This window comes from Thunnus maccoyii, chromosome 11 (assembly GCF_910596095.1).
Source record: "Thunnus maccoyii chromosome 11, fThuMac1.1, whole genome shotgun sequence".
Lineage (NCBI taxonomy): Eukaryota > Metazoa > Chordata > Actinopteri > Scombriformes > Scombridae > Thunnus > Thunnus maccoyii.
The window spans coordinates 19,606,259-19,847,093 of NC_056543.1; the positions used below are offsets into that span (position 1 = coordinate 19,606,259).

A 240,835-nucleotide genomic window follows, 5' to 3' on the forward strand; every position below is an offset into this window, starting at 1 on the left:
ATGAAGTAACAGATAATCTTAAGAACTATGATTTTGGCCTCAATACACCTTTGTTCAATGAAAATGTTTGTGTATCATTAAGCTCCTGGAAATGACACATTCCCAGTCGTTTCGTTTTTTCTTGCTTAAAAACCACATTCTTTTGGGTTTTATTTTGACCTGTTGGAATTTCAAAGACAGACTGTTCCAGCTGTGGGCTACCTCGTAGGACCCCAAACACTTAAAAGGACCACGTATTCACATGTTGAGGGATTGTTTTGGGGCCTTGGATTTTACCAAGACTTCAAAGAGTAATGGGATAATTATTGCACTTACCACCAGAGGGGAAGAGAGAGGGAGATACACACTGAGACAGACAGACAGAGAGAGAGAGGAAGAGAGAGAGGGAGACAGGGTGTAATGAGTGTTCAAAATAGACAATAAATCTAATAGCGTGCAAATTGAATGGAAATATTCTTTTACAGGAACGTCAAATCGGGGATTATTATTATCAACTCTGATGCTGTGATCTTGTCATTTTTTGGTTTATTTAATGAGAATTTCATTTTATTAGAGTCTAAAATTGCTATACATCTTTTTTTTCCTTTCCAGTATGGAGTGCTCAGCCCAGGTAACACAAACAGCTGGTGCAAGCGAGGCCGATAGCAGCATGCTCACACTGATTAAATTGCAATCGATTTCTGCAAAATGTCAGGAAACGCAAGGGTCTACTGCCATTTAATGTGCGTCAGATGAGAGCTGAAGGTAAGGGTCTGTGTTATCACTCATATGTCACAGAATGTGGAGAATGACAGGGTGGTGCCAGGGGTTTAATTGGCGTTAACACTTGTGGTGTAGAGCGCAGACTGAGTCTCCTAGGCAATGCCCAGTCAATGCGAGTCAAGAGGCTTTGAAGGAAAGCAGTTATATTTACTTACTGAGATGGATTTTGGGGGGGATTTTTATAAAGCCTTACTACAGTCTCTCCAGACTGATGGGAGGCATGTAGTTCAAAAGAAATAAAAACAGAAAACAATAACTTGGCTACACACAAATCAGGATCAGTCAACACCGGGGCTCGCCTAAGCAAAAGAAATCCTTAGCTGATAAAAACCAATTTTGTTGACTAATAAAACAGAGCCTATGATCAATATGCCTGTAAATTGCTTTTGTTGGATAACACACCAACAGAACTGAATAAATATAATCATGCAAAATAGCCTCTCCAGTTCTATTGGTTATCTAGGACCTATTTATACATGTGGCTAGAATTGCAGCAACAGAGATAGACTCACATAACTCACGCTCAGAGACAAATGAGGAACAAAAACAGAAATCAATTGACTTAAAACGTCTCGGTTGACAAAAAACATAAATACTAATTAGCCCAGTAATTGACTAGGAAGGGACGGTCAGCCCTGGTCAACAGTTTAAGGTTTCAAAGACATGAGAAGATTATTCTTTTGGATTACCTAAATGGCTTTGCAGGGAAAGAGCCATTAATCAAAGGCACCCTCTGGTCAGGAAATAGCTCCATAGAAAATATCTACAACCTTATTCATTTCAGCACGGAGATTTCTGGCAAAGCTATAAAGCACAGTGTCATGAATGACTGGCCCCACTCCAAACCCATTAATGATGTGATGATTAAACTCTCATTCACAGAATAACCCAAGACACTCAAAATGTCATATCAGGTTTGTCAGGAAAGATTGTTCTGACAGGCCAAGGTCACACACTGGTAATGTGGTCTTGATCTTGCTTGTTGACTTTTTGACTGTTGTGAGTAGAATGCTGTATATGATGAAACATATTTTTGGGCAAAGGCATCAGATGATAGATAGACAGCGGTTGCACACATGTTGACCTTGAATTATTTTGACCATACATAATAATTTCCAGAGCACATAAAGTTGTCCACGAAACCAAAACCTCACTGATACTTTACATCAGTCCATTAAACACTGTCAAACAAAATAAATTTGACATATATACTTGCTGCCCTGAAACACTCAATTCAAAACATGATATACTTCCTCTCTAGTCCAGATGTCATTATTTTTATGGACACATGTATTTCTTGATGATAAGTTGCTTGCTCTGCCTCTGCCAGCAATGCTGTGTTTCATTCATGTAAAACGCTTTCCACTGGAAGTTGTCCTCCTTTGAATCGACTGGGGAACTGCAGGATTCCCACATGAAGCATGACTGATAAACTAAATGGAATTCAGTTAGAACTTGTCTCAAACAACAGATAATTTATTCTTCTTTGTTTCCTTTCTTCTTCTCCACAAGGGGTAGGAAATGCAAACATCCAGCATGAAATGTGAGCTAATTCATCACAAAACAAAACAGAAGAATATCTGATGGATGTTCTGTATATCATTAATACAGATTGTATGTGAATTATAGACTCTTGCTTGTATACAGCATGTATAGAAACATTTGTTTTTGCTACTCTGTGTGAATGGAATGAAAAGCTAATAAAAAGATGGTCACAACAGAGAAATTATTCATAGCTTACAGCTACAAATCAGCCCTTTTTTAAATCAAGTGGGAATTTAATAATTATAACTATGAATAAAAAAAACACAGATAAAAAAAAAAAACAACATATGCACATATATATTAAAGTTGAATTAAGTGAAAGGATCAACTATACATAAAATGCTGCCTATATAATTTAGAGGAATTTTAAAAAATATCAGCACATATCGGACAACATATATGCCAATACCAATATATCTGTGATAGGTCAATATTGGCCAATAATATCAGCTGACCGATATATCTGTCAGGCTCTACTTTAAATGGCCCTGAAATGGCCAATCACAATCTGCACTGTGTTGCTTCTACCTCTCAGCTCTGGCCTGGGGAGGGCACCCACAAGTCTTAGTGATTGGTGTGTTATCAAAGCCTCAGGGGAATACAGTAGTAATTATTTTGTGCTGACAACATAACAGCTGTTTAATTCTAGTGATAAAAAGGTGACACGATCAAATCTTAGCAGTGCATGCAGCAGTAAATTTAGCATAGGATACTGGACAGAAAAACACCAGTATCATATAACGGCTTTTCAGAAAGGCTATAAAAAAAAACCCTGTAGGTAAGGATGTATTGTGGAGCTGAGGCCAGTAGAACAAAGGCTTGCTTGGGAAAGTGGGAAGACTTCCGCTCTATGCAAAACCGCCTTAAGATAAAGTTCTTAAAGTGACTGCCTGATGCCGCACTGAAGTCAACAGTAAAACTCCCATATGAGGTTCTTCAGTGCTCCTTTTTATTTCCGTCAGCCTTAGAAAACAGGCCTGTCTAGAAAGGAAGACAATATTGCCCGTGTCCCCACATGTCCTTTCTCCAGCAATTTAAAAAAAAAAAAAGAAATGACACTCAGTTCATGTGTCAGTTCCAACAATTGTCACAACATTATGCGCCTAGTTTTTATTTAGCTCGATTATTTCAGCACTGTGGTTGTCTCAATGTCTCTGCCATACGTGACATTTTTCCATCAAGGTCAAAGAGAAGTGGTTATGAAAAGAAAAGAAGAAAAAACAACATAGCACTTTAGAGTATTCAAATCCAACTCTAATCTCCTTTCTCAAGATGACGGAGGAGAAGGATCACATATGACGGAAAAGTCTTTATAATGGATTGGAGAAAAAGAAAAAAAAGATGACGAGAACCCACGCAATCACTCCACCCTCTGGTGCAAGAACTAAATCCCCAAAGGAAACTCCTCATAAACATTCAATTTGTTCAAGGCTGCTCGAAATGTGTTCAGTTTCTCATGTATTGTACCTTTGGTACATATCCGGTAGAGCGCTGTGGTCATATTTCGTGCAACTTTAGTAACTTGGAAACAGGTTTGCTGCTTCTGCAGTGGTTGTCATCATTTCCATGCCTCTGATAGGCCATCCAGCTTAATTTAATGTAGCTAAATTACACAATAAATTATTTGTATATTAATTTAAAGTGAGTTGACTTTAATCAGTGACATGATTAGTTTTGTTTAGATGAGCAGGATGCTTCATAGAGCTGTTAGATTGTGGGATTTAAACATCATGCTGAATGGTTACATTTCACATCTCTCACTGAAGGGAGAAAAAATAAGGGATCAAGGGAATGTATATGCTCCCCCACTTCATCTAAGCCAGAATGAAACTCCACTCTGACTGCCAATTCCATCCACACGTGTCCAACTTGTGCAGGGGAAAGGGAGTAGTGAAAAAAAACACATTCGCCCTCACAAATTGCATTAAATCCAGCCCAGGATTTGCTGATGAGGGTTTAGGGCTTGAAGAGACACACTTCAGATTCCATTTAAACATTCTTTATTGACAATATAATAAGTGGCATTGAAGAGGTAGTTGTGTAATTACAGTATCAGGGTTATAATATTCTGAATGATTATAGTTGTAGTGATTTTTGTCGGTTAGATGATGCGTCCTTGTTGCAGACAATGAGTGTTGAAATGACAGTGGAATGGACAGGAAGGGTTGCATCACAGACTAACGTGAAGTCTACAGTCATTGCCAGTTAAAACATGCAGGTTTGAGCTTGGGGATGCAGTTCATTATTGTTGAGCTGATGTGTTTGGCTTTGTTCGGGCTGTGACACTTCATTTTTAAAGTGTTACTGTGATAAATTCCAAGGGAAGAGCAGCCAGGAGGACAAGAAGAGAGCTAGATCTCACTGTACTCATAGCTCTGGGGTCAATATTGCAAACAGTGTTTCGACTCCAACACAAACAATTTTGATCCTCGTGCTCCCACTGATCCAAACATTTACTTATCCAAATTTACTTCCGATTATTGCCTGAAAAGACAAAGAAGGTCTTTGCCCAACAGAGTTTGGATGCTGACTAATGATTGATGACTTGGACTTTGATACGGATGTCTTTAGTTCCTTTGATTATTTTTTTATCGCATTCATACAGTGCCCTTACTGACACGAATTTAAGATTCAGGTCAACATTGAGACCTTTTGAAACCTCTAATCAGCTAGATGTAGCACTATGCATGCACTGAGGTTTCTGACTTTAATTATGGACTATTATCATTGTGGGATGAACACAGAGGTCACCGAATCTTTACAAATTGACCCTTACAGTGCTTTTCTTTTGCTCTCAGCTTAAACTAATGTTCTTTCTGATTTTTCAGTGGCATATATAAAAGAGGAAGGAGAATAAAGAGCTGAAGCCCAGAGCAATACATCACTTAATTACATCTTTCATTACTGTATCTGCATACATTGAACAACAGTCTATGTATGATTTAAAGTTGTAAGAAAAAGATTGAGATGAGCAGAAACTGTTCATAAGAGGGCATTTAACTACTGCCAAGGGCATGCAGGCGTTTACAGGAAAATTGTCTATCTTTATCATTCTGGTTTGGTTTTCAGAAGGTACAGTGACAATGAACAGGATTGAGAAGAGAGATATAATAGCATTGCATGCAATTAGATTCAAACCCATGCAAGAGCTGAAAATGGGTGATTTCCCAGGGGGTTGTACTAATCCACTCAAGCACCATGGCACCTTGTCATGCACTTCTTTAAACAAATGATATTTTTATCCTGGTGTAAGGTCACAATTTTTACATGCGTTTCTGCTGCTGCCAAAATTATTAGAGCTGGCATTACTTCTTAAAACATTGCAGATTGTTCTGGGTAGCAATTTACCTTAACTGGGCATTCACAGAAAATCCATTACACATTACACTACACATCTATAAATGCACTGTGCTTGTGAAACGACAGCACCATAGGGCATCCATGTCAAGTCTGCGGGTCTCAGAATTGCATTGTGGTTGATGAATGTATTTTGCAAGACTCCATTATCAAGCAGCTGCTGGTGAAAATGAAAAGACCGCCAACATTCATCAATACTTGCGCATAAATTCGAGTGTGTGTCATGACTAAATAGGTTACACATAATCATGTACACTGCAATATTGTGATCCACTGTAATAACACAGACACTTACCGTGTGTCAACTACCTTTGCTGATGAACCGATGAATGAATTGTGTCAGTGGCTACATGTATAAGTGGAGAATCTTATTCCTAACCCAGTTACTCAAGTAACCTGACTTTTGGGTCAACGTGTGAAGCAGTTATAAGAGACTTATAATAAAAAGATATAGACAAACTCATTATGAGGTTAAGAGGCTTGGCGTGCTGTGATATTTACCCGACTTGCACTGCGTTATGGTTAACCTACTTTTGCTCATTCTAAGAGGGAGGGGGTAGCTGGCAGCAGCTTCTCATACTTTTATGCCAACTGACTGTTCTGTCTGTGGGTGAAGCACCATAGGTGGATAAGGATATTCTCTTAAATGCTTTATTTATGATGACACTGCTTCTCATTTGAGGGGTATCAAAGTTGCATGAAAACAGCTTAACCCATGTACCGAACCAGAGTCTGGCTATTAGCCAGATTATATGTGTATAAAAAGCAGTTGATGTGTGAGAGACAACCTCCATAGTTATACTTGCAATTTCCCAGTCAACCAGTTGTTGCAACCAGTGAACCTTGCAAGATTGTATTGCTGTTGGATTATTTTTGCTGATTTGTAACCAACAGATGACCCAGAAAACTTCATTTTAGTCACAGTGAGACATGTTTAATGTTTTATTGACTGAATTGCGTAGTGTAGTGATGAAATTGTGGTGTACTCATCCCTGGGTTTCAATATAAACATTCTTCTTCTTCAAGCATCATAATGCACCAAAAACTGTTGCACATCAGCAGGATGGAAAAATCAATATTTAGTACGTTTAAACAGACTAAACACAGTTTAATCAAACCAAAATAGCCAATTAAGGTAAACACAGCAGAGAGCTGTTTGATATAGAGTAGAATATTCAGGAGAGTGCAAGAGTTCAACTGCTAATTTGGGAACAAAAAACAGATAGATTGTCATTTTCCCATACCAGTACAAACACACATGCAGTGTACAATTATGGGATTACTCAGAAACAAGTAATGCATTCAAGTAATATTTTATCACCGTGTTTTCGTGCATATATGCTCTGACATCCTGGACTTAACGGCTGATTAGACCTCTGTTGGGTGGAGCTTTGCGGAAATTACAGTACATGGGGTCCCCAAACCCCATATACTAATAATCATAAGGGTGTAAATTGACTGACCCTAATAGGTGCAATCAAACTAAGAGGAGAGTGAGGGAGATGTCAGTTAAGCACTCGTCTGTACACACCCACACAGTCCTTTAGGAGAGGTTAAATGAGCCAAAATAAGTGAAAAACACCGGTGTGGGTGGACTATGGGTGTATAAGGGCTTTAACGTTGGTGGAACTGCATCAGTGACGGTGAATTTTAAAATGTAAGAGAAATGAAAAACTTATCATTATTCTTTTCACAAAAGTGTGATTTTTTTTAATAGACCAAGGAGAGGTTTTGTACAGTCATGACTGAAGTGCCACACAACAAGTAACTGTGACAAAAAATATATTGTGTACTCTGACAATGTAGATCACCTACCTCTAAGATGTGTCAGCTCTCTTTAATGATTTGGATAACGAATAATAATGAACAAACGGCTTCCTATAGAAAGTAGGAATCAAAATACGTATGTAGTTAATATGCTAATGTATGGAAACCTATGCAAACTTTAAACCAGTACAAGTAACTCACACTGAAACCATCTGCAACCAAGGTGGCTGCATTATTAACTGAAGGGCTAAATCACAGTAAATGCTAACGACAGCTATAAAAGCTACGGGAAATATCATTTTAAATGTGCTCGATATAGAAGTTTTGTCACATTCTTACCTTTACCGTCGCCTTCACAGACACTGTTGAATAGTGTGGAGGCCTGCTGTGTCTGAAAAGCTCAAAGATGGTGCACTTATGCCAGTGTGACACTCAAGGGTCATCCTATTCAGCATCTACTATTTTCGAGAGACAGACAGGTTTTGCACTACACCAAACTGTGTATTGATTCAATAAACTGTCTATCGATTCTAAAAGCCTGGGCATGTTTCTATACTCCGTCTCTCTCTGTCTAGCGTTCCCTTTCTCCCTCTTTCTCACCTTTAAATTCTCCATCTTATTTGTGATGGCAGACAAAGCACGTAAAAGGGTGACGCTTTTGAGACTCAGGACTTTTGAACACATGACAGAGCGCATTAGCTTTTCCGCTTTATGCAGATATTGGCCCACTTTGTCACTAAAAAGGCATGTAGGGGACTATTTTTGCCCAATTCAAAGTGAGGAAAGTGTGTCATGACCCAGTAACACATAGCGAAACCTGTGTGAAGTCCTGCCGGATCACTCCCTCATGCGATATCCTTTCTTGGCATTAAACATTAATCATGACTGACAGATTGGCATCCATTTGAACTCCTCCCAGAGGAGAATGCCATAAGTAACACCTTTTTAAAAAGAACTCAAAACGAAATGCTCATGTAGTCGGGAGTTTTCTGTCAGACGGGGTCAAATCGATGTTCATTCCTGTAGGCCTGAATGAGAACTAAATGCAGTCAACAGTGTCATACCCCTTTAAGAACGAGCAGCAGAACAATATTTAAAGGACAGCGTTTGGCAAAACCCTCCCAGTCTGCCCTGTCAGGTCTGTCTACAGTTACAAAGGGAAGAAACTGTGAAAGTGAAATTGCTTCGCCACATGCATTTCATTACAGCACTACTTTGAATCCAAATTAAGGAAATCACTATTGAATAGTGAAAGTTGGCATTTACATTTATTTCCATGTCACTGTGCTCGCCAGAAATTTAACAACACATTAATCAATTTGGTTAACCATTTGGTTTTTTGTCACCGGGTTTTCAGGTGGGTTTCACAATCATCTTTTTTGAACAGTATAACAGCTCTATTTTATTTCTAAAGAATACTGCTGCTTTTCTTCCACCCATGCAAAAGGATACGATGCTACAACTAAGATTCCTGTGAACAACTATAATTCCCTGTGTCATTCCTCAGGAACTTGATGCCCAATATTTCTATAGAATTTTTATGGTAACCTGAATAAGGTTAAGATCTTGCATGGTTAAAATGTGGATAATATTATCTCATAAACTTACAATAGATTTACAAAATCAGCAAATAAACCAAGGTATGAGCTGTGTCAGTAGCCATGTACTTGCATGGAGAATTTCATTCCCATCCAAGTAACTCCAGGAACCGAATGGGTTGCATAAAGTCGGAAAAAAAGATTCCGACTTAATGCAGCCCATTCGGATGGGATTAACATTACAGGGGGATGTAGAAAATAAAATATTCACTATGCTCCTATTTAACTAATCGTTTCAGACAGCATTTTAACCATTGCAGAAGCATGGTTAATAGACATGGACATTCAGCAGGATTAACCAAAAGAGAATACTGGTACCTATCAACCTGTAGTTCACATTACAATGGCTTATTTGATGATCTTACTGGGTCTTGCTCTCTTTTTTTTTTTTTTTTTTTTGCTCTTGTATTTATTCCTTATATGTTGCATATATGCCTATATGTCGGTGTAAAAATGTTCCCATCTATCAGATTAGCAAAAAACATTTTCTACTTCCTTCATTTTCACACAAAAGTCACATTTCACACTGAGCTGATAAAATGCAGTGGAAGGACAAGCAGCTCTCCTGTGGATAAAACTCAGAGATACAATTTAAAATACAAGGATGTCGCTCCAGACGGGACTTAAATTACAAGAGGACCACTGAGTTCACGGAAAAACAGTAGGTAATTGCAGCTGTAATTATTACTGGGGTGAAAAATGACCCATAAATGTAGGCGCTCCGGATGGGATTAAAATCACTGAATCACTGAGTCACAGGTATTGTTAAAATCACCTCACCTCCCTTAAAGAAATAAATCCACTACTGTGAAACAGGCAGATAGCATTTTTAAAGATTTTTTTTTTGTTTTTTAAGTTTACTAATATTTAAAGGAATTGTTCAGCATTTTGGGAAATAAGCTTAATTTCTCTTGCAGGAGTCAGAGGACGAGATAGATACCAGTCTCAGTAACTCTCTGTAAAACCATAGCCTACATTTCAGTTATTGTATGAATTAAATAATACAGGTATATGTTAGCTTTAAAGGTTCTGGTGGAGGCTGGCTGTTTCCCACTATTTCAAGTTCATGTGCTAAACTTCGCTAACTGGCTGCTGGCTGTCGCTTCATATCATACAGACATGAGCATATTATCAATTGTCTCATCTAACTCTCAGCAAGAAAGCAAATATGTCCCAAAATGTCAAATTATTCATTTAGGCTAAACTAATAAAATGACAGCTAATTCCTTTTTTATAAAATACCTAGCATCATCTTCTGATTCAACATGCTCTGTCATATCAAAGGCGTTTTGTCACTTGGTGTGTGAATTTTGGTGCGATAGGAGTATGACAATTTGTCTTTCATTAAAAATGAATGCATGCATCGATGAATTATTGAATGAATTAATTGATAGTGTGCATTATGCAAAATGCTTCACATTCCAACACTTCTTTAAAAATACACTCAGAAACATCATATTTACCTAAACTAATTGGATGCAGTTTTCGCTTGTTTCCTGCGTTTAAAACAAATATGCAAATAAACACAGCAGCATTTTAATATTCTTGCCCCAAAGGCATGCATGCTGTGTTCAGTGACGTCTCTCGGTTAAAATGAAAACTACACTCTCAATATTGTTTATGTGTTGTGTTCACTGTTTCCCCACCAACAGTTCTCAGCCAAGTGGAACCATCTCCCATAGCATTTGGTGGAGGTGGAAGACAAGCTCTTTAATCGGCTGTGTTATTGAATTATTGAATTAAAAGCTTAAGTACTCAGGGTGAGCACGTAAATGTTTCACAACTGAATGGTACACTGCTCATTCCATTTTCATCTCAATAGATCATTTGTCTATGTAAAATGTAGAAGAATGGAGGTATTACACAGATCTGTTTCATTGTCTGTAATTCCTTTTCACTGCAACTGTAATCATTCTCAGAGACAAGTCATATTCATCCAACACTGCATGCTAGTCCTTAATCTGCATTCAGCTCCCCTCAACAACATAGCACTTTTTTTTGTCAAGCAGCTGTACAGTAGCACAGTGTTAATTAAGAAAAGGTTTGCTTCAAAGCAAATTCTGCATAATTATGGCAGAAGTGGAAGTTTAACCTGTTTCACATCCTTAAGTGATATGGCGCTAAAAAAAAAAAAAAAAATTGAGGAGTAAGTGTCACAGCAAATGGTTCAACCCTTTTCTACTTGACATTCTTCTCACCTGTCTTCATCCCCCCGTGTTCTGAAACCCAGGGACTGATACAGATAAAATGATGTGATGTTTCAGTCTGTATTTCAATGGGATGAGTTGCTGTGACCCACGCAATCTGCCTCTCAAAGAGTATTTCAACTTATGCAGATGAGCTCATCAGAGCTGCCTGCTGAGATGAGACATCTAGGTCTGGAATTGTGTCAATACCAGCACCAAAACAAATGCAAATCAAAATCCAAATTAATGTGTTTTCCCCGAGGAGAAACTGAGTCGTACTTATAGTCAGCTCTCAGTAGATGACAGGATTCTGTTATCCAGAGCTCATGAAAAACAAGGCATTCTCAAACCGCTCACCGAGCTGGGTTACAAAAGTCAGTGTCTCCAGATGGAGAAACTAAACTAAACTAAGTATAAAGAAACAGGAGGCTTTTGTGTGATTGTTTTACACACGAAAAAAAATAGAAATCATTTCTACATTTCCTAGATTCAAGAGTTTAGTGATCTATATTGGTAAACATACAGTACAGCAGTGTTTATACTTAATCGCTCTATATACACTATGTCAAGCAGATGTAATGGATAAGGTGCAGGATTTCTTAATGGTGTTACTCTGGTTGCAGCAACATTTATGTCCTTGTCTTCTTCTGGAGTGAATAATCAGCAGGCACACTCGGAAAGCAGGTTGGAAAGAAATTAACCATTGAATGGATTGCAGCAGGCTAGGATGTTGTGTATCTGTGGACTACGGCCTTTTGTCACTGCACCTATGCTGCATTTGATTGAATAATGGAGAGTGCAATGCATCTGCACATTTGCACATGTGCTCCTTTTTAAGGTACAGAGCAAATGATGGACACTCTGCACACTCAGTGAAATTTCAGATATTTGATGTCAATGTCTCCTAACCTTGAAATCTTGTCATTGGAGATGCTGTGTAATTCTCTCTCTCGCTCTCTCTCTTTTTTTTTTGTATTTATAACCTTTAACGCTGTATTTGTTCAATCCTGCTGCTGCAATGACCCACTTTCCCCCACGGGGATCATTAAAATTTCATTTTATCTTATCAAAGAATTCTTTGCAAAAAAGTCTTTGCTCGTGACTAGATGCAGCTGACTGTTGACTTTTTCTTTTTTTGTTAGATTCATGCTTATTTGTCAGATTTTTTAAATAAAGCTATAATCACAAGTAGACATTAACGGACAGCAGATCTGATAACTCTCTGATGAGAGTATTGGTGTAAAGTATAAGCAGGGTTTCTATCTCCACCTTTTGATATATACTATAAAGCACAGAGGAAGTCAACTCATCTTCTGCTGGGTGCACTAATACACAGTGCATGTTTTTATTTGTTTTTTAAAATATAAATAGCTGTGTAAAATGATTGTGATTTTCTTTTGAAGTTCCTCTCATGAGGATCTAGACCAGTGGTTCTCAAACTTTCTCAAAGTCAAGGACCCCTAAAATGACACAAATCAGACCACAGACTCCCATTTGATAAGATTTTGTCCCAGGATCCCCCATCTGATGAGATTTTTGCTTTTAGATATTTTATTACAGAAAGTGTATGAAACCCATGGCCGAACTAGTCACACATTCTGTCATTGTGTTACTTATGGATGGAATTATAGTGAAAATAAATGATTCCTCTTTTTGCACGACCCCACTTTGTGAACCACTGATCTAGACTACTGCTAGATAGCGTGCTGGTATACAGTATCTATGTAGCTAAAGTTGGCACGTTTGCAGAGTCGCTAGTGCTTTTTGATATTAACATGTATTAAGCACCTTGTAGACATAAAAAGCAATTCTCTGACATAAAAACACGACAGCTTCAGAAGTTGTCACCAGTCAAAAATAATTGCCTTCCATGCACACAGTGTATACAAATTTAATAAAATACACAACAAATACAGTAGCCCACATTCACGTGTAAGCTCAGCTTATTTTCACATAAACTGCAGAGAGGACGACAATAAAATTACAAATACATTCTTAAAAAACTGTTTTTATAGGAACCTTGAATGGTTTTATGAAAAGGGACATTCCCTGTTGCACCACCGTTAACAGTTCATAAGACACTTCACTTTTGTATTTAACGTCACTGATATGTATTTCCGTTGCCTGTGATATTCAAAGAGATGTTCCTTATACACTAAATGGAGACAGAAAGCTTCACTGTACAAAAGCAGACAGGACTCAATAGCTTAACAGTAGCAATTTGTTCAACAGCCTCACAAAATTGGAGCTTGAAATGTGTAAAATACAGACATCTAAATTGACAGGTACAGTACACCATGGAAACACTTGAAGTCAGGTAAGCACTGATTCCCCTGCAAACCTCCACAGCAGTCAAGGACACATATTTCACCGAAACACAACAAGTCACAAACTCAAAAAAACACATACAAAGCAGATGGTTTTTGGTTATACAATGCGTGTCTGGACACCTCTGTGGGTCAAAATAAATCACCTCTTGGTCATTAATCTGTGATATAATCATCACACCTCTGGCAAGTGAAACGAGTGGGATCATCTGACCTGTCAGTTACCAGAGTCCCGTGGGTCGAGAGCACACTCTGACCCCCCGCACTCCTGGCTGATGACCGAGCTGTGAATGAGACTGCTTGACAGGGACTTGGGCCTGAGCTCACAGGTCAGGTAGGAGGGCTCCTCCAATTCAGTGTGCAGTGGGGAGCACTGGCCATCTGGAGGGCCATAGGCACTGCTGTCTGAACCCCCCTCCCTCTCTTCTTTGGACTCTTGGTTGGCGAAGTCCAGGGGCATATTACTCTTGGAGGGACTACTGGACGCAGATGGACTCTCCTGTAGCGGTGGGCTTAGTGCACGCTGCGATTTTAAGTAAGGTTTGACATTAGCCACTAGGATTGTACTGTCCCGCTGTTCCTTTCCAAACGTGCTGAGGGTTTTTCTGCTGCTGCAGCTGATGGTGCCATAAATCTCTGTCTCTACCATGGCATCCATTCCCACAGGGATGAAAAGATTGGTGCGATTATCGGCGCTGTCTGCTTGGCTTCCTACCCGTAACTTTGGCATCCAGCATCTGTCAGAATGTCCCAGTGCACGACACTCATCGGTGCAGTGGACTGATTTGTCTTGCTCTGCAAAAACAGTTAAACATTTGTTATTGGACCCTGCTAGGATAGGAATAAACAACCCTGTAGCAAATAGAGATGACATTTTGAGGGATGAGCAACGATAATAAAACACTCCAAACAAACACAAACCAGTACTACTCTCATACTCCTACTTCTAAATATAGCACCTTTCTCAATATATGTTATTTATTATGCATCACTTGAAGTTTTCTGAATAAAATGAGAACCAGCAGCCTGTGGTAACAACTATGAAAGAATTCAGATTCAGTAGTGTTGTCTAGATTTACTAAAGTATGGGCTTTTTGCACTCCAGAAAACCTTCACAATGCAACCTTAAAATAATAATAATACACAACAATATCATACAAAAAAAAGAAAACGTTAATTTGGCTATTTTCCATCTGTTGGTCAGTGTTACACATGAATGATTCAAACTATTCATGAATCCTTTTCCCTCTGCTATTCCTAACAGCATGTGTAGGTGTTTCCTAGAAAATATCATCTGGTGCAGAGGAAGTGATGTGTTTTTCATTTACATTTACAGCAGCAGCAGCAGCAGTTTGTGTGAGAAAAAAAAAAACCCAACAGAAAATCAACTTTGTGGTTTGCATGAGAAAGTGGTGAGAAAGGTAGAATGTCGTTAATTAGAGTACTGTTAGGTCTCATTGTTCTACTTTTTGTATATTTTTTTCCCAAGAGAATTTATAGGTGGAAACCTAAGGGTGTTCATTTTCACAAATTGGATGAAAATCAGATTCTTCTCTAAAATTGAAAATCAAGGTGAAATTGGATTTGGGGAAATTCCATTTGTAGCACAAACACTCATTAGTTTAACCTTTAGTAATTTTTTTAATTACTTTGAGGGACTCAAGTGCATAATCAGCTGCTCATTTGCATTTCCTGCATTTATCATTTCACTTCTTAATAGTTGAAGCATTTAATGACTTGTCCTTGCCACAAAAAAGACCTTGTTTACTGTAAAGTGTGGTGAACAGTTTCTTCTTGTAGCAGAGAATCACAACTTATTTCATAAGTTTGGAAACTGATCTGCTTCTTATATAATAATCTTGATATGTCTTGTTAGAAATTGGCAAAAATGAAAAACAATGAGCTTCAAATGTTGTTCACACTGTAAGTAACTGAATGCCATTAGACCAACACTACTAGAAGTAGAATTTCAAACCGAGCGGTTGTCGTCTATGTAACTTGATGAAAAGAAATCACATGACCTATTCTTACTGACGAGACATCGATGATTGATGTGGTTCCCTGATTATTCCATGACTACATTAGCCTAAGCAACGTTAGTTAATGCTGCACACCATGCCAGACACCACAGGGCTGTACAACATGTGGCGTGACTGTATGTTAGCTTCTGTAGTGAAAAAGTGGAGCAATGGGTAAGGCTCTATCTTTGTGCCGTAACTCAGTCTTTTACATTTCACACCGCATCTCACATAAAATAAGCACAAAGAGAGTGACACATAGAGTGAACCAGTTTCCATTGTGTTAAGATGTAGATGTGGGTGTCTTTTTTTTTCTGTAGCTATTGCACTATGATATTGAAATTAATTTGACAATGACGCACTGAGGTATTTTATATGTAGCAAAATGTCACAAATGTCTTTCTAAATTGGCAGTAAATAATAGTCTTCCTTCATTCGTTATACATGAAAATGAAACAGCAATTTAATTTGTAAAAGTAGAAATGCTTCTGTTGACTGCTCTAATTGTGTTTTCTTTGCCACAATTTTACGGTTTTAATGACTTCTTTCACGCTAGTTATGCAAATAAATACAAATAATGATGACTGAATTGATCAGAATTCGGTCATTTATTCAGGTTTGTACATCTCCCCCTATCCACCTAACTCAGGTATCTGACTGAAATGTGGCCCTGATGAGGATGAGATATGAGCTCAGAACCAGGGGGAAGCTCCACAAGACAAAGGCTCTTCCTAGAAGAGGTAGGGAGAACTCTTTGTTCAAAGGCAACAGAACTTTCCTCACATGCCAGCCTCGGCCAGTTTGCTGGGGGGATGCAGAAACCCAGAGAAGAAGTTCAAACAAAAAAAAAGATACCGTCTCTGTGCCACAACCCCCAAGAGATGTGGAAGCAGCACCATGTGCCACGAATGCAATGCAGTACCACTATCACATGCTACTTCTCCAGTCCATGCTCCCCCACCCCCCACCCCTCCCACACACACACACACACACACACACACACACACACACACAAACACTTTTTAACACACACACTGTTAATTATTCTATGACTAGACAGACATTTGACAAGTTAAATGTGTATTACATACGGTATGTCATATAGAGGTTACAGTCCTCTCTTTAGGACATTGTGTTTTTATGTGCATTGTAAATGTTTTTGGGATAATGGGTGTCTTTTTGTATCACATGAACTTCTTTATCTTCTTCTCTTCATGTGAGATGTTTGTAAATAGAAAACTTGCATCAATACATTTTTTTGGAGCTCGCACATTTATTTCAGTGAGCGGACAGACACTCCTTTTTCTTTGTCTACTGTTGTTTTGTCCTGCACCTGTACCCAACTGTTCGATGTGAACACTATCCACCTTCTTTGCTCTACATTTAAAATGTTCATATGAAATAAAACAGTGTTTTATTTCTCAATGCATATGCCTACATATTTGGTATAAACGTGTAGAATAAATAATTTTTTACCTAATATACTCACATATGTCAGGTGCAAGCTAGCAAACTGATTGAGAAAAATGGGCATTATAATTATTATTAAAGTCCAACTGAAATTAAATTGCATTTTTTGTACACTACAACATACATAATTGCTCTGTAAATCACTTGAACTCGTGTTCTCCTTTGAGAAAATCAGGAACCAAAAGGGAAAAATTTATATTTTAAATGATTTGATTCATGATGTTTTGCATTAATTCGATGGAATAGTGCTCCATTATGCGCTTACAGAGCTGAAGTCCTTATTTTGATACAGAAAATCTTGTATAAAGCAATATCATGGCGTTCTATTATAGGCAGAGCAGACGGTCACACTGAGCCTGATAGCATCGTGCTACACAACACAAGAGCCTAAAACTCTGAACAATAACACACATTAGCTTTCCTGCTAAAGTTTGCTTCTTGTCTAACTTACAAACATAAACACACATCTTGTCCTGCACCTTAGCTTGTTGAACGAGCCACAAAAGAAACATTCACTGGGGAAAAGTGTTAGTTAGCAGGTGAGATAGAGCTGCTCAGCAGCAGCACATTAAACAGCATGTTAACATACCTGAAAATGTCCCTTTGTTTGATGCTTTTTTGGTCATTGCTCTACAAAATCCCTGTTAGCAACACACTGTTCATGACTTGTAGCTACAGCAGTTTGTTTACTTTGTCTCTGTTCCATTAGGTGTAAAATTGGTAGTCTGCCAGCTCATGTCAGTCAAACAAACCCCCGACACGCCCACGCATCGGGCTGAGACAAGAGGGAGCATTTCTAATATTTATTCCTAATTAATTAATACCTAATACCTTTTCTCTTCCTTTTAATAATACAAAATTATTACCCATATATTTAAAAAAAAACATGTTGACATTACCTTTGACTGCAAAGAGAGCTGATTAAATGTGATTACAGTTGGACTTTAAAGTCTGTTTCCTAAATAGCGTTACTGTTACTGTTTACAGTAAACTACAAGTTTCTACAAACCATTTTTACTTTTGGATTAGAACTAGAACTCACACTATGACACACATGATTTTTTCACCCTGTCACATTATGTGAACTTATATTGTTACATTCTTAGCATAAACCATTCCAGTGCTATCTTTGTCAGGACTAAGATCAAGAGAAAATACGCATTTGAGTTCAAAATGCATTCTACATCAAAAGGGAGGACTAAATGATGGCTTTGATTTGGCAAAACCGCAACACAGATCCTGCATATTATGAGTGCTACGCTTTGAAGCATCTACACCCCAGATTACAGTTCTGTGCCCCGTACATTTGTCATTTGTGTTTTTCCATCTTTCTTCTAGCGCCATAGAGAAAAGTATTTCTTAGGCACAGATACGTGAGGCTGGAACAATGAGCAAAAGCAAGGAGAAGCAGCGAGATGCTGAATTCATTTCCATGGTACCTATCCCTGCTGCAGAGGAGCTAACAGATGATGCTGATGCAAAGAGATGTATGAGCTTAGAAGGTTCAGCAAAAACACAGTAAGGTATTTTTGTCATTGTGCTATTGTGCCTCATTATGTATCCAGAAGTAATTGAAGGATCGTGACTGCATGTTTACATAAAATGTAATTCTAAAGGTGTGTATTCTTTTTTCTGTCATAGAGGTTTAAATACTCACACCTGCATGATCACACACTACACTTTTTCTATAACACACAATGTATAAATAAGGTATTAACCAAATATACTTATCTGGAAGAAAGAAATATATCACAGCACTGTTAGTAACTATATAATATTATTAGAAACAAAAATGGGGGAGGAAGGGGATGAGAGAGAGAGGATGCTTTCATCTATTGTGCCTGTCTGGCTTCACATTTCCATTTTCCATTTCATCACTGAATAAAAAATGTTAAATAATAGCTCTAAAGTGACAGAGTTATACAATGGCTTTATATAGTCTGCTGCATTTACATAGTCACATAACAGAATCATGACAAAATGTCAAAATAGCTGTGATCTTATGGGCAACTCTGAATGGAACAATAACATGCTCTCAAAAAACAAAGAATCTGCCTGCCCATTATAAATAGAATCAGAGAAACCCTAGCAACATACCCACTGTGCATCTGGTGTCTGTGAGAGTGAATAAATATTCAGAGTGCATGATAGTGGAAGCTGCACAGGTGCATATATTACCTGTATCAAACCAGCCAGGAGACTAGAGAGATGGTAAAGGTGAAGACATAAAAGCAATACTACTTAACCCACAAGCTTTTGTGTTGGTGCATTTGGAACTAAAATTCTGTGGTGTCTCCATTTTGGATAATAGCGCTATCTTGTCAAAATCTGCAAAACAGTGGCTTTGTTGTTCAATAAATGTACCTGTATGTGTGTGTGTGTGTGTGTGTGTGTGTGCGTGTGTGTGTGTGTGTGTGTGTGTGTGTGTGTGTGTGTGTGTGTATGTGCGTGTGTGGGAGTCAGAGACAGAGGGAGTGTGTGTGCTGGAGGGTGATGTTTCTGTGTGATCAGGTCTAAAGTATAATGCATAATGTAGATCTAACATCTTGTAGTCAGTAGACAGTGACACCATTTAATGTTCAACTGACCAACCTTGAGAGAACACTATTTACTCTAACCATTGGTTTTGCTTTTTAACTACGTTTCTCACAGGAAAGGCATTAGCACAACCTATTAATATTAAATGCAATGCCCCACTTTCTTTGCATTTCTCTTATCTTACAAATGCAGGACTATGAATTAACTGACATTCCTGTCAAGCAGACGTCTGCGCTGCACATGTAAATATTCAGTCTCGCATGTATGAAACATCTCTTTCAATATCTCTCCATGTGATTGGCCTTAGAACTTGGGCTGAATCAGATTCAGATATGTGCTGCAAAAAAATTGTGATTGAATTTACACCTCCCACAGAGTCAAGTGTGGACTGCCATAATTCCTCATAGCACACACACACACGCACACACACACATTCAAAAGTGAGAGAGAGAGAGAGAGAGAGATTCACACATCTCTCTGGCAGCCACAAGAGTGTTTCCATTTCTGCCCTCCTGAGCATGCCACAGACAAACAGTTCATAGCAATGTAAATGGTGTGGAAAGTACTGCATAGGGACCTGATGACCAGAGCCATTCTCTTCCAAGGCTCACGCAAGAAAATGAGAGACATCAACACTTCACTCAAGTTCCCCATTATCTTTTATCTTACCTGTGAGAGGTGCTTTCATATTTTCGGTTTATATCCACAACAGCTAAATATATCAGTCCCTACCAGGTCGGCCAGGTTGCAACAGACTGACAATCATCTATGATTGTACTCCTGGCAGTGCGGATCGTTTCATATTTGTGAAATAAAATTTTAACTTTTCTATTTTTAGTCGTGAAGCATAACGTCTCTCAAAACACTGTAACCACGGAAAAATACGCTAATAACTGAGAAAATCTTTCCAAGCAAAAGGAGGAAACACTTGCACCAGAAATACCTGTCATTTTGCACTGCAAGTGTCTATCATGCTTTCTCGTCTGTGTCGTGTTATTCGAGACATGCACGCGGCGAATTTGTGTTCAAATAATGACGTGATCAAAAGAGACACAGACAGAGGTACACTTTGCCATGCATATGAGTTTGTTTGATGGCTAAATCAGACAGAAGATGTTTGAACATCATACCCACAGCCAATGGACTCTTTTATCCTTTTAAACTATCATCTACCTTCCACTCTGCTACCTTCGTGTCATCTTTGCAACACAGCTCTGGCTGTCTGCAATGTAAAGTAGCACAAAATAACGCTACCTGCTGCTGCAACAGCATCTACTGTAATGAGGCTGGGTTTACCTGCTCCACGTTAAGTATTTGTCTGTGTTGGCTTTTCCAAAAAGCTGTTGGACTTCCACTTAAACACCAGTGAGCTGTTTGCATTTCCTCAGTGCATAAAGTAGAAACAATGTCTGGTACAAGAGTCGGTTAGGTATCTTCAAGATGTCAGGAAGAGAGTGTGTCCACTCACCCTGCTCAAAAGGCTGGCCATTAACTGCTGTTGCTTTCATCTTGAGGGCCTCCCTGGCAGACGTGTCGCAGTGTGAGCCTTTATTAGTATCCTGGTCACTATCAGCCTGGTCACTATCACCATGGCCACTGTCTCGCAGGCTTGCTCGTTCTGCATCCTTAAATGTTGAGCTGCAGCAGAACAGAAGGAGGGAAAAAAAACATAACTTGCCATTACCTCTGTGTGAGTGCTCCTATTTGATAGCCATAGTCAGCTGGCTTGATACAAAGATGAGGAAGCTAAATGTAGTGGTCAGGAAGCTTTTGGATAGAGCTCTTACCTTTGAACAAATGGCTGCCTGCTGCCAGCATAATTGGGCTCGGAGGGGAAATTTTCAGTCTAGAAACGAAAGGAAAATAATATTTTGTATTGGCAATGTTAGCATTTTAAAGCTATTTCCAACAATAGTGTGAGTGACATGAATGAAATGCTCTTGGCTGCTTTTCAGATGTGTATATCTTTATTGTAGCACCTGAAACATGTCAATAAAATGTGATTTCAGCCTCAGAGCACCTGACAGCGATGGCAGCATGATAAGAACATATCTCCATTGTGACCATATGTGCCTCTTTGGCAAGGCAAAGGAGTAAAGCATTAGTCACTGTCATCAGCATCCTTTTTCCCCTATCTTGAGAATAATGTGTTTGTGTTGATCACACCCACATACCCTAGTGACTGGTGACAGTGCCAGGCCTTGTCATCTGTGTTATCATCTCCAAATGAGACTGTCTGTGAGACTGTCCTAGATATTTACATCGTTTACAACGGATAATTCTGCTGTGCTACACAACAGTACAAGCCCATGCTGTCAAATTAGCATGGTAGCTGGCTCGTGTATTCAACCCTGCCATCTCTACAAGGCAATGCTGGAACCTATTAATGGCCTTAACGTGCCAACTTTGGATGTGGATGGGTGGACCTGGCCCATATTTGTGGAGAGCGAAAAATGCGATTGTAAGGTTATGCTGTGTGCATCTAGCTGTCTGGTGCACATCGGTTCAGTAATGTGATCGGACAAGCTGCTCAAACACCTGTCCAATCCCACATTTCAGGCAGAGTTTTGTTTTCACTCTAAAGCAGTGGATCTGGCGGGGTCACAGCAGCCTTGTTCAATACTCACACTGTTTGCATGTCTAACTGAGAGGACTTTCTGATTATGCAGACCACCTGTACCTTTTTGAAAGAGAAGACGTACAATGCAGCAATTTTTGGAGTGACTTTACAAATTCAGATAGAAAAAAAAACACTTTTGGGGAAAATACCACTTACAACACATATAGTAAATTCCAACACGAAGTTGCCATATCATGCTTTATATGCAGACAATGTTTTGTAGTGTCATGGCAGAGGAGGTAAAAGTGATAATAATGATGTCGGTTCACAATGACAGTTTTTCTTTTTCAGTCGATTACTTTTCTTTTGTCAGATTTGTACAGCAAAGCAGCGGGTGCAGATAAGCGAGAATAAAGGGCAGATAAAGAATACAGTGTAGCATCCTCCTTACCTGTATGACTGACATCCTGTTCGCTGGAGTGTCTTTGCTAAGCCCGGCAAAGCTGGAGTGGCAACCTGCCCTGGGGACTGTCAGGCTGTTTGTGGTGGTTTTCAGGTACATGACCTCTGACCTGGGCAGCGTGAGTGGCAGAGGGCTCTGGTAGTCAAAACATATTGGTGAAGTGATGAGCGAGGGGCTGCTCACCACATTCATCCGGCTCGCAGAATCTCTCTCCTCCATCTCACTCTGCACCAGCATGATGTCACTCTTGTTGATCCTTTTCTTTTTGCCTTTCCCCACTGGAGGATTGGAGTACTCAGCCATGCGGCAGTTATAATTCCCAGTCTCCTTATCTTGATGCTTGGACTTGACAGCGATGGCGGTCATGACTGCTAAGAGCATGACAGAGATAATGCAGAGGGTAACTATGAGGGGCAGGGATACGTCCCAGTGCTGCTGCTCCCCACTCGCGCTGGAACCCCCTCCTGCTGCTGTTTCTGTGTTCGCCTTAATGATCAGCTTAGCCACGGCAGATAAGGGAGGCTTGCCATGGTCAGTTACCTTCACCACCAGCTCAACCACTGGGGTGACCTCCTCCCATAGAGCATGGGTAGTTCTGACCTCTCCTCCCACTGGATCCATCTCAAACAGGTGGTCGTCATTTCCCTCTGTGATCTCGTAGGTCAAATGGCCACTTTCTCCGTGGTCATGGTCCACTGCTTTCACTGTAGCCACAATGTATCCAATACCTACGTTTCTAGGCACCGGGATTTCAGCTGTATCATTTTGCAGGAGGGGCAAAATAATAACTGGGAGATTGTCGTTGACGTCAAGCACATTGACTCTGACTGTAGATGTGCTCTCCATGTGAGGAGACCCTCCATCTTTAGCTTGAACTTTGAACTCAAAGGATTTAGTTTGCTCATAATTGAAAGACCGTGAGGCATATATGGCTCCATTGGTGGGATTAACAGACACATAGGTGTACACTGAAACATCTCCTATATGTGATGGCAGAATGGAGTACGACACTGTTCCATTTCGACCTACATCTGGGTCGTGGGCCAGAACGGAGCCCAGATACTCCCCTGGGATGTTGTTCTCAGGCACCTGTAACACGTACATTGCCTTTGTGAAGCGCGGCGCATTGTCGTTTTCATCCAAGATTTTCACAGTGAACGACTTGGTGTAATTCAAAGAAGGGATCCCATTGTCTCTTGCCACAATTGTAACATTGTATTCATCTTTCATTTCCCTGTCCAAAGGTCTGTCTGTGAGCAGCGTATAAAAATTATCATTGTTTTCCTGCAGTCTAAAAGGTACATTTCCCAGCACCCGGCACTGAAGCTGACCATTTCGGCCAGAATCTTTATCTGTCACTCTGACCAGTGCAATGACAGATTCTGGAGGTGCTGCTTCACTGATGGCTCCCTGCCGGACAGAAACAAAACTTATTATTGGTGAGTTGTCATTTTTGTCAAGTACTTTGACAGTAATTTTACAGTGGCCTGGTATGGGGTTTGGTCCAAGATCCTTAGCCTGCACATCAAACTCTATGATTGGATTCTCTTCATAGTCAATTTCTCCCTGGACTTTTACGACGCCCGTATTGGGGTCAATGGAGAACAAATCTTGTATTCGCTCAGATGCATATCCAGTAAAGGAATAGACCACCTGCCCATTGCTGCCCTCATCTTGGTCAGTGGCATTTAAATCTATGAGTACTTTTCCAGAAGGGGAATTTTCTGGAATCTCTATCACATAAGAGGATTTTTCAAAAACCGGGCTATTGTCATTCGAATCAGTCACTCTGACATTGATTTGCATGGAGCCTGATCTTGGATACTCCCCACCGTCAATTGCTGTGAGGAGAAGGGTGTGATGACTCTGATCCTCCCTATCCAAGGGTCTCTGAACCACCAGCTCTGGATATATAGTCCCATCACCCCTCACTTTTAAATCCAAAGAAAAGGTATTGTAATCATCTCTCGTGACCTGGTAGGTTTTTATCCCATTTTCCCCAGAATCTGAGTCATGTGCAATAGTCAGGGGGAAGCGTGTCCCAGCAGCTGCGTTCTCTGAAATATCAATATTAACGTGATCTGAAGGAAAAATTGGCGAGTTGTCATTTATGTCCTGTATGTCAATCTTAATCATGCATATTTCCTTATCGTTGGCAAACACCTCCATGGAGAGCTGGCACTTTGGGTTGCGCCTGCACAACGTTTCCCTGTCAATCCTTTGTTTGGTGAAGATTAGTCCACTCTCCGGGTCAACATCCACCAGATGTGGTGCAGAATTCTCCAGTACTCTGAAGTTAGATTTTTTCCCTCTCTCCATGGTCCCATACCCGGCATCTTTTGCTATATTACCTATAACGGTGCCAGGTCCTTGCTCCTCTGGGACAGAATAATTGAGATTTTTCAATGTCAGGGCTTTAACCCACAGCAGAAAGAAAATGGGTACAGAGAGACGCATCCCTTCAACTGAATATGCGGTAGTGGCAGACAGAAAAAAAAAATCCTCCTTGACTTTCAACCTGTTGATTACGGCAAACCTAGAGGACTAAATCCAAACCAGGCATGTGGTTGACGCCGATCTCACACTAATTGGGTATCAAATCGATTTGTGAATCGTTATCTCCTTTAAATCGGTAGGATTTTAATCTCTTTCACATTGCCGTTCGGCTATGATGAACTCTTTCTGTAAACAAAGATGACCGCCCGACGACACCTAATGCATGAATTAAAGATCAAATTCAACATAGTGTACCAGAAATGCTTTGTTTTCCCTCATGGGGGGACTTAATGAATAATCGATGAGTATAAAGTATTAATATTCCCCACTGCATCCAAGGTTAAAGCGTTTGAATCTCTGTGGTGAAGGTTAGACCGTAGCTTACAAAAGCGCATTGCCCTCATGCGACATCTACACCTAGGCTACAGCAAATACTGACATGCCCGTTCAAAATGCAGCATTGCCCGATGTTACCATTCACAATGCATTTACTTTTCTTCCTGTGCGGCACACTGTTGCATATGGGTTCTGCTCGCGTAGCATACACAGCCTGTCCATGCCACAAAGTGGGATAAAAGCGGGATATAGAGCTGTTACTCCTGTACAACCTTTTGTGTTCCCGTCATTCAAGAGCATCTATAGCACGGCTGCGACTTTTGCCCGATGATTGTCCTATAATCAGTCCAGTAATCCCATAATCCAGTCCAATTGGACCCAGTGCTCTCGTATCCTTCATTCGGACAATTCTCATCTGCACTGTCCCCGTGAACGTTGCCCGAAAAACGCAAAAAAAGGTGCTGGAAGATTTCAGATAATCAAAATTAATCGCTTTTCCTGCGCTCAGTTCTCTCCGCGTCAACTGTTGAAACCTGCTCCCTTCGCAGTGAGATCTGACTGGAATCCTCTCGACGCCTTTAAAGCAGACTCCAGTGTATTTCTTGGTGCATTTAACATAGTTTCTGATCGTATTCCAGCAAATGAGTGAACAGTGACAGATCTTGCCTTGGGGGGGTCTCTCCAATAGGTCTGGCAAGATCGCATGAAGAAGGGCTGTTCTAGTGCTACGTGATTCATTTACTGATGTGCGCGCACAGAGCAGCAGCATCAGAGGAGGAACGTGCTTGTGGATGTTGCTCCTAATACATGTGGATGTGAACTGGGGATTATGAATAGATCGATGAAATGTGTTTGGCTGGGATGTAGTAGAAGCAGTAAGGACTTGACAAGTGGTCATTCCAGAGAAGAACTGGATCAAAATGGACAATGTGGATTTTAAAAGAATGTAAAATTAAAGCTGACAAGAACACTTGGTTTTCTTCCCCTCAGAGTGCTATGTTCTCAGTAGGACTCTTTTGATAATCAGGACTAAATTTAGGGTTCTTATCAATTATTGAGAACAGTACCACCTTGCACCTGTATTGTACCAGATTAGTATTGACAGACTGTGGGTGTTTTCAGGATAATCTCTGTAAAGGACAAGGAAATTGCTAATGCTCCTGAAAAAAAAAACAAACAAAAAAAACATTTCACAGCTCAAATATCACTTCTGTTGGTATAACCTGCCTTCTGCAGCTATCACACTTGCCTTCATAGCCTATCCACATCAATCTCATATCTCATATTGAAAAGATGGACTGACATTTAGTTCACTCAGCATTTCAACAATATGACATTTGCATTTTTATTCTCACTTGACCAGATCTCAGTGACGCATGGTGCTCCGTGATGATGCAGGTACCGTATGAGCATACTTCTGAGAGGAAGCTGTGTCAACATTACAGGCCAAGATCAGTGTGGCCTGGCTCTTCATTTAATTCCATGTTGCCCAGGATTTAAATCAACCTTGAGTTGTCCCTGAGTTCATTTCCATTGTCTGAAACATGGCTGCTTTCCTCCTCTGGGGAGCATCAACTTTGCCTGGCTAGGGTGCAGCCTGCATAAATTGGCCATTTCTGCAGGTAAGAGATAAGGACAACAAAGGGAAACTAATTATCATTCAGTGTATGTTAAAACCTCAGGAAAGGACTGCTATTGACAATTGTGTCTGTATTGTCACAGTCATACTATTTAATATGATCTGAACTCTGAATGAGAGGATGGTTCATATCCATAATAAATAGGCCACATCCCAATGTGTAGCTTTGACTGTTGCGCTTTTGTAAAGGCTGACGACTTTGTCATGGATAACTTTCTCTAATGAGACCACTGCACCCGCCCTGGAATGAACCACAATCTCTGCTTTGTTGGCAGTAAAAAAAAAAACAACACACAGATGCATCTGTTGTTTCATGACAAATTGATTTTTACTTGAAAGCGCATTATTCTGTTGGTGTAAAATTATAGCCTACCTGTTGTAATTCCTCAGAAGTTGAAATGACAAACAGTAGCTATGCTTATTTAAGCACAAGCGCAATATCTTGGCATCTCTTTCATGTGATTCACTTACCACTCCGCAACAAGCATGATTGGAGGTGAGATTAAGTTGTTTATCATTCTGTTTTTGCGCCCGTTGCCGGTTGCACCACACCTCAAGCAGCACACTAGAATACTGATGGTGGTGAATGGGGGGATGATGATCAACACAAGTCACAGAATTTTGCCGCAGAGTAAATAAATGCAGAAGAGAACAAGTTCTGTTTGGAACAACTTTCTCCACGAGACATTGTGCAAACATGGTAATGGCACACATAAAACAAAAATGGGCAGAAAGTTTCTTTAACAGTTCAGCAAGATTTTAAGAATGTTATTTTAATCAGTTGCAGCGGAAACATTAAAATGGTTAAATGTGCCATACATAACAAAAAACTTTCCTGCATTGTTAAAGTACACAAGAAGAAATCAGTTAAATACTATTAATATTAGTGTTACTCCTTCCTCATAGACCACTGTTACTGTATGTGTCTTCTATCTTGTGACAATGATCCATACTTCTCTTAAAGGGTCAATTCCCTCATTCACAAAACATACAGTATTTTCACTTATACTGGTATCTTGCAGTGCAGATAGTTATGGTTTCATATGCTGATGTCTTAAAAAATATGCCACTGAAACTTCTGTTGCCAGCCAAATACAGTGGAGGTAAATGCAATTTAATTTTTGTTGCTCAGAGAGTTGAACCAAAATGTCTTTTTCAGAGACAATTAATTTCCCTGTTACTCCAGATCATCCACAGAACATATTGTCCACCTTTTTCATGGGCAATAATTCTTTAGTAGAAAATGGTTCATTTGAAAATTCTCCACAGAGGTCTGAATCATCAAGAATGACCTCAACTATTTTGGGAAACACAGGTGGCTGTTTAATTTTTCAAATGCATTTTTTCAAACAACTTGTACGCCTCAAACTTTAAAAAAAAAAAAAAAAAAATTGAAAACCTTGAAAATCTCAGCAGATAAAACTTACAGGACTCAGCATCAAAAAGTACACTGTACTTGACATTGAGTTTCCAGTATTCAGTTCTTGAATTAAGTTTATTTTATTTGTCTTATCTGTCCTGCCGTTGTTTTCAGTATACCTTTATTGGTATATATAACATGTATAACTGAACCCTCGTTGTCTTGTATGTAGGATGAAGATATACGAATGTTTGTTTGATTTGTTTTTGTCATCGGTATTTCTTCACACAGTAAAACCAGACCTTGACCTTCCACTAGTGACCATTACTCCTGCATTTTTGTCAGTGGATACTTGTCATGTGGGTCTTCCACATCCACCTTTGCAGGCAGAGCTGCCGGCCTAACTGTGGACACAGCAAAAGAGCCCTCACACATCTCACAAGCCTTGTTATCATGATACATACAGAAGAAATAATTTTTGTTGCAGAGCTGGGGTTTGCATGTAAATTCAATTCCTCAAGGGTCAATATGCTATTTCTCAAACATTTCAGGTCTGAATCAAAACTCAGGAGTCATGCCTCACTCTCTGGAGCATATGGGTTAAACAATGGATGTTTCTGAATTCGATTTTTAGAGGAACTCTCTGGGGCTCCGAGAGCTAAGACAACCTTCCGCCACATTCACAAAACTTGAAAGCATTTTGAATTCTTGATAGCATCCAACGGAGTTTCGGTTGGTGGTCGGGAAGATGGTTTTAATAAATTCTGGACCTAATCTGCATTTTTTTTTTGCGGGGGAGAGGGGGAGCTAATAGTGTGACTGTTGAGAATGTGCCTTTTAAAGTGTTTATGCAAATATGCACCTAAAAACTCTCAAATTACCTGCTGATCAATCAGTCTGGAAAACAAGCGTGTAATACACTGCTCTGATCCAAGCACAAAACACATTATGATTTGTAAAATGAACGGGTACTTTCTGGAACATAATTCACATTCTATCCACATCAAACATGAGACTGGAATCATGAATATAATTATGAGACACAAGGAGACAAACACCATAACCTGCGATGCGTTAACGGACAATCCCTTGAGTTTCTGCACTGATGATGAATGAAAGAGTTCATGGTTACAGGAAGGTATTTCTAATGTGGTCATAACTGTATTTAAATGGGATGAAAATATGTGAATTCATTGTTGGACTGCTGGTCGCTGGTTTTGTGTGTGTTCACAACTCAAATAACAACCTGTGTATTACGTGGATCTTTAAGTTAACACAGTACTGAAATACAATCAATTCAACTATTAGTGTCAACCTCTGGATAAGTTGTGAATGAGAGGCGCTCACAATATTGTAATAGTGATAAAAGACACATGAATTATAAATATTTCAGCTCCTCCATACTACTTATCATTTAATTGAGTAGGTTTTATTATGGAATCTGATTTGTATTACTAATGATTCATGTAATTGTAAATGGCCTGAGCTGGAAAGACTACAGTATTGCCACCGTAAGGAAGAATCAACCTCTTGAAATAACATTGATTATTCACCTCAGTAATGACCTCATGTCCAAACTTGTTAGACTTCAGCACTCTACAGCCCACCACCTCACTTCAGAGGCTCCAGAGAAATTTGAGAACAAGCTTACAACACATGTTCACAAATAATCATAGAGTCTTTGATGATCATAGGATATATCACATTGAAATTTGATTAGGTCTATATTTTTAATTCAGGCTTTAAATAAGGGTTGGCATTCAAGTGGAAGACATTTTTTTCTTCCAAGCCTATTGTATAAGGTTTGAATATCGAGCTTGGGTCTTTGAGTCACAGTGAATCAGCACTTACTCACCACACAGCATTCAAAGAGACAGGAAGACCTTCCCCCACCCCCCCACCCCCACCGCCACCGCCACAACCACTGCCACCAGAGAGTAAGGCTGTAGTGGTGTGTGACATCACAGCATCATCTTGTAAGTTGTCAAAGTTATCGACGAGGAGACTAGGAGAAAGATGAAGGAGGTAATTCACATCTGCCCCCAAAGAATATTCTTTGAGCGACATGGGTTAAAAAAAAAAAATACTTCATACTTCGGGTACATGATGACAAATGAGAAACTCAATTTCCTGATGAAGACACCTGCAGTTGGAAGCTCTGGAAAGAGCTAGTAAGTGGAACTAGAAGATTATTTTGTTCCCATCTACCTGAAAATGAAGCTAATAATAAGTATTACCATGTGAGACACTTTGAACACACTTTGTACGCAACAAGTGATTGGCCTCTTTTAGCTTTGGTTCCCTACATGGGCATTTTAAGAATCATGCTTTTTCATTGTGCAAGATTTAAAGGAGCAGTTTGTCATTTTCACATTTCTGTTTGTGTACACATTAAACAAACATGATATATTGTGTTAATTAATGAGCTTTATTGATGCTGGTAAGCATAATTTTGAACATTGGAGAGAGGTAGGCAAGCTGTTTCCCCCTGCAACCAGTCTTTATGCTAAGCTAATTTCCTCCTGGCCTAATCTCCATACTTAAAGCATAGACATGATAATGGTATTGATTTTTCTCATCTAACTCTCAGAAAGAAAGGCATTTCCAAAAATGCTGAGTATAACTGAGTATTTATTCAATGTAACTTTGGGAGAACACAAATAAAACTCCTAAGATATAAATGTTTCAATGATTCTTTCTTTCTTTTTTTTCCTCAAACCCCGTACGCAATATTGAAGAGCAAGTCTGATTTGTGCTGAAAAAAGATCTATATATCATCAAGATAAATATAACATGTGTGCCACTTTATTTTTGGGCCTGTGTCTAAATTTCACTGAGCTGAATCTAGTGCATAGTCTCACGAAGGTTGTGCCAGATGCCTCGTCTCACTCTTAGCTCAAGTGTCCCACATACAGTGTGAGAGAATTGCTGGTTACACCGCTCTTAAGACTGGCAGAGAAGCAGCAGGTTAGAAAAAAAAACACCTCCCAGGAGAAATGATTCAAGGTATTGGAGAGCCAGAGAGGCGAATAAAGTGAATGCAATTTCAAAGGGGAAATAATGGAGGTCATGGTGTTTGATGTTCCTATGCTGGCCACGAAAATAACTTTGTTGATGATGGAATCAATCACACTTCTGTGGCACTGAATGTTAATGAAGATATGTTTAGCTTTTTTTTTTTTGTGCATTTTTAATAACAGTGTTAACATCAAACCTAGTCATCCATTGCTCCAGACAGAATGAAGTGCAGTTATCTGCAGCTGTGCCGGCTGATATCAGCTGACTGAAGCAGTAATATTTAAAATGTGACAGGTGGGTTCTTTTTTTGTGCTGTTCTTCTCTTGTGTTTTTGTTGTGATGAGTGAACACAAGGTCAAAATGGAGTTTATCCTCTGATATCAGCTGCCAGTCCAGACAAGAGAAATGCTCACTCAAGGTGACATTACTTTGGTGTCTGCACTCAGCACGCCACTACATCTTTCATTTCCTGTGAGCTAAAATTTACAACTTATCCTTTGACAGGAGGAGTAAACATTTCTAATATGACCCAGTCTGTGATCTTCCCAAGTAAACAAAAGAAAACCTGCCTCAGCCTCTGCGATCCTTGACAATCCCAAAGAAAACAATAAACAAAGCACTATTTGTTTTTTTATATATTTCAAATATTATACACGAGTCAAAAAAAGTCAATTTCAGGCTATTAAAGATCCAAATGAGTATACAACAGGAGCAAGCATTCATTATACGACTTGATGCTGATAATGACTACATTTATGTATTCTGTGTTGGATTACTGGAAGGTGAGGGCCATGAAACGAACAGCGCTTACATAGCCTAATTAGATGGAAACAGTGATAATAGATGGTAACAATAGCAGTGTGATTTAGGAGAGCTCATGACATTTCCTTATTCTTTCTGCAGTGGCACTTTATCTCAGGCCGGGAAAGTTATTTAGTATGCAATGGATCAATCACCATCCTCAAAAGTCATTTAAATTAACTTCTTGGGATGATATCTATCCAGCAAAGTGGCCAACAGAGGCAAGAGACTATCAGAAAATTAAAAAGGACCTAACATTTTTCTGTGTGAAATTGAAATGGAACAAAATTGAGCAAAGCATTGGTTACACAAACATTCCAAGATGTTCCCTGACAGATTGTTCTTTTTAGTCTGTGGATGTTTTTCTTTTCACAAATTCAAACAATGAGGAGCAGACTTTTCTCACATACAGGACTCGCTCATCACTCTCACTTTGACAACACATGCAGTCCTTCCACTGACAACCAGACTAGCACTGTGGTGACTGCGTCCTGCAGCAGGCCACTGATACGGTAGTCGTCAAAACCGTGACGGCTAAATTCATTTTTCGCTGAAACACTGTGCAACTTATTAATACTTAATGAGAACAGAGGGTAAAACTCCTGCACTGAGCCCAGCTCAGTCTCTAAATTAAGAGGAGTCCAAAGTGAATGTTTGATTCTCGCTAAATAAAAATAAGCCAATGGCCATGCACTGCATGTCTAATTGCGGATGAAGCATCAAATTAAAATGTCAGGGACCGCTTGGAAAAGCAGCGGCTGCAGAGTTCTAGTATTTAAATTTTTCTTAGAGATTATACCATTTTCAGGGAAGGTGTAATTTGTGCAGAGGCAACACCATGTTATTAGGTTCGACAATTCTCAGTCATGTTAATGTTGGGAAGGAGGGAAGACAGCATGCCACCTAGTGGGATGTGAATAACCCATATATCTCACCACCAATTAGTATTAGGCTGTACTGTAAAGTGACAGGAAACTAATTCATAAATACTGTAGCAACATGAAAGAGGAGGGAAGCCATCCGCAGAAGAAAAATAAACTGTCAGTCCCATACAGATAGGGAAATATCAACAGAGCCTTTCCAATTACTTCAAGGTTAACTGTGAACCACTAATAACTTCAGGGAACCGGAGAAACAAAACATTGTTAGCTAATTACATAAGCAAGTCATTTAGACTGATTGATGCAACATATTATCCTGTGCTCCCTTCCTCTCCCTCCACTGTCTCTCTCTCTATTTCTCTCTCTCGCTCCCTAATTTTCCCTTCCGTATAGGAGAGAGAACAGCATAAAGGCTGTGTTTCCTTTTGGCAGCTGTCTCCATGACGGCCCACACTGACACAATGAGACACTCTCTCTGCTCAGCAGTAAACCACAATCAACTGGTGAACAACTGGCACAGATTTATCATCATCAGCTCACGACCAAAGCTCTATGTGTGAGCTGACACACTCTGCAGATAGAGAACTGCAGGCACAGTCGTTACTGTTTAAGACAGAGGTCAACATGTTAGTGAAGTGGTAAGCAGCAGTAACTCTTAGTGAACATGAATACAGTGATAAACTAAATGAATATGAGCCTGGTGAGATGAGCTGTTCTGTTCTTGAATTGGTGTATATAGATGCCGTTCAACAAAGAGGCTTAAAGGGAGATCGTTTATGTTTATTGTTATTTTTTTGTTGCCTCTGCTGTCACTGATGTAATATTCAGAATATTGTGTTCAGTCATGCATGCAAGGATATTTGTTATTAACAGCTCATCCTGAATACAAGCCCGGTCGGGATTTGAGCTTTTGTTGTACAATATTATAAATATGTTCAATAAGAATGTGAATAAGTAATCCCCGGTGTCTCATGTATCATGAATATGATTTACAGTAATGACAAAAATATGATTTTTTATCCATAATGTGTGTGGTTGAGGTTCTTGGTTCTGTTTGAGATAAACATAAAAGCAGGATGCATAGCATAAAGGATTCATGACACTGAATGGCTACAAATGAAAAGGAGCACTCGACGGTCTGATTGCCCCTGAAAGTACTTGTCCTTTGCTTTTTCGCCGGACTTGAATGCACCACATGTTTAACCAAGCAGATGATGCCACCCTGGATATTTAAATAACTAGTAGCCACTAATGAAATTAGCTATATAAAGCAAGACAACTGCATAATAGGGAAGTTGTCACTGAAAGTACAAGCAATAATGAACTCGTCTGAAATAGCAGCACATGGCAACACAAGCTTCTTGTGACACTCAGGAGAACTCCATTCAAAGTTGAGCTGCTGATAGCACAGTGAAAGCTCTTTTGTGCTGCAGTGTAGCAGAGAAAGATAGTGAACCATAATGAAAACAAGTAAATGCTATTTAGTTTACTGAATAGCATTGTTCAAATCATATTTTAGCCACATTATGCTGTATATAAAGCTGTAGCTCACAAGTGTAAATTATGTTTGTGAAGCCTGTAATTTTTTTGAAGTTGCACAGCATGATGTTTCCCCCTAGTGGTATAAAGACCTAAAATAGTCCAGACAGACATTGATGTTGTTTAATGCAGCCAAGTCTATATAGAATAATCCGGCAGTAATGTTTATTTAGATGACAAGTCTATACGGGGTTCCTTCACCTGGATGAATCTATCTTTGCTATTTTGCACAGAAACATAACATAAAATAAATGAAGATTAATTTTTAAAGGACATAAGTGTACAACTTGCATGCTGTTACTACAAACATGACTAGCCTTCCTTTAAATCACCTGGAAATACATTTCAAACAATTTATTAGGTTTGAACAGTGTATAAATCCAGGAAATCCTTACAATAATGATGAAAAACTAGTAATGACTGAGGTGGAGGCTGAAATGGCTACAAGACCTTTGCATCCTATAATTTGGGCAACATTTCCTTTGAAATGGGTTCTTTTTACCGTCTCTGATGTTAGTGTCTTGCTATTTCCCTTTCTTTGTCTTTGTTGTGATCTGTATCTGTAGACAGTAGAAGTGTGAAAGAGATGTAAATATATAAAAAAAAGCAGTAAATAAAACAAATTAAGAAACTTAAGCTTGTTTGTAAAGCTCTTACAAACATGACAAGTCTTGCCAAAAGACAAGGTAGAAACCATACAAATTAGAGACAATAACACTACCGAAGATGAATTTAAATACAAGAATGCTGTGAGATCAGCAGAGTAACTGTCTGACATGCGAGCCGCTTTGTGGTTGCGATCCAAACCCTGGACCCATGCTCCCACTTGAACAGCTTTGTACTATCACAAGCGCAAGCATATGGCATCATTTGGCATAGAGAGAAAACAATGTTCTTAGCTCAGATTAGAATATGAAGATTCACATTTTTCCTGAATGATTTGAATAAGCAAAAAAGCAGAAGAAAGAATGTTCTTGATTCAGTAGGTGAATTTTAGTATTAAAGGAATAATGTGACATTTGTGGAAGTACCCTTGTTTGCTTTCTTGCCGAAACTTTGAGAAGACTGATATCGCACTCAAGGGATGATAAAGCCCCAGTGATAACTGTGGTTTGGCATAATTTAACTTAGTTTTAGCTACCCTGAAGTACATTGATGTGGGCGTGAACTTGGTTTGATATGAAACAGGTTAGATTTTAATGGTAAATGAACTTAGAGACACAACTTCTCCTTCTAGGAAAACTGTCAAGTGTAAAACAAATAGTGTTTTTTTCACACCAGCCCCCACAATTCAAAAGATCCAAAAGTCAATATCCACACTTGGCAGTTCAGACAAAGATGAAGATGAGATGCGAGTTGTAAAAAAACATTGCATTGTGGGACGGACCTGAAGCACTGAATGACATTGATTCAGAAAGGCTCCATCTTTACACACGCTGGGTACACACAGGGGATTATTTCTTAAAGCTGAGATGATAAGAGGCCAGAACAACATAATCACAGCCATACAGCCAGCTATTTGTCAAAAATAAATCCAACATCAACAGGTGCGGAGGCTAGAAGTGACGTGTGCAGACTCATTTGTCAGTGGACTACTGACGAGCTAAAAACCGGCTCATTTTCTATTACCTGGGGAGATTTCAAATGTAGGGCTGTGAGTGCTGCTGTAGGAAATTAATGTGAAATCCATTTGGATATGAATGAACACAGTGTCTGCCAGCAGAGCAAAACACATTTTATGCCAAACTGTGTGGATGAATATACCTTGTGGCACAAATTGTCAGGTCAATGCACAACTGTTTGACCTACAAGGAGCATATAAAGCACTGATGAAGAGGACCATATTGTATTGATTGATAAATGCATTTTCCCTCTGTGCACAATTGGCTATCTGTCAGACCAGTGCACATCACTTGGGGCACAAATATGACCTTCTTTCTTATTGCTTGCCTTTTGTATATGCATGGCCATGAATCCTTGGGGGACTTCAAGCCTAAAATAAAGTTAATAACCTTGCAATTTCCAAACTGCGGTCGCTTTGCAGTCTAGAAGTATTAGATTAAAAAAGGTGACCAGAACAACTCAAATATTGTCCTTTATTCGAGAGGCATATTGTGGTAATGTGTCAGAGTTCTGTTTATTTCTTTATGGTTATGTAAAAAAGCATCTAATCCACTCTATCTCAGCTTTTATCACTGCCATCAAAAAACACAAAAGCAGGTATTTATGCTTATGCAAATGAGCACTGCTCTTAGCACCTTTTTTTCTGCAGATGAACAGTAAACAGAAAGAAATGATGACTCAATCTGCCTTCAGTTTTCACTGATAGCTACTCCTTGGCAGCAGTTTTTGGAAACTATTTATTATCTCTTCAGGGCTGGCCCTTAGATAGCTATAAAGTCATTTGTAATAATCCTTTACTCTTGTCTCAATTACCTCATAGGCTCATTTAAAGTGACCTCATTGAGCAGATGAAAACCAGCAGGTATTGAATATTGTTTAAAATGCATATTTGGAGTTTGCCTTTCAGTCACTCAACTCGAGAGCGAATGTTAAAATGTTGATGAAAAGCAATATTAAAGTAGGACTATACATTTGAAGTTGTTGACGAGAACTCATGCGCTTCCCCTACGGATATGATCGCTTGATTGAGAGATGTATTTAATTGATTTTATTTTGCATAATTTAGTTACCGACTTCCTAGTTTCTTGCAACTGTGTGTCCTGATTTACTTTCACACAATCCTGTTGCTGCTCTATTTTGGAAGTTGTTAGTAAAAGCACTTACTTCAAGATTGAAAATGATGAAAATGTGGAATTTGCATGCCCTGGTTCTACATGTACAGTATATATATATATATATATATATATATAAATATATATATATAAATCTTGACAACTAATAACCAGTATTCAGGCTGATGTTTGCTAGTGTTGGCTATGGATTTAAAACTCATCATTGTCTCATCAATAAATCATTCGGGACCAGAGACAGTTTGCACTTGCCCTACATATTCATGGATTAAATTTAATAATGGTTCTGCAAATATGCCAGTAAAGCCAGGCAAGCAAGTGCCATATCAACTGCAGAGTATTCGGAGGAAGAGTTATATGACAAAACAGTATTTTTATATTTTGCACCATTTTCTTGGCAAAGACTGTTTACTTTATATACAAAAGCTGAACATTTGCCCCTCATGGCAACAAATGACAGTCAAGAATTTGTCAAACAGCCTAATATTTGTTGTTCTGTGTTGTACGCTGTATAGTGATCTAAATTATTTAGAAGAGCAGAAAGCAGGTGTGACAGCACCCAGCATGATTTTGCCAGAATAACAGTTCATACTTTATTTTCCACTTGAGTACGAGCACTATAGTCTCTCATTGACATGCAAGAAACTCAACCAAGCAACCTCGGAGTCTTCAAAGCCAGTCTCCCAGGTAATGGAGCAGCTTGAGATTTTACATCTGATCATCACTGACTGGAGTCTTGATCACGTACTGTAGATTCAAAACCGGTAAAAGATTTCTGCATGTTTACAAACTACGATTGGAGTTTCTCATATATGAAAAAAATTGCTGAATAAATGACGTCCTTCATAATTTCAATCACACATTTATTAGAAAAAGAAATACCAGCTTGCGTCATAGGATACAGTACATTGAAACTCAAATAATGAGACATAAATAAACATACTATATTTTATGAAAATCCTGTTAAGCAAAAAAATATATGTACACCTGTTTGTCATATTATAACCAGTTTACAAATATTTACATCTTCTTTGTACATCTCTCATATAACACAGTATCTAAAAGATAGTTGCAACCTCTAAAGCAGTAGCTACTGTTACAATATTTGGACTCTGCTTGTGGATTTCAGTGCCTCCAGCACCGGTGTCACGCTGTTGCTGAGGGAAGTAAGTCGGGAGGGTCCCAGTCCTGGAGAAGGTTTGTATGCTGCTCTTTGATTTGGGGCGATTTGTGCCATAACTAGAATCCTTCCAAGACAGGGGATAGCCATGAGGATTGTTGAAAACTGGTACTGGAGAGAAACCTATTGTGTATGCGTTATCTCTGGGGGTTCTGAAGCTTTGTGCCGGTATTGCACAGTAGGTGCCTTGGCAATCCCCAGATAAGCTGTTAGTGGTACTGGATGAACCTGAAATAAAAGTGAAATAAATAAGGATGGGAAATTGTTGATGCAGATGTTACAGTACCACCATTTATCATTTGTGTCATTCTGGTGAATATTTATTCTTTATTCAATGGTGTGTGATGTCAAAACTTCAAAACTCAAAGGAGAAAACTCACTTTTTAGCCTCGGCTGGAAAGTACTGAAGTTCTTCTTGCCTCCATCACCGCTGATATCAGAGTCGCTGTCGTTGAAGTCACTGTCCCCTTTGCCACTGTCCTTCACGCTCAACTGGTCGGTGTTGCCAATGCCACTGCGAATATAATCAACAAATAGAGTATGAGCCACCACTGCACCACATTAGCTTGATCATTGATGTCTTTTTTTTTTTTTTTTACAAACAAGACCTGTCTGTATCCTGCCCATCTAACCTCATTCCACAAGAATGCCAAAAGCGATCAAACATATGCACGGCGCATGTTAATTAAGTTCCCTCAGTTCAGACAGATTTGACTGTGAATAAAGCATATCATATCTGAGAAAAGATATTACATTTAGTTGTCTTACCTCACTTGCAAGCAGTATTTGTCACCTTGCCACACAGATGGTGGTTGGAAATGCTTGGAGGGCAGGAACATCTAAGAGAGAACAAACAAAATCACAGCAGAGAGCTTAGTTACCATTTCTGGCACAAAGATCAAGGCAGCAGCATGTGGGAACATCATATGAATATAAAAATAAAAAGGAGGGGGAAAAAAGCCTCCTGTAGTTAACTCACCTTTGTCTCTGACTCCCCACTCCTGTCTTCATACAGGCAGGAATCATCCAGAGAAGAAGATGTTCTCTCATGGAAGAAACCTCGTTGACCGGTGTATATGTTTGGTTCTGTTGAGCCGAGCATGGGCATGGGCCTGCTGTCGAACAGGCTGTGACACACTTCCCTCTTGGAGCCACGGTTTCTCCCCCCACGGCTGAGTTTGCATGTGACAACCACAGCCACTATTGCAATCAGCAACAATGCACAACCCCCGCTGAGCATAATAATGACAATTAGTGAGCCATCCAAGCTGGAGCCTTCTTCATCACTTGACCGCAACACAATGACGACTTGGTCTTCAGAGGGCTCAGTGTCTGTGATGACAAACCTAATAGTGGCACTTGCAGAGAGCGGGGACCTGCCATTGTCACTCACTGCGATTTTCATTTCGAGCACGTCTCCAATTTCAGCTGTCAGCCATTGTTTTAAAGCAATTTCTCCAGTAGCTTTGTTCATTGTGAAAAGCTTTGGGTCACCTTGTACAATTTGATAGGAGAGCTCACCGTTCACCGCTTCGTCCTCATCTTCAGCTGAGACGCGGAGGGCGAGATAGCCAGGAGGTGCATTAAAGGGCAGAGAAATATCAGCAGAGTCATTCAGAAGGATGGGGAAGGTGAAGTGTGGATAGTTGTCATTCTGATCCACAACTCTAATCCTGATTGTTGATGTGCTTGAGAGAGAAGGGGAACCTCTGTCCTCTGCTTGGATGACCAATTCAATCTGCTGAAGAGTCTCATAGTCAAAAGACCTTAAAGTATACAAAGACCCAGAGAGTGAATCTACAGAAACATAAGTGGACATTGGGGATCCTCCTGGCACCTTTGAATCTATGAGTTTGTAAGAAACTTTGGCATTCTTTCCCACATCAGGATCACGGGCAACGACAGTGGTCACATATGAACCTGGAATATTATTTTCCATGACTGAAACTTCATAAAGTGACTTGCTGAAGAGAGGGGGGTTGTCGTTCTCATCTGTTACACGGATGGTGTACTGTGTGACAGTTTTGAAAGGTGGACTTCCTAAATCTTCTGCAACCACAGTCAGGTTATACTCTGGGATCCTCTCTCTGTCTAAAGTAGTGGTGGTAATAATCATAAAAGTGTCCCCATATGCCTGCTGGAGGGTGAAATGCTCGTGCCCGAGCAGGTTGATGCGCACATACCCGTTGGAACCTGAGTCTCTGTCCGAGGTGCTGATCAGAGCCACGAAACTCTCCGCAGCCGCAGCTTCTGTGATGTAGGCAATTCCGTCACTGCTGGAGGTCATCGGTTTGATGCTGATTTCAGGTGCGTTGTCATTAACGTCCACGATGTCTATCACAACTTTGCAGCTGGAAGGGACAGAGTTCGCGCCTAAATCGGAGGCTTTGATGTTGAGCTCGTATGACCTCCTCTTCTCAAAATCAACCAGCGCCTTCAAAGTCACGTCTCCGGAGTACGGGTCGATGTGGAAAAGGCGTGCAGCTTCTGATGACAGCCTGTTAAATGCGTACATCACCTCGCCGTTAATGCCGTCATCGGGGTCAAAGGCGTGCACTTTGAGAACTCGGTGACCCACCGGAGAGTCTTCATTCAGCTCAACTTTCAGCGAGCTGTGCTCAAACGTCGGGCTGTTATCATTAAAGTCCAACACTTTGATATTTACAGTCACTGAGCCAGACTTTGCAGGCTCTCCTCCGTCAACTGCAGTGACTTCGATGGTGTAGGAGTCCTCCACCTCCCTGTCGAGCTGCTTCACCAGCACCAGTTCAGCAAACTTCACCCCGTCCTCTCGATCGCGCACTTCAATGGCGAAATGACTGGAGGGAGAAATATTATAGCTCTGAATGTAGTTTTCACCCACATCCTGGTCGAGAGCAATCTGCAGAGGGAATCTTGAGTCTAGCGGCACATTCTCCACAATCTCCAGGTTTGTCTCATTACGCACGAACACAGGTGCGTGGTCGTTGATGTCTTTCACCTCGATTTCCACGTGGATGAGTTGAAACTTTTCATTGGAGAAGGCCACGATGTCGAAGGTGATGAAGCAACGCGGGGACCTGGGGCAGAGCTGCTCTCGGTCAATTACTTCTGCAACGCTCAGAAGCCCATCAGTCTCCCTCATTTGAATCACAGAAGAGTTGTTTTCTTGCATGAAGCGGAACGATGTGTCGGGGTCATCGGCTGGATCAATCTTTAAATCTTGTGACAAATTTCCAATCTCTGTGCCTGGCGCATCCTCCTCATAGGTGAAATACCTTGTAGTTGTACACTGAACAGAGTATAAAAATAAAGCAAGCACAATGCACAGTCCAATTGAAATCTTGCAAAATCCCATTTTGAGTTGAGGGGCTATAAAATATAGCCCAGAGAAGTCATAAATGGTGAAAGCAATCCACGACCTGTGCTATGTCAAGTCGAATCACAACTGAGTTGACTTTGCTGACTGACTATAAGCCCCGGCATATGCAAATAGCCTGCCCCGTCGACCAATGGCCTGTCAGTGCTTCACCAAAAGGGAAACGTTTGTCTCTGCAGCAAACTGCTGTTCACTGTTTTGTGTGCAAATGGTTTATTAGTTTAACTGATTATGGAGTTTTAATCAGGCTGATAACAGTGCAACTGAATAAATCTGCACATGGTAATTAATCAACAAATAAATCACTTAGTGAACTGCACTTAATAGGACTACATTCCATCAGAGGAAGCTGAAGTCTGAGGAGACCTGTTGAAAGCTTGAAGAATTAATTGGGCGGGTTAGTCTGTCAGTTATAAGAAGCTATGCAAAAGCTGATGTGGGAAGAGATTAAAAGGCATAAAAACAGATGTCAATAAGCCTATTATTGCTGATCAAAAATAAACAGGGGCTCACAACACCAAAAATAACCAAGAGCACTGTTGGTGGACCAATTGTTTTTACTTTGCTGTATTTCTTCTTGTATTAACATGTAATGTAAATGGGTAAAAGCATAAATGGAAGTCATGTCTGGTTTAAAACAATAATCAGGTGCCCATATGAACACTGAAAGAGGTTAAGATTGCTGTAATAATTCTTCCTGTTCATAAATGATGCCTTTCCAACAGGAACTTTTTATCAAGGCAAGCAGATATCATCCAAGGTTACAGTGTTTTCTGCACAAAAGTCCCTTTATATGTGTTACTGTCCCTCCACCGCAGCTCAGTAAGGAAGCACCAAATTTTCAATCATACTGCTGAACCCTCATATTAGCTTCAGATAAACTTTGGAATACATTTTTGTGCAGAACAAGGACTGTGATTCATCACTTACATTGTTAATGCATTAGGAAGAGATCTCCTAGGAATGATTACCTTTTATAAAACCTGTTTCAATGTTCACCTGGGCACCTGACTATTGTTTTAAGACAGACTTGAAAAATTGTGAGCCTATCGTTTAAATAAAAGTAAAGATGCATTATCATTAAAATGTACTATCAACTATCTAACAGTGGAAAATGGCAGCTTTCGGGGTATTTTATTATTTTATTGGACTTATTATCGATGAGTTAACATGTAAGTAGCATATTAATGTTGTAGCTGGTCAAGCTGGAGCGAATTGTAACTTTTTTTATATATTGCTGAATAGTTTAATCTATAATAATGCATTATATTTTAAAAGCTTATCACATGTTTTGCATGTAAAATCTTAGTTACTTGTAATGATATCTGTCAGATAAATGTAGTGGAGTAAAAGGTACATTCTTTCTTTCTGAAATGTAGTGGAGTAGAAGTATAAAATGGCATAAAATGGAAATACTCAAGTAAGGGATAAGTACATAAAAACCATACTTACTTTCCACCACAGGGTAAAAGCAGTGGGAAATGCAAACTATGAAACTGCAGAAAAGTTATTATTATTCATATACACCTATGTATTATAGTCACACAGTCTCATCAAAATCCTCATTTTACCCTTCTTTCTCTCTCTCTCAACCATATCTATCCCTGCAAACATTGCCCATAAATCATCTGCATCATAAAAGAAAAGAAGAACTCTCTGTTTCTGTGCTGTCTTATCAGATCAAATAGCGGAGGAGGAATTTCAGTGTAATGCCGTTAAGAAACCCCACAAAGCCAGACAAGTGTCATTTGATTAGTGCTGTGTTTGTGACACCCACAATGTTAATTACACATAGAATAACATTTTAGCTCTGTGTTAGAAGAAAAACCTGCTTGTACAATCAAAACCTTCTGTATTATAACAAATACTCAATTGCACCTAATTTACCCTTTTCAACAATAGCTCTTTAGAAGAAAAATATAGAAGTCAGGAGAATAAACTACACTGAATGATCCTCATTTTTCACCTCACACACACATAAACACACGTACCAGCACACACAGCTCCCACAGTGATAACAAAAGAACATGAGTCAACCAGAGCTTTGTCAACCATATGGGTGATTAGCTTTTGCTGATTAAAAGGCGTCTATGGCCCTTCAAAGGGCTCTTGACACTTCACAAAAGTTTGAGTTAAATCTGTCTGAGCCCCCCCAAGAGGGCCCATACAGGAAGGTGTTAAAAAGCACACAACTCAAGAGCCTCAGAGACAAGAGATACTTGTGATACAGTGTCAGAGAGAGGTGATAAGGAGCTCTGTGCTGCCGTATTTAAAGTGTTTTACAAACCCAGTTTTAAAACATACTACATATGAAAATTGGTTTTGTTTTTCAGATAATGGTGTTTGCTATTCTTGCCAAGAATAACAGACAGTGTTGACAGAGTAGGACTATTTATAATATATGCTATTGAAAGCTGCACTATTTACATATTTAACTTGGAACCTATAGCAGAAGTGGATCTTTAGAGTTTGTCCTCAAATCGACAACTCTTTTTATCTGTATGGTGAAGGCTGTATTATGCCACAAATCATTAAATCAAGTGGCATTTTGTACAATGAGTTTAAATCAATAATCTTAGAAGTGCAAAAGCATGGCACTAGCACTGAATGAATGATGCCGAGAGCACCAAAAAAAAAAGATGTTACCTTCTTTCTTGGTTATTTTTATTCGCTCTCTGTCTCTATTTTCACCTTTTTTTAAAAACAAGATCACGCTGAACATATAAATACTGAGCCAGAGGCGGATCAAACATAAGATACTTTTCTGCCATTAACAGACATACAAAGCCTTCAGCACAATGGTCCCATGCTGGCTGGGTGTTGAAATCCAGGATTTTATGGCTACAAGGAGTCAGTAGGTAATACAGAATTATTGGCCAAATTAGTTGTTTGCCACTAAGAGGATTACGCTTTAATCTTATCAAATGCCTCACGCACTTACCATGTTGCAAAGGTAACAACTGAGCAACTGTAGATGAAAATGTTTCAGTCTAAAATTAAAGCACAGAACATGATGATTAAAAGAGTAGCTGTACAGGTAGGCAGTTGATTTGTTCATTTGTGATTTTCTTTCTGGAACTTGCACTGTGTTTGAGCTAACTGCATCAATGTCAAAAAAAATCACCTACGCATGTCCAAAGTGTTTTTCTAATCAACACATTACTACAAGGTCACCAGAGGTCCCACCACGAACAAAGCCTGGCTAACACTGGAGTGATACTTGTTTGTCACTTAAATCAGGTGATTAATGCGGATCACAGCTTGATTAAGACGTGTGTGGTGACAGTAAGAGCATTACAGCAGATGAATGGGTTTGGCCATCTGGTCTCTCACTGAGGTGATTTTAATTAATGGTAAGAATATTGTTAATCTCGCCTTGGCGGTCAACATCACAGTAATTGCAATGATGGTCAGAAATCAGCCGGATGTCAGTCAGCCTTTGACATCATTTGAAGGCCGTTTGAAGATTGTGTCTTCTTCACCTCACATGCCACCAGGTAGGAAGGCAGGGAAAGCATTTGGTGACACCGGGTGCAGTAATCCTGGCATATGCCACAGGGAACAAATGTGTCAAAGACCCACCTTTTGGATAACAGACACTGTGTCACCCGCTGCTAGAAAACTGTGAGCCAGTTTTTTTCTTCATGTGAGTCCTCAGTTCTCAGGAAATTCTTGGAGATACAGAACATATTTAAAAATGTTTTATAAGAGTGATATTTTTAATATGTTTATTGTTTTATAATTTGTATGTTTTACTAGATTTTGTCGATGTTACTGAGGTTGCTCTGTTGGTATTTTTAACGCTGTCAAAATATACAGTAGTATTCAACAGGTGAACAAGGAACACTAGAGTTATATTTAATATTTTATTCATTCTATCATAAAATTTCAAACATCACGTGTCTGGAAAAGTATACACAATACAAAAATATTACAGTATAGAGCCACACACACACACACACACACACAAATATATATAAATATATATATATATGTACAGGAATTTACACAGACATGATAACTGTTCTTACCAGAGATCATGACAAGAGACTCTTTTGTTGTATGTTACACCATCAAATTAAATGACACTTGTAACATGCAAAGTTAGCACAAATGCGGCATGCTGTCACAGATACTATTCCATTTCCATTCATAAAATGTTTTCACAATTACTTTCAAAGACTAACTTATAGAATCTGGAAATGCAAACATTGCCCATAAACAATCTGCATAGTAAAGGAAAAGCAGAAATCTGTTGTTTCTGTTCTGACTTATCTGAAAATCATCATAACATCATTTGAGTAACTGTTCAAAACCTTACTTCCATTTATATTTCAATGATCTTGATCCAAAATAACAATACCTGAGCATTTCAGTTGAAAATTGACTGTAGTACCACACTTATGCTGGTCTCCGGCATGTTTAAACACCTGTAAATATTCTGGTACCTTACCATTTAAACATTTATATGCATGCCCTGCTTCTAAATACGTAAATGGGTTCTCTTGATAACAAGGCAACCTTGAGGAGAGATTGACTTGTATTCATGACACACAGTATGCATTTATTCAATTTAGATAGGCACAGACTTTTTGCAAGGGCTGGAAACTCATCCAACCATTTTCAGGCCAGCCCCTTATCAGTTTCCTCATCTCACTTTAACCTTAGGTGCTCTAATAAACTGGGGGTATATATGTCACTGCTCTGCCCGTGAGGGTCATGTGGAGGGTTTAATCTCGGCCATTTGGACTGTCTGAAAGGCAGATAAAACAAGATTATCCTGTGCTTGGTATTGGCCCTTGGTGAGACGAGAGGGTGGAAGCATGTGAGCGGCAGCTGTGGAGGTGCAAAATGCTCAGACTGGCTGGTGGTCTCTGTTGCTTTTGGCACCTCCTGCGGCGTTACAGACACAGATAACCCCCCCAACCGCAGCTCATCCTCACAGCTCTCCAACTGATTACAACTGGCCAAATGTTTAACATACTGTCCCTAATCACACTTAACATTCTGTCACAATATGCTCCTAAATAGCTTTTAGGGCCAAATAAATCACATAGTACTTGTGGCTTTGATGTTATTAGGTCTAATTGTTTTTTTTTTTCCTCCTGTTTCTTCTTTCCTCTGAAACTAATGCATTCAGATCATTTCAGGAGGGATGAAATCTCTTTTGCACAGCTACTGAATTTAGGACATGTGAGAGGCAACTTAAAAAGATATATTTGTAAAACAAAGATCAATTATGGAAATAAATGCATAACATAAGAAAATCATAAAATCGCCTTACTATTTTATGATAAATTAATTAGTCTATTAGGGCCAAGCATGAATAATACAGGGTTTTCCTGTAATTAGATCTCAGTGGACTCTACATGTTTTAAACAAATCCAGAACATTAATATGGATGCCGTGTAAACATGTTTCTAGGATTTCTTCATGTTGGCCACAAAAGGCTGAGTCTATTAAGACATTTGGAAAGACAGATTTTGTTGTTTAAATCTCCTAAAAGCCGAGGCAGATCAAAAGAGGCATTAGTATTCAGAGACAAATCATATTTGGCTGAGGTTCCTCTTCCCCCACTCAACTCCAACCATTCCCCACTGTGTAACTAATGCTCACTGCCTGAGAACGATTGGAACAACGGTTGCTAGCTGCACTTCATTATGCATAAACATTTTTGAATAAGCTTTGACCATATGCACAAAAAGGTATGCTACCGCTCCACACAGGAATACTTGTCATTGTAATTCAAGCACCGAAAGAGAGAAAAAAATAAAATAAAAAGCCATCTCACAAACTTAATGCACCTGTTTAGGAATTATAATGACAAACAAAGCAAACAGGTTTTTGGAACTGAGGCCAGTTTTTTCAAAATAGGGAGTCGACCCTTAAGGTTTGGATTAAAACCAGGGATGAGAGTGCCATCTACAGGTTGAAACTTTGTCATGTTAACATCAGATGACTTGCGAGCAATACCAAGTCCTGAGACCACTTTTTCCACCAAATACATTTCAGAAAAACACAAATCGTTAACTCTCCCACTTATGAATGATGAATCAATATTTGAAGCACCTGACTGAGGGAATATGCAGTCCTGGAAGAGGATGTTAACAAGCTAATTAGAGCAGAGACTAACAACCTCAAAGTACTGCACCAAACAACTGGATTCTACTTGAAATCTGCTCCATCCTATTAGTGTAAAGTGTGGCCTTGGTGTGTGCTTTGTACTTTCTGTTGGTAAAAGGATCCACTATGGGTTTCAATCAAATTATGATGACTACTTCACATTTCATGCTTCATATTGAATTTCACCGCCTTAAGCTACATGGATGAGGGCCCCAAAAGATCAGCAGGCCTGCACGTTAACCTCTGGTGATATTCTGTGTGTGTGATGATTGCAGGCACATATTTGACTTGACATATCCCTAACCAACTTTCACTTTGATTTTCATTTTCCATGTCATGGTTGAGCTGGTCATTGTAGATACTAGTGCTGAAAATCTCCTTGTTTCAGTGCATCTTGCAGCAAGTATGTACAGTACTGTACATGCTTGAAATGCATATTGCCGTGGCTTGTTGGCAGTTACTATATCAGGTGAGGTAAATACGAATTTGCTTGGTAGCCCAGGCTGTGAATAATTTTATTTTCTCTTGGACGGTTATATTATTCAAAGCAGGGAAGATTAAGTATAGCCTCCTTGCTTCTGTGCGTGTGTGTATGTGTGTGTCAATGCTAATTTGTGCCTTTTCAAGGACCAGGTCCCTCTCCTCCTCCTCTTTGAATATATTTCACATCTCCATATTGCCATCCTAGAATGTCGGCTCCTTGAAGCAATTTCCTTCTCAGCCATTATCTGATGGCTGAGAACTGTTTCCCATTGGCAGGTGCAGATGACACTTGGGCTGGGCAGGAGCTGGCTGTTAAACGTAGGACTGGCTCCTTACCAAGCTCCAGTCTGCCTGGTCCTGACAGTCCCCACAGGGCTGGCCACTGGGGGCGGACTGTTGGGCCAACTGGCCACTGAGGGGTGTAATCACTCCCTCTGACATATTTGGCACGAGCTATCCATTTGCTCAACGACAGCAAGGCCTGTGTGAGCGTCTTGCTTAATCCTGTTAGGCCAGGAGATGGCAACATTGAGGCGGGAGATATTCATTTGAAACACTTCAACCTTGTAATGGTTCATATCATATAAGAGGCTAAAGAAAGCAAGCAAGGATTAAAGAGTCATGACAATTTATGAAAAAAAAAAACCTTATGAAATAATCCAATACATTCCAACACAATGGATTAATGGTCCTCTGTCGTATTGTATTAGGTGTTATTTTGTTCACCTTGTGGACAAATTCATTAGCTCTCCACATGGAGGACAAAATCACAGCTAACACAATATAATATAGAATGGGATACAACAACATCAAAAAATATGACCCAAAAGTAAATGTGACACTTCACAAATATAGTATACTATATTCCAGTGCTATACATTTAATTGCATTATATTTTACAGGACAGACACACCCAATGTGTCTACTGTGTATTAAAGGTATATAGATAAAATGCTGGTTTGAATGGAAATGGTTGCAGATGCTGTTTAGAGACAACACTCCCTTATTTTTCTGCCTTTACAGGCATGAGTATACAATTAGGAATATAAAATTGCAACAAAGGCACTAAAGAGGATGCCTAGGGTGTGTAGTGTGTGTGCGTATGTGCACAATGAGTGGAGCAGAGAGATAGATTAATGTTGAGGGGCATCAGCTTAGAGGATGTTTTGTTTCCCCACTGTGTGCCGAGTGCAGAGGGGAGTTAAGGGATTCCAATCTGGTCGTCGCGTCCTGCGGCGCGAAGAATGTTTGGAGTGTGCTTGGCGATAGCGGACTCCATTACGGGGCTGAGTCTCAGGGTAGCCTGCCATTGTGCCGGCAAGCGAGGAGGTTAATCAGATCCCAGCTCCATTATGAATGCTTGCTATTTCTAAAGGGGCTCTATGAATAGAATACTGTAAGCTCTCGTAAAAATGAATCTCAGCTCAGTGCTTTTACAGAACAAGGCCTGATAAAGGATAGTGTTGATGTACATTTGAAGAGATTCCATATTCTCCAGAGCTAAAACCAAATGAGTGTTTTATGGAGGTCTAGTGATTAATTATCTGAGATTAAGAAATTCTGTTTCCAGCTCTGCAGCTATGTTCCCCATGTCTGGTTTGTTTGCTGTAAGGGCAGATTAGCTTAATTGATTTTTTAAAACATATTAAATTAATTTCATATTATGAGTCAATGACGTCTGCTTGTACAAATTGGTTAATATGTTATCAGCCTCTCCTCATTAAACCAGGACAAAACACCAAAGGCTTTCTTTTGTTTTAGTGAAAGTCTATATTTTAAAATTTCATGTTAATTAATTTGTGTATATGCCTTTTTTTATGTTTTGTAGTTGCTCATGTAACAATTTTCTGAGTCTGTTTGTAAGTTGGTTGCAGGACTTCAGGATAAACACAAACAGGGACTGATGTTCCCTTCCTACAAACATAACAGTGTCAGTGAATATGGGTATGTTTCCTTCCAGGATGCTGGAATGCAAAGTTTGGTTTTCACAGAGTATTGTGAGCCAAACTCAACAAAACATCACTGCAGGGAGGCAGCTACTTGATAACACCACTGACATGCCCCCACTCACACACTGAGCTGTAAATCTTTTAGATTAGGAGGCTGGCGAATGCTGCTGCTTGTAGATTTATGACAGCGTACCTGATGTCCTGTATGCTAACCATTTGAGGGTTCGAACCCATTCAAGGTTCTGTGCAGATAATCAACATAGACAGATGTTCTATTAGTAAATGTTTTATTGCTCTTACCTCTTCATTAATTTGTTTTTACCTTTTTTCTGGTTCACTCCTGTCTCTTTGTCTTTTGTCATTTTTTAGATGAAGCACTTTAAAACACAATCTGAATAAATAAAAGGTCATTATCATAACTACAATTGCCTAATGTGCATTTGGGATTGAAAATATTTACCATGAATCACAATCCAACTCCCAATGTCGCATGTCTGAGTAGAAAAGTGAATGAAGACGACAATAAGAACTGACATTTGTAATAACACAAACAGGAGATTCAGCAGTCAGCCATCAAGACAACATACACTAACTGTGATTTAGAGAGCAATAAACGCACGCCTAATAGGACAGTTCACATTTCACACAATTTGTGGAAAATCTAATTTCTCTGTGAAGGCAGAAAAGCTAAAATTCAACTAAGCTTTGCAAAACAACAGGGCACCTATAATGGAGGAAATGTGTTAACAGGCTAGACAGTCCTATTCTCAGCAAAGAGGTATTTAAGTACTGAAGATGAAGTGAGATGGAAAATCTCATTTCCATAACAGAACAGGGAAAACAGTCTGGCAGAAGGTGTTTTTTTTCTGTTGAATTGTCAGAGCAATCATAGTCGAGCCACAGCCAGGGCAGCAGACTAAAAGGAGTAAGGTTGGGAGGGGGTGGGGGGGGTTGAGCCCTCTTTCCCAAAACACATACAAATGAACTTGAACAATGTCATTCTTGCACACACACACACACACACACACACACACACACACACACACACACACACACACACACACAGCAGTAGATAGATGCAGGGATGCACAAACACTGCTTAGTCTCGGAGGAGCAGACAGTGAGCACATTATGCAAACAGAGGCTTTGTGTGTATGGCGCTGAACGTGCCTGTGTGTTGGAGAGAGAAATTAGACTGATTAAAAATCAGGAAAAAATCACAAACTGTTGGATGGATCTCCTAGGGGCTAATTAGTATGTTGAATCTTGAGCCAAAACACACTGTTTAACAAATCTGGAAATGTAGGTATATTCATGATTTGTTTCCTTAAATGTATTTTTAACATTGAACATGTTTACATTTGATATGCAAACCACCACTGCATAAGAGAAACAGAAATGTGTTATGCATTTCACCTCCACACAATTAATTTCTTTCCCATACCCAAGTTGAATGTGTAATGCAACATCCCCATGCTCTTTTGGGATATGAGTTACAGGAGTTACTATAGTATGGAGAGGAGCAGCTAGGGGTCAGTCAGTCTGCAAGAATGAGATCAACTTTCATGTTGAAACCCAGGTAACAGCGGAGTATATTCTGGTGTGTCAGGAGCTGGAAATGAACTATTGTTAGCTTTTCCATTGTGAGTTACACAATAGAACGACTAAAGGAGCCCGCACAAGCAAAATTGAAATGACCCTCCTCACACATGAGAATAAATATTTAATTCAAGCAGAAGAACAGACTATCACAGAATGTTTTGTCCATATAAGCAGAGCCCTGAAGGTATTACAGTAGTTCAAGGGAGACCACAATAACCAGCGCACAAGTTGATTCTGTTAACCTGATAGAAGGGAAATTCAAACAGTTCCCTGCTCATCAATCTATCATTTATAAACTTTAGATTTTTTTTATGCACCTGCTATCAGCCAGCCCATATGAATATATTCAACAACACGCAGAGACAGTGAACAGAGGGAGATCTGTTTTATGTTTCTGAGTGCAGGCAGAATTTTTATTTAATATTTAAACTGTCTTTTTACAGCCTCTAAGTAAACTACTCAGTGTGACATGTAAATTCCTTCTTGTACTCCTCATGTTAACAGAGTAATGGTGCCCAGTAGGTTGAATGGCCATGACATGACAATCAATTGCAAAAAGACGTATAAAGCGTGGATGAGAAGGGCTATCGACTTCCATGCATAATACATTCAATATTCTGTTTCAATTATCCAGTGTTTTAGATGAAAACGGGGTGCATGTATAATAGACTTGAAAATATTGGTTTACTCTAGTTTTGCTGCAAAGGATAACTCCAGTGATCCCAGCTATATAGCTTGAGAGATGGCTCTACAGCAGCATGCGTGAAAGCATATATTTTAGAGTACTATTAATCCTCTGGTGCCGTGGTGGAAGACTTGCTTTGTATTTCTAGAGAATATCTGATGTTTGCAGTGAATGATTTCACTGGCTGTCTCAATCTTTGCTGGGAGCTGGTGTCTCTGGTTAAAGCTGTACAACCAGCAGGACACAAACTGAACTCTGGACAGAGCCACAAGCAATCCGGCAGGTCACTGAAGTACACCTGTGCCAAATTAACCTTTGTGTGTCTGTACGTGTGAGTCGGTGTTGAGAGATGGCTCAAGACCGAACCAAGGAAACGTTAGATTTAGCTCCACAAGGGGAACATTATAGAGGAGCAGTGATTTAGACATCATCAGCCTGTAGCCATTATGTAGCCTGGGGGCGTAATCTAATACAGTATTGAATACAACAATCAAATGGACAGTTGAAGTGCCATTACAAGCAATTTTATTGATGAATAGGATACATCTTGTTCTGCAAGAAATGGGGCTAAAGAAGAAGAAAACAGACACTGACAGGAGTTTAACTCACAACACTCATTCAGTGTGACTGAAATTTACCGCCACACACCTCCTCTCAGTAAACACCATGAGCCACACCTAAATGGAAACTGTCCCCATTGCACCCACAGTCTGTCACCATGAAACCCAACAGAAGAACCAGTCTTAAAATATTAAAAACCCACAGTGTTAAAAAACAATCTAGTAGATAATAATCTGCACTGGGTTGGAAATAAAAGACAGTGACAGACAGTAGTACAGCATAAAAGTAAATTATTTCACATGCCCTCTGGCTTGTACATACTGTCTGTTTCACAGATATTCACCCAGTCCAGGCAGCCACAGGTCTGTGTGTCCTCAAGGCTCTGGTCTTAATAATCACACATTCAAAGGTACGCCTCCACAAAATACGTGACTCATGTTCATTGTCACTCATGTTTTTACTAAACAAAGATCCTTGCTAAAGAATGACTGAGCTTTCCATCACTCTGTACTTGGTACATTGTGTAAAACCACCTTTTTATATAAGAAACACAAAGGTTTGAATTCACTATTCAAACTTTGCATTTCAAATTTATGGAACATCCTGCATAGCAATTCCCTTTACAAAGCAAGTGTCCTTCACGGATTGCATGAAAAGCTTTACAACTTACTAACCTCCTGGACCCACTTGACTGTTGGTTTATCTTTATTTAAGAAATAATACTTTTTTTCAATTGCCATGCGGACAGCTTTGGGTTATTTTGGACAGTTGTATGGATTATCCAGAATAACAGAGGCACTGTCTCTGGAAAGACAACACCACTGTTGAGTTGTAATGTTATTTTTCTCTGCTATCAGCACCACAAATTAAAATGAACTTATCTCTATTTTATTAGTGTGGAGGGACAAATCTCAGGGACAGATGTTTCAAAACCTTGGCAAATGAAGCTACTATGTGCATGGCTTGCTACCACTAGAGGTTAAACTAAAAGTGCCACACAATCCTTTCAGTTTATGTTTGGTGACAAATAACAGTCAAAGCAAATTCCCCCTCTGCTGTTTCCTACCTGTACACTCTGAATACTGTCACAGCTTGTATCCTCAAAAATCAGGAAGAGAACTCTCTTGTCAGCCTAAATCACTTTCTCAGATGCTCCCTGATGTTCAACGTCTCTCTCTTGGTTGCATGTTTCCACACAAACTGCTGTGCATAGCTAGATATTATGGGATTTGTTTAGCTTGCATATGTGGACACACTGTCAAAAGTTATGTGTTCAATCAAACCAACATTTCAGACATACATAAAATACTCAAAGATTTTGTTGATACAGGACTGATCCTCTATAAGTGTTGTTAAAGCGCTCTCAACAGGCTGGGTGAAGAGTTGCATAAATTCATATCTGTGTGCCCTCCGATGTTTTCACACGTAGCTTTTTGAAGAGCACGCAAATCTTCTCAGCACCACAAGACATCTCAAATAAATTCTTCATTGGCCTGTCAAAGTGCTTTTCCTCTCCCTTCAACACCAGCAAGAGACTACCGTGATCTACTATGAAATGGCCTCATTGTGCAGGGCATCAAGGATTTCTACGGCTCCATCTCCGGGTGTGCTCTGAACTGTGAATTTCAGATTCAGACAGCCCGAGGCCCAGGGCCATGAGCCGCTAGCGCTGCTGAAGCACTCTGTTGCTTCACACATCTGAAATTGGCTGACATGTTTTAAGTTTGCCGTACCTTTGCTCAATCTTTGTGCGATTCCACTCTGGGGACCATGCAAAGCCAAGTGACTCAAGACCTACATGTGTCAGGGCAATGAAGCTCCCGTTCTCTAATTTTAGTCTGCATTTCCAGAACTGCCATGCACGCACATTTTGATGAGAATTATGGTATATACAGAAAGGATGTTAGACACATCAGCATGTAACATGGTAATCTGAGACAGGATATACCCATAGTGCTGTAATCCCTTAATATCTTACCAATAACTATTAAGGATTTAACTGTCGGGGTTTGACTTGAGTCTCTCTCAGTTTTCATGAAGCCAGGACACAGATGAGCCCATAAAATCTTTAAAGTCTCTCCACTCATGGGTCACAGAATCAGCCACGCGGAGACAGGATGTTCAGAGGCTGTATAAGAGTAATCAAGGTGACTATTTCGACCTGAGTCAGCGTATCCATGTCAAGTTAACCTCTTTTTCGACTTGCTTTTGTGGGATATGGGAATAAGATGAGGTATTATTCGATTACAACATAGCAAATTGCCACACAGCTAATAAAAAAGAAGCAATATGACGATACCATCTCTGAAATAAAGCATTTACACATTGTTTCAGTTGCTATTGCATGAAGCTTTGTCATCCAAATTGTTTGTATTCAAGCTGAGAATAAATTGTGAGTCCTGATGTGAAAAAATGTAGATCACACCAGCTGAGATAGATGAGAAAAAAAAAGAAAAAAACTTCACATTTAAAGTCTCCTCCAAATCCCCCCAGTTAATTTTTCATGGCCTTACCTTTTAAGAGACATGTCAGTTTGATTTAATGTTCGGCTGACAGTTATTGGTTTTTGGTGTTTACCATCTTATCACTTCAGAAAACTGGGGAGGCCAATTTATACACTGGATGCACATAAAGCACATCAAAAATTAAGATCTTGACGCCCCGGAAACATTATAAAAGCTTTCTATAATGCCACTCTGTTGTGTAATTGGTTATGCTCTTTTTGTGTGTGTGTAAAGAGGATGGCAGGCGTTTTAAAATTTATCAGTATTTTCTCTATTCTGTGTTTAGACTGACATACCCCCACATGGCGCCATTTCTAATGCAGCTCTTTCTTCCTGCAGCCTCATCTAAAGCTGCAGTCACTCACTCATTGGACTACAGACAGCTTGCATCTAAATGATGGAAGTGCGGCCTAGATGTTGTTTTAACCCCCATTACTGAAGCCAAGAGTTTGCCTTTGTCAAGTTAAAATTTTACATAATAAACAACCCAGCTGCAATAAGTGTTCATTGACACATATGCTGGCACATTTGATAAGGAAAATATTTAAAAGGAGGCTTACAGTGAAGAAATTGTCTCAAGTGGTTCAAAGGATTTGAAGTGGAAGAAGAGAGGATTGATGTTTGCGCTCCGAGCCCCTGAGTAAAACTGGCCCAGGGTCTAATCAGAGACCAACAACGCACCCCTCCTCAGCACCCCTCCCTCCTTCACACAGCCATAGGATTTTCTCTCACTATTCAGGGGCTGATAGATGAGCCTCTCTTTGTATTTCAGCCATGCACTTTCTTAAATCTGAAAAGCCAATTCATCTTGGGCAAACACAAGAGGAGGAGGGTGTAAAAGAAAAAAAAAACTTCAAAACTCATTTTTTCACTCCTCGCCGGCGCTCAAGTGTCATTCACAAGCTCTCCGAACACTTTGTCTCTCCTCCATTAATTGTCTCAGTTCTTCACCCACATCACGTGCCTTGACTACAACCACAGCAAAGGAGATCGGATATCCCCTCCTGTCTTGTTCTCCATGTTGATAAGTTCACAATAGATAAGGAACAGTCTGCGCAGGCTGTTTCATTGGGGAAGATATCACACAAAAAAGGGTAAGGAAAAAGTGTTTCTGTTTCCTGATGGGCTGGATTAATCTTTGCTTTTCAGGTACAGTGCTTTTCAGACATTCAGGCAAAGTAGTTTATCTACGCTTGCTGTCAAATAGAATTCAAGCATTTAGTGAGCCAGACAAATAACCAGTGTAATAAATCATCCTTTTTTGTGTAGAGGGGCATCAGAGAGGCTGCTGTCCAGACAGGCTGTTTGAAGTTAAGGCACTTTCATTACACACATGTCAACAACATGTACAAAATGTCCTGTAGTGAACTTGGGGGCATTTTTTTTTCACACTTCCACTGGCAAAATGAAAGTCTATTTTCCCAAGAAGATTATTTTTCGGCAACACAATTTTCACCACAGTATTTATTCTTTTTTTGATCCCACAATGTCTCACTGTGCCCATGTGTTGAGAGAGAAACGGTGTCATGTTTAATTAGCAAATTCTCGCAGTGAATGTGGACACCTTGTTGACACATCCATTCCACATGAGCTATTGCTGATTTCTTTGAATACAATTTACATAATTATACCTCATCCAGTCCTGTGAAGCAAATGCCTCAAACACCATGATGCTCGCAGCAAAACAGCATGAGGAGAAAAAAGCCATATTAACGCTTGTGGCAAATAACATTAAATGTTGAAGCCGTTTTCCTCCATCTGCATTGTATGAGACATGATGGTCTCTCTGCATTACAGATATGACCCCCAACCCCCCATATGTGTACCCACACACACACACACAACACACACATACATATCACTGCTTCCTCTGAAAACACACACACAAAGAGAGAAAATCTCACTGCCTGAGAAAGATGACCTAAATTTCTACAATGCTTTGCACTTACTGTACATATTTAAGTTGATCCGTCTTCAGTATGCAAAACCCATAGTGTTCCACCTCATTCCAAAACATAAATTCTCATTTACATGCACAATATTGCAAAATGAGACTCACCATCTGTGAGTGTATAAGCTCTATGGTAACATTCAAAGTCAAACAACAACCATCTTCTCAGTGAACAATGAAGCATGACAGTCTGAATTGCTAGAACATACTGTCAGAGGGCTCCTCCAAAGATCCCAGCGTTGAATTTCCCTCTGAATCTTGTCTTGCTCATCTAATAACATTGTTTATGTCTGCTATGGGACATGTCTGTTGAACAGTGGGATACAGCTCTCAGTCCAAACATAAAGAAAGAAATGAAATATTCACCCGCTTATTGTCTCCGAACTCCAGGAGAAGAATCAATAAAACATAACGTTGGCTTCTTTCTGAGTTTAAGACTTCCAGTGGGGTTTGAATTCCCCATGTGACGTTGGAGGCTTTACTCTCGCATATGAAAACACCAGAGTTTCATTTTGATGTTTGAATTAATCAGCGGAGAGCATCTTCAGAACAAAAAGATCTGATGGTGCCTGTGGGATCCTCAGCCATCTGAGATTCCAGTCTGTATTTAAAAGCACGTTTTGAAGAATGTATTTCAACAGCTCATAATAAGCTAAGACGATCTATGGTGCATCTCATATCTGGTCTACAAAACTCAGCCAATCTCTCTTTTTTTTTCCTCATATACCACACATTTTTAATGTCCTGATCTATCCCCTTGGTGAGTAAAATGGACTTCAAAGACTGTTGAAAATACGTGTTGACTCAAATAACCTCACTGCATTGCATGTTTAAACACAACTTTCACGTGAATATCAAACCCCTGTAAGTGTGTCACTTCTGGCAATACAATAGGGCAATTATGCGGACCAGATCAACATATGTAGATTCCACTGAAAGACAAAGGACACAGATAAATAGGAGGGTACTGTGACCCCATTGCCACATTATCTCAGAGGTAAAAGTAATCCTTTCACTGATAACTCTACAAATAACAGTTTAAAAAAGGAAGAAGCCAACAGGTCTCTGGCTTTGTTCACATGTACATTAACTGTAAGTATAGTTTCTTTTACTGCAAAATGTTTTGATTACTTTATGTTAAAGGAATTGTACAACACATTGGGAAATTTGCTTGTTTGCTTTCTTGCCAAGAGTAAGATGAGAAGACCAATACCACTCCTATATCTGTGTGTTCAATGTGAAGCTATAGCGGGCAGCCAGTTAGCTTAGCACAAAGACTGAGGACAGCCTGGTTCTGTCCAAAGGTAACAAAATCAGCCTACCAGCACCTCTTAATAACTGCTACATATCTTGTTTGGTTAATCCACCCAAAAACTGACTGTAGTATATATGACAATGTATGTCTGTCACCAATATCCAAAACATATATACATATATATCACATACCTATCGAAATATAGCAAAAATTGGCATTTTCATATACTGTATGTCATATATATTTATACAGATATAGACATATTTAATACATGTATTTCCATGGTATACACGCTCATATGTTGGATATGAATATATGTTTGCTTATATTAGTTAAACATGTTTCTCAAAATATGGCTTGTTCTTGTATGTCATGTATGTATGTGGTATCAAAATACTGCATCAGTTATATAGTATATTGAAGATAAAATCATCAAATCCAATAAATGCACAAAAGACGAGTAAAGGTTAACATTTTTATTTCAAAGCACAATTATCTGTTCCCTACACTTCTTCATATTTTTTGGCTTCTTCATCTTGCAATTCAATGCAGCCCCAGTTTGTCCTTGGGTGGTGCCAGGGTGTATCTGCATAACAGCATATATGAGAGAAAAATTAATCACACACCCAGTTAATGGCAAATAGAATTAAACAAACAGATACTTGCACACACAAACACACACACACACACACACACACACCCATGCATTCACACACACACACACACCCACACTCACACACACATAACAAGACAGTAAAGCCTACAAAAAATGAGAAATTAATAATTTCATTATTCTTACTATTATTTTTTTTTATATATGTTTTGTATTTCTGAAGGGTCGGTTCACCCAAATTACAAAACCATGTACCCTCTCTTCCCTCTAGTGGTATCTATCCATTCAGACAGTTTTGGTTTTATTTTTCCAAATTTTGAGATATCTGTCTCAGAGACGCTGATGCAATAGAGGAAAAACTGAAACTGAAACATTTCAGTGTGTATGAGAAAAACTGAGCTTTTGCAAAACAGTGGCATCAGCTTTACTTTATGTCCCCGAATCGTCTCTGTGGTCACTCACTTTAAATGTCAATTAGCCAAATACACAGTAGAACTGCTGTCATTAACCTGTATTCGTTTTGATTTTGTGAGACAGTTTAGTATAAGAGGGAGTGACTGCTGTTTAACAGGTAGAATTTATGGGCCACAGTTTATTTCATACTTGTTCCATTGTCTGACAACAGAAACAGACAAAATATGTAAATGAGACCAACTATGTTGTGAATTTGGCTGGATTATAAGTGCATAACTCCATTATCACTTATTTAAAATATCGATATCACTGATCACACAGCTATTGTCATTAACCTATATTTATGATAATTTTATCGATTAACGTTGCGCTTATAAAATAGTGATTTGGTCAGCCAGGCTATCTGTCCTACTCCTTGCCAGATGTTGGTCAAGCCTGTGATGTGCATTTTTGTTGTTTGCCATATGAAAAGAGGGTGTAGAAGAAATTTAGTAATTTTATGTTGCTCAGATGTTTCACATGAAGATGTAGCTCTATTAAAACAACCACGAAAAACTAGGGTGGACGCAAGGCAAAAAATTACACGGCGTAGTGTAGACATGGTCACAAAAAGGCACAGAAATGGCACAATTCACACAACTCTATGTATGTGCTAACAGCCTTTGGTGATATGTCAGACAGCCCATTTTTACTGGAATGCAACTCAAATGTCATATTTTAATGTCAGGTTGAGCATGGGCAGAACTGACAGGAAACACAAAGAGTCAGGGAGAGAGGAGAGAGACAGACATGCAAGGAGAAAGGAGTCTGGCTTCTCAAAGACACGAGGCAAGCACTCTCCCAGTAGAGCAATATTCAGTTGAGCTGAGCTCCACCACAGTGTAATTTGCCTCTGATTTCCAATCTTTGTAAAAGAATGTGAAGCTAAGTGCCTTCCACAAATGCAGACTATCATGGCATTTCTTCAGGCATATTATGGACCACAGTGATTAGAGAACTTAAAATGCAAAGGCATCCCTTGAAACTGAATGCATTTACAATCCCATTAAATATGGAATTGTGTCTGTGGGCCAACAGTAAATTTGAAATATCTTTCCTGCAACACTTTTTTTTTCTCATACATTTTCTGTTTGCTGCCTGCTTCCTTCACTCTCTTGGTGAATCTTTTTGAGGCTTTGAATAATTTGCCTGTAATTTTCACTGAAATAGCTACACTCGACGCAATTATATAACATTAATCACAAAAATGCTATCATAACTTTCCATAAGCATCATGCAGACATTTTTTGTGACTGATGATTACGACAGTAGGTTTTTTTTACATTTAAATAAATTCCTACAAAGATAAAATCAATATTAATATACAATGTAGCTTGACTTCAGAGCCTGCGATGCAGAAGAGAGTCTTCCAGCTGAAGTGACCTTGAGCTCATGTATTAGAGTTGTTGTTTTTTTAATATGAAATTCTGCTCTCAGAGTTATTATCATCTCTAACTGTAGAGTACTGCTTATCTGAAACTCATCTTGAACCTCTGACAAGTCTTAATGAGCAGAAAAGATTCAATATTCATTTTGACAATACAATACAATTAAATGTAATATATAAACAAAGCTCCAACAAACAATGGATTTAGCTCACCACAATGAAAACAACCATCTGCTAAATAACCTTCTCATCCATAAACAATCATTTAGTTATCATAAATTCACACACAAACTCCTCCGTGTCCCAGTTAAAACCAATGCTGTATTATAGTATAATAATCCATCTATCACCATAGTCTTTTGACCTGATTTCATGTAATCCAAGAGAATCGCCCACACTGAATCTATGATAACCTTTGTTCTCATTAAAATAAAAATCAGCCTACACAACATGTCACTTTAAATTGAGCTGAAAGAAGAAACAACTGTTTAACAATCAATGAATCATCTGTAGTGGTCTCCACTCTTTCTTTTGCTGCATTAAAAGTACATTATAGTGTTGTTTTGCTACCAGAAACTATGACACACTCACTTGTACAAATTTGTTTGGGCATGACAAGACCTTATGGAATATTACTAGAGCAATGCATGACTGTCTTCCTTTCGTTTATCAGAACTTTATTGCTGAAAACAGCTGCCTGCTGCGTCTGGAAATAAAGCTGATGATAGCTTTGAGAGTAAACCAAAACAACTGTTGCCATAAAATTAAAACAATGAGCTGAAAGACACTAAAACGCTCCGTAGAGCTGAGGGTAACTGCAAAGCTGGGTGTTAATTCGTCACTACAAGCAATTCCTTTCACATTACACATTTATCATTTGATCCACTGTTAAAGGATTTGGCTGGCCATTTTCTATATTTTTCTTATTGTCAATAAATCTCATATAAAGAGCCAAACCAACAATGAACTGATCCTACTCACAAATATTTTGTGTGCATCCAAAGCCTGATATGTTTTATTCCTCTGTGCCATAGACCTCCACTGTTATGCAAAAACTATTAACACACATGTATTAACACACATCAGTGAGCCACATTACTACACTGCGTGACATGTGCCTTCACCACAAAGTTTACAGTCATAGTAGTTTGTTTAGAAATGGCTCCAAAGACTAATAATAGTGATCACGTTTTCAATCTCTGGGGAGTAGTTCCATGTAAGACAGACGCTAGTGTGCATGTGCAGGATTGCTGTTCTGTTTACAGAGCTTCGCTGGCTTGTTGTGCTACATATCACAACCTCTTGACTTTGTACTACACTGTAAATTTCTCAAAGAACTTCAGTACAAAGTCAAGAGGCAGAGGAACATGTCACCCAGTGCAGCGGTGTGGCTAATTGAGGTGTTTTAATCTATTATTATTCTAATGAAACACACAAGAGACGTCATCTTCAACAACTCACCTTCACGTCCCATTGAGATACAGTGGATGGAGAACTTAGAAATAAATAGTCAGAGATACAGTGTGAGCAAAGGCTCCAAATAAGCAACCTGTATCCAGATGCTCGGTGATAGAACAGTTATACTCTTTGTTTCTCATCCTCCACCATGTAGTCTCCACGGGAGCAGAACAAAGAAGTACAAAAAACATAATTATACTGGAGGAAAAAAATTCACTCTATTAAATCTCATAAGCTCCACTAGATGTTTGATTGTAAATCTAGGCAATAGGCTTTTTGCGCACATATTTGGTTAAAACTAAATTATTTCATAGTCAAGATTAACACATTTCTTTGCAATGCTATTTAAATTCAGTTTACACTGCCAATTCTAGTGATTACGAGATTTGGGATATGAATTTAACAAGGCTTGACATTTTCCTGCTGTACCACACACTTCACAAATACAATAAAACAACCTTTGTGAAGTGTGCAGTGTTACATTTTTTTGAGACTGTGACAAAGATTTGTCAACACCACAGTGTGGTTGATTTTTGAGACCATGAATTGTGTTCTTGTGGTATTATGTCCAATGTACAGAATATAGCCACAAGTATGTGGACACCTGAACATTACACCCGACCGTTGATCATCTCGATTCAAAACCATGGGTATTAATATGCCTTTGTAGCGCCCTTCACTGTTCAGGGAAGGCTTATCATATGATTTTGAAATCTGGCTGCAGAGATTTGCTCCCATTCAGCATTAATGATGTCGGCCACTGATGTTTTGTGATAAGGCCCGGCTCGCAATGTCCAAATTCATCCCAAATGTGCTGGATGGGGTTTAGGTGAGGGATCTGTGCAGGCAATTGTAGTTCTCCCACACAAAACTTGTAGAAAACCATTCCTTTACGGACCTCGCTTTGTGCACCTGGCCATTGATTGTCTAAAATATAATTGTGTGCTGTAGCATTAATGTATTCCTCAACGGGTACCAAAAAGCTTACGAAAAACAGCCTCAAACCAAAACTGCACAAAGGTGCTGTGGGTGGAGGGGTGTCCACATCCTTTTGGTGATATGGTGTAGTTCCTTCCTGTTAATTTGTACAGGCAGATGTATTGGCTCACCCTTGAATTAGTGTGTGAATATAAGCTGAATGTAATGTAATTTTAAATTTCAGGATGGGGGTTATACAGTCAAAACAAACATATAAAAACGTGTTTACCATAAACCCAAGAGACATGTGAGATCTAGACTGTGATTTGGGAAGATAAAGCACACTGGAAATATATAATATATCAGGGAAACTATTCAATGTAAGCCTTTATCTATTTGCTGCTTTTACCTATAAAATTGGGATAGTGTTATACTGTTCATACGGTTTTTCTTTGTAATACACTACATGTAACCAGAAAACATTCAGCTTGCTTTATCAAGGGATCGGCTGCAGAAGCTTTCATGCGAATGTGTCTGCAGATAATTAAGCTGTTCTTAAATGAGCTGCGACCCGAGCAAAACCTTGCTCAGCTCATCAAAAACAATTTTGCAAGTGCACCGCACGCGCACACTAAAGTACACGCATGCGCACGCTCACGAGCGCGCTCAATAGACAATAACTAAACATCAAAAGAAGAAGAAATGGGCTTTTTTCTATATAAAACCATCACTCGGTAATGGCTGTAATAAGACGATAAACAGCACAGGAACTATCTTCAAGCAAAGGCATATCTGTCTGCCCTTTTTCTATTTTGCAACTTCCTTCAGTGTGCACTCTCAAAACAGGCTTATATTTATTTATTTATTTTATTTTATTTTTTTCACAAGAGGGTATTTTAATTCTAAAGCGAGGGATTGGTCACACTTGGTCTCATTAGCATGAGGAGCTGTATAAACCCCGCCACTGCAGAATTGTGAGCTGTGTTGAAGGCGAGGCAACAAGCGTATCTCTGACTGGCTGCGCGCAAGGAGCAAGTAACTTTCACTTTCAGCACAGTTCAGTTCATAAAAGCGGGAGCTGTATGGAGAGCTCTCACGCCCTGTCTCATCTGTTCAGCAGCAATGAGGATGCTTACTGAGGGAAAGGTTACTACCAAGATGATACGAGGCAAATTTATAACTTATTGGCGCCGGTGGATTTTTATATTCTCAATCCATCATTTTTTATCTGCCTCACTGGCCAAATCCGAGGGAAATACTATAAGATACCAGACCAATGAGGAGGACGCACCGGGTACAGTCATCGGAAACCTTGCCAAGGACATGTCCTTGAGTCTGTCTCACTCCTCCAAGACCAATTTCAGGATGATGAAACAATTCAATGATTCATTCATCAGGGTAAGAGAAAGCGACGGGGAACTCACTGTCGCGGAACGGATTGACAGGGAGAGAATCTGCAGACACACTCCACAGTGTCTCATTACTTTTGACGTGGTAAATTTCTCCAAAGATCGCTACAAATTGATTCACGTTGAGGTGGAAATAAAGGACATCAATGACAACTCCCCGGAGTTTCCAAACAAGGAATCTATAGTGGAGATCTCAGAGAATGCAGCACTGGGGTCCCGTCTTCCTTTAGACCCCGCTGTGGACGCTGATGTCGGGTCAAACTACATCCAAAGCTATCAAATTTCTGTCAACAGTCATTTCACCATTGATGTGCTCCTGCGAGCGGATGGGGTTAAATATGCGGAATTGGTACTAATGAAAGGGCTAGACAGGGAGACTCAGTCATCATACACTGTGGAGCTGGTCGCCACAGACGGAGGCAACCCATACAGATCAGGGTCAACAAAGATAACTATAAGAGTGACTGACTTTAATGATAATAGTCCTGTTTTTGACCAGAGTAGTTTCTCAGTCAGTTTGCCTGAGGACGCACCGGTTGGCACTGTTATACTGGACTTGAACGCAGTTGATGCTGATGAGGGTTTAAACGGGGAGGTCGTCTACGGGTTCGGAAAACAGGTTTCTCATGAGATCCGAGAACTTTTCCACGTGGATAATAAATCAGGTCGCCTGACTCTCAAGAGTCCGGTGGATTTTGAGGACAAAAGCACCTATGAGCTTGACGTGCAGGCGAATGATCTGGGACCCAACCCGACCCCCTCCGTGTGCAAAATCATAATTCACGTCACAGACGTTAATGACAATGCCCCAGAAATCAGTATCACCCCGATGACCTCCATTTCGACTGGCATTGCATATATCAGTGAGGCGGCAGACAAGGACAGTCTGGTGGCGCTGATCAGCACCTTGGACAGAGACTCGGGTGTTAACAGCCAAGTTCACTGCACATTATACGGCCACGACCATTTCAAGCTCCGACAGGCTTACGAGGACAGCTACATGATAGTTACAGCTGCAACCTTAGACAGGGAGAGGATTAGTGAGTATAACTTGACGGTCATGGCTGAGGATTTTGGGTCACCTCCGCTGAGAAAGATCACTCAGTACACCATTAGACTCAGCGACGAGAATGACAACGCCCCTCACTTTACTAAAGCTGTGTATGAAGTTTCAGTGGTGGAAAACAACCCCCCGGGCGCGTATGTCACCACGGTCGAGGCCAGCGACGCGGATTTGGGCAACAATGGCAAAATTACTTACAGACTCGTGGACAGTGTCATCATGGGGTCCCCAGTGAACACATTTGTGTCGCTTAACTCAGTGTCTGGCTCCATATATGCCCTAAGAAGTTTTAACTATGAAGTCATGAAACAGCTAGATGTACACATACAAGCAAGTGATGGGGGGTCACCACAGCTGCAGAGCACTGCTGTCATCAGACTAAAAATAGTTGATCAGAATGACAACCAACCTTCTATAATTGAGCCACCCCTTTACAAGGGATCTGCTGAGGTTTTCCTGCCCAAAGATGCACCTGCAGGTTATGTGGTAACCCAGATAAAGGCCACAGATGCTGATGAAGGCATAAATGCACAGTTGTCCTATAAAATTACAGAAGGGGGACACCTGGGTTTCTCTATCAACAAAGACACAGGGAAAGTGCATGTGAGCCGACAGCTGACTTATGATCTCGCAGACAATGTCAAAGTCATAGTATCAGTCAGTGACAATGGGTCCCCCGCGCTTTCCTCCACAGCCATTATACACTTCAGTTTTGTAGAAGGAACTCTACCCAGTATGCCTTCCTTGGCTGAAAATGGCAGCGAGGATCTCTTTGAATGGGATATGTCCATAGCCATAATCATTGTCCTGGCAGGGAGCTGCTCTCTCCTCCTGCTGGCTATCATTCTCATCACAACCATTTGCAGCCGCCAGAAAAAAGAGACAAAGGAGGGGGGGTATGATGAAAAAGAAGACATACCAAATGTGGAAAAAGTGGAAAGTGGTCATATTGATTCATTGATTGCCAACCACAAAGGCAAAGTGTTTGATGCCCACCCATTTCCAGAGAAATCTTCAGTGGCCAGCAGCAATGCAACAGAGGCAGCCTGTGAGGATGGCAGGCAGACAGCAGGCATCTTTGAGTCAAACAGCAGAGTGATGGAGGGTAAATTAAAGGTAAGTAATTCTATTTTAAGAGATAATTAAAGTTTGTCACATACTGATTTTGTTGTGACTCAAAATTTGTGTCAATGTGTTTCTGTCTTCGCAGGGCTATTCTACTTTACCAGGATATGGGAAAGAAACTGTCCGGCCGATAACAATATGGAAGGGTAACTCCTTCACAACAATCTCAGCAAGAGATCCTCATATCAGTGGCAAAGACAGTGGGAAAGGTGACAGTGACTTCAATGACAGTGATTCTGACATAAGTGGGGATGTGCACAAAAAAGACTCGCCACCAACAAACAGTGAGTGTCACAAAAACATAATAAAATAGAGATTGAGAAAAAAAAAGTCAGATAAGTGAGCGCAGGATTAAATTTCAAGTTGAACTCCATACAATAATGCGTTTCCTAAAGTATGATTTATATCTTAATCTAAACCACATATACCAAAAAGATTATACCCAGTTACAACAATATATTTTCTGACACACTGGACACATTATGATGGATCTAACTTGGGCTCACTGGGGTCTTTTAACATCAAACGCCATCATCCAGGTGAGCCAGCAAATGTATTACATTCTGACAGCACTGCTGTTTCCACAGGTCTCTGGGCATGTACAAGCGAGTGCAAAGTGCTGGGACACTCAGACCGATGCTGGAGCCCCTCAGCTACAAGGCCCAACATGAGCCTGGCCTGTGGACCGCATCTGTCGACATTCTCCAAGACAGCTTCACTTCCCCGTGACACCAGAAGGGAAAACTACTATCCAGCTCACCTACCTAAAACCAACGGTCTGCAAAGTGTGTACGAAAAAGTTCAACACCAGGAATTTGATTATATTCTTGTGGGTCCACCGACACCGGCCAGAATACAGGAAACAGATGAGATATCCATTCCAGAGTATACAAACTCATAAGAGAGCTTAAATCAAAGATCATCAAAAGGGGCTTTGTCTTTATACTGTACAGTACTTTTATCTTGATTGACTCTATGTTGGATTGTTGCAGTGTTTTGTAGTATGTCATTTGTCTTTTGACTCATATAAGACTGTTCATTGTACCATGTATAATATGCAAGATTTTGTACATTAATAATATATTTTTCATAATGAATCAATGTAAAGAAGAATTTTATTATGGATTTTCAAGAGCATGTGTTACTATTTAAGGGGCATGACCTATGGACATTTAGGCTGAAAGGGGCCTTTCTGCTGTGGAAAACAATCAATATGAAAAATGACCATGTCTGTGGTAGATTTTGTCACATTGTTGCACAAATAAAACAGTTAAAAGAAAATTGTTTTGCTGTTCAAAAACAAATTTAGTTATCTTGGCTTACAGGTATGTAATCTCATAGGCAGAGTGCAACCTATTGTCCTGAGGAAATATTTATAAAGCTCAAAAAATAACCTCAAACGAGCCAAATGAGTGCACTGAATACATTTAATTTGCCTTCAAGACTTATAAGCCGCAATAACTAAAATGTGGTTCTTGGACGATCACAGCCAAAATGATAACAAGCATAAGCCAATGTCATACTCTTTTCATGGTACACAATGTAATGTGCTGCCTTCAATTTGCATGCAAATACTGCATTGTTGATCAAATGCTCTTACAATTACATATTTTTCGAAGGTCAAAAAATCCCGTCACCTTTCTGATTGCCTCCCAGCTCAGCAATTACCCAAAAAATGTGGTTCAATCTGTTACCAAGCAACAGCAGCACTGCACATTTGAATCTCTCTGTGATTTTGTATGGTATAACAAGTCAGTGCTGTGTTGCTGCATATCGTAAGAGTATAAAAACATCAGAAGACTCGCTTCTACTTACAGGTTTGACTACAGGTAGTCTGTTCCTTCACACTGACACCTGTAACTAGAAAAGACCTGGAAGAAGTCCACAATACTCATAGAGATTTATATAAGTCATCATCATTGGCATCAAACTTTCTGAACATAAAAATATTCTTTAAAATCATAGCTGCCTTATATATAACTTATATATAACTTACATATTTTCCTCCTAACTGAAAGGTCAGACAGTAACTTTTATCACTGCTTGTCACATATGACACCAGCCAATCTCTGATTAACTCAGAACTGCTTCAAAAGTATTGTTTTAGTTTGGTGCCACAGGATGGCCACCTTGCCTTAAGCAACCTGGACCTCCAGGTAACATTCAGATGAAAAATTTAGCTCAAAGAATTTACATCATCTGTACGTCATTCACACTCAAGCGTGAAATAGCCTTCCCCTGGGATAACCTGATTCTCCAAAGAGAAGTATTACAGTATTAGAGGAGGAATTATAGAGGACATCATCAGGGAGACGATGGAAAAAGTCCAAAATACCACACATGGATCTGGTTGTTTTGAACACTGCACGACTTCGGTAAGACAGGCTTAATATGTTTTTTGATTTCAAAATATAATTGACATCCATGACTTGTGAATTAGTGAGTAGACTCCATGAAATCTTGAGGAATTTGTCCTGCTCATTGATCAGTGTGTGCCATTTCTTACTTTGCTTCTTCTGAACTTTGGGAAGGTACAAAACACACCGACCTCTACTACGGTCAGTCGCCTCCTGAGATTTGGAGCTGTGGCTCTTATTGTTGGTGCCGTGTTCATGTTGTGCACCTCCATGGCTGCTGTCTACCTGTGGAAAGTCAGTGATAAAAATGTAAGTGTCAACCAAGGATTATGCTGTTAGAGGTATTACAGTGCTACTTCAGTAACAGATTTGCAGGCAGTATGCTTTTGATGTCAAACGGACCCAAAATAGACTACAGAATCCTCTCATAATGAAAATTTTATTACAGGCATAGATGTATTTTCTTGAAACTGTCACAACAGATATTTATGTTAATGATTAAGATGCCCTAACACAATTCAGAGTGTGAAATTGCATATTTAATTCTGTCTACAATACATATTTCAAACTACATAACATATTCCCGTAACTCTATCCCATCTTATAAGAAATATTGTGTTTATCTGTGTCCTAATGAGCTCACCTGTAGGGCAAGCATCCCCATCAAGGTCTGCAGCAGCATCTCCTGTGGTGCTTTGCTCAATTCTCAGCGTGCTAAAACTACACAGGATTTCTTTAAGAGAGAAGCAACAACAACAATTACTGTGCAGGGGAATGGCATAAGCAATACGCAGCTTGTTTTTCTGCATCTCTCTTCTACTGTGTTTGCTACAGTGCGATTTACATAACTTGACTAATCAGTCATTTAATGTTCCACTTTGAATGCTGCCAGGTTTATAATGTTCGTTACAGTATGAACATCAATGGGGAGGCGAGGGAAGGCTCCATGGAAATTGATTCTGACAACAACCTGGAGAGATTTACAACTGGGAGTGGAGCTGAGGAAGCTGTGGAGATTCATGACTTTCAAATTGTGAGTGAATTTGTCCTTGTTCTTTCTTCCTGAGGTAGTTCAGCAGAGATTGTCTGTGTGCTTAGCAAAGTAGCAAAGCTGTGAGTGTAAACATGGCATCTCTGTGATTTGGTGCAGGGAATAACTGGAATCCGCTTCTTCGGAGGAGACAAGTGCTATATAAAATCCCAAATCAAAGCCAACCTTCCACACATGGGAGTTCAGAACAAAGAGTCGCTGATGTTTGACCTGGTATATGCACACTACTTGATTTTTATCCTCTGCTTTCTTTTAGCACTGCAATTTCTCTCACCACCTGAGTAATTCAAGGAAAATATTCTTCTTTTCCTGCCAGACAGATGAAATCATGCCAGTGAGGTTTGATGAGGAATTCCTCACCTGGGCTGCTGCTGAGCGGCCACTGAAGGACACCAGTTTCCTGAGCAAGAAAATTCTGAATCTTTGCGGGGAGCTTCCCATTTACTGGCTCCAACCTGTCTTTCCTAAAGGTTGCCTTTATATCTTTTATTACATATTGATTTATACCATCCCACAGAGCCTAGGAAAACTGGCCTGATATCATAGAGCATGGTCTATTTCATTTGAAGTACTGTACATTTCTTCATAGTTTATTCAGATCCTGGTTGTTATTGCCCTGCTTATCTGCTGACACACTTGTACAATCAGCAGTCTTGTCTGAGAAGTTAGTGAAACACATGAACATCTTGAACATACACTACATTTAGAGTCGTACACCAAAAATGGCTCCGGTCTTGTATTAAAAAAGAATGATCTTGAAATATGCAGGACTGCTTGATATCACTGCTGCTAATTTAATTATTCAGGACATCTGAGACAGCTGCAGCTATGTAGGATTGAGCTCTGAGGACATGTATGGCGTCTTGTGGATGTTGACCCAATACTCTTGCCTCTTGTGGCTGCTGTAACAGATGGGGAGAGGAGAAAGAGAGACACACAGCGCGCCAAACGGCAGTTTAACATGGAGGAGTTTGACGCAGCTGCTGAGGAGAGGAACCCAGTGAGTCACGCAGAGAATGACACCTCCAGAGTTGAGGAAGAGGAGGAGGGGTCGCAGTCTTCTGCAGGGTCAGCATACAATCCTGAAAATCCTTATCATGTGAGTACTGACTTTTTCAACAATATTGCTTATGATAAACAAGGCTTCAGAGCTGGTGAATTTTTTATCAACTATCAAGAGACATCTACTGAGCCCTGAAGCAACCCTTAAAGTAACATTATGAATTGAAACTTCTCTGTTTTGTCAACACTTTTACAGATGACTTCAGAGCACCATCCTTAAGATGCCAGGCTTGTTAAAAATGTATATTCACAGAAATAGAAGTGCGTGATGTGGAAATGTGTTAACCTGGATTTAGTGTCTCTGTCAGCTGTGGGTATGTGCTGCTGTTGCTGTTGAGTAGGCGTCACATTAGTAGCTAATTACAGGTCACTTGGGTAACAGCTGCCATTTCCAAGTTGATGAACTTATGAACTGAAGTGAAAATTCCCATTGGTTATAAAAATTCATACCGCCTAAGAGAACTGGAGTCACATGTTTGAAAGGATGAGAGGTTTAAGTTTTGAAAATATTTGAATTGCAAATGAGTATAATGTTTTTTTTTTTTTAAGAAAAGGCTGCTCTTCAAAATTAACATTGCTTCAAAACTGCAGCGCAGCAGAGGGTCCGGAGAGGAAGGTGCCATGACCTTTGACACCATGCTAGACCACCAGGGGATCTGCTGCTCAGAATGCCAACGCAGCTACACTCACTGTCAGAGGATATGCGAGCCTCTGCGTGGCTACTGGCCCTGGCCTTACAACTACAGAGGGTGCCAGGTAGCTTGCCGAGTCATTATGCCTTGTCGCTGGTGGGTGGCACGCATTTTAGGTGTTGTGTAGAAATGCACGCTACATTTGTCAGATAACTTTTTTTGTCTCCCCAAAAAAGACCCCAAAGGTCTCTAAACTTTCAGCTTCTGTGCAGATATGATTGCAGATATTTGTTTTCTGAGTTTGACTGTAAATACTACCATAAAACTATACTTTTTAGCATGATATGCAGATAATGATGTATGCTTTACTAAGAAAACCTATATATGATTTAATTATTTTCATAGGTAAGAGGTAAATTGGTGTTTTCTGTTTGCAGGCATATACTACTTCCTTACATACAGTAAAACTAGAAAACGTAAATGCCATTTTCCTGTTTGCAGCTACACACTCATAAATGGGTTACACAAATGAGCACATTCATTTTTGCATCGTGTAATACCAAGGCTTAATGCACTGTACTGTGCTTAATGGAAGGTATGGGACTGAATCCAAAGGCTCAGCAGATCATGTACCTTTTTCTGACTGAATAGGCTTCAATAAATTCTAATTACAGTATATGCTGGCTTTGATGTAGATGTTTTTTGGTGTCACATGTTGTTTTCATGGTTCCACTGGGTGCTTTTCTGATAAAGCTGAAGTGACAGCAATGGTTGCCACAACTTCCATTCACAGCTCAGAATCGGTTTGAGGGCAATGCAATTTGTGCACACTGACATCTGCATCGACGTGAACTAATGCGAGATGAGTGTCATGGCAATGATGGAAAACATTTCTATAAACATGACATTTTTATTAAATAAATAAATTTTTTTCCTATGAAAAGTGTGAATGCTAAGCTACCAAATAACATGATCACAGAGACAGGATTTCTCTTTTTTTTTCACCGCTGTTACCAAGGCTATTCTGAATACCTCAAAATCAAAAGAAATCAGATTACTATCTCTAAAGCCATATGCCAACTTTCTAAATAATTGAGAGGAGCCATGTTGCGATCAAGACGATTTCACAGAGGGTGATCCAGGCATATCAAATTACAACAGATGTGAAATTGCACCATATCTGCCACCAAAGCTGCATTGAAGCAGTGTGAGGAAACAACACAAAGAGATGCTTGTCTCTTTGCTTGGAGATCTTTCCTGGTTTTCATGGGGGTAGAGATGCTTATCACATCTGCAGTGCTGATAAGACGGCCTCTGTGCTTCCGTAGGCTATATAATATTAATCCCTCTCCCACGTCTGCAGATGCACTTAAAGGAAGGTGACAAGCATGACATATCCAGGACCTCCTGATGGCTCATGCTCTGGAGTGCAGCCACTAAAAGAGCCCAAAGTACCCTCAAGTGATGTAAATTTGCAGGGGGAGTCCAATTTCCATCACAGCGCTGTCACTGCCATGGTCATTAAACTAAATCATCCTGCTGTGTGTCACACAGCTCCCATTTTAAAGTCCCTTCAATAATGGAGTTATACTTGGACTGCAGATTGCAGCACAACAGTGAATGTCTGACCTGACAGCAGCTGTGACAGTATTCTGCACATTATTTCTTCTTTAGAAATCACAGACAGACACTCTATATGAACATAAGAGATACTGTGAAATTATTAATTAATTGACAGACATTTTGTACCTTAGTTGAGCCAGCTTCGGTTTGGCAGGGCTATATATAATCACTAAAGTCAGTAACAGCAGCTGAAATTTAAATATGACGTGTTATGTGCCTGTTGCTGTCGGCGGTTTCCTTGGGTTTCTCTCAGAATATGTTGATACAGCAGCACAAGACAAAGAGCTCTGAGTCTAAGCTCAACAAAAGGAGATGAAATACACAAAGCAAAAGGGAAAAAAACACATCACCACAAGCAACAACTCAAAATGGCATTTAAACAGAGAAAAAACACATAGCTCAGAACAACAGCAGTTTTGTTATCCCGAGGCTCTGTTTCTAAAAAACTTGTTTCCTTTTGCCATTGCTCTCCTAAGAAGAGAAATGTACCCCGTTGAGTAGAAAAGACGAATGTGTTGGAGAGCGGCTTCAGTGTGTGAGACAGTGGTGCCTTTTTGTTTGTCTCCCCTCTGGAGCCAGGCTTACCCTGGGAGCCCTGCAGGCCAGGGAACAAACAGAGCTTTGTGAGCACTGACCCACTGTGCCCAGCAGCCAGACTGCAAACCTCCACTCCTGTGCTAATAGGAAACCGCAGACAAGGAGTCCGCAGCAGCCAGGGGAGGGGAGCTTTCTCGCATCCACCTGTGCTTTCATCATTGCCCATCAAAACAAGCACAGGCAGGCAGGGTGCTCTGGTGACCACCGAATCAAAAGCTTTTTCACTAACATCCTCTTGGCACTCACACTCAACACAGTACATTTGGGATACATTAGTTGGTGATTTATTTTGTGGCATGGATTTGTGCTAATCAAGCCCGCGCACTCACTAGAGCTCCCTATAAATAGGCTACGTCAATAGCCTGCCATAAATTTGCCTGTTGTTGCCCAGGAGGCATTAGAAGTGTGAATAGACGTGTGAAGTGAACCACTCTAGTAAACGTGTCCTACATTTGATTGCATGTTTTCCATTACATCCAGACATGAATGAAATAAACAGTAGTGACAGTCCATTTTGCACCTTAACCAGAACACAGAAACCCTTTTAGGCTAGCTCATTATGTTTTTCTGCAAGAAAGCACTGCAATACGTTTATAGATGCTGGCGTTGTGAAAAAAAAAACAAAAAAAACCTGTAACCCACAGTTTTGCACCGGCAATAACAACCTTGGCATCTAACATTTGTCTTTTCTTTTCTCCTGAATGGTCAGAAATAACATGGCTGGACGAAGGGGGGCTTGGTACACGGCTTAAATGCTTTTTAATCCCATGGTTGAGTGACCACTTGCAGCTCTGCCCACCAGTCTGACTCTGCCTGCAATTTGCAGGTCTCTCTGAAGTTTCCTTGCCATTGGCTGGAGTGTCCACTTCTCCCTCTCTCACACACAAACATCATCTTATTAAGTATGCAAGCCTCAAATGGCTATTAATTAAATGCCTGCTAGTATTATATAAATTAGTCTTGATTATTTCACTAAACTAAAACTGTAAATATTGTCTATAGACAGCATTCAGTGAATTACACTTTCTATGTAATGAAACATTATAGCAATTCTCCTGGGTGACTCAATTACTCTGCACACACTGCAGGGATTTTTTTTCTGTGTATTGCACTTGGTTGCATGGTCTCCTTGTTTTCACTCAAATAGAAAACCTGTAGTGTGCTGTAGGTCTAAATTGGACACAGTACTGGAATTTACACCATTGTTTTCGTGGAAACAGACCACACTTGAGACAGTGTGGTGAAGGCATCCAACGTCAAGAGTCAAGATGTCAAGATTGCCTCACAAGAGGAGGGCAGTTATCTTTATAACACAGCAGGCATTGTTTCTCCGCAAGGATGCTGCTTAATCACAAACATAAATCATAATCCCGCTGTAATTTTTTTACACTGTCAGTGAAATTTAATTTGAAAAGCCATGCCAATGGGCTCAATAAAAGGTTCTCCATCAAAATATGGCATTTGTTAAAACTTCAGTCACTATAGGATGTACCCCAGAACACACACATCCTCTGGTGGGGTGCTTAAAAAGAGCTATAGATAGCTCAAAGCAGAATCAAATCCAGACTACACATCTACAAACTGTAAAAAAAAAAATAAAAATAAAAAAATAAAAAACAGCTTCTCCACAAAGCAATGTCAAGAGGCTTGCCACATGAAAGCAAAAGTTGTCCAAAGAGTTGCGAGAAGTACTGACAAAGTTTATGAAGAAAAAAAAAGTAAATGTGTTTTTAATCCTCAGCAGCACGTGCAACAATGAGGGAGCCTGAGCGCTTAGATATGCCACCCCGGGGGCAGGCTCTATACTTAAGGCTTACAACAGCCTCATTATCTCCCTCAACTCACATCAGATCCTAGCAGCAGTTTGTCACAGGCAGGCTCCTCTCTGCCAGTAGGCATCAGACCAATCCTCCTGCAACACTACTGTACATAATTGCCATATGGACAGCATTTTGAGCCAGACTGAAGACTAAAAAGCCCTCCAGGCAGATTCCCCAGATAACTAAATGAATATTTTATCTCATTTCCATCTAATTTGCACCACATTATTATACAGAACTGAAATTTTTAATTAATTGATAGAACAGATCAAACATAGGTTTACACTTTGATTTTCGGGAGCTGTTATTTTGATAATTTGCATGACTTTTTTCCCATGCCAAGCTTTTTAATCTCCCAGAATTTCAGCATCTCTATATAGAAACACTATAATAAAACATACAGCAAATTAATAACTGTCAGCGCATATGAAATGCTTGTCTTGGTTGCGTGAGCAGTTCCAGTGAGAAGTCCTTTTACCTGCCACCCCACTGATTAATTAATTTCACACTGTTTAATTAAATCCACAGTCTGGGGAGTCTGGGCAGCACCGTGGGGAGCCCTATCTGAGCCGTGTGTGTACAGAGATTACTAAAGAAGGTCTCAGACACCCGCTCTCTGACTGCTGTTGACACTGACGTCACCCTCTCCGGATACCAGAGCACGATTGTGTCAATATCATCTGGCAGTTGTGAGCTTTTACTGCTGGGGACATGATAGCACTGCACCATTTGTTGATTATTTGCTGGCATTTGCATTAACAAAGGAGACTGAAGTATTTGACAGCATTTTGACACAAATTAGTATTTGACACTAGTGTCTGACAAAGTGTGTTGCTGTTGTATGTAAATTTTGGATTAACATAACTGTATCAATGAAAATAAGCCATGTGCCATGAAAATGCTATTTGATTTATAAAACTATAAAAAGAAAGTCTAAAAAAACCCACAAAATAAGAGGTTGAGATGTAACCAAGAGTGATTCTAAAATGTACAAATACACATAAACACACAAAACATGGACCATGTTTAGCTAGACCAAAAAAAGCACAAATTGGCTTCAGTGTAAATGAGCATATTGAACTGCCATATACTGTCCAACATTGTTGAATACAGTCAAAGCCTCAGAGACACAGAGACACCATCTCTCTTATGTCAGAACAGAGAGAGGTGCAGGAGTATGTGGCACAGCAGGAAATATGACTGTGTGGGCTGGAAAGCACACATGTTACGTTCTCTGTTCTCTTGAAACATATTTCTGGCATCTCTAATCACAAACAAACACATTTTGAGTCAGATTCTCAAATTTGCCTTTACAGGACAACTTACAAACAAGATGACATTTCAGCAGTACATGAGTTATGACTAGACTTACAATTTGGACAACTACAATAATTAGTGAAAGGATTAAATTGACTCTTCCTTCTTAGTCTGTCGTAATAACATACCTAAAGCTGATTCTAAATGTAATTTGGTCAATTTGGTATTTATATGTTGAGGAAAGCAATCAGGCACATAAAGTGATGTGATGTGAAACCAGCATTTATTTGTGTTCTCTATTGGATGTGCCAAGAGCTATTAGAGCACCAAACCTTTGTATAATGGCACTGATATGAAAAAAGTCATGATATAAAGCGAGTTTGCTATTTTTATTCACGTGGTGTCATTTCAAATGAAAAGGTAGCTGATACCTTTATTTAAAAATGAAGAAAAGTCAAAAGTGTGGGGCAATTAACTAAGTTCTAAATATATCATTTTCCATGCATAAGAATTTATACCATACATGCTTGAATAACAGAAATTACTATAAGATGAAAGTTTAATTTCAGTGCTTTAGTGGAAGGTTGAATTAGTTGTAGAAAATATCATAAATTTGTGTCCTTATTACACTTTTCTTTTATATAAGCATCACAAACATCACACTCAGCTATCTATTAAACAAACAATCTTTACAAACAGTTGAGAGTTGAGCTCTTTACTGACACAAGATAAACTTTTAATAGGCATCCCAGCGCACAGCATCAAAACAGTTTTGCCGACTGAGACAGCATTAGTTGGAAGAACAGCGCTCTATTTGTGCTTGCCTTGTCCTGTGACAGGAAGACCTATCAGGTGCTCATCTCTCTCCCCCTCCCATCCCTCTCTCCTCCTGACCTCATTCTGTCATCTTCGTTTTCCTTCTTCCCCACTCTCAGGTCTTTTATAAAGTGTCTCCATGCATTACACATTTAACAATGCATTAAAAATAGGCCACCATCAATCAGTCATTCAGCAGCGGAGACAGAATCTACTTGTGGCACCAATTTGATATGTTTCTCAAGGTTCAAGAATGAAAGGAATGCCGTAAACTCTTCAGCTGCTCTGTGTTGGAAACTTAACAGAGATGAAAACACACATTTATGTGCTAATAATACACTGTACCCCATAAAACCACCATAATCATTTTGAATTCCCATTTGCTTGATTTCCTGTGGCACAGTGTCTTTCCAGAATCCAGAAAAAGAATCAAAATGATATATTTGCAGTCAGTAAGCTGTGACAAGATTTCTGTTGATGGGTGCCAGGTTAACATTGTGCCCAAAACAGTGATTTGAGAACTGTGATGCATGATACAGGATAGGTAGTAGGTAAAATCTGATGTAATGGTTGAGAGTGAGTCAGGCCCCAGGGGCAAATAGTCTGAACAGTCTGACTCCAGGTTGCTCATGCCAAAGCAGATGTTCAACTGACGACAGCAGTACAAAAGACAGCGCAGCATGTTATTCACAAGGTATTTTACATAATTAGGAGCTACAGAGAGAGCAACTTTGGTTAAATGCTTTGATAGCTACATTTAGTAAAGAAATATAGAGCACTCACAATGTATTTTCACAGTTTCACACGAGTTTTGTTAACACAGTGAGGTGTTCTCTTTAACGGGAAGAGATGTAGAAGTCTGCTTGTGAGCTTTGATGTTGCTGCTCTGCTCTGAGGCGTGATCCTGCGTTCTGGACTTCAAAACAGACTGCGCCTCATCATGGGTAACAACTTGATGAGGTAGACACCAACTGCACAGACATGCCTGAAGGACCACACAAACAAAGACGTTTGGTTAGAGGACAAAACAAATTTCCAATCCACTTCACATGGAGAAAATTTCACTCTTGAAGGTTTATGTTTATAGAGTAATAATGGTGTAATCTCAGTGGAATGTAGCCTTGTCTATGTTGTATGTCTTAGTGACCTACAGGAAAAGCTGTATTGCTTCAATACAGACTCGTTAATTAAAATAGGGAAAATGGAACGCAGCCCTGTTCAGTTTCCATGTAGAAAGACATCTCCTTAAAAACAAAGTTGTGGATTGTGTTTTAATTGGGGAAGGAATTCCAGGGCTATCTTGATTTCATAAAAATATATCTGTTGTAAAAAAAAAAACATTATCAAATAGAAAACTGAAAACAAGTTCTTCATTTTCTGTGGAGTACAAATACCTCTTTGAAATCAAAAGAAATCAAAAGCATGTTAAGACATGAGCAAGCAATACAATAAAGGCTTTTACATTTTCTTTCCTTGAAAATTGCCTTGAAGCCCTCCTTCTCGTAAAATTGCCAAGTGTTGGTTTTTCTCTGATGATGTTTTTCCAGACCATTTTCACTTATTATACCCTCGGGTCCTTGCTTACTCCAGTCTGCAGTCCATTTCGTAGACATGACTCCATATGTCCACGATGACACATGCGATAGCTCATCCAGCAAGGTTTTCACCCCTACCACATCTGTCTAGAAATGAATAGTGGCATATATAGGAACAGCTGGGGGAAGACAATAAAACAGTATATCTCACCTTGAAACATCTCTTAAATCTTTTGCTGACTATGTACAATGCAATAGGGTTGATGCACGAGTTGAGTGATGCCATATTCATGCCAAAATAGTCCAGGACAAGAAAGACACTAAAAAAGGAGGATAACCGTTAAGTATGTCACACAAAAGAGCACAAACCTGGCAATATACAACAAAAATACTGGATTCTTCAAGCTCACCTCAGTAGCTGACACCTATTAGGATCTTTCTGATCATATACGGTTAATTTCAAGATTCTGCTGAGGTATAGTGGCAACCAACAGAGCGCAAACACAATCACCAGGCAGAAGACAGTTTTTGCAACTTCTCGCCTCTTAAAAAGAAAATATAGAACACATATTAAAGACCTAAAAATGGGAAATATGCGATTTGGAAATATGTGTCTAAAAGTAGAGGGTTAACCTGCTTGGTGTAGTCACTTAATGTTTTCTCGGTGTTCCTCAGCATTTTCCTGGTCATCAGTGTGTAGAAGACGGCAGTCCAAGCCAGCGGCATGCAAAAGTAGAAGCCAAAGAGCCACCAGTCCTTTAAGGATTTATAAAACTGTTGATTAAACATGACAGAAGCCCACAGTCAGTCAGTGCTGCAGATGACTTTGTGTTCAGTGGTTCCTATCAGCATTCTATGCATAAAACAATATTTGAGACACACAGACATCATTCACAAGATGACATTGTATAATAAAGTGTTGGGTTGTCTGTTGGATGAGATTAGGACAAATGAAATTAGAGCTATTATGTGTTACATTTCCTGTCAGCAGTTTCTTACATTACACTGGGTATAAAAAGACGATCATAATGTCAATCACATGTTGATCTGTTTACTTTTTTTTGTTGCACTGGTTGGGAAATACCTGCATAAACCGCGTTGTTTGCATAGGATGAAGCAGGCATACTCTCAGATGCTTGTCTTTATAGTCCATTGTTATCATATCAAAGCCAACAACTTCAGGCACAGCCAGCATGATAGAAATAACCCATATCAAAGTTATTTCGATTGCTGTCCACACTGAAATCCCAATGCCTTTGATTCGTTTCCAGGATACTACAGCTCGGTACCTGCAAAATCAATGGAAAAATGTTATGACTTGGGGGACTTTTATCTGATGATACATTTTTCCAGTTAAAGAACATTTCAAGGGCTCATGCTAAACAAATCTATCTGCTTGATGAAATGCATTAGCCAGCAAACTATATTTTCTTGTAGTGCACGGGACAGTGCTGCTTATCTCCTTACCTGTCAACACTCAGAGCACATAAACTCAACACAGTAATTCCAACAGAGGTTTTCTGTATGAAGGGGACAAGCTTGCACAATACCAAACCGAATGGCCAATCTTCTGCCATGAGCTGCAAAGAAAACAGAAGCACATTTTCTGTAATAACAAACACAATCGATTTAAGGTAAGATTGAAGTTCTGAAATGGACAGAAAGAGCAGAGCAACAGGATAAGGTGCGACATTACTTTCTCATTGTAATTGCACACCACGAAGTGAATAACTCACCCTGTATGTGTTGATTGGAATGTCTATCACAATGTGGATTAGATCCCCCAGAGCAAGACTAGCAATGAGAATGTTCGGCCCGCTTCTCATGCTTTTGTTTACATATATGATTTTCAGTAAGGCTGAGTTCCCCACTATTCCAACAACAAAAACAACAAAAGAGACTATAGTATTGATATATTTGAAGATGTCTCTGATTCCAGCTGACTCTAAGCACATAGGAGGGTTTGGTGTTTTTGGTCCTGCTACTTGAGGTGGATGAATTGAGCTGTTGGATTTCTGTTTTCCCAGTACTAAAAGACCAGGGGACGCTGTTTCAGAGAGTTCAATTACAGAGGACGGTTCTGAATGCTGATCACTGGCCTCTCCGCTGATGAGAATATTTCCCAAACAAAGAACAAGAGCCGCAGTCCACATTGTTGATGATTTCTTCAAAGGCGCTAAAATTGTTTTTGCCGGCACTGGACTGAAAATGAGAGTGAAAATAATTATCACAACATCTTAGCCTTGAGATTTACAGCAAAACATTTAGGTCAGGTAAAAGGTTTATTTAATTTACTGATCAAAAGGCAATAATAATAGGGCTAACAGCATTGATACAGCATGAAAAACAGAATTATGACAGCTTACCTTTAGATGTACATATGCAAACTCTGCATGAATTCAGTCTGTGTAATACCCACAAAATAGGCTTTATGTTTAACACAAAGGCCTACTCTTTGCTGCTGCGCCTGATATAAATCTTGCAACCCAGCAGAGGGAAATCAGGGTTTTATAGACTACAGTATTGTTGTCAGCATTACTCATTGATATGTCAGTAGTGACTGTAATTACTTCCCTTGATGCATCACCCTGAATGAAAGGATGGCATTGAGGTGTACTGTCTGTTATCAAGGAGTGAGATCATTTTATGGGCTTCAGTCGAGATATAATGTTGCAGTCGTTTACTGTCTGAAAAAGTTCCTGTCTGAAATAAAAAAACACAAAATCTAAATGTAGCAAAATGTCTATTTGAGTGAAGGAGCGATGTTTTTTTTTTTTTCTTTTCTTTTCTTTTCTTAAAGCCACAGAGTTATCATTAGTGAATGCAATGGAAAAAGGGAAACTGTCTTCTGTGACTGTATGAAATTTTGGATGTACATGAGCCTCATACAGAACTAGCTTACTGCCGGGCAACTGCACTTGAACAATAACATAAAAAGATACAAATGGAACCGTGCAACATCTAGTGAGTGTCCTCTAGAGGATTTGCTTCATTTGACATATCACGTTTTAAAAATATGAGTCAGTCTCTATCCTACCAGAGAGATACTGCCTGTGCATCTCCTGAGAGTCCTAAACAAGGTGACTTGTTCTTCTCTCAACAGTTTATGACAACCTGCAGAGCCTGGAGGAGCATGAGACATGTGAGGACCAGAAAGATCCCATTGTTAATATCATACCCGACAACTACTCCAGCTCTCTTTTGAACATTCAAATTTGTGTTCCGCTGGCTACAAATGACCTTGGGAACCATGTGCTGGCATGCTTCCACAAGAACAGCCGATTAAGAAAAGTGAGTTGGCTGAGTTGGATATGAGAAATTATGACAACTGTTTACAGCTAGGCTGTCAAGCTCAACATTATTGCAACTGTTTTTTTCTTCTCCATATAGGTCATTGGAGAGAACCAAGGTGCTTCAGTACAACGCCTGTAAAAAAAGAAGCTGTAAGGAACATTTTTAATTAACAGTAGCCTGACTGACAGATCTATAAACATAACAGTAATATTCATAATATAAGGAATTCACAGTGATTATCACTTACGTGCATTGTTACATTTTATTCTCCTGCAGTAGTTGTTACTATGTTTAAACCATATTTTGATTTGTGTCTGACACCAGTTGATGACATTGGGTCCTTGGTGTAGGCTGTTCTGATGGTCACACACTGACATCTTGCTTGTCAAGTTGGTTAAAGAAGTAGTTTAAAAGCTTGCTAGCGAAAAAAAAAAACTGTCAGGAATGTACAATAAGTTATTCAACCAGTGATAGTGCTCCATCCAATTTATATTCACTAAAGCCACTATTACTTCACACAGGCGAAGTGAACAGTTTCATTTGAAAATATATGGTTGGGTTTATTGGCAATCACCCCTAAATAAAGGTGGTCTGTGAGTGTTATTCATTCTCAAAACACTTGAGTTATAACACTGGGAGAAAAAAAAATGTTAAGGGGGACATATTATGCTTTTTGTGATTTATGTATAATGTTATGATGTTGGATATTTATGCTAAACATGGTCAGTACTCCAAAACTTGAGGTTAATGTATGTAGAGATGCTCCCTGCAAGTCAAAAACCCAGGCTTCAACCTGCTCTGAATGCTTCCTTTGCAACGTTTTTTTCCACCTTGCCGACAAGCTGATGTCAGCTCGTTGCACACGTCCATAAACGTCCGTCCATTCTGTAGCCTTTGTTGCTATGTTGCTAAGGTTCTTCCATGTGTTATTTGCGTTGTCCATTCTAATATTTCGGATTGTATTTCGGCTTGTATGGATGTATTTGAGAAGTTGACATTTTGAGTACAGAATGAGAAAAAGTCATGAAATCCTACTATTATAGTTTGTTTCATGGTTTGTTGAACGTCTCCTCCAGAGCCGGTGGAAGTCTCCCAAAGAACTGGCCAATCAGAACTGAGTAGGCTCATCTGGAGGGGACTCTTAAAGAGACAGGAGCTAAAACAGCCTGTTTCAGACAGAGGCTGAACTGAGGGCCTGTATAAAGGGCCAGTATAAGTTAAATAAGGAGTTTTTTTAACTGTAAACCATGCAAAAATTTTCCAGCAGAGTCCCATATTAAAGATATAGACCTGTAAATGTGCAAAATATGTCCCCTTTAATGTTCCCACTTTTGTCCAACCTCAACAGGATAGATGTTAAAATTCTATCTGTTAACTGAACTAACCTGCCCTAATCAGCATTTCTTTTTCACTTAATTTGTTTGCTTATGTTTATCAATCAACAATCTTGCAATCTATCATTTCTAAACCCTGGAGAGGCCATCAGCTCATATTAGGGCTACAAGGAGGCGTTAAAGCTCCACTAATGAACATTTTTATATAACCAATGAAACTGATTACCATGTGAAATAGAAACATTATGAATCACTTTTTTGTGCTGATTTGAATATTTCAGTTTTGTTCAAAGATTTGTAGTCACTGAAGTTCGCTGACTTTTTAGTAGGATAAGCGATTGCATCATCGTTCAAGCTGTTAGCTTTTCAGTTCAGTTGAGTACAAAACTAAGCGTATACAGCACTGCTTATAAGGTTTATAGCTCAGCAGCCATTTAAAACAGTTTATCACATCATGATGTTTCTGTGGCTTTGTTTGTGTTTTTTAAGCTTTTAATGAGGAAGTAAAGTACTGTGAATCCCAGCTGAGCTAACGGCGCTCACAGTCTCCAGTGAGGAGAGCTCTACCGCTAAAAGCTACCGTTTCAGTCTGTGACAGTGGGGATTCAGTAGGTTATAGTGAGTTCACTTTAAAGAGTCTATGTTAAAGTTTTGTTTGTACATTGACTGAACACCTCTAATATGAAATGGGTGTCTTGTAGTGAAACACAGGCAATTATCACCCAACTCTGCGTGCCTCAACCTTAGCCTCTTAGCTTGTTAGCCACTTTTAGCTCAGCAGGCAGCTCCACCAAACATCTAGTCAAACATCTACTGGCTTAAGACCAAGATATTTCTTTTAAGTAGTCAATTAGACCTAAAGCAGAGCTAGAACGAGAGTGAATATTGGTTTACATCCATCAGGTGACCACAAGAAGACTCCAAATTATTTGCTAAAGTTACTCTCAGTCTGTGCCTGCTGTTTGCTAACGAGTTAGACAAAACAGTTTTATAAGGTGAGATATGTGTATGTGCTTTCTAGCTTGCTGTGGAGTTCTTCCCCCGAGAGGCCCCAAAAAATCAATTAATGCACACAAAGTTGTTGTGGTAAAACACTGATGTAATCCTGTCTCTCTGTTTGTGTCCTGAACAGTCTGGTCTCTCCAGAGTTCATGGAGGTGCATGCGCTGGATGGGAGATTCATTACTTTGGTGAGCGCTCAGACCCAGACAGATTGGGAGTGGGTGGAGCAGAGCCTCTCTTTCAGCTGTCAAGGTAAGCTATGTCATCAGTTTGGGTACGGAGGGGTCACCTGTTCCTGCCCCCTCATGCTTCGCATGACTTAGACATCTGTCAAATTCTTAATTATTTCTCTCTTGTGCAGTTCAAAAGGAAATTGAAGATCCCCAGTTGTTGCAGGCAGAAGTGGTGAGCATTCTTCAGAGGTAGTCTGCTTGTGGCAAAAGTGTGTGTTAGATACAGTCAAGTCAAGACAGGCCAAAATTACTCATTTGTCTCAGGTGGCTTTACACTGTGAATTGTAAAGCTCTCTGGCACAAACTGGCGTAGATAATGTTATAGGCTATATATAGGTTTCACCTATAGTTTATGCATATGCAGCTTACATCAAAAAGTCTACACTAGTGTTGTTGTTTTTTTATTAACATGAGGAGACCGAGGATGAAAACATTCCAAAAGAGCACGTGGGTCTGCCACGTCTCATAGCATACAAGCCAGAACCAAAACAAGCTCTTCAAGTTGAGAAGGTACCTTTGACTTAGTCCAGTCTCTCTATATTGCACATAGTACCTGGAAATGACAGTGATGGCCTTTTTCATTTCCCCACAGTAATAGCAGTGTGTGGGGGATATAATATCAGAGGTGGAAAGGTGATTGTGAATCTGTTTTTGCTGCACTGTAGGTTCCAGAGGTTGAATTGAAACACAATGTGCATCTTGCTCAGTGTGACTATTGCCAGCAACTCTGTCAGCCCTTCGTGCACAGTGAACTATGGGAAAATGAACCCAACTTTGAGAGGGTGAGTGTCGCTCACTTACCTTCAACAAAACATTGAAAATAAATTCATTAGAAATAACGACTGTTCACCTTACCCTAATGACAGAATCATCCCTATTTGTGGTAACAGAGTGGGAAAAAAATTGTAGGAGAAGAGTGCTGTAAGTAAAAAAAAGAAATGTGTAATGTTGAAATTTTCTTTTATTCAGCTCTTTTGTTGTGAGCAAGCTAGACAAATGAGAGAGCTTATTTTGGAAGAAGGGGGAAAATTGGCACAGAATGAGTCAAAAAGAAAGATTGATGTGGAGCCTCATGCACACATCATAAGTGAGGAGGAGAGGGAAGCTGCTAAAGAGAAGGCAAGGGAGAGGTGAGTAATATGCATGCCCTGTCCTCTCTAAGAACAGCTTTTAAAAATGTACCTGCATTTAAATTTATACATTGGTGGAGAGGCTGCTGAAAACATATAAATAATGACTGTACTTTATTGCTTACACCGTATATTGATACTGATTGTACTATATTGTATGCTATAAAAGAGCTCCATTTCTCTTACTGCAGCAAGAAGTATGAGGTGGCATCCAAATTTGTGCCTCAACATGCCCTTCAAGTGTTGTCTTTGTATTGTTCATTTTCCTACTGCTGCAGAAAATAACTTGGTCATCTTCTAATGTAGGCTGAGCCAGAGAAAACCAATGACAACCAACAATGACAACTTGAATAAAGACTTAAGTAAGTGTGCAACCTGGGTTCCTAGTCTTGACAAATTTGGACCAACAATGAAGATATTAAGCATGTAGTCTTTCCTGCTTCTCATTGACAAAATATTAATAAAAGGATATTCTCCTTTGTCTGCTCAGGCCGAATTGAGATCAAGCATACATTCACCTACAGGCTGTCAAAAGAGATTCCCTACATCAGTGATGAGGCTCACATCCCTCCAATCAATCTCAAAAATACTACCGGCATGTTTACACTTCAAGAAGAGACAGATAGTGAGCCAAAGGTGTGTTCATGCATTCTTAATGACTCTAAACTAGAATAAGCATTTTATTATTTGTGTATTTACCAAAAATGTAATCAATAACTTGACTATCCTGTGTCACAGCTGAAGGAAGTTACTAAGAAGTTCTATGAAAACAGGACTTGTTTTCTCACCTTGTGTCCAGATAGAACGGGTAATGTTTTGTATCCTTTGAAGCAGCGCACAAAGCAGAAGATCAAATACTTAATGAGAGGATACACATTTGTTCCCTTTGATGAAAGGTTTGCACAGTGTTAATGATCCTTAATACACAAAGTTATCCTTCTGGGAAAATAGCCATTATAATATCCTCTGCCGAAGCCGCTGACTTCACTTATATAATCCTGGAGGACAAGGACGTGGCGCCCAGCATCAAAGGCATTTTCACAAATAAAGGCCATGCCACATGCTACCATCCCAATGGAATAATATGGTACTTATTACTCCATGGCAGCTTATTATTTCTAATAATTTAAACCAATTGCTTAGCTAAATAGGGGCTTAAGGTAATTAGTGAATTAGAAATTAAATATAAACGTCATTACATGTCGAACCTTGATCCAAACAGTATATTTTATCATAGAAACCAAACAGTTAGGATCCCTTTGGTTTCCTAAATGATGATGAAATGATGTTTTGACCAGATAGAGATTTTTGATTAACCTTCTGGCTCTCAGGCTACAGGTCACAATGTGTGTATTGCTAATCTCTTTGGTGTGTCCTAAGGGTGAATCTGACCCCTATTGGAGGTCTGTGCTTCAGTGAGGCAGGAGCTTTGAGGAGGCGTTGGAGTTGGCTTGATTTCTACCCGCATGTCCGTAAGCTTCCTTTCAAGCCTCTCACCTTTGCCCTGGGTCCATACATCAGTGTGCGCATACATTCACAAGAACATGTGTACATCACGTTTGCACATCATCAAAACAGCGTGCGCTTCAATGTCGGGTCAAAGCTTAAGGTATAGTATGTATGTAGTATGAATACACTAAGAATTGTGCATTTTTGTTTATTTTTGTTTAATACATGAAATATATAGGGAAACCAGCATACATGTTAATTTGTATGCAGCACATGACAACATTTATTAATGATCTGCAATGTATACACAGAAATATATAATGAATAAGAAAACGATCATGTTATTTTTCTTGTAATGCAGCTCATTTGTCCAGAGAGCCATGAAAAGAAGCCGGAGCAAGACGTTGTGGAGAGATATATCCGAACGAAGAGCTCAGAGATTTACTCTCTGCTCGGCCAGATGCAGACCTGCATGACCCACCACTCTGCAAATCTGCACAATGTTAAGCCACATTAGTTTCATTGCCTAAATGCAGCGGCTAAGCAGACAAATGGAAAAAGAGATGTCACCCAAAAAGATAAAGGACTAAGTAAAGTGAGAGAAAAACAGAACTGGCAAAACTAATATAATTTATGGTGGTGTTACAGTTGACTGCCTTGTATTGTTTTAAACAGCTTGAGTATGTGATGCTTACAGTCAATCCAATTACATTCAGACTACAAAGGGCTGAGCTTTATAGAAAAAGATTTGTAAAAGATTGGGTCAATTAGTGTGAGATGCAAACAGTTTTGTAAACATTAGAAATCAGTTCACAGTTAAAATATCCTGCCAAGGTCGGATTTGAGGAGTTATCTGGCAGGACAAAGTAAAAAATCTTAGGGAAAAATCCAAGATTGATTGCATATTGGTCGTATTTAAGAAGATCATCAGGAACAAATGAATCTTCCTGTCATACCAGTGGGATCTTTTAGCATGTATTTGAGGCTAATTGGAACGTTTTCACAAAAGAGAAAAGCGACAACTTGCATGATGAGTAAAAAATGTGAAATCCAGCTAAATATTTAGCCTTTTGTAATGGCACAGTTAATGACATAATTAATGTCACTGAACTGACTCAGTAAGGCCAGTTCCACATCAATATCTATCTAATAATACTGTACTTGCGAACATTAGCTAACATTAGTCACCATGAGCTCTTAGTCATATCAGACCTAGTAAGACAGCAATAAAACCCCTAAAGCATTGTGCTGAGCAAACTTATATTGTTTATGAATTCCAGCTAATCATTTGTGACAGCAAGAATGTGGTCTCTCTTCCTTCAAAAGTCTAATTTAACATTTAAGGAGACCAAAGTAATTGTTCCAACACCTGACTTTTAATTGCAGCTGGTCTTGGTTTTCCCAACACAAGAAAAACACAAGCTATAAAATACATGTCTTCTACTTAACTGGAAAACTAAAAAGTCAAGCAACAACAGCTAATAAACACTAAATGATGAATACCCAGATTTGAACAGAAAACCCTCTCACACATTTCTTTGCATTCCATTCCACCTTTTATCTACTAGAAACATCACATGCCTGTGTTATCACAATTGAAACACCATTTCACGCATTCTAACTAATTCAGGGCTATTTCGCATTGAAATTCTGCTACTGACAAACACCAAACAGTTATAAATGCTCAGCTGCCACTAAAATCCCTTCTCTGCACCTATCACTGTAACCAACTGTTCATCCAGACTTGTGTCCCCTTATGTCCCCATATCAAACCTGATACTGTCCTTGCATTGCAACACAGGTTCCTTTGGGTCCACTGAGTAAACATTTGCAAATGCTGAATTGCATGAGTTGGAGACTAATCTATAATTTTTGTACAGTAAAGCTTACCATTATATGGACTTAGTAGAGTTTAAAGGAAATTTTAATGGCTGCAGTGCTCCTCCAGTCTATTGCAACTTCTTTTGCACTCCCCAAATTTTGCAGGCATACATTTTATTAAAAATAATTACCATTCAATCAGTTTCTGTGAGGCCTGATAACCTTTTTTTTCCAAGAGTCTCAAGCGTTTGGGGCTTTTTTAACATGACAAAAGCACAGGTAATCCACAGCACAATAAAACCCATGAATGCTCTTGAAATAAACTCTATTTGTGGCATACCTTATCAATAAAAGACAATGACATCATACAGTACATTATGAAGGCTTTTCAGCCACCATAAACATGCTGCGGCAAATCAGTCTGATCGTCGTTTCAATGCATTTCCAATTTACTTATAGCATGCAACATTTTTATGTTTTATTTACATTATGTTATTACTATATGGCCTAGTGGAAGACGGTTAATTGGTGTTATTCCCAGATCACCAAATTATTGCGTTGCTATGGCCACTGAATGTTGGTACATGTGTGATTTACACTTAAGATTTTTATAGCAATTGCAGATGGTGAAAACAAGCCACAGAGAGATAAATATTTTCTCTCCTTATCTTTCTCTCACTTCCTCTCAAAGTCAAGTCAAGTCACTTGCTTTACTGGCATGAGCACGATTAAGTACAGGTAGTGCAAGCTTTGCAATTTAAGTATAATAAGTCTGAATCTTTTCAGAAAAGCCAATGGCTTTCACATTTCTACCTTGTATATGATAAAATAAAAATTGGAAACAGATTTATTTAAAAGAAAATATATAATAAGACGAGATGTAGTTTAACAATGTATTCCAGTGAATTGGATATCCAAATGTAATGGTAATGGTAAGAACTATAGGGGAAGAGAGATGGAGGCAGGTTTTTTGAAAGACCTCAGTGCAATTTTTTATCCTTTCTCTCCCATTTTGTGTCTACCATGGAAACAGTTGCATGGTTGCCATGGTACACATGCTGTTTTTATTTGGCCATTCTGAATCTGATTCAAAATGTTTGCCTTTATTGTGGTTTCTCTATTTTACAACAAGTTAAGGGTTTCATAGAATTGAAGATGCAAACACTTGACACGGCAGGCAAATCAGTAGAGATGGATTCATCAGCAAGTCTTGGCCTTGAAACCATACAGAGGTTAGCAATCAATATTACAAACTGACTTTAGTCACAGCATCATGAAGAATAGATACTTATCCATGCAGCTAATGGAGATCCAGTTTTAACCATTTCGGTACCTGGCTTGCAAGGGATATTGTCTAACCTCACAGGATCAAAAAAGAAAAGTTGTTCATGTATCCATAGTTGGCCTTCTTTTGATAACCATGTAAGAAATATTTTTTTGTTTCAGTTTTAACACAAACTTCAAATTTGAATCAGAACCTCTCTGATACAGTCTCAAAAAATGGACCTTATGTTTCCAATAGATGGTAGTTTTTGAAGGGTGGGTTTATTGGATTTCATTGTACATTGTAAACTAGGAGCTTGAGTTATTGCATCCACTCCCTGTACTTGTTTGGGCTCATTAAGTTCATAATAAAGAACTAATTTCAGCGTAAGTTCACGTGAATATCTGACGATCCATGCATATGACGGGAGAGTCGTCACCAGAGTCAGCGTTGGTACCCAGACCGACTGGAGACATAAGGAAGAGTGCAGTCAGGGTACAGTTTCTCAATTGTTCATGCTAAGTATGAAACTCTAACATTGGCTGGTATTATTAATATTATTATTATTATCATCAATAATTCTTTTTGCATTTGCAGATTATAAATACCCAAACCAAGAAACATCAAAAGCTCCTCAGAAGAATTTGGTGTTGACATCTGAGCAGATGAGTGTGTTAAGTGTGGGTGAATACCATCAAGATGGTTTACAACAACAAACTCAGAATGAGGTACTGTATTCTTGTAGAACCCCCCCCCCTGTCTCTCTCAACTGCAGCTGTGATATCCTTGATAAAGTAAAATCTTTTACTAGGATTGAACTTGACTGTATAATTTTTATGTAATCAAATTACCATTTAAATGCACTTTGGTGAGTGGTGAATATGAAATTACCACATGAGGTCTTTTTGTGTTTTACAGATAATTTTACTATGGCCAAATTAATACTGAATATAAGCTTTTGCAGTCTCTCCTTGTCACAGTGTAAGTTTCATCTTGTGAAAGACAGTATAACATGATATCCAGAGACACTGAATTTTTTTTTTTTTTTTGTGGTTTTGATTTATTCATGAAGCACAAGTTAAAGACCTCAAAGAATTTATTAAATTATGAAGTGTCTTTGTTTTTTCTCCTCAGAGCATTCCTAAAAGCATGAAGTCTGAGTTGGAGATATCCCCAGATAATGAAGTGTTGGATTCACTCATCATGGAAACTCCCCTAGCCTGCCAAGGAGAAACTGAGGAGTCTTTAACTAATCTGGACAAGGTATGAGGGGGTGTAGGGGGGTGGGGGAGGGGTACTTTTAAACTGCTCCTTTCCCTCTCTTCTAGCATAAATATGAATTAATTTATGAAAGATGCAATTAGTCTGTTTGTCTTGTATCAAAACTTGCCTGTCACTTCTGCTGCTTGTTTTAAATTATGCCAGACTGTCAACATGGTTTTTGAAAACCTCATTAACTGGAATATTTGGATATATTTGTGACAGAGGGCCTTCTTGAGAGAGAAAATATGATTAAAATAAAATCAGTAAGTGTCTATTCCGACTATGTTTTCAGATCCCGGCCTCAAGTGGATCAGACTCATCAGAGGAGTCGTTGCAGACTGTGTTGAACACTTGCTGTGAGTACTGCCGGCAGCTGAAGGAACCCCCTGTGACCAGTGATCAGTTAGCCAACAGTGTTGACCCAAAAGAGGTGAGAGAGGGAGCTCACATGAATCCTTGCAGTTAATATAGTCGGTAGTCGGCTCTTTTTTGTCCTTTTTTAAAGAACGATTAGACAAGTTAACAAAGTCAAGTCAAGTCAAATTTATTTATATAGCACATAGAAAGACCAAAGGTACACAACAGACATGATAAATAAATAAATTACAAGACAGATGAAAGACATACAACAACTACCAGAAATTGTAAGTTCAGTATGTTGTTTTGTTCACATGCACAGATGTGTGTGTGAGTGATTGTGCACTATCACAAAAATGAAAAGGAAAAACTAAATAAGAATTAATAAATAAGGAGATAAAGGAAACAATTAATGAAACAATAAATAAAAATGCAAGAATACACAATTAAGTGCTGAGATGATGGAGATAGATAGATAACAAACAGTAAATGATAATAATAATATACACATACCAGACAAAAATTACAAAAATTCATACAAATGTGTGGTAGTAATAGTGGTGGTAACAACAACAATCCGTATCATTTTTGACTTAATTATTAGTACATCTGCATGTATATTAATCAAGTAGAGGAAATGGAGATTATGAAGATCCATCAATAGTGTGAGACAGTCTAGGGAGCAAAGGGAGCTAGGTAGTGTCCCATAATATTATGGGAGGGGTCATTAGCTTCTCCAGCAGCAGTTTATTGAATAGTCAGAATACAATGTCATCTGCATATTAAAAGATTTTGTGTCATCTGCATATAAAACTGTTTTTTTGCATTCCTGTAATTGTTGCTTGAACAAATAGCAGCAATTAAAATTGCAAAATATAATGTGGAAAGTGGACATCCTTGTCATCCTTGTTTAAGTGAGAAACATTGTTAAGTATGACCAATTTGTTATAACAGGAGCGAGTTTTGGTCCATTGAATGAAAATGAAAAACTCTCCAAAACCAAATTTCAAGGTTTTTTCAGTGTGATGCAGTGATGCTCTTTAGGCTCTTTCTTTGAGATATGTTGCTTAGACTGAATAACTGGAGCATTTTACTTGATGATTGTCTGCCTTTTATGAAGCCTGTTTGGTCTGAGTGGTCTGAGTGGATTAGTAGGCTTATAACCGAGTAAATTCTTCTGGCTAATGCTTTGCTGATTATTTTTAGATCACAATCAATTAAGCTTATGGGTCTGGAAGTGAGAGTGGGGTCATTATTGGGTTGAGCAAAACCGAAATGAGTGTGTGTGAACAATTTCTTGATGATTGTATTTCACTGACCATTCCGGTAAATAAGGGAGGAAATGAAATTAGTTGCCAAAATTGTTTGAAAGATTCCACACAGCATCTGTCTAAACTTTGTTATTTGGCATAGAGAAGAGTGCTTTAAGTGGTCTAATGGGTTGGCTTATTCTATGGCTAGTTTTGATAGTCAAACACTGTCAAGGAATGAGTGGATGTCCAAGGTATGTGATGCATTATCCGAATGATAGTGTTTGGTAAACATCATGGAGGGTTCTGTTTATGTCGTCTGAGTTGTACAATAAATTTCCTTCTCAGTCTTTAATCGTTGTGATTAATGAGTTTTCTTTGTTATGCTTTAACTGATTGGCAAGAAATTCATGTTTTGTCATTCTTTTCAAAGTATGTCACCCTTTGTATGAGAAACTGAGTCCTTTAATGTACAATATTTAAATTTTATATTTTAAATTTTCTGCATCTCATAAAATAGAAAACTGACAGTGAATCCAAAACATACATTATGGTTCTATTCATTAATATGAATGAATAATAATTGAACAATTGTATGATAATTATATCAATGGACATTGATTCTGGATTTTGTAGCATTTTTACATTCATACTCGTCTTTTTCTCTTCTTTGTGTCAGTTTTTCTGCTGTGAGGATGCTTGGGAGTTCTCAGACATTTGGCTGAAGGGTGCGGCAGTTAGCACTAAAGAAACCGTGACTGATTGGGATCCAGTGATGGAGAGAGATCAAAGGTCAGAATCGCTCTTGTCCATTATTAACTTCCACCATTAGATGGTTTTCAAATTCAATTATATGCCATTGAACCTCTGATGCTACATTTTCCACAATACACTGCAGGCTGAAATGTTTGGAATTTCAAAGGAGCTCATACCATCAGACCCCTAAAGCAGGTTACACACTGAGACATCACAGTTTATATTAACCTATGCATCTATCACGGATCTCCTGCAGGTTAAACTGACTTATCTTTCCCCTTTGTTCATCGGTGTCATGACACCTTTAATTACATTGCTGGACATAAACAAGAGGAATCTGCCACCCTACACTATCGACTGTCTGATGATGGTGGGACTGCTAAGGACGAAATTTCATTCCCTGAAATAGAAATCATGGATTCTGAAAACACAGTTTCTCTCAATGGAGAACATGCTGCACTAAAGGTATTGTCATGTGTTGAAATTCAAGGCTCACTATAGATGAGAGTATAGAAGCCTACATTCATTAAGAAATCTGTTTGGTTCAACAGAGGAACACACCGCTTGTCAAACACTACAACAGTGGTCAAACATTTATCATGATTTTTCCTGATGGAACTGGGCAGGTATGGTATCCTTTGAGGTGAATTGAACTGGACTTTTATTGACACGATATCACATATTTCATTTTTCAATGTTCACCTTAATCATATTTAAAAGCTACCCATCAGGAAGGCTTGCTATTCTTGTGTCTGCTGCACAATCAGCTGACTGGTACTATGTGGTCCTGGAAGACAAACACCTTCACCCTCGCATTCAGGCAGTTTTCATGACAGGGGGTCAGGGTACCTGTTATCACAAAAATGGCTGTATTTGGTATGATTGATTGACATAATATTGGCAAATTATTCTGTGATTAAAATCTATTTTATTATCGCCTGTTGTCTGTAGAAACATTTTAAGTTTAATTGACAACAGACAGGAATGACAATCTGTCTGACAATAAAACCACTGAGCGGCTCACTATTCTCAAGCTGCTTCTCTTCATTAGGTTGAACCTGACTCCACGGGGAGGCACCTACTGCACTGACACAGGTGCTCTGAAGAAGAATTGGAGCTGGCTGGACAATACTCATCATGTTCATGCTCCGCCCTGCCAGCCCCTCTGCCTGACACTGAGCCCTAATCTCAACATCCGCATCCAGTCCCAGGAGCACATCTACCTCACTTTCACTTCAGGCAGATGCAGTGTACGGTTTAATATAGGGGCAAAATTAAAAGTACGTAGCTTGCAGTGTTAGTATTCATTTGTGGCAATAGCAGAAATACAATAGATGCAAAGAGCAGATGAAATAATTGATTTTACTTTTCTATATCCTTTCATTCGCAGCTGCATCAAGGTAAAGGTCTAACACTGCCAGGGTCTGACATGCTTCAGAGGTATCTGCAGCAGAAGAGTGCAGAGATCAATGTCCTGCTCCAGAACATCCAGTCCCTCATCACCTATCAAAAGACTGTAGGTCAACAGAAGGTCAAGCCCCAGCAAAGCCTCATCTCACAGATGGAAAGACGGCGGCTGCCAATGAAGCAGCAACGGTCTGCCAAAAAGACCCCCTAAAGCCACTGAAGTCCTTGAATAGGAGTGTCTCATTTGTGTGAAGCGACTCATTGTATTCACTAACTTTGAACGAAATGACAAGAAATAAAACCAGAGAAGATCATTAACTTTTTTTTTTTTTTTAATCAGAATGTTCATAAATAATATAACTGTACACATCATTTTACATGGGAAACACCAAAAGCAAATGTTACAATTACAGTTTCCTGTTACCTTTGTTACTCTGTGAGGACCATTAGGAACATACGTTGTTTCTCTCATACAGTGCAAAACTGCTAAAGTCAAAGGTCCATTATCATGTCAGAGTTAAAGTATATTAGTTTTTGTCAACCTAAGTATAAAAGAAAAAAGTATAAAACATAAGATTTCTTCTTTTTTTTTTTTTTTTTTACATATTTGCAATTAGTTAACAAAATCCACAAGAAGACTACGGAAGAATCTTTAAGAAAACATCTGACATGTAAAGAACAGCTGTATAGATTTTTCTATGATCAGAGAAGGAAACATGTTGGACCTGAGCATCACGTAGCACAGGCAACCGTAGAGTTTTAATGAACCTTACAAAGACTGTTACATTTTAAAAATAGGCGAATAAAATATCTTGCAGCATTTTTCTCCTCGTATCCTTCCAAAACCATCAAGGGAATCTGGGCATCTGGATGCAAGCCCCCTTACTGGCCATTAGCTACCTGGCTGATGAACAACCCTTTAGTTCCTCTATTTGCACACCCAAAGTGTCCTTGTCTGAACACTCAGGCATAATTCACCCTGCTAACCCTCAACCCCCCACCATCCACCCTCACACAGTGTGCTAATTCTTTTTATTCAAAATAAATTGGTGTTAGGAGAGATGCAACTGTGATCACAAATCCACTCATGTACAGATGGATTACTCCTACATGACCCTAATCACAACACCATCTTCAGTCTTAGTCAAATAAAATATTAAACCCAGTACCCAAAGAAATAACCTCCACTTCGCAGTTTGTTATGAATTGCTCGACAAACTCATAGCTGCTTGAGTCAAAATCTTTGGCCTTGTGCAGGACTTTTTTTTACCGTTACCATTCAGTTCAGATTGCAGCTCAGGTGCCGCTCTCTGGTCATCCTGCCTACTCCATCTCATAGCTCCTGGTCACAGCTGGAGTTGCAACATTACATTGCTATGGTGGGGGGTGTTCACCAGCATCGCCACGTCGAACTTGGGCATTACTTATTCACAGACAGCAGCAGGTTAATCTGAAAGAGACAGAAAAAATAATGAGTACTCACCATGACTTAGTTGCTTATTTAACATTTCTCTGCTGAAGTTGCTCTCAACAGTACTGCTATTATTAAAACTATGTCTAGTGCCTTTTGGCTGATGTTTTTTTTGCTGATGTCACAGTACTGTACCTGCTCCATAGATGGACATGCAATGATTTGAAGGTCTTCTCCACTGTATTCCTCCTGAAGCAAAGTGTGCAGTCGTTGGAATACCTGCTGAATGTTATTCTGTGGAAAAGACATCATGTTACTGAATGCTGGAGGGGAAATTAGTCCGGCCTACCTTTCCTAACTAACTTCTTTCCATTTCAACTGCAGAATTTGGTTTGTCTCTCATTCAGCTTCACTTGTCACCTTCATGAACAGTAAACCTAAAAACACTTAACAAGCTCCAACTACTATAGAACGCAGCTGCTATGCTTTCAACTAGAACCAGGAAGAGAGATCATGTCACTCCACTCTTGTTACTGGTCACTACATTTGTTTTTGAATTGATTTTAAGATTTTATTAATTATTTTAAAAGCTCTTCATGACTAGGCTTCATATTGCATTTTAGAGTTTCTCTACCCTTACTGACCTACATGCAGCCTGAGGTCCTCAGATAAGAACCTGCTGGTTGGTACCAAAACCAGATTAAGACTAGAGGGGACTATGGCTCTGGAATGACCAATACCAATTCACCATCTTCTATAAATCTCCTCTTAAAACTCATTTTTATCAACTGGCCTAACAATAATTTTTATGTTTATTATTTTTCTCTCTGATGTCCGTGATTTTGCCTTGTTGTTTTTGTTTGCTTTGTGTGAAGCACCTTGTAATGTTGGTTTTGAGTGTGGATGGAGCAGCTACAATGTTAGCATAGCTCTGATCAATCTGAACTCCATTCAGAAAACAAGCATTTTAAAAGTTATTTGCTTGTCATCTTGCAGACAGACCTGACAGCATGAATTCAGACTTTTTACTAATCGGCATCATGATGTAGTTATTTCAGCATCTATTTAATCTGTTTTTTGCAATTAAATCACGGCAAAATCTAAGTTAATTTTGGGTTCATTCAGGCTGAGCTTCAGTAACATCTTGGCGCTGGTTGAGGACTAGCTGTCTGCTGTTGCTTGCTGGCTGTTTGGGGCGAATAAACACAAATTATTCTGCTGTCAAACTCACGCAAATAACACAAGGTATTTTGTGTGTCTGCTGCACTGCTATGTTTTCTCTGGCAGCCATGTTGCTCCAGGGTTCATGCTCAACAGTTGCCATAGTAGCCAACACACCCTACGGAAGAGGGGGGTGAGGTGGGCCTGACAGGCACTCAAACCAGCTGTTCTAAACAGGGCTGTTTAGACAGGATGAGAAGGCTACTGTGGTGCTTGATCCTTGTGGTATTTTGACCAATGCATGTCAGACACATTTTATTAAAGACCCCAGGGAACTGTGTCAACTTGTGTAAAAGGGGTATAATATGGCTGCTTTAAACAAAAAGGGTCACCTCAAGACCAATATTCAAAACATAGGATTTAAATCCTTTTTGTCTCCCAAACTCATTGGTCTTTTACCACAGTGACTGAGGAATAAAGAAAAAACAATAAATGCTTTCCTACCTATGAGTTCAGCTCTTCATGTGAATACACATGTATATTACATTATATTATGCAATCCCAGCTTTGTTAATGCCATATAAAAAGATTCTTTGAGCTTCAACAATGAGTTAAAAAGAAAATGATTAATGCAGTACATGCTACACCCTAGTGTTTCTGCCACCCACCCGGACAGGCTTGAAAAGGATGAACTCTGTGTCTCTATTGGCCAAGTACAAGGACATGCTCTGTAAAGTGCTTGGCAGCTTGCTCTTCATCACCCGGTAGGTTGCCATCACTATATCGTTGATCTTTGCTGAAAGGAGGGAAAAAAAAAGTACTAAGAAAAAAAAACAAAAACATTGACATGCCCTCGAGCATGCGCTATACAAGTTTTGATGAATTGCAGTTTGATGCCAGTGGCCTTTCCTGAGATAAAACCTACCTGGTTGTGCCCAAGGTTGCTGAGACAGACTGTATGTGGGACCCCCCTGGATGGCCATGGTTTTAAGAGCTGCAACCTGAGTGCAGACACAGTCAAAACAAAACAAGACAATTCATAATGACTTAATTTGTGGTACTGTGAGTCATGCAGACAAGCACAAGAACCCAGCCATCTAGTCAATTCAATTCAGTCTTGTATTAGATAAGTAGTTGTTTTGGATAAAAAATGGATGACTATTGAAACAGAATTACTGCATTGAAAGAATTCAGAAGACAATAGGATATCAACACATCCATAAAAAACTAGCAGCAGAATTAGATATCCTAGTCGAAAAATAGTCATTTTATCTACAGTTGTCAGACCTTCAGTGATCAGTGAATACGCAAATTATTTTTTTCTTAAAGGTTTTAAAAGGTAAAAGCTGAAAAACTGAAGGTCAGAATGTGCTGTCGTTGCCTGAGGCTAAAGTCGGCATTCACTTCAGCAGTTACCTTGGTCAGAAACTCCTCAAGGTTCCCAACAAAGATCTGAGTCTGCTGCTGAATAAACTGCTCACAGCTGAACTTCAGGTGTCGGTCCACATCCTTCTTAGAGTCGATGTAGTGCTCCTTTATCTCTGGTGTTCCCTAGGGGCCACAGAGAAAAAGGGTTTAGTACTATCAAGTGGCAGTTCCCTTGGCAGGAGCTATCAAAGTGTATAAAGTGTATGGTATGTTTTAATAAAAAAAGGAAAAAAATAAAAACACTACCTCCAAAAGGAATTCAAGTATGGCGTTGTGACTGTTGAGTCGGAAGAATTTGGGAACAGCCTTAGGGTTCAGGATTTTGAAGGCAGCGTCTTGACAAAAAAAAATACAAAGAGATTAAATCTGAGCTGGGTTGTAGAATTAGAGTGCCCTCTAGTGCTACAAATTTAACATGACCTTGAATGAGATAAGGGTGATAGGATGAGCGAATCTGCCCTGTGAGCCATCGGTTAATGTACATTATGGTGTTGGATTACACTGTAATTTCCACATTAATTGTTGCCACCGGTGCATGCGATAGGCACAAGTTGCTTAATGAGCATGAGAATGTAATGACTGGCTTTATGGAGCTGAACATCAATGTTCCCTCCACCTTTAATTATCTTACCCCGAGTTTTCTTCAGGTCTAGTGAGATTTCCTTGATGGCAAAGTCGGTGTGAAATGGAGCAATCTGTTCACGCATTATTAGCAGGTGCTTGATCAGGAAAAGTTGCCCATCTATTTGCGTCTACAGAAAAAATGATAGCACACTGTTAAAATCCACACTGCAGGCTGCCAACACAAAAGGGCATCTGCTGACTATCCGAGCTACAGAGAACATAAAAAGCGCAGGCTTAGAGGCGATAAGGGAATATGTCTAATTAATAACTCCTGATTAACCATAGCTGGAAAGGGACACATTACTGTGACAAAAAAAAGGAAGCTGAAACCATTTATCGCTCAGCTAGTGACTAAAACATTGGAAAAAGACATCATCAACACGGGGAGGAAACACGTCCTCTGAGATTGATGTTGCTGCATTAATTTGAAGCGCGAGGTTGAAACGGGCCAGTTACCGCTGATATTGACAGCAAATTTGAAGGTGTGAGAATAAATAAAGGATGGTCTGCTGAACGCTTTGTAGAGCATAATAAAGCACCCATTAAAATAAACTTTTAAATGACATCCCAGCTGCTTTCGTTAAACAATCTGTTGCCTGAAGGAATTTAAATGAAAGAGAACACATTTTAATTAAAAAAGGGAACTGATCTTGTTTACTATGTCAAACAAAAGGCATATTTCCAGTTATTTTTATAATAATAAAAGAGAAAAGTTCAGTAAAAATACAAAAACCATGCTCTACTCTTAACCATGTGTGCCGACCTTGTTTTTAAGGATGATATCAGAGGCTTTAAGAAGCGACTGGATGCAGGCAGATAAGGCTTCTTGAGATAAACCCTGGAAGACTGCTCTCTGGAGAAGACACAATAAGCAACACAGGAAACATAAATACAAAAGTATGTGAAAACGATGCATCAGTATATTAGCAACTAATAGGAACTGAGGACTCACATCTATACATCTGTAAAGCTTGGACAGACAAACCAGCGTTCGTCTGACAGTAGGGTACCACATGCCGTGCAGATCAGCAGGAGAGATGGAGGTCTGTAGGCGTGATGCTTCTACATTCCCTGTATTTATCGTAAAAATGGGTAAAGAGCCATCAGGCAAATGACAATAACACCGAAAGTTGTAAAAAAGAAAAAAAGCAAGTATCAAAAATCCGGAGACACGTACCAGCATTACTATTTCTTCTGCCATCAGGATCCTCAAGCTGAACATCAGAAAACGTGGATTCTTGTGACATCTGCTTCATTTGCTCTTCCTTCAAGCTCTGAGCAATTCTCTATTGATGTCAAGAACAACAAAAACAGTCAAGAGCTAGAAGATATAAAGTGACACATAATGGAAAGACTCTCATATTTGCTCTAATGGGAGGTCTCCAGGTTCTTGAAGGTTAAATTAACATAAAAGAAAAATCAACTCGCAAAACAAGTCTGAAGACAGAAAGAATGACAATAATATACAAAGAAATATCAGAGCACACACTTGCTCTTGACATTGAGAAAATAGTGTACAAGCAACACATTTAAAGGGCTCTTGAACATTAGTTAAGACTCAAAGGCATATTTAACTACAAGTGCAGACATTCACAAGCCCAAAGTCCTTCTGCAACCTTGAAGTTACATTATTCAACTTAATACATAAAGACTTGCTTCACTTTGGATAACACCAGAGCACTTTTTGAGATTCCTTTTGCCACATTAATAAGACGAACAACAATTCTAGATACAATCGATTTCAAGTGATTGCATTTAGTGCTGAGATGATACGTTTTTGATAAATTATTATGTCATTTGTCAAGCAAAAAAGCCAAACATTCAGTTTCTGGCTTCTCCAATGTGAGGATTTGCTCCTATTGTCAGAAATTACAAGCATTTTGAAAACATTACCTTTGGCTCTGGGAACATGTGATGGGCATTTTTCATTATTTTTGACATTTTACATGTTGTGTAAAAGCTGGCTGAGTAGAAGCCAACTGGTCACAATTGGTGGATGTTTTCTTTCTGAGGATATTAAAACTATTTACCTCCATCATCTCCAGTTTTTCAGGATAAGCCAGATCCCCTGGAGCTGGGTTGTAGCCTGTAATATCAGTCTGGATGTAAATGTGAGTCCTGTAGACCAGCCTCTCCTGAACATCCTCCAGCATCTGCTTCACTACTGCATCAAAGGCCCCCAACTGAGAAGCTACATAAAGGCACACACACACACACACACAGGTCAGTTTACAGTTCGACCAATTCTAAAATCACAACAACCTTTCCTTTCTAGTCCATTTTGATGTGAACAGACACAAATCCTTTCGAGTCTGAGGTATATGCTTGATGTAGAGTGATGTTGGATACGGTACGGTCATGATGTGAATATCAGAACTGGTGAATGAGAACCAAAAAGCAGGGTGCTGTAGCATGAAAAGACTTCATGTTTTAAAGAAAAAATATTATATTCCTTTTGTTTTTCCAAAAGTACATGCTTTCTCTGGAGTTTCTACTCTCAGATACCAACCCACTAAATTGGACTAGCACCCCTTTGTAATTCTGGATGAGCAACGTTAAATCTGGAGGACCTGAATCCAATGAAATTAATCAGTGAACCTCTACAGTTTTTTTTGTTAGCCAAAAATTAAATGAGTGCTCAAGACCTGTGGTTACAATCAGACGAAACATTTCTCACTGATAAAAATAAGCCCTGATGATGCAAGTGGATATTTGTGAGTGCCTTATTTTTCATTTATTTGCAGCTCATTCATTTTTGAAAAGTATATTTTTCTTTTTTCTTTAGTGATACACAAAACAAGCCAAAAGAAGTTCAAATAATTTCAACTGAAAGACAATTTTGGAGAACAACAAACTGTCATTAAGTCAACGAGTGTCCAAACCTTTTCATTGTACTGCATCACCTGCATTTTGATAACACCATTTCAAACACCCTATGTGACATTTGAGAAACTTTGAGGAGAACAAAAGCTCTAACCTACCGTTGTTATGAACGTGGTCTTCTAGCATCTCATTCTTGAGAATACCGCAGAGCTCAGACAGAGTTTCCAGGTGGATGATATGGATGATAAGAGGCCGGAGGACATCGTACAGCGACATACATAACTTCTCTAACAGCTCGCTGTCAGAGATTAAACATTGTTAAAGTTAAGGTTATTTATGTGGCTTTCTCAAGTGATATGGGACACAGTAATGGCTAAAAATTAATTTGCATCATATAACTTTTTTTTTGCTTTTAGATGGTCATACAATGCGTTTACCCATGGTGCATAAACTGGTATTTCAAACACTAAACACATCATAAGTACATAAGTGTAACCTAGTGCGACAGAAACAGGCTCGAGTCACGCCTTAAACAAACACATCGTGCCTGTGTGTGGGCTAAAAGGTGACTCTTGATGCCAGCGAGGTGGGTGCTACTCACTCTAGTTTGGGTGTAGGTTTCGAGAAGAACTCGTTGTATAGCTGGTGTTCATCCTGGCACACGTGAACCATAAAGGCACAGCCACTGCGGACCTGCATAAATACACATAATGATCACCCGCTGCAGTGTCTATAAAACACTCTGGCTCACCTACAAACAAGGAAACACATCCTCCCCAATAAATGATGCAGGTCCCCCCATTACAGCCATCCTTAACAAGATGCATAACCTTTCATTAAAAAATAAAAAAAAAAGCTTGGACAGGTGATGTGGCTGTTATGACGTCTCATTGCATGAAATGACCTTTAATTACTGAATCCCCATCAAGCCAATTAGTGAGTGGTGTTTTTAATTGCCGGAACAACATTAAAATACGCAGTCTGTCCTGGTGCTGAAATTGAATCAGTTCTGGCTGAAATCTCACATTAAAATGAAAATACTTCACTATTAATATGTTGAACTTTTAAACAGTTGCACTGCAGGAACACAATAGCTTTATAGATGAGGTATGACTGAGTGTATATAAACAACGTCAATGCTCTGCACAGCAATTCAATGGTGAACAAAACAGGAATGGGATTTGGATGCCTGCTGCACACAATCTCAGGTTATACTCATCTATCATGAGCACGGCTTAGTGTCTGTAACAAATACTCCAGAAAATATCCTAGAGTCCATACTGTGCATTCTCTGCAAGCTCAAATGTCATCTGACTATATCCAAAGGGCAACTCTGCTTTGAACTAGTCATGCCTTACCAGAGCACAGTGGTCTTTGCTGTTTTGGTTGGTCAGCTCAGTAATGGTGGATGTGATGCTGGGACTGAGGAGCTGCTCTCTCTGGTCAAGGTAGCACTGGTGGATTTCATCTAAGAGTTGACTGTACCTGCTCATATCAATAGAAGGAGGGATTAGTTAATGTAGCACAGAAACTGTAGAGAAAACATTATATATATATATATATATATATACACACACACACACACACACACACACACACACACATATATACATATATATATACATACATATATACATATATATACACACACACAGTAGGTTGCTTCTTTATTCTGGACAAATAGCAACACTCACTCTGGAATCTTCTCTGCTCGCTGTTCAATCTGTTCAATCAGTGACTGAAAGATAAAAAAAATGTCAGTGCACCCTATGCTTATCTGTCATTTTATTACAGAGAATTCTCTATGCGTATTCTGTGGGTAACAAAAAAAAACAAAGAAAAACACATTATACTCACTCTAACTTTCGGTGCAACTGCTCTAAACTTAACGTAGTAAAGTGTAAAGGCATTGTCTGCATTGGTCAAACCCATTGGATCCTGAGGAAACAAAAAAAAAATAGACTCAAGTACTGATATTGGATTAGGCGCATACAACTATCTATTGTATGCCTCTGTACATACTGTTGTTCTTGACTGTTGTGGAGGATTTGTGTCTTTTTCTTACCCTTTTTGTTAACTGGCTTGTGAGATTCTGTATAGTGTTTACGATGTGGATCTTCATGAAGTGCATAGCTTTGGAAAGACATTGTTTAAACTTGGCCAGATAAACTGGATAGTCTTTGAAATTGGGCTGCAAATGATAGAGATTTAAAAAAAAGCGTTAGACATCTTTCATAGTGTTCACATACAATATATAATCCTATCTATAGATCACACTACAGGTATTAGCACAGTTCTGCAATTACAGGTTTTTGATTACACACATTTCTCAATGCTGAAATCACTTCTAAACTCTTCACAGTCAGCAACAGTCATTGTGGACTTCATGACAAATCTCATGAATTGTTTTCTCACTCAAACTCATTTACAGTCCATTTTGCATCCAACTTTAAAAACTGCTAAAATTACGTTCAAAACCTAACATAACAAAAAACACTGTAAATAAAACTGCAATTTGCTATATCAAAACAAACAAAAAAAACAATTATTTTCCTCGTGGAAGTGGAAAGTTTGTTTTGTTTTGTAGTCCTGGAATAACTTTACTTTAGAAAAAAAAAGCCTAGTAAAGTATAAAGCAGAATTTCTGATTCATTTCTGTAATACCGTAAGATAACACAATCCATGCAGTAAAGAGGTACCTTTTTGTAATTAAATCTACATTTATTCAATAAATAAATAAATAAATAAATACAATTTTAAAAAAGCTTCTTCAAACACAATATTGATACATATGGTAATGCAAGTGCTTGTGGTCTTTGTGTTATGAGAGACAAATGTCAGTGTCATTAGAGTTACGGTACGAGTTGATTCTGAGATGTGTATCGTTGTTTTTGTTGGATTAGTGCATTTTGAATATTTGTGATGAGCTGCATGTTGGTAAAGAGAGCTGTGGCAAGAGTTTCGAAAAAGTGAACTCATTATAGAGAAATGTGTAACCAATTGTAAAACAAAACTGTATAACATCAAACAGTATTCATTTAATGCCAGACTGATGTAAGGGGGTGAGTGGGGGTCATGAACAAGCTTCATTACATAGAAGGTATTCAAACACTTTTACTACCTAAAACATTATCTAGTGCTTAGTTACTTTTTTCATTCATTAGTTTAAAAGGTAAGATGAGATCTGCACAAAAAGAACTGAGATACTGATTAGAGTGAAAGCTACTTACATGCGAAGAAACATATTCAATGCAGTCATCCAATTTAGACAGCATCGGAATAAAACCTTCACTATTTACAGACAAGGTCGGTGAGTTCAGTTTCTGTGAAGACAGAGAGAAAGCCAAGTGTGAAGTTTTTGCTAATGTAAACAAATTCATTATAATCTTCCAGCTCTTTTTCTTTTCATTTGGCAAAGTTTGCACTGCTAGAAATGTGTTGCTTTTAATTTGACGCCAGACTGATTTACAACTTTTACTTATTATATTTATATAAGTTAATATGATTAAAAGTTTTGTGGATCAGGTGAGACAAAATCTCATGTCTTATTCAGGGAAAGAAACAGTAGATAGTGATGAAAAAGACAATAAAGTTGGACTACATTGTTGGAGTTGGAGTACACGGTCATAAAGCTCTTTAGAGAGAAGGAAATATAATTAACATCCAAGTTTTTGTTTTTTTTGAATAAGATTTTCAATCTGGAAACATAACTGACGATCCTTAATAATAATAAATATTCAATTAATTTCCAATGCACACAAATTTTGTTGTCAAATGTTTCAAGATGACGGACAAACAAGAAACCCAGCTTACCGTGTTTATGTTTTCTAACTCATTAAAATATGACAGTTTCTGCTGTATGCTCTCTGCCAGGTCAACAAGCTCTGCCTGCAAAGAGAGAAAAACAACAAAGCACAGTTGACACAATACAGCGTGACAGTGTAATTTCAGCTCAAGTTCCTGGTCCAATCTACATATATTTACGAACATGAACATCTATTTGCAGGAGTTGGAAAAAAAAAAACAAGAAACAACAGAAGAATGAAAACCGCAGAGTCGAGAAGGTATTAAATATATCACAGAGGGAATGAGCAGCAGACAGATTTTTTGACCTTCAGAGTGCTTGCTAAAGTATTTCGTCCTCAGTGGCCCCTTTGGATGTTTCTACAGTTGTTTTTACACAGTTAAGTCAAAATCGTACGTTTCAAGGTTTGAGATGGAGGCTCATGTTCGTAAATACTAATCAGTCTGTTCTGGACTGTAAGAAAAATACATTCAAATCGGGTTGTCATGTCAATAAAGCTTTGGTTTACAGTTGATAGGAGAGTGTGCAACTTACCTGTTCTTTTAGGAGTTGTTCACAGGCCTCATGTAATGTGCCTGTCTTATTGGACACAAACAGGTACTGTTTCTGGAGGGAGTCCAACTGCTCCAGAGCTGCACTGACATCTTTCAGAATAGCATCGCATTGCTCCTGGTAGCAGTTTAGATCATCTCTGGTTTTCCTGAAGGGAAAGTAGACATCTGTTTGTTTACCTAAAGACGGACAATGCAGTGAAGGCTGAACCCGCAACAGTAATGTCACAGCTGATGTGTTCCACCAGATGTCAAAGGCAAAATACCTGCTGTAACATCACTTATTGGGGTGTTGCTAGGAGATAAGAAGGAAAGTTTTGCCCAAACAGAGCAGCGCTGCAGCAAATTTCTGCCAGAAGCCTTTATTTTACTCCTACTCTGTTGAATGAACTGTCTGATGATCTGTCATAACTGTGCCCACATACAAAAGTAAACTCAAAATTCTCACATTTCTATTTTCACAGGCTTATGATGAGTGTTGTGTGTGTCTATGGTGTATGTCTGTGGGGCTGATGAGGGTTATTTTCCATATTTGAGTAGGAAGGTCTTTGCAAGTGCATTTTAATGTAACCCATATTGAGTTTACTGGTAATTATGTGTTGCTATGATATATAAATAAAATTTTCTTTTCTTTCCTGAGTGGATTTTTACTGATTTACCTTCTCAAGAAACCTTTCTCTAAAGCTCCTCTAAACAAGCATCTAACCAATGTAGAGCTGCAACGATTGGTCGATTAATCGATTAGTTGCCAACTATTAAATTAATCTCCAGCTATTTTGATAATCGATTAATCGTTTGGAGTCATTCTTGAAGAAAAAGAAAATTCTCTGGTTCCAGTTTCTCAAATATGAATGACATTTGAGGACGTCACCTTGGGCTTTGAGGAAATCTCACATTTTTTTAGACCAAACAGCTAATCGATTAACCGGGAAAATAATCATCAGATTAATCAATAATGAAAACAATCATTAGTTGCAGCCCTAAACCAATGCCCACAGTATGACACTACAAGCTAGTGTGAATTAGGGATGCACCGATCCCACTTTTTCAGCCCTGATACCTATACCAATATCTGGGATCTGAGTATCAGCCGATACCAGGTACCGACTCGATACCAGTGTTCAATTAATAAGAGAGACTGGGATCATTATTTTATGTGTAAGGCAAAATCAGGCTTGACTTAAACATTGCTTTCCCAACTTTGTTAATCAAAATGCAACAAATAAATGCATAGATATAATTTTACTGAATTGTTATATATTAAAGTAATGGTATCCACATCAATACCAGATCGGCCCATTGTCACCAGTACACAATCCAGCTATTTGAGTCAGTATTGGACTGATATTAGTATCGGTGCATCTCTAGTCTGAATCACTTTTAACATTAATGCACCTGTATTTTGCGCTCTCGTCCTGGTCCATGTTTGCCTGTAACTTGGCAAACCAGGCAAAAAACTGCAACACAAATTGGCATCACATTACATTACAACCATGCATATTATTGTGGAGCAGTATGTGTGACTGGATACAGCGCCTGTGAGGTCACCTGCTGTGCGGTTTCTATCCTGTCACTGTCCATGTCAAGCATCTGGAAACCCTTGAGCAGGACGTCCTCTGTTGAGGCGGGCACAGTCGCTGTGAAAGGAGACTGCAGGGACCGAGAAGAGAGGCTACACAGGTCCTCGATGGGTAGCTGCGAAAAACAAAACAGTCAGGGCTGTTTGTACACAGGCTAGCCTTCGTACGAAGCTGTCTGGATGCCTGACGTGGCGGAGTGCAAGTTACTTAGCATACAAACTAGCATTCAGTGATATATCAACTTTAATATCCTGTTTACATAGCAGGGAAGTGTTCACACACAGGTGGCTTGTGGGTTTAGTTCTCCTGGCTGGCGTTATAAAGTCAGTTAGCAATACTGTTAGCTGTTTAGCTGTTTAGCTGTCTCACATCTTACCTCTGACGGGACAGAGAGCGTTTCAGAGGCGGTTCGGATCTCCAGCACAGAGTCCGTTTGTTTCTCCGTGAGGGGAGCCATGGCATCGGTGCGGCGATCCCATAATGACAGTTTCTCCCGGGTTTCTTTATCTGTTAGATCCAGGAGGGACTGATCTGTGGACGCCATCGTCACTCTGGACAGACAGCAGCACCAACGTCAGCAGGTCAGCAGAGGCAGCAGTGGCACTCCATACTTCCTGTTCCGGGAGCGGGGGCGGGGTTTGATGAAGTGGTTTGGGTTTGATCGTGGTCTTGATGGTTACCCTATATTTGTGAAACTCTCGCGAGACTACACGCGTTGTTTCTTCACTGTGTACGTTGTACAAAATAATTATGTTTTATGATGTGACAACGCTGTGGTTAAGGTCTGGTTATGGTTAGGCACAAAAAAACAAAAAAGTACTTGGTTTGGGTTAGGAAAACATCATGGTTTGGGTTAAAATTATCACTCTCGCGAGATCTTTCGCAAATCTAGGGTTACCATTTATAAACGATCCTCGAGGAAATTTTAATCACAAGTGTTTTAGTTGGCATATGCTTTACTTCCTTATTTTTTGGCACAATTCTGTATGTGTGAAGAAATAGGAACAATAATTGAGAAATCAACCAATTATTTCCCTTAGAATATTTCTTTTCTTTTCCACTGACCAATTAAAACCTAATATGTAGAAAATGTATTGAAGTGGTAACTCTTCTTTCCTTCGGCCACAGAGTGGGCTTCTATTTGATGAGGATGACAGAATAAGTAAATGATCATATTTTTTATTATACCAAATAAGGAAATATAACATATACATATGTCACATTCTTTTGTTTGCCAAAAAGTCTATCACAGATAAAGAAATGAACAGTATGTTATCCCACACAGTGATGTTGCTTATAGTTGGGGTCGATTAGACCCCAGAGAGATTAAACACCCTGTTAGACCTCTCAAAACTCCCCCAGAACAAAAAGAAAAAAATGCAAATATGTGCAATTTGAAAGGGGTAGTGCGGCGTAAGAAAATACTGTCAACACCAATCACAGATATGAAGCATATGAAAATCCACAGTATTTAACCCTATTTACAGCTGGGGTTTCTAAGACCCCAAGCAGAAGTAATGCATCATGTTCTGTAGCAGTCTTCTGATCAGTTCAAAATCAGGTCGAAGTGTATTTATTTATTTATTTGGGGGGGTACAACAGAATCTAAGCAAATTAAATCAGTTACTTCATAAAGGATCATGCAGGGAAAAAAAACACTTATCAGGTTTAAATTGTAAAACAAAGATACATAATTGCTGGAACAAAATAGTTTTATATCGTTTTATAATCTTTATCAGTCTCATTCTGATTATTCCCGACCAAGGGCTATTTATTCTATATTTTGCTTTGACTGGATTTACCTTTATCACCTGAATGGCAGCTGGAGCCCATAAAAATATTAAAACGTTAACATTACCAGACAAGTTAGAACAATGTGATTGAGACATTTCCTGATTGGGATTTTGCCTCTACCAGGAAATCAATGAATCACAAAAAAAAAAAAAAACAAATCCAGCAGGTGGAGCCTTGAGGCATATTTTAATACTCTAAATGAGGTTTTTCTGCAGTTTCTCATTATGTCTGCAAATAAGTTTTGTTTTTGTTTTTTGTTTTGTTTTTTCTCCTCTTGGTACACACTCAGAGTGAATCATCTGAACAGACTTATTGCAAGCATTGCATTTACTCACTTGACAATTTTTCTTAACTTCCAACAAACAAGAACTTCAACTTAAATCTCTGCCAACTCTGCTGTCTGTCGTCATGTAGTCATATAGATGATAAAGCACTGAAGAACAAAAATCATGTCCTCTTGAAATGTGTTCTTTGTCACGGCGGATTTTTTTTCTTTCTATCTCATAATGGAAAGCAGACATTGGACAAATATATTTACTTTTTTTTTTTTTTTTAACTTTGTTTCAATATACTATCAGTGATGAAATAACTGCAAACAACTCAATCAGAGGTCCGTTGTCTTGAGAAAAAGTTAAAGTTAAAAAAGAAATGATTTCTTACAACATGCTCTGTATATGATTAAATGAAACAAAACAGAAATATAATTTTGTTTTGCATTACATTTTTATGGTCTTGAGGCATTTTTAGCTGCTGTGTTATGCAGCATATTAACTTATGCGCACCAACTGTTCCCTACATGAGAAAAACATTTTTATTACCTAAATCTTTTCACGCAATCTTTTCTATATGAAACTGTTTCCAAGGATTCTTATTTTTTTGGCAAAATCATTTGTGAAAATAGCTAAAATTCAAAACCAGAATTATGTATACAAGTTATTATAATTTCTTGAATCATTTCCAGTATTTGTTAATATGCAAAAATGTTCACATCTCAAAATCCAACAAAGTCTTGGTGACAGTACACGGAGGAGGTAGTGTTCACGTATTACAGCCCTGTCTGCAGGGTGTCTCATGGGGAGGTCACACAGAGTTCATATATTTTTTTTCTTTGTTGCTCTTGTCTACTTTAGTTGAAAGGAGACGCTGCAGAATTCGAGCCATGTTACACTAGTACAAAAAGGGATGTCAGAGCAAATCATGTCAGAAGTAGTATTTTGGCTCAGTGTGGGTCAGAGTGAATCCCGTAGAGCAAGACTGACACTTTGCTCTATGGTTGTGGTGTTTTCTTTTCACGGTAATGTTGTGAGGGTTTGCTCAAGCTTTAATGAGAGATCATGTGTAAATTAGCATAAATAAATGTATTAAATTATCATCTTAATGAGAAACATTTTTAGCATTCGGTACCTCTTAAAACAAGCAGAACAAGTCACACTGATTATCAAATGAAGTCACTTTTATTACATCTTGTCACAGAGAAACTTAAATGTGAAAACTGTGATGAAGCGGTTGATGATGAACTGTACTCTTTTTTTTATTCAAACCAGTATGAAGCTACCATGAGGAGATAAATCATCTCATAATGCTGGACTGTTATCGAGCATTTACAGATAAATACTGGAAAAACTTGCTAAGACTGATTTTAAATTGACATTTCTAAGAGCGATTGTAGTATATCATGTAATTGTGATCTATTTCATCGGGTGCTTTTTCAATACAAAAAGAAGAAAGGGAAACATTTTATGGTACAAGTGGCTTAGAAATACATTTTTATAGTGGCAGGCTTCGTCTTCTCAAAGTGCTAAAAAATTGTTCAAAAACATTAGAAAATATCCTATCACACAACTTTCCAGAAACATTAGGATCAAAGACTTAGTCCCCTGTTGCTTGCACATGAAGGTTTATCATTACCTTTAACAACACATGAATGTAAAAACATATAATACGAATTTAGAAATTAAAAAAAGAACCTGTAACCTATTCAAAAACATCTCCACAACTTTTAAACTGTAAGCAAACCTTTAAAATGATCCAGCAGAGTAATGTACAGTACATAAATGTGCAAAGCAAATTAATACATCTACAAATGCAAAAATCATTTCTTAAATACGTCCAAAAATATCAGTTAATTTCAACAAAGGCGTGATTGGGAATGTCCACCTTTGACCTTTAATTGCATCTTGTTTGTTTTTTTTAAATTTTGCCAACAGTATGGGGGGCACAGTCAAAGAGGTGCAGGTGCAGGCATTCTGGTCTCTTTTTGGATACACAAAGAAAATCCAGCAGGACAGGTTTTGTCAGTTGCTGTAGTCTGTCCCCTCTAAGTGATCTGGGATGGGAAGTCCAGTGAGGATTGTTACACATCTGTTCCACACATTAAACACAGGGCAGACTGGCTGTGCAAAGGTGACGTCGAACGTATGCAAGTGCTGAGAGCCGACGGCGTCGTAGAAAGACAGAGATCCAGAATCATAGTCCAACAATACTCCGAGACGCCTCAGGTGGGGCGATGGCTCGATGGGCATCTCCTTACTGTTGTGACGCACTACCCACGAGTTGTTACAGCGAGACAGTACCCAGGAGGCTGAGTTCTTGCCGACCCACTCGTGTTTTGGTGCTGACTTGTAGGCGATGCCCACTGCAAACCTGCATGAAGGATGGAAACAAAATGTCATAAATACATTTATAGCATGGTAAATCTGAAACAACATAAAAAAACAAGGTATTGGGTGTTTTTACCATGTGCTTCCTCCTATCAGAGCCTCCCAGTAATGGCGGCCACTGTCAATATAGACATTTCCTGTGACACCGTAGCTGCTGTGGCTGGAGAAGCGGTCCTGACTGTGGCTCTTCTTGGACGATGTCTCGTCCCTCTCCACAGTCAGGTTGTCATGGGACAACCTCAGTTTCCGGTGAGCAGACTTTGGGTCCAATTTGAATGGCTGACCTGTAAGAAAGACAGGCATTTGAAACTTTTTTTTAAAAATGCTGGTTTGTAAAATGTATCACAGTTCTCACTGTCTATTAGTGCTAGAATAAACTCTGTGCAGTTGCCGAACTTGACATACTGTTGGTCTTGAGTTTCCCTGGTTCACTGCTCCGGTTCCCAGCCTGGTTTATGGCTTTCACTATGAAAATGTACTTGGTGCCACACTGGAGCCCATGCACAGTGTAGTGGTTTTGCTTGATGTTTGGTACTATCATCCAGCTATCAGCAGAGTTACACAAACCTGCAGTCCAGACAGACAGAAAGTCACTGACAAAGAACAAACCAATTCATCATTAAAACTCTTGTTGAGTTTGGGCCTTGTTCAGTATTTGAAATCAAGAAGTGAGACAATACAGCGTAATTGTATGCAGAGCTTTAATCTATAGCTGCTATTTTTGTCTCATCAAATAAAGTCGCATTACTACTCATCCTAGGATGCTAGAGCACTGAGGCACATGAGAATAAATTGCCTGATCAAGCATGTTGTGACCTTGTTAGAGCAATCAATTCAAACAGTCTCTTGCTCATTTCAACTCCGAGATAATATCGAGCTTATGATGTGCATCTGGATGTAAATCCAGTCTGACTGAGCTGTAATTTTTTTCTCAATATCCCATCCTACACACTGCAAAAATGGCAGTGTATTTTGCTAATGAGTTTTGCCGAACAGAAGTCTCCTCTCCTGCTGCTTCAATACAATATTATTTGGGTATTGTAACATAGCCACCAAACAATTGAAAGCCCTTCAAGTGAAATCCCTTTCAAATCCCTCCACGATTGTCATGTTTTCCACCACGAACATTTCACTGCACTCCAGCAAAAGACTTACTGACAACATTAGACTGGCTGGTGAAGATGGCGTACTGAAGTTCATACGATACAACAGAGAACTCATCGTCAGATGTCCAGTGAACTGTGATTGTGTCATATGAAGCTGTGCACAATTCCTCACGGATTACCGGTGGATTTGGTGCTGCAATTGGAAAACAAAAGACATAAACAAAAGACATATGTTGATGTTCTAAGACAATAATCAAAGCTGAGTGGATTTCATTCTGCACAACAAAAAAACAACAAAGAAAAAAAATCACAGTGTGTTGCAGAGACAGATGGTGCCAAATCGCACCCCCCATTTGTTTTTGTTTTTTATTCTAACAAGTGTAATTAAGCTGGGTTGCAGTTCCTCCAGCTATTGCAGCTACAGCCCCCATGCAGAGTTAAATTCACACTGCACAACAGGCACTAAGCATAAACAATCAAACCTGTTTCATTCAGCAGAAAATAAAACTTACCTGCAGCCAAACATTTGTAAGTTTTTTTTGTTTTCTGTCACTCTCTATAGCTTAGCCCTCTCACTTAGTTGAAATATAAACTCCCTGCTTCCACAGTACCCATCCCAAAGCCTTTAAATTGTACAAATCCATAATTCAAGGGTAAGGTAAAAATAATTTTAAGTTTGGATAAAGGAACCCACCAAATTATATAAAATTATAAATTGGAGGATTATAAAGTGTTTGTGTGGAAAACTGGCCAAAAGTTGTGAAACTAAACTAATTTGGCACCACATATTGAGCGAGCCATAGATTATGATAATTCACAGATGTACTTTGTGCCAAACAATACAATATGGTGTATTTAACCTGCAAGGCCCCGCTCACCTGTAAGGTAATCCAAACTTTCTAGCATTTTCTTCTCCCTTGTGAAGTCCAAAGCAAAAGTATCAAAGGTGTCATTTAAGTTTATTTCGGGTAACAGGATTTGAGAGGACGCCGTTGCCATAGAGACTCTGTAATACAGAAGTACATTATGAGGTGTTGTCACTTTTATACACTGTATCTATCCTTTGCTGACAATGTTGATGTTCACTGTTGCCTCACCTCTCGCAGATACTTTTAGCCGTCTGAAGGAAGCGAGTGTGGTCTGTCTCCTTGAGGGTTTGGTCGGCCTGAGTGATGAGGGAGGAGGATCTCTCAATGCACTGCTTGCAACTGGCTATCTGCTGGGCTAGTTTCCTCAGTCGCACAGCCTGGACAGAAAAAAAAAGACATGCTGGATAGATTAATAGCTTGGTAAATAACCAACCAATGTGCAACCTGGGAGACACCAACCTGCCAGATGCTAGATTAGATTTTTCCCTGCCAATTTGAAAATCCTACTGGAGAAAAATCTGATTTACACCTTTGATAATTTTTTCAGTTGTGTAATACTCACAAGGCTGTGAGATTCAACCCGTTTAATAAGCTGGTATTAGAGGTGTATTTATGAAGCATCCCTTGTGACACACCAGGACTGTGACACACACACACACACATTCATCAAGGACTGTGACACACACACACCCACCTCCATCCTCAGAGACTGTTACTACAGACACAATTTATAGACACAAACATTTAGCATCTATTTATTAATATTTGTAGCATTCAACCTCTGTAAATTTGTTAATGTGTAAATTTAATTTAACTAATGCCTAGTTGTACTTGCACAAGCGTTACTTTTTAAATGTTATGCTAGCACTGCTGTTTTCTGGTACTGCTGTTATATGTTTGCTGTTTGTTTTATTTTAACTACACTGGAAAAGTCATGCAAAATGACAATAAAGATCATTCTTCTTCTAACGCTGCCATAGTAACCAGACCCTCCTATGTCCCCCCTCTGTGCCTCATTGGCTTAGTGGCTGATAGCAACCTCAAAACCTGACAGAAGGCACGCGGTGAGGAAGGAAAGAGTCCTCCTCCAGAGAGGGCGATCACAGGAAGCAGGGTTCATCTTACTCTGACACTGAACATGGCACAGCATGCCATGTGTCTAACATGGGGAAATGAAGGGAAATCATACAAAAGGCACAGGACATTTATATTAAATGTATGGACACTGTGCCAGAAGTACCCCAAAACAAGATGAGTATTTTAGTGGAAGCAGCTTGAAAAATATACAAAACCAAATAAAAGACTCTATCCAAACAAATCTGAGGACATGTTGCCATCAGCCAGCTGTAGAAGCGGAAGAAATAATGATTTTAAATAAGCAGAAATGTCAAAAAGCCTCTGAATGTTTGATGCTTTGTGTGTTTTTTCATGCAACTATAGGCTTCCCTGCGCAAATAATAACTACAACACATATAAGGACATTTCTAATCGGAATGCAGTCTACAATTAGCAATACATCATTGTTGGATTAAAAACTTGTAACCCTAAATCTAGGCTATGCATGTTCCTCTCGGCGTTAAAAAAATCTACAACCATTGGGGTTTATATTCAAAACCAATAAGACAAATTCAAAAACTTGCGAATCCAAAAAAAAAGATATTTTAGTTTCTTAAAGCGAGACTATTACTACAGAAGAATTTAATTTGCTTTAGATTCTCTAAATTCAGGTGCTTTGAAGACATCATCATTCAGCGATCTGGCTGAGAGCGAATTAAACACTCCAAGCAGGAAACAAAAAACATGTCTCATGGTGAAGTACACTGTGTTTTACTTCTTCTTTATATCAATAAAGTTGAGTTATACTTTTGTAATCAAATTCTTAAAATGTTTATCTGTGACGAGCTAAAATGTAGTGTAACAGTAGCATTACAGTAGCAGTAGAGAAGAGTAATAACGTTAGCGACACAGCTTCAGTAATGTCAAGAATATCTGTCTAATGTTAGCTAACATTAGCCACCGTCAGACCAAGTATGGCTGTAATAGAGTGTGTTTTATTCATTTATAAGAAGAAAAATGTTTTGGAGACATTTGGTTTTTACCCAACAACAATGATTTGTTAACGCTGCATTTTTAATAAGAACAGTGTGCTCAGGTGTAGACTTGTAAGCTTGTTTGTCAGCTGTATGTGGTAACAAGGTTATTAAGATACAAAAGGTGACAAACATTACCTTTCCCTCCTTTATCTTGGTAGCTATGATTTGTCTTCGCTGCTGTATGATATTAATCAGCAGGTCACACTCCTCAACCAGCTTGTTTTCTTGTCTTGATGCATTTACCTAGACAGGACGTAAGTAACAGTCAATAATGGAAGTGTTTTGGAAGTCATTTGCTTTGTCAATATGTTTTGCTCCACAGCTTCAGGTTCGTTTGATGAAATCGTTTTAGCATGCATTACAGACAGCATAATTAATCTTACACAAACCCCGTGTGACAGAAAAACCATATTAGAGTACAGTTCATGCCATTTTAAATCTATGTTAAGCAAGGATCAGTACTAAATGTACAGTGAGGTGATATAATAATAATAATAATAATAATAAAATACAATATACCAGTTAATTGATAAATATTTGGCCTTCTGTTATTCATCTTTGACCTACCTAATGCTCAACTTGTTGCAAACTACATGCCTATTAACAATAGAAACTATTGATTTACAGGCTAATAGGAGCTTAATCTTGTTGACATGATGAAAAACCACTTTTCAGATACAACAATTCATCGCTCTGTTAATAATTTAAGAAGTTATTGCCCATGAAATGTCACAGAGGCAAAGAGCCCCCATGTGAACAGGAACAGATAAAAAACCTCACCTCCACGTGTTGGCAGGTTTGGATAAGTTTGCCCATCAGAGTTTCCAACTCACTGGTCCTCTTGAGTAGACTGCTGAGGTTGGAATCCAAGGCTTGCTGAAAAACAAAATTGAAAAAGAATATTTCATTACACACTGCCCCCCTCATCAAGCTATAAACAGGTGAATGAATCTCAGAGGAGAGTTAAGTGAATGGAAACATAGGGTTCATATCTGGCACGAGCACAGGAGAAGACAGACAATGCTGCCACTAAATATGACTGGCCACATTTCGTTTCCGATCAGTACGGAGCCCCCAGTCCTCCCTGTGTGCCAAAGATCCCATCATACTGCCTGCTGAGGCCATGGAGCTTAGCAGAGCATCTGCCAGTGATTTGGACCAACTAAACCCCGGCTGTGTAAATCACTGACTCAGATCAAAGGCTTATGTTTCAAACTTAATCTCTTACTGTAATTGGGTAGCATGATGACTCTGTACTGTGTTTGTACAAAATGTATTCCAATATCAAACATTATTCTTCTTGAATGAAGGATTTATGTGTTATTACATAACATTAAATTGTGCTTTATATGATTCAAATGACAAAAAAAGTTGTCCTCCCAAAATCTACTGTCATGGCATCACTTAAATATCACTCACAAATTGATTGGCAGGTGTTTTAATACACAAACCAACCCCAAACAACGGCTAAATCTAAATTATCAGTCTTTTCTTATGTGGTGGCAGGACTATGTTTTAAATTTAATCAGTTAAAAAAGCTTATTTTAATCTATTATTACATCTATATAATTATATAGCCTATGTGAATAGGTCAGCCCGACTAAGCCTTTAAAGTGCACTATCCTGGGAATGTCACTGTGCATCATCACGCAAGGTTTAAGAAAAATATATATTGATGAATTGATGTCTGAGATGGTTACACATTGTAAATGGTATGTAATCCAAGATGTATATAACATTCAATTCATCTCCATATGCTGAAAACACAATGTACAACTTCCCGATTCAAAAATTTTATAGGGACATTTCGATGGTCAAAAAGATATTTTTGAACATCAACAAATGCTGCAAATAATCAAAGAAGAGAACAAACAGCAAGAGAGGGAGGCCTGCAAAGACCCAAAGTTCAGAGCTTTCAGGTTACACGTTTCACATTGTGATTTCATAAGTTGTGTGCGTCGTGTGTACTAAAATAGCCAAGGCTTTATTTTACCACTCTCACAAATATGATTTATTTATATAGAAGAGGAGGTGATGAAAGCCATTTCAGATGCTGAGTACTAGGTAAAGGTGAGCCGAGTTCAAAACGAACGTAAGAGGCATAACATATTCATTCAATTGATGTTGAATATAGCCAAATGTATAAGCTTAAAACTCCCCGAGTTGTTTTTGTAGTTTGAATATGATAGGTATCACATAAATAAAGCCATACAGAGAGAGGGATAGCAAATGAAAAAGAAAATGATGAAAGGAAGCATGAGAGACACAGTTTCTTCTACCATTTTTCATGTAGTGGATTTCTCCATGTGCCTAAAATACTCCTTCTCCTGCAACATTAATACCCTTTTTGTGTTTGGACAGATCTCTCTAATGGAGTTCTCTTTCCTAAAATCATTTAAACCTGATGCGAGGAAAGAATAGCGGCTTCCTTTTGTGTGTGAAAGCTTCTGGTCCCACACCTTTGCTTTGGCCAGTCTCTCTTCCTTCCTCTCTCAGTCCTGACAGGTCACTGTCAGGACTTGGAATTTTATCCTGTGTCAACATGTGAGATTTGTATCCATTGTCAAAGTTTGTCGCTTTATCCTGTGAGCACTACAGCTCCTGTTACACATGTGTGAGTTTTACTTTGTTATGGGCAGTTTGTGCCCTTATGATGGCTGAATTGCATTTAGCTGTTTCAGTTTCAGGATACTGGTATTGTACATGTGGGCTCACTGTCATGGTTCACTGAAGCACTTGAAGCTAATAGAACTTTTGTTAATGTTACTTTAACAGCTCTGTTTTTCCTGCTATGACAAGTCAAAATATCTGTTGTGAAACAGGCCTACTAAGCAGGTTCCAGACCTGTTTTTAACATAGATGGTTGGGCCCACACCCTTTGATAAAAATAACATATATGTAGCGCACACATACATAGCATGTGTGTGTGTGTCATACTGTGTGTCTCAATAAAGTGGAATACACAATATTCTATGAAATGTATAAAGCAATGGTATTTTATAGTTAATTGCTAACAGGTTAGCAGAAAAAGCTTTTCACATAGGCCTGTTAAGATTTCATAATGTGGTATAGCAGATACTGTAAAGTGGTGCTTTGCAAACATGGTGTACTGTAGCCCAGTTGCCTACCAGTACTACTCTAAGGTTTTTATGAACAGTAATCATGAAGTAATACAATAATACAAAGACATATGAAAGTATAGTTTATCCAAAATGTGTGTCTTTAGAGCTGTTGCTAAGATAATTAATGCTGTATAATACAGTCTTTTAAATATTCTTTAAAACATGTACAGACTGAACTACATATCATTATTTTTTTTACCAACATTATGTTTTTGTCCAAGCTGTCCATTTTTCCACTATTACTAATAATAGATATGGCAGCACTATGGACCAGTGGTTAGCACTTTAACCTTGAGTTTCATTCATAAATTTCTGCATGTTCTCGCTGTGTATACATCAGTTTCTTCCTGATGTTTCAAGATATTTGACTCAAATGAAGTTGAAACTTCAAATTGCCCATAGATAGAAGAGTTTTGTCTGTTTATATGTGACAGTTAACCCTTTCACTCATGGTATGTTGGAATAAACTCCATCCCTTCCTTTGACCCTGAATAGCACTAAATTGACATAGTGGTGGATAGATAATAACTGATAGAATACCTGACCAGGGTCATGTTATGAAGTGCAAAAAACTGCCTAAAGAGATTACACTGCGTTTCACTTGGATGCACACATGTGCACACACTTATGCCTTTACAATATCACAATATCCCTTTGTGTGGAAAAGTCTGGGAAATGTGAGGCACTGTAGCTGTAAACATGTGTTTGGAAAAAATCAACAAATATGAACAGGCTCAGCTGCATGCCACCTGGGTCCTGGCCTGCTTGCCATGAGAAAAGAAAACAATGTTTCTCTTCCTTTCTGTTTATAGAAAAACTCTCTTCTCTAAGATGGGAATTGCTTGTTTCTTCTGTCAATATAAGGTCAGCAAGATACAAAAGCAAATAAAAACATCAAATAGCAGAATATATTCCATTATAAAATTGCATCAAGCAATTGAAAATATAAATCAGAGAAAAAAGATCATAGCTTGTAAATCTATAAGAAGATAAAGCAGACTCGCCTTCGGATTCATCCAGTATCCAAATGTCTTGGAGAATGTCCGTATTAAAGGAGAAAGAACAATACAATAACTACTACATCAAATAATGAAAACACAAAGCAGAATATTACTTGCACATTAATAACCAGCGAGACTACATTCCCTTTACTTTATGTGGCTGACCAGGTGTAATGAGCGCAGAATGTGTTTCACTCTCATTTCACTCATTCTGTTGTTTTTCAAAGAATAACAACACCAATAGAAGCCCTTGATAAGTGACGTTCAGGTTTCATAAAATAAACCTGTCCCTGAATGTGGAATTAAAGAAATAATGCTGATCACCTGGTCTGCCTCCTGGTGTGAATGATCACGCCCCACACAGAGAAAGCGGCCAGGAGATTTCTGCACAACGACAGCATGATCAAACAAAGGAGACAGGTTAAGACGGGTCCTCTGACCTATCTTGCCAAATATATTGCAAAAGATTGCTGCATCCCAGTTCCACTGTGATCAAGCATTGTGAAAGAGAGGAGCAGGCACAAAAGGGTTTTGAGTGAAACTTTAGATACAGTAAACCCCCCCACCCCCCCTTTTTTTTGTGAGTCATGCATGAAACACTGTGAGTGTTTGTGAAAACAAGGAGGACCCTCATTTTAAGTTTCATGCAGTGTATGCCATGCAGTTCTCAGGATATACTTTAGGATAGCAAACTTCAGCTGGACTGAAGAGCTCAAACCAGCTCAATCCATTGAGTGAAAGACCTTAAAGTAGTGGATATTTTGATTTTGATTTTGAGCCTTGCTTGAATTGTGTTAAATGGCGTGATGCTAACTTTCTATTTGCCTTGTGGTTAAGTATGAAATGATCCCATAACTTCCAAAAATCGAACTCTCGCTCACACCTACAATGGAAGGAACGCAGAGCCTCCTTTTTACACGTTCCAGCTACAGTAACAGCATCTTGTCATGGCTTATTGATGTTAATGCATCTGCTGAGAGTGAATATTTCCACTTAACCTAAAACTGTGAAAGCAGTCTCTTGCTTTGGCTGTCATTACATTTTAAACTGTCCAAGAGAGACCCAGTCCTCCAAGGCTTTTTCATGAATATTCCTCACATGCATTTAACTGGAAGGCGTTACTCGTGAAAATGTTTATCTTAATTTCTGAGTCCATTACCGTCACACGCATTACTGTCAAATGTAACTGAAAGAGTTTGTAGAGTTTGTTATTTTGTATTGGTCATCATACAGTAGGTAGTCTATTGTGTTTATACTGTGCTGCAGATTGTCTTACTTTCCAATAAATTATTCAGCATCTACTTATTTATAATTGCAAGCAGGATTACATTTTATTTATTGAGTGGCAGATCATTTGCATTATTTACATAATTTTCCTTTCACAGAAGATACTAACTTACTAAATTTTTAACACAATTATGTCAGAAGCTTCACTCTTCTTATAGTACAACTGGTTCAGCTAAACGGTTGCACGGTTTTAAAGCAATTGAAGAGATTTTGGGTTATAGTAACATAATACCCCAAAATAATAATATTGAATTTATGCTGTGAGCAACTTTTTTTTAAATATGCTGATGAACTGCGAGTTATCTCTCAATCGCTAAAACCAAGCAGTAGAAAAGGTCACTTTTGATTACATATTTCATATATAAAATGGATATTATCAGGTTATATCTATTTGTGCACCTGTCATACAAGGATAAGCTGAAAACAGGCTTTGAAAGAATGCAGAAATCTGATTTTATCAGCTCTGTGCAGATAAAATAAAAAGTAGGAACTGTTTTTTTTTCAGCACATCATACTGTAGATCTCCACGCATTCCTCTAACTACAGATCATTTCTTACCTTGAGTTTCTCATATCGGTCACTGAGGGCTGCTACCTGGTGGTCCCGGTGTCGGCCAACCAGCTTGCACAAGGCACAGATCAACTGTTCATCTGTCACACAGTACATGTTGACCTTCTCATCCTCATGTTCCAGACACATGAGCCCACGCAGATGGGAATCCAGCAAGGGCTCGATTAGACGGTGGCCCGTGAAAGGCTTCTTGTTTGGGTGGGTGGCTTTGAGACACTCTTCACAGTATGACACCTCACAGGTCACGCAGGTCTTCACAGCATCCTGTGGAGGGTCCTGCTCACAGAACTGACACTGCACCCTGTCGCTGGGAGATGTCATGGCTTTGCTGTTGGGGATGGTTCGCTCACGCCGAGTCTCGTTAGGAGAATTAGGTCCACTTAGAGAAGCCTTCTGGTAGCGGTCGATGATGTTCTGCAGAGTTACGTTACGTTTGAGTCCCTCTAGGCCCCTCTGGTTGAGGGTGATGACATAGCGACAGGTTGGGCACTGAAAGGCGCTGATAGACTGAATTGGCTCGCTGGGGGTGCAGTGAGAGACTAGGATGCGATGGGCACAGTTGAAACAAAGGCTATGAGCGCAGGGCAAGAGCAGCGGGTCCTCGAAGAGCTCCAGACAGATTGGGCAGGTCAGCTCCGACTCCAATGTTTCCATTTTCAGGCAAAACAAAGTGGGGTTGTCAGCGAAATCCAGGGAAGCTGATCAGCTATCTGCAAAGATGACACAGACATGAATTTAAAAAACTGGGACAACTATAAAAAGTTCTTCAATAGGAGTTAATGTCCCCTCAACATGTCCAGCTTTAGACATTAAGGTTACTTGGGGGGAACAAAGTGAATAAAACAGACATCATGCATTTTCCGTCTTTGTTATCAAGTGCTTATCATAATAAAATCAAAATGATTCATCTCCGCCTTGAGTTTCATTAAATTTCCTTTGCAAACTAGATGTGAATTATGAATATAAATACTATGTAAATATTTGTAAAAGAAATCTGATTATGGAAATGAAGCAAATTGGGGAAATAAAATAAACAAGCAGAATACTTAAACAAAAACATGTGTCTCCACATTAGAAATGTATCAGAATGCTGTATGGTCTGTTTGGCTGGACTTACAACTTAGAAAATGCGGCAGTGGCTCATTTTAATTTGGCACAGGAGCAGTCTAGCCTGTCCCAATGTGTTCCTCTCTATACTGTAGCCCGAAGGCCAGCAGGCCAGCGAGGACTGACAGCTCAGCCAAGCAGAAGTCTATTGGCCTGCTTGCTGATGAGTGGAGCTCCACGCTATCACAGACACTAAGCCTTTGTTCATGGCCGGTCAGACACCCCAGCTGCGAGTGGACACACTGTGCTCACAGCGTCTCTCTATGTGAACTCTCTACCTCCACTCATTATGTGTGAAGAAGGCAAAAGCTCATTATTAGGACACTCGGGCACAAGTAGCCTTTTGAAGTTGTGAGGATACAGCAATTACCTCTGAGCTACAGACCTGGGTTTGTTCTTTCCATTCTATTCAGATTCAACCATCCCGCTGTACTGTACCAGACAAGAGGCAATTGTTGCACTTGTCTCTTGTGACAGTGATGCATCTGTGGGCCTTTGTCTCTATGCTATTTGTTCTTTACAGACAAAGTGAGCAAGTTCAGGTGTCTTCAAGTTATTATTGAGGATCAAAGACAACCTCTCCACTATGCAAACTACTCATAAACATGCTAAATCAAGCCTTTGGCACCTATATTGTTATTAGAGCCTCTATTATCCATTAATATATTCTCTCTAAAATTTTAGATACTGTTAATTTTACACACAATATTTTGGTTTCAGTTTTAAATAATGTTTGCATAATCCTTAACTTATTCATGCATATATATATATACTGCAAATAGCATAAAAGCAAACTCATCTCTACAAAAAAATAAAACTCTGGCAAATGAAACTACTTAACTTTATCCATTTGTTTGACAGGGTTCTTCTTGAGATTCAAGACAACATCACATCATTTTTTAGCAAAACTCAGCTACAACATAGTTGTTACTGTACTTTCACAGGTCTTGTCAAACAGGTTTAGTTAAGACCTAATTCAAGCAGGCTATCCTAACTACAACATGAACAAAGAGCTTTGTATGACAAACACAATGCAAAAAGACACTAATCCTGTGATGTCATTGCCTACGGTATAAAATATCCTGAAGTTCAAGAGAGCTTGTAAAAGAACACCGTGGCAAAACTGTGTTACAGCATCAAAGTACATTACGCACTCCTGAAAGCTCCTCCATTCATACACAGTTTACTTTACCCACCGATGGATTTCGCCCCACTTTGCACTGCCGAGACATTTCTGCTGAAGGAAAACTTCTGACCTGAATCATGAAAATATGTTCATGACAACAAATGCACCAGCCATAAACCCCCAACGTGCTGTAAAGATGGGCATCCAGATGGCACAAGTCTCCACAGCACAGTAATCTTGCAGCAGAGCTGTCATTAGGCAAGAGATTGAGCAAGAGGTAGCAAGCACAACAGGAAAAGTTGCCCGACAATTCCAGGAAAGCCAGCTCCACCTACAGCTGGAGAGCTGGCCAGTACTGGAAGAAGACAAGAGCGAGAGCGAGAGAGAGAGAGTGCGTGTGTATGTGTGTGTGTGTGTGTGTGTGTGTGAGAGAGAGAGAGAGAGGGGGGGGGGGGAAGAGAGAGAGAGAGTGTGTGTGTGTGTGTGTGTGTGTGAGAGAGAGAGAGAGAGAGAGAGCGAGCGAAAGAGAAAGAGAGTCATAATCGGCAAATAAGCGAGGCACAGGATTGTGCAGAGTCCCGGCCCATGTCCTCACAGGCAGGTTAGTGTCCTCTCAGCCCAGCCCATTCAGAAATTCAAAGCGTCAGGATCAGTTTCAGGTTTACTTGTGTGCGTGACCATCCCTCTGCCCCAAGCAGCACAATGCTGTTGACTGGAACTTTTCTTGGCTCTGCCACCAGGGATTCAAAGAGAAAAGCTGAGAGGATACAACATAACTGAGGGGGAGCAGGACTCATCTGTAAAGTGGGACAGTGGTATGCGCTTCCCTCAGTATCTAACAAACAAGGTGATGTGGAATCAGCAAACAGTCTGTTGTCTTTTTCTCCAGATACTTAGATATGTCTCACAAATGTTACAATTCAAACACAATTTACCTCAAAATAGCTGAAAGGTTAAACACTGACAAGATTAGAACATTTCCATCAACCTCCAGGAAGCAAAAAGTGAAGTCTGCTCTCTGAGAGATAAGACAACAAATGAAGACACTATGCAACATCATCTGCTACATCCAAGATTGTCCCAGTTGGCCCTCATGTGGAAATCACCGAGGTACCATCTGCTTACCATGTGCCTCTATTTCCAGACACACCCCTGCTATGCTCCATTTGAATCCTCCTGTCACTCAAAGGAGTCCCCAGAGTGACTATCCTCTCTGATAGACAGATACACACTGTAAATATTAAAGGCGTGCTAAAGTTCAGACAAAGCGGTGGGTGTGAGCTACATCGCTTAGGAGATGCACATGGGAATGTGACTGGCATTCCCTGGGTTTCTTCTATATAGTCTCCAACTGAGAAGGAATTTAGTATCATGTGATTAGTGAGACGAACTCAATATTCGAAGAGAACCAGAAAAAAAGATTTTGAGTTGTTCTTTTGAAAACAGTTATGATCTTAGTCTTCCTCTCTTCTACTCAAAGAATACTCATATGTTCACAGGGTTCAAAAGATTGTTTTAAGATTGAAAAGCATTATTAGCAAGATTATTTTCATTATCAATTAATCTGCCAATCATTTTGTCTATAAAAAGCCTATAAATACTGCAAAATGTATTATACTTTACCACAGCCCAAGGTGACGTCTTCAAATGTCTGACCAACCATCCAAAAATCAGATATATTCAGTTTACTATCACGTATGACAAAAGAAAAGCAATAAATTCTCACAATTGAGAAGCTAGAATCAGCAAATGTTTGGTATTTTTGCTTAAAAATAGACTAAAATGATTATTCAATTATCAAAATAGTTGCCATTTAATTTTCTGTTGATCAACTAATTGATTAATAGACTAATCATTGCAGGTCTAGTAATATGTATATGGTGGTGACCAAACAGATTCACAGTTGACGTTGCTCACTTACAACACATAGATGAGCTAAGAATTGTAATGCAGTCTTAAAGACAAGAAAAATACTAAAGTTCTGTCATATCACAAGATCAATATTAAATGTATTGGCTGGCTCTAATTACTTGTACAACCACGTTTGACCAACAATATTCAATCAAGGCTGGAAGAGTACGGTGTCTGCTAACCAACGAAAAGTCTAAGTAAATGTCCTTCTTCTGGGCTCACTTCATATAAATTTAATTGCTCCGTAGTTTACGGCAGAGCAGAATTATGAATCAGAGTGCTTAATGCTGAGTATTAGCAGATGTGACAGGTGTGAGACATATGCACTCATCGCAATTGCGTGAGTCTTTGTCAAAAGACAAACTAAACATTTGGAGTTTTATTTGATTAGGAGGTAATGGGTCATTTGGAGATGAAACAATAACAATCTCAAAGACAGGAAGACAATTTCTTGCTCAAGCACTTTCTTTAATCTATTCAGTTCTGGTCTTTTATCACCCTTGACGATGGCTGTGAACCATGTATTCAGGGACTAGAAGAGTATGATTGCTCTTTGTCTTCTTTCCTGGGGCAGACACCTAACATATTTATCTGTAATCCTGTCTTCGCAGCATAGCTGTGACCAATATGTGGCCTGTTGCTGCTCCCTAAAGCAGCCAACTCAGCAGCAGCCCACTCTGGCCTAAAGTGATTTACAGCGATAGGAGCACAAGCCAGCTGATTAGACTGACAAATGTACCTGATCTGCAGCTGCACACATTACTGAAAGCCTGGTCCTGACCAATATCCATTAATACTGTTATTTAAATAATTATAGAGGACAAGTTAATTATATATCTAAACATTTGGACTATCTATCAAATAGGAGTACATGGATATACAAGATGGCTTCCGGTGGCACAAGCTACAGCATGGCATCATAAGATACAGCTCAGGTATCAGCCAAATAAAATCTCCGAAATTCAGGTATTTTAGTTCTCTAAACCGGATTCAAACTGAAAGGAAAATGAACAGGGACAAAAATAGAAAAATAGGCAAGAGAATAACAACAATCATAACAATAACAATCAATAATGATCAATAATGCCAAAAGTCCCATAATGTACAATAATTTGATCATTTTGTGACACACTAATCAGTCTAGGCTATCTCATTTTATTAATTTCCCAACACGATCGGGATAGTAAAAACATGGATCCTACATCTGTGTTTTCACATCTCCTCTCATGTTATGTCTTTCCAGCCAAGTATGGCTGTCATTCTCCTGTGAGAGATAGCTCACTGCTGCATCCATGTGAAAAAAAGTAAAGAAAATGAGTGCTGAACAAGAAGGTGAGGACTGTAAGGACAAAAGAGAGGTGAAGAAGAGGGTAGAGTTGTTGTTGGAACAGCCAAAAAGTAAGTATTACCAACAGACATACAGGAATGTTTTTGTTCCTTAGTTTATTGAACAGCTATGCTTTTGTTTTCAATGTTGGAACACTTTTATTTGAGTGAGTCCCGAAAGACTACCTCCTTCCACATATCATATAACTACACCAGCAATTTTTTATTTCTATTTTTTAAAACAATGTGGCTAGATTTGTAGGCAGTGTCAAAAAGTTCTTCGCCTTAATAAATACATGTTTTCTGAAATTACACTTTTACACCTATTTGTTCTACATTTGGTTATGACTCACGTCCGATAATTTTCCTCAAAGTACAACAATTTAAAGCCTCTGGTACAATACTTCAACATTTCCCATCTGGCAACACTGACCATTAGCAAAGCCTGCTCAGGGGAAAATGGTGACTCTGAAGACAAAGGGGGCACAGCAGCTACACTCAGCTCGATTTGTAAAGTGGTGAGTGAAGTCATGGCTAAAGGGATGAGCGACTTGAAGTCATATAAGAGAAAAGAAATATTGACAGGATATGAAAGTACAGCTCGATGACCTGACTACTTAAATCGACCAGAAAATACAAGATGCCGCTGGCCAAATCAAGAAAGCCATCCATCATGGCAGAAACAGAAAAGTGAGATATTGAAGTTAAAGAGACTTTAATCTAACTACTCAACAACCAACAACCAGGACAAACTGTCGGACCTGGAAGATCACTCCCAGAGCAACAACATTTGTATATATGGTGTCCCAGAAAATGTTGTGGACACGTCCATGCACATGTTTGTTCGAGGACTTAATTAAGACAGAACTTTTATCAGGGAAAAGAACTAAGAAATGAAAGGGCTCATCAAACACTGGCCCCCAAACCACAAGCTGATATACCACCGCACTCAATTGTGGTTTGGTTCCTGCAGTTTACAACTTTGGAGAAAGTCCTGCATGCTGCCTTGAAGAAGAAGAATATTTATGTGCAGGACAGGGTGTATTTCAACCATGACTATGCTGAGGAGGTGTAACAGAAGAGAAAGGAGTACGCTTCAATCAAGCAGATGCTTAAGGAAAACAAAAGCTGCTTCTAAACCCCGCTAACCAAGACACCTCAACTCTAGCACCGTCACCTACTGTACAACAACGCTTTCGAAGCAGTGGAGGATATGGCCAAGCGAGGCTTTTTGGTGGGACCTATCTGAGCAAGACTGAAATGACACATTTACACTCAGTGTTTCACCAGTAACTCACTGATCTGGAGGGATTTTTGTTGGAAGAGCTTGATTCGGTCCTTTATAACACCAAAATAGAAATCCAAATTAACTGGGACCAAGCACCCTTGCTGGAGGGAGTGTGGATCAATGCAAGTGGACCATGCCCACATATTTTGGTTGCGTCCATGTATTCAACCTTTTTGTGGGACGTATAATTTCTAGGATCCTGGGCCTTAACATGGATGTGTCATTTTTCTCTCTGTATCTTGTAGATACACCTGAAGGCTTATGTAAAGATGATGCCTACCTTCTGAAGATTTTCTTGGTTGCATGTAAAAAAGCTGTCAGAAATAAAAGCTGTGAGAAATCCTCCTGCTGTGGACCTTTTCACAGGAATTGTCAATTATATACGCTCCATGGAAAAGATGACTTATACCCTTCGTCTACAGAAAAACACAGGGGAAAAATACTGAAGGAAATGGGACTGTTACTTACAGGAAACAGATACTGATTAGGGTTTTTTAATTGATTTTTCTGTCCCTTGTACATTAAGCAGCAATGCTACATATTGAAATCCCTGCATAATGAAGTGTACCCGTCTACCTCTCTCTGATATTTGTTGATACCAAGCAAGACCTCATGTTCCCTTCCCCATATGTTTGCATATTAAACTTGAAATGTTATTAAAAATAAAAAGTAAAACAAAAACAGGATTACATGGAGAAGTTTAACAGTTTCATATGTTTTTGTTGTGCACACACATCTGGCAAACTGATGTTAACAGACATTAAATTGTAATGAAAGTAAGAGATCAACTTTCCACTCAGAGGCTTGAGCTTCCTTCCCGACTGAACAGGATGTTCTATAATGAAGCTCCAGATGAAGAAATAGCACTGAAATATATAATGTAGACTACGTAATATCTGAAGCTAATGAGTTTCTTACAGAGCAAGAGCTTGAAATGGAGGTCTAAAGGTCAGTCAAACAAGTTATTTTTTCCTTCCTCTCTCCGCATGCTTACTGTCTGTGCTGTACAGGTCACCCTGGTCAGCATCAGAAGCTGCACCAAACTCTCATTTCCTCTCCGCGGCTTGGCAGGTGGCATCAGTGGGGAAACACTGTATCCTTCCCACAACCACAGGAACTTTTACAGAATGTGACTTTCCAGGCAGACTGCTGCAGCCTGTTGCCTCGAAACTCAGACACAGGAAATATGTCACCGGGCTCGAAACTAAAAGTAAGCATTACGCATTTTCTTAAAATCAAAATGGGTAAACCACTACGTGTTTATCCATCGTACTTTATATATAGACCAGCAATTTGCAGACATCACAAAACAACAAGAATGATGTTTTGGTATTGTGGGAAACACTCACAGAGCACCACCGTGTGGCTGATTTATAAAATACAGCACATATCTATCCCAAAACAGAAGAAACTTGGCCTACAATGAAAAAGGCCAAGATTGCTTGGTGACATTATACATTTACAACTCCAGAATATCTGTAAATAAAATAATTTTGTATTTTTTTGGTAATCAATTTTAAGTAAATTTTAAGTAAATTAATAACAACATCATAATAATATAATAATAATAATATATAAAATAATATATAATAATAATGCCATCATCATTATTATTCACTAATCTGCAAAAAACCTTACCATTTTCTACAAACTAATGGTACAATGTACTCTTTAAAGACCTCCATGTGTTTCCATGGTGACAGCTAGATATCTATTTGTCACACTGGTGATCAAACGCAGCGCAGTCTGGTGGGAAGATGTCTTACGTTCCTCCTCACAGGAACAAGATAAGTTACTAATTAATAAGGGGAACTTCAGACCCAACTGCAACGTCCCAGTTTTACCCTTCATTAGCCTCATGTAAAATGACTAGTATACGCTTTTAACTTAAGCTTGTCTAAAATTGTGTCCAGATGTATTGACACTACATATATGAACATAGCAGGCAAGAAATGTATGTATCTTTTATCTTATCAGTGGAGTATTTTGTGGGTCAAAGGTTACCAGATTAAGGATGAAAGGCTGGTTTATCTCTCCTAGCACTGTGGTGGATGTCTCAGTTTGAGTAAAGGTAATAAAAAACTTCTACGATGGAATGGAGAAGAATAGCATAATGTTGCAACGAGTGCTACCGCAAATTATATTATTTTCCTTTAGATAGAGTCCATGTAGAAGTATATGTGTATTGTAGGAAACTCTGAACAGCTGCTTTGACACTGTAAAGCTACTTTGGCTACTCCCACTCTCTTTGACGCTTTTAGTCACAAAATTCCCCTCAGCCTTCCCAGTAGGTCATCTTACCCCTCAAGTATTATTCAGCTCAAAACATGAAGGAATCTGTGAACACAACAAAGCCAAACAACCTCAGCACTTGAACAGAGCCCTGGAGCCTGGAGGCTTAGAAACATATGATGACTCAATGTTTTTGCAAAACACAGAGTCACCGAAAGTACAGACTGCATGCACATTGAGGCTTTTAAGTTTAGAATGACCCTCAGACTTACCCGCCACATGATTACATCCATAAACAGGCAGGAGAGGGAAGAGCCACCTTTAAGGTCAGTCAGTGTGGATATTTGGGCTCTGCAAAGCTGATCCACTGCGGTGGTCTGAACTTTGAGTAGTGACTCGTCTTTCCTAGTGTCTTACGTGAGTTTCTGACCCTCTAAGCCTGTTCTCTAAGCCTACACTGAAAACCAACAGGATCGAAACTTTCCAGCCTTCCTCTGCTCTCACTGAGAACTGTACCTACCCCATTTAGACACAGAGGGCTGCAAATTGTTGCAATAGCCAATCATATGAAAGGGGCAGGACTTCTGCAGAGTAGATCTATCACTCTGGGCTATCAGAGCATGGAGTGTTGCCATGATTTTCAACAAAGCTGTTTTTGTCATCCTCAAAAAAACATCTTTCAAACATCTCATCCCCACACCACAAGAAACAGCAATTAATTAATGACACACTCTTTCTTGTTTTTTTGCCTAATTGGTATAATGACATTCACAGGTGCAGCTAATATCAACTGTATTCAGTCCAAATCTGAACTGCTATATATTTATCCTTATTAGTTTATTGCAGTAGGAATATAGTTGGAAAATAGTGCAGGAGCAATCATTGATCAGGCTTAGTCTATGTCAATGGCCCAATGCTGACATGGATGAACAGACAACTCGCAACCACATTCTGATGTTGGTTGACATGTTCATTAGCGCAGATCTCGATCGAGCGCATCAGCCTCATTGGGTAGAAAGCTTTTATTCAGCAACCTTATTCTCATAGCCCTCTTTTGTTTTCCATGTGAAAACATTCACTGAAATGGAAGCACACAGGAATTTACTGTGGTTGAAACAGTTGACTGAAAGTCGTCTCAGATTGTTGGCATCTGTTCACCAGTCTTTGGCTGCGTGGAAAATGTTCCCAACACAAACATGTGCTGGCTGACACGACTGGCATCCAAACGGTGATGCTGATTGGATAAAGTTTGATCAGTTTCACAGATGTGGATTTTAACCTACGCTCATTGTTTAACTATTAGATTTGGGGGTATTTAGTTGGAAGGCATTACCTGAGACAAACTTGTCAGCGACATAAAGTCAGTTTTTTCAATACAGTCTCTCTGTGTAAAATAAATGTTTGTGTTATGTGGTAAAACCGCAGCATAAGAGATTCCTGTGTTTCAGTTTAGCCTGTAGGGTTCAATAAAGTATGAAAATAGATATGACAGCAATGAAAACAACTGAAATTCTAAGGTATTTTCAGTAAGTATTTTGTAAAAAAAAAGAATTAATTAAAAAAAAAAATCTAAACACATTAACATGTTGGTAATTGCATGACACCTAATCCGATGGTAACTCCAGTATGCACATAAGGTTAAGTGTTAAACTATATGCAGTCAAGCTTAAAAAATAATTTAATTCCATGGTGGAGAACAGTGCTAAAAACAGACCAGACCTGCTGACTGCAACATCATCATTGGTATTTCATTTTCCCTGTAATCTTCACTTTTCTGTAAATCCAGGAAAATACACTGCTAAAATTCAAACAAAAGCATGCATAATACTGCAAAAAATGTTTATTTCAGCACACCAAAACTTTCTCAGAGCCAAACTTAAAAGTCTAAAGGAGACTTAAAAGAGACTTTAAAGTGCCACCCATTGGAAATACAAATGATCCCTTACCTCGCAGTCGGTTAGTCAGTCAATAAGACCGTCCATATTCTGTGTGACAGATGAATACAGAAATAAAGCCCAGGAAGAGATTTTACTGAAAACACTGACTTGCCTCAGAAGCCTCCTTTTAGCTCTTACTTTCTGCCAGGGCTCTGCTGCTTCGTCTGTCTCACCGCTATCTCTGAAATTCTCCTCACACAGCCTCTTCTTCTCTAATCCTCTCTAAAGGAAGCCAACACTACTCCAAATGGTTCAACCAGGCACCGACTTCTCAGGCTTTTTCCCTTTCCCTCTTTGTATTATTTTGTTGGCTGGGATCATTAACTTAGTCCCATGAGAACATATGAGGTAAATAACCCCCCTCCTTCCTGTGGGAGGCTGTCAATCACATCTGATGATGAGGTGGTGAGGGGGTGCTTTTAGTCGCCAAGGAGGCACTCCTGATTGGTCACTGAGGAACAGAGGTGCCAAGCATGACAAATGGGAGCACTGGGATGGATGGGCCTGTAGAGATGCTCAGCTGAGATTACGTGCACATTTACAATAGACTTGTATGCAGCTCACTCATTTACATGTCATTTAGAAGAAATGAAAACATGGAAATGCGTGAGCTGATGTGGTAAATGTCTATTTCAGGCAGCTGAATTTATACAAATGTCATTTGTGTACACGACTAGATAGGTAAATGTTAGGGTCAGTGTGAATAATCACAAAATGTTTAAATGACTTTTTAGTATAGTCTGGACACTCAGTGGGGAGACTAGGAAGGAAAGCATAAAGCTCCCGTTGCCATGGCGGTGTGGCAAGAGCAACGATGCATCTTGGCACTTGAACCAAATGCCACTCTAATCTTTTCATTGGCAAACGTTCAGCTCTTCTCTTCACAGCTTGTTTGTTTCTCAGTCAAGCCCACTGCTGTCTGTCACTCTCCAATCCCTTCCAGCAGTCCATGCCAATCTGAAGTCTGCTGCATTTTGTAAGGAAAATACATTTGTAAAGACACATTTAGCAGGACAACAATACCTGAGAGGGGTCACTCTGCTCCCACTGACCGTGACTAAACTCTTAGGCCGACAAGTAAGATGAAACAATAGATGAATTAAGCATGGCTTCCAGCGTGATTCCTTTCCCTGACTCTTTCCACACTTTGCCACCACGTTCATGGATTTGTAAACAGCAAAGAACACATCCATTTCCTGTATATGGCACTCAAACACACATACAACAGCATATTCTATATTCTATATTCTCACATCACTTCTCAGATGCAAGCCAGCTCTCCAGTAATTTACAACAGCAAGGAAATCTACATGAAAGTGTTATTGCCACTGCCCAAGGCTTTATACAGTGCTATATATCCATAAATATCCATATCCATCTGTGAAATAATGGCTTTGTTACTTCATACTCTAATTTCAATGCAATAAAATGCCATAAAACTCATGACATTTACATGGATTGTGTAGTCATGCCAACATTTGAAGCCAGTGCTTTTTTAAAGGTGAAAATGTAGGTTTGTTACTCCAGGGTCAATCCAAAGTCACAGCCCTCTCTGAATTGTAATAAATATTGAGTGGAAAAATGTCTGTTTCTGTTTTAGCCATTTCAAAAGAACTTGTCTGGGCTGCGCTTTTTAGCAACTGTCCCCATCTCACCTACTGGAAACCCAACCTCATGCTTGAACACACAGAGTTTCTGGGGCTCTCAGTCCGAAAAATGTATGAAAACATTTATTTTTGTGCATTCCTGTGCCTCAGTAGCAATTTAACTTCCAAATCAAAATAAATATGATATACTGTGTAAATATAAGTGTATCGACTCTGACAAAGAAGAAATTGCCTGTTTCCTTAAAGTCAATTGATAGAAGGTTGGATTGATTGGAGGTTAGGAAGTTGACAAAAACAATAAAAAAAATGTGGTAATCATTTGTATAAGTGGGAATCAAGACATTGCCGTTCTTGGTGTAATCCTAGTAAAATTACTTCCAGAAAATACGTTGCATTATACTGTACATATATCCCCTTATCAATAAGTAACAGCACTGTCGAAATAATTACTCAAAACAAATTAATATTCATCCCCATTAAACAAGGCTATTTACTGCCTGAAGCAATTCTCTCGGTACCAGTTGGCACATCAAGCTCTATTAATTGGAAAAAAAACCTGAAAAGGGCCAGGAAAGCCCTCCTAAAGGAGCTGATGAGAAGTTGGAACAAAATAAGCTGTGAAATATGACGTTACATAAACTCTGATCCACGTGGGTAAAACAGAAACAGGATTTGTCAAAAGGGATCAAGCTAGCAGACGTTCATAAGTTACGTCATCATGTTGCATGGTTATGCTTCACCTTGGTGCTTAGCTGTTAGCAGGTGCAAACTCCTTTTTGCACTGAACAAAAAAATCCTGAAATTTATGTCTACATCATGAAGAGCAAACAGTATAAGGAAATATTTTCACTGGACAACCACACACATGTGATTAGCAGAGGGAAAATCAAATAACCTCACCAGAACTGCACACTAAAGCAAATCATCAAAACTTTTCCATGAGATTCAGCAGCCAAAAAATAAACAGTTAGTGTGACTTACTGTATGTGCTATGGTCCAGGCTGATCCTCTAAAATGCGTCAAGAAGATGCAACTCCCACTGAAGGCTCAGCTGTCTATTTCAAAAGCACATGGATGAGAGACTAAACAAAACATACAGTAGCATCCTGACTAGTCTCTTTCCACACTCCCTCTCTCATTTCCAGAGCTCCCCACCCTGCCCCAGCCATATGCTCATGCAAGCGTAAAACATGCCCAGGAAGCGTCACTTCCACTGGGTCATTTCATGGATACTGTCTCCATTAATACTCGGGCCCACCAATTCCCCCCCCCCGCCCATTCCTCACTACCGGGGTTGTGCTCTTGCCCCTGGCTCCCCACCCTCTCAGCAATAAGACAAAGAGGTAGCAAATGGAGAGACAAAGGGGGGCTGCATAAACCTTGGGGACCACATTTTGATGAGTTTCCAACTGCACAACCAAGCCCTGAACAGATGGGATCAGTCTCCAGGGCTCTGCTGCATCGTCGCATTTAATACACAGCTCTATACATCCTCATAATAAATGTTTTATCCTGCTGCTCACCAAACACTCATCAGATTGTGGGCCACACACATGTGCAAAGGGAACACACAACAAAAACATCTTTATCATGACATGTTTGCCATTAAGCCCTCAGAAACTACAATAATTAAAGTATGAGTGCACATGCCTAATTAAGTTAGCACATGCTTTGCCATCAAGACTGTCTTTTTGAGTGCAAACATTGATCTAAGCAGCAATACTAACTAGGACAGTCAAAAGCAGCCACTCCTTATTTTGGCAATAAACAATGAGATGAAAGCTTAGCCTGCCCTCATCATGGCAAAGGTTCAAGATTTTAATTGCTTTCTTCCCCAAGGCATACGGTCCATAACTAAGCAACGCATAATCAATCCAAACATCAACCAAATAAATGATCATATTACGACCAAGCCAATTAACACTTGCTGCAGTTTATCTCTTCAACTTTCAACAGAGGTGTTGCTTGATGCAATTTAAGGTAGTATCCCAGACCGCTCTTAATTGTTAAAGCTAGTCTTCACGGTCGTCCTGGGTAGAAACTTAATTGTACAAATAACACAACACATCAGCCAGTGTCTACATGCATTTAATGTGCTTTATGATTAGCAGGCAGAACATATAGGACTGCTGTGGACAATGACCTGGAATCGATCTTTTCCTCTGAGTATATGCTGCAGCTTTATTGGTGCTGTATATATGGTTTTGCCAACAACAGAATCAACTGTAACCCCAGTTCTTCTCTCTAACACACTCAAGCAAACAAATAAAAACTGTGATCCTATTAGCTGCAATTGAATTTACCATAAAAGACTCACTGTAATGTTTAAATTACTGTATAAAGATGTAGAAGTGGTTTGCTATCTGCTTTCAGGAAAAGATGAACTGGACAGAAAAAAGTGAAGGAAACACTCATTCATCATTCACCAAGAAAACCAGTTATACTTTTAGGTGTCTGTCTGACTGTTTCTCATTGAAATGAAACATGTGACAGAGTTTTGGAAAAGTAAGGTAATCTTTCATGTTTAGTCGACACCACAGCCCCATAGCCTCAAAGTCTTGGCTTTTATTTTTTCCTGAAAAAAAGGGATCCTTTTGAAAGGGTGCGGTGAGCGCCTGCTACATTCTTTGCTGCTTGGAGAAGTCTGTAATTGCTTCCAGCTTCTAAAGGATCCGCTGCAGAAAACTAGTGTCACGTCTTTATCAAGAATCCTCCTTCCACAACAATAAACTTGTCTTATCAGAGATGGTGCTAGAGAAGCACTAGACCACTCCTCCATGCTCTGTCCAAAACCCAGTCCCAGATACATAGTCTTTTTTACAAGCAGCAGCAGCATTGTAATGGAAAAAAAACAAAAGTTTTAAAAGTTTCACTTTTTACTCAGAGGTTTAGGACCTATACTGTTTCTCCATTTTGCAGCCAGAGAAACTGAGGCACTGCACAGTACTCTCAAACCTCCTACACCAAGATTTGCTGGAGGAGGGTCTGAACATCTGTTGTGTTGTGCTGTGTTCATGTGTCCAAGGAGACTGTCAGAGCCAAAGGCAGAAGCCCAGCTGTTGGGATCTGGGTTGGCTGCATCCGGGCCAAGGGATGTTTTCAAAACACTATCGGCTCAGGATAAGCCACTTTTGACAGTGTTGTTGCTGGTGCAGTTAGTGCTGATAACCACTTGTGTAAAAAAATCACATATATGTAAAAGGCCTGTCTCTGCTAGTTACGGATTCCCTGAAGGTTAAAAGATAAGTTTTCTGCTATTGCTATGAACCTTGGCTTACTTTAGCCCAATGAAATATCCTGACATACACTGACAAGACAAGAAATTCCAAGAAATTTGAGGACACATTCCTCAATCTTGGCCCTAGCAACACATTCTCTGGAGTTTAAAATGGATTAAACATTTGTTTCTCCCGCAGAGGGATCGTTAATAAAAGGATATTCTTCAGCTGCAGAATGTGGTGAGTCTACACATGCATGCACGCAAACACACACACACACACACACATAGACACACATGCAGGCACCCCACTTCTATTCACAGTTATTGGTTCTGACAGTAAGACTGAACCAGCAACAGCTCTCGTGCTGTCACAACAACCAGGCCCAGAGAACTTGCAGCTGCTGATAGAGCTGGCACTGCTGACCCGATGGACACGGTTTTGTTTATCACTTGGAACCAAGACTGAGGAAACAGAGCTATGTCATGAGTAAGAACGAGAAAAAATAGGTTAATAAATTCACATCCAAAGCAGTCAAGGAAATAATAATATATTCAAATAAACTGTCTTCAATGGCCAGTTGATAATTTGAAAAAGGATAGTTGAATGAATGTAATAAAATCACATCCAAAGCAGTCAAGGAAATAATAATATATTCAAATAAACTGTCTTCAATGGCCAGTTGATAATTTGAAAAAGGATAGTTGAATGAATGTAATAAAATCACATCTAAAGCAGTCAAGGAAATAATAATATATTCAAATAAACTGTCTTCAATGGCCAGTTGATAATTTGAAAAAGGATAGTTGAATGGATGTAATTCAGGCACAAAAAATTGAAACCAAGAAAGAATATTTTTAGTTTCTGTCTTAAAATGAAGGCAGAAGGGCGTTTAAGAACAATAGCGGAACCAGATGCTGAAAGAAAGTACTAGAAACCAAAATGAATTCACCAGAGTTTTCCCCTCCGCAGTTATTTGGCACAATAATGAATTCTATTCTCTCTTAGAACAACATGGCCTTGCTTAGATCTCACCAAAACAACAGTGAGGAGGACGGCAGTACAGCTCATTGAAAATCATGAACTATCTTGTGAAAATACACAAAACTGAAAAACTTGGACAAAGAAAGTATAACAACAAATTGTTCCCTGTGCACAGGAAATGCTTTATTTTTTCCAGTTCAGCAATTTGCCAGGTAGTGGTTTTATGTGGAGGCTGATATCTCATATTCATCTGTCAGCAGATATGATGTATATGTGCAAGCAAGACCGAACTTGTTTTAAAGACAACATAGCCAGCTCTCCCTCTAAATTAACTTTCTCACTAAGAAACACAAACACTCATTGATGTGTTACACATAAAGTGCAGAGGATCTTTTTCCAAGCCTGGTTGTGCACTCCTGTGCATCCAGGAATATGTGCATCTAAAATGTTTATGTAGGCTGTGTACACTGCAGCGTAATAATAATAATAACTGCATGTAATAAACAGAGAGTGTTTTAAAAGAAGGCTTCTCCTGTGATTGAAATTTCATTTTGAGTTTATACATTAGGATTTATGCCATCACAGTCACTTTTTCTGACTCAATACAAAAGCTCTAGTACTTGTACCATCAATCATCCCGCTAATCAGCCTGGGATGATTGACTTGGCTACTCTCTAAAGCCTAATAGAGATCAAATTTAAGACCTAGCACTAATTCTAAGTACCTCCCTTAACCCACTGTCACTACCGCAAGTATTTCTTTATCAGATCTTACCTGCTTCCCCATGGCTGCGGTGGTAAATGTTTCTCCCCGGTGAATACTAGGCTGATACTGAATGAGACTGGTACTTTCCCTGAGGTAAAACAGACAGGAGACAGGAGGTTGAAGGTCTTCTGTCTGCCTGTACACTCCCCTTCATTGGGGTGTGTACACACACATACTTCACTGACACACATTGCCTCTCATCTGCTCTACAGGTTTACACAGGAGCATGGAAAGCTCCTGAGATGAATGCTTAACCCTTTGGTGAGCTGGCACTGAATGAAAATGCTGAAGGAAAATAATCATCATCCCTAAAAACATTACCCGGAAAATCAGCCAAAAATTTTGGGATCTCACTTTTTGGGTCCACTATCACTGGCACAGGCAATGGTATTAATGACTAGGTGTCCACATTTTACACAAGACTACATTTGGATGGAAGAGAAAAAAGTGTGAAAATGTGTGTCTAAGGCTGGTCCTGGTGGTGACATGTTGTAAGTCACCATCAGATAATAGGGATAAAGGGCATTTCTTCATCGCCATGGGCAGCTCCATTGAGTTACCAAGCAGAGAAAAATAAGGCTCAAGCTTAAGGATCCCCGGCAGCCAGCAGGCAGAAAGCTGCAAAGAGAAAAATCTTGCTATTAAGAATGAGAGAATTGGTTTTCTCCACCCTAATGAGTATTCATCCTGTGAGATAGATGAGTCAGTCTAAAAACACAATCCCATACTTGCAATAATGAGATCATATTTGAGGAATTGGGTGTACATCCCTCAAGTGGAAAAATGTCAAGGTTACCAAGAATTTCAGCTAGACTTAATTTTACCTTGAGAATTTTCCCCATTTCAACTCCTAATAAAATTTAATTACTGCACATGAACATTCATAGTGATTACATGTCAAAAAAGGTGCTTTGATGTTGAAACAGTCCTGGAAAGAAAATTGCTGAATGGATGAAAATGGAAAGACAACTTTGATATTCTTAAATCATAACTAGTGGGGCACAACTGCTAAAACTTATATGGCCAGGGTCCAGCTAGACAAGAGTCGGGCCACACACTAGAAACAAGAAGGAAATTTGAAAATGATAGAACGAGAAGCATCTAGAATGAAAGCAGAGCACTATGGCTCTTTATGCATATACAGATTATTTTAGATCAGAGACACAGCAGCTCAAATGCAATGATGTACAGTTGGCTTGTGCATCATGCAACAGCTCTTAGGAAAACTCTCTACTGCTGCCATTTTCAATGGCTCTGTATAACCAGTCCTCTATAATCTGGTTAATTTTGAAAGCATAATCAGGATAAAAAGAGGATAATCATGGAACTAGTGAACCACAAAGACAATCTATTGTGGTTAAGTCCTATCTTCAGGAAGGGAAGTATTATGTCTCAATTGGTAAGTATGGATCCAAGCGTAACAACATGAGGTGTGGCGTTCCCCAAGGCTCAATCTTTGGTCCTCTTTTATTGAACATTAAAAAAATAACATCAACTATCGTAACTATGCAGACGACACACAGATTTACCATGACTACAGTCATTTAGTGACAGATTCTCTCTGCAAGGGCTTTGAATAAATCAATGATTGGATGAGTTTGAACTTTCTTCGGCTAGATGTAAAACTTGTAGATTGAAGGTTAGCACTCCTTGTAACTCTTTTTCTGAAAACCAAAAAACAAGTCTTAAAACGTGGTGTAATCTTGACTCAGAGTTAACTTTAACAGCCACATAAAATCAATGATTAAGTCTGCATTCTACCATCTTAAAACATAGCAAGAATCAGAGAATTATTGTCCAGACAGGACTTAGACAAGCTAATCCATGCTTTCATTTCCAGCCGGTTAGGTTACTCTAATGGTCTTTTCTCAGGTCTCCCAAAAAAAACTCTCAGGCAACTTCAGCTCATTCAGAATGCTGCTGGAGTCCTAACAAAGACCAAGAAAACTGAACACATCACACCAGTTCTCAGGTCTCTGCACTGTGTCAGAGAATAGAGTTTACTGCTGTACGAGAGTGTACTGCTGTGCGTCTATAAATATCTTAGTTGCTTAGGACCAAAATACATATCTGGCTGTCTTTTACCATACAAACAATCTCTGCCTCTCAGGTCGTCAGGTACAGGCTGCTAACTATTCATAGAGGGAACCTAAACATGGAGAATGCAGCATTTAGTTACTGTGCACCACTGGGCTGGAACAAACTTCCAGAGGATATTGGACTTGCTCTGACTTTGTCTGGGTTAAAAACTTTTATGTTCTCCACTGCCTTTGACTCAGTGTTATGTACGTCATTAACCATCTTGCCTTTACATTTTTACATATCCTGTATTTATGTTTCTGTTCTTACTTTATGTGTTTCTTTTAAGATTTTCTATTCATTTTCATTCATTCATTTTAATTTGTTTTTTAATGTTTTAATGCGTTATGTAAAGCACCTTGAATTGCCCTTGTGCTTTCTTCACAGTGTAGTCTCTCATGTTCCTTTTGTGGTGTCCCTGAACATCACTTGAGAGATTGTCTGGATTCTTGCCAGTTATTAAATAATGTAGTCCGGAAAAGGAGCCAGGAAAAAAGCTGTTGAAGGTAAATACAAAGGAACACCTTTGAGTTCATCATGAGGTGCACTAATCATAGAAAGATTAATGTATTTCTTGCCTTCACACCAGCTGCAGCAAAATAGGCCATCTGATGGTGGTCATAGATTTAGTGTATTACCATGGGAGAAACCTTAAACTTTGCTATACTGAATGAAAGAGCAGAGTAAACCATCCTGGTAGCAACTGAGGCAGGTACTTCTATGTACAAGGCAGCTTAGTCCCATGTGCTGAAGACTATTTATTAAGGAAACCAAACCTAAAATGGTACTGCATATTAATTCAACATTACCTCAGTCTCAAATACCAACAAAAGGTTTGTCTTGTCTGTGCAACTGTTTGGCTGAAGAGAAGACATAGCACTCACACTGGATTCTTGCTGTAAAGAAAGATGTGAGACAGCTGGGTTTTCACTATTGGATCATCTGTCTGATGATGATTATACCAGTATTGATCTTTTTCTGACTTCGTGCTTTTGAGATTGTTGTGTAGGCAAGTAAGCAGAGATGACTAGGTGCAGTTGGCCAAGAAAAGTTGTTGATGATGACTCATGGACAATATGTTTACACAATGCAGGAGTTATTTAACTTAAGAAAATGGAGACTGTTAATCTGAATGATGAAGACAGCCTGTTAACATAGCTGAAAAATGAGCAGAGCTGAATGATGTGGATATATTTACTGTTTTCTCCCCAAGAGCCTCAAAAGTTTGCTCTAAATTTAAATTTAGCTTGTTAATCTGATCTGTCTCTTCTTTCATTGCTGCCATCCCCTGATTCTCATTATTTACCCTTCCTGTAAGAAAGTGGAAGTTATGAGAGGTGCCAAGGTTGCTGGGCTGTAGTCCAACTCTTGAAGTTCAAACTTTTAGTCTGAGACAAACAAATTTGAGTCTTGCTCAATTTTCCCGAAAATCTGAAGGTTGGGGAGTAGTCATTGGAGCTTCATAACAATAACAAAATATTTTAAATTGAGTCCATCCATTGAATTGATCTGATCTGGTTTGAAGGACTAGTAGAGTACTTTCATCCTTATTTGTTACTGGTTCAAGGAATAACAATCAATTTGTGTATTAGCATAGACCACCTGGACTGAAAGTCTTCCATTATTCTAACTCTATGATCATTCATGCAGTCTAAATTATTGACGGATAAAAATGGTTTACCAAAGAGGAGATTTCAGGGCTTTGGCTACATGTCAGGAAGCCAGGTTGGAAAAAAATGGGGCTAAGGGGGACTTTTCACAATCCTGTCAAGGTGGGATGATTACATTTTTATTATTATTCTGAGCATAATGGAGTTTGATGACTGATGACAGCAAATTTCCAGCAACAATAACCACCAATATCAACCTCAGCAGAAATCTGATCATTAACTGAACATGTTTGGATTTACAGAGATTTGAAACATTTACTATAGATGTGCAAGATCAAACCTTGTACCATAGAGCACCAAAAGTGTGTAGTCAAGAGTATTATTATAAGGCTGAATCTCTCTCCACTTTATAAATGAGATTTTGCTTCATTTTATTTTATGCAGACATTATTCAGAATTGAGGGTGTCACTGCTGAGTTCAATCAAACCATGGAGCATTTTCATATAATTTGCTAAGAAGATCATAACAAATGTGCTGCTGAAGAGATTGTTGGCACTTTGGCCTTCTGGAAACAAAAACACAGAAAGAAAACTTCAGAAGGATCCCAGAAAGCCACAGTGTCATTCAGCAGTCACTTATAAATCTTAAGCATGTGCTCAATTCTGATTAAACTAATTTCATGCTTTTGTTCAATAAATCAATTCATCAAAAAAGGCGATTTTTGATTATTTTTACAAACCACTTGATAATGTGTAGTGTTCAAAGTATTCACCATTTTGCTCCAAGGTTTGGCTTTCTCTGTAAGAAGAGCTATCTGTTTTTCATTAATACATTGCCTTCATACTTGAACTCTCTGTGACATTGGAATGTCATTCCCCATTAACTGTTATTCAATAACAGGTTACACTTGATAAACCTTATATCCTGTTTGCTACATGTGGAATTAACTTCAAAAGATTTTAAAATTGAATGGTATTATGCACAAATGTTTTTAAACGCTTGTTTCTGTCAAGTAGTTTTTCAATGTCAACTATTGTTTGTTGCTTGCTCTTCATTTCCCTTTTTACAACTGGTGCGACTTGTCACTATTCTATGTATTTTTTGTATGCATTTTGATTGGATAGTGCGTTTTACAACTTAATAGGAAACATAAAGGAGAGGAAGAAAGACTAAAGTAAAAAATCATAAACTGCTTGGAATTGGTGGTTCCTCATTTGTCTTTTTGCTACAGTAGGTGCTTTCTACAGTAGGGTGTTCAGGGTGATTGCTATAATGTTTTCACAAACACTATACTATAGATAACTACCAAATTATTACATAATTTATGACCTATTTCTCTTCAGTAATCTGCATACCAGTTCACTGTATGTTTGTATCATATGTGTTTGCACTGTGTCCATTCTCAATGTTTGTGCACTGGAGGCTTCAGGTTTCCACATCACACTTGTGTAAGTTGAATATTGGACCATGACTGGCTTCCAAACTAGTTGTGATTTCCAATGAGCACAAACAGATTTTCCTCCATCAGCCTTCTGCTGTCAAACTCTGCACCTCCATCATTCTGCACAGTGGAGTTCAAACATCCAACTGTAGGAACAAGAAAAAAAAACGGATTTTTGAGTAGAAAGGGGCTTTAAGTTTGAGGCAGCATATTATTGGAACCTGCTAAATCAGCATGGTTCTTAACACATATCTAGACCAAAGGGAATAAAGACGAAACCAAAATGCTAGAAGGACAAATCTGCCAGGAGGAAATTAGAGGATGCAGTAGGGAGAAGGTTCGGGGAGAACTTCTACTGCAGCTGCTGCTCACTGTCTTCTTCAGGACAATAGTGTGAAATCTTAAAGGTGCTGATTAAAGCCTTTCTTCTTTCATGGTAACACAGCCATATTACCGTGTGTTTGCATTTCAAGTCTTGAAATGGTTTAGTTTTTGAAGTCGCTCTGTGATAATTACCCAGGTCGATCCTCTGCTTAATTATTAACTGCGTGCATTCTCTTTGATGCATAAAAAAGCATGATTATATGTTTGAAGCTTGATTTAACGCTATGTGTCTCCTACAGCCTCTAAGCAGCAGTATCTCCTGCAGTCACTGTACATAGAGGAATTACATGGAATTTTAACTAACCTTGCCTAAACAACTTGAATATTGTCTGGTAATAATCACATACAATCAAAAAATTATGTCTCTCTCTTACACATATTCTCATCTTATCCTTACACATAGTACACATATGTCACAGTGCACTCAGAATTAAATCACTAAATGATAAGAAATCAGATGTAATCAGTATGAGATCATAGCTTTCCCATAAAACAAGTTTGATAACAACAAGCTCTGGAGGAAAACATCTGGAATGCATACTGTAATTTCTGATGTTGCATGGTATTCAGCCACATAATTCTGTGTTTGTTGCGTAAGTTTAAAGGCTGAACAAAACTGCCTGTTGCAAACTGCCTTCCGGTGGCTGTCTTGGAGTGTGCTGCTAACACAATTTAAACAGTGAATCATTCACTGCCCAGCCTGCCAAAGAACTGACATATTGAGGTTGACCCAACTTGATCCCCTGTCCCTCCCGATACACAGCCTGCATCCCAACTGTGGACTCGAGAGAGAAACGTTTCTGGCAATACGCATACTAAAAGCCATGGTGTACTGTATTTGGGATAGCACAACCGCATGTGCCCCACACACATTCTATACTCTTACATGTCAACAGAACACAAACATTAACAAATTCAACATGTTTTCCACCATTTTTCTGGGTACAATGTGGTCTGTGTTTCAAAAAGACTAATATTAATCAAATCTCTTCCACTTGGAGCATGAGGCAGAGCAGATGGGGTGAATGAAATAAGATTTTGTGTTTTGCTGCATTCCAACAGCACTGCTGTTGCTTCACGTAGATTGTAGAAAACAGAAGAGAGGAGAAAATGTTTCTCTGGCCTGATAATCTTAAAACAGATATAAGTAAATCAATTTGAAAAGCCCTCAAATTGAAAATTAAAGAAATATAACTAAAAAAAGAAACTTGACTATGAACACTCCCCTTTAAATAAGAGGAGAGTGTTGCTCAGAATCCAAATCCAAATTACTTAAAGTTGTTTTATCAGTAAAACTTGGTATCTAAAAACTCCACATTTTGTTCATAAAGTGTTGAGCTGGACTTAACTGAGAGGCTTAATGCAATCACTGCTAATCCTTTAATCTTGAACTTTTTTTTTCTTGAAATGCACTTCATTACCCAGTCATGACCATGACTCCTATAAGCCAATCTTATTGACATTTGGTTCCTGTGTCACTCTTGCATTCATTGCTCTTGACTGCTGTACTGCATATTTTTAGTATGATGGGCACTGTGTTCATTAATGTATTACTATGATGGGCATTGTGTTCATTAATTATTGTCATATACTGCTAGTGTCATATACTGTCCCTCCCTACCAAAGGCTTCTGAAATACATTTTCAGACAAATGGAATAATAAATCAGCACAAAACAGCTACTTGTCTCAGCTTTTTAAGTTGAAAATAAATTCAGCACATTAACTTAATATTGATGCAAGAGTGACTGATGGCAAGGCATGTATTTGACTTAAAGGTACAATTTCTGAACAGTTAGCTCAGATGTAAGTTTGTGATTTAGGCTTACTCTTGGGTGCTGTAACAAAATCAGCCAGCCTGCACTTAAGATGTGTGAAAGGCACCTCAGTATGCAGCAGCATGTTAAGTAGTCAAGTTGGTATCTGAAACTACTGAATGGACTGAGGCTGAGTAGCATTTGATTTGAAAGTGTTATGTACCATAACCAACACCTTAATGAGCTCCACTGAGCTCTCTTTCGGCTCTGCAGAGATTTGTGTATCAATCTTGACCTTGAAACAACATGGCTGGGGCTCTCTTGTTACTGGACATTCATCCTCATTTTGGTTGTGACCTTCCTCTGTCCTCCCTGCAGCTGCTCCTGATGTCAGTAAGCGGACTCAGACAGGATGGACCCCCTATGGGGAACAGTTGCAGCTCTCTGCCAAAGGATCAACTTACATCCATCAGTGCTGTGAAGATAAGATGTGAAATCAAATATTTGATGTTGAACGTTTGCTTTAAGGAGACAGGTCACAAATGAAGGAATAAAGGCACAGCCGGCCTGTTAGTGGTTAGAACATTGAATGGGACAGAGTGATGGCAGACTGCTCTGTTTTGCAGTGCAGAAACAAAAAGCAAATGGCAGTGAGGCTGGATTCTCTATAAAACACATCCAGACATCCTGTTCTGTCTCTTTGGTCTTGTCAGTTGGCTCACACAGAGGTGGAGTCAGATATGGCCTAGAAAGTTTAAACACCAATCTCAGTGTTAAGAAAATCCCTATAGCTTTACTTAACAAGAAAATAGTTTATTTTCAAGGCGGGGAATTTTACTGTCAAAATTTAACTTACTAGCTACTTTATAACTCAATTTTATAATGCAGTCTATTAAATTGTGCAATTTCAGTCATATGAATCATTTCCACCATTTCAAGGCAACTAATCATACTGTACTATCATCAAATACACATTCCCAGAGTTTTATAAACTATGTGTAATTGGTACCAGATTTCAATGGCAGCCATTTTCTGCATCATTGCATACTTTTAGTGAGTGCTTCTTGCAATTCCACTACTTTAAAAGTTTATTTATCATTAAATGTGACTATATTGTATGATTATTGTCTCAGCTCATCTCAGATCTCTTGTTTATTTACATAAAGCAAGATTAATGTTGATAAAACAAGGTAATATTACACAAAATAGACTGTTCGAATACATCTTTAAAAATATTAAACAGCCACCATACAATTCACGAAATAGTAATTGGACTTCTACCAGCTATTCAGTGTTCGAAGGTTGCAGTTTGAAGAAGCAAGAACATGCCCAACAGTTTCCTTATCTTATGCTTCCCCCTTGTGGCCGAATCAGGTAGCTGTTTCATTGTTTTCTACAGGTGACAAATTAACATGTTTTAGGGGGCACAATCTGTACTGCCTGCCACAATTAGGTAACCATCTGATTTTGACTTCATGCTGTTTAATGAACAAATTCTCAAGCTAAAGGGTCTGGTTCCATTGTTATATTACACCAGAATACACTCATAGAAGTTCAATATGCACACTGTTGGCTTTTCAATTCATCCTCAGTCCTTTCTAACATTGTTGCTAATATATTTTATGACTATCATTATTAAAAATCACATGTAATAGCAACAGAAAACCCTGTTAAAATGAGTCTTGATGTACTTAAGAGTAATTTATGCAATGGCAATTGTATGTAATAGAAGTAAAAGCATAGACAGAGCCTACCAGCCTCAAGCATCCACTGGGATACAAAAGAGACATAGAGAGCCTAAAGACTCTGTTTCTTGGTTCTACACAATTATACTTATATATAAACTGTCTTTGCAGTAATGTAGATGGGCATACATACAGTATTTTTATGTTATACTATAACAATGTCAGATTCAGTAAGGTTTGGCAAGTGCCACTCACTTCCTGCCAAAGACATGGCACCCAGGGCAACTTTTGTCCACAGTCCACGTTTTAAATGCGAGGTACAGTAGAGGGTGCATACTAAATTTTAGATGGATACTGAATTTTATCTGAACAAAGATACAAATAACTGCATGTCTTATACCACTATGCATGGAGGTACAACTTAAACAGCTCAACTCACTTTGTTTTTAGTTTATATCCAGTTTTGTTTCATTTCTATATAGTAAGTCTCATATCACACCATAGAACTGATCCAATACTACCTTTGTCTATGTAGTATATTATACTCAGGGTGTGTCTACAGTGTATAAGAAAGTACAAACTCTTGCAGCCTCACATTTACAGCCGTGTCCAAAAGACTGGTCAAAGACTGATACCAGTGATGAAAGAAAGCAATATTTTGAGTGCTATGTTGTTTCCAGTGGATTCAAATGTATCAGACAGAATAGGCTAAAACGAATGATATGCATAAAAATGACAATCAAACCATTTAATAACTGGTTGACATCTCTATTAAAATAAACAGCCATTTTATTTAATGGAAACTAGAAAAACATTTATAATTGTTTTCTGATTAAATTAAAAAAATACGGTGTATTTACAGAAACATTCTTTGAAATGTTGTATAACAATAATTCCATGTCCAACACAAAAAGGAGAAGTGTTAACAAGCTGGAAACAAGTGCTGAAATGTGACAGATGTCATTTTTAAACTACCATTAAAATCTATCTTCTGTATTTTATAGAATATACAGTAATGTTTCCTGTTTTAGTTTTCTGGAAAATGTAAGCAAGCCATGGGTGGTAACGTAGACACAAACTGCAAGTAGATTACAATTAGAGCCTGTAACAAAACTACATGAAACTAGCTAGAGTACATATTATACAACACATCTAAAGCAATATTACAACGTAAACAAGATTCATAATTTACATTCAGCATTTAGCAAACATTCATGGCTTCAACTTGAACATTAATAATGTTCAGGTCTAATTTTGACATTCAAGTGTAAATACAAGTTTTTGATGGTTGAGTTGCACATCTTTATGTAAAACACTCCAACACTTTGAAATAATCTACAAATGTGAAAAATGACTTTATACAAGAATTGTATAAATTGTCACTAATAATAATTACTAATAATATTTTTATTATGTTTACAAACACAACATGTATGTATATATAGTAGTATAATATATACTAATATAAGTATAATATAATAATTATATGTATATATAGTAGTATAATATATACTAATATAAGTATAATATATATATAGTAACATAGTTTACGGTACAGCCAAATATCAATGACAACACATCTACGAAACAGTTCCATCACCAGAACACAGTTTATCAACACAGTTTATCAATTAGATACATCCACTAGAACAACAAACAGATAGCATCTCAGCAACTGATGATACTGTATGACGGGAGAACTACCTCTTTCTCTAAAAGTTATCTTCAGTGTAGCTCACAGAGCCAAAGGTGCATCACACCAAGGTTTCTGGCAGGGCATCTGTATTGTCTTTTGACAGAATCGGCCATATATGCCATCTCTCTGTCTGCAAGTTCGGTGTACTGGAGCCTTTTTCTTGTCCAGAGGCATCTGCAGTATCTTCAATTTTGGGGGTGTTGCTCTGTTGGGATTGTTGTGTGGTTTGGGGGTTGTGCTGATACGAGAAGATGGAGGGTGTGGAATGAGAAATATGAGTCTCCCTTAGAGGTCCGGAGTAGTGAAGAGAGGACAAACTATCTCTTCTGACCTTATGGAACGGACCAACTGGGTGTCCTGTCCTTTCTGCTAAATTGTCCGAGCTGAGGGCTCCTGATTGGCCGCTCAGTCCCTGATGTAATGATGATTCTGGTTGTCTCTGTCCTCTCTGGTCATGAGGGCCGCTGCTGCTGCGAGTCACCGGGAGGTGCGGCATGTATTCCAAACCACCCAATGAGGTTTGCGTTGGTCTGATGAGCAGCTTGTTGTTACCTTGGTGACTGCTCAGCCCCTCAGATGATCCATACGACTCACATTCTGACATGTCTCCAAGGGAGCCTGAGAGAGACCATTCATTAACATCCAGCATTCATTACATTTGTTAGGACAAAGGGTTGTGATGCATTTTTCATGTTTGAAGTTTTTTAATCTATTTGTCAATTTTTATCTGTGTCAGGACACAGATGCAAATTAGCTGTTTAGCTAACCCTGGCACGTTTACACTGATGTTGTTAAAATGTCAATGTTGATTCATGTGCATTGTCCCCGATAAATAAAAAATACACATATTTCAAGACCATCTGCAGCAACCCATAAAGAGGATTCTATTACCAGTGATGCGATGGCCGGTAAAATCCTTGTTGAACAGTTCATGCCAGGCATCCCACAAATTATCAGTTGAGCCCTCTAATAGAAACCAAAGAATCAAGAGGATGACATAATTTGGTTTAACAGATCATTATATCAATGAAAAATGAAAAAAACAGCAACATATCCCATAAATTTAAATCTAACAAAATCATTAGTCTTTGTTGAAATGAGACTTGTTTTAGTGGCCAGTGCACCAAGCATAAAAGGAGCTGTAATTTCAAATATATTTGTTTCTTTGAGAACACTACTAATCAAGATTAAATTACAGAATACCTTAGACTAATATATTTTGCAACAAATTTAATTTACCTTTATATGTAGACAATACAGGAGAGGTGTTGCCAGATCCTTCTTTTGAGTGGCCACTGAATTTGTATTGCCCTGAAAGTCCGGTGATCCCGTCTGAGCGTGGACTACTGTCGGCAGTGGACAGCAGTCGATCTGACAGAACAGGGGAGTTATTGTCATAGGGAGACACCTCCCCACTAGATGCTTTGATGGAGTCATTGGATAAGTGTCTATCAGTCAAAGAGAAGGGCTTATCTGGTCTGAGAATGCCTGAATCTCTGCAGAAACAAAAAAGAAAAAAATGGGTTATTAACCTTTAAATATTACATAACTTTCTGCTGATGTAAGTGCCAGGCATATGGACAGTTATGCAAAAAACATCTCACTAGGGGGTAATCATGAGACATAACATGCCTTATTTTGATCGTTTGGACATTTGGACAGATGGACAGCACAAACACTCAGTGAGACAAAAGGCAGAAACTCACGAATACTGAGAGGCCTTCCTCCGCAGTAAGTAATCCACAACATCAGGATCAGTGTCTAGCAAACTCATCAGCACCTCATTCTGCAGGTCTGCAGGAACCTGGGAGAAGAACAAGAACTTAGTTTCACTGAAGCTCATAATAAGGGGTGACAGTGACCATGAATCACATTCACTGAACATACTAAACAAGGACATTAAGTCTACACTTGTTCCTATTAGTTGGTGTCTCTGTGCCGCATGCAAATATTGGCATTACCACTTAATCAGCATCTTTGTTAAAGAAGTTTACCACATTTAATGAATTGCTCGTTTACACAAATAATTAGTAGATTTCCAGTAGTTACACAGTATCTGTGATGGAATATGCAATTGCAGGAGGATGTTTGTGCTGTATGGTATACACAGAAAGAAATTATCAGCAGTTTAGAAAAGCATTACTGATGATGCAAAGCAAATGTCTGACATGCTTTTTTGCCTTTCCGCTTCCTTAACAGATCATTTTCGGGTATTCCAATTAAGTGCATTACCACTCAATTTTCTGGAGAACAGCAGAAAATATAATGTAGATGGGGATCTTGCCCTTGTGCCGAGTCATTATCTACTTTAAAAAAAAAAACGGAGGCTGGAATGGCACTTATTAACCTCTCTAGTGAAGCTTCTCATTTGCCTTGTACTGAAAGAAGCATTCACTGAGCTTAACTTCACAAGGTTCAGGAGTGGAAAAACATATTGCATGGATTTCTGAGTTTTACTGTGTTTCTACTTTGTTTTATAAGTGACTGTAAAAACCTATTCCTTGTGAAAACCTATAAAGCTAATGTTTACATTACATTAGGTGGCTCCACTCTATTAAGCTTAGGAATTCCAAATAAAGACTTGACTCAGACCTGGAGATTGATAAGACGCCTCATCTGTCCTTTACTGTTTAAATAACTTTTGGTTTGCAATAAGGATGGCTTACCATAAAAAGCGTATCATATGTATTGATCATCCTTTGGACCACGCTGATGATGGCTGCACTCTCCTCTGCACGGGCAAAACTCTCAACGGCAAACTCTTTGTCAGAGTTTTTTTGCTTGTGTAAGAGGTTGGGTCCAAAGATGGTGGCTAAATTTAGTGATGTCATCTTGTTTCCTGTCATCTAAACAAATCAAGACAGAATTTATACAGCATGTCTGGACAGTCTACACTGACACTTTCACTGGGTACTGTCATATGGTAGGTGCAGTCTTGCAGCTGCAATGTTGTAAGCATCCCAGTAACCCTTCTACATGGCACTTCTACTCATTTCTTCGATTTCTAACTAATGATCATCAGGTTAAAACAAAATGTATCTTTTTCAGCAGCTTTGCTATTAAACATTTCAGATCACAACCAAATTATTATCCATAATTACCCAGATTTGACCCCTATTTTAACACAAAATGTTTTCTAGACTGATTTATATAAAAAGGTAACAATGGAGATAACTTAGCTTAGAGTTTCTATTCATTTACCCAACACTTGCTTACACAAGGGACTGAAAACTCTTACATGCATAGGGTAATTATTGTATTAAGAATGTGAGTCTATTGCTGTCGACAAACCCTCTTTGGCACCCAGGAAATGTTGGGAATGTGCACCTAACACAGCCCTACCGCCATTAATAAGGCTGGCTATGCCCTCCTTTGTTCAAAGAGACCCAAGAGCCCTCCTGTTCACCGTTAACATGTCTATGATCTATCACAGAGGCCAAGACTTAACTGTGTTTATATCCGTGGGAAACCATTCATCTCCATTATGACAAATAGTAGCCATAAAAGTAACACAAAAAAGATGATTGTTACAACACAAGGGCAACACTTTGGGCTCAAGTTTAACAGCTGAATCAAGATGATTAGTACATAGCACTATGCCATGTGCACAATCACAATGATTTCAGATATATATATATATATATATATATATATATATATACATACATACACACACACACACTGTGCTATACATAAAAGAATTGGGAAATGGAATATAAAAAGGAGAGTGTGATGACAAATAATTGGGAGAAGAGAGTCCAGACTGGCTTTATGGAGTAAAAAAAAAAAAAAAAAAAAAGGAAAATGCAGATGTTGAGATAAACTATACTTACACAATGCACCTCACGGTTTTAAACATGGTTGTTTAAAACATATAAACTGGGACAATAAGAAATTATGACCAAACAATAAGATGTATTCAGAAACACAATGTTTGTGTGGCTATTGTGCAGCACGCTGATGTTGGTTGTACATCATTTAATCAAGATACCCATAATGAATCTTCATAAATAATGGTGCTGCACGTTGGCACATCATTTTCTTCAAATTAGAGGCTTCAGATGTAACACTCATCTGTCCAACTGCCTTCCACTGGGCATAGGGATTTATCATAATCAAATAAACTTACTCGTCTGCCTTACTCTTGTTAGTCAGCATTATCTTGTGATAGCTGCTCATTTCCTTAACATATTTGTTTGTGCTTGGTGGACATTGCATTTATTCATCATGCATCGTGACAGACCCCATTTTGCCTCATCGTGTGCTGCTTCATGTGCATATAACAAATGCTACTCAAACCCATGTTAGCACTGCTCTGAAAATGAGGCCTGTGCTCTTTTAAAGTTTCCTCACCTCATGTCCCTCCTTGTCCAGGATGTCCTCAGCATGTGCAGCCACAGTGGACAACAGGCAGAGGAGGCGCTGCAGCGTGTCACAGTTACAGGGAGGAAGCAAAAACATCAGGAGCTGGATGGCGCACTCTTGGTCTGAATAATCCAGCACTGCAGAAAAGGAAGTCCACCAATTATAACACAACCACAAGCATTGGTGCTTTTTTGATATGTTTTGTTTGTGTGTGTGTTCCTCACACATTGTGTTGATGAAGGCTGTGTAGAGTTCTCTTGTCAGCAGTGGGTCAGGCATGTCTCTGAGGAATTCTTTTAGCAAAGCAGCTACATCGTGGACACTGTGCTCCTCATCCAAATGTACCTCCCATCCCTGATCAAACTCCTCACGAAGCTGGATGAAATATTACAGTAATTAATACAGCAAATGCATATGCATTTCAAAGCTATAAAGCTAGCAAGCTGAAATCTTACCTGTCGTACTCTCTTCTTTGAACTCCCAACACGAAAAATTCCAACCGTCTGTAGGCCTGAGAAAAGATGAAGATGTATTTTGCCAACAGAGCAATGAATAATAATTAGAGTCAAAGTCATTAAAGTGTACAAGTTTCCAGAGATATGCTGCACATTGCTAATCTAAACTATTATGTTCTGTCTTAAATACCGTATTTTTCCAGGTGCTGGCAGCAGACATCCACAACCCTGGGCACCTGTCTGTAAATAGGGTTAAGGCTCAGCTTTTTGTCGTGGCGCTTCTTCCTGTTGCCTGCTGCCTCTGCTGGCAGGGACAGCTGGAGGGCCTCCAAGAGACAAGACTGGTTATCATCAAGGTCAGTGATGCAATCCACAGACACCCCGCCCTTTAAAGCAGATGGATGAAAACGACATTGAATGGATAAGCTACTTATCAAATGTTTTGATAAAATGTGCTGCGGTATTTTACTGGCTGCACCATTCACCCACTGAATGAATATCCATGCACTCCCAGAGACATCTAGTGTGCATGTGTAATCAGACAGCTTCCAGTGTGCCAGGTTTATTGACAGAAAAGCCTACCCTCCTGCGTGTCCGTGGGGCTACGATTGGTATGCTGAGCAGAGGTGATTCATTGGGTGTCTCAGAAGTGGAGCTCAGGGACGAGTTGCTGCTGGACAGCTGCTCTTTATTGGCCCTCTTGAAGTTGGAATTGAGGTGCAGGAAGGATAGCATCAATTCAGTGGGGTCACTGTGCTCCTCCCGCGGGGGATCATGCCTCTGCTTGTGTGTGTGGTCGTTGGATATGACCTGCGACAGAGGTATGCCAAACGCCTGGGGCGTAGTCTCTGTGTGAGGGGGGGAGGGCAAGACAGGGAGACCTTAACTTCATATCCTTGTCTACAAGTTAACTGGGTGATGTTGAGTTACCCTTCAGATGTGTCAGTCATGTCAGCGTATTATATATTTTATCCTTTTCTTGAACTTTTAAAAAAAATTCTGCTCAGAATAATTATGACAAGCGAGACACCACAAACAGTGCTTTGCAGCACACACTCAATATTTAGAGTCAAGGAGCACATACTTTCTAAAGTGCCTTTGTAAACAAAAGGGGAAAAGAGGAAAGAGAGGGTTGGCCATGCCGGAGGACAGGCTATAATGAATGAGCCACCATTTAAGATTGTTTTTGTTATTTCCCTTGACTGCCTGTCTAACAGAGAACATCACTTTCCTGCCAGATTGTTGCAATGGGCGGGGCAGTGCAGTGGTTGAAGTTCTCAGCTCCCTTTGAGACTTCTTTACTGCAATGGTAGAGATTCTGATCACTCAGTGCTCTGTGGGTAAGAACAGCTGAGAATGTCTGCTTCAATGAATCAATAGAGCTTCATCAAAAAGGATCAGAGTATCTTTTCAAGTGTCTGACAAGGCTAGAAACTGAGGGGGGATGAAAACCTGATAGGCCCCCACAAACCTAAGAAAAAAAAAAAGAGCTGTGTTTATCTTCAGTGGATTGGACTAACAATAATATTATCACTGAGTGTGTGTTAGAAAGTCTTATCTGAACATATTTTTTTCATGTAGAGCACTCAAATTCCCACTATACTGCTATTACATCATGCTGTGCAAGAGCAATGAAAGCTTGTTAATAAAGGACAATCGGAATAACACTGCCCTGTGACTCAATACGCTGTCTATGTGGCTATCCAACCCCTCATTACCTTTGTCTTTACTCTTCTCTTTAGATAATGAATCCAACTTCCGCATAAGTGACTTCTTATGCTTGTGGCCATCTGAAAAAAAGGCATAGGAGTCATAATTAAATACAAAACCCTAGTTAGTATGCTCTTGTTCTTGCTTGCTCCACTTGATATTCTAGGTCTTGTTTCCTAAACTAGTACATGATTTCAAAGAGCTAACAAATGCATGCAAACTGCATAAAGTTTCAAAACAAAGATGTGCAGTGTGAATCTCAATTCATAACCTCTGTACAAATGCTCTTTCAAAAGACAGAAGTTTCAAACATTATTTTCCTTTGTTCACATCCCCCCCAAAATGACATTCTTGAAGTTTAGCATGAGTGTAGACAGCAGGATAAGGAGTCTACTGAGAAAACTAACACATAAATTTCATAAATAGGCTGAGATGAAGCATGTTACAGTAAAAGTAGACAATGTCACACCATGAAATCAATCATGCAGCAAGAGTTTAAGAGCGCTACAGTCATTTTTTACATCAAAGCAAAATAACTGTTTGCATGTAAAACAAAACAAAAGAGACATGTTCTGCATGTGTTTTAGAAGGCGTGCTGTGACAAGCTTTTGCCTGGGATAAGGTGACTCTAAATGTTTGTGTGTGTGTGTGAGAGAGAGAGAGAGAGAGAGAGAGAATGTGTGTTCTAATACATTTAGGGATGGTGATGTGGCAGCCAAGGTCGCGATCCTGAAGCAGTCGCCTGAAGGCCACATCCTGGAGACGAACCCTTTCCAACTCTGAGAGGCTTTGCAGGGGGACGGGCTTCAGGCCAACGCGACGTCCTGAAACACTGTTCCAGGTGAAGTCACCCTGAGGACACAAACACACACGCACATACACACACACACACACGCACGCACACAGACACACACACACACGCACATGTTACACATCAGATACATCTATCACTGCTGTCACTTTCTAAGTTCATGACCAGTCACACTCTCTAAAAGCCCATCAGTGGGCACGCACTGACAGGTAACTTTGCTTCACTTGCCAGCTGAAAACGATGGCAACATTAATCTTTTGCTGTTTCCCATGACAAAAGCTGACAGCTACACTACAGAGACTGTCTTCCGTTGTTGGTATGCTTATCGAAGGAGAAATCTTAAAAAAAAAAAAGGTGTCAACCTCTTGATGTGGGTATGCAGCAGTTTATGTAATCTAACATATTTGTTTTTTCTGACTGTAGAAGAGAGAATCATGAGTTGTTGATATGATTAATAATCTGTAAGAACTCCTGTTCTCCAGTGAGGGATTTTTAAAAGCAATTAGCAAAATCAAAAGATGAACTGGAGTTATATTTTACCAGAGGAAGCAGCAAGAATACTGATGGTGCAGATTATCCTATTTTACAAGTAGCAAAGAAAATGCCTATAAATAATGCAAACACACTTTACCATACCCTCTTAAATGTGAAACACCTCATCTTAATTCTATCCCAGTTCCACTCAATAAGATGCATGACGTTGCATATAATTTGGGTGCATACTCCTCTGATTTGTGAATAATCATCAATATTAATAAAAAACAAACATTTCGTAAACACTTCACTAGTAAACAATTGCTACAGACGATAAATTCTGGTGGTTTAACGCTAACAACGGGTCAAATACTCTGATCTAAAATCCTCAACCTTTGTCTATCTCCATGCTCGAGATTACAGTGCTTTGATCCAGTACAGTCAAGCCAATCATACGAGCCATGTTCCAAAGAGGCTTAGTAACTCATTATCAAGATAAGGCTTACACTAAAGTGGCTCACTCCCATTAAATGAGAATTAGGACTGTGCTACAGTAGCGTACTTTTTTTTGTAGTACACATGCAGCATGACAAAGTACAGCATGCATATGTACAGAAAATATACTGCACAAGTCTTGCTCTAGCTCATGGTCAGAGGCCAACCAGTTTGCATTTGCAACAGAAAACGTATTCAGAGGAAGACATAATGCACAAGCAAGACAATAACTTCATGAATAGTTGTTTGTAGAAAACAGGCAGCAAATGCAATCATTTTATTGCTATTATAATGTAGCTCTCCAACAGATTCTAATATTAATACAGAATATATTTGTATTATTAACTACTAATATCCACGTACCACCTAGTGATTAAACAAGATTAGGTCAAAACCTCATATATGGTTGGACAACGTATGAAAGGCTAGAGGAAGTGCGTCAGGCTTTGACTGAAGCCAATTTGACATAGCGCCTTTCCCAAAACCAAGTACACCAAGTTCAGACTTGGCAAGTTCGAGAGTTCGGGAGTACAAACGTCAGAGGATGGGAGGACGCAGTATGATCATTCTGCAATTGGGACAGCAGTGTATTTGCTGACAGCAGCAGCTCAGCTTCAACACAACTACCTGACTGTACTTTGACAAAATAATCTAAACTCAGCTCCACTGACACTTTCTTCTCATTGACCGCGAGATGCAGTAAATTATGTTATTCAGTCTGTAATGTAGCTATAATAAAAATCCAAACTGTTATGTAGCTTCATAAAATAAAACAACCAGCTGAGTCAGGCTGCTAGAGGCTGAGATGACTGGCTCGTCTCACCCAGCCAGCAGCTCCGACACAACTCTGAAGAGGTCGGAGCAAATTTCCAAATAGGTGTTATGTGGATAAGCTGACCACGTATTGGGAATCTAAATGGTTACTTTCTCGCCTGAAAAAATATTAAAACTTACAGTGACATATTAACAGTCCTACAGTGAAAAGTACAACAGCTTTTAGACTGGCTCAAAATCTCTGCCATCGCTACCGCTTGGTGTGAAATACATTCTGGGATACTTGGCTGTCCTTTCGGCGGCCTTTGGCCAACCAATGGTGTACCTTCATCACTCAGTCAGTCACGGACATTTGCGTTTATAGGGCTGGCCCTGATGTCGTGGTCCAGCCAAAAACAAACTATGGGTTTTGACAGAGTGCTACACTTTTCTACATAATAGTGCTTCAGTTATTAGTCAGTTATCTGTTATTGAAGTTGGCTGCACTAAGCATTCTGGTCTGCAGCTTGTGTCCCCGTAGCTTTACATTTATGCATTTCACAAAACTTTTCTGAACACCCATCTTTTGTGTGTCCTTTAATAAACTGAGACAGTGAAAGAAACCAACACAGGTCTGGTGGATGGGGCACTGGGTGAGAGGGCACCCACATACAGCATAAATCACTCAAACATGTATTCTGTTACCCATTTATGTATTTCTTTGCCTCAGTTGCATCATTTAAGCCTGGCAACAGATGAATGGGACACAAAAGCATATGAAAGAACCACATGTAAGTGCTCTTTGTATGGCACAGTATCAAATGCAGTGAGTGAGTTGTGTTTGCTGTTATCTACTCATTTTGTTGAGACATTCCTCTGGTGTGACTATATTGGAGTGGAAACTTTCTCCCTATCTGAGAGGGTGAGCTGGGTTCCCACGGTTTCTCTACGTCAGTGAAGTGATGCCCTCAACAAAAAGTTAATTACTTACATGGACTTCATGGAATTACAATTATTTTAATACCCCTTTAGCTCTTTAATAATAATAATAATAATAATAATAATAATAATAAGTATGAGTGTATCATGTCCAGACATGACATTTGAGTGCACAATTTTTATCCATTTCTTCATACCACTATTCTGAAATATGACACATCCAGATGGTATTGTTATACATTTGCCACACTGTCAGTATGTTATTATTTTTGACTTAACTGTGAGATTTTAACTTTTTAGCTGTGGCATACTCCTAATGGTGTAATTGGGATATCCACTATGCACTCTGAATCGTTAATACAAAGTCCCTTGAGAGATCACTAAAATATTGCATAACTGATAATTAGTTGACACGCCTAATAACTTCAACCCTGTATTATAACCAATCACAGATGGTTTTTTTGTTGTCTAGTGTTGGCAGATAGTTAGCCACGATTATATTTCAGCATCAGCCAGTCAGAAAACATCACAAAAAGATGGATGAGTGAGTAAAACTATAAAAAACAATTACTTTATCATTTTTCTAGGGCTTTTCTAGCAACCTTTCATCATTTTTTTAAATGTTGTCACAATGCAAGGAAGTTACACCATAACAGCTGTTCACAGTTATTTCATCACTTTTTATCACCTTTGTGGTGATAAGACACTCAGCTGAGCTCATACTGACAGTGGTCACTGATGATGGCACTAGTTTATTGATTTAAAGATTTACAAACCAGATGTGTCTTGGCTGCCTCTCCAGAAAATCATGAGCCATCTGACTTTATAGAAAGAAACCTAACAATCTTTGGACAATTGAATTACAAGCTAAAAAAAAGAAAAAGGCTATAACATTGTTACCGTTATTCTCAAGTTTGTTACAATTATTAATCACTAATCGGTTCATTTATTTGTCTTTTGCTTTATTTTGTTCATCTATTTCTGTTCATTCATTTATAAACTGTTGCAACAAAGCCAACAATAACGTACACTTTATGAAATGTATAAATTGATGATTTATGCTCCTATTACAGTGAATATTCACTGGTGCACTTCTCTTGAGCTGCACAGTACCTAAGCTTTGTTGAAATGCAAAGCTTTTATTAGCGCTCCCTGGAATACAATGAGAGGAAACCTACAAGGAAGGTAGTTCATACAATATAGAGATTGAAAACTCAGATTACACTAATCAACCACACTTGAACCAGATCCAGTGAGGTGACGAATATTTCCCAGTGTTCAGGAAGCCATTCAATGGAGCATTATGAGGAGAGCTTTCCACAAGTGGCCCCTTTACACTGTTCACATTTTTTTCTACAGTTAACTCTGCATTAGACATGCAGATTGTATACTTTTCATTATTTTTCTTACATTTTATTTTTTTATATCCATGTAAAAAGATGTGTGTGTAACAATGCTGACAAAACTAGAATAACACTGAAGTGTACTTTCACTTTGAAGCTCATTACCAAAACAAAAAAGCCATCCAATGACTCACATCCTGTTATTCATAAATAAATAAATAAATAAATAAATAAATAAATAAATAAATAAATAAATAAATAAGTTCTACGGAATGCAGTACAGACGTTTGCCAGCGTATGCATCTGCAATTTTCACTTTGTTTTCAAGATAATCTCATACACTAATTAGAAAATCTCTATAATTAACAAAACATCGGGACCAATGATAAATAAGCTACTAAAGCGATGACACATGGATACTTGACCGTAAGGGGTTACACGTTCCCATGCCTTTTAGGATAGTTTAACTCTTTTTAAAGTCTGGCTAGCGTCTCCCTACTTATTCCTCCACCTTTGTAAAATATTTGGGATACAGGAAAACCCTCAGAAAGCCAACAAATAAACCAACAACAGCAGCAGCTACTCACAAGATAGGTGATGCTTCGCTGCAGATGGGGCTCCCCCATTACACTACAAGCACTCTGGTCGCTGCAGCCAAGAAGTCACCCCTCAAACTTTTAGACCGGTAGTTACTGTCGAGGTACCCGAAGCCATTTAACTCCAGGCGAAACAAGACAAACACATCCACATGTTCGCTATAGACTGAGTCCAGCTCTCGCAACGTGTTCAGGAACTGATTTTCATCACGGTGGGTGAGACGCAGGCCCTGTAATAACGTTACCGCTGATAAATGGATCGGGGGAGGGGGCAGGAGGTGTCGGGAAGGGTCAGTGCTATTAAGTTAAAAAAAAGAAACTCAACTGAGGAAGCAAAGAAAAGCTTCTTACCTGTATGTGGGTGCATAATACATAATGTTCAGTCATGTAAATATTTCTTTTTCTTATGTAAGTAAGAAGAGGAGCGCTCTTGAGTGATGACCCCGTTATCTGTGTGAGTCACCTGTCTTGTCTGTTCTCTGCGGGTGCTCGTTAGCTAACTTGGAACACCTGAGGGCCCCGGTGTGTTCCCAGGTTATTCTAACGCCGTGTCTAGACAGCGTGAGGAGCACGTCAGCAGGGCTGCAGCGAGCGCTCCGTCGGTGTGTCTATACTGGAGGCGTTCAGGTGCAGTATTGAGCGTAGGTCACCTGCATGTTGGAAGCACTCAGAACCCAATGTGTATGACTGTCGTGACGCGCGTAAAACGGAGGGAAATAGACTTGAAGCGTAAATGAACGCTTCAGGTACGGAGCCGGTGCAGACAGCTGCATGGATTACAATGAGAGCCTGTTGCGTGTGACGTGCGCGTCAAAACCGCGTCTGATACGCTTGCTGTCTAGACACGGGGTGAAAGTCGTTGCAGCAGCACAGCTCACTGTCTCTGGCTGACTCTGCTGTGGCTGGTTTAATTCTTTACCTTGCTTTTATGCACCTTTCAACACGCACACACACACACACTCACCACCCATGCAGCACATACACCATAGATCCCACTGACTTCAACGCCTCATACTGTAAATGTTCTGTTATCGCTTTAATTTGGCTTAATTTGTTTAAATAAATAATATCCTTTGTTGAAGCTTTAGCACAGTGCGTTTCCCTTTTCTTGTGGCCTTGAGCCAGGTCATGACATCACGAGCCTTGGCAACTGTTGCTATGGAGCAGGACAGTTATCTTGGCGAATCTGCTCTGCACTGTTGCAATTGTTTATGGCTTGCTCACATGTGTCTTGAGATTAATTAATGCAGTTTATATACATAAACATGTACCTTGAGACTTATTTTAAATCAAAGAATCACATATTTTGTAATGCATTTAGAGCTACTTTCCACTGAACAAATAATTCTGAAAACAAAAGGTGTTGGTGCATCATTTCTGGAAGAGAGGTTTTGAATGATACTTTTTTAGTGCTGTGAGCATCACAAATAACTGTGGCAGAAATCTTAGACATATCTCCAAACCAGACTTATCTGCATATAGATACAACTAACTAGGTATGTGAGAAAATATGTTTTTGTTTGTTTGTTTGTTTACTCTAGGTGAAGTGGCTTCCTTATATAGCTGGTTAGGTGTCTAATGTTACCTACTTGAATACTGAGACTGTTGTGAAAACAAATTGGCCACAAGTAACTTTAAAAAAACATCATTTAAAAGAAAACCAGCTGTTGTTTTTATTCAGATAACTGTTTATTAACATCATATGAATATTTATCAGTCTGGGAGAGAGTGGTTTGGTTTTTAATATCTGTGTATGGTTCTACGGGCTTGGCACAAAGTGAAGCACAGCTAGGAGACTATAAAGACAGAACAGCTGAAAAGAATTAGAACTAGACCGATAATCAGCCTGGTGGATATATTAGCCGATATTAGCATATCACAGATATATCGGTATAGATGTATATACAGTACATTGGCCAATAAGTACGAGAAATATCAATACAGAGCTGTCAAAGATATGTGGGGGGGGGGGGGGGGGGGTTTCAACTGTATGTCTTACTCATTAATTATCTTGGTCACAATTCTTTGATTCTTTAAAATTGATGTTTGTTTATGTTAATGTTGAAAACAAATATCAGATGAGATATCATTATCATATATCATATAGATTTTTTTATTGGCCTTATCAAATCTAGTATTGGACTAGCTCTAAAAATAGTCAGGCCCTGCACACCCACACAGGGTTGATTTAGACTTCTGCTCAGGATGAAATAGAGGTTATGCAGGGAAATACATGAGGTCACCAAACTGAAAAGTGCTGATAGGATTTTGACTTGTGACAGTTAGGAAAAGCACAGGTGTCAATAATACAATTAATCATGGCTGGATTCAATTTAGTTGCTTCAGTTCCAGAAGTTGTTGTTGTCAGTTGTCATGGTTTACTGGAACACTTGAATATAATAGAGCCATCATTAATGTTGGTAACACCTGTGCTTTTCCTGCTATGACAAGTCAAAATGTCCGCTGTCAAAGAGGCCTATTATACTTTGTGTACAATAGATGTGTGTTATTAGGTTGTTTGGTGATGTGCTTTTATTCTATTCTATACATCATATTAGCCAAATGTTTTGCATGTCAAATTTTACCTGAACATTAAAGTCACCACAGCCATGAGATACATGTGCTGGAGTAAAAAGCACAATATTTGCCTTAAGCACTTAAGTCATTTTTAAAGAAAAAACACCATGTAATAGTTTCAGCTTCTCAAATGTGATGACTTAATGCTATACTTTGATATGATGGTAAACTTAATATCTTTGGGTTTTGGAAAACCAAGATATTTGAAGGTGTCACCTTTGATGTCACCTTTAACTCACCTTTGGGAAATTATATCATTATAATATAACATTTTTTTACATCTTTTTACATTTCAAAAATTGGTCATTTAATTGAGAAAATGACGGTCAGGTTAATCGATAATGAAAATAATGTTGCAACCCTAGAAGGGAACATCGCTTCCCAAATCAAAAGTTGTTTGAAAAGAAACTGAATTTTAATTGAATTTTTTTTCTTGCATTTAATAAAGTCACAAGATCCATGTGTTAAGTAGAAAGATGCACCGTTACCAATACTGATATCAGTCCGATACTGACTCCAATAGCTGGATCAGGTATCGTGACGATGGGCTGATCTGGTATCAGATACCATTATTTTAATAAGTAACAATTCAGTACATTTACATCTATGTATTTATTTGGTACATTTTATTTTACAAAGTTAGGAAAGCAAATTTTGAGTCAAGCCTGATTTTGCCTTGCAAATAAAAGAACAATTCCAGTCTCTTCCACATGGTGAGGCATACAGCTTATTAATTAAACACTGGTATCAGATCAGTACTCGGTATCGGCTAGTACCCAAAACTCAGGTATCGGTATCAGGACAGAAAAAGTTGGATCGGTGCATCCCAAGTTGAGTAGTTTTTAGTTTCCAGCAAGCTCTTTCTCCTTCAGGCCATCTCTTCTCCATTAAGCTCAGAGGAATGCAGATGACATTCCATCCAAACAATCAGATGGCGCAATACTCTCCAACGTTTCCCTTTCTGCATCATCAAATTATTCCACAAATATACTCAATGAGTCATGGGCCATTCAGATGTGTGTTAAGACATAACACTTAAATTATGTCTAACATTACAACACATAACATTAAATTTAATATGGCAAATATTTCTATTTCAGAGGGATTCTGATGCCCATAGAAAAGCTGTCATGGTACAGGTAAAAAATACACCACAATCATACCATCTACCACAGAACTCTAAATTCAGCCTCATCTAGCCTGACATAAAGGGGATGAGAGAGGAGATTAAAATTGCATTTGAAATATGAGGCCAAAAGGCAGTGCTGCTTTAGCATACAACAAACCTAATAATGAAGTAATATTCTATATGTACAATGTTAAAAGTGCAGTACTTGTATGAATAACAACAGCAGTAACAGGATAACTGTGTACATTTTATAAAACTTTCAATTTAAACCCACATGATACAAGATGAAGGTACACATCTTTTCATATTACCTACCGTCAACCTTTAATCTTTATCTCAGTGATTAATGTCCTCATTTGGTCCTTAACGTTACTATGACAGAATGATGAATGGCTCCCTCTAAAGGCTTTATCATTTCTTGCAGTTTACAAGCTTCCAAAGACAAACCTGAGATAATTAAGATCTATTTTACTCTAGCATATCTGATCTGACTGTTTATAGTGACTTACAAAGGTACATCGCTAAAGGATTGTGCATTGAACAAAGTGAATGAGGACCAAATCACACACTGCCTGGGGCTGAACTCTTTTCAAAATCATCATGTCCCACAAACTATACTTCATAGTGACACTATTTAAACAGGTTTTAAAATACAAATGACAGACATTAGGTTTGGTTATTGAAAAAGGCAGTTATACCAAAATACAGTATTTTCCAATATCTCACAAGGTCTTAATACCCCAGAGGTTAGTCCAATAAGAGCCCAAAATGAAAATGCAAAATGAGTTTAAATAAACATAAAACATGACTGCAATGCTAGGCACTTATGTGGATCAGAGAAATGATCCACCATAGTCATATTAAAAAGGAACTGACTTACAGTTGGGCAGTCATACCTTCAGTCATGATATTCTGTACAAAACACTTCAAAATCAGTTCTGTAGGCGACTGTGCAGGCCAGGCTTGAGCTACACAGTTTTGCAATATGCTGGACAGATGTACACAGGGGATCATGAGAAAGTCAAGGACACTACCTGGTTGTTAAATACTTAAAATGTGTAATGTAAGAAAAAGTAAAAAGTGTAATGTACATATTGTTAACACTACCTTAAAAGACTTTAAAACTTGTAATGTCTGATTCTATTCGAACATTCCTCATGATCTAATCCCATAAAACTTTGAGAACTCGATGTTTCGTCTCCCACAATTCTGAGTGTTCATTGGATTTTGAGCCTAAAAACAATGCTCTCCAGTGAACATATTGATCTTATTTGCTGCTGAGTTGCACTGCTGAGCGTGATACACAGAGGGCAACTGTGTAAGAGTCTATACAATAACCGAAACCAAGACTATTCATATGCCTTTCTTCTATCAGGTTAAATTGCACCTTGAAAACCCCGGCTAAAATAATTTTTACATCATGTTATGGCGCCACTTTCTGACTAGACATATACTGTATTCCCACAGAAAGATCTGAATGTGGTTATTCAGTGTAGGTTTCCAGCTATTAAGGCTGGGAATCCCTTTGACTTACACTAAGCAGATCATAATATCACTTATGTAACCATACAAAGGTGACTTGAAAGTGAGGTTTTAATGAATTAATGTGAAACAATGTTTTTACAGTTATGTTTACATCTAACCCACTGTGTATTTTTCCTCTTTCTCAGACACAAACTGGATGCTATGGTGCTGCAGTCACAAGCCAACAGGTTAAGTTCCATGCCATGCAAATGGACAGTCTCCTGTGGGAAGAAATATGTGCCTGAGGGACTGTAGCCAGGGATCAGGTCATGCTGCTCTACTGTGAGAGAATAAGAGTTGAGGCTTTCTTCATGTAAACCAGATGTCTCTGCTTTCCATCTCAGCTCAGACTACTGAGACCCTGAGTGAGTATACCCTTGATAGAGCACAGTGATATTCAACCTATGGAAAATGCAAGGTCATGTATAACATAGATCAATAATACCACACTGACAATCATTTTTAAACAAGGTAAATGATGTGTTTTTATGCCACAATCCTGCAACAAATAACTTGCTGATTATTTGAAAGATATACATCAGAGACATATAACAGAGCATACAGTAGGCTAGACACTCAAACCTTATGCTTTGCAATGATGATTCCCATTGATTATAGACATTATTAGCATGCCTTGGCGCACGGTATGTCCTACACAAAACCTATGTTTAACTATGTGATTTATTGTTTTCTAAGCACAATAAATACACACTGGATGGCATTCAGGAAAGTGAATATGGTATTTTAAAGTTTTACTAGAGGCCTGGCCAGCCTGAGTTACAAGACATCTCATAAAAAGAGTCTTGTTGAGCTAGGGCTGTTATTGGGTGGAGGTGCAGCAATGTTTGGTGCAAAGGGCAAACACTGTCAACCTGACTTCACCAATGTTATTGGAACAGTTTCTTAGATACTTTTGTCCCTGAATGAACTACTGGTTGGATATTAGTTCACCCAGAAAATGTGACTTTCATTACTGACTGAGGTGAGTTTTGTTTACAGCAAGGTTCTTGCTAACTGTCAGTGTAAGCTGACAGCATGGTCATGTGAATCTCCAGGAAGGATCTCACAACTCAGACCTCGGCTCAACTGGCTTGAGTTCTGCTCAGTAGTATGGAGCTCAAAAAATACCAGACTGTCCTCTCAACAACGACACAATAGGTTGTCATGGCAGTCGCCCAAAAATGACATATAGTTACATTTGAGTGACAGATGCCATTTAGCGGCCGTAGTAATTATGACTTGGCGCAGTTCAGATGACGTCTATATAAATTGACAAATGTCCACATTCAGAGGTGGGTTGGGTGGATGTATTAACCCAAACTTGCAAACAGTGGACTTTGCAAAAGGAGACCACTGTTTGTTTCCTGTTTCCAATTAGAGTGTCATATTTCCAACCGCAAGTCGGGACAGTTTTTTAAAATCCATAACTATGATCGTCCCCTAACCTTACATGGTTATTATTGTTGCCATGATGATGAAGTTCGCCTGGCTTTAAGGAAGTAGTAACTAACACAAAGTGATCATCTTAACCCGAAAGAATGATCCTTCCCTAACCTAACCAGACCTTAACCACAGCGTTGTTACATCATAAAACGTCTTTTTTTTTTAATAGTGATTTTTAACAGTTTTGGAAGGCACAGACAAATGATGTTGTCCTGCTAATTACTGCCAATAGTGGCACTAGATTAGAAAACACTCCTATGTGTCATTCTGGAGTGCACATGGTCAAACAATGTATTTGGTCATTCAATTTGAAGGATTTGTTGAAAAATACAGTTGTACAGGTGTACTGTCTACAAATACCCCAAAAGGTCTTTGCAGTAGGAAAAATAGTTAGTGATTAACAGAACAACTACCTGCAACTACTTTTGGCAATATGTTGGGGGTTGTTGTCTGAAGTGAGGTTAATGTTTTCCTACTTTACAATCCTTGACAAAAAAAAAAAGAGCATAATGGTGTAGGAAGCGAGCAAGCACTCCCCAAAGTCTTTAATCACATTAAAAATCCTCTCCGACACAGAGTTGTCTCCAATATTAATCAGTTTCATTCAGATTTACTGTGATTACATTTCTACGAGCTCTGGCTGCAGAATTTGAGTTCTTGTTGATGACTGTAAGAGAGACCAGATACCTAGTATTCATTATAAGCCTATTACAATATCACATCTGTAATTCATTTCCATTATACTAAACAAACAGTGTTACCATGAGGACCAACTTAAGCACAGCAGTATAGATTGTCTTAAATTATGGGCAAGTGACCCTACTAAATATTATGAATCTAAAACAGATAAAGAAGAGACACAAATGGTCTTTGTAATTGGTTTTAAATTATTTATGTGTTTAGATATTTTCTTTCATGATGACATAGCAGGATACCTCCTCATGAAGATGAACACCGTGGACAGTGATCTTTTTTCATGTGACAGAGATAGGCCCTAATATGCAGTAATAACTTAGTTGATTTGTTTCCTTTGGTAATGTAGAAACTACTAATTGCTATGTAGAAGTTACTAAGTAACATAAATGTCAGTGCTTTTAACTGTCTTTACTGCACTGCTACAGCTGCTTTATAAGATGTGTGCATACATTCATCTCTAAGGCTACTTAATAAAGAAATTCCTACATAGACAATCAAATTAAAGTTGCTGCCAAGTCAAGATTTTATTTGTTTTTTGCAAAGTAAAGTAAAAAGTAAAAGTCTCACTTTAAATGGAAACAGAATTGGAGAGAAAACATTTGCGAAAATTTGGGTTTTCAAGCTCATTAGCAGTCATTTAATAATAATGATCTTGTTCTAAGGACTATGCACAGATTCACATTGCACAAATTTGAAGGAATCATTTTATCATATGACTGTTTACCATGTTTGTACTATTGTCAGGTTGGAAGCTTGATAGTGCACACCCATCACAACTAGTTCCCCTTTTTTCAGACCTTATAACATTAATATTTGTGAAGTGAAAAAATGATCTTTTTGAGTTACATCCAACTAAATAGGTGCCAAATGTGACAGTTTTTCAGTTTAGTTTAGTTTAGTTTATTAAATTTGTTTATATCAGGAAGACCATGTACAAAATACACTAATCTCAAACTAAGAGAAAAGATGCTTTATACCACATTTTGCTATAAGCTAATTTCCATCTGTAGTCCCTGGGCAGGTGAACAGAAACAATAAAACACAGAGCAAAACCTATCACGTCCACTACAAATGGAACAACAACCTATTGACATCCACACAGGCATATATACACACAGACACAGACATACACACACACACACACACACACACACACACACACACACACACACACACACACACATTTCATAGGAATAAATACAAAGCAGAGTACAAATGTCAAAATATTACATGCATACTGTATATCAAAAAAACAGGTTGTCAAAATGTTAAAATACCGCTGACCAGACTGGTTACTTAAAATCCATTTTTTAACTTCACGGATGAAAATATAGAAATCTGTGCAGGTTTTCAGATTGACAGGGAATTTATTCCATTCTTTAATGGCTTTACAGAAAAAGCAAATTGAGCAAAGGCAGACCCTCGTTTAGGGACGCTACATTCTCTCCTTGAAGCAGACCTTGAAGGTCTGTTCATTTGCTCAGAGCGGAGCTGAACAAAGCTCCTCAACAGTGGAGGAGCAGCATTATGGATTATCTTATGCACTAAATGGACATCTGAATACAAAATTGAGTTGTCAAAGCTTAATATTTATATTTAACAATCACAATGATGATACTGCTGTGATTTCCTGTGCAGGACTTTCAGGGCTTGTTTATGAAGTGACCTATAAAGACCATCTTGTTTGCCTGAGACCAACATGATACGCAGTAATGAAAATAAGAAAAAATTATTTCATTCAAATATGTCTTAGAGGCTTCAACTGTTACTGAATTCCTAATAAGGTTAGCTATGTTATATTTCAATGCATGGCACCTCTTTTTAATATGCCTTTTGAATGTAGAATTGCAATCTAGAATAGTATTTAAACTCATCAATATTTTTATCTGTCTTTTTTATGTCTATCTACATAAATATTTGGAAAAACCTTTTGTTCTTGTTTATTCAAAAAATACATGGTCACTGTTTTCTAAGTCTTCAGAGTGAGACATGAATAACTTCATGCTCTTTTTCCATTGTTAATGACAATTTGGCAGCAACTTGTTCAGTGTCTTTCCTGTGTGCATATAAGACTGTGTTGTCTGCATACATCAGGGTCTCCACACCATCACACACAGATGGAAGATCATTGACGGCACTGAACAACAATGGTCTTAAGGTAGAACCTTGCAGCACTCCCATAACGCTGGCTCTTAGAGATGATGTTTTGTCCTTCATCTGGACACACTGAGAACAGTCAAGTAGGTAAGACTGAATCCAATTTAGTACATTAACAGAAAGTTTGAATTTAGACAACTTAGAGAGGAGTACTGAGTGATTGACTGTATCAAAAGCCTTGCGCAGGTCAAGAAATATGGCACCCACCACCCCTCCTTTATCGAGGCTAGCCTTAATGACTTCAAGGAAGTAGCAACATGCAGTTCCAGTAGAATGGTTTGCTCTAAACCCAAGTTGCACGGGACGGAGTAGATTTTCTTTATTTAGATGACCTACCAGTTGTTCAGCTACAACCTTTTCAACAACTTTTGAAATGGCAGGTAGTATAACAATGGACCTGTAGTTGCTTACCTCTTGTCTCACCTGATTTGTATACAGGGGTTACAATGGTGGTCTTCAGAGTGCTATAGGGACTATGCTTTCTTTCAGTGATCGGTTTATAATATGAGTGATAGGGGTAGTTAAATCAGCTTTATATTTTTTAAGAAAACAGTATCAAGTCCCCAAATATCTTTTGCTCTTGAATTAGATCATGATGAAAGGATTTTATTTAGCTTTGCCTCATCTGTATGTTTAAAATTCAGTGTTCAGTGTTAAAACCATTGGAAGCTGGATTTCTGTAGAATTACCACCCAGTTCCAAAACAGAGTAAATAAAATAATCAATAAAAGTATTTGCCACAGCTAAACTGTCATCTTGTATAATCCCATTTAACCAGAGCTCTATAGGTCGACTCTCAGGGTGCTCTTTTCCTGTGAGTTGATCAATACTTTTCCCTTTTGCCTGTCTTATTATCTCGAAAAAGAAATTAGCTTTGGCTTTCCTAAGCTGGCCTGTAACTTTATTTCTAAGGCTTTTATATATCAAATGTTCAGTTTCCAGTCCTGATTTTAGAGATTTTTAAGCATGAAGTGTCTGAGTCTGTTTTCTATTATGCTTCTGAGGCATTGTTTTAGTACATTTAGATATGCTTTAATGTATATATTAAATCATCACAAGCCTGCTCACAGTTTTTACCAGTTATTATATTTTCCCATTGAGTGCGTATTCTGTCTAACCAGTTGAGATTGAAATCCCCTTTTAGGAGCACTTCTTTGCCATTACATTTTTTGAGAATATCAGAGAAATAATCAAAGAACACATCCTTTTCAGTTGGTGGTTGATACAGAACAATTACATTAAAGGACATTTCAGAGGAGAGGGTGATGGAAACTCCAACGCATTCCAGAGTATCACTGGGCGAATCAATCTGTTTACACTGAATGTTTTCTTTAACATAGATCATAACACCACAACCCTTACCATGTTTATGATCTCATCTATCTCATCCATATAACCTGGAATACTTCTTTCAACAAACCTCGCAAGTTAGTACAAGCAAAGGTTCCTGCTGACATCATTTATGAAAATGTTGATGTTGTCTTGAATCACTTTTTAGTGTCCAGTGACGCAGCAACACTTACACAACTATATCAAAGGTCGACATATTAGGGTGTTAGCCCCATTAGTCATACATTTGGTGATGTTGCAATAGTTTTACAAAACGATTTCCTTTTTATTCCCTCTCATTTCAGAGAATAATTACTGGAGGTGAAAAATGTGATTTAATGTTCATTTAAGATCAAAGGAACATAGCCACATCTTCCTTGAGGGAATTCCAGCCTCTTCCGGAATTTGGATACAGTAATTGTGCAACGCTGTGCCGTGCGCTCAAATCCAGCTCAATGTGGACTTTTTATTCTTGTATAAGTGATACTCCATGTGTGCAATGACAAACCAGAACTGGGATCCAGAAGTCAAGTGAGAAAAAAAGATCTGGATCACATACACTCCCCTTAGGACCCCCTCAGTTAATGAAAAATCTTATTGCCATTCAGCCATTCATCATAAAACTAATTTAACGCCAACATCAGTATTATCAGTGCATCTGATCTGATCTAATATCTCATATTGAAAGAAACAGCGCGAATAATACAGTTATATTTTAAAACAGGGTTTCTGGATGCTGTCTGACATTTCAAGCAATCAAGTCTGACAACAGCTAGAATAACTTAACTTGCCCCGTATGAAGCCGTCGGGTCACTGACCTTGTACGTCGTCTCCTCAACTTCATAGCGTCGCATCAGCGCCGAGTCCAAGCTCCTTGTCTGCCTCAGCCTCCGCTTGGAGATAGTTTTGGGGCTTAGCGAACATGAGAAAACACTGCTTAACAGCCCTTGAGCGGACATATCTGCTGTAGATCATCAGTTAGTGAATAAAGAAGTGTAAAGGGGAATTCATATCTCTGCCACCAGTCCAAACTGGGCGAGGGAGCAGAGCCGACTCACAATAGCAGCAGGTCCCCTGCGCGTCACCATGCTGAGTAGTCCCTCATCTCTCCCCCATCTCCTCCACCCCCCAGACTATGACTCAGTACTTCCTCCTTTCATGATTATAATAACGACTAAAATGTATGTAAATGCGACCAAAATAAACAATGACGATCGAAGCATTGGGGAAGAAGGCTTTAATATATGCGTGGGACATGACAGTGTACATGTGTTTAACTTCCTCATGCTCAAGGGTACAATATTTTGCCATTAAGCTTTCAAATATGACTCATGTAATTTGCAAGAAAAAAAAAACACTGCAAAATTGTCAGACATATAATAATAATGATATTCTGTAATCTAGTATAAAGCCATTGTTTATTTATTTAGTATTTTTTGAAATCTAGCCTCTCACATATCATTTTATCCTTAAAACAAGACATTACAAATTAGATTACAATCTAAATATCATGTACAATTTTCCCCATCTAGCCTATATATATCACCTTCACTGCAATTAGATGTTTTAATATACAAACATTTAAAAAATACACAAACTAAAGAGCTAACATTGTGAGGAAAAAAAAGCCTATTGTTTCTAGGACATCAACCGTACAGTACTGTTGCTCTGTATTATCTGGTTAAATGTAGGGTAACTGGCCCAGTGTTTATTAAACCGATTTAACCAGTTTTGTAACAGCTGTTGCTGAATTGCAATAATGCACAGTATCTGGATTTCTAATTTGGCTCTCACTTGTGTTGAGTGTTATGAGACCCTCACGGAAATGGTAGCCAGACCATCCTTAAATTCACAGTCCTCCCTTGACCACACTGATTTTTTTTTCCCCTCACCATGCAGTTGAGATACTTGGCATGTCGTGCCCTGGGAACAGGCCTTTCCTGTGGGAGCCCTGGGGAAGGGACCTGTGTGATAACATGACATGTGAACCAGCACTGTATGGCCACGATAAGGCTTCATCAGATACCACAGTCTACCAAACAGACAGGGGAAGTGGTGATAAGAGGGCAGCTTTGCGTTTGATCCACTTATTTGGTGGTGGTGAGGTTTAAGACTCCTAGCAGATTCTCATCACACTTCCCGTTATGTCATTTCTCAGTGGGATAACTGCAGCCTTGGGAGCTTCTATCCAGTAACCTTGTAAAGGATGTCAGAATAAATGTTTGGCTCACACAGATCCTAGAAATTGACTTTTGGAATACCTTGCAAAGAAGAGTTTGGTTTTCAGATTTTATAATTCATATTTCTTACAGAAAGTGACATTTCTGACAACTCTTCAATTTCATTACCACAATAATATAATGAGCTTTTATAATACATATTTCTTAATGTAAATGGATGATGCTCTCTTGATGAGCTGAACAGCTTTCCAAGAAGCATCCTACTGTACAGCGCTGGATTATAAAGGAAGAATATTATGAGAAGTATGCAGCCTGCCGGCACGCTGCCTCACCGGAAACACACAGGTTTCTGGGGATGTATGTGGGAGGTAATATTTTCTAGTGATTTATTAGGTCGATTATCAAGTGCCATAAATTTTGAGGGGGATATTAGATGAAAGCAGAACAGGCAAATTCATCTGTATAGACTTCAGTATGTGACGCTAAAACCTATGAATGTTTGTCTGCAGCTGTCATCAGGTAAAGAGTCTTTAAAAGATCTTATTGTAAAATTGTATTTCTGAAATTATTTCTTAAATTTTTTTCACGCTTTGGGCTGGCCATACCAGGTATAATATTTACATAAGAGGTTGAACTTGAGGACTTATCTGTTTACAGTAACTGGGAAGTACTGACTCAGATTTTGTGTGTAATTGACGTGCTGTGGAGGGTGTGTGTGTGTACAGTATGTGAGTCAGCATGGCATGAGATGTGAGACAGTATCCTCCCTCTGTAAAAAATCAACCACTAGACGACTGGCCACTAGATGGTGATAATACACACACATTGACTCTTAAAAGTCAGCTCAATCAAGGGCAAGGCTTGACTTGACCTGAATAGATGCAAGTAATGCAATAACTGTATAATACAGTTCAATCCATTACAGCTAATAGCAACAAACCAAATAGCTTTATGTGATTTATATTATATTAACCTGTGTTGAATTTATGTTGTGACTGTGAAAGATGCATTGTTACAATATATTTATGAGGCCCTTGTGGACAATATAACATAAAAAATAACAGAAACACCTGTGCAAAAGTAATCCAATGAATCAAAACAAATCAAATCCATCTTTAATTGTCACATACATTATACAAGTAAAATGTGCAGTGAAATGTTATATTACCAGTAGTACAACAACACTGCAAATGTGATCTTCAAAATTAAACTTAAATCAACACTCATCTGACAAAAAAACTGAATATTAGACACAGCATAAACAGTCTAAGCTTCACAAGGATGATTTTTTTTCTATGGATTAGATTAGAATTTACTGTTGGTTATCCTAAAAATTCAAAATGAAATTTAAAAAAAAAATACTGAACAGATTCTCAAATTCTCTACAGAAACTCAAATATAGCTATAACGTGCCATGGGCAAGTTCTACTGTAAGTGTTTGTAGGAAGATCCCTCTCCATAAAATCCTGTTAGTATGGGGGAAAATGTAACTTAACTTAGCCTGACCCTGACCAAATGCAGTGCCTCCTTTTTGTCACTTGTCTGTGCTGGAGCACTGTTAGTGCAAGCAGCCCGTGGCATCATAGTGTTATGAACCTTTAATAATAGACATAAAAGATACAATATGTCCTAGCGGGCCACCAGAAGAGAGTGAAATGGCATCTTTGGGGATGCTGCGTTTGCCATTCTTTTTATGGCACCTATTTCTATGATATTAGTGTAAAGTGTTGAGAAACAACCCTTTTAAGGTAAAGAAATGAATATCTGGGTTCTATCTCAAACTGCAGCGATAGATGGATTTTTTAAAATGCCTGTTACAGTATGTAGGCAGGAGATACAATTTCAGTGCATCATTGTATCTCCTTTCCTTATTTAAGGTCTGAACAAAATGGTAGGGGTCACTTTAACACAGCGTGGATGCAAAATTTTAACTCAGTGAGTCACCACAGACACCCCACCGTTTCCAGGTGATTGTACAGTTTGAGATTCGCACGTGTGTGTGTGGTTTACATGTGTACTGTTGGTGAAGAAGTGAAACACAATGCATTTGTCTTTTGAAAACTGAGATGTTAAGACGAAACACAATTTTCATTGCCTTTAGTAGAGTGCAGCTATATCAGATTGGTGACTGCTATTATTACTCAGATTACCATCTCTTACATTTGATAGCACATCCTCTCTACAGTGAAGGGGAAAAATGGGAGTAATGGTGAGAAGAAAATGCAATCTAGATGTCAGACAAGTACTTGATTAACCACTTACAGAAGCAGTCTCTGCGTCAGGGCAAGGCATGCCATCTCACATTTCCACTCAGCCTGATCCTTCAAACGTTACTGGCGAGAAGGTATTGATTTTTCATTCGTCTCAATATCCCCTCACCGTTAATAGAATTTACACCAGACTATCAATGTTTCAAAGAGGCCTCCCCTCCCCTTACTGTACTGCTGGGATCTCGTCACCCACAAAGAGGGCACATTTGAAGCTTGCTCTCCAATAGCTCCAGTTGTGAGCATCTACCTTAGGGAGAAGACATGGAAATTGATAATACAGGCAAAAATGAAATCTGCATTAGCAGCACTTTGGAAGAAAATCAAGAGCAGCAGAGGTGAGTCTGTTTTACTGCTTTTTTTTTTTCTCCGAAATTTAAAATGACTGACAACAGACATGTTAAATGGTGAGCTATTTACAATACTTAGGGTCGAAACAATTCCCCCACCCATCTGTATTATATCTTACAGGAATTGATGTAACAGATATAATCTATAACTGCACCAGTATAGATTGTGTGTGACAGTGAACTCTGTATTTTAAGTTTAAAGTTTATGTCATTCCAACTGTAAAAAAGACATGCTGTTTCTCCGGGACTATGGTATAAAAGCTAACTAAATTAATTCAGTTCTGTGACCTTTGTTTTTTTTTTTTTTTTAATGACTTATTGTATCTGCATTAGTAGATGACTGAAATCTGTGATAATTTTCCATTCTACCCTGATCACATGCAGAAGACAATTATCTTCCATATTGTCAGGCTAATAATTATCGTAATCCACAGCATTACAAGTGATGCGTGTTCTTGCAGATGCTGGCTGATAGGCTTGAAGTCCAGCCTGAAGCAACGCACTGCTTCTGATTCAAGTGACAACATCAGCTTGGTGACCTTAGCAGCTTTCCATGGACACATTGATTTTTCTCCCACATTACAGATAATTGCTGGATGCTGTGAATCCTATCCTCCCAGGGCGGTAGGGAGGAGCTTCTATAGTGTGTTGACACGAGAGTGGCTATCTGATTTGAGGAATGTGATATCCTGGGATCTCATTGACTGCAATTGATTTCTATGTACTTCCTGTCTATGGTATGAGTATATTTGACAACTTATCGGGAGAGTTGTTTTTATGCCTGTTGGGGTTCAGAGTCCTCTATTTTACTGTCAGTAAATTGAAAATATAATGATGGATGATGTTCTGAAAAAGGCATTTTCATTAAATAGTGCACATTAATGTTAATGTTTGATCTAAAGAGTAAAAACACTTTAATGAGAGAAAGATCTTTATGCAACTCTGTTAATGGCTTTCTAATTTGTTTAATTAATTATGATTTAAGCTGGGTAAATGCAACTTTGGCATTCTTCTGTGATGGTAAAAAAGACACTTATCCTGATTCAGATTTGTAGCCAAATAGCGTAAATTACATCATTGGATTGAATGTCGTCAACGGCTTTTACAAATACATCTGTAACCTTTAGTGAGGGCCAAGTAGTAGCTCTTGCTGTGTTAATATGAGTTTTCCTGTTCTGCATGGAGCAACTCTCATCATTTTATGCAAATGAGTGCATCTACTGTGTGTTGTGTACCATAAACTAATGAAAAAGTCACTTCTTCTGTTATTATGTGAGGCTGAAATCAGCGTTGATGGACTGAAAGTCAACTATCTTCTTGCTTTGCATTTTAAAATCTTTCTCAGATAGAAGTAACTGCTCCTTTTGCTTTTGCTCATTTGTTTTAGCCATTATTCATTAGTTTGTTTAGAAAACTGGAATGTTCTTGTTTTTGTTTCATGTGCCCTTAAATGTAAAGAACTAATTAATCGGAAATTCTGAACTGTGTGTTGCTGTCATACAAGCTGTCTGAGCAATTTGTAAAGAAGCTTGCAGCGTCACATTGTTCTAAGGAAAAACAAATGAGCCATCCACCCACGCACAGTGAACAGCACATTAAATCAGATGAGTCTCAGAACACACACTGCCTATCATCACCATCTTAAATCATCACTGTTGTGACCCCAAGACAACATGCTCAATGTGATTCTCAGTCGTGTACACTGCGCAGGGTTATTGCACTCTGCACATCCCCTGTCCCTACTCTAAATGGTGTGGCCTGTGTGTCACGGAAAAACAGGCCACTGATGCAGTGTGCTGTGGCCCAGGGGCGAGTGTTAGGCCTCATGATTGGATGGATTCATGTGCAGTATTTATCTCACAGAAAGGTCTGCTTTTGTCTGCTTTAACCTCACACAGACCTCCATTGTGGCCATATGGTCATGCACAGCTACTATATATATATAAAAAAAGAAACGTGGGCCTGTGCAAACTGTGAGATTACTGAAACGTTAGCATGACACTGTACATATATACCTATAGCAAGAAATGCTTGGATGAAAAACATGCTCAGGCTCTCTGTTACATGAGATTTTAAAACATCGTCTTAGTTATATAGGAGGCTGAACTTTCAGTTGGTATAGACCTCTGTGTATACATGCCATGGGATGTGTTATGCAAGCAGTTCCATTTGCTTGCAGAGGCAAAGACACGTGCCTCAGTTCATAACTAATGGAAGACTGTGTATGCCATTCATGCATGAGAGAGTCTGCATGGCATAATCCAGCGTGAACCGTCATGATGTTAAAATACCATGGCATTATGGGAGAATGCCCTGAAAATCCAAAAATGTGGACTTGAGACATAAAATATGCTGTTTTCATAAAATGAACAACACAGTATCACAAGCTGCATTATTTGACAATAGATGTGTGCAAAAAAAAAAAAAAACAAACAAAGAAAAAAATATATAAATATATAATAAAATAATATAATAAAATATGAATAATGAAATAATACCTGATTCCACTCTATATCATTTAGGTTAAGATCTAATTCCATGGTTTATATAGGATTTAGGTTGGCTCTGTTAAGGGTGACAGTTGGCAGGCAGATAGTGATAGAGTTTGGATTACGGTTGAAGCTTAATTTTTAAGCTCTCATGGATGATAAAACACATGCCATTTCCAAATGCCTCGTACAAGGATCAGATAAATATTTCAGATACTACAATTTAGTTGGGTGTAGACATGTTGTAAATAATACCATCAAAATAAAACACTGACGTGTGTTTGAGTTATTTCTTGAATATGAAAGCATTTTTTATTGCCTGCTATCGCCAATGGAATCAAGTTGAAACATGAAAACACCCCAGGTGAATTTCACCCGAACAGAACATGTTTTTCTTCAGTGCCTTGCTCATTGAGGCAACCTCAACCAGCACAGCAACCCATTGGAGTCCAGCTGTTCAGCATTGATCTCTCAGTGTTTTCTGATGCACTGGCCCGGAATGTGATGTTATTTCATTACTGAGGCAGAAGCGACAAGCTCGGTCTCCTCCCCTAGGGCACTGGCCACTCACTTGGACAGGGGCACTGTATGTAATCATAACTGAATGGCTTAGTCAGACAAGCTCAGTTGCCTATGGAAAGTCCAAATCAAGCAGGGAGAAACTTTGGAGTCAGGAAGGACTGGAGCACACACATCAGTGAAAGAGGCTTTAAAGGCCTGGAGTAGAAACACTGAAACGAGTACTGCATTAAAGACTTGTCATCAGCAATGGACCCAGACGACAACGAGCTCGGCGTCTTCACTGTCATTCAGTGAGTAGTGTACTGCGGATCGGTGTGTGCTTACTGTTATTGTGTGTATCTATTACTGTACAAAGAGTCTAAATATTTAATAAAGACCAGAAATCTATGAGCGAATATTTATAGCTAATCACTGTTAATCTACAGTTAGCAGAGAGCATCTATCTTATTTTGATGAGAATTAATTATTTACTCAATCAATGAATTTGTAAGACAAATCATTGATTTTGTTTGTACGGTGTTTGCTGTAATATGAATCGCAGACTGAAGGTGGTTGGTTGTTATTTACCACTGCATCACAATAATGACATGTTCGTGTGGCATTGGTGAGGTTTTCCTTAGAGATTAGCAGCCTTCTGGGAAACAGTTCTACAACTTTCACAAAAAGGTTTCTGTCTATATCTCGATACCTGAGTGACAGTGGCATTCTGAAACCAATGTATAGTTATATAAGGTTTTCCAGTAAGGCAGGACTGTTGATTATACTGTGGACACTTGATAGAATGACGCATTGCAATTTCTGCTTATTAGGCCTTTTAGGAAATATGTTGAGATGCCATAGTAGTCGCTTGCCTGTCTTACTTGGATATTTAAAGGGGAACCCCACTGATTTTACACATCAAAGTCAGTTTACAGGTCTTTAGGAATACTACTGCATATATGAAAAAGGTTGTACAAAGCCTTATGTGGCTCCAGAGGGAACTGTGTGCCTGTAAATTGCCTCAAGTGATTTCACTTGAGTCAGTGTCAGTTGGGGCTAAATACTTCAAGTCTGAAAATGATTTATGAAGTGGAAAGAAGTGTTGTTTCCAGACCTCTGCCCGCTCCTCATTTTTGCTTGAAGCTTGTGGCTCATAGATATATTAGCTGCTCCTATGATAATACACCCGAATCTGTACAGTAGAGTCGAGTTGCATTGTGGGTAATGTAGTCGTCTGGTTTTGACAAGGGAGAAGAATGCGTTGAACAAAAATACACAGTATGTCTGGATCTGCTGCAACAATTATGATCGTTTCTTAAAACTGTCTATCATGAGTCTTACAATGTTATAGGAGTGCAATGATAAATTAGTGTGGTCCTCTTTTACATGGAGCAGAGCTATCATTAACAGTGTTAGCGACACATGTGGTTGTCCTGTTATGACAAGTGAAAATGTCTTCTGTGAAAAAGACATACAAAAAAATAATTCCCACAAAATGATAACAGTTTGCAGTGCTGTGATAGATTGGTGTGTGTCCAGGGTTTACCCAGTCCCTTGCCCAGTGCATGCTGGGAGAGGCTTTGTCTGCCAGCGAGTGGATGAAGAAGAATGGATATATGGATTTACCAAATATGACCCACCCAATGACTCAAATTAGCATGTTTCATAACCTGCACCTGTCAAGCATCTTGGCAATATCTCCATTATGTCGTTTCATTCACTCCACACAGAATAGGCTACAGCCTCCCAGTGTTACTTTGAACTTTATCAGCGGGTGTAGTAAAACTGGCAAACCAAATCCATAATCTTTTCAAAGCATAGCATGACTCAGCCAGGTAACACTTCACTTCTTATCCCAATTAGTCACACCACTGAATATTCATGGAAAAGACAGCATTCAGATCTTTAAACTCCCTCCTAAAAGCTGTTTAATTCACTGAATAATCAGCCGCGGCATTGGCATAATTAGTGTCGCACTAACAGATTGGGAAAATTGAGGTGAGGTGGCTTATAGGCAGATAGATGTTGCCAAACATACACAAACAAACAAAATGCTGTGGATGAGACAGTTCCAGTAAGTGCGGTGTCTGAGGGCAGTTTGCTGTAGTGGCCGCTGACACACATGTGGTTGAGGTCCAGGGGCAACTAATGCTAAGTTGGGATCAGAGGGCAGTAGCCACATCACTGGAGTGCACAGTCAAGCCTATAATGCTGCACAATCTGCAGTATAACGCTTTATATGAATACACGATCTCAGAGTCCCATTCTGTAGACATTTCCTGATAAGACCTAATGCTCTGATGCTTTTGAGCTTTGAGTACACATTTATCCCTTGTTCTAGCATTGTTAGCAATTTATGCAAAGTGGTTGTGCTCTGCTTATTTTAGCTTTTAAAGGCAAGCAACATGATCCAAAGGCAGGACTTGCAAAATTTAAGCACTGCTGGGTTTTAAGTGGCCAAGCATTTCCAAATGACTGAATTCAGCTGTTTTAAAAAGGACTCAGAGAGAGGAGAGTTAGGGATCAGCAGGGCAGCGAGGTTTTATCGGTCAAAGCTTCAGCCATAGTCTCCTTAGATCATGCTTCTGTCTGACCCTAATATCCTCTGCCACTCACGTTGGCCTCTGGGCCGCAAGCCCAAATGGGTAAATAACTGTCCAGAATACGCTGAGTCCCTCAATCCTCCAGCCACAGGACACCGTGGTTGCATCTAAAGCAAATTGTCAGACATGTTCTCCTCGCTCATCAGTGCATCCTTGATGTCTTGTGTGTGTACTCCACAAAAAAAAAAAAACTGCCTGTACCCTTCCAAAGATGTATCATCAGCTAAACTGCTGTGTTTCAAAATGTGATTAATATTATGATTCACTGCACTTTTTTTTTTTAAACAACTCACTTCACAGATTCAGAGATTTTAGATAAAAAAAAGTTCACTCTGTCAGAGGAGTTGACCTTTTTCACCCATCTAGTTGCATCTTATCTATGGCAGCAAACAAATCTGAGGCTGACCCTCACTGGCTGACCCTGAGTCGAAGTGACAACATTCTTTATTGCATGTATCACTCTCAGCAAAGGCACATTGACTCACCCTGCAGAGGCTCACGAGTTGTGGCATTTTAATATAAGATGGTTGCTCTTCCACTGTGGAAGGAGTTACAAATCATAGCTTGAGATTTGTCAGCTATAATCCACCAATATTTGTATATGTGTATTTGTATGTATTTATCTATAACTACCTGACATTTGTATTGATTAGATGATTTATTATTCTGTCAAGCCCCCAGCAGAGATTCATGCTGAATACAACTACAGTAGATATGGAAATAACTGTTAACCTTTTAAGCTATATATATTTACCATCATTCTAACTGTTCTGTTGTATAAATGAACAAGTATGATGTCTGTGCCACTGACATTTAATGGCTGTATTCAAACAGACAGTAGTGCAGATTAGTAGATATTTGATGTTAGCGTTGTCTAGCCGAGTGTTTCCTGTAGGCACATCACACAGCAGGGTAAACAGTGTTTATTACTATGAGAAGTTCCTTTTATCAAAACTGTCTGAGCCACATAAAGACGTATCAAACCTCCTTGGATCAAAGATGAGGCTAATTGGCTGTTGATGGTTTGCAACAGAGGTGCCTCATCCACTGTGTTTCATTTATGAAGGGTGGTTCTTCCTCTTCTGGATTATAGACACATAGTGACTCTTCATCTGGATCTCAAATGTGATGTTTCAAGAGTTATCCTTCTGAATTTGATCTGGTTTTAAAATTGCAGGACTCTGCCACTCCTTGCAAATATCAGATTTCCAATTTATCAGCATGTGAAACCCTCACATGAAATAGAAAACACATTTGGAATGGCCCTGCATCTTGAACTAAATGGGAAAAGATATGAAAATTTATGGAGCTGTATTTTGATCTAAATAAATATCACAGAGAAAATTACATGCTTGAGGCATCTGTTAACATGCAGCTGACTACTTGAAGCACTATGAATCATAACAGTCCTCTTCTTCTCCCCTCTGGAAACTGATTAATCACACAAACCCACTTTTTTATCATGTTTTAAGTATTTCCATGATGAATCTAACAATCCTTATCTTTTGACATGATTACATCAGATATGTGTTTGTTTGTGTTGGTCAGATTGCTAAAATGTTTGGAGGCCTCTAATGAATGGCCTCATTGAGAGAGAAAGCATTTAGTAGCTGAACTGTTGTTAAAGGTCAAAAACAAACGTGGCGTACAGTATGGGCATCCTAATGTGCAGCTGTGAGGCACAGACCTCAGCTGGGGAGGGGACGCATCAGGTCCTCCTGTCTCTCCAGCTGCTCCTCTGTTGCTTTTTGCACCCACATTGTGAGCACATCATGCAGTGTGTCTCTGTCCCTTCATCTATCTCATCATTCTCAACCTTTTCCTGCTGTCTGGCAACACACCACACGGTTGAGGATTGATGAGACTGGTCTGTTGGGAATTCTGCGAAGCTGACTGCATCCTTTAGTAGTAATTCTTGTGGTCCCTGCTCCCATACGCACACACACACACAACATCCTCTCACATTCCTCTTTTTCTCTCTCTTCTCTCATCTCCCACCACCTCTGTCCCTCCCTCCCTCTGCCCCTCGCTCTGGCTCTCTCTGCCTCTCTCCAAAGCTGTTGTTACTGTGCGGCTCCCGCACATCATTCCACCGCGATGGAAATTAAATGAAGGTGGCTTAACGCAGCTAACAGAGGCATGCTTTGAAGGATGTAACCGGGGGAAGCTGCACTGCCAGATCCTTTTCCATGGGCTATGGATTTGCGCTGCTGAGGCGAGGACACAGCAATCACTCAGCCATGCAGAAGCCCAGACAACAGGACTAATCTCTCCACCTGACTTGTGGAAGCTCCACTTTTTTTTTCTGAATTATTTATTCCCCGCTGCCAAAGACAGTGTGGGACAATGGAGCCAGAGTGAAGTAGATGGTAGATTTGTAGCCTTCACTGCAGTCTGCAGCACACATGGATGTGTTCAGCTTTGTGAAGATGCCAAAGCTGTCAGGGTGAGTCCGGCGGATACTGCCGTGTATGTGCCTGTCTGTGTGTGCTGTATGTGCTGGTCGTGGCGGTGTTTTGTATGTCCATAGGCATGATTTACAGAGCGACACAGGAATCACATGTGGAGCGTGGTGATTAAAAATGCTGAGTTATCGATTGCTCAAGAGAATAAGTTGTGCAGTCATGTATGATGTGAAATGAATGAGCAAGTGAGGGAGATGGGAGTGGGGGTGGATGCAGAAGCTGATGCAGTTCCATGTATCTAAAATGTCTGTATCTAACTTCATAAGTATGTTATACTGCAGACAGTGGTTATGGTTTGTTGATTTATGTGTGGGGTTTTTTTTAATGTCATTGAATCATACATGTTTTGAAACAATAGAGAAAATTAACTGCATTTTAAATCACTTCAGTTAAAGGTCCAAAGGAATAGATTACTTATTCAGATTAGAGTTATATTTTGGCAATCCAAACATGTCTTCCTTACATAAATAACTGAGTGTGGTCTGTCATTGGTCATTAGAATCATTTAAGATGAGTGGTCAAGTTCATGTATCTATGGCTCTAAACAGAACAAGAAGATGAAGTTCAATGATTGCTGTTTTACAATATAAACTTTAAAAAGGGGAACACATTGCAAATCCATATTGTAGTTTATTTCTTCATATGGTAAATGTCAGTGTGAGAGAAAATTGAAAACAGGCTTTGTTTGTTTTTTATAAGAAGTGATGGGGAGTATATGAGACAATGGTAAGCTAACAAGCCTGAGGAATTCATTCATTGCCAGGGCAGACACTCACCTTATGCACCCATGGGTCTGCTAGATTGAGTTGATCTGCCCCAGTGGACAGTAATCCTCCTAGGGGATTTGGCTCCATCAGCAACACCACAGACCACTGGTGGTGGGAACAGCTGATCAAAAGTGGGAAATATTAAATCAGAGACTGTATGTGTCACAAGAATGCCTATTCAGTGTATCTCATGAGTCATCAACAGACTGCAATGGCAATGTTCTTTTATTTATTTTAAAGAAAAATTATGTTAAACGGATAAAAAAAATAAAGCAAATCACTACAATTTTAATAGTGCAGAAACATAATATTGCACCTCTGTATTATTTTTTTTTATTATTTTATTTTATTTTTAATTTTTTTTTTTTTGGCATGCAAATCAATGGGTTTTTTTGTTGGTTTTTTTTAAACATTCCTGCAGGAAAGCAGGCAGGTAGCAGGGATTTTCCAGCTGATGATAGGAACGTTGTTTCCCAGTTAGTATCCCCTCATATCAACATTTATGATGCGGCTCCCAGTGGACCACAAACGTCACTGCAACCTGTCACTGTTAATAACGCCACACAATGCTATCCCTGATTACAAGTTACCACTGCTACACTGGCAATTTTTTTTGTTTTTTTCCTCTCAGCTGCCAGCAAGAATTTAAGTCAGCGGGATGCTGTTTTGCTGAGATTGACAGACCATTTTACAGAGAAAACAACTGTATGTATTTCAGAGATCTGCAAGAAAGGGAATGTTTCCTCTCATTGTCTCTTCCTCCCACCTTACAACGCCCCCAGATTTGTCTGCTGTGGGAAAGAAAAGCATGTTCTTGCTTTCATTTTCTTTATTCCTTGTGTTTAAATCTAGATTTTCATGTTTATGTTCTTTTATTGAAAGATAATTAACTCTCACCCTCCATGTCTTCATTTGAAAAAGCATGTTTGAGTCATTTGACAAAAGGTGAATAAGCTGCTCTGTTTTGATCTTCCCATGAAGAACTTTTGGTTAACTTAGCTGTCACACTTTTAGTACATACGGTGGGAGGTATAAATATAGGCAACAGCATGGACAAGATAATGAGCTAGAACATCCCACATTTATGTAGAAGGTGTTACTCTATCCTAGGGATTACCTGACTCAGTGTGGTTGGTTAAATTTGTCTAGGTGATTGCTGGGCATGCTTGCATTGCATGCATTTAAAAAAATCTAATTATTTGTCATTCTATGTTGATGCTACTATTTTTAGTCACACTTATATAAAACATAGATGTGTTCATTAAATGTGCGAGTGGAAATGGTTTTTTTGAATGCCGTTGGTGTGATTTTTCCTGAGTAACATGAATAATACGGAAGAACAGTTCAATCAAATTTAGTTCGACTGTGTGGCTTTCTGCTACTACTGCTCGCTTGATTCATTCCCATCTGTGCTTTTTTGAAAAATCTATTATGTGAGTCATTGTTCGGCATGTTTTGACTGCAAACTTTTTGCACAGGAAATCACTGGTCTGGATACAAATTGATTAGCCTAAATGTTCATCAGAGTACACAAAGACTAAAAGATCTGTCATACTTAGCTGTTCAAATCAGAGGCTCTCGGGGAAGAGTAGATCAGAAATGGCTCAGGGTCAGAAATGGGAGCCAGCTGGCTTGTGGATGAGGTCTCAGGCAACCATTTAATTTGTTCTGTCCTTTAGAGCTTTTAGCATAAAAGCAGTGAACAGCAAAATGAGGTGCAGGAGAATCCAAGTCTAGTTAAGTGCCCACAGGGTAAGTTCATCACTATATCTGGTTAAAGTTTTACATAGAGCGCTGTGGGGCAAAGGAGGCCTGGAGAAAATGCAGTGCAATAATGAAATACTGATGAAAACACAGATGTCTTCTGTTCTGTAAGTCTCTTTTTTTACAGCTGGATATAGTAACATTATAAATTCAATATCAATAGAACGAGGGAAGTTTCTGATTTGTTATTTACTATATTTTCTATGTTGTAATTGGTGCTGCAGTCTAGATCTCCTGGTTTTACAGAGTAGCATTTTAGTGAGATTGTGTGTTTTCCTATTTACAGGTAAACTAGACACAGTAGGGCTGAGGCTCACTTACTCCGTTAAATAGCAGGAGGATCATAGTGGGTGGGCTGCTTCCAAGATGCAGTTTTATTCCTACCCAGAGGAGATTAACTAACAAAAAACCTTTCTATACAGAGGCACCAGAGAGCTGCTCAGGATAGTGCAGTTGCCCATGGCAACAATATCAGTGCTCCCAAAGACAAATACAGAAATACAATATTCAGTTGGAATAATGGAGAAAAATAGACACTCTTATCTTGAAGTGAGTGTTATTGTGTAAAGAAATTTCAATATCACTGTATAATGCCTCTGTGCCAATGTATAGTCATCCAGGGTGTGTGATTTGATTGTGCTAGTGTGATGATTGTGTCATCATTGTTTGACTGATATCATATGAAACACAGTTGTCTTGTCTAATGTCAAATGAGCAACAATGTAAAGTGGTCTTGGCATAACAAATAGTCACAGAATGAGGCAAAATGAGCATGAAACTGAGCAACTGTGTGTAACTGCTATGGTCAGCAATATCTTTCAAATCATAGCTTTCACTTTAACAGTGATGTATGAATAGCAGTGCACAATGTAAATAGTGGCTTGGACCATGTTCTATTGTGCTGTCACATTGACCAAAGGATTAGAGCCAAGGTGGTGGTAGGGGAAGTCAAGCAGAGGGCAAATGTTTTTTTTGGTTTTTGGTTTTTTTTCTGAAACACAAGGTGCGGTGCGTTTGTGCCCTCAAAAGGACAGAGGCAGTCTGAGAGGAGCAGAGGAATAAGGCCTTTAATCAGAGAGGTTCCTCTCTGTCTGAGCCACTTCTCTGCTCCACTCTCCGGCCTCCTCCCAGGAGAGGGTCATCTCATCTGCTGTCTCTCCACAGATTTCATATCCAAACAGAATCACATTAGCGGTCTATCTCTGCATAAATGTCTCTGCTTAACTCAAGAGCAGCGTCACGCCTGTTACCCGTGTATCTCACTATGGCACCCCCTGTCACACCAAGAGAGCAAATACGTACTTTTTATTTTTATTCGACTTTGTGAAGAATTGAGTTTTCAGTGTTCGGTAATAGTGTCGACAGTGGACTGACAAGACAGATCACAGAACATTATTCATGCAATGGATACAAGAAATTCATAAAGATTATGAAGAGAATTATTCTGTCTTTAAATGTATTTTAAAGTACTTTTGTGGTTTTTCTAGGTGTGTGTTTATACAGCAGAAACACTGAATATGGCTCAAAATATGGGGATGGTTTGTTAATGTCGAATATCATTTGAGACTGAACCCCTATATTCAATCATACATACCAAATTGGCCACACTGGAAGAGAATAATGTGATTCATGATGGCATATCTAAAGGAAAATCGAGATTAATATGGCTCTCTGGGCCTGTCTGGAGTTATTTCCCAGCCTCTTGTCCAATGAATGCTGGGAAAGAGCCATACAAGCCATAAGAAAAAGAGTCCTCTGGCAATCAGCACATAAATGTCAGTAAAATTTTGCTACTATGCTCAAATAGGAGTCATATAAGTAAACACTTTTCATGTGGTTCTCTCAAAGGAAATAACCATCTCACTGTCCCATAAAAAATATATATACTTCTTCGATCTTCAATATGTGTAATGGCTGGCCTGTGGTACCAGAGTGAGGTTTCATATAGCCAACCCTCATGGAGATTATCGATGTGAATTATTCAAACTAACTTGAGTGTCTGTGTTGGAATGTGCTTTTCTTAGCCGTGGCTTGTCTATAATGCATAGTTACTCCCTGCATTAACAGGATTACAGCCTTCATAACACAGCAGAATGCTTCTTCACAACTAGCCTGCATTCAGAGAGATGAAAGCGAAAGTGAACTACTGTGATAAAGCAAGGATCGCATTGTTCATGCAATTTTTATGAAGGACTGAAAAGTGATCTTTTCCCCATCTCTCACGCAGTACAATTAAACTAATATCTTCCAAATCATAGTTACGGATGAATTTGGATGGCAGGCTATTGCCACTGTTTATCTTTATTAAAATATTAAAAAATGAAATTAAGTCTTTAAATAAAGTTGTGTTCCAATTTACATTATAAAGCCTTTAAGTTGCTGTGCAAGCAAAGGCTTAGACTTTCATGTAGTTGCAATATACTTACTGATTGTTATTTTTATGAACAATGAATCCTTTTTAATTACTTACTTTTTCATTTCTACTTAATAGATAAAGTAAGCAAAATCCTAAGAGATGTGCAAAATACAAAAAAGTCATCATGCATTTTAGAGTTTTAGTGCAATTTGTCCTTAGAGAAATCCTTTGGGAACCAACATTTGCCTCCAACTTCTTCTAATTGTCCTCATTCTGACTCTTGGGTAACCTGTTCATGAATTGTGCAGCATGGCTTACCCACTTGACGCTCGATTACTTAGTCCAATGTGACTGTGCAGGCATCATTTATTAATGCTAGCTGAGGAAGATCAGTTTCAGTGTCCACCAGTGGGTGAACCTTTTTAGCCTCTCTGTAAGCCGGAGTGCTGCGACTCAATGGCATAATGCACCTCCCGCCTGCAGACAGAAGAAATCAAAGATCATAGTATCTATGACTGTGCTGTTAAAACACAAAAATTGTGGCTGAGAGACAGAAAATGGATTTTGAAGAACAATTTGTCAGTTCTGGAATATATTTTGAAGGCACAGCGTCTGAAACTGTAAGTATAATATGCTCTATAATGCTGTAGACCTTTGGAGAAATGTCAAACATATCACTGCTATCCTGGAAAAATACTATCATTATAAAATAGTATTTATATGCCACAAATCTTTGACCTCTTATACATTACAGTTCCTGACTTGTAGTCAAGAACTAAAATACGTAATATGCAACATCAAACACTGCTTGTGTTAACATGGCTGTTAGCTTTAACCCAGAAGCTGAAATGGAGGGTACAAGTAGGACTTGATGAGGTGAACGTGGCTCCGACAGTGTCAGACAGTATCCAGTTGTGTCCACACACATCATTTGAGCTGCAGGAAATGTGTTCTAAATATACACCACTGAGGCCTGCTCCCAGCTAATGTACTGTAGGTCAAATAAATCCATATCTATGTGGAAACACTAATATCCCCCAAACACACTGCTGTATTGGGGAAGAAGTCAGATTGCTTCCTGTTGTTTAGAGTCCAACTTCAAATAACTGCAATGCTGTGCAAGAAAGAAAAACACTGTTTTCATCTTTAATAAATGTTCTTTTATTTTATTGTTCTTTTCAATTGTGATTTGTTGGCTATAGCACTTAGATGACCTCAACTAAGTCAAAGTGACCCCAGAACTGTATTTTAGCTTTGGTTGCATTATTTTACAGCTAACTGCTAACTGAGTGGCTTTACAAAATTAAGCTGATGAGCTATCAATATTTTAGTCATATCTCATGAAATGGACACGTGTACATATACAGACATACATGCTCATGGGCACACACGCACTAACGCTCATGCAGATACAAGCACGCTGCACACAATTTATTATCATCGGTACAGTAACTGGGGAAACATTTAGAGGGAAAGAAAGAGAGGCTTTGAATAATGAATGCGAAGAGCCCTGTTATACGGCAGACAAGCCTTTGAAGTGACATAACTTGCTGCCACCGCTTTCATAGCGTCACCAATGTGCAGACACAAAGACAGAGATAAAGGGAAGACAAGGAAGAGGGGTACAGACAAAAAGACAGATGAAAACATTTAACCAATTATTCCTCCGAATACCTGAACTCTGCCAACTTGTAGCACAGGGAAAAGGCTGATGCAGAATTGTGTTTTGATGGTAAAATGAGAAAATCAGCTAAAATTGAGATCTAGATGGGCGCTGTCTTTCATACAGTGGGCTACAATTGATCGTTTTGTAAACGATGGTTATAGCTGGTTGTATTCTCCGCTAAACTTTATCAAGTCGTCTTGGCATTGAGCAAATCAAATAAGTACTTTATACGAGAGTTCCTCTGGGCTTCTCTTATAAAGGATGTGCTGACATCTAGAAATAAAACCAATTTCATGCCTCTCAAAGCACAAGAGTGAGGCATGACAACTCCGCCTGTGTGTCTAGCTTACGTAATTAATTTGATTTGTATTCGCTGAGTGAACTGTGACTATAGAACATTGTTGATCACGCTGGAATCAGGCGTTCCCTTATCACTTGGGTTGAATCGCCTCAGCCCACAAGTCATTTATTTCCATTATGATTCAGATATCTCTGTGGTGATTAGTATCTTGCAGTTAGATTAGCCCGAGTAATTGAGAGTTATACTCTAAACCACCTCTGAACTTATTAGAGTTTATATTTTCTGCAGATGTTATGCAAGTAGGTTTTAATGAAAACAATTATGAAATTATGATATAAGGTTGATCAATGCTTGATTTTTCACCCCTTTTCTTCCACTGCAGCCACAGGACCAAATCCTCAGGCTGGCCGCCCCCTTCAGGGACCTGGAGCGCTTCACAGGGACCCCCCAATGGATGGGACATGGGCACCAATAGAGAAGGGCGTGACTGCTACATCAAGTAAGTGCCCTGTGTTTAGAGAAACCGAGGGAGAGCTCTCTCTGTCCCAGATGTTTCAGATGCTTCACAAACCTGTGATTATTCCAGCCACGTCACTGTCTCCATCTGTGCATTCAGAATACTGATTCTCTGTTCCCTCCACTGCTGCGCACACTCTGCCCATGCCTACTCTCACTCTCTCTCACACTCTCACACACCCACAATACTCCTCATGCAGTCTCCCAAATGCAGGAGAGGGCTTTTGAGAGAGAGAGAGAGTGTGTGTGTGTGTGTGTGTGTGTGTGTGTACACTGCTGCTGAAGAAATTCACCTGTGCAGGGATTTGTTTTGATCTGAGGGTCTGCACGTTCCTCAGAGGATGCTGCATGGGTTACAGCGTTATCAGCATGATTAATCCTTTGTAACTGGCACTTCTGGATATCTGTACAGGCAGGTAAAGAGAAACTCTTTGTTGGTTCTTGTATGTTTGTGTGCACATGTTCAAATATGCTTGCTTGTTTCTGTTGATTTGACTGAGCAGGTCTCTCTCACGTGAGATGTGCAATATGCATTCATATTAGATCTAAAAATATTAATGAACCTTTGTGAGCCTCTCAAACAGTTTTTTCTAAGTATTTACTAGATTGTTACTCCTTACCATTGAATATTTATCATACTGGATTGTAACATATACCCAAGCACAGTCATTTTTATATTCTAGATGCACCTCTCTACTGTGAAAAAATATGTATATTTGAATGATATACTGAATAGGAGGTTAGCACTTGTCATACATGGGTTATAGCATGAGAAGCGTGATGTCAGTGGAGTTATATAAGAAGTAAGGAGCAGTGAAAGTGCTGGATGCAGTGTGTCTGGATGAGGCAGATCATGGGGGCTGTTTTGGCTCCAGCTTTAGCTTTCTAAATTTGATGGAGACTCATGAATAATCAAATGCCCGTTTCTATGACTGTCAGTGGCCATCTGAGTTTGTCAGGGCTGCAGGGTGCTGATACTAGATTGTTGTGTTTTTCAAAGGAACACATGTCTCATCTGCGTGACAGCAACATATGAATAAAGCAGCAGCTATTTAATATTTACAGTATGACACACAGTGTTTGAAGGAGAGCTCTTATGCTTTTCCTTATTTTCTGTCGTTTATATATAATATTACAATGTCAGATGCCCATATTAAACGTGGCCAAAGTTTCAAATAATGAGGTAAACATATGTAGAAGTGATCCCTGTGAGCAAAAAGCACTTGCTTCAGACTGCTCTGAATGCTTGGTTTCCAACGTTTTTTCTACTTTCAAACTGAACTGATGTCGGCTCATGATGGATTTATTTATATGGTCAGCTGCTCCACACACAGCGTGCGAGTTCACTGCTCCACTCCGCTAACGTTATGGCATTTTTCCATTGCTTTGGGGGTAGTCACGCCGAGCCATGACTCGAGTTGAGCTGGCACGCTGTGAGTGTTTTTCCATTACACAGCATGGCAAAGTAAAATAAGTAGTTAACCTGTTGGAGGTGTGCTGGTCGTCTGCAGCTCTTCATCAAACATCATCATCACTGTGGCTGTTTCTGTTTGTACTATTCCTCCCAGTGTTATTTCTAACTGATCCGCTGAACAAATAGCTCCAAATATCTCCATATCTTGTCGTCTCAACCTGTTTTATTGAAGAATAGTGGCCACAAATGAGGCTATGCTAATTTGATGATGAACACATTTCATTTCCAATAAATACTTCACAATGAAAGTCTCCAGTTATTCTGTCATTTAAAGCTTTTAATATGAAGCAGCAAAAGCAGGATATGTTGGGTTTTCATCAACAGTAACTTAACACGACTGATATATGCTACCCTTCACTAGGCTTGAAGCTGGCCAGTCAGAACAGAATGGGCTCATCAGGAGGGGGGTTTTAAAGAGACAAGAGCTAAGACTGCCTGTTAGAGACAGAGGCTGAACTGAGGGGCTACATAAAAGGCCAGTATAAGATAAATAAGGAGTTTTTGTGAACTGTGAATCATGCAAAGCTACTCTAGTGGAGTCCCAGAATAAAAATATAGACCTGAAAATGAGCATAATAGGTCCCCTTTAAGAGATGTAATGTAGTGTAGGGACTGCTGCAACAATTTTCAACAGAGTGGATCAATATCATCAGAACAGAACGGATTTAAGTTCTTGTCAAATGAGTTAGATCAACTAATTCTTAATGACAAGCGTGAGGAGGCAAAATGGCAATCTCTTTTCACAGTACACAAGGATGTCAAAATGGTGGTTCCATCAGGTCTCAAATTTCATCAAAGCATTTATCACATTTAATAAAGCTAGATTTCCCTTTGGTTGGTTTAGCAAATTCAATGTTGGTGCTCAGACCCATCAGAGGGAGGAGTGACACAGCAAAAATATACCGATAAATACAGGCTGTGAGTACAGGCAGGACAAATATAACCTTCTCAGCCCAAACAAGTGAGCCATGTTGAAGCAGTCTTTGGAGTCTATGTAGCTTTGTCCAAAATATACTTTAAGAAAACAAGAGTGAAAATAAAATCTTTGTACATTGATAGTCATGCCAGCGTTTTTTTGCTGCTCATTTCTGTGCATCTTGTTAATTGTGCAGCTCACACTGCGGCTTCTGATTGCTGTATAGAGTGTTGTGGAGCTACAGTAGCAGCTAATGGGTATGATTAGGGACCATTAGATGCATGGCTGTCTGCACAATGGGAAGCAAGCCATGTTTAGCAGGTGGCCATGCTGGGGAGGACACAGTACTCTTCCTGAATGCACAGGTCCATATGGTTTAGATTTGTGCAATCTGTTGAGTTTGTTGTTTGAGAGATAAGACTGATACACAAATGCAAACTAAATGTGTCAGAGAAACATATTTAGAAATTTAAAGTGAAAGTGTTCAATGTAGTAATTATTATTGTGAGTTGTCGTAGAATGGCAAAATGTTTTGTATGGTATGCATTGTATTAAATCTGTATGAAACAGATTCTTAATTTTATTGTTGGGATAATAAATATGACAACAAAAGGTGTCACTTTAAGAGGCATTACAATAAATAATTATATATTTTAAGAAGCTGAGGGAAAAACTGAAATAAACAAAACATGAGTAGTCTCTGCCTGTTGTATGGAGGCTTGCCTGTGCCACTGGAAAAAAATATGCACTTGCATGATCCATTATAATCAAATATTTAGGGAAACAGTTTGTTAAATGATGCAATGTTGTAGAAATGATTTTTAAATGTAGCAATTAATCCATTTGATATTTTGGCCTCTAGTCTCAGTTAGTGTGTTTAGTTTGCATGCGTTCTTCTGTTTGCTGGTCCACACCACCTGGCTGGCTGTGTTGATCCAGATGTGGGTGTGTTATTAAATATTCCACATTTTCTTTCCTGTCTGGACATGATGCACAGACTGACAGTCCCTTTAATATTACAATGATATCATATAAAGATAAATTTGGATAAACTCACAAGCTACAAGTCGAATACTCACAACAGAGAAAAATCATGGAATTATTTAAAAATGTTATAGACATATTAGAAATTTCATACAAAAATGTAAACTATGTTAAGCTCACTGTAAAGTCAAACCCTACAAGATATGTACGAAGTCCCTGAATATTATAAACATATTGATATAATGAAGTAACTGTTTGTTTTTTTTTTTAAAGAGTAATATTTGTTAAGGGGACCTATTATGCTTTTCCTTATTTTCAGTCATATATGTGGTGTTAAAATGTCGAATGTTCATATTCAACATGGCCAATGTGTTAACGTATGTAGAAGTAATCCCTGTGAGCAAAAAGCACCAGCTTCAAACCACTCAGTTTCCAGCATTTTTTTCTACTTTCAGCACGAGCTGACATCAGCTTGTGATGGATTTCTTTATACGGTCATCTGTTCACTGCTCGACTCCACTAACAGTATGGCATTTTTCCATTGTTTCAGCGAGCCATGACTCAAGTCCAGCTGGCACGCTGTAAGTGTTTTTTTCCATTACACAGCACAGCAAAGTAAAATTAGTTGTTTACTGGTTGGAGGTGTGCTGGTTGTCTGCAGCTCTTCATCAAATATCAACATCACTGTGGCTGTTTCTGCTTGTACTATTCCTCCATGCATTATTTCTAATGAATCCGCTGAACAAATATCTACAAATATCTCCATATGTTGTTGTGTCGACTGGTTTTTAGTGCTGCTAATGAAGCTCTGCTAATATGGTGTGGAACATTTCCATTTCCTGTAAATTCTTCACAATAAAAGTCTTCTGTTATTTCCTCATTTAAAATCTTTTAATATGAAGCAGTAAAGTAGGAAATGTTGGGTTTTCATCAGCAGTAACTTAACACAACTCTGATATGGCTGCCCCTCAGCAGGCTTCCAAAAAGTTGGCCAATCAGAACAGAGTGGGCTCATCAGGAGGGGGACCTCAAAGAGACAGGAGCTAAGACTGCCTGTTAGAGACAAAGGCTGAGGGGCTACATAAAGGGCCAGTATAAGATAAATAAGGAGCTTTTTGAACTGTCAATCATGCATGCAAAGCTACTCTAGTGGAGTCCCAGAATAAAAATATAGACCTGGACTTCGAAATGAGCACAATAAGTCCCCTTCACCAATTCCAACTTTTTTTTTTTTTTTTTTTTTTTTTTTTGCAGTCCTGTGCAGAGATATAACACATTCCCTGCTGCCTTCATTAAAGAGAAATGTAACTTCATGTCCAATTTCAGCAAGAAATTTCAATGCAGGAAATTTTACATTTAGTTAGTTGTTATTTCTGCATATGGAAATGGACTTTGTTAAACTAGTGTTTCTCCTAAGATAACCTCAGATACATATGATTTTCTTAATGCGGAGGCAGATGGATCTCAGTAAAGTTTTGTTAAATTGTGATGAGTTTCATGATATCAGCAGTTGACATGCTGGTACAGGCAAAACCAACCCTGCTCATTATTTTTAATTAGCCCTACTTTTTCAGTCTTGTTACTGCAGGCTTTGCACATACTGCCACTGCTTTTCCACCAGCACATACCACTGTGCCACATTGCAGTGAAACCAGAGCACTCTGTGATTGTTTACCTTTATCAACCAATTAATTTTTAATGGAGAAGCAAAATGATTGTTAAAAGGCTTTGGAATTTTACTTATTCTTATTCCTGTTATATACCCTCTCACAATTGTTTTCTGTTCTGTTTTGTTCATACTTTGTGCATACTCTCTCCATTTTAGTGAGACACAATGGGTACATGTATTTAAATGAATCAATGTTTGGGTATGTGTGTGAGAGACAGAGAGAGAGAGAGAGAAAATGAGTGAGCTTTTTGTGAGTTGTTGTGATGATTCAGTGAGGGAAATCTCACACATTTTGTGACATTGTAGATTTTGTGATTAAAACATATAAAATAATCTATCCTTTTTAAGAGCCATTTTCAAAAGCGTTCTTTAATTACTTTTACAATATTGGTGTAGTGAGCACAATTACTTTACATATTTGCAGAAGTACAACCACTGGTCAATAATAGGGGGTTAAAGGCAGTTATTATATAAAGTTATGTGAGACAGTGGTTTGTTTGTTTGTTCATTTGTTGGATTTTTTTTTCAATCTGAGCATTTGGTTCTGAACAAGAGATTATTCATAAAAACTGTATAGATATACAATCAAAATACTGTATACATTGCACTCTACTTCAACATGATTTGTATCCAAAGAGAGAAGACGCTGCTTTTATCTTTTGATTACACCTTATTGCACATGTGTTACTGAGCTCACCAATGGAAGACTTGGGGCTGTGTAATTTTTAATGGAAATAAAAGAGGACAATATATTAATTGCAAATACATGTAGTGTGGCCTCTGCATAATACTTACATATTATATTAGCACAGATTATGTTTTAAATTGAATTAGTCGCATATTACTTTTGGGGCATTTGTTTAATTACAAACAAATGTAAGATTTGATTGCTCCTTTCAGGCATCCGTGTGCCAGCAGGTCAACTTTTGCAAAATATTTGCTGGATTCTTATATCACACAAAGAACACAGTCTTTACTGTTAAAAAAAGACAAGCTTTCCCAGAAAGCTTTCTTATTACTTTGCAATGTAAGTAATACACAGCAGTAGTCTAATTACAAGTTAGCATTTTGTCATATTGTTGTAAAGGTGTCTCCACACAGAGCACAACAAGGGAGTGGGCGGAGAGCTAAGAACACCATCCTTGTAATCTGAAGCAGTTGCTTTGCAGTAATTTTGAGAAACCTTCAAGATGGTAGTACAGTAGTAGCTCCTTCAAATTAGAGCAAATACCACTCAAAATGTTTATAATGTTCTCCTGCTGGCAAGAGAGGGCCAATCACGTTATTATATCTTCACTATATGTTTAATTTAAGGCATCTTTGTGCTGGTTGATAAGTTGTATAATAAGATTTAAAGGGACAGTTCACCCCAAAATCAAAAATACTTATTTTTCCTCTTAGTAGTGCTATTATCCATCTAGATTGTTTTGGTGTGAGTTGCCAAGTTTTGGAGATATTGGCCATAGAGATGTCTGCCTTCTCTTGAATACAATGGAACTGGATGGCACTCAGCTTGTGGTGCTCAAAGCCCCAGAAAATATATCAACAGCAATGTCTCGTTCCAGAAACCATGACCCGGTTCCTCAAAATAATCCACAGACCATGTCTCACTGCACAGAAGGAAGTGTGCCTCCACTCATTGTTAGCAGGTTAATGTTGTGTTAATATGTGCTGTAGACCTGTTAACCCCACTCTAAACAATAAAGGCCTTGTTATACCATAATTGGCTCGTAAAGTCAATCTTAATAGTCTTGCTGGAATATTTATCTTACTTTGTCTTTCATTATTTTTTTCTTTTCTTTTGGATCAAAGATAATTTAAGGACTATGTCTGTTACGGACATACAAGTTCTCAGTTCTCTATAAAAGGTGAATGTAAGAGCATCATAGAAATTGGGTCCACTTCTAGTTCAGGACTGATATTACAACAAAAAAAAACATACATGTTGAAAAAACTAATATAATTTTCACCTTCTGTTATCGTTTGTTATCCATTCATCAGCTGCACTTTATGTCCTAATTGCAGATCACATGCTCTGGGTTTTTTCTGCTCTACAGCTCTGAGAAAGAGATGTTAAATCCTCCTCGAATATGAGCTGACATTCACTGAGCTTTGAACATCTTGTTGCATTTGTTTTTGTTGTCTTTTCATACAGTAGTATTGGGATTGCGATTGACAGATCGCACTGTGTCTCTGTGCCATGAAAGATTAATTGTTAGTATTTAGTGGTGAATAGAACATGTGTCAAGAATAACTGTGAATTACACACTGTCTGCCCAGGCCCACAGCTTTAATTAACCAACACTGTTGGCACCATACAGAGCTGCTGCTGGTTTTGCAGGGAGAGGAGAGAAACACTGTAAAACTCTGATCGCAATATGTGGAAGCTATATGCGGTATGTGCATGTTTTTGAACTCAAGAAGCCAAACGGAAGAATAACTGTGTCGCAAGGATGATGGAAAATGTATTGATCAGGGTAACTGGAGTAAAGGTTCAAATAAGGTTCAATTTTACTGTAAGGATGGCATGAATCCTATACCCATAGAGACAGCAAATCTCAAACTCAGACAGTCAGGAGATATCAACAATGACACTCAACACTCAACATAACACTCAACATTATATCTGTCCTGTATTTTTATTAGTATGGCAAGGTAAAAGCCAGTCCTGTAACACATAACAGTGTGATTACTACAAAAAACAGTAACTGCCTCTTGGCAAATCACACTGTGGATATCTGCAATGTGAGAATACAATGTTGGAGATTGATTACCATTACCCACATGCTCTATTTTCACAGCATTACACCAGTTTCATATTTCAAAACAATATGTGGCATCCTGTCTTAAAACATTTTTGGGATTTAGTCACAAGGAAAACTATCTATCTATCTATATGCCTCTTTGATTTAATAGTGTAGTGACCGAATTTGTTTTCAATACTGAAAAGATAAGTCCCTTAGAATGTGCCTTACATTTCCATTTTCAAGTTATTATAACATTGAAATTTCTGAAAGAGTACAATAATATTTGACATTTGAGACAGAACAAAAACAGTGCTTTAGAATAAACATGATGACAAAAACAGGAAATATCCATGTTTATCATTGTCACAGCCACATCTCCCAGAGCAGCTCCCTGGAGGAAGTTCGCCTGGACGGAGACAAGTTTGTGCCACCAGCGCCCCGGAAGGTGGAGATGAGACGAGACCCAGTGCTTGGCTTTGGCTTTGTGGCAGGCAGTGAGAAACCTGTGGTGGTCCGCTCAGTCACACCAGGTAAAGTGACCCAGCTGTACAGTGAGCTTTAATACAACAGTGACTCATACAATCCATGGCCATTATCAACACATTCCCTGAAGGAGATGAAATCCTTCTAAAAATGTAGCCAGAAAAGAAAAAGGAAAACCCACTCAGGCTGTAGTTTACGTCGATGATTCATTGATTATAACAGCGCTCAGTGAGTAAGCATTCATTAGAGCCTTAAGCCACAACACATGAAACCAAGAAAATTAAGAAAAATGGTATGCCTGTGAGTAGTTTGTACCACTTAAGTCTTGCTTGGTGTGTTGGCAGGGGGTCCATCAGAAGGCAAGCTGATCCCGGGGGACGAGATCATCATGATTAATGATGAGCCAGTCAGTTCAGCACCCAGGGAGAGGGTAATTGACCTTGTCAGGTATGACAACACACTAAGGTGAGATGCCATTTGCCTGCTGCTAAACCTGTTGTTGATAATTGTACAATGCCTATTAAAAGTATTCAACCTTCTCGGAAGGTTTCGTGATTTATTGTCTTACAATACTGAATCAAGGAAGATTTAATGTTGTTTTTGACACTTCAGAAGAATATTTTTTAATGTCAAAGTGAAAACAGATCTCTACAAAGTGATTTAAAGTAATTACAGATTACAAAATGTTTAGATAAGTATTCATTCCCTTTAATAGGGGACACCAAAATCATCACTATTGCAGCCAATTAGTTTTAGAAGTCACATAATTAGGTAAATGGAGATCACCTGTTTCAATTGATTGTCAGCATCGTAGCAAAACCTACTCCATAATGACAAAGGAACACTCCAAAGCAGAAGCTCAAGTCAGGGGATGGAAACAAGAAAATTCACTGTCAAAAAAGACATTAAATCCATTATAATTTAGTGCTGTAAAACAACAAGATCTGCAAGGGAGGTGAATATGTTTTATAGGCACTTTACTTCACCTTTGTACAATGTGATCTAATCGAAACTATAAAATAATTAAACTACCTTTTTAAATCTCAGTTTATTGTACAATAGATGGCCACAGATTTACAAAAATACTGCAGCTTTCTATCCTGAATAAGAAAGGACAGGAATTAGTTCATACAGTATTCTGTATTTTCTTTTCAAGTGCTATATATCCAAATATTTTAGCTGGATAGAAATGGTATATTCTCGTAGCCACCTGCTCCGTGCACCATGATTGCATCTTGCGTCTAATTAGATTCATATCACTGACACAGCTGAGTGACTGACTGTGAGAGTTTGGTCCTTGTGTGACCTGTGCTGCAGTCTGTGAACAGTAGATTAGTACAGGGAAAAGTGCCCATGTGGCTACTCCTTCACAACTCCTGTTGCCTTGAATGGGCTCTGTCTCTGCAGGAAAGACAGGGCTGCCAGGAGCATCCCTGGGACACAATGTTCCTCCTGCTGCCTTCCACCATGATGTCTCAGAAATAACAATATTCGGTTCCAAGACGACTGAAATATTTCTAGATTTCCCTTAATCCCAATGGGTTTTTTTTTTGTTTGTTTGTTTAAACATTTCATTAACATGTACATCTTATTAAAAATGTTTAGGTATTGTGTATGCTTTTTCCTGCAGGAGCTGCAAGGAGTCCATATTGTTGACTGTTGTTCAGCCGTACCCAGTAAGTTTCACTATGAATGAAATCGAGTACATTCCATCAGGCTGTCTGTGTGTTTGGAGCTGATTATTTTGTTGAATCTATGAAAGTCATTAATCTTGCCGTATGTTTGTGCTGGCACTGTATCAGTAGTGTCATATCTGACTTTAAGAGCCCAGCTAACTCAAAGGGAGTCGAATTGCTGCAGTCTTTCCAAGCCTTCTCATGTTGTAGCGTCAGATCCTTGCAAGACCTCAGATAAAGCTGCTACATCAACATTTACTAGTCACGCAGCACCAGATGGCAGTGAACACAGTGCCAGGAGCATATATTCGGCCTTTGTTTACAGTTCACATAAGAAGTCAGTGAAAATTGAATTATGCTTGATTTCCCACCAAAAATAGACCAAATCATATAACATATATGTTTTTTGTTTTTTTTTTGCGGCAGGATTGAAATGATGATGAAGTCTGATAATTCTCTATACACCGTGACAGTAATTATAGTGCTTTATACCATGCAACATTTCCTAAAACTTGAAAGTATAATGTCTAAATACATCCATTCACCATGCATTTAAATTAATTATTGGAGTTTTTTAAAAACAGCCACTTAACAAGTGGCTAAACTTGAATAAGGATTTGATTTGCAGAAAAAACATGGGTTTAGTACCCCATAATACTCAGAGGACCAAGCAGTTCTTATAATCCAGCCTGTAATTGCTTCCGTTTACCAGGCAGCCTCAATGACACACCGGCAGCAAGGGTGTCCTCCCTCTTATGCCCTTACAGAGAGCCGCCTTAATTGCATCAGCACAGAGCGGAGAAATGGGAGGTTGTTGTGTTTCAATAAGTGTACATGTTCTTGAATTCTGTGGAGCTGATAAAAAAATATGACTCATCTCTGAAGGAACTGATTATCCTTTTGTTGTTTTTTCCGTCTTTCCCTCCAAAAGTCACCGAAATCGGCATTCATCAGTGCAGCCAAAAAGGCGAAGTTAAAGACTAATCCTGTTAAAGTCCGCTTCGCTGAAGAGGTCATCATCAATGGCCAGGTCCCTGTAAGTCATATTGGACACCGATTCATTCAGTTCACATCAAGGCTCTTAACAGAAAACAATAGCAGTAGGCTGAGAAGATAAGCTAATATAAGATGAAAATATAAGAAATCAACTGTACCATGAAGACATGCATGATTAAAAAAAACACACCTCCTCTTCTTCTTTCTTTTCATCACTGTACCATCACTGGGATGAAACAGAGAGCATGTGGGTATGATTGACAGAAAAAGGGTGACACTCACAGAAAGCTCCCCTGATTTGTCAGATGTGTCACTGAGAGAAAAGTTTTTTTTTGAGAGAGCACCTACAAAGTAAGGAGAATATCAGACAGAAAGTGATTCTTAAGGGAGATGCATTAGTGTTTTACATTGTAAAACTGTACTTTCACTACTATGTGTGCTCAATGGAAAATAAATTAAATGTCATGTACATGTTTAAAGACATAGCCTGACATTTGCTTTGTGCTTTTTTACTGAGTGTTAAATGGGAAGATCAATATTACTCTCATGCCGTATCTATTTGTTAAATAGACTACTAACTAAGAGACAGTTAACTAAGCTTACCATAAAGACTTGAAACAGGGGGAAACAGCTAGCCAGGGTCTGTCCAAAGGTAAAACATCTGCCTACCAGCACATCTAAAGCTCAATAACACTTTATATATTGTTTTTTAGTCTGTATAAAATCCAAATTGTAAGATGTGAGATGAGATGTGAGTAAGATGTATTGTGAGATATAACATGTTAATTAGTGAGCTTTAGAGATGTTGGTAGTCAGATTTTGCTACCTTTGGACAGAGCCAGGCTAGCTGTTTCCCCCCATTTCCAGGCTTTATGTTAAGCTAAGTTAACCATCTCTGAGATGTAGCATCTTATTTACCAGACAAATATGAAAGTGGTATCAATCTTCTCATCTTAGGGAGACAACAAATACACGTATTTCCCAAAATGTAGATCTGTTCCTTTAATCTTCAGTCACTTCCATAGTGAGTCCTTGAATGTGCAATCTTTTCCTCCCAGCGGTCTTTTAATTAGAAATTTTTCTACCCCAACTCCCACTGATGCATTTTAACGACTGTACATAAACAACTTGAAGTTAGAAAAAGTGAGATTTGTTGATCAAATGTTTTTTCATTCTGTCCTCAGGAAACTGTGAAGGACAACTCCCTTCTTTTTATGCCAAATGTTCTGAAGGTGTACCTGGAGAACGGGCAGACTAAATCATTTAGATTTGACAGCAACACATCCATTAAGGTAGGTGCTGAAAAGAACTTTGCTTCACTATGAAATGCAGTTGCGTAATCTTAAGTGATGTACAGTTTAAATGTTGAATGTTAGTCACAGTTGCACTGTACGTTATAATGTGCAAACTCTTCATTTCACTATAGCCTTCAGAACCTCATCTGAACATAAATTATGATTGACACAAAGAGTAGTTTGAACTTAGCTGTGGAGCAGGGAGAACTTGGTCAGAAATTCAAATTATCTTTGTTTATTTCTATTGCAGTTAAAATTCTGATTATATGTACAGTAGTGGTCTTGTTTTGTATTTGTTCAACTGTTAATATGATTTATGGTTATGATGTTTGCGTAAGCAGGCTGCTGCATCTGCATGGTTCTCAAGTTGTATTAACCATGACTATGTCTTTGTGAAAGGATGTCATCTTGACCCTGCAAGAGAAGCTATCCATTAAGAGCATTGAACACTTTTCTCTGATGCTGGAGCAAAGAGCTGAAGGATCTGCCAGCAAACTCATGCTCCTGCATGAGCAGGAGATGCTAACTCAGGTGAGACACCTCTCTTCAGTGCTACTCAACTACTCAACAGGAAAAGGGCCGTTGAATAATAGATTTGATACCCCTCTTTTTATCAGTACAACCAGTTGTACATGAAAAATGTTAAATAAACAGTTCAACATTTTTGGAAATGCACTTATTTGATTTCTTGCTGAGAGTTAGATGAGAAGATTGATACCACTCTCTTATCTGTCCATTTAATCAAAAAGGCTGAAGCCAGGATAACATTGGCTTAAACATAACATAAACGCATAAACATAAAAGTGTGAAAATCATAATTTGTGGTTTTACAGGGAGTTATGAGTTAGACTATTTCTTGGCTAACTTCCTGGAGGCTTTGCTGGTTGCCTTGACAACAACAATCCATGAAGTCACTGTTCCTGGCCAAGAAATAGTCCACTAAAAAAGCCCAAACTTCTTTTTACACTTCAGTTTTTGCACAGATAAAACAAATGAGATATAACATGTTAATTGATAAGCTTTAGGCATGCTGTAGGCAGATTTTGTTATCTTTGGACAGAGCCAGGCTAGCTGATTCTCCCTGCTTTCAGTCTTTATGCTAAGCTAAACTAGCCTCCAGCTGCTAGCTCCAGCTTCATATTAGACAAATCAATCTTCTCATCTGACTTTCAGCAAGAAAGCAGATAAGCATACTTCCTAAAATGTCAAACTATTCCTTCAATCACTATGATCATTGTAATAACTATGACAGACTTCATGATTTGACATTGTACGTCAATCCTGTAGAAAGTTAACATTAAATGTTGCATGCAATGCACTGTCATTACTCATCTGAAAGAGATATCTTTAAAAATATGTTAATTCTCCTGACTCAATGGGACCCTCCTTATTTTTGAATTGTGTTCTAGGTGACACAGAGGCCAGGGTCACACAAGATGAAGTGCTTTTTTCGAATCACTTTTGTCCCAAAGGATCCTGTTGACCTGCTAAGGAGAGATGCAGTAGCATTTGAGTACCTCTACGTCCAGGTGAATATCAGCAGATCCATTTAGCACATAAAGTGGTACCCTCTAGTTTATGGTGAAACTACATTTAATTTTTGTTCTATTTTAAAAGAATCGCAGCAGAAAATACTTTGCAAGTAGGACCTAGTCTAGACTTTAGTCTAATGTCGGCCGTGGCAACCTGTTGCTGTAGGTGTGTTGTTGTCTTGAATATCATGAGTGTGACTTAAGTGTATCCTCCTCCTGTCCCCCCTCCTCTCTGACTCCTCCAGAGCTGTAATGATGTGGTATTGGAGAGATTTGGGTCAGAGCTGAAATACGACACAGCCCTCCGTCTGGCTGCCCTGCAAATGTATATTCTAACCATCAATACCAAGCAGTCCCAGAAAGTTTCCCTCAAGTATATTGAGTAAGTCCATTGGGTTTCACACTGTGCCATGTAGGCTGGAATCAATGGCATGTCTTCTAACTACAGAGCCATTTTGTTGTTTCTAATGACATATTGCTGCTGTAGAGGAGACTAGTAAGGCTTGAATGCTGGAATACAACAAATTAATAATGATCTCACTAGTATTGTTCTGCTGCAATGCTAGACAATACATCCCTGCTGGTTAGTTAATGATTCTGATTGTACCCTGTCAGTTAATCAATGCACCACCACTGGGTGAAGTGAATCGATCAAGAATGATGAATTACTGTTTTTCACAGTGATTGAGTGACCTTCTCTAATCTTTGTGAATTGCGTGTCCGTAGGAAGGAGTGGGGTCTGGCGTTGTTCCTGCCCCCTGCAGTGCTGTCAAGCATGAAAGAGAAGAACATCAAAAAAGCCCTCACTCACATCCTCAAAACCAACCAGAACCTGGTGCCGCCTGGTAAAAAGGTAGAGTGTGTCACCCATTCCTCTCTCTCTCTCTTTATCTCTCTATACCAAGTCTATCTCTCTCTCTCCATCTCTTGACGCCTTGCACAGCATCTGAAAAGTCTCTTTACTACCATCTAGTGGAAGGTTAAGTTTCAAAATATTTCCTGGGTGGTTTTGAGAACAGACAATGCTGCAGTGTTTTTTGTTTTTTTTTAACATGAACTCATTTGCACATTACATATTGCTGAGAATACCTCATTAAAATGATTTCAGCTTGTATCTTATCTTGTGTCACTTGTTCCCTCTCCATTGCAGCTGACTGCCTTGCAGGCAAAGGTCCATTATCTGAAGTATCTCAGTGACTTGAGGCTGTATGGAGGGCGGGTGTTTAAATCCACACTAATTGTGAGTGAAATCATCTTTTTACCTCAAATTTTATGAAGCCAAAAAGATGTCATGTTATAGACTGTTCAATATGCAAGGAGAAAATAACATTTGTGCTGTCTCTCTCTTCCCTTTTACAGCAAGGCGAGAAGCACACAGAAGTGACTTTGCTGGTGGGACCCAAATATGGCATCAGTCACGTGATTAACACCAAAACAAACCTGGTGGCACTTCTGGCTGATTTCAGTCATGTCAACCGCATTGAGATGTATACAGAAGATGACAGCAGGGTCAGAGTGGAACTGCATGTTCTGGACGTAAAGGTTAACAAACCTTCCCTTTTAAAATGAAAGCATGTGCTGACTGGTTTTATGAATATTTTCCATGGTGTTACCCTACAACACTAAGTCTGTTCAGCAGTCATTATAACCTCATTCTGCAGCCCCGCACTCCCATTTATTTTGTCATTGTCATCTGCTTATCTGCCTCTTTCACAGCCCATCACTCTCTTAATGGAGTCTGTTGATGCAATGAATCTGGCCTGTTTGACTGCTGGCTACTACAGATTACTGGTGGACTCTCGGCGCTCCATCTTCAATGTGGCCAAAAACACAAACAGTATGGAAACAAGTACGTCTAAAACTATCACAAGATGACTCATCAGTTTTGGTTTTAAATAGCCCTGTGTTAATTTTTTGGTTCCTCTTTGCAGGCCATGCAGCGAGAATAAAGCAGAACTACCAGGCCATCGAGTGTACATACAGCACACCCCATAAAGCATGCGAAGACAGAAACAACCAGAGATGCAGCCAAGACTTTTCTGACCAGGAGTGCGAATACCTCGACCACGGGAGATGTGAAGGCCAACCTGTCTACATAACTGAAATCCACCAGCCTCAGCACTCAATGCACATGGCAGAGAGAGTGGATTGCTGCAGAATCCCTTGCACCCAAACTTACCTCAACGTCCCAAGGCCCAAACCCCAAGACTCCTCCAGGAGTGCAAAGGTCTCCTTCATATTTGGAGATCCTCCCTTAGACAGTGTAAACCCCCAAAATCTGGGCTACCAGAGACTGATGGATGAAAGTCCTGAGATTCTAGACAATCACAGCCCCATGTACAGGCGCCTCGAGGAGGACTATAAGATGATGGATGCCATAGAAGACGGGTATCAATACTCCACCAAAATCTTTGGTCCTGCTGAGTGCATCGAAGAGCCGCTGCTGCACGACATCTGCTATGCGGAGACAACGGATGATGCAGAGGATGAGGATGACATCAGTTGTGAGGAGGACATGGTGATGAGTGACATTGACAAGCCTACATTACTCTCGCTCTCAGGGTCCAGCGATGATATCATTGACTTGACCTCCCTCCCTCCCCCTCCGGAGGGTAATGACGAGGAGGACAATGATGTGCTGCTGCACTCTCTTAACCTGGCCATTGCTGCTCCTCCTCCCGGCTTCAGGGACAGCTCTGATGAGGAGGAGTTGCAGGGGGCCGGGACTCGGGCCCAGGGGGCCTGCAATGATATCCCAGTGTCTCTCATAGATTCAGTGCCCACTCAAGGAGCAGAGGGCCACGGGGAGCCTCTAGACGATGCGGTGGTATCCACTTTACAGGCACTCGAGGCCCTCGCTGCATCTGAGGAACAGAGTCCCGCACAGTCAGAGAGTAGCGCAGGTTCTCCTTACACTATTGTAACATTCATTCATTAACACCACACATGCTCCAGCCATTCACTTTTGATTTGTTGTTGTTGATTTTTTTCAATAAAGCCCATTTTGTTCTATGTTTCCATTTGTCTATTTCTTCATTCATTGAAGCATACAAACAGTGTTTGTGTGCATTACTGTATCATTCATTTTGTCATGATTTGTTGTTGTTTTGTTATTATCATTTTGCATGTTTTATCATTTGCATACTGCACAATGTCAGATGCTTGTTGCCAATATAGAAAAAGCTGAAAACATAATTTATCATTTCAAATAGCCACCTACAGCATGCTAACATCAAGTTTTTTAATATTGTCTATCAATATTTTATAGATGCTATAATTAGATATTAATTTTAGGTGGAATGTTTATTATGCATAATGTAATTATGCAGCGATTTAGATTTATTATTGTCAGTGTTTCCTTTTCTGAAATACCTGCTGACTTACATTGTCTTATACAATAACTATATTTGACTCATTCCATGATCTGTGATATTTTCCTTGTGCCTCAGAAGAAGTTGTTAATGAGCTGTTTGTCTCTCTGTGGTACACAGGTGTAGAAATATCACGAGCATTTAGTCCTGAGTCCTCAGATTCTGGCAACGAGACAAACTCCTCTGAGATGACAGAGAGCTCAGAGCTGGCCACCGCTCAGAGACACTCAGACAACCACCTGAGGATGCATGTAGCCATGACAGAAGGATACCACGCCATGAATGAGGAAAAGACAGAGGCCACTGCACCTACCGATGGTGGAGCAGGAGCCATGCAGTACAACCCCCAGGAGCATCAGGAGGAGGAGGCGAAATCATCTGCTGTCGCCTCCTCCCAGATTTTTCACTCAGATGGCGGTGAGATGGAGCCAGAGACAATGGAAATAAAATCAGTTAGTGAATACTTCACTAAGATGCACATGGGCTCAATGATGAGCAGGCAGAGAGGAAAACAGAGGGAGGCAGAGAGCAGAATCCAACGAGATAACTGTGAGTCCTCTGATAGAGCCCACGTGATCGCTCAAGACTCAGCTAAAGATGAGCCCCTTCATCTTGTTGGAAAGTATAATGCCTTCACTGTGAGGGATTCCTATTACATGAATCAACTTGATCTGGGGCGAACTCACTTTAAAGACAGGCATCAAAAATGGCAGCAGAGAGTGCCCGGAAACAAAATGGCAGAGAATCTCGCTCCAGAATGTGTGAATGAGTCACAGGCTTCCCACGCAGAGAGGCTGACAGTAAAGGGAGAGAAACAGGACTCAGATGAAAGAAGCCAACCACTTAATGCCCATCTCCGCTCCCCGTCCAAAGGAGATGTCTCTGCACAGGATAATGAGCAGCAGCAAATGAAGATTCCGGCGTCAGAGCAAGACGTTGCACGGTTATACGATTACCATGTGAGCAAGCGGATGTCATCAATACAGAGCGAAGGAGTTCATTCTCTCCAAAGTTCACAGTGTTCCTCTATAGACGCTGGTTGTAGCACAGGCAGCAGCAGCTGTGTCACTCCCATGGATTCTCCCCTTTGTGCCACAGACAATATGCATGTACTGTCAGAGTCCTCCCTCAAGGGGCTGAATTATGTGACTGCTGAGGAGAAGGCTTACGGGCCCCCAGGCCAAGGGAAGGCAAGTCACCCCATGGACCCCACCCTACTGAGGAAGATCCATGCAGCTACCAGCGCTGAGCCTGGGTTCGGAATTACACGGGATGGCAGTCACAGAATGCCCAAGATAAAAGAAACCACAGGTAAAACTAAACAGGAGGGTGCTCCCGGTAATCTGTGTCTGTGTAAGTAGATAAAAGGGACAAATGTGGCATTTGAAAAAGCCATGCGTTGCTGGCAAGTAAGGGTAGGAATATATTTTAAAGGGTTAGTTCACACAAATTATAAACATTACAACAAATACATTTGGTTTCATTTGCCTGGGTTTTGAGATATCTGTCTCTGAGATTTCTACCTCCACGACAATACAATGGAAGTGATTCAGTTTTGTGTTTTGTTTGCAGTGCACACAATTTTAAAAATCCAAGACCAAAATATCTTTTCAGAAATACTGACAGTCCCCAAGGCCTAACTGTGAAATGTTTTCATTGGAACTACTTTCTGCTGAGAAACTATTCCCTTTGCAAACTGTCCACACAGCACATTCTATTGAATATTTGGGGACATGTTATAACAGGTAGATGTAGAAATAGATTTTTTTAATGATAATTTTCCTGCTGTGAGCACCACAAACAAATCACCTCCACTGTATTATGATGGAGCCAGAAAGGTATCTCAAAACCTGGGCAAATAAAATCAGAACTATCTGCATGGCTAGGTACCACTAGAGGTAAGTGAGAAAATATGTGTTTATAATCTGTCTGAACAGCCCTTTTAAATATATCCCTGTCCTTATTTACCTGCAATGACCAGCTTTCATTTTGGGAAATGCATTTAATCACTTTCTTGATTCTTGAGTTAGATGAGACAATCGATGCCACTACCATGTCTGTCCATTCAGACTGAAACTGGAGGCAGCAGCTGCTTAGCTTAGCTTAGCATAAAGACCGGAAAAATGGGGAAGTGAAAAAACGCAAGACGTGGTTTTATTGCACGCCCGGCAAAGTGACCTCCTAGAGTCATGTTGTTACCATGAGGTGACAGGTAAGAAATAGTGCTGCACATGACTTCCCCTAAAACCAGATATACCAAAGATATAACCTGTTAATTAACAAGCTTTAGAGGTGCTGGTAGGTAGATATTGCCTTTTTACCAGTCCTTTTGCTAAGCTAACTGGCTGCTGGCTCCAGCTTCATATTGAACAGACACATGAGAGTGATATTGATCCTCTCATTTAACTTTCAGCAAGAAAGCCAATATGCCTATTTCCAAAAAAGTTCAACTATTCGTTTATATGTCACTTTTGCTCTTTTCATCAATTTAATCCTTCAGGAACGAAGGTATCCCTTTTTAACTAGTATGTGAATTCAGAGGCATTTTCCATTTAAGATTTATGTATACAGTAAGAAACTAATGAACGCAAACATTTTATTACAGATGAATATGTGTTGTCAGGTAGATGCTTAACAGTTCTCTTTGTTTTCCTACTACCCCTAGTGTAGCTTGCACACAGCTGAAGAAGGTTGGGGAAGAGTCATCTTTAGCTCTCTGTAATGAGAACAGTACCACCACCACAACCATGTCACCATCATCATTACAAAGTAGCACAGAGCCCAGCAGGCTTACACAGGCCAGCCCTGAGCCCAAACCACACACTCTGGTTTTCCCTTCAAGCGGATTTTCTTGTGACCCCATGACAGGCAGCCTCAGGAAGCCATGCAGGGTTCGGATGCTCAGGAGGAGCTGGAGCACCATAATGCCAGGTTCCAGGAGCTTAGAGGCACTGTTAGGGAAGACCAAAGTCACACTTACAGGGAAGAGTGGTGGTCAGAATTCACAGTCTCAAGATCCCCCAAAATTACAGAGGATATTCTCTGCCAAAACCTTGCCCAAGAGTTTGTCCCAGGGTTCAGTCGCCTCTAATTCATCACGTAGAGGGCTGTCTATAGGAGCCTCATTGCTGCCACTGTCAACAGTGCCAAGGCTGGATACAGGTGCGTGGAGGTGCCATGGGCCGTTCAGTCACTGCTTCCTACGGAGAAAGAAAAACACTGATGGTGATAATAATGAAAAAGGGAAGCCCTCACAGCGTCTGTTCTCTGTCGGCTTCAGTGGCGAGGAAAACACGGCCTTGAAAGCTAGGCAGAGTAACATGGTCGCCGCTAGAAAGGACATGAGCCTTGAGGCAAGGTTAGATCGTGTAAATTCAATGAAGGGAAAAACCTACAGCCTTCACACAGGGTTCGCACTCGCACGGAAGGATGCCTTAGAGATGATCAGCGTGGTGCGTTCCAGTGTGGGCCATTTGTCCAAAGGTGAGAAGCCAAAGGTCAACAGGGCTGACATGGAGACAATCTCCCAGCTCCTTTTCATGCAGGCCAAAGTGCTGAGCGGCGCCTGCAGTCAGATGGCCGAGGAGTACAGCAGTCCGGAGGAGTTACTGCTCACTCTGACGCACAGCTTCCACACACTCTGCTGTCTAACGCAAGCCTGCATGTCACTAGTGGAAGGTCTGAGCACCGAGAGCGAGCGGCGCGAGGTGGTAGCCAAGGTGGATGAGGTCGTCATGAACTATGTGTGTCTGCTGAAAGCTGCAGAGGCGGCCTCAGGAAGCTCCCCCAATGATCAAAGTGTGAATGCATTGACACATCACTCAGCCACCATGTCTGCTATTATAAACTCACTAACTCACTCACTGAAAACACTGCTCAACAAATGAACTGTTGTTATTTTGTTCTGATTATTAATTTCAAAGCCATACATAAGAGACATGGGTTTTACAACCAATGTGAACTGCTGTAGAAAAAAATCTTGCCTTGTGTACACTATATTTTATTATGTAAAGTAAAAATAAAATTATATGAATCATTAAAGTTTTAAATAGATTATATTAAGGCCTCTATGAAGAAGCATACGACCCTCCTCCAAAATATATTATCTAATATTACATAATAAGGATTATTTTAATGATTTGTTGGTTATGTTAGGGGCTTAACATGTAGATTATCACAATCTTATTAGTATTCTTGTTTATAAATTGTAAAAATATATATTATGTTAAAGAAATGCATACACTATATACAGCTCTAGACAAATCATTGCACAAGACAAGACATGATCAAATTAAAGTAACATATATGACTTTTCATTTGCTGGATTCACCTTAATTTAATGAATACTTTCCACATGGACACAGTACTTTCCTGTTATTTTTTGTCAATATCATTAAAGAGATTAAAACTTTTTAAAAGTGTTATCTCCAATGATTCTTTGTCAATTTGTGTTTTTTTTGTTTTTGTCTTTTTTTGTGCAGTAGAACATGCAAATTCCCAATCATTAATTATGTTTTCAGTTGCTCAAGGAGCAATAAAGACAGAATAACAGAAGTTCAGAGAATGGCCTCTCTAGGTTGTGCAAGTTTGCTCCTAAAACTGCATTATTCATACAAAAAAATTGCTTGACCCCTGTTTAGTTTTATAACTATGTTTAATAATTCATCATTTTACCATTTACTCAGGAGGTCTGAATGGTGGTAACGGTTTTTGCATTAATGATGATGATGGGCTGGAGAGAGTTTGCACAGTGTTATGTGTTTGAGACAAGCGCAGATTGCATGATGCTTATGCATCTGAGTAAAAAATGTCACTTTGTCATCATTCCTTTTCACTATAAGAGGCTGATCAGGAAAATGTTTTTTTCTCTAAAACTACAGTACATTCCTGCATTGGGTCTTTTCAAATAAAGGGCAAAACATTGACATGCTGTATATTGTCTGGACAAAACATGAGTGAAGGTGAATGTTACTCAGCTGTATAGCCACAAAGCAGCCACAGATTACACAGGAGGATTCTGCTTGGTGCCAAAATAGCATGTTTACCATGTAAGCTGGTAAGCCTAGACTCAAGCATGGGTTTCACTTTCCTCTGCAGGATAATCAGAAATGAAACAGCTCTTTCCACTGGTTTTGGCCACTGAATAACCCACAACCCCTCCAGCTGTGCAATTATACCATACTGTATTATCCTCAATCCTTATATACTAAAAAAAAACCCTCTCCATATTTATCTTAGCACTAAGCACATGTTGGCACCATTATATAACAAACAGCAATCAGTCAATCATTGTCAAAGAGAAATTGCGAAAGATGGAAGATTGTTTGGTTTGTGACAATAGGGAAGTGATACTGTCTAATTATACACACACTGGGCTAGCACATCCACCTGTTACTTTCATCTCATCACCAAATGCAACACCTTCGAACTGATACAACGTTAGATTGCTTTCAGTGCTCGATCCAACTTGACAACAGAAAACACAGCCGGACATCTTTTCAATCTCTCACGTGAACAATGTTCTTCCACCTGGTGAGTGTCATTTATGTTCGTTCATATACTGTACAGTATTACTTATATACTGTATCGATTTCATAAGTGGTGGAACAGCAGGTTGGCTTTAGTCAGAAGTGATGTAATCTTCATGGAGAAATGGAAAATGAAACGCTACCTCCCCCAGTTCCTAGTTGTGTTATGAAATCCTGCGAAAGCCATGCATTGCTCAAAATGTTTTTTAGCATGTTATTCTCAATACTGAATGTCCTGTTGAATGCTTGCTATGTGTATTATGTATGTTTCCTCTTGCACACATTTCTCAGAGAGCTGCTTGTGTTTCTGTGCAGATGCATGTGGTACTGCTAGGCCTGTGGTGTTGTCCCTTCATATCAACGGCTAACATTTCGTACCCAAAAACTCTGCCATGTGACGTTAGTGAGGCCAACAACGGGAGCGTGGTGAAGGTGGACTGCACGGAAAGGAGCCTCAAAGATGTCCCTCGTGGCATCCCAAGAGATACCACCAATCTGACGCTCACCATCAACCATATTCCTAAATTAAATTCCACCTCCTTTCATGGTCTGGAGAACCTGACTGAGATTGACATGAGATGCAACTGTGTGCCCATCAAAATTGGCCCCAAGGACCGCATGTGCAAAAAGAGTGTGACAATAGAGGAAAATACCTTTACCAGCCTGAGGAATCTACGAGCACTGTATTTAGATGGAAACCAGCTCTACGAGATACCTAAAGGGCTGCCATCAAATCTGATGCTGCTTAGCTTGGAAGTGAATCACATTTATAAAATTTTAAAAGCAAACCTCTCCAACATCAGAAATGTTGAGATGCTTTACCTCGGTCAAAATTGTTATTATCGTAACCCATGCAATGAGTCCTACGCTATAGAGGATGGTGCATTCTTACAGCTTAATAATTTAACTTTGTTATCTCTTAAGTCAAATAACTTATCCTTTATTCCACATCAGCTACCCACAAGTCTGAAGGAGCTGTATCTCTACAATAATAACATTGAAAAGGTCACCGAGAAGGATTTCAAAAACTTAACTAACTTAGAGATTCTAGATATCAGCGGAAACTGTCCTCGGTGTTACAATGCCCCTTTCCCATGCAAGCCATGCCCAAATAATTTGCCATTACAAATCAGCAAGACAGCTTTTAAAATGTTGACAAAACTAAAGACGTTGCGCCTGCACAGTAACTCTCTAACACAGGTGCCGTCTGAATGGTTTACCAGCACAACAGAGCTGAGAGTACTTGACCTATCATCAAACTTTTTAGCAAGAGAGATAGGAGTCACCACCTTCCCAAAATTCCTGGGCAAACTGGAAGAACTGGACCTTTCATTTAACTATGAGCTTCAGAGATACCCTCAAACACTGAGACTGAGCTGCAGTTTTTCCTCCCTAGTATCCCTTAAAATTCTCAGATTAAAGGGCTTTGTGTTTCAGCAACTAAAAGCAGAGAGCATTGCTCCTTTAAAACCTTTACAAAACTTGGAAGTTTTAGATTTGGGCACAAACTTCATCAAAATGACAAACCTTAGCATCCTAATGGAATTGAAAAGCTTTAAAATAATATGTCTATCTGACAACAAAATATCTTCCCCCTCTGACGGGCAAGACACGGTTGGTTTCTCTGGAGGAGAGCCCTTGCTCTGGTCTCCCATGTCGGCAGCAACTCAGTACCAAAATAAAGAAGTGAGAGAGATTCATTACTTCAGATATGATGAATATGCTCGCAGCTGCAAATACAAAGATAAAGAACTTGGAGTTGTTACATCCTTTGTCAACAAAGAATGCAGTCAGTTTGGCAAAACCCTGGATGTAAGCAGGAACAACATTTTCTTCTTGCATTCGAGATTTTTAAATCTTAGAGAGCTGAGATGCCTTAATCTGTCTGGAAATGCAATGAGCCAAAGTCTGAATGGCTCTGAATTTACCTATCTGACTAATTTACAATATCTAGACTTCTCATCAAATCGCCTTGACCTGCTCTACCCCACTGCATTTCAAGAACTGAAAAATCTGGTCATCTTAGATATAAGTAACAACAACCACTATTTTGAATCCGAGGGCCTGACTCACATGCTTAATTTCACTAGAAATTTAAAAAATCTCAAGGTACTGCTTATGAACCACAACAAGATCTCGACCTCCACTAACACAGAGATGGAGAGTCAATCTTTGGAGAGGCTGGAATTCAGAGATAACCGGTTAGATATATTGTGGAGAGATGGTGACACCAGATATTTCAATTATTTCAAGAAACTGCTTAATCTGACTGTCCTCGACATCTCACATAACAACCTCAATTTTATTCAAGATGAAGTAATCAGTGGTCTACCAGACAAGCTGTCTGACCTCTACATCAAAAACAACAAACTAAATTCAGAATCCTTTCCTTGGCAGAAACTGCAACTTCTACGTTCTTTGCAAGTCTTAGATCTTAGTGGAAACAACTTAATTGCTGTTCCGCGCATGCTGTCAAGCTGTACCAAATCTCTCAAGAAGCTCATTTTACATAAAAACAAAATCCTAAAACTCACGCCAGATTTTCTCAAGGATGCCCACAACTTAAAATACTTGGATCTTAGTTTTAATCGCATAGAGCACATTGAAAAATCGAGCTTTCCAGATGATGTTGTTAATCAGATGGATATGCTGCTTTTGCACAACAATAGATTCCTGTGCACGTGCAATGCCACTTGGTTTGTCACATGGCTCAACAGGACCACCGTGACCATCCCCAGACTGGCCACAGACGTCACCTGTGCTGATCCAGGGGCACAAAGAGGTCATCCAGTGATCTCAGTGGACCTGCTGGCCTGCCAGCACAGCTACTTGTCAATCATCCTCTACACCCTAATGACTTCCCTCATCCTCAGCTTCCTCACCCTGTCCATCTCCAGCCATCTCTTCCTGTGGGACGTCTGGTACATCTATCACTTCTGCCGGGCCAAGCTCAAGGGCTATAGCCGCCTGCAGTCCCAGAGTGAAGTCTACGATGCCTTTGTGATATACGACACACAAGATCCTGCAGTGTCAGAGTGGGTGATGAAGGAAATGTGCGTCCACCTGGAGGACCGTGGAGACCGTCTCCTGACACTGTGTCTGGAGGAACGAGACTGGATCCCCGGGTGTCCCCTGATCGACAACCTCTCCCAGAGCATCCATAGGAGCAAGAGGACAGTGTTCGTTCTCACCAACAAATATATTAAAAGTGGGAATTTCAAGACAGCTTTCTACATGGCCCACCAAAGGCTGATGGATGAAAAAAATGATGTCATCATATTGATCTTCTTGGAGAAAGTGCCTTGCAATTCAAAGTACCTGAGATTAAGGAAGAGACTGTATAAAAGGTCTCTCCTGGAGTGGCCAACAAATCCTCAAGCCCAGCCATACTTCTGGTTCACACTGAGAAGTGTATTAGCAACCGAAAGCCACAAACAATACAACAATCTCTTCAAAGAGACGCTGTAATGCCATTTATTGGTGACAGTGTAATACTTGGTTCCCTCTTAAATTGTAGATTCTTCTGAATGTATTTCTGTAAATGCATTACCATGTTTAAATATCTCACCCTTTACGAGTAAGATTATGAAAATGATTGTGATATTAATGACTAATTGTGTGCTTTTTTAAAAAAAACAGAGGATTTTAATATTAATTTTGTCATTTTGAGATGGCAGAGAAACTAACAACGTTTTATCAAAAAGGGAAATGAAACTCAATGTACTTCTTCAATTCACATGCTACTTCCCAGAACCTTGTTGCAGGAACCAGTCAGTTCGTTGTTTTAATGTGTGACTATAGTGACAGGGGTATTTTTAAGCATGTTATATATTGAAGATGAAGAACATTTAGAGTTTTAGTCCTGTAAGCTATACTGACTTGTGATTACTTGTGTGCACTGAAAAATGAAAACAGGCTTCATTTTTACAAATAGTTCATCTTTAAAATTGAAAAGTGCCAGCACATCACCTCTTGTCATTCAAGGATTATAAGGCATCAATATAGTAGCTGCATGCACAATGGTGAGTTTCATTGATTAAGTTTTCTCTGTACTTTTTGAAGCTTGGCTTTATGTATAGCAGGGAACAGATTTGTCTACAGAAAATGTGTTGAAATATTTTGATTTATCTTACTGATGAATGTTTTTAGAGCACATCATCGTTAGTTTTTAGAAAATGTATGTTTCTGCATCATAATATTTAATTTTTCATAAAGATAATGCTTGTGCTAAGAACTCTATAGCACTAGATAATTAGGGACGCAACAATCCAATGCACGGCATTGGCTCTGATACTGACTGTGTTAAGTGAATCAGGTATTGGCCAGATGTGACCGATATGCTTTTTTTTTTTTTTGATAAAATTCAAATTCAATGTTTCAGCTATCAGTTGCAGTTCCTTCTGTCATTGCACACAGAAGCAATCCATGGCACCAAGTTACCTTAATGAAGCACATAAATTTTAAATTCGGGATAAGAAATCACCAGTATCTGATTGGCAGATACTCTGAGTTGAGGTTTCGTAATAGGTATTGGCAGAGAAAAGTTAGGTGGGTGCATTCCTATAGATAATACATGGTCTAACTCTGTACACATTTATTTTACTCTAAAGAGTGTTCACATACCTTCCACTGTTTTTCATTTTTAATAATGGAGTGTTCTACAGTAAATAACTGAAATAAATACATTAAAAGTTTAAACATGAATGTGTGGAAAATATTAACTCACATCCTCTTTGTTCTTTTAGAATTACCTTCCACTTTTAGAGAGCAACAGTTAATTCTTCTAATAGTTAGTTATTCTAATTGTATTTATATATATATATATATATATATATATATATATATATATATATATATATACATACACACACACACACACACACACACATATATATTGAATTGAATTGAATATATTAGATTGAATTAATTCTGTCAGGCAGACAAGTGAAACATTGTTCAAACCCAAATCATATGTATATATATGAGTAAAATCATTTGAATACCTTACAGCTACTTATGGTGAAATAAAGGAGAAACTGAATGTTAAGAGTGTAACATGGAAAATAGGGCAGTTATCCTAGTTGAGTGTCATTTAACTTACATACTACTGCCACCTGCTGGATACAGTTGATACCTTTCTGAAAATAAATTTTCCAAGCTTAATATAACACAAAATTTACGACATCCTGTATTACAAGTTACTCCATTTGACTAATTGTATTGTTTATTTACAGGGTTTCACATGTTGGGTGCACTGGCTGCTGCTCTGTCTGTGTTGCCATTATGAGATCCAGCATGCTGCTTGTAAACCTGCATGGATGTCACGGAAGTTCCCTTGTGATGTCACAGCCTACAATACCTCAAAGATCGTATTTGACTGTAAAGGCCGTCGTCTGCATAGGGTACCTTATGGGATAACCAGTAATGCTACAGAGCTCAACTTATCAGAAAATGGCATCAAAAATATTTCAGTTAATGCATTTTCTAATCTCATGAATCTCACTTTTCTCAATCTCGCCTGGGCAAACAAGAACAAAGGAATGACCATTGATGCGGATGCTTTCAAAAATCTGACAAAACTGCGTGAACTGAGATTGAGTGGCAATTGTCTGAGAGAAGTTCCTCGCAATCTCCCTCTCACTTTGGAAGTCCTTGAACTAAACAATAACAAGATTATGTTGGATAACATGAGCCTTGCCGGCTTAACAAACGTGACAAAACTATGGTTATCCAAAAACTGCTACAGCTGGAATCCCTGTGGGAAATCTGTCATTATTGTAGAAGACAGTTTTGCAGTTATGACCAAATTGCAGGCTCTGGACTTGTCCTTCAACAACTTAACCCGAGTTCCCAAAGGATTACCCCACTCATTACACATGATAAAGCTGGGTTCTAACCAAATACAGTACATATCTGAAGATGATTTCCGTGGGCTACATGATTTAAAAGCCCTAAAAATACAAGGGAACTGTCCAAGATGTCAAAATGCTCCATATCCCTGTGTTCCCTGCCCAAACATTTCTCTTAGCATCCATCCTAATGCATTTCATGATCTAACACAGCTTGAGATACTGCACCTGGGAGGAAACTCACTGACCTACCTGAATGCCTCCTGGTTTGAGAGCCTGAGCTGCCTTAAACAATTGTTCCTCTCATTTAACTTCTTACAAAAACCAATAACTGAGGAGGCGACATTTCTAAAATACCTTCCCAGGCTAGAAAAAATTGATCTCTCTTTCAACTATGCACTCAAGATATACCCTCAAACATTAAATCTTTCTCAAGAATTTTCAAATCTAAAGTCGCTTAGAACTTTGCATCTGGAGGGTTTGGTCTTTAAGCAAATTGGACCAGGAACACTCAGACCTTTGTACAAGCTCAAAAATCTGTCTGCGCTCAATCTGGGGACTAATTTCATTTTCATGTCTGACTCCACCATATTCAGCCAATTCTCCAACCTGAAAATGATATACCTAGCAGAAAACAGGCTGTATCCCACTCCGTCGACAAGACCCCCACCTCCAAGTGACGGATACAATCAGAGGCCGGACCATTCTGTTCCACCACTCTTAAAACCCCATCCAAAAGACTTTTCTTATGAGATATCACGCAGTCTCATCAAGAAAGAGTGTTTTGACTCTGGACGGGTGCTAATTCTCAGTTCAAATAATCTGTTCTTCATTTCTCCAGAGCAGTTTTATGGTTATGGAAACATTGCATGTCTCAACCTCTCGGGAAATGGATTTTCAGCAGCACTTAATGGAACAGAATTCTCCTCACTGCCTAATCTGACATACCTGGACCTGTCATACAATAAGATTGATCTAGCCTACGACCACGCCTTCAACGAACTAAAGAAACTGCAAGTGCTAGACCTCAGTCACAATCCTCACTACTTTAAGGCGTATGGGATAACAAATAATTTAAATTTTTTAAAAAACCTGCCTGTTCTGAGAGTGCTGAATATGAGCCACAACTCCATTTCCACATTATCGACAAAAGAAATGCACAGCAGATCATTAGCAGAACTTCAGTTTGAAAATAATAACCTTGGGACTCTTTGGAAAGAAAGGGATGGCTCATATAAAGCACTTTTCGCTAATCTTACCAATTTGACAATTTTAGATATATCCCGCAACAACATTGTAAAGATTCCAGAAAATGTTTACGAATTTTTGCCACGTAACCTCACATTACTTCGCATAAGTCATAACTCTCTTACTGATTTTAAATGGGACAAACTGGAGGGTTTCTGTCAACTTCAAATTTTAGATCTGAGCTTCAATGCTTTATCTAACGTGACAGGTATGAACTCAAACGCCACGCACACTTTGACTTTCCTCGACCTGAGTCATAATCAAATTTTCCACTTGGACGATGGCTTTTTAAGTGGTGCGAAAAGCCTTCAGACACTTAGCCTTAGCTACAACAAACTGACTGTCATAAATCAATCCACCTTCCAGCCAGGACCTGAGAGTCACATTCAAACTTTGCTTTTGTGGAGAAACCCATTTCAATGTACCTGTGATTCATTAGATTTCATTCTGTGGATTGAAAACAGCGATGTAAAGATCCCGAGACTAACCACTGATGTAGCATGTGTCACACCAGAAAACAAGAGGGGTCTAGCACTGATATACTTTGACATCAACCAGTGTGTAAATGACAGTCAGGCATTCTTGATCTACATTCTCACAAGTTCCTTCATTATTGTTTTCATGTCTGTGGCAACAGTTGCTCATTTATTTTACTGGGATGCTTCTTATGTCCTACATTATGTGAAAGCTAAACTGAAGGGATACAGTCCCTTGGACTCACCAGACAGTGCTTATGATGTGTTTGTGACTTATGACACCAGAGACACACATGTGTCTGAGTGGGTGATGAGGAATCTGCGGGTGAAACTGGAAGAGGAAGGAGAGAAGCATCTTCCTCTGTGTCTGGAGGAGAGGGATTGGCCTCCCGGAGTCCCACTGGTAGACAACCTCACTCAGAGCATCCGCTACAGTCGCAAGACCCTGTTTGTCTTAACGGAGGGCTACGTTAAGACTGGAGTTTTCAAGTTGGCAATGTATCTGGCCCATCAAAGACTGCTTGATGAAAATGTGGATGTGATCGTGCTGCTGATGCTGGAGCCTGTGCTGCAGCACTCTCACTTCCTGCGCCTAAGGAGGAGATTGTGTGGGAAAAGCATTGTGGAGTGGCCAAGAACAGCAGCCGCAGAGCCCTGGTTTTGGCAAAACCTGAGAAATGTTGTTAGAGTAGACAATCAGGTGATATACAACAAGACCTACTCAAAGTACTTCAACAGGTGAAGCAGGATAAAGATCAATGACAACTGTGTGGGAATAATTTATAACTTGAGCTTGTTTTGAATGTTCTATTTCAACATTGATCTTTCTCTGCCTGGGACTCAATGGAAGACAACTAAAGACATTATTTCATAATTTTTGCTGATACAGTTACAATGATGAATCTTTGGTAATTTGTGTGTCAATATTACAGTACATGAATAAAATCTGTGCCATTTTCTTGATGTAAATGTTTCAGTCTGTGTCCATTTAACCTAGAAAATATGTTTAAGGCCACTAGTTAAACTAAAGAAAGGGCCATTTACCTTATAGGAAGGAAATACACAGCATGATCCTTCATTTCAAGTGTTTGCTGAAGAAGAATTAAAAAAAAACTGTCAAGATTTACAGACCAAAACTCTCAGAAATGATGTAAATCCTGAAACCACACTGGAATAATATATACCCCTACGGCAGTGGTTTTCAACCTGGGGTCCAGGGAGCCCCAGGGGTCCCTGAGCAGTTCTAGAGTCCCCAGAAAAATGGGGAATATTTTAATTTCACTATTATTTAATTGACTGGAATTTAGCCCAGTGTGAATATGTGTAAGAATGACTATTCTGTTCATAGGTTTCACATTCTTCACTGTTAATCTGCCAATCTACAGTATAGACAGTTATGGAATAAATAAATCTGATCAAATGGGGATCCCTAAGACTACGTTTTATCAAATACGGGTCCGCGGCTGAATATGTGTCAGTTTGGGGGGTCCTTGACACCAAAAAGGTTGAGAACTACTGCCCTACACTTTCCCGTTGCATTACGCCCTGGTTATTGCTTCATATGCCCGCATGGTGTCAGCACCGATAGATTTCTAATGGTTCACAGAGTGCAAATTAATCCTGAAACCAACTGTCTCACTCATTAATCAGTCAGAGCGATATTTTGCTCGCTTTTTGGCATGAGCAAACACACTGAAAAGCTGCGATGATAAACACGGCTTCCAGTAAAGAGGAGAAAATGAGTAAGACTCACTCACCTGATATGATGCAGCGGGTCGTAAACGCAGTTATTTTTTGCTCAAATCAAATGAATAGGTTTTGCAAACATTGCAATATGGTTAAGGTAAATCCAGTGTTTTGTTTTTCATATTTTTATGACTCCTAAAGCAGAAACATATTTGTAGAAAACAGGATTTAGGAACACTGGACGTGACGTCAGAGGATTATTTGCATACTGCGCAGTATTTATTGTCAGCTCGAGCCTGTGTACATCACTCTGCTCCTCCACAGCCCGACGTGTGTCCTGAATCTTCTCTGAGTAAATCCTGGTGAGTGTATTTTCATGGCTATTTGACTGAGTACATGTATTTTTTTAGCCTTCTGTTATTTTAGCGTTTGTGTTGACTGTTGTAGTCACGGTTTACGAGTTTATTACGTTCCCTCTCGTCGTTTCACAATGTCCTGGCTCATTAAACGATGTCCATGATATGTCAGTTATACCCAGAAAATGCGGAATGTCTGACCTAATTAAAAAAATGTTACAAGAAAAGATGAAATGCTTTACGAAGGGCGTAACGTGACATTGTGGCGTTGTCTATGAAGCCAAACAAACACTACATGCTGTGTCAGTTAAGTAGATAATATATTTGTCTCGACATGTTTAACCTAAAGATGCAGCTATATTTGCCCTACCTTTTTTCAGAGTCGTAGGTTTATTGTTCAGAGGGGGTTTGCCATGGTTGAAGGCAGTCTGCACGTCTAAATTGCTTCAAAGGGCGGTGGTCCCTCAGCTGCACATGCTCTCTGACTGACACAAAGCTTTTCTCAAATCACAAATGCACACGCGCTGTATCTGTATTTTATTAGTGCATATATTTCATTATTGGTCTCAGCCCAAGTTTGTCATTTTGCACAGTAAAACAGATTATATAAATGATTATCAAGCTGCTAATTCATCCGTCTTAATTAGCTGCCTGCATGTTCAGGTGTGTTCTGACTGAAGCATAATTACTAAGGTTTCTTGGCTGTTTTTAGAGCCTCTGGAAACATGGCTGACAAACCAGACATCACAGAAGTCACAACCTTCGACAAGACCAAGCTGAAGAAGACGGAGACTCAAGAGAAAAACACGTTGCCAACCAAAGAAAGTAGGTGTTCCTGCGAATGAGATGAGAATATTTATTGTTCAAAGTGCTGAAATGTTAAGCAAATCTTTCTTTTGCAGCCATTGAACAGGAGAAGTCGACATCATGAAGACCAGGCCTCCTGCACACCATACATTCCACAAGCCTTGCCTTTTTTTTTTTTTTTTTTTTTTTTTCTTCCTGTTCAAACATGAATTCAAGTTGCAGTAATTGACAAAACAATGGCTGTACAGCCACCACTTGATCACTCGCTATACACCCCTTTTGTACAGTAAAGAATGGTTTGACGTCAGCATGGGTTCCTGGTCATCTGTTGCTGTGGAGTTGAAGAGCAGGCGTACCATGAAACAACTTGAAGGACCTTCACTCTGACTTGTTGCCCTACTCTGGCCACTTGTGAATGCTCACAAAGCAAGCTGTGTTTCTTTTGTAAATCTGGAATGCACAAGTTTGTTAAATATGCAAAATAAAAAAAATGTAAATTGTCAATGTGTCTTTGGCTTTACATTGTAGGATTGGGTATTTAGCACATCTTGTGCCCCACCCACCCTGGGCATTAGGAACCACTTGAGAATAAAATCTCACTCTAACAGCTTGAGAGCACTTAAGTGTTGCTTCTTGCACATATAGTTACAATCTGACCCAAAAAGCACTAGGCTTCACAACTAAAGCTTGAACAACTGCTGTTAACAATGCGTCCACAGCCAAAAGCTGGAGGTTTAGCACTGGATGTTGAATTTGAGTTTAAAAATGAAAATGTAATTGGATTGAAATTTAAAGGGAAATGTGACTTTTCCAATTGAACTATACATCAATGCACATTCAGAATGTAGAAGACTTACCAAAGAAACAATCCTTCAGATTAGAAAGTGTTTTGTAGAAATATGCTGATTCTCTGTCAATATCTAAGTGAATATCAAACACATCAACATCCTGGAAAGAGTATAGCTGAACAAATTCTGGAAACTTCAAGACTTAATGCTTTGTTTAACTTTGATTCCTGAGGCAAACTTCATTAGTCTAATGCTTATAGGAGGGTGGGGGGAGCTTTCCCACCCCACCCTCGTTTAAAGTTCAACCAGCCTTGTGTATTACACTCAAATATTTCTTGCAGCTGTTCCAGGTCCATGTTCAGCCCAGCCCTGAGCAGGAACACATCCCTAGTCCCTCCCCACACTGCCTCCAACTGTAGCTACAGCAGCTTCCCACTGCAAGGCTGCTTTAGACGTAATTCAGAGAATCTCCCCTGCCTGCCAAGACAGGTCACATCGAATGAATCTCAGGTATAGGATTAGGGTGGAGTAGTGTGTGTGTGTCTCAGTTTCAGTCATACTGTGTCAGATAAATGGATCAACTGATTGACTTGATGTCTAGTTAGATTAGAATCAGCAGCTGCAACGTGCAGTATCGCTATAAAATAAACGCAGTGACCATATAAGGCAGGTTATAAAAGCATGAATAGAAAAGATAGCGCTGAATTGAGAATTGTCCCCTGATGCCCTGATCACACAGGCTGTACCTGATCTTTTTGTTGAGGCTGACTGTAGCAAGCTGCCCTAAGGCCATGTGTGCTCATAAAAGTCAGAAGCACTATAGCTTAAACTATCAGGTGACACTGCGGATTCATGAGTTCAGCTTCTGTTTTCCCAAGAGGTTTTTGCTGCGAAGCTTAATAAAACAAAACTCTGACAGGAAAAAATATTGCTAAATGTTACACACTTATAAGATGGATCAGTATGCAAACAGCTATCAACAGGAAGACATGATTGAACACAGAATGGCAGCAAAAGTGCCTATTCAGGATCGTGATCAGTATAGTGAATTGAGTCTGAGCATGCTTTAAGATAAACGAAAGCCTTGGCCTTGTTCACCTCTTTTAATGCGCACACAACACCGAGGAGGCTGCTCTATTTGGAGGCTGTCACAGAAAGACAAACTAACTATTGAATGAAGAAAAAAAGAGAACCTGCTCTACCTCATTCTGCTGCTCAGGGACGACAGCTGTATCTCATGTGGGGTGAGAAAGAGAGAGAGGGAGCGAGATTACGTAACTGCAATGTGTCTATAGACCATAGCAGCTGTGCTGTAACAACAACAATAGGATCTGCTGAGGGATTGGCACAAGTTCACATTCATCCTCTTTCCCACGTGGCTGCATTTAACCTCATTTTTAGTATGGGAAAAATGGGGACATGTTTGTTTATTTTCATTTGGTATTTTTAGGATGCACCAAAAGGCCACATAATCTACACACAGCTGTGATGCCAGCGCCCCCCAAGTCCTCTACCATCCTTATGTGCAGTCTGGCCACACAACAGCTCCTCAGTGTCCTATTACAATGTGTGCTTTTGGGAGCACATTAGCCACACTTTGTTGAACTGCCCAAATCTAGCCGCAGACAGAATAATCCTGACAACCTTACAATGTGAAGGCATCTCAAGGGTTACCTCATCTCTACTGATGTTGCTTGTATGGGTTTACCCACTCAAGAACTGATGACCATCCATGAAAAGGGATGCAAATGACGCCGAAATGACACTAAGGGTTGATTGTGGTGAACTTGGCTTGAGGCACTAAGAGGCCATCTGCCAGTGTTGTGACGGGCACCCTCTGGACGGACTGTGTCTTGGGCTGACTGCTGCCCACTATGAAGAACACAGATGCCTCTGAGACTGCCTATGACTACATACATAATGTGCTTTGAGAGTAACACCACACCGGGACTGCTGCAGCCCGAAAAGGGGCTTATACTGTAAATCAACAGGCACATTGTACTGCTGTTTTGGCTCAGTGACTCAGACGCAACTTATAAAGAGGTCTATGGTGTGACATGCATGATGGTAATATGAGATTGATGTGTGGCAAAAAAAACAAAAAGCAATGAACACGCTGCACTACTAGATGCACATATGTCAGGTTCCTGCATCACATCAAATCTTCCTGGCCTATAAAACATAGTGTAAGGAAGATTTGATGGTAAACTTGCTAATTAATATCTATCTCAGTTCATTTTTTAAAGATGTATGAAAGACTGTCGCTATATTTCAGAAAAGATGGGTTCTATTCTGAATGTGACTGATGTTATCGGTGCAGTCTGGGGTTAAATAACACTGTTCTTTGTGTGACACTGGAGTCTGTTTCAACATATGAGACACACTAAGTGTTATCTGCCTTGTAAACCCCTGTGGGCTGATCATCCTGTGTGCATGACATGGATATGAAATTAACCAAATAATCATATGCTGTTATAAACAATGAGTCACCGTGTGAAAAACGGTGTGAAAAGATGTGAGAAGGAGGGCTTGATCAGAATCTGCTTTGCTAATGCAAATAAATGGATTGCCAATCAGTATTTCATTTTAAAACCCACACAATACACAAAATACAGTAAAACTTAATAAACACAACAACATATTAGCAGCAAATTCATGTAACATCATAACCTGACATTGTCTTTATTGTACAGGAAACACTTGAGGGTCAAAACAAGGCTTGTTCCTACAGGTTATTATTATTATAACATGCAGGAGGAAGTGACAGGATCTCACAGCTGCTAGCTGCAGCACGGTGAAACTCATCTCCGTGTGTCTGATCAGCCCTCATGCTCAGCTGAAAACCTGAATGTTCGGTCCATCTTTCTTGCTCTCTGTTTCCATGGCAGCAGACAGGAGATTTTAGCTTTCCTTTTTTTCACATGATCAGAGAGACTGCAGTGTTGATGCTCGAAATCCAGTTATTCCAATTATTTCACTGTAGCCTATTGATGTCCATGCAACATCAATATGTCAAAAATTGTTGACTTGAATCAGTAAATCAGTGCGAGTGAGAATGATTTCAGAAATTTTCTTGTGCCTCTACCTCTCTCTTGACACAGTGTTCTTTTATCGCTGTACATCTATGTCATTACCTACAATAAATGTAACATTCCTAAAGATTTTATCCTGTCAGTTACATTTGTACTTAAACTGCAAAAACATGGAACGTGGAAAACATGTTCAAATATCAAAATAGCAGGTTTGAGAAGTAAAATAAGAGAAACTCAACTCCCCAGTTAACTATCTTCTGCTGGTTTGCTTCACAGTGACAGATCCCTCTGGGAAAAATGTTCTACCTGTCAAAGCATGTTTTTTTTCAAGTTTAGGCACAGCTTTGCATTTTTTAGGTTTGCCTCACCACACAAATGTTGTTGAACAATGTATATATGTTAGCCAATGTGTTGTGTTGTGCTCGAATGGAACACCTGATGCATACTTGTGAACGGACAGAACAAAGAGACTAAACTTTTAAGTCGCTGGCATAATGTCTTTATCAATGAAACTGGATCACAAATATTTAGATACATTCAGAAGAACAGCATTATGGCAGGTTATCATCAGTAAAGTGAAAATTGTCAAACATACCTAAAATCTCAACCACAGTATCAATTTCTGTAATACAGACGCCATAGTTCTAATGCAGAAAGATCACTTGCATGGATTTGTGATGTTAAATATGATTGAAGATCATAAAATCTGTCAATGTGATTGATTCATATGAGAAGGATTATACTTCATTTTCACCAGTATGTATAAGTATGATAAAAAAAGCTGCAGCTGTGACAAAAAACCTTCATTCATCTGTAGAGGGAGGTTCAGTGTCTTTATGTGCTTCATTCAGAGCGCACCGAGGAAAGGACAATTCATCTTTGTCTTCATTATCATACCGATGGTGGGAAAAAGCAGTGCTGCTATTGTGTGATAGGTAGACACAAAAGCTGAGGGTGTGAGCTGGCCAATCCCGCGACACACCATAATGGTTGCCATGTGTGACAAAGAAATTCCCAGAGATGTGCCTTGTGCTACACTTGAGACTTGTGGCAGATTCTATCTATCTATCAAATAAAAATGAAATAGTTACCCATGTGCAGATTTTGATAAAATAAATACAAATAAAGTAAAGTAAAGTAAATACAAAGAAAGAGTTGCCTGACCTGTTTCTTATTCTCCAAAGGCTGTTAACTTGTATTTAGACTAATGAACAGCAAAATCCTACTTAGTAGATAATGGACTTTGCATTTATGGTATTAGTCCTACAAAATTACATAGCGAGGCTGGCAGCCCAAGGGGCTTGTGGGTCATTATGTGAAACATAAGAACTCCCTGACTGAGGGAGAAGCAGACAACAATGTGAATCACATCACGTCATCACACATTTTCTTAACAGTTTAAAAGCAGAGGGAGGGTTGTTTTCTTACAGTAATAAGATACAATGAGACAAGCATAAGAACATACATGGGGACAGCCAAACAATTTAATTATACCCCCAGGGTATCTCCATTATAACCACAGACACTAGTTAATGATCAAAACTCCAATTTGCAGTATGTGTCAGCTGTTAAAGCATTTTGTCACTCAGCAGTCTGCTTCTGCCAGCAGTGTATTGGTTAGATAAACAAAAAAAAAAAAACAGCAAGGTTATTGAAAATGCTGTCCAGTCTGCTCAATGGTCATGAAAACTATGACAGCACATACCAAACACAGACAAACTGCATTTAAGAGGAGGAACAAGGGGAAGTTGAAACTAACCTGCAGGCAGGGCTGTAGCCAGGGCAAGAGTTCAAATTTCTATAACACAACCCCATCTACTTTAGAGATCTTTGACTAGCCATCAAAAAAGAAAAAAAAAATCACATTTTATTTATTTGTTTACCTGACCAATTACATTTTCTGTAAATGTTATCTCCCTTAATTATAGTCTAAATCTTGTTCAAAAGCTTTCTCTACACTGCCAGTTATGTAACTCTGGTAGAGAACATATTGTGTAGTACATTGCAGCTAAATTATGCAAACACACTGATTTCTCGATTCATTCACAACAAAAGACTAGCTTTGATGTGAACACAAAGCTCAAAGTAGAGAGCTCGATATACTAGGAAGTGAGAAAGGTTATGGCAATAGTTACTCAAAGAGCAACCTAATTCCAAGAAGAAAGAGCATACTACTTTTTTTTGGCTTGCTGGACTAGATTTTTAAAACTTAATTAACCAGGCAGATGTGTCCTTAGTGCACTGACGGAGACGCAGTGCAGTGTGATTCAATGTGACATGTGCATGCAACCTTTCAGCTGCAAAAGAGTCACCCTGGTGCACTCAGTAGCCCACCAGCTGAGAGCCTGGCAACCCAAACCCTGCCCTCAGCACCAATGTCTGCATGTACTTATAGTATATGTGTATATATGTGTAGCAGGAAGAATTCACTATGTTACATGTTATACACCACACATTCAGAATACTGAGAACAAGGTGAGGGTTTAAGCTAGCACAATGACAATGATCATGTGCGTCAGAGAGACAGGAAGCGAGAGGAGTAAGTGTGAAGTGAGATGCCAGTGTGCGTGTGTGAAAAGGGGGGACACAGCGATTATGTGGTAGTAATCATGTGATGTAAGCACTAGAAGTAGATGTTTTAGATCGGGAGAAAGTGCAGACCTCAGACAAGCTGTCCTACAAATTGTGTATTTGACAGTTCGGTTGAGGAAAATATTTGACCTCTACAGCCGAGAGGGACAGAAAGATTTAGAGTGAAATAGGCGCTTGAGACCAGCCTTTAAGTGATATATGTATCAGCAAAGTAAGTGGTGCAGGTTTGGGTATGTTTTTATGCAAAAACGTGATTACTACTGTGATAAATCTGCATATTGCATTGAATATCTTTCTCTTAACATTAGTTCAAGCCGAGGGGAATTTCATTTCTTTGACTTTAACCTATAATTTATTTCAGAAAATGCAAACAGAGAAGTGTATATGTAGAAATTTGCTGCAGGGTTTGTCCTTCTGGTGCTGAGTAAGAAGTCCTTTCACTTGGCATCATCGGTCTCACAGCCCCATATAGATAAATGACCTCTACAGGGACACGCAGTTATTAGGCCAATAGTCACATGAATTAAGAGATGACATGATACCACAGCTTCTCCTATTTTTACTGCTTTTATCTTGCCTGGCTGTCTCTTGTGTGGTGTCTTTTTTGACCAAAACTTTATTTACCACATTCATTTATGTGGTTCATGCTTTGTCACAGTCCCAAGTTTAGACTGCAAGATGCTTAGGGTCGTGTGCTCTGCAGGAAATGAACTGGCTTCTTCTTGAGAAAAGAGGTTCAGAGTATTTTCAGCAGTGATCGGTACACCGTGTGTTTAGTTACACCTCTGCCTTCAAACAATTACAGAGAAAAATACAACAACTAGTTTTTACATTTTGTTTTGTGCTTGTTAGCTTTCTGTTATTTCCCATGAATAATAGGACAGGGCACTGGTACATCATCCACTAATAATCCAGTTAAGTCTCAACAAGATCATCATACTGCTCTTGACAAATCCTCAGAGCTCCACTATGTGTCAACTTCTCGTCCTCCCACTTACACAGTCAGAGTGATGTTTGTCTGTCTGCACACAAATGGCAATTCTCTGAAATGATATATAATATTCTTTTGAGCATTTACATAATATATATAATGTTCTATATGTAATTTTTAATGTATGTGTATTGGATACTGGCAACAGCACTTCAGATGGCAAAAAAACATTAACAAGTGTTATCATGCCCTGACTGTTAAATCTCATATCACACCTTATGCAATATACAGTCATGTTGTATGTTACAGGAGCTGCTTGTTTTTGAATTTGTCATAACCTAGTTGCTCGGCTGTTTCCCGAGTCAAGGTATGTAACAGGAAGTGGTTAAAGAGCTGCAGTGCTGTACTGTATGAGCAAAACTTTGCTGTTCAATGAACTGTGCGGGTGGAGTAACATACAGTACCATCGTGTTTCATTAAAGCTGAAGATTCCTCTGAACTGAGTCCTCGTCATTGAATCTGCAGTTCTCAGATAGAGAGGAGAAACTTGGGGGATTTGTCAATAATTTTAACAGATGACATAAAGTACTGCAGCATAAAATATACATGTATATGTTGATATGTAAATTTTACTGTAAATGACTGTTATAAAGCTCCTGTATTGTGTTCATATATAGAAAAAAAGTATTTAAAAAAAGAAGCATATGCAGAGATTTACAATGATGTCATGTTCTGTGTGTGCTAATATTTTACAATACTTGTCACATGATCATCAGCATTGCAAATGTCAGGCAGTGATGCAGAACATTTTGTGCAGATTGTAGTTGTTGGAGAACAGCATGACATAAGCCTACCAAGAGCTGCACATATTATACTTGTGAGACTGCAATAGTCTGTTTGTATCTGTTGTATGTGTTTTGTTTTTGTGTTGTATTGTAAAAGTATGTACAAGTATGTATTCCAGGTGATAGCTGTATTAATGAATTTAATGGTTTGATTTTTTTCTTACATTTTTCAGTGAGCACCATGATCTAGAGTAAACTGAACTGAAAATAGATAGCTCCTCTAACAGAAACCCACCTAAACCTGGTGCTGGATTCAGACAACGTGATGAAAACCGTCTGAGGAATGTGCTCACTGTAGCTATCAGTGCTCCCACAGTCCAGGCCAGATAAAGCATGTCTCAACTAGATGTAATGTTTATTGGCCAAATGCACGCATTTATATGTTGATCCTTTGCAAAGGCTTGCAGCTATGTTTATATTTGTGATAATATCATGAAAGCACACAGACTTCAGTTACATCTAATGAGTTCTGCACCCATGGCAGCAATATTCTAAAAAGCTTGTTGTGAAACAAAGCGAATAAAGCTATGGCATCCAGATTTGGTCTGAGAATGGTTTAATCTCCCCTTAATTAATGTGGATAAGCACTTGGATAGGCGTGTGTGTGTGTGTGTGTGTGTGTGTGTTGGTGTGCAGCTCAAAATGGGCCTGTGGAAGCCATTGAGACAAAGTCTAGTTCAAAGTTTTTGAACTGTAACTTCCGACTTCTGCTATTTATGACATTTACTCTCTTCCTTTTGTCGCGAGCTGTTTCCACTTCATGCTGTGCACAGAGACAGAGGAACCTGTAGGTGTAACATGCAGGCCTCATTCCTGTCTACTCAGATCTGTAACATGCAAATATGAACCAACCACGACTTGCATGTTACACCAAAACATACTGTGCATATAGTCCAGTTATACCTTACAGTATAATAAGTAATAATACTTACTTTTATATCCCTGTATTTTGTGTTTTCCTGCAGCAATAGCTACAAAGCCAATTTTAACTAGGAACAGGAAATTAAATCTGGTTGTTTTCATTTTCATAGACTTTTGTTGATAACCACACAAGTCTGTAATAACAGAGCAGCCATGTTTCAATGTATTGTCAGGAGCCTATAATCCCTACAATAGAGCAGGCACATTAAAGCTCTAGTGCACAGACACGGTGAGAGTTAAAAGTGATACTGCAGCATGCCTTATCCTGTTAGGCATGCAGTGTACATGAGCACTGCACTGAAGTGATGTAGGCTCTCTTCTAGGGTGCATAGTTTTGTAATTATACCCAGCATGAACCTCCCCGGTTAAGAAGAATAAAGTAAATTCTGACCTTTAGGGTCTTGCCACTTTAAAAGGTTAAATGGCGATCTGAACCCCTACGGACATCAAAGACATGCAAACTGCTGCTACAGTATAAATCCGTATCACTTTGACAAGAACCTTTATTGTCACAGTAACATGTTCCTTTCATTGTAATGTTGATAATAGCAGTGTGGAAAATAGTCCACAAATTTCAATTCTACAGATGCATGAAGTTGCAAGTTTTGTATTACACCTAAAAAAACATACAGACTTTTTAGGGTTCATCCCAGAACTACTATTAGAAGGTATAAGGTTTACTTATGGTAAAGTTGTAATATTTCTTTAGGGAGATTTTAAAGCACAACCTTATCTGAACAAGAGCTCAATAAAAGAGGCTGTTATGGATTTAGATATAGTCATGTGGCAGGAAGTACACAGGGGAAGTTCCCCTTCCACTCGCCACAGATTTGAAGAAATGGAAGTAAAAAACAAACAAAAAAACATCTTTAGATAATATCTATATGTAATGTTGTTTAGTGGTGTGTGGGATCTAGTCAGGATCACTAAGGAGGAGGAATCACAAGAAAATAATGTAGTAGTTCATCACTTAGACTGGCCGAACTGAAAAGTCAGCATTAATGCAGAAGACGAAGGCTATGTCACCACCTCTAATACAAGAAGAATGTGGTACAACTCTGGCAAAGCAACCAATGTACTTCAGTGCAGCATCCTCAGCTCTGCAGCAGAGCAATTTGCATGAAAGCTTTGTTTGAGACAGTAACAGATTTAACAGGCCACTATATGGTCTCTGACCGGGCAAGCCCATTAATAAATAATTGGAAACCACACATCAACCCTCATGAGACGTCTGATGCTTCCCCATCAAGTCACCCTCACAGCATGGTACAACTGCGTCTGGATGCTGCATTATTAATGAGAGGAAAACGGTGGGTAGTCCAGCTGAGGCCAAAGCTTTACATTTATTGTGTGTGTGTGTGTGTGTGTGTGTGTGTGTGTGTGTGTGTGTGTGTGTGTGTGTGTGTGTGTGTGTGTGTGTGTGTGTGTTCGGTGATCTTACAGACAGCCTCAATCCCCCAAGGTCTGTCTCCCAGGTCGCACTGGTGTCAACCCCATTTAACAGCAGCCTGTCATTGTGTAATCTGTGGGCAGCAGATGTTCCAGGAGGAGCACCTGGACGTGTGAGATCTACCTGGATTACAGGAGGATTCTGTTGGGTCACGAAGAGGACAGAGCCATAAAATTACAACTATGAGCACAAAAATGAAAAACCCAAGATGAGCATCTTTTGGACACCGAATGTAGGAAATATAAACAATATCAGAAAGTTGTAGAATGATAGTTTTTCTGTCTTGCGCTATCATGTGGCACTTGATTATTATCGTTTCTTCACAGTTTGATGTATTTCCACTTTCATACAAGAAAGCACCTGCACAAAGTCAATGCAACATTGTAATCACTTGGACATACGACTGTATGTCCTTCCAAATTGTCAAATGTGGCACAAAATAGATGAGCATGATGGATATTGAAGCTTTGAGGCCAGATTTATTTCTAATAGTTAATCAGTTTTTTAAGTTAGGCGATGGCTGTTTCACACAGCCTTTTCAAATGTGGCTTTTATAAAGACTTTGGTCAGAGCTCAGCAGTTTTCAAACACATTTAAACACATTACCTCAAATAGTGTATCGCAATATATTTGATGAGCAGTGGCCCATTTTCATAGCAGTCAGTATTCTCTGCGGTGCATTCGTTGCTCATGTCATCTCCCACTCAGGGCAGGATGTGGTTGTGCACACACATTGCTTTCAAAATAACTCTTCAACAGCCTTGTTTCTCCTTTTATAGTAAAAACCTTGCTCAATGTGCCAAGGGCCACAGTGAGCGGATGAATATCTGTCCCCACATAAAGGAGACTAATGTCCTCAAAAAAAGAGTATGCATCTTGCAGGGGGGGGAAGGGTTAAAACTGTTGTTACTGGAGTCTGCTAATCTCAGTAACAAATGCATTATCAAATTAGAATTTTATCGACTCATGTCTGCAACCCTGGAGCCAATTTAAGTGAGAGGAGAGTATTGCCTGAGTGAATTCTAGGAAGTGTGGGGGGGGGGGCAAACTTCCTGAAGGGTAGCAATGCTTCTACAAAGTGCTGTACTGTTTGCAGCCAGTTTTACAACATAAGGAAACAAAGACAAAAAAGACAATACACGGACAAAGCCAAAGTCAAGTATTGACACACGCACTAACAAAAATGCTAAAATTAACCTTTCTGTTCAGAACTACACACCAATATCTACACAAAACAAGAAAGTAAACCCACTGACCAATAGCCATCTCTCTTTGTAATATGCCCTAAACCTGTGTTCACAGTCAGGATATGATGTAGCTTACT

General features: G+C 39.1%; 13 protein-coding genes and 2 long non-coding RNA genes across 28 annotated transcripts; 8 read left to right on the forward strand and 7 right to left on the reverse strand.

Annotated features, from left to right (window-relative positions):
- Positions 1-13,151: 13,151 nt before the first annotated feature.
- LOC121906594 (protocadherin-17-like) lies at positions 13,152-26,139 on the reverse strand. Of its 2 annotated transcripts, XM_042425522.1 has the most exons (5): positions 25,696-26,139; positions 22,580-24,969; positions 21,356-21,414; positions 21,037-21,206; positions 13,152-14,337 (listed from the first exon to the last, which is right to left on the reverse strand). In XM_042425522.1, the coding sequence occupies exons 1-5, from the start codon at positions 25,721-25,723 to the stop codon at positions 13,760-13,762; spliced, it is 3,225 nt and encodes a 1,074-aa protein (XP_042281456.1). In that variant the 5' UTR covers positions 25,724-26,139; the 3' UTR covers positions 13,152-13,759. The 2 variants fall into 2 exon arrangements, with proteins under 2 accessions (XP_042281456.1, XP_042281455.1); XM_042425521.1 differs by lacking the exon at positions 25,696-26,139 and having other exon boundaries at positions 22,580-25,534.
- A 12,121-nt stretch (positions 26,140-38,260) lies between these two features.
- pcdh8 (protocadherin 8) lies at positions 38,261-42,323 on the reverse strand. Its single transcript, XM_042426541.1, has 4 exons — positions 39,574-42,323; positions 39,363-39,433; positions 38,975-39,108; positions 38,261-38,822 (listed from the first exon to the last, which is right to left on the reverse strand). Exons 1-4 carry the CDS (start codon positions 41,929-41,931, stop codon positions 38,473-38,475), a joined length of 2,913 nt encoding a protein of 970 aa, XP_042282475.1. The 5' UTR covers positions 41,932-42,323; the 3' UTR covers positions 38,261-38,472.
- A 22,565-nt stretch (positions 42,324-64,888) lies between these two features.
- si:ch211-199f5.1 (protocadherin-8) lies at positions 64,889-68,708 on the forward strand. Its single transcript, XM_042426800.1, has 3 exons — positions 64,889-67,482; positions 67,577-67,775; positions 68,079-68,708. Exons 1-3 carry the CDS (start codon positions 65,017-65,019, stop codon positions 68,390-68,392), a joined length of 2,979 nt encoding a protein of 992 aa, XP_042282734.1. The 5' UTR covers positions 64,889-65,016; the 3' UTR covers positions 68,393-68,708.
- Positions 68,709-69,806: 1,098 nt separating this feature from the next.
- On the forward strand, positions 69,807-72,780 carry LOC121906510 (leukocyte cell-derived chemotaxin 1-like). Its single transcript, XM_042425383.1, has 7 exons — positions 69,807-69,866; positions 70,023-70,157; positions 70,741-70,881; positions 70,999-71,112; positions 71,216-71,369; positions 71,811-71,998; positions 72,553-72,780. Exons 1-7 carry the CDS (start codon positions 69,807-69,809, stop codon positions 72,778-72,780), a joined length of 1,020 nt encoding a protein of 339 aa, XP_042281317.1.
- Positions 72,781-79,520: 6,740 nt separating this feature from the next.
- LOC121906512 (endothelin receptor type B-like) lies at positions 79,521-82,394 on the reverse strand. Its single transcript, XM_042425384.1, has 7 exons — positions 81,978-82,394; positions 81,709-81,821; positions 81,326-81,530; positions 80,875-81,015; positions 80,652-80,785; positions 80,453-80,561; positions 79,521-79,691 (listed from the first exon to the last, which is right to left on the reverse strand). Exons 1-7 carry the CDS (start codon positions 82,392-82,394, stop codon positions 79,521-79,523), a joined length of 1,290 nt encoding a protein of 429 aa, XP_042281318.1.
- Positions 82,395-83,164: 770 nt separating this feature from the next.
- On the forward strand, positions 83,165-97,069 carry LOC121907066 (glutamate-rich protein 6-like). Of its 7 annotated transcripts, none has more exons than XR_006098791.1 (15): positions 83,165-83,205; positions 83,345-83,532; positions 83,632-83,684; positions 86,002-86,123; positions 86,233-86,276; positions 86,519-86,614; positions 86,770-86,886; positions 87,074-87,234; positions 87,541-87,596; positions 87,725-87,870; positions 87,973-88,052; positions 88,166-88,321; positions 88,615-88,843; positions 89,045-91,736; positions 92,154-92,240. XR_006098791.1 is itself a non-coding variant. In XM_042426402.1 (12 exons), exons 1-12 carry the CDS (start codon positions 91,528-91,530, stop codon positions 97,010-97,012), a joined length of 1,710 nt encoding a protein of 569 aa, XP_042282336.1. In that variant the 5' UTR covers positions 89,206-91,527; the 3' UTR covers positions 97,013-97,069. The 7 variants fall into 7 exon arrangements, 2 of the variants coding, with proteins under 2 accessions (XP_042282336.1, XP_042282337.1); XR_006098795.1 differs by having other exon boundaries at positions 86,522-86,614; XR_006098792.1 differs by lacking the exon at positions 83,165-83,205 and having other exon boundaries at positions 83,212-83,532.
- Positions 97,070-97,412: 343 nt separating this feature from the next.
- cog3 (component of oligomeric golgi complex 3) lies at positions 97,413-110,831 on the reverse strand. The gene is made up of 23 exons (XM_042426401.1): positions 110,561-110,831; positions 110,153-110,299; positions 110,000-110,061; positions 108,588-108,753; positions 108,062-108,136; positions 107,479-107,571; positions 106,314-106,439; positions 106,106-106,186; positions 105,943-105,986; positions 105,607-105,733; positions 104,850-104,941; positions 104,407-104,546; positions 103,456-103,616; positions 102,603-102,711; positions 102,378-102,496; positions 102,189-102,278; positions 101,433-101,553; positions 101,048-101,136; positions 100,790-100,924; positions 100,299-100,374; positions 100,042-100,169; positions 98,408-98,506; positions 97,413-98,251 (listed from the first exon to the last, which is right to left on the reverse strand). The coding sequence occupies exons 1-23, from the start codon at positions 110,726-110,728 to the stop codon at positions 98,222-98,224; spliced, it is 2,478 nt and encodes an 825-aa protein (XP_042282335.1). The 5' UTR covers positions 110,729-110,831; the 3' UTR covers positions 97,413-98,221.
- Positions 110,832-113,410: 2,579 nt separating this feature from the next.
- mid1 (midline 1) lies at positions 113,411-142,277 on the reverse strand. Of its 4 annotated transcripts, none has more exons than XM_042427278.1 (12): positions 142,197-142,277; positions 124,675-125,396; positions 123,154-123,213; positions 122,833-122,859; positions 119,487-119,582; positions 118,842-118,949; positions 116,842-116,990; positions 116,623-116,750; positions 115,794-115,937; positions 115,044-115,205; positions 114,715-114,922; positions 113,411-114,621 (listed from the first exon to the last, which is right to left on the reverse strand). In XM_042427278.1, exons 2-12 carry the CDS (start codon positions 125,338-125,340, stop codon positions 114,273-114,275), a joined length of 2,097 nt encoding a protein of 698 aa, XP_042283212.1. In that variant the 5' UTR covers positions 125,341-125,396; positions 142,197-142,277; the 3' UTR covers positions 113,411-114,272. The 4 variants fall into 4 exon arrangements, with proteins under 4 accessions (XP_042283212.1, XP_042283213.1, XP_042283214.1 ...); XM_042427279.1 differs by lacking the exon at positions 142,197-142,277 and adding an exon at positions 133,949-134,138; XM_042427280.1 differs by lacking the exon at positions 122,833-122,859.
- A 10,379-nt stretch (positions 142,278-152,656) lies between these two features.
- LOC121906635 (rho GTPase-activating protein 6-like) lies at positions 152,657-176,648 on the reverse strand. Of its 3 annotated transcripts, none has more exons than XM_042425589.1 (13): positions 176,453-176,648; positions 160,061-160,220; positions 159,377-159,448; positions 158,241-158,506; positions 157,849-158,044; positions 157,659-157,714; positions 157,428-157,578; positions 157,192-157,340; positions 155,505-155,684; positions 154,545-154,642; positions 154,078-154,334; positions 153,730-153,804; positions 152,657-153,456 (listed from the first exon to the last, which is right to left on the reverse strand). In XM_042425589.1, the coding sequence occupies exons 1-13, from the start codon at positions 176,591-176,593 to the stop codon at positions 152,897-152,899; spliced, it is 2,361 nt and encodes a 786-aa protein (XP_042281523.1). In that variant the 5' UTR covers positions 176,594-176,648; the 3' UTR covers positions 152,657-152,896. The 3 variants fall into 3 exon arrangements, with proteins under 3 accessions (XP_042281523.1, XP_042281524.1, XP_042281525.1); XM_042425590.1 differs by lacking the exon at positions 176,453-176,648 and adding an exon at positions 164,771-165,018; XM_042425591.1 differs by lacking the exon at positions 176,453-176,648 and adding an exon at positions 165,131-165,556 and having other exon boundaries at positions 152,658-153,456.
- On the forward strand, positions 166,052-181,637 carry LOC121906638. Of its 2 annotated transcripts, none has more exons than XR_006098698.1 (4): positions 166,052-166,275; positions 168,457-168,495; positions 170,156-170,374; positions 180,893-181,637. It is a non-coding gene; the product is annotated as an uncharacterized LOC121906638 (long non-coding RNA). The 2 variants fall into 2 exon arrangements; XR_006098699.1 differs by lacking the exon at positions 180,893-181,637 and adding an exon at positions 174,243-174,364.
- Positions 181,638-195,731: 14,094 nt separating this feature from the next.
- frmpd4 (FERM and PDZ domain containing 4) lies at positions 195,732-217,012 on the forward strand. Its single transcript, XM_042425593.1, has 16 exons — positions 195,732-195,842; positions 204,019-204,179; positions 204,477-204,579; positions 205,763-205,808; positions 206,740-206,844; positions 207,989-208,096; positions 208,499-208,630; positions 209,509-209,628; positions 209,877-210,013; positions 210,358-210,484; positions 210,782-210,871; positions 210,991-211,173; positions 211,348-211,480; positions 211,563-212,534; positions 213,123-214,313; positions 215,673-217,012. Exons 1-16 carry the CDS (start codon positions 195,805-195,807, stop codon positions 216,887-216,889), a joined length of 4,863 nt encoding a protein of 1,620 aa, XP_042281527.1. The 5' UTR covers positions 195,732-195,804; the 3' UTR covers positions 216,890-217,012.
- Positions 217,013-218,449: 1,437 nt separating this feature from the next.
- On the forward strand, positions 218,450-221,998 carry tlr7 (toll-like receptor 7). The gene is made up of 2 exons (XM_042425587.1): positions 218,450-218,534; positions 218,846-221,998. Exons 1-2 carry the CDS (start codon positions 218,520-218,522, stop codon positions 221,996-221,998), a joined length of 3,168 nt encoding a protein of 1,055 aa, XP_042281521.1. The 5' UTR covers positions 218,450-218,519.
- A 481-nt stretch (positions 221,999-222,479) lies between these two features.
- LOC121906634 (toll-like receptor 8) lies at positions 222,480-227,066 on the forward strand. Its single transcript, XM_042425588.1, has 2 exons — positions 222,480-222,552; positions 223,765-227,066. The coding sequence occupies exons 1-2, from the start codon at positions 222,550-222,552 to the stop codon at positions 226,843-226,845; spliced, it is 3,084 nt and encodes a 1,027-aa protein (XP_042281522.1). The 5' UTR covers positions 222,480-222,549; the 3' UTR covers positions 226,846-227,066.
- LOC121906639 lies at positions 226,682-227,949 on the reverse strand. Its single transcript, XR_006098700.1, has 3 exons — positions 227,861-227,949; positions 227,148-227,194; positions 226,682-226,773 (listed from the first exon to the last, which is right to left on the reverse strand). It is a non-coding gene; the product is annotated as an uncharacterized LOC121906639 (long non-coding RNA).
- A 101-nt stretch (positions 227,950-228,050) lies between these two features.
- Positions 228,051-229,456, forward strand: tmsb4x (thymosin beta 4 X-linked). The gene is made up of 3 exons (XM_042425592.1): positions 228,051-228,151; positions 228,858-228,970; positions 229,048-229,456. Exons 2-3 carry the CDS (start codon positions 228,871-228,873, stop codon positions 229,074-229,076), a joined length of 129 nt encoding a protein of 42 aa, XP_042281526.1. The 5' UTR covers positions 228,051-228,151; positions 228,858-228,870; the 3' UTR covers positions 229,077-229,456.
- The last annotated feature ends 11,379 nt before the right edge of the window (positions 229,457-240,835 follow it).

Excerpts from the sequence above, each read along its gene's own strand:
- tmsb4x (XM_042425592.1), top strand. The coding sequence starts at position 228,871 with ATGGCTGACAAACCAGACATCACAGAAGTCACAACCTTCGACAAGACC. Across the intron at positions 228,971-229,047 it reads CACGTTGCCAACCAAAGAAA|CCATTGAACAGGAGAAGTCG; the intron begins GTAGGTGTTCCT and ends TTTCTTTTGCAG.
- pcdh8 (XM_042426541.1), bottom strand. The coding sequence starts at position 41,931 with ATGGGATTTTGCAAGATTTCAATTGGACTGTGCATTGTGCTTGCTTTA. Across the intron at positions 39,434-39,573 it reads GTGGGGAGTCAGAGACAAAG|ATGTTCCTGCCCTCCAAGCA; the intron begins GTGAGTTAACTA and ends GTTCTCTCTTAG. Across the intron at positions 39,109-39,362 it reads AAATACTGCTTGCAAGTGAG|TGGCATTGGCAACACCGACC; the intron begins GTAAGACAACTA and ends TTATATTCGCAG.
- LOC121906594 (XM_042425521.1), bottom strand. The coding sequence starts at position 25,048 with ATGCGTCTCTCTGTACCCATTTTCTTTCTGCTGTGGGTTAAAGCCCTG. Across the intron at positions 21,415-22,579 it reads ACAGGATGTCAGTCATACAG|ACTGAAAATTTCCCCTCCGA; the intron begins GTAAGGAGGATG and ends TTTCGTTTCTAG. Across the intron at positions 21,207-21,355 it reads AGGCAGCCATTTGTTCAAAG|CTCAACATTTAAGGATGCAG; the intron begins GTAAGAGCTCTA and ends GTTCTGCTGCAG.
- cog3 (XM_042426401.1), bottom strand. The coding sequence starts at position 110,728 with ATGGCGTCCACAGATCAGTCCCTCCTGGATCTAACAGATAAAGAAACC. Across the intron at positions 108,754-109,999 it reads GACGAGAGCGCAAAATACAG|GAAAACCAGAGATGATCTAA; the intron begins GTGCATTAATGT and ends CTTTCCCTTCAG. Across the intron at positions 102,279-102,377 it reads AGCTTTACAGATGTATAGAT|AGAGCAGTCTTCCAGGGTTT; the intron begins GTGAGTCCTCAG and ends TGTCTTCTCCAG.
- LOC121906510 (XM_042425383.1), top strand. The coding sequence starts at position 69,807 with ATGGAAAAAGTCCAAAATACCACACATGGATCTGGTTGTTTTGAACAC. Across the intron at positions 71,113-71,215 it reads AGTCGCTGATGTTTGACCTG|ACAGATGAAATCATGCCAGT; the intron begins GTATATGCACAC and ends TTTTCCTGCCAG. Across the intron at positions 71,370-71,810 it reads CCAACCTGTCTTTCCTAAAG|ATGGGGAGAGGAGAAAGAGA; the intron begins GTTGCCTTTATA and ends CTGCTGTAACAG.
- si:ch211-199f5.1 (XM_042426800.1), top strand. The coding sequence starts at position 65,017 with ATGAGGATGCTTACTGAGGGAAAGGTTACTACCAAGATGATACGAGGC. Across the intron at positions 67,483-67,576 it reads TGATGGAGGGTAAATTAAAG|GGCTATTCTACTTTACCAGG; the intron begins GTAAGTAATTCT and ends CTGTCTTCGCAG. Across the intron at positions 67,776-68,078 it reads AGACTCGCCACCAACAAACA|GTCTCTGGGCATGTACAAGC; the intron begins GTGAGTGTCACA and ends CTGTTTCCACAG.
- LOC121906635 (XM_042425589.1), bottom strand. The coding sequence starts at position 176,593 with ATGTCCGCTCAAGGGCTGTTAAGCAGTGTTTTCTCATGTTCGCTAAGC. Across the intron at positions 158,045-158,240 it reads CCCCACGGACACGCAGGAGG|GGCGGGGTGTCTGTGGATTG; the intron begins GTAGGCTTTTCT and ends TCTGCTTTAAAG. Across the intron at positions 153,457-153,729 it reads TACCGGCCATCGCATCACTG|GCTCCCTTGGAGACATGTCA; the intron begins GTAATAGAATCC and ends GGTCTCTCTCAG.
- LOC121906512 (XM_042425384.1), bottom strand. The coding sequence starts at position 82,394 with ATGTGGACTGCGGCTCTTGTTCTTTGTTTGGGAAATATTCTCATCAGC. Across the intron at positions 81,531-81,708 it reads TGTGCTCTGAGTGTTGACAG|GTACCGAGCTGTAGTATCCT; the intron begins GTAAGGAGATAA and ends TTGATTTTGCAG. Across the intron at positions 81,016-81,325 it reads AAACAACGCGGTTTATGCAG|TTTTATAAATCCTTAAAGGA; the intron begins GTATTTCCCAAC and ends TTTAATCAACAG.
- frmpd4 (XM_042425593.1), top strand. The coding sequence starts at position 195,805 with ATGGGCACCAATAGAGAAGGGCGTGACTGCTACATCAA. Across the intron at positions 208,097-208,498 it reads ACAGCAACACATCCATTAAG|GATGTCATCTTGACCCTGCA; the intron begins GTAGGTGCTGAA and ends TCTTTGTGAAAG. Across the intron at positions 210,014-210,357 it reads GTTTCCCTCAAGTATATTGA|GAAGGAGTGGGGTCTGGCGT; the intron begins GTAAGTCCATTG and ends GCGTGTCCGTAG.
- LOC121907066 (XM_042426402.1), top strand. The coding sequence starts at position 91,528 with ATGGAAACAGTTGCATGGTTGCCATGGTACACATGCTGTTTTTATTTG. Across the intron at positions 92,264-92,365 it reads TAAGGAAGAGTGCAGTCAGG|ATTATAAATACCCAAACCAA; the intron begins GTACAGTTTCTC and ends TTGCATTTGCAG. Across the intron at positions 96,271-96,445 it reads CACAAAAATGGCTGTATTTG|GTTGAACCTGACTCCACGGG; the intron begins GTATGATTGATT and ends TCTCTTCATTAG.
- mid1 (XM_042427278.1), bottom strand. The coding sequence starts at position 125,340 with ATGGAAACATTGGAGTCGGAGCTGACCTGCCCAATCTGTCTGGAGCTC. Across the intron at positions 122,860-123,153 it reads CACACCAGGAGGCAGACCAG|ACATTTGGATACTGGATGAA; the intron begins GTGATCAGCATT and ends ACATTCTCCAAG. Across the intron at positions 119,583-122,832 it reads GATACTGGATGAATCCGAAG|CAAGCCTTGGATTCCAACCT; the intron begins GCGAGTCTGCTT and ends TTTGTTTTTCAG.